This window comes from Lontra canadensis, unplaced genomic scaffold (assembly GCF_010015895.1).
Source record: "Lontra canadensis isolate GAN:19392208 unplaced genomic scaffold, GSC_riverotter_1.0 scaffold6, whole genome shotgun sequence".
Taxonomy (NCBI): domain Eukaryota; kingdom Metazoa; phylum Chordata; class Mammalia; order Carnivora; family Mustelidae; genus Lontra; species Lontra canadensis.
Window position 1 is genome coordinate 28332806 of NW_022631000.1, and position 288358 is coordinate 28621163.

The 288358-nt window shown below is 41.9% G+C and overlaps 3 protein-coding genes across 4 annotated transcripts; 2 read left to right on the forward strand and 1 right to left on the reverse strand.

The window, feature by feature from the left end:
* Positions 1-7159: 7159 nt before the first annotated feature.
* Positions 7160-8186, forward strand: LOC116864821 (ribosome production factor 2 homolog). The gene has a single exon (XM_032852661.1). It carries the CDS (start codon positions 7188-7190, stop codon positions 8097-8099), a length of 912 nt encoding a protein of 303 aa, XP_032708552.1. The 5' UTR covers positions 7160-7187; the 3' UTR covers positions 8100-8186.
* Positions 8187-65706: 57520 nt separating this feature from the next.
* Positions 65707-93211, forward strand: TM4SF4 (transmembrane 4 L six family member 4). Of its 2 annotated transcripts, none has more exons than XM_032852462.1 (5): positions 65707-66012; positions 67127-67216; positions 79802-79938; positions 87934-88123; positions 92628-93210. In XM_032852462.1, the coding sequence occupies exons 1-5, from the start codon at positions 65839-65841 to the stop codon at positions 92643-92645; spliced, it is 609 nt and encodes a 202-aa protein (XP_032708353.1). In that variant the 5' UTR covers positions 65707-65838; the 3' UTR covers positions 92646-93210. The 2 variants fall into 2 exon arrangements, with proteins under 2 accessions (XP_032708353.1, XP_032708352.1); XM_032852461.1 differs by having other exon boundaries at positions 65766-66012; positions 88032-88123; positions 92628-93211.
* Positions 93212-107537: 14326 nt separating this feature from the next.
* WWTR1 (WW domain containing transcription regulator 1) lies at positions 107538-241324 on the reverse strand. The gene is made up of 7 exons (XM_032852463.1): positions 241212-241324; positions 240343-240776; positions 160423-160559; positions 131331-131533; positions 116371-116504; positions 115093-115205; positions 107538-110688 (listed from the first exon to the last, which is right to left on the reverse strand). The coding sequence occupies exons 2-7, from the start codon at positions 240771-240773 to the stop codon at positions 110504-110506; spliced, it is 1203 nt and encodes a 400-aa protein (XP_032708354.1). The 5' UTR covers positions 240774-240776; positions 241212-241324; the 3' UTR covers positions 107538-110503.
* Positions 241325-288358: the final 47034 nt, after the last annotated feature.

Sequence of the window (288358 nt, forward strand, 5' to 3'; positions counted from 1 at the left end):
ATAAGAAAGGAACACTTACTTCTGTCGTTTTTATAAGTCTCTCTATGAATGGTATTTATGAATTTTGTTCTTTATTTCCATGAAAACTAATCTTAAATATTATTTTGGTATGCGATACAATAAAAACTAAACAATGGGGGCGCCTGGCTGCCTCAGTCTGTTAAGTGTCTGCCTTCAGCTCAGGTCATGATCTCAGGGTCCTGGGATCAAGACCCATGTCAGATTCCTTGCTCTGTGAGGAGCCTGCTTCTCCCTCTGCCTGCTATTCCCCCTGCTTGTACTATCTCTCTCTGTTAAATAAATAGGTAAAATCTTAAAAAAAAAAAACAAAAAAACCAAAAAACTAAACAATGAATACCATGTTAACTCTTCTTCTTCCACTCTGTGTCAAAACACTCACCTTTTGATCAGAGCATTGGTGACCGGCTCCCTGTGTAAACAGTGCCTCTTCTCTGAGAATGGAGAACAGTCTTTCTGCACCCCAGGATGTGATTCATGACAGAAACAGACAAGCTGGGGTGCCTGGGTAGCTCTGTCTGTTAAACGTCTGTCTTTGGCTCAGGTCATGAACCCAGGGTCCTGGGATCAAGTCCTTTATCGGGAATCCCTGCTTCTCCCTCTGCCGCTCCCTCTGCTTGTTCTGCCTGCAGCTGTCCCAGCTTCTGCTTGCTCTTGCTCGCTCTCTCTGACAAATAAATAAATAAAATATTTTTAAAAAGAAAAATTGTTAGACAACCTCTCTTCATCCTGCTCAGGGTCTTATGGGGGCAAACTGGGTCAAAGGTAATTGCCCCAGTTTTAACTTCTCTAAGAAAACCCAATGAGTCAGAGAGAAATCACAATGTCTATATCTTTATTAAACGCTGGCTTGATTCTGCTCTGAACATTTTGTCCAGTTTATCCCATAAAAAGTGTCCAAGAAATAAGTCAGGTTTGCCATTATCTAAATAGTTCAATCACATGTGCATAGTATTCAAGGTATGTTTGCTTGATTGCCTACGACGACATTTTGCTCAGTGCAAAAAAAGTGAAGGAAGAACACAATAGGAGAATGGTGGGCATACTCCTTACTATTAACACCTCCATTTATGTACCTTTTGGTCTTATATCCCTTCTAAATTCATAACCAAGATGCCGAGAAAAGGAGTATACGATTGTTACACTTACCGACCAGAATTGAGCTATTTTGTTTGATGCTCAAAAGAGAGTTGTGATATGGGCAGAGCAGGTATTATTGTTACCATTTTACAGCTGGGAAAATTCAGAATCAGAGAGGTCATATGACAGGCCCAGGATCACAGAAAATTGGCAAGTCTAGAAGCAAACCTATGGTTCCTGGATCCTAACACTCTTTGCCTTCTGGCATGCCAGAGTTTTTAAGATAGATATGAATGATGATTGACCTTAAGTCATTTATTTGCCTTCAGAAAGTGACTTTCTCCCCTGACCCATAGCTGCCGGGCACCAGCCCTCTGCTCGAGCTCTTGGAGTCGTAACTGACTGGAGGAGAATAGGTGGCAGCTTGGCCACCTGCCATGCAGAAAGACTAGATCGCTTCTTTTTGTAGAGGGTTTCCAGGCTTAGCTTTGCAGGCATTCTAAAGCGGAAAGAAAAACAAATCCATCTCTAAAGCAAATGGAAAAATAAACACCAAAGTCAGTATTTTGTGTTCCAAATGAAAGTGTCATTCTAAAGATAATTAGTTGTTATTTTTAGAAAGAGAGATTACAATTTCAGCTCTCTGTCCCCAAATTATGGCCTCATCCACTAGGAACGCTGATGCAGAAGCAAGTAGAGACTGTTCAAAGTCTATAGTTCCTAGATGAATAGGTAATGCTTAAATAAGTGATCAGTTCCCATTATACAACTCAATGTTTAGCCAAGTCCAAACATGCTGCTGGCAAGAGTTTTGAGTCAACACTGATATCTAAGGTAAACACGGGCCGACTAACACACACTGGTACTTTAATGAAAATAAATTGTGAAATAGCTCCTTGCCAAGAGAGGTTCTTGGGCTCTTCCCTGGGTAACTGTTGATTAGTCAGAAGAGTATTAAGTTCCCTAAACACTTGTTTAAAATTAATTCATTCAACACACTTTCCCTTTGAGCACTTATTCTCAAGAACTGTGAAGAGTACAAGATTTTACCTTGCTTTCATATTAGCAAGTTAGCTTGACACAGATTAGAAGCTGGCAGAAAATCCTGGGTCAGAGACAAAGGACTTCATTAATCACAGCAGTATCAGTAACCAGTGTCTGCATTTGAGCTGCTCTAAGCTCAGGGAAACCAGGTCTTTTGTACTGAACAGTAAGTATGTCTGCTCAAAGCTGTTGAAGGAAACATGCTTGACAACGCCTCTTCTCCAAAGATGTGTGGAAATTTGAGAAATCCATGGAAAATTGTTTCCTGACACTTATTCTTTACAGACACTGTGATAGAGGCAAAAGATACGAAGACGAAAAGAAACAAAGTGCTATCTTGTTCCTGATGAATCTATTATCGCAATAATATCAACCATAAAGTTGAACTCTCAAATTCTGTTCATAGCAAATGTGGGAAGTACAGTTTGCTCAGTATCCCTCCCTAACTTGATTCTTATGATCAGGAAGAGTGGTAGAAGATCCACAAGGCAGAAATCTTGTTCTTCAGTTCCCAAACAACTTGTTTGCTAGTCGTGTCAAAGCCATGAGCGCCGCCAAAATGGAACCAACATGTTGCAATTGCATTTCCAAAGCATCCAGTCTGTAGCATAATGACTCAAATGACATAAAGCTAAATGTCATTGGCGGGGGAAGTAGATAGCAGTGTTTAAAGAAAGAAGTGCAAGCTGATAGAAAAATATTATGAGGGAAACCTCTCTTAAATGCACTGGCAGAACTTTGTTATAAAATAAATTAGAGTCAAGCCACACTAAAATAGTTGGTTCTAGCAAATGAATCAGTGACAAATGACCTTTAAAGTGCATTTTAGAGTTGAGTTTTTCTATGAGGACTTGAGTATTACCACCAGAACGTATTGAAAGGAGAAGTTGTAAAATTCCTCTGAGAATATACAATCTGTGCCTCTGAAAAAGACATAAACATTTTATCCAAATTGTTTCAATTTTTGTGGATTGTTTATAATGGCACTGCTCATTAAGATGATTCAGCTCCCTTTATTCCGACTTGGTTTTTACCAGGCACTTTTTCATAGTCATTTAACTTCCCAGACAGACTTCCCCAGAAATAAGAGAAAATATTGTCTTGAGTACATTAAAATTCCAGACCTCCTAATAGCTCTATTTTTTCCCACTTCAAATTAGTTAATTGGCAACCTGTTTTTAGCAACCAGGCTCTTGTAAGTTTAGTTAGTATAAGCCAGTCCCCTCAGACACTGATTTCCCCTAAGCAATATGAAAATAACTAACGGGGTTTTTGAAAATTCAAACACACCATCAAGAAATACTTATGTTCGTCAGTGGGCTCATCCTGCATCCCCACTGATGAATAATACAATTATTCTGGAAGACTCCGAATGATTAACCAAATAGCTTTTCTCCCTTTGACATCTTTTCAATGTAATAATCATTCTATTTGTCCTTTTCCTTAGACTTCTCCATAAAAGTTAAAATTTAAGAACTCGTTGAATATCTATCTGTAGTCTTTAGTACACAGCACCATTTCCTATGCTTGAGTATTAACTGTCAAACTGATACTATTTTCTTAGGCTACCTACAACAATGAAAATCTCCAAATCATTGTATATCATTATGTCTGTAATTCTTTGATCTCAGAAATATTTCCTCTAAGCTACATATATATATATATATATATAAAATATATGTTTATGTATATGTGTGTGTGTTATATATACATGTGTTTGTGTGTTTGATCTTGAGACATAGTAGAATAATATTGGATAAAAAAGGCCTAAATGCATGAAAACACAATGTGCATTTAGATGACAGATCCATTTAGTTATAATGGTGCAATGATCTCCAAATTAGTTTATCATTCCAAAATATTTGAATTCCTTAACACTGAAGAAATTACAGGAAATTGTTCAATTTCCCAGGGCCTTGGGCACTTCTCCTATGATTATTGCCTCCAGTATACTTTGATTGTGGGTAAAGGACCGTGAGGGAGGCATTTTGTCACCTCTTTAGATGTACCCAATATTCTGAAGCTTTTAGGAAGAACATATTATAAAAATCATGAAATTTAACCACTGCAAAAAAATAAAACCAATTCAGTAATAAACATCATTTGTAATTTCTACTGTGTCTGAAGGAGTTACTCTGCTACATAGGGTGTGGGGGTGAGGTGAGTTCAGTGGGCAGAGGGGCGAGAGGCCCTGGTGAGACACTTTCAGGAGAGCCTACCCAGCCGACGCCTACACTCAGGCACAGCAAAATTTTCAGAGCAAAATTTCCTTGGATGTGTAAGGAGGAAAGAAGCAAAAATATAACGGAGCCAAATGTGTTTCTCTATTCTCTGCTGTTGGTGCCCCTCAGTCTACGAGGGTGTACATTTTCCCAGTTGTCATACCCGGAGTCATGAGAGAAGGTAGACGGCAGACCACTCAGCAGAATTGGAAAGCCATAAGCCAATCCATTGAAATAGAGAGAGTTGCCAACTTTTTACTTGGAGACAGAGGAGATACGTCCATGAAGGGAGGGGATCTGGCACCCACCCCAGATGGGATTTCCAAAAGTTGCACTTTTTAAGACAAAAATTGCACATTTTAAAAGGTTTAACGTTTCTAAGGAGTGACTTACAACAGCGTTTGTGAAGGGTGTGATGAAAAGAGGAGACAGGCAGGAGCATGAAGGCAGGAGCCTGAGACCGTGGGAAAGAGCAGCCCCTTCCTGGGCTGTCTGTGTTTGCTCCTGCCAACCAGTATCAGCCTGTGCTTGCCAGCCAGCTACCACCCCAGGTTGTAGCCTCTCAGGTTAGGGGCTGGTTATTACCCTGAGCCAGGACTAGAGGAAGGGATCTTAAAAAAATAAATATATAAAATAAAAATACATGTCTACCAATGAGAATTCTCGCTACCATTCCCCTGTCTTGACTCGGTTACTTACCTTGGTGTTCTCACCCGCAAAATGGAGTTTTTAACACCAAACTCAAGGAGTATTATAAAAATTAAGTAAGATAAGGTTTGTGTCTTAGTTTGGGTCCCCAGAGAGACCTGAATCAGGGGTTTGGATGTACGTCGTTTATTTGGAAGGTGAAGGGAGTACTCAGGGAGGAGGGGAGCGAAGCCAGAAAAGACAGTGGCCCCGATACATGGGTCAGCAAGCAGCTGCCCCTGGGCGCTGCCAGAGCTTAGTATGTCTCTAATAATCATGTAAAAAAGGAAAAATGGCAAACTGACTGGGTGACACAGGGTGAATTCTACAAAGATTCATGGAGGAGGAATTCTCTCTTTTAAACCGGTTGTCGTGTGGGTCCCATAGCTCAGGATTTGTCTTTTTGTTTTATTTAACTGCAAGCTATCTAACACAAGTAGAGCAAATAGCAAATGCTAATGTGTCAATTCTGACGTCTTATTGACATAATGGATTATTGACCCCAGGGGGGCGGAGCAATACTCCTGGTTTTTGTTGCCAGCCCTAACCAGATTACCATCCGTACTCTGCACTCTGCGTGTTCATTTACCCAGACCTGACAGACCTTCATCCTTGTATTGACCTCCCTTCCTGTGAAGACTTTAAAACAATAGTTTAGTTATCTTTTAGTATATTAAAGCTAGAGTATTATGATTAGTTTGTAATAAGAAAAAATAAATTAGGCCAGGAGTCAAGATGGCGGAGAAGTAGCAGGCTGAGACTACTTCAGGTAGCAGGAGATCAGCTAGATAGCTTATTTAAAGATTGTAAACACCTACAAATCCAAAGGGAGATCGAAGAGAAGAACAGCAATTCTAGAAACAGAAAATCAACCACTTTCTGAAAGCATATTTTCCTGGGGTTGTTGCCACCCTTTTAGTATTTTACTTGCTCCTTCATGTACTCTTATCTAGACAAAATGACAAGGAGGAAAAATTCACCACAAAAAAAAGAACAAGAGGCAGTACCAAAGGCTAGGGACCTAATCAATACAGACATTGGTAATATGTCAGATCTAGAGTTCAGAATGACGATTCTCAAGGTTATAGCCGGTCTCAAAAAAGGCATGGAAGATATTAAAGAAAAAATAAATTAGTTAAAACTACAGGATCACTTGTTTCCTTACAGATTGGCAAAATGTTAAAAAAATGTGGATGAGGGGCACCTGATTGGCTCATTGGTGAAGCATCTGCCTTCAGCTCAGGTCATGATCCCAGGGTCCTGGGATCCAGTGCAGCCTCAGGGTCCCTGCTCAGCGAGGAACTTGCTTCCCCCTCTCCCTCTGCCTGCTGCTCCCCCTGCTTGTGCTCTCTCTCTCTCTGTCTGTGTCAAATAAATAAAATTTTTAAAAAATCACGGATCATCAAAGTATTTTGAGGTATGCTCATCACAAAAACATTAGTGGTAGCAAAGATTGGAAGTAACCTGAATACCCAACGCTAGGAGAGAAGTTACATCAATGATAGTACATTCAGACAATGAAACATTGGGCAGCGGCAAAGAGTTAAGGAAGATACTCTATGTAAAGATATAAAAGGGAAATTTTCATGATAAGTTGTTATTAAAGGTACAAAATTATTTATTATGATAGAGTTTATATAAAAAAGAAGAGGAAGTATATACATGCGCGAATATATGTGTGTATTTGTTCATGCAAAGTGAACAAGTAATCTTAATGAGAAAAGAAGGAAAGATGGAAGGAAGGGAAGGAGAAAGGAAGGGAGGGGGGAGGGAAAATCATTCCTATTCCCACCACTCAAAGAAAGTCATCATTAACATTCTGGGTTAATATTTTGACATACTAATATTACCATCCAGTCTTTTTTCTCCACATAAATATTTTTCGCCTTTTTAAATTAAGGGGAAAAGGGGTGCCTGGGTGGCTCAGTAGGTTAAGCCTCTGCCTTTGGCTCAGGTAATGATCCCAGGGTCCTGGGATTGAGCTCTCTGCTCAGCAGGGAGCCTGCTTCCCCCTCTCTCCCTGCCTGCCTCTCTGCCTACCTGTGATCTCTGTCTGTCAAATAAATAAATAAATAAATCTTTTTAAAAAATAAATTAATTGGCACGTGCGTTCCTCGGGTTCACGTTGCAGTAGCCATGGACGCTTTGGATCGAGTTGTAAAGCCCAAAATGAAAAGAGCCAAGAGATTCCTTGAGAAGAGAGAACCGAAACTCAGTGAAAATATTAAAAATGCTATGCTGATTAAAGGGGGAAATGCAAATTCCATGGTGACACAAGTACTTAAAGATGTGTATGCCCTGAAAAAACCGTATGGCGTTCTCTATAAAAAGAAAAACATTACAAGACCATTTGAGGATCAGATGTCATTGGAATTCTTTTCAAAGAATTCAGATTGCTCTGTATTTATGTTTGGCTCCCATAATAAGAAGCGGCCAAATAATCTAGCAATAGGTCGTATGTATGACCACCACGTGCTGGATATGATTGAATTAGGTATCGAGAAATTTGTCTCTCTAAAAGATATTAAGAATAGTAAATGTCCTGAGGGAACAAAACCCATGTTAATATTTGCTGGTGATGATTTTGATGTAACAGAAGACTACAGAAGGCTGAAAAGTCTTCTTATTGATTTCTTCAGAGGCTCCGCAGTACCAGATATCTGCCTGGCTGGTTTAGAGTATGTTCTGCACTTCACTGCACTGAATGGGAAGATTTATTTCCGGAGTTGTAAGTTGCTGTTGAAGAAATCTGGTTGCAGAACACCAAGGATTGAATTGGAAGAGATGGGACCCTCATTGGATCTGGTTCTGAGGAGGAAACATCTGGCATCAGATGCTCTTTATAAATTATCTATGAAAATGCCAAAAGCCCTCAAGCCAAAGAAGAAGAAAAATGTCTCCCATGATACTTTTGGTACAACTTATGGAAGGATTCATATGCAGAAGCAACACCTGAGCAAACTACAAACCAGGAAAATGAAGGGGTTGAAGAAGCGACCTGCAGAAAGGATAACAGGAGACCAGGAGAAAAAAATCAAAGAGAATTAAAAAAAACTGATGGAACTTAGCCAATGATTATAATGTTATTGTAGTCTGTTTACTTAAGAGAATTATCAATCATCAGTCATTTGTAAGTTTCTTATGTTATTAAATGTTTTTATAGTAACTTTTAAAAAGTTATTAAATTAACTTTTAAAAAGTTAATTAATTAATTAATTAATTAATTAATGGGGGAAAACGACATCATATTGTACACATGTTTGTATCCTCCGGTCTGTTCTCTTAATATGCTGGTTTTTGGTGTCATTAAATATTTTTCTACAATATGATGTTTAATGCTATTTTGTACTCCAGAGCATGGATACCCTATAAACTATCCAATTCCTCCCTCAAATGTTAAGCACTGAAGCAGGCAAAGTTGTTGCTGAGAGCTGAAAGCACATGTACTATAATCATGCAACTGATTTTTGTGTGTGACTTGAGGTACTAGTTTTTTATCCTCTAGTCACACACCTTATTCATAGAGTTACACAGTTCTCTCTACTTTCTCGCAACCTTTTATTTGTATCTTTTATTTGTAAAGAACCTTTTTGCAGAAAGAGTGAGTAGCTGGAAAACAACACAGTGCCTTAAAACTATTTTGCAAATGACTTACTCATGATTCTGACATGAATTGGAACTAAGAGAATTAGCATACTTTACAACTAAACTGAAGGGGGTATCTTTTTAAAACAAAAGATAAGGAGATGTTCATCTTATTTTACAGAAGTCGTAATAGAGTTAGAGTCAATTTTTCCAGAAACCAGAACATTTGCAGAGCAGAAATCCTGGGAGGAATGGAGCATGTTTATCAAATAATGCAAATAAATTCATCAGTGGTTTGCAGCTTATGAAAACATGACAAATACTTGCATTTAACAAAGCCACCTGTTTGAGAACCACAGTTCCACACAAGGTCAGGTTTATGAAGATATAAAGGTGAAAGGAAGTTTATAGACTTAAGTTCCCACTTTCCTGTAGTGTCTAAACCCTGAGCGCTTGGAGGGAGGCTAAGGTCCTGGGCACGTCTCAGCAAGTGGGACTTGAGCATATCAGACCCAGCCCTTCTGTTTGCAGACTTGGAGGGTGAGGAGGTGCTGCTCTCCCATGAGCAGAGTGGTGCCCTTGGGGCTAGCTTCTTAAATGTATAATAGAAATCACTGTGAAAATTAAACATTTTTAGAAACTTGATATTGTGATGGACATTTTCATATATACTACATTTGACCCAACTGTTTGTAAATCTTTTGATATGTATTTTGCACCTTAAATGCAATATTAATATATGCTATTTATTAATTCATTATTCACTAACATATGTTATTCATTCATTCAACAAATCTTTACTCAGAGCTTGGTGCCAGACAGCCTTTTCAGCTCTGAGGATACAAAGATGAACAGTCTTACAGTCTCATGGTAGGAGCTGTTAATAAAATAAATGAGCAAGTGCTATGAAGAAGACAGAAATGGGGTGAGATTGAGAAAAACCAAGGTTGACCTCCTCTAGGTAGGCAGCCAGGAAGGAATGTTCCAGAAAGGTGATGCTTAAGCAGAGATCATGCACAGGAAGACATGGATCCAAGCTGGGGACTGTGGGAGGAAGGGCATATGAGCAGAGGGAGCAGCCTCCTGGAGCTCTGAGGACAGAAAAGACTTGGCATTTCTGAGGAACTGAAAGAAGTCAAGCATGGCAGAGCATGGTGATGCAGGAAGAGAAAAAGATAAGGCTGAGGGACCACGGGTGGAGGGTCTTACATGAGACCTTGTGTGCCAAGTAGGAACCAGAAATTTTTTTCAGACTGTGAGGCCAAGCATAGTAATAAAGTAATAATACTGGGGCGCCCAGGTGGCTCAGTCAGTTAAGTGTCTGTGTTCGGCTCAGGTCAAGATCCCAGGGTCCTGGGATCGAGCCCCACTTAGGGCTCCCTGCTCAGCGGGAAGCCTGCTTTTTCCTCTCCCTGCTGCTCCCTTTGCTTGTACTCTCTGTCAAATTAATAAATGAAATTTTAAAAAAAATTAAAAAAATAAAACAATAATGCTTTACTAAAGGTCCTGTTCCAGAAGTTAAATAAACTCAAAAGTCAGTGAATTGTTTTACTTTAAGAATAAAGACAGAGGAGGGTTTATCTAATGATGACTCAGGAAGATGACAACATCATGTAGCCAAATCCAACTGGAAACCATTGGTCATTCTAGGGAGATTGCACGTCCCAGTTCGCTCAGGAGAGTTCCAGTTTTCATCTACATTCTCAGCATTCCCTTGGTATAGCATTTGTCTCAAATACTTCTTTTTTTCATGAAGCGTTTTTATTAGTAGCAGTGTTGAGATGAGCTGGAATGGGTTGGGCAGACGGCCACTTTGTATTTCCAGCTTCTGCCATAGTCTTATTGAATAGCATATGGGTTGCTTGGGCAATGTTGAATTTTCACTTGAACATATGGTAAAATCTGAAAGAAACCACCAATAACCCAATTCCCTTTTCCCAACTTTCCAGAAGCAATGTAGCTGATGCTTCCTCTTCCCGGCCGCCATGCAGGGCTCTCACGGATAAAATGAAGTATAGCATCGTGAGCTGCTGGGGACAAATAACTCCTTCTGGGGTCAGGTGATGGCAAGAGAAATATCCTGTGTTGCCGAGCCTGCCAGCCACTTGGTGTATCAGCTTGTGACATTCTATGTAGATGTACAAAGTCTCCAAGTCACCAAGTCACCAGATTAATGGAAAACATGTCTAACTTTGGGTTAGGTATGGACAGACCACGTGCAGGAAATAGAACATAAGCAGCCCTGTCTAGAACTCTGTGTCCTGTGAACGCCTTGGTGCCTTTGCCTTTTACGGGATGGTGTAAGTCCACAACTGTTTGTTTTATTGTTCAACAATGCTTTTTTTTTTTTAATTTTTCAGTAAATCCTTTCAATAGCAATGACCTCAAGGAAATGAGTTGAATGGAAACAGAAGCACAAAATTTCCACTTCACGAGAAAGTTAGTTAAGAAAGTGAAACTTGCACAAAACATGAACGTCTACCATCAATTATGGGACAACAGTGGTAGCACTGGCCACTCGAAAGTAAGGAGATATAAATCCTCTGAAAAGTCATCAGATTCTACTTCACAAGTTGATAGCTTATTTAAGAAGATGGGAATTGAATACAACAGTCGAACAGGTGCAACTTGAGAAGGTATATTTGCACAACCCCTTTGGAAACATGTCTTTTGATTTGGATCAAATCCTCTTTCTATTTTAATTTGGCACTTCTTTAATTTCAAGTTTCTTCATGTACATATGCTTGTAAAGTGAGAGCTGAAAAGGGTTCCGCTCCATTAGTATACAAAGAACTTGACAAACTGGGGCGACTGGGTGGCTCAGCTTGTTAAGCGGCTGCCTTTGACTCAGGTCATGATCCGGGGGTCCTGGAATCAAGCCCCACATTGGGCTTCCTGCTCGGTGGGGAGTCTGCTTCTCCCTCTCGCTCTGCTGCTCCTCTTCCCCCCAGAACCCCCCGGTTGTGCTCTCTCACTCTTGCTCTCTCTCAAATCAATCAATCAATCAATCAATCAAATCTTTAAAACAAAACGAAGAACTTGCCAAACTACTAAATGATGCCAATTTTATATCAATGTCATCAGGTGACTGACATAAAAATCCAGTGAACTCTAGTAGTTGAAGGTTTTCATCCAATATTTCCTGGAATCAAAGTAGAACTTCTAGCATTTTGTTTTGTTGGAAGTGAAACATCTGAAATTATTATGAATACTCTTATAAATTCAGTTCAGAGTTCAACTTAGGATTAAATTATTTGTTTTTGTAGGCACAATATGTTTTCTAATTTTGGTGGTAAGTGCCAAAACCAATGCACTTACTAAATTGAAACCACAGAGCAGAAATGTACTGGAATTGATTGACAGGCACATGATTTGTAAATGCATTCAAACAAGCTGTGATATTCTATCAGTTGTAAGCTGTGTTGTCAACATTTACAAATATTTTTACGAAGACACAGACAAAATAACTGAACTACATAATACACAGAAACACTGATGTTGAAGCAAGGAAATACTTGAGTATGGCAGTATGTGAATTTACTCTTTGCTGTCTAACATTAATTAGATTCTTGAACCCTGGAGTCTTTCAAGCACAAATTTCTAACTCAACAAACTGAGTGCATGTGCCCTATAATGGTATTGAATACTTTTTGTAAATATATCCTTTAGATTTTGGTTTGATTGCATTTTTCTCAAAATCAGTTGAAACTCTTTAAAGATTTGTTTACTTATTTATTTGACAGAGAGAGAGAGAGAGAGCGTGCGCACACAAGTAGGGGGAATGGGAGAGGGAGAAACAGAGTCCCCAGGGAGCAGGGAGCCCTTACTGAGGGCTCAATCCCAGGACCCCGAGATTGTGACCTGAGCCACAACCAGACAGTTAACTGGTTAACCGACTGAGCCGCTCAGGGGCCCCTGAAAGGCTTTAATCAATGTGTTCAATGAGTGGAGCACTCCAAAACTTCAGCTTTTATGTTCTAGCAAATTGCAACTATTGAGCTTGTAAACAAAGAAGCTGGCAAACAAGAAGATCTTGAAATTAAGTGGGGAGCAGCTGAACAAAATAAACAATGAGAACTTGAATGTTTTAAAAGGTTTAATTTTAAAATTCCATGACTGTACCTTGGACTATTTTGACTTATATGAAGAAATGTTGGATGGACCTATTATTTTTAATTGCCTAAGTGTGTATTCTGTACCATAATAGAATGAAACAGAAAATGTATGTATTTCTGCAGAATCTATATTTGTTAAAACACTTTTGAATAGAACTACTTTATACTTATAAAGTAAATTACTTAAGTAAACTAATTACAAAGTAGTTTTGAATTTTCAAAAAAATTCAAGATTTTTTTGAATCTGTAATTCAAAAAAAAATTTAAGACTGTGTAGAGCTTTAATTATTTTTAGCAATCTCTTTTGTTCTTTTTTTGCTTTTCTCTTCTATTCTTAAAAATGTACCGGTCTGTATGATAAGTTATATAGTCACCATAATCAGGGCAGTGTCTCCTTGCAAGAATGAGTGTCAGGCACAGGGACTGAAATTTCTGGGTGACCAAGCCAGTGGGAGCCCCTCAATGGATGTCAGGCCTCAGGAGCACAAAGGCTCAGCTCCTACTTGCTCTCAGGTCTTCTGCATTTAAAACATCCCCCCTGTTAAACTTTCCCATGATGCATGGCTCTCTCACAAGAGGACTTGAGGAATACTGGTCAACCTCTGTCTCTGCAGGGCTGACTCTCAACCTACAGTAGATGTAGATCACGCACCCCAGGTCCCTCATTAATAAAAGAGCAGATGGTGGGCAGATCTGCCTCCCTGTGTCAGATCTCTCATGCAAGTAAGGAGAATGAGAGAAAGTATGCCAATGAAAAGCAGGCAGGAATCCCACAAAACCCTGCTTTGAGAGTATTAACAAAAAAAGGTTTTGAGAAAAGGCCAAATATAAGAGAAAAAAATAGTAATCGTGGGAGTGCATTGCTGATCCTTGTTGAAAGTTTCTGAGCTGAGTTTGGAAGTGATTAAGGAGAATGAGGGAAACACAATTTCCCTCATAAGCCATTTGATTCTTCAGAAGGTCTTGCTTCACAAATCACGTATGACTCCAGTGTTTTCTCAACGACAAGAAGTCAAAGTCTTCTTCCACACAGTGGAAGGGTACGTCCCGCTCCACCCTGAAATAGCAGAGTTTAAAGGTTCATAGCACTTTGCATTTCTCACGGTTTCTGTCTCTCAAAAGTGGAAACTCAGATAGATGAGTCATGATCCCTATGAAGGAAAACAAAAATTAGCTAAAGTTAAATGTTCCAGAAGGTCAGATAAATCACATATAAATCCTATGTTTAAAGGAAAGGAGAGGTCAAATACACCCTTCATCCCGTCATTCCCACAAAATGATTCCAACTTGCTTTAAAATATGACTTTGGAGACACTCTTCTTCTACGCTTTCCATAACATGGCCTGACAACTTCTGCACTTTTGTGTCCTCCTAATTCTTCATCGTGAACTCTCACTGTTGTCATCTGGCCTCCTCACCGTCTGTCCTCCCTCGTGCCCTACTTCTCTTTCCTTGACTGGAGGTTCTGCTCCTGATGACTTTAATTCCACCTGATTACTACCCTTCCTCCAAATATCAACTCCAGACCACCATAATGTTTTCTCAACCTACACCAGCTCATAAGGATTTTTCATTTTTGAAAATTTATTGCACTTTCTAACAGGTCAGTTAGAACTCTGGTGGTCCTCATTTCTTTATCTGCAAATAGTGACACCATCTTCTTCATGTGATTTTTGAAGAAGGAATCAGATAATAAAGACACCTGTGACTAGCCATGCTGTTTGTCAGCCAATGCCTTTGCATTGGGGAAAAACTGATATTGTGGAGGGACAGAAGGATATTGTGGAGAGAATTTTCTGGGTCTGCCAGTATTGGGTTATAACATCATTTAACCCCCTGAGCTTATAACATCGGAATAAGAATTCCTGTCTCATAAAGGTGTGTGCAGACCAATGAAGAGAATGTAGGTGGAGCTCCTCCTGGCCCTCATACGCTCAGTTGGTTTTTTCCCCCTCATTGCCTCAGAGGTTATTCATTCACCGGCTCATTCCCGAAGCATTTGCTAAGGGCTCGGGATTCAACTGTGAACAGGACATAAACAGTTTCCTCTCCCTTGACCTGACAATGGTGATGCTGTGAGGGAGACACATGATGCCCATAAGAAGAGCCTCTGAACCAGACCTGGGAGGTCAGGGAAGCTGGAAGCTGCGGGAGCAAAGGAAAGCTGTGTGTTCCAGGTAGAGGCACACTCCAATTACTGAGTTTTTATACCAGTAGCTTTTAACTTTGCAAGCTTCACAATCAGCTCTTGTGAGTCTGTACGAGGCAGCTCCAGCATGCTGCTGCTTGTAGGGGAAGAGAAGGTCACCTTGGGTTGATGGAACATCCCCAAATATTTCCCTATTGGAGAAGCATGTTAAGCATGTTAATGAGTTTCAGTAAAGGGGTATCAGCATTTAGCTAGCAGACAAGCAAGCACCTGCTGGCTTCACTCTGCATAAGGAGAAATGCCTAATTCTTATTGATCACAGTTCAAATCTCAACACCAAGCAGATTTTAAAATGACCCAGTCAAATACTGCAAGAAGCTTGTACTAGACATTCATTATTTTAAATTCATGGTAAAAAATCCTGGGAATTCTTCCCTTTTAGTGGCTCTGCCCACCCTTTACACAAGTTCAGCAGATACTTGCGCAATCCGCTGTTCACTAAAGTTACAGACTTTGTGTCTGGGAAAGAAAAACAAAAATGTATATGACTAAATCAAGTGACAAAATTGACTAGAGTCAATGTCCCTAAAGTTCCACGCCATTCAATTATGTATATACAAGTTATACTAATAAATATATATTTTTATTATATATTATATGATTATATAAAATAAATGTAATCATATTTATATACCTAAAATTAAATTTTATATTTTTGAAGTAATATAGTTACATGATACACATTTAAAAATACAAGAGGGCTAGGGCGCCTGGCTGTTTCAGTCAGTAGAGCATGTGACTCTTAATCTCAGGGTTGTAAATTTAAACCCCACATTGGGTATAGAGATTACTTAAAAATAAAATCTTAAGAAAAAAAAAAATACAAGAGGGTATATGATGAGAAGCCTGAGTCCTGCTCCTGCCATTTCTGACCATTCCCTGGTGGTAACCGACAATAACAGATTTTTGTTGTGTTTCCAGATATATATGGGACTACAGATACATATGTATATTCTTCGCTCCCCACTTTTAAAACCCAGGTTATCTGTGTTTTAACAAGCCCTCCAGGAGATCCTATTGCACACCAAAATTTGAGAACCACTGACCTGACAGGACCTTATTTCCTTGGGTTTTTCGGTCCTAAAAGGTGGACATCTTTGCCCAAATTTCTTGAAACAAGAGTTATAAAGCCTAGTCCTGAGCTGGAAATGGGGCTCAGAGACGGATGACAGGACAAATCAAGGGGGTTTCAATGGACCACCCCACTGTTACTCACTTAGTACGGTTGTCTGAACAAGCGGGCAGCCACATGTGAGAGCAGAACCTGAGGTCAGTCATGTACCTGGAAGACAGAGGGCTTGACAGTAACACATCCATCCTGATTCATAGGACCCTGTTAGTGAGCTGTGGAGTTCAACGGCTGGGGCCAAGCTCAGAAAGGGAGAGTGGGAACAGTAAGGTCAGGATACCCACCGGGCCTGAGAGCTAAGGTTCAGCGTGGTGCTTGTTCCTGAAGAGGGGAATTGTGCTGAACCTCTCATGAGAATGAGAGACAGCCTGTCTGATGACCACCCCCATCACACCCCATCGTGCCCCTACTGGGGTTCCAGTTAAGCCAAGACCAGTTTCAGGCTGGAAATGAATTCAGGCCTGAATTAAGACAGTAGTGGCAGGGATGGGAAGAAGTCATCTGTAGGTAATATTGGTATGAGATGTGGAAGGAAAGGGAGGAATATAAAGAAATTTCCCCTGCTTCTCTGCTGAGAATGAAATGAGGAGACTGATAGACATACAAAATTCCCAGCCCCTTCCCTGAGATTCTGATGCAGTGAGTCTGGGGTGGGACCCGGGAAACCTGGATATGTTATTATCACTGTTGGAAAAGGACCTCTAAGTCTGGCTTGGAGGGTTGGATAGGAGGAATGTAATTCACTGAATTCAGTTTTAGGTGATGTTGGAACAATACAATAATGGTGACTAAATCTATCGAGTACTTACTCTATACCAGCTCTTTATGTGGACCATTTAACCCACACAACATCCTAATGAGAGAATTAACTATCATCATACTCATTTTATAAATGAGTACACTGAGTTATAGAGACATTAAACCATTTGCCATTATTTACACAGGTAATAAAGGGCAGATCTGGGTTTTAAACCCAGGCACACCTTATACCAAAGCCTGCTGTATGTATTTAAACCCTGAAACAATGATTTGAAATGAAAATTTGTTTTAGACTGCTCAAGGAGGGCCTGCAGAGAGAGGAGACAGTTTGGTCAAAGATGGAGCTGTGTTCCTGTTTTAAGAGATGGGCAGTGGATGAAGAGGTCTTGAGAGTCAGAGATGTTCAAAGAGAACCAAGAGAGATGAGAGTTTTATAAACTAAGCAAGTTGAGTTGCCTGAGAAGTAAATTTAAATACCTCAGAGAGCTCCCGTAGACAAATTATCCACTGAATGTGGCAAAGGGGAGTAATTTTTGACCTGGCCCAGAAAGGTGGGGGAGAGGCTCCGGCAGTGTCTCTGCAGACTGAGGACAAAGAAAGGAGAAAAGGGAGACAGTGAGGGAAGACCAACTTTCCAAGAGGCTCGGCTATGACAAAATAAATCTAGAAAGATCTGCACAAAATGTTAACTGTGCTCATCTCTGAGTAGCAGAATTATAGGTAACTTTCATCTCCTGCCTTCATTTCATCTTTCTCAGGCTGCAGAATGCACTTTATAAAGCCTCATTTATAAAGCAGGGCTCCAGAAGGAGCAAGTTGTGAAGAGCAGGTCTGCCTCACAGAGCCCATGATGGGTGTGTGAAGGAGAGAAACTGTGGCCCTCCTCTCCCAGGGGCAGACAGACCACGGAAACTGAAAAGAATATGCAGTCTTTAAAAAAAGGTTTTTTTAAAAAAAGATTGTTGCATGTATTGACTATACTTTTGTTTTAAGATTGTATTTATTTATTTGTGAGAGAAAGAAAGAGAGAGAGAGAGAGAGAGAGAGAGAGAGAGAACAAGCAGGGGGAGTGGCAGGCAGAGGGAGAAGCAGGCTCCATGCAGAACAAGGACCCTGATGTCAAACTCGATCCCAGGACCCTGGGATCATGAACTGAGCCGAAGGCAGACACTTAACCGACTGAGTCACCCAGGCGCACTGGAAAATAATTTAAGAAGAAAAAAGTGTTTGGGATTCAAGAGCAGAAAGGACATAGAATCATGCGTAGAGGGTCTTACAAGAGTTTTTCAGGTCAGGGCTCCAGACTCAGGTAAGGATGCCTGGGAAGATCCTTGTTGGATCAAGATGTCTCAAATGTATTTAGGCTGAGAAAATGGGCCTGGGACAGAGAGGAAGCCAGGTTCCAGGGCACAATAGTATCTCTTTGTCACTCCATGACTTGTGGGTAATCCCTCTCTCCTTTTCAGCTTCTACTTCCGGTCTGGTTTCCACATATTTATGTAAAGTGTTTTCTGTATAAAACCGATCTTTTTGTAACGTGAACTTTTTCACGTAATATTATAGTGTTTAATTATGTTTTAAATAATATGTTAGTACCTAATAATCCCTTATGTAGTTGCTACATTTGGGGGCTCATGAAACATATCTTCAGATTACTTTTTAGAAGAATTATATCAGTTCCTTTCCCACCAGGAATATATCAGTCCCATTTTGCTATACTCTTATAAGCTGTGGTGTTAGCAATTTTTTCATCATTGCCAATCTGATAGGGAAAATAAGGTGTGGCATTATTTCTTTTAATTTGCATTTCTTTGGTTATCTTCAAGGTTAGCCATTTTTATGAGTTTATTAGTCATATATATTTCCACTCTGAAATATTCATGTCCTTTTTTCCTTTGTTTGTTATGGCAATCTGCTTTTATTAACTTGAAATAAATTTTAAAATATTAAACATATTAATATTTACTTGTCCTCTTGAGAATATGTTTTTAGTTAAAATTTTTTCTTCTGGGAATGGCCAAACCTCTATGTTTATTATGATATTATACCTGCATGTCGCAGATATTGAAAAATGATGAATGATAATATTTGTAAATATTTTTATGTGTTCTTCTTTGTTGACTACATGTTTTAAATGCCAGCAGCCATCATCATCATCATTTCACATTCTGGTATTTACTCCAGGTATTCTTTTCCTTATTTCTCACTTGAGCTGAAGACTTTCTACTGTCATCATTGTATGGCATTTCACAAATGCCAATAGGAAGTGGGTTTCTTTACAGAATGCCAAGGGTTGAGAAGTGAGCAGCAGATGAGCTGTGTGGCTTTTCTATGAAATATCTAATTCTTTCATGAATTAAAATGGGAAGAAAAGCAATATTTTGTAATGATTAAGAGTGGCTTTGGGGGCGCGTGGGTGGCTCAGTTGGTTAAGTGTCTGCCTTCAGCTCAGGTTATGATCCCAGTGTCCTGGGATTGAACCCTGCATTGGGGTCCCTGCTCAGTGAGGAGCCTGCTTCTCTCTCTCCCTCTGCCCCTTCCTCTGCTTGTGTTTTCTCTCTTTCTCTCTGTCAAATAAATAAAATCTTAAAAAAAAAAAAAAAGAGTGGCTTCGGGCTTTGGAGTCAGAAAGTCCATGTTTCCTGGCTATTAGCTTGCAGTGTACCCATGGGTCATGACTCCTCTCTGACTTGCAGTTTCTTACTCTGTGAAATGGGAATGCTCAGTCTTGTAGGATTTTCATGGGAGTTCACTGAAAGGAGGTATGCAAAGTGTTCAGTCCCAGGCCTGACACATGGCAAGCACCCCGTAAATGGCTCCAGTTCCTGGGATTATTGGATGCAATGTTACTGCAGAAAGTATCTCCTCGTGGGATGTTATGCTGTGATTCGGCTTTTCCAGCCTCTTTAGCAAATCCTCACAACCATGAGTCCTCCTGATTTCTATTCTTGTAGACTAAACTTGAATCCCTTTATGGAACAGTGATAAAATGCTACAAAGAGAACCAAAAAGCAGTAATTATTTTCTGGTCACCAGCCTAGTGACAGTTTTTCTGATAAAGGACCTGGATAAAGTGATTAGCTTTCCACTTTACAACAGAAACAAAGAAAGGTATTCCTGTGATCAAATAAAATAGTGTTTGCATGATGAACGCCCGAATATTCAAAGATACCAAGGAACTTAGATGTAGGTGGGTATATGAGGAAGTGAAAACAAAACAGCACAGTTGCTTTCACCTGGGCAGGAGGTGGAGAAGAACCATCTGGAACGGATCCCCATAGCAACTGCTGATGGGTGGAAGAGCTCTTGTCCCACAAAGAAACCCAGCGTTAGGTGTCTCGCGGCACGCTGTGGTTGTTTCAAATACTGAAAGGAGCAACCAGATTTTGATTCGTGAGCTTGATTTGGATTCTCTCAATGAATTGAAACAGTACTAATAGGAGTTCAAAACAAAATTTATTCTCTCCTTTCTCAACTTTTTACCAAGAGAGAACCTCCTGGCCAGGCGTGTGTTTTCAGAATCTAGAAAATGGGACTAGGAGGTACCATTAAGATCTTCCTGCAGAAACAGAAGTCATCCCTCAACTGTAGTGCAGTTCCTGGTGGTTCACATACAAATGGGGCTCATCTTTACCCTTTAATGAAACTCTTATCTCGCCTTGATGGTCTTGTTTCAAAGGCCTCTTTGATAGTGCTCAGTACTTCCTTGTCCCTCGCTTGACTCCCACATTTAAACATTCACAATTGCTTATTTGTGTCATACCCACATATCGTCTGCCCCCTTTCCAGGAACGTAAGTTCCATGAAGGCAAAGCACACATCAGAAGTTCTTCTCTACTCTGCCAGCGCCACTGTGCAAAGTGGTCCCATCAAATAAAGGTGATTTCTGTGTGGGGACAATTGAGATGTGTTTTTCTCATAAGACAAAGGAGGCCCCCACTGGTTCTAAAATATTTTTACCATCAGAAGTCTAGAAACGAGCAGCAGGCACCTTTCCTAAATTAAGCTTCTCATCCTACTATTGCCTTTGGAAAGTTAAAAATCTGCCATTCCCTTTTAACACTCAGAAATACAACCAAGGAGGCGTATCTGAGTGGCTCAGTGGGTTAAGCCTCTGCTTTCAGCTCAGATCACAAACTCAGAGTCCTGGGATGGAGCTCTTCATTGGGCTCTCTGTTCAGCAGGGAGCCTGTTTCTCCCTCTCCACTCCCCCTGCTTGTGCTCTCTTGCTATGTCTCTGTCAAATAAATAAATAAAATCTTCTTTTAAAAAAAGAAAAAGGGGCACCTGGGTGGCTCAGTGGGTTAAGCCTCTGCCTTCGGCTCAGGTCACGATCTCAGGGTCTTGGGATCGAGTTCCACATCCGGCTCTCTGCTCGGCAGGGAGCCTGCTTCCCTCTCACTTTATCTGCCTGCCTGTCTAACTACTTGTGATCTCTCTCTGTCAAATAAATAAATAAAATCTTTTTAAAAATTTAAATAAATTTTAAAAAAGTAAATAAGAAATTTAGAGAAAGAAAGAAAGAAAGAAAGAAAAGAAAGAAAGAAAGAAAGAACACCAAGGAGTTAAAGTTAATCACAGTTTGGTTGGCTGAATTAGATTTCTATTACTTTAATGTGTTAACGGACTCAATCCATAATTATTGATTTTCTGCTATATTGGGGAGTACTAGAAGACACAGGAAGAGGGTGGAGGTCACTGATGGGGGTGGGAGGTCATTAACCAGCTAGTGTGTAATTGCCTAATCAGCTACTTCATTTGAATTGAAAGAAGGGCTATGAAAGAGGAATACATTGTGCCATGAGAGCACATGACAGAGTCTAACCGCGTCTGGGGAGGGCAGCAATACCTTCCCGAACAAGCAGCACTGACCTGGGTTCTGAGGTAGGAGTAGGAGTTGACCTAAAGGAGGGTGATGGGCAGGAAAGGGTATTCCCTGAGCGAAGCCCAAAGTAGTGGTACCCCTAGTGTTTGGGGCCCCTGGCAAGCTGAGTTAAGCAGAGGCAGATGATCCAAAACCCTGCAGGTGGGTTCAAATTCTTGGTATTAATCCTGACAGCGATGGGATGCCGCCAGAGTACAGCGGTGAGGGGCGTCACAGATTAGGGAAACTGGGAGCATTTAGAAATCACTTTCATGCTTAAAACTTTCTATGCCATTCAGATTACTTCATCAGGATATATTCCTAAATGGATAATTATTTAGGTCAAAAGATGTGAAACGGTTTTTTATTGTTGTTTTTGTTTTTATTATGGAAATTTTTACACACATAAAGAATGGAGAAAATAGCAAAATGAATCCTCCTGTCACCATTTCCCAGCTTCAACAATGACTACTATGTAACCAGTTTCTCGTTTTTCATCTACACTCCTATGCAAATATATCGACTCTCCTGTGGATAATTTTGAAACAAATTCTAGTCATCATCTCATCTATAAACCCCTCAACATGTATTCTAAAATATAAAAAGGCTTTCTGTTTTTTACCTTAACTGTAACACCATAATTACATCTAATAATAGTAATAATTCTTTAATATGACCAAATATTCATATAGAGTGGCTTCAAAATTTTGAAAGCTTTGGATACACATTGTTAATCTGCATCCTGGAAAGTTTAAACAAATTATATTTTCAGGGCACCTGCGTGGCTCAGTTGGTTAAGTGTCTGCCTTTGGCTCAGGTGATGATCTTAGGGCCCTGGAATCAAGAGCCCCACATCAGGATCCCTGCTCAGGAGGGAGTCTGCTTCTCCCTCTCTCTCCCTCTGCCCCTCCCCCACACTCATACACTCACCTGCATGTGCACATGCACTCTCTCTCGAATAAATAAATAAAGTCTTTTAAGAAAATAAAAAATAAAAAATAAACCAGTCATTTTGAGACTCTTCACTATACCTTCATCAAAAGAGTATATTTTAAAAAAAAGTGTTATTATTCTTACCTTCACCAATTTAATAAATGAAAAATGATGTCTTATGGATATTTAAATTTGCATTTCTTTTATTACCAGTGTCACTGAACATTTTTTCGTAAGCTGATGAATTACTCATCCTTCCTCTTTTGTGCACCATTCATTCCTGGACTTTGAACACTCAGCCACAGGAATCTTAATGCTTTTCTGAGATACTGGCATGATCCTTGTTAGAAGTATTTTTCCCATGTGTTGCTTGATGAAATCTTAGCACTATCAGGAACCTTAGAATGTCCTTGAAAGAAAAAAGTACAGAACTCTGAAGTTGAAAATCCTCCCGGAGTCATCCAGACCCAAGCCCACCGTGTACTTCGCTAGTTTGCCTGAAACCGATCTGGTTTCTGTTTGAGCCCTTCGAGTAATGGAAACTTCACTGTTTCAGGAGCAACAGCCCTGAATATGGGCTGTGATGATTGGAAAATGTCTTCTGTTGACCTCAAGACTTGACACTGAACTTAGTAAGTTCTACCTAGTTCTATCAGGCGAAGCTACTCAAAATGTCTTTCCCAACAGATGACATCCCTTTAATCTTTCATGACAGTATTGTTCCCTAAATTCTCCAAGCCATCATCCCAGTTGCTTCAACCACTCACTTACTGTCATTTCTAAGCTCATCATTATTTTGACGATTCTCTCCTAAACGTACCCAGACCTAACGTTCCTGACAAAATGTCTCTCTCTAACTCCTTATTTCCCATCTACAAAATGTCTTGCAGCACAGAAGGGACAATACTATATGATTCTTGTGCTGTTGCTCTGTAAAACTGATTATAATTTAGTATTCTTAAAAATTCTTTAAAATAGTCTCTGATGTCAGTCAGACTTGCATGAAACTGAGACTTTAGCATTAGAAGGAGACCATTATAAGTCATCTTATTTCCTCATATATATTATTCTGATATTTTCTGTTTAATTAAAGTAACAAATTCCAAAGTTGTTCAGGCGCCAGACAAATCCAAGACCCCAATTTATACCGTGTGTATGTTCTTGTGGTAAGGTATTATTGCCAGTATATATTTTCCTAACCTTTTTTTTTTTTCCTAACCTTTGAGGATCCTACAAAAATTAGATTGTGAAATATCTTGTATAGTGCTTAGTGATTTTTTAAGTCTTTCTTTAAATTCCAGTGTAATTAACATACAGTGTCATATTAGTTTCAGGTGTACAATAGAGTGATTCAACATTTCCATATATGACCTGGTACTGCCTAATGATTTTTTTTAAAAAATCATAGAATGTTGGCTATAGAAAACTCCTTTAGAGATCATCTAGTCCAGCCTTCCCTTCCCAGCTTTCCAGAGAAACAAGCTGATGTTCAAGAAGGCTAAGGGATTTTCCCACAGACACACAGGGGGTTGGGAACAGATTTTTTAAGTAGAAAGAAGTCAGTCAACCATGCTTCTCCATGAATCTCTGCAGGCATCTGAAATAAATTGGTCAGTGTGATATGGGAACACAGGAGGACACCCCATGGTTCTCAGAAGGCTTTCCTAGTCAAAGATATTATAGGCAGTGGAATCTGCCAAAATAACTAAGGTAAGACAACAAGGATAGAGCTCATAAAAAAGGCCACTTTGGGATATTAGTAATGAGGAATCTAGACAGCACTTTGTGACAGATTGTATTTTCCAAAGACTACTGCAACAATAAATCCTTAAGGAATCCTTATCCCATAAATCCACAGATTTGTGAGGAAGAATAATCTATTGTTTTAGGCCATGGAAATTGGAGTAGCTTCATACAAAGCAATAGATACCTGAGACATGCTTTCTAAACCACTCTCAATTTATTTGTCCTTTTTATAAACAATAGATATGATTCATTAACAGAAATGCTAGTGAAAGACACATAGAAGTATTCTTGATTCCTTAGTGGTCATTTCTGAAACCACTGCCCTTCTTTCCTAATATCCCAGTTCCTTCAGTGATATATTTGGTTTAGATGTTATATTGCCAGAATCCTTTAAGCAAGACTCTATGATTCCCAGTTCACAAATGAGGTGCTCTTGACTAAAAGCTAAGAAATTCTGCAAGTAAGTAACAGAGTCAGATTCAGACCCATAGCTCTCTAACCAAAGCTGGAGTTCTGATCATGTTCAAATTGGCAAAAGGATATTTAGTCTGAGGGAAGCCCTGGCTGGGGTTGGGTATTAAACAATTTGAGACAAGCAGTGTTGGGTCTGTTACTACTGAGTGGCAATAAGAATAATTATCTGATAGGGTTATTGTGAGGACTAATCAGTGTAACACATATGAAGCAGTGAGCGCAGTATGCGTCTATGTGGAAGGCTTCCAAATAATCCCTCCGGTTTGTGTACACACCAGCCACTCCTCACCCCAAGTCGTGCGTTCTATTTCCCCTCCCCTTGAATTGGAGCTCACCTGGGGACTCTATGTTTCTAGTTTCTAAAATTTGCATGAAGGCATTTTTTTTTTTTAACTGGTGGGACATCAGTGGCATGTTTAGTTATTGCTGTGAAAACTATTAATTTGGTTGACATACTTTTTAAAAAATTCTCCATAATTACTGGACTCAAAATGTTTTTCCCCCTATTAAGAATAATATGAAATTGACACACAAATTTGTAGTGAACCTACTGAGAGCCCATGATTGAGATGACCTTCAGCAAGTACTGCAATCAACCAAAATTTTCAGTGTGCCTTGCTTCAGATGGACAGACTGTCGTGAAAACGATATTCTGGGACTTCTAAGTCCAGGCCATAAGAGGACTGGCAGTTTCTACTTTTTTGCTATTAAATGATTCTCCTTGGGCTGCCATGCTAAGACAAAGCCCAAGTTGGCCACACAGAGACCTGAGACACCCGGTCAAGAGCCTCACTGAGCCTAGACCCCACCAGTCAGCCCGCTGAAGGCAACCATGTGGGAAATTCCCAGCGGGCCCAGCAGAATGACTACCCATCCAATAGTCAAATCATGAGAAATAATAACTCATGTTGTTTGAAACTCTGTATTTGAGGTGGCTTGCTACTCAGCAGTAGATAACTGAAATGTTTTCACATACTAATGTTCAATAAATGTGACTGTTCTGTATTACTATTATTCAGAAGTTGGCATCAAAGATAATGGTATTAATTTAGACAAAATTGGCAAAAGAAAAAAGTTGGCTGCATGGGAAATGGGAACAAGAAATAAAATTGTCTTTAATCCTTCATGAATTTTATTTTTAAAGTGTAAAATAAGGGGCACCATGGTCGGTTAAGCATCTGACTCTTGGTTTTGGCTCAGGTCATGATTTCGTGGGTCTCACTCAACGGCGTGTCTGCTTGAAGATTCTCTCCCTCTACCCCTCCCCCTGCTCATGCTCTCTCTCTCTCTCTCTCTCTCTCAAATAAATAAATAAAGCTTTAAAATAATAAAATATAAAATAAGAACTCCATTCCATCCTGGGAAATCCTTATTGCTGTGATTGCTGAAATCCCCAAGATGGAATCTGAACCCCTTCATTTATTTCTTATTCAACCTGGAATCGTACCTCCATCAAATAGTTTATAAATATATGCCTCATCACGTTCTTGCTTTTCTTCCTGACTCCCAGCTTTGTGTAATTGCTGTCTAAACAGACACCGCAGCCAAAGTTGATCAGATTTACAGGTCCAAACCTCCTTCCTGGGTGATATAGCATCTTCTCGAGGCAGAAATAGGAAGATTCCACTCTCTCCCACTTCCCTTCCACCCCCATGCATCTGGAGCTTTGACTTCCTTCATCTATTTTAAACAAAATAAAGATGTTAGTGAAGACGTGTCTCCACTAAAAATGATTTGCTTTTCTACTGCCAAACAGCACTGAGCCCCTTGGGAGACATTTTAATTTGTTTTCTCAACAAGGGCATCTTGTTTCTCTGAGGAAATACTGGGGGGGGGGGGGAAGGGCTGATGATCTCAAGTAAGAATTTTTTTTAATCCCAAACTGGAGGGGTTAGGAAGAATTTTTAAAATTTTTTAAATTTTAAATTTATTTTTTAAATTTTAAAATTTTTTAAATCCAGACTTTCAGGAAAAATGGCATACAGACACAGCTAGTCTCACCCCTCCTAAATCCTCACTTACATGGCAGTGAAGGCTTTTGCTTTTTTAAGGCCTGTGCCCACAAGGATGTAGAGAACCGGAGAAGAGAAAAAGGCAACAAAAGCAGGAAAACTCTAAAGCAGGATGAGGGGCAGAGAGGAGAAAATTGAACCCTGAGGGTCTTAGTTTCCTAGGGCTGCGGTAACATGGTGCCAAAAAGTGGGTGTCTTGGAAAACAGAAATTTATTTCTCACAGCTCTGAAGGACCGAAGTCCAACATGGGACCCTGCCTGGGCAGGGTGGGTTCTTTCTGAGGGCTGTAAAGGAGAATCTGTTCCATGCCTCTCCCCCAGCTTCTGGCCGTTTGCTGGTAATCTCGGTGTTTCTTGGCTGGTGGAAGCATCACCCAATCTCTGCCTTCGTCTTCACATGATATTTTCCCTGTGTCCATGTCCCTAAGTACAAAAAGTTCCTTTTTTTTTAAATTTTTTAAAATTTTATCCCTTTCTTTCTTTTTCTTTTTTTTTAAAGAAAACTTGAATTTTATTTTTTTTTTTCAGTGTTCCAAAATTCATTATGCACCACACCCAGTGCTCCATGCAATACGTGCCCTCCTTAATACCCACCACCAGGCTCACCCCACCCCCCATCCCCCTCTCCAAAACCCTCAGTTTGTCTCTCAGGTCCACAGTCTCTCCTGGTTTGTCTCCCCCTCCAATTTCCTCCAACTCACTTCTCTCCATCTCCCAATGTCCTCCATGTTATTCCTTACGCTCCACAAGTAAGTGAAACCATATGATAATTTGACTTTCTCTGCTTGACGTATTTCACTCAGCATAATATCCTCCAGTCCCATCCATGTTGATACAAAAGTTGGGTATTCATCCTTTCTGAGGACACCAGCCATATCGGATTAGGGCCGACCCTAATGACCTCATCTTAACGAATTACATCTACAAAGACCCCATTTCTAAATAAAGTCACATTGTGAGATACAAGAGGAAGGACTTCAACCTAGGAAATTTGGGAGGACACAATTCCACCCGTAATACTGACTCAGTCAATTTACAATACAGAATCTCTCAAATTCCCACAAACATGTGCCACCAGCTATCTCCCTAGATGGGGCAAAGGGGCAAGACTGAAATAAGCAAGATGGGAGATTGAATTGACCCCACTTCAGCTGGAGGTTAATTCTCTGGAGCCGAGCTGTCCACCAGGGTAGCCACTAGCCAGATGTAGCTAATTGAATTTAAATTTTAACTAACTAAAATGATGTAGAACCAAAAAATGTAAACATCCTCAGTTCCACAAGCCACATTTCAGGTGCTCAGACTCATGCGGCTGGTGACTCTCCTAAGAGCTAAGTACAGAATGTTTCCATCATCATAGAAAGTGCAATTGGATGGCACTGTTCTGGAGAAAACAAAACTGAGGTTGTCTGGACTGGGGGACTGTGAGGCTCAGTTCAACTGAGTTAATGTGTTCACAGAGGCACACATTAAAAAGAAGGAAGGGGATAGAGTGAAATCTGGGCTGTGGGCTGCTACGAAGTCCCCCACCCCACAAGCCCTCTTCTTACCTTGATGTATTATTTTAGAATTCCAAACTATATGTGACCATTAGGAGCTCCAGTACAAGCCTATGTGTTCTACAGGAGACTCACCAGAAGTGATGAGGTATCTGATATTTTATTCCCATTACAGATGATTTGTAGTTGGGGTGGGCCCATTGTAGACATGACTGGTTATTCTGTTGCAGTGCAAAGTATTGTGATGACAGGACTGTAATATTCTAGTGAAGACGGTGCAGAGATATCCCTGGTGCCTCCACGTGCACTAAGAGTGGCCCTCATTGGCCAGGTTTATCCCTCATGACAAGAGTTAGCTGTGGGGTGCTCAGTCAGTTAAGCGTCCAACTCTTGGTTTTGGCTCAGGTCATGATCTCAGGGTCCTGGGATCAAGCCCCATGTTGGGATCCACACTCAGGGCACTCTCCTTCCCTCCCCTCTCCTCTTCTCCCCGCCTCAAATAAATAAATAAAATCTTTTTTTAAAACATTATTTATTTATTTGACAGAGAGAGAGAAAGAGAGCACAAGCAGGGGAAGCAGCAGAGGGAGAGGGAGAAGCAGGCTCCTGCTGAGCAGAGAGCCCGACACGGGGCTCCATCCCAGGACCCGGGATCATGACTTGAGCCAAAGGCAGACATTTAACCAACTAAGCCACCCAGGCACCCCAGTAAATAAAACCTTAAAAAAAAAAAAAAGTGTTAGCTGTAAAACTTCCCTGTAACAGAATTCATAAAGCTGCATATATAAAGAACATTGCAAGCTCTAAGGCATTTTTCTTTCTAAGTACATGTGAATTTGTTTGGCACTGGCTTTGGTATCATGATGTCTATGTCATTAACTCTTACAGGCATTGGTTTCTACATCAAGAAATTAAATGATTGCTAATGAAACATTTTAAAATGCTATTTAGAAGGAAAGACTGTTTCCTGATTTTTTTCTTACATCAGGATGTGGCTTCTAGAAAATTTGATTTTCTTTAGCTTAAACATATCTTTTTTATTAAAATTTTCTTTGAGATAATTATACATTTGTATACAGTTGTAAGAAATAACAGAGAAATCCTGCACACCTTTTATTCAGTTGGAAATATCTGTTTAAATGTTTTGGGATTGTAGTTCTTTCTAAGTAGGTAATGAAATTATTTTCTTCTGACATGTAATATTGATGCCTTATGTATACATGAATAATGCAGGCAACTTCATCAATTACTTACAGTCTCTAGCCCTCTCTTTCTGGTATTTGAAAGGAAAAAGTTGTACTAATTCATTCATAAGGTTTCATCCAGTTCTGATATTCTAATAGAATCTGAGACCAAGATCTTCGACAAGCCACAGCCACCACTCTTTCTGTAACAGCCCACAAGCTAAGAATGATTTCTACATTTTTAAATGGTTAAAAAAATGAAAAAAAAAAAGAAACTTTTTGTGACATGTGAAAATTACACAGAATTCAAATTTCAGTGTTTAAATTAAGCTTTACTGGAACATAGCCATGCTCATTCATTTACATATTATCTATGGTTGCTTTCATGTTACAATAACTATGACAGAGACATGTCCCACAAGGCCTAAAATATTTATCGGCTCCTTGCAGAAAGAGTTCATTGACTCCTTTAAACCATTCATGCCCTGGGGTGCCTGGGTGGCTCAGTTGGTTAAGCATCTGCATTCAGCTCAGGTCATGATCTCAAGGTCCTGGGATCGAGCACCATATCAAGACTTTCCCGCTCAGTGGGACATCTGCTTTTCCCTCTCCCTCTGCTGCTCCCCTTGCTTCTGCTCCCTCTGTCTCTCCAATACAAAAATAAAATCATAAAAAGGAAAAACCATTCATGCCCTTTAACCCAGGAATGCCACTTCTAGAAACTTATCCCAAAGAAAAAGCAGTCTAAGATGTCTAAACTGGGAGATGTATTACATAAAATAGGTTAACCTCACCTGAGGGAAGTATGAAGTCAATAAAGACATTGTTTTATAAAACAACTTAATGAAATGGGAAATGCTCACAATATATCCGTTGTTCAACTGAAAATATAGATTTCAAAAAAACATGCTCCTGACACAAATTTTTTTGAGGGGGAAAAAAAACCAGCCTTGCCATATATTTATTTGGCTAGAAAAAAAAAATGCTCTCAGTGTCTATTTTCTTCTTCATTGTATTCTGCATTTTATGTTTCTACAATGAACATATTTTACTTTATTCCATCTGAAAATGTTTAAGTTCTATCCTATATTGTTTACTACTACTTCTAGCTGAATAGTCACACATGTTCTTAGCAGAGAATTAATATGTCTCTGTATAGTTGGCCAAAAATCATCAGAATGCAAAGAATGGGAAAATCTGAGCAAGAAAGAATTGAAATTCTAACTTCTTGCATCATATAGTACTTTGTAAATATAATCAATATGCTGATCCTGTGGTGGTTTTAAATTCACTTTAAAATGAAGTTCAGTTCTGAGATACAATTTTATATCCATCAGACTGACAAAATCTTAAAAATCTGAGTACTGGTGGGTAAACAAGAATTTTCATATATTTATGATGGGGGTATAAATTAAATCAGCCACTTTAGATAACAATTTGCCAGTTTTTAGTAAGATTTAAATTGCACATATCTTAGTCCCCAGCATACCCATTTCTAACTATATACTCTAGAAAAGTTCTCTTATGTGTGCAAAAGGATAAAAGATCAGGGCAAAATTGTTTATAAAGACAATTTTTTTTAAAAAAGAGAGAAATTAGATGTATTACATATTTCTGAAGTTAAGGAAATGCATTAATAAAATGTGTTTTATTCATGTGGTAATCTCATACAGCAGTTAAAATGAATGAACCCTATTATACCATCATGATAAGTAATATTAAAAAAAGGAAGTGCAACTGGGTATTTACCCTAAAGATACAAACATAGTGATCCGAAGGGGCACGTGCACCCAATGTCCACAATAGCCAAACTATGGAAAGAACCTAGATGTCCACCAACAGATGAATAGATAAAGAAGATGTGGTATATATATACAATGGAATACTATGCAGCCATCAAAAGAAATGAAATCTTGCCTTTTGCGATGACATGGATGGAACTAGAGTGTATTATGCTGAGTGAAATAAGTCAATCGGAGAAAGACAATTATCATATGATCTCCCTGATATGAGGAAGTCGAAAGGCAACATGGGGGGTTTGGAGGGTAGGAAAGGAATAAATGAAACAAGATGAGATTGGAAGGGAGACAAACCATAAGAGACTCTTAATCTCACAAAACAAACTGAAGGTTGCCGGGGGTAAGGGGGTAGAGGGAGGGTAGTTGGGTTATGGACATTGGGGAGAGTATGTGTTATGGTAAGTGAAGTGTGTAAACCTGGCAATTCACAGACCTGTATCCCTGGGGCTAATAATACATTATATGTTAGTTAAAAAAATTAAAATAAAAAAAAAAAGAAGTGCAAAGAGACATGTATAGTATAATATTTATCTAAAGTGTTAAAAATCAGAAGATTGTTGGGATGCATGGGTGGCTCAGTTGGTTAAGTGCCTGCCTTTGGCTCAGGTCATGATCTTAAGGCCCTGGGATCAAGCCCCACATCGGGCTCATTGCTTAGTGGGAAACCTGTTTCTCCCTTTCCCTCTGCTTGCCACTCCCCCATTTGTGATCTCTCTCTCTCTCTGTCAAAAAAAAAAAAAAAAAAAAAAACTTTAAAAAAATCAGAAAATTGTATATAATGTTCTTTATTACATATAAAAACAGAAAAAAAATTGAAAACATAGACCTAAAAGATACATACCATATCAGCATTCACTCTGGGAAGGGAAGAAGGGAATTAGGAGTACAGAAAAGTTCAAGGGGAAGCAATTGCATTCATGAAATTTTAATTTATTTCTAACACAAACAAGGAACTTAAACATATACAACGTAATGTGGATTTCTGGTTTTGTTGGACATCTGCTTGTATTTTATATGGTTTGCATTTTTTTCCCCTTAATACTGCTCTAACAGCTCAAGGAAGTGAAGATGGGTAAAATTCACAGACTATTACAGTAGGAAAGTGAAAGGATCTCTAAAAGGAGATAGTACTGAGTGATCTCACAATTTATTACGACTATTTTGAATTCTATCTATACAGATGTACTTCTGAGGCCTTATCTCTAGACGTTATTACTCCAAGAAGTCATGTGCCTACTATAGTTTTACGGTAGAGCCTGAGCTGTCTCCACCAAGCCCATAATACTTCCAAGTTCAATGACATTTGCTGTGATACACATTGCCACCCTTAACATAAACAGAGAAGAGAATAGGATGTTTTGTTTTGAAACACAAAGACTATGTCTCACAAGTAAAACAAGAATCTCAAAGGTTACTGGGAAAAAAGAGGAAGAAAGAAAAAAATAAGGAGGTAATTTTTGGTTATGAGAAAGTTAATTCATAGATTCTTTCCTCATAGCAATTATTAATTAATATCAGCTTTTAAAACATGTGTAATTCATCTACATTTTATCAAATTCTGTTTGTAAAATTTTAAATCACTATCTATACACTTTAAAAAAAAATCATATATAGCTGAGTAGATAAGAGTATAAGTGTTAGGGGTCACTGGGTGGCTCAGTGGGTTAAGCACCTGACTCCTGGTTTCAGCTCAGGTCATGATCTCAGGGTTGTGAGATAGAGCCCCACATTGGATTCTGCCCTCAGAAGGGAGTCTGCTTGAGATTCTGTCTCTCCCTTTCCCTTTGTCCCTCTAAATAATAAATAACAAATAAATAAATAATAATAATAATAAATCTAAAATAATTAATAAATAAATAATATTTATTATTATAATAAATAAATAAATCTTTTTTTCTTTTTTTTAAAAGAATACAACTGTTAGATCTAGAATACCTGGGTTTGAATCCAGATAATGCCATTTACTATTTATGTGAGTTTAGGGAAGTGATTTAGCCTTTTTTAAGTAACATAGTTATTTTAGCTATTTAGCTTTCTAGTTTTATATGTATAAAATGGTAATAATAATAGTATTTACTCCACAACATATTTACAATTATTAAATGGGTTACTACATATAAAATTTTAAAAACAGAAATAAAAATGCTCAACAAATGTTGGCATTTTGTATATTCCTTCAGTATGTTTAATATATGGCTAATTGACAGTATGATATTTCCCAAATGCTATGCACTTAATAGGCATTCAGTGATACTAATGGTAACAAACGTGAAACAACCCAAACTTAGACATGAAATCCATAAGTCACTACAAAACCGTTATTCAAGCCAGTAGGTGGCTTTATATGTACTCTTGCATATTAAGGCCCCCATCATTCTTGGCACTTGATGTCACAAAAGAGCACAGCTGTAACACTCTGCATCTATGATGCTGTAGAGCAAGATGATGGTTTCCCTGAGCCATGGCTTTCAGGAGGCACACAGTCCTGCAAAAACAAAGTGGCTGTCCCAGTATAGACAACAATAAAATGGGAGAGACTTCATAAAACTGAACTTGCTGTTTAGCCTTCCCATCTCTGAACCTAACCGTCTCAACTCCTTCTATCTTTTCTTATAGATGTTGTCGAGACATTTAATTTTTCCATCAGTTCTTCCTAGTCCCTCATATGTACTCTATCTTGTAACAGGTCTACACAGGAGAGGAGAGCTGGCTACTTTTCAGTGCATGAGTCACATATAGTTGCCTCATTATAGATCAAATTATAGCACTTCCAAAATAACAATGCTGCAGTATCACAAAGGTTCCAGGTCTGGTACACAGATTTTTCATTCTAGAAATTATGACTTATTTTTAGTTGGCATGAAGGTATATGACTAGCTCACAGTCAGTGGCCTACACTACATATAATTGAAACCTGTCCCATACAATAACTTTTCTGAAGGCACTGAAAATACATGGTAGCAATGCTGTATGCTTGTTTTGATGTTCTATGGATGTTTCTTTGGAAGGAACAGAGAATAAATGTGATAGGAAGATTCCACTACTAAAAAATAGAAAGCCCCCTCCAAAAACAATCGTCACATCTTTAAGTTTTAATGTATCTACTTTGATTCTGTTCAAAAGCACATTCAAACTTCTCAACCAGGATTAATAGGATCAAAGATAACTTAGAATTTTATATGGACTATATATGCAATGGAATATTACTCAGCCATCAAAAAGATTGAACTCTTGCCATGGCAACTACATGGATGGAACTAGAGGGCATTATGCTAAGCAAAATAAATCAGTCAGAGAAAGACAAATACCATATGATTTCCCTCATATGTGCAGTTTAAGAAACAAAACAGATGAACATAGGGGACGGAAGGGAAAAATAAAATAAAATGAAAACAGAGAGTCTCTTATGGCTATAAGAGACTCTTAACTATAGAAAACAAACTGGGGATTGCTGGAGGGGAGATGGGTGGGGGGATGGGATAATTGGGGGATGGGCACTTGATGGAATAGGCACCGGGTGTTACTTAGTAATGAATCACTAAATTCTACCTCTAAAACTAATAATACAGTATATGGTAACTAAACTGAGTTTAAATTAAAAAAAAAATTTAAAGCAATACCACTTCTCTCACTCCTACAATGTAGACTTTAGCTTTTATAACTGTATTCCAATCACTCAATAATAATAATAATAATAAGCTAAAGTCTTAGCTTATGCAACTCTTTGGGATCTGGAGGCTGTGAGTTGCACCTCCCTGTGTTCTAGACCCAATTTTCTCTCAGGTCTTGATTAGAAAGGTTTTTCCATCCAAACTATCTTGTTTCATGTAGCACATTCTGCTAAGCCAAGCCCCATGATATTTTTACATGCAACCTTCAGGAATAAGTGAAGGCTACAAATAAGCAATTAAAGAGAAGGAAGTAATTGGCTCTTCTTAGAAAACACTGAGATGATTAAATTCCATGGTTCCTAGTCATCTTCAGGTGTGGCTTGCTCTCCTTAATTCTAGCAGCAGTAAAACATGCATCTCTTCCTACACTATCATTGCCTATGTATTTGTAGGTCTAACTGATGTCTAAAGTATTTTCCACTGTGGAGATTTGTATAGGGAAAGAGCATCAATGCAGCCTGAAGTTTTGTAGGCTGAAGAAGGGAAATGAGGTGTGTTCATCTGTTTTTTCCTTCCAAAAGGTTGTGTGACCGGAATAGAAGATGTAGTCTTAATGAAGTTGATTTCCCCAGCTCTCTCCTCTGGTTCTCCAGTCCTAACTGTGCAAATAACAAGCACTGGCCAGTGATGTAGTCTCTTGCCTTGCCTCGTGCTGAGGCCATACAAAAAGATAATTACTCATGCTCTGAATTCTGTTATGACAATGATTTTAAACTTCTGGTTAAAGTCACTAATCTCTAACTTCAAACTTTAAACACAGGTCAAAAACACTGTTCCATCTTAACTATCTCTTTTGAGTACTTAAAATTTGTTTACTGTGGATTAATTTCTTATTTGATGGCATCACAAGCTCTTTTAAAAAATAAAAAAAATAAAAACTTGGCTCACAAACAGGCCAAACCTGTGCCACTAAGGCAAATAAATGCTTTCACAGAAATGTAATGTTTGGCACAATGGAAACATATTTTGATTGGAGGGGAGTTGAAATGGGAATGAGAGGACCAGCATTCAACCTCCTTCATGGCATGAGACCATATCCTTGGGAGATGAGCAACAGGCAGGAAGAGAAACGCCAACGCATTACTGGGAGTGTGGAGAGGTAGGACAGAGGAGGATTTTTGAGGGTCAGAGTGGCATCATTAGAATGAGAGACTTGCAGGAGAGAAGAGCTGTATGTGAGCCTGGGGAAGAGATCTGAAGAGAGAAAAACAGGTGGGAATACAGGTAGATCTTAAGACACCCATCCTTAAAAAGCTCTAGGAAGGCTCATTTTCTAATAAAGCACAAAACTCTCAACCTGCAAGCATTGTAATGTTTATTTTCCTGTTCTGAAATACCCATTTGATATTTACCTACTGCTCTAATAAAGAACTTTGATACAGTGGGGTAGGGCATCGGGGGTGAACATCAAAAAGATGGATGGGTATGATAGTCAGGGAGGGATAGATTGATTTCTAAAGTCCTCATGTTAGATGAAAATTGCCTATATTGAAAATTTATCTTGAAACTGACTTGAAATCTCCCACAGCACAAAGCATATGAATTTTCTTACAAATAAAGCAGTCCGATCCCTAGTCCAAAGTCATTTGCACATTTTCTCCCTGGACCTTCCCCGTGTACAAGGACTGCGCTGGGCTTGACTGTAGCCTTTGTCTGATTATTATAATTGAGACAATCGGTAGTTTAAAGGGCTTTCAATACACCACATGCAAGAGATTTCCCTTTGAGAAAAGGGAGTGATGCTGAGACTTCACTCTGGGTGCATGCTGAAGTGTGTTTGTGTGTGTGTGTGTGCGCACACGCACGCACACATGCGCGAGTGCCCTGCTGGAGGATGGCTGGGATAGAACTGGTGCAATCTCCATCACTAATTTCAAGTCATGGTGAGGAAAGGCTGGAAATAGCCTAGTGTGTATTTGCTCTTTTTGTGTGGACTCACATTTGGCTATTAGCAAGAAGAGCAAGAGGAAGAGACAGAGAGATTGAGAGAGAGAGAGAGAGAGAGAGAATCAGGCCAAAAGAGAGAGAGATTGAGAGAGAGAGAGAGAAAGAGATTGAGTCTGGGAAAAACTTCAGGCATGAGAAATCATAAAACCAAAAGTGTAGGCTGCCTCCCACTTTGATAGGTGAGGGACGCTCATTACTCCAAGCTGGAAAAGAGGCAGCCTGCCATATCAGTTACATTTTGTTCATCTTCTAATATTTCTTAAGAACTTATTACTGCCTGTCTTCCATACTGTTTGTGGGACTACATGTGCTCTCAACTTCCTCAGGCACAAATTGGTTGCCCATGCCACACCATGAATAAGCATTTCTACTTCACAGTAGTTTAAATATACTTGCCCTTTAATACTTCACAGTTCCTCACATGATCACTTTCCTGGTGGAGAAAACAAACTGAAGAAAAATAAATTTTGTTTGTTTTAGAAGGATACCATTTTGGTCCTAACAATTCTTTTGATAGAAATGGAGATCACTGTTGGGACGCCTGGGTGGCTCAGTCAGTTAAGCTGCTGCCTTCAGCCCAGGTCATGATCCCAGGGTCCTGGGATCAAGTTCCACATTGGGCTCCTTGCTTGGCAGGGAGCCTGCTTCTCTCTCTGCCTCTGCCTGCCACTCTGCCTACTTGTCCTCTCTCTATCTCTCTGACAAATAAATAAATGAATAAAATCTTTAAAAAAAAAAAAAAAGAAAGAAAAGAAATGGAGATCACTGTTTAAAAGTTAGAGTTTTTCAGGGTACCTGAGTGACTCAGTCTGTTAAACATCTGCCTTGGCCTGGGTGATGAGCTCAAGGGTCCTGGGATTGAGCCCCATATGGGGCTTCCCGCCGGGTAAGGATCCTGCTCCTCCCTCTTTTCCCCGCTTGTGCTCTCTCTCATGATCTCTCTCTCTCTCTCTCTCAAATAAATAAAGAAATAAAATCTATTTAGAAAGTTACAGTTTTTCTACTCTTTGCTCCCTCTCTCACAGGGAGACTTGTACTTGAGATCCATGGCCAAAGAAAGTATTTTCAAGGTGACTTTCTTAAGGAAGGGGGCAAATAGTGGGTCTTTTCTATATGAGCATAGTTTTCTTTAAACATGACTCTGATTAAACAAATTAAAAGTAAAGACTGACTCTTAGATGGAGTTAGAAAAACTCATTTTCAGATGGTCCCACTAAAATAAAACTGCTATTAACATCTGGACTCTGGGTCTAATTGCTAAGGTGGAAACTGAGCCGGAGATCTGATCTGTAAAAGAGAAAACCAGCTGAAGACTCACAAGTCACTATCCTTGGAATTGGAATTATATTTTCAATCAGGAGGACATCTTTTCATTTTCATTCCATTTTTTTAAATGATTTTTAAATGCATCGTTTCTATAATTTTATTTTAAATGAAAACAAATTTTTATAATGCTTTACAGTTTACAAAACACGTGTTTCATAACTTACTTCGCTTAATCTTCATGACAAACTTTCGAAGTGGGTATAAATTAGTTCTCTTTGATGGATGAGAAAAGTGAAGCTTCACCAGCCTAAATTCTTCACTGAGGACTCGAGGCTGCTAAGTTTCATGGGTGGGACCTGAAGCCCGATTTCAGCCTCTAAGCTTCAGGGTTCTTTCTGCTACACTTGGCTCTTCTCTCCTCTGTCATTTTCCTGCATGTTTCATTTGCAGATATTTTCCTGAAATCAGGGCTCAAACACGAGAATGTGAGAATATACCCTGGTTATAAATGGCCTACCTTCTTTCCCACAAATTCTCATTTAACGTAATTCCATAGGTATTTGTATAACCCAATGACGATGACATAGATATTTGTATTACCCAATGACATGGTCTGGCATGGGCAACACAGGGGCTTTCCCTGTATTGGGAAGGCAGGGCATTAGAGCAGACTAAAGACTCTGGAATCAGACTGCCGGGCTTGAATCCCAGACTCCAACTTCCCACTGCCGGGCAAGTTTCTGGGCCTTTTTCCGCATCTGTATAAAGAGTATAATAATATCTACCTCATAGGGTTATCATGGTAACTAAGTGTTGGAATCTATGTTAAGCACTTAGAACAATGACTGAGACTTAATAAGAACCTAATAAATTCTGGTTAATATTCATCAGGACAGAGATCTGTGGGGACCATACTCCACACATCATGACTGGAAGTGCATGAATAGCTCTGCCATCTGGAGGAAGCCGATAAGTGACATAGACTGAGTATTAACCACGTATTATTAAGGTTCTAACTAGGGAAGCAAGGAGCCAAGGAGACTCAGAGAGAAGGCCTGTGGGCAGGGAGAGGATTCTAAAAGATAGAACAGAGACACTTAGGTTTCCCCCCAAAGTGGTGACTAGAATTAGTGATTTAATAGTTTCCAACTACTAGTGCCAAGCTTTGAGAGTGAGACAGAGGAAATGGAAAGGCTTCCAGAATTTTCCAGCTCCCCATTCCAAGGAAGCCCCCGACCTGAATAGCTGAACTTCTCCATCAGCTACTGTGTGGTGATGCTACCAGGCTCCAGGAAGACAAGTGTGGTAATCCTGCCAAAGAGACGGAAACTTCCAGGTTACAGTCTGCCCTCCCCTTCAATCCTCACTTATTCTCTGACTCCCCTAAGTGACATAGCTCCTTAGGGACCGCCCCCTCACTTCACCCCTTCCCTCTTCTGCCTCCTCTTTCCCTTCCACGTGATTCTATCTGATGATGTTTTTGTGAAGAATGACTAAGACATGAAATCATTTGGTGAACATAAAAAATGCCCTGTGGTTAAATGATGACTAAACAAGAATAAAAATCAAACCAACAAAGCATAACTACCTTTTAATCTTCATGTGTACTAGCTTGCTCACCCTCAAAATTAATGATTTCAGACATTAATTTAATTGTACCTCAGACTCTCAGGCTTGATACTGCTATTTTATAGAGGAGTAAACTGTGACACAGAAACAATTTGCCTGATAGAAGCCCATGAGTCAGGAGTAGAGTCCACGAGAGGACTGAAAGACTTGACCCCTCCTGGCTGGACTAGCAGCCCAAAGGTAACCTCCAAATTACTTTAAATCTTTTATTTATTTTTTTAAGATTTTGTATTTGGGGCGCCTGGGTGGTTCAGTGGGTTAACCTCTGCCTTTGGCTCAAGTCATGATCTCAGGGTCCTGGTATCAAGCCTTGCCTCGGGCTCTCTGCTCAGCAGGGAGCCTGCTTCCCCCTCTCCCTTTGACTGCCTCTCTGCCTATTTGTGATCTCTTTCTGTCAAATAAATACATAAAATCTTAAAAAAAAAAGATTTTATGTATTTATTTGACAGGGATAGAGAGAGAAAGAGCATGAACACTCAAGCAGTGGGAGAGGTAGAAACAGGCTCTCTGCTGAGCTGGGAGCCCAATATGGGGCTCAATCCCAGGACCCAGGATCATGACCTGAACCAAAGGCAGACACCTAACTGACTGAGCCACCCAGGTGCCCTGCTTCCAATTTACTTTAGACTGAGGCTTTCTGCTACATGCTCTGGTGGCTCAGAGGACTATCCTCAGGACTATAAAAGTAAGCTACAGAAAAAGTCCTCTAAACATGTTGATAACCTGGAGAAGTTCTCCAGCCTTGGGAGTGGTAACTTTGTCCTTTAAATTTCCCAGAACAAATCTATATATATGTATTTGTACATGTATATGTTTGTGTATATGTACACAAACTGTGTGTGTGTGTGTGTTTGTGTGTGTGTGTGTGTGTGTGTATGTGTGTATGTATGAATGACTTGGAACTTGACTACATAAATAATTCTTGCAATTCAACAATAAGAAGATAACTAAATAGAAAATGGGCAAAAGATTTGAATTGATAAAAGAAGATATGTACAATTGGTCAATAAGCACATAAAAAGATGTTCAGCATCATTGGGCATCAGGGAAATGCAAATTAGAACCATGAAAGTGTACCACTTCGTATCCATTCCAGTGGCCAAAATTGAACAGATTCACAGTAGGAGTGTTGTCAAGCTTGTAGAGAAGCTGGGACACTCATACACTGCTGATGGGAGTGTAATGTGATACAGCCACCAGAAAAAATGATCTGGCAATTTCTTCCAAGGTGTCCATATGAGCTAGCAATCCCATTTCTAGGTATTTAACCAGGAGAAACAAAAACATGTCCCCACAAAGACTTGTATGCAAATGTTCATCGCAGTCTGTGGAAGACAACCCCTCCCATGGATCCTAGTGATCTCTGCCTCCTAGAACCCATGACTTCATGTAGCACCCTCCCCTTGGGGCTGAAGCTATCGATTTATCTCTCACAAAGAGATTATGGCAAAAGTGAGGAGATGCTGCTTCTGAGATTAGGTTCAAAATGACTCGTTTTCATATTTTTGCTCTCTCTTACTCTCATCCTCACCACTCTGATGAAGCCCCTGGGCACATTATGAGCTTCTCTTTGAAGAGGCCCATATGACCAGGAATTGAGGGAGGCCCTTGACCAACAGCAAGAGAGGAACCGAGGCTCTTTGGCCAATAGCTCTCAAGAAATGGAATCCTGTCGAACACTGTGAAGGTGAGAATGAGCAGCCTGGCCAACACTTTGCTTACAGCTTTGTGAGAGACCCAGAGGCAGAGCTAGACCCGAATTCCTGACCCACAGAAACTGTGGTATAATAATATTTCCCTTTTAAATCTCTAAGTTTTCTTTTTGGCAATGGTTTGCTGCCAGAACACAGGTGTCATGAAAACCACCACTAAACCTAAACCAAAATGGGAAAGGAAAAGACTCACATCAGCATCATCATCATTGGACTCATGGATTCAGGCAAGTCTACCACTACTAGTCATCTGATCTACAAATGTGGTGGGATCAACAAAAGAACTATGGAAGAGTTTGAGAAGGAGGCTCCTGAGATGGGAAAGGGCTCCTTCAAGTAAGGGTCTTGGATCAACTGAAAGCTGAACATGAACATGGTATCACCATTAACGTCTCGCTGTGGAAACTGGAGACCAGAAAGTATTATGTGACCCTAATTGACACCCCAGGACAGAGAGACTTTACCAAAAACATGATTCCAGGCACGTCTTAGGCTGACTCTGCTGTTCTGATTGTGGCTGCTGGTGTTGGTGAATTTGAAGCAGGCTTCTCCAACAATGGGCAGACCCAGGAGCAAGCCGTTCTGGCTTACACACTGGGTGTAGAACAACTAATGGTTGGTATTAACAAAATGGATTCCACTGAGTCACCCTACAGCCAGAAGAGATACGAGGAGATCATTAAGGAAGTCAGCACCTACATTAAGAAAATTGGCTACAAGGGCGCCTGGGTGGCTCAGTGGGTTAAAGCCTCTGCCTTCGGCTCAGGTCATGATCCCAGGATCCTGGGATCGAGCCCCACATTGGGCTCTCTGCTCAGCGGGGAACCTGCTTCCCTCTCTCTCTCTCTCTGCCTGCCTCTCTGCCTACTTGTGATCTCTCTGTCAAATAAATAAATAAAATATTTTAAAAAAAAAGAAAAGAAAAGAAAAGAAAAAGTTGGCTGCAGCCCTGACATAGCATTTGTGCCAATTTCTGGTTGGAATGGTGACAACATGCTGGAGCCAAGTGCTAACTTGCCTTGCTTGAAGGGATGGAAATTCGCCCATAAAGATGGGAATGCCAGTGGACCCACACTGCTCGAAGTTCTGGATTGCATTCTGCCACCAACTTGTCCAACTGACGAGCCCTTGTGTCTGCCTCTCCAGGATGTCTACAAAATTGGTGGTATTGGTACTGTCCCTGTGGACTGAGTGGAGACTGGCATTGTGGTCACCTTTGCTCCAGTCATTGTTAGAACTGAGGTAAAGTCTGTTGAAATGCATCATGAAGCTTTGAGGGAGGCTCTTCCTGGGGACAATGTGGGCTTCAATGCCAAGAATGTATCTGTCAAAGATGTTTATTGTAGCAATATGGCTGGAGACAGCAGAAATGACCCATCCATGGAAACAGCTGGTTTCTTAGCTGCTTGAACCATGCAGGCCAGATCAGTGCTGGATTTGCACCTGTGCTGGATTGTCACACAGCTCCCAGTGCCTGCCAGATTGTTGAGCAGAAGGAGAAGATTGATTGTCATTCTGGAAAAAAGCTGGAAGATGGTCCTAAGTTCTTAAAATCTGGTTATGCTGCCACTGTTGACAAGCAGTGTTGGCAAGCCTGTGTGTGTTGAGAGCTTCTCTGATTATCCTCCTCTGGGCCCTTTTGCTGTCTCTGAGGTGAGGCAGATGGTTGCTGTGGGTGTCATCAAAGCAGGGCCCAAGAAAGCAGCTGGAGTTGGTGAGGTCACCAAGTCTGCCCAGAATGCTCAGAAAGCTAACTGAATATTATTCCTAATACCTGCTCCCCGCAGTCTTTTTTTTTTTTAATTTATTTATTTGACAGAGAGAGAGATCACAAGGAGGCAGAGATGCAGGCAGAGAGAGCAGGGGAAGCAGTCTCCCCACTGAGCAGAAAGCCCGATGTGGGACTCGATTCCAGGACCCTGAGATCGTGACCTGAGCTGAAGGCAGAGGCTTTAACCCACTGAGTCACCCAGGCGCCCCAGCTCTCTGCAGTCTTAAAATGGAAGAATGCCCTCAGAACTGTTTATATCAATTGGCCATTTAAGTTTAATGGTCAAAGACTGGTTAATAATAACAGTGCATCATAAAACCTTCAGAAAGAAAGGAGACTGTTTTGTGAACCATTTGTTTTATGTGTGTGTATGAAAGATTTAAGTTATTAATTTTTAAAATCAGTACTTTTTTATGGAAAAAACTTGACCAAAAACCTGTCACAGAATTTTGAGACCCATTAAAACAAAAATGTAATGAGGACAAAAAAAATTTTTAATAGATCACTAAATTTTGTGTTGATTTGTTATGAATATGTAACATTTTCATAGAAGTCAAAAGCTGAAAACAACAGGACAATGATTAACACTATGGTGTATTCATTCAACAGAATGCCACTTGGCGGTAAAAAGTAACAAATTCTAGTACTTACAACAGCGTGGATAAATCTGAAACCATTAAACTCACCAAAACACACAAATTGTAAACAAAAGAGGGCATATAGTATAATCCCATTTCTATGAAAGTCTAGAAAAGACAAAACCTATTTTAAAGTGACAGAGAGCAGCTCAGTGGTTGCCCAGGGCCAGATGGTGGGGGTTGACTGCAAAGAAGCAAAAGAAACTTCTGGGGTTATGGAAAAGTTCTATGTATGATTGTGCCAATATAGACAATATAGATTGTATAGACCTTTGTCATAATGCATTGGGTTAAATACTTAAAGAAAGATACATAGGCAAAAAAATAAATAAAAAATAAAAATAAAAAATGAAAATGATACATGGTCATATTTTATTATATGCAAATTATGCTGCAATTAAATTGATTTGCAAAGTTAAAAAAAAATCCCGAAATAAATACAAGGTGTGAAGCTATGCGGCAAGTTTTTTTTAAGCAGGCTCCACAGTGAGCCTGGAGCCCGAGGCAAAGCTTGAACTCATGACACTAAGATCAAGAATCGGGGGGCGCCTGGGTGGCTCAGTGGGTTAAAGCCTCTGTCTTCGGCTGGGGTCCTGATCCCAGAGTCCTGGGATCGAACCCCGAGTCGGGCTCTCTGCTCAGCAGGGAGCCTGCTTCCCCCTCTCTCTCTGCCTGCCTCTCTGCCTACTTGTGATCTCTGTCAAATAAATAAACAAAGTCTTTAAAAAAAAAAAAAGAATCGGATGCTTAACTGCCTGAGCCACCCAGGTGTTCCTACTGCAGCAAGTTTAAATATCTGTAAGAAATGAACCGATTCCTAGCAAATATAAGTAATCAAAATTGACTAGAGAAGAAATGGAAAATTAGAATATACAGCAACCACATGTAATAGATTGAAAAGATGATTAAAGAACTACCAAAAGCTACTTAGAAATTATTTAACTTGTCCATCCTCAGTTTCTTAATCTGTGAAACGGAAATAAAGTAACACTTAACTCACAGAACTTTGGGCTAATATGCTTCGTATAATACTTGGGACACAGAAGTTGTTCAGTACTAGCTTCCCTGGTGTGCAGTGGTGTTTTAAGCCGTATTGACGCTAGTTTTTACTTCTCTTTCCAGATGAGCAGCATAACATCACTTAATTCAGTCAACAAACATCAGGTTCCTCCTTTCGAGATTCTTCCCAAAGAGATTCCCAACTCCACAGGATTGAACAGAGTCTCTCTGTGGTTTTCTATCCTGAACCTAATCGTGGAGAGAGAAGAGAAAAGATGACAAAAAGCAGAAAGAAGGAGGCTAAGCCGTCAGAAAGAAAAATAACTACCTAGGGGGAAGGGCGATTTCTTTTTTTTTTTTAATTAATCTTTTTTTTTTAATTTATTTTCAGCATAACAGTATTCATTGTTTTTGTACCACACCCAGTGCTCCATGCAATCCGTGCCCTCTCTAATACCCACCACCTGGTTCCCTCAACCTCCCACCCCCCCACCTCTTCAAACCCTTCAGATTGTTTTTCAGAGTCCATAGTCTCTCATTGTTCACCTCCCCTTCCAATTTCCCCCAACTCCCTTCTCCTAACTCCCCATGTCCTCCATGCTATTTGTTATGCTCCACAAATAAGTGAAACCATATGATAATTGACTCTCTGTGCTTGACTTATTTCACTCAGCATAATCTCTTCCAGTCCCGTTCATGTTGCTACAAAAGTTGGGTATTCATCCTTTCTGATGGAAGCACAATACTCCATAGTGCGTATGGACCACATCTTCCTTATCCATTCGTCCGTTGAATTTCTTAAGAATATTGTAAGCGTATCAACACACATCCTTCTGCAAGCCCTAAGGTAGGATGACACAGCCAGTTCTGGGCTATAGAAGGCTGAAGATTCAGAAAGCTAGTCCGCAGTGTTGCCACGCTAGTTCTCCACACCTAAAGCGAAGGGGCAGATGGATGGAACCAGAGCTTTTCACCTGGGGGCCTTCGCCTCCCTCGGCTGAGGGAGGAGACAAGACTGCAGGCACCAGGGCGGTTTAGGAGTGGTGTGCGGGGAGAGGAGCCTCCTGCCTGGTGGGAGGGCTGAAAGAATGCGGCAGATCATTTTTCCCCTGGCCTCTTCCCCTCTCCATACTGCATGGTTATTTCTCTTGGCCTCCTCCAAGATCTGGGAATGTTCTAGCTTTCAGACAGACCTTCCTGTGCCTCTGACCTGAGCAATGCTTAATGCCAGAGAGCATTTCCGTGGATGGCATGGAGGGGCCCACGCCTGGCTGTTAGCCCGGGTGGCTGGGGTGAACTCAATACAGCATCATCCCCTCCACCTTCAAATGCACCGTTCCCCACACTCACTCAAAGAAGAATAGGGCAGGCTCAGGCTCCAAGGGACAATGGCTAAGAATCTGCCCCTGCAGATTCTTATAATTCTATAATTATAACTTCCAATGAATTCCCTCTGGATGAAAGCACCCGTTTTAGGCAAGGTAACTAGCACTGAAATCAAGTGGATCCATCAGGCTCTACCATTCAGCAACTTTGTGGCCTCGGTTTTTTCGTCTCTAAAATGGGGAAGATCAGGGGCGCCTGGGTGGCTCAGTCATTAAGCATCTGCCTTCCGCACTGGTCATGATCTCAGGGTCCTAGGATCGAGCCCCGCATGGGGCTCCCTACTCAGCGAGGAGTCTGCTTCTCCCTCTCACTCTCTCTTTGTGCGTGCTCTCTCTCTGTTAAATAATTAAATAAAATATTAAAAAAAATAGTAAAAATAAAATGGAGAAAATTATATCACGTACTTTGAGTAGTTATTTTGAGAACGAAATGAGATAGCATGCATTGAGTGCATGGTACTCTCCTGGGCTCATCACAGAGACTCAGTAAATATGAATATTGCCTTGACCACTGTCATTTCACACACATCTCATAAGAGTGTGTGCGAGACGGGGCGCCTGGGTGGCTTGGTGGGTTTAAAGCCTCTGCCTTCGGCTCAGGTCATGATCTCGGGGTCTGGGATCGAGCCCCGCATCAGGCTCTCTGCTCGGCTGGGAGCCTGCTTCCCCCTCTCTCTCCGCCTGCCTCTCTGCCTATTTGCAATCTCTCTCTCTGTCAAATAAATAAATAAAATCTTTTTAAAAAAAAAGTTTAAAAAAAAAGAGTGCGTGCGAGAAATTCACCCTATTCTGCTAATTTTCCCTGTTGCCCCATACTAAAAGTTGCAGTGAAGTTTAGAGAGATCTGGGATGTTCTACAATAGACAGTTTGACTCAAATTTGGCCTAACAAGGACTTGTGGAGCACAAGCTCTACTCCCTGTAGGTACTGGGAGTTAAGGGTGATTTCTAGCTGCCTACTGCCAAAACCACTGCAAAACATAGTGTCTTAAAACGACGTATTATCGATTGTCATGGTTTTGTGGGTTGGGGCAACCTGGCTGGCTTGTTTTTCTGTAGTAAGAGTAAGTGAAGAGTTGAGTCATCTGAAGGCTTGTCTGGGCTGGGCGTCCAACATGGTTTCCTCACTCCCCCTTCTGGTGTCTCAGTGGCTCTCCATGGCCCCTCTCTCTTGTAGAGCGTCTAGCTAGACTTTTTATAGGGTGGCTCATGGTTCCAAGAAAAAGAAAGCAGAAGCTGTCAGTGATCTTACAACCCGAGCCTAGAAATGGTCCAGAGTCCCTTCTGACACTTTTTGGTGACAAATCTACTACATGGCAGCCCAGATTGAAGGAAGAGAAACAGACTGGAGTTCTCAATGGGCAAGTAGCACGTATGCACACAAAGGGAAGGAACTGGTTGATATTGAACATCTTTGGAGATAAGCTACCCATGAATCTAATACCGGAGTTCCATGCGGATAAAAACACAAGATATTTACGTGTATGGTTTTGTTCTTTTCTGCTGATAGTTTTTCATCCAAGTGTGTGACAAGAATCATTCACCACCTGCCTCAGGCTCCTGCGCTCCTCACTGCAACTGACTCCTCAGTGAAGGACAAATTCAGTGAATGGCTCAGATCAGGACATTCTTCTATCAGCTAAGATGGTTTTGTCACTGTAGGACTGTTTGTATCTGCAAATTTTTTTTTAAGATTTTATTTATTTATTTGATATGAAGAGAGAGACAGGGAGAGAGGGAATACAAGCAAGGGGAGAGGGAGAGGGAGAAGCAGACTCCCTGCTGACAAGGAGCCTAAAGCGGGACTCAATCCCAGGACCCTGGGATCATGACCTGAGCTGAAGGCAGATGCTTAACCGACTAAGCCACCAGGGTGCTCTATACCCGCAATTTCATCCCTTAAGTGAGCATGTCACTTTACACTCATTGTCTTGTTTTCAGAGTAAAAACCAAGGCTTTTGATCAGTTAGATGGACAGCCTGCTCTTAGTCCCTTTCCCTGGCACTGCCTTATAACCTTCCATTTTCCCAGTAACCCCAGCTTCCAAAGAGTTCACTTATACAGGTAATTTTTCCAGCTAGAATAAGTCATTGGCTTTAATAACTCCTTGTACTTCTTCAAGGCACTTACCTTAATTTGTATCTTTACATTTAAAAGATTGTTGGACTTGGGCGCCTGGGTGGCTCAGTGGGTTAAAGCCTCTGTCTTCAGCTCAGGTCATAAACCCAGGGTCCTGGGATCGAGCCCCACATCGGGCTCTCTGCTCGGCTCTCTGCTTGGAAAGCCTGCTTTCCTTCCTCTATCTGCCTGCCTGCCTACTTGTGATCTCTGTCAAATAAATAAATAAAAATCTTAAAAAAAAAATAGATTGTTGGACTCATTTCTCTCTTCCTCGTTAGACCCTAAGCTTTGTAGAGTCCGGTGTCATTTATCTCCAGCATGTAGGTCTGTGCCTTGTACATACCAGGAGCTCAATAATATCTTTGGAATGAATGAATTGTTCCTTCCTTCCAGAACTATTTAGAGGTAAAAGAAGGCAAACCCATTCATAGGGAGAGAAATTTTTAAATTTATTTTCAGAAACATACCGTTTGATTTTTAACTGGCAGACCTTAGAGATCTGGATATCCAACTTAAGAAAAGTGAAATGATTGGAGTCTGTGACTAAAGCAGTACAAAGTAACCTTCCAGAACCCCTACCTCAGCAGTAGATATAACCTGAAGTATGCGAGGCTCGACTAAAGGAATATTTCCAGGTTTAAACTCTCACTTACCATTCCAGACCTTCTTGCTGTGTTCTCACATCTCACATTCCTTCCCTGCATCCTCATCCCTGGCTACCCAACCCTATCTGATGGATGTTACAGCTGTAGTCCTTTTGGTTTAAAATCTTCCTGAAAATCCGAATGCCTTTGGACAACACCTTTCAAAAGTCTGTCCTTGGGGCACCTGGGTGGCTCAGTGGGTTAAAGCCTCTGCCTTTGGCTCAGGTCATGATCCCAGGGTCCTGGGATCAAGCCCCGCATCGGGCTCTCTGCTCAGCAGGGAGCCTGCTTCCTCCTCTCTCTCTCTGCCTACCTCTCTGCCTCCTTGTGATCTCTGTCTGTCAAATAAATAAATAAATATTTAAAAAAAAAAAGGTCTGTCCTTGCCTCACTTCCACACCCACAGATAACTCTGGAATCCTCTACTAAATTCCAATACCCTGATTCTCAACATATTTAGACATAGCCTTATTTATCCTTGGGGCTCCCCAAACAGGAAACACAGATGGGCAATTGGACCCCAGGAATCTTCTTATTCTTATTTTTCATTATGGAAAATTCTAAAGGTAAAGAAAACACCATAATGAACTGTTATACTCATCCCCCAGCTTTGATTATTATGACCAGTCTTCCCATCCACAACTCCACCCCCTTTCTTCTCTCCTGGATGGATTTCAGTGTCTATCTCTAAAAGATAAGTGATTTAAAAAAAGAAAAAAAAAAACTTAACACACAACCAAAACACGTTATCACACCTGAAAATACTCTGGGCACTCTAAATTGTCTGTAACTAGTGATTTTCACTCTGAAAGATACTGACACAGGGAAGCACCATAAAGTTAGCCTTTCTTTACTACGGCCCTCCCCAAATACTCCACAAATGAACACCCACATGCACTCTCCAAGGAGCAAAAAGATATGCATTCCTTTTTTCTTTTTCATATTTTATTTATTTATTTGTAAGGGAGAGAATGAGTATGCTCACGAGCAGGGAGAGCAGCAGGCAGAGGAAGAGGGAGAAGCATGCTCCCCGCTGAGCGGAGAGCCCTATGTGGGACTTGATCCCAAGACTCTGGGATCATGACCTGAGCCGAAGGCAAACGCTTAACTGACTGAGCCACCCAGCCGTCCCAAAAGATATGCATTCTATCGATACTGTTTATTGTCTCATGTAAGAAATGGCACTAACAGATAATTGGCTTTGCTTTTATCAATGTTTTTTGGACAAAGACCACTTGGAATCCCTTGAACAAGTTGGGGCTTTTTTTACGGGTTGCTGTGAAGGGAACACACGCATGGAGAAACCTGGGGTGTCTCAGTAAGAAGGAGTCAGAAAGAAGCTAGTAAAGAATTTAAGCTTCATGGGTAATTTGGGGGAAGGTCTAAAGCAGCAGGGGCTTCTTCTGTATTGTCAGAAAATGGAGGCAATTCTACGGTTGGACCTCCCAACCGGTCTACTCTGAAGGAAGGTCAGACTAGAGAGTCACCTAGTCAGCGAGCAAGGGGAATGCTTATTGGTTTTTGTTATATAGTGACTTTGTTTTTTCTCAGCCATGGTCTGAGAGTGACCTCATCTGATACAGATGTCTGTAAGACTGTTTTCTGTCCAACAAGAGAACAAAATGACACCATGAGCATCAGACCACCTTGTAATAGCATTGACATCTAGCTGTGAAAGTCAAATCCATTCCGGATGTTGTGGGCAACTTTCTTCTTTCTCACGATCCTACAGCTTTCTAGGGTATATGAATTTGTTGACTACTGCTATCTTTAGTCCTTGTTCTATTTGAGTTCCTTTTTAAAAAATATTTTATTTATTTATTTGACACAGAGAGAGAGAGAGCACAAGAAGGGGGAAGAGCAGGCAGAGGGAGAAGGAGAAGCAGGCCCCTCATTGAGCAAAGAGCCCAACACGGGGCTCCATCACAGGACCCTGGGATGATGACCTGAGCTGAAGGCAGTTGCCCAACCACTGAACCACCCAGGTTCCCCACTATTTGAGTTTCTGAACCCACTTTTCCTTTGAGATCATTTTGATCACTCATTATTTGTGTGTCTGTGTGTTTTATTATATTACATTCAAGTGCTGGTAAACTTCCTTAAATCTTTCTCTAGAGAAGAAAAATGAACTCATGCATTCCCTTTGAGAGTCAAGGGAACACAACTGTTTAAAAATAGCTTCCAAACATTTGATGATTGTAAAGTGATGATATATGAGACAGGAGAGATTAAAGAATGCAATGTAATGTGACCTGTGTGAAACACTGACATGGAATTCAAAGGCTTCTCTGTTCAAGTGCTGCATGTGTGGCTCTTGATTTAGTCACTATGTCACCAAACCTCCCTCATGTCATCTACAATATAACCAGTTTGGGCTAGATGACTTTCCACTTGTATCAGTCTCTGATTCTACCACATGAAATAGTCTTAGCTATGTTATATGTTTATACACCCCTTCCTTCCTTCTGACTCTTTATCATGGAAAATTTCAAACATGGATAAAAGTAGAAAGAATAGTAAAGCAAACCCCAAGCAGCCATCACGAACTTTCCAGCCTCCAAATTCCCAGCCCTGGCCGAAGCCGGTGTGTTTCTACACCCAGCCATGCCAGTGGCTATTTTAAAGCAAATCCCTAGACATCATCTCGTTTCATTTGCTTTCCCTTACGGGAAAGAAAAAAAAATTTTTTTAAAGAAAAAGAACCATTTTAAAATGCAGAGCCCCACAATCATATTTGTTCATACATAGAAATTTAAAGAGAAAGTCTTCATTTAATGGCGTGACTACAGATGAACAGCAGTTTCATCACAAGTAGTCTTTAGATACATGATGGTCAGTTGCCTGTAAAACAAAAATAAAAAGTAAAGATATAATTTTTTTCAGAGTATTCTTTGTATTTAAAAATAGGGGTTTTTTTACGCCCGGGTGGATTAGTGGGTGAAGCCTCTGCCTTCGGCTCAGGTCATGATCCCGGGGTCCTGGGATCAGGCCCTGAGTCGGGCTCTCTGCTTAGCGGGGAGCCTGCTTCCCTCTCTCTCTCTCTGCCTGCCTCTCTGCCTACTTGTGATCTCTGTCTGTCAAATAAATAAACAAATTCTTTAAAGAAAACTAGTTTTTTAAAAAATAGCCAAAATTTAAAGTAGACAAAATCAGAATATTCTTTTTATTTAAAAAGTTTTTTTAATAGCCAAAATTTAATAATTTTTAAAAATTATTAAATAATTTTTTTAAAATAATAAAAATAGCCATTTGTCAGCTCTAATTGAAACAATCATAGAAAGGGGCCTGGGAATGAGAAAGAACTTGTGAGCCACGGGGGAAGGACGTTCAGTCCCAGCTGCAGCCAGCCACAGTTTGTTTTTCTGCTTGGTCCTCAGCCTTAGGTGAGCTGAATACCAGGGTCCGTGGTTGCATGAGTGGCCTCCCCAGTGTCCCAGGCATTCAGTGAATGTAAGAGTGCAGATTTCACGGAGATTCATATTGCAGGTCGGGTGGCCAGATAGCAAATAAAAAGTGGGATGCCTAGTTAAATCCAAATTTTGCGTAAACAAAAAGTAATTGTTTAGTATGAGTATCTCCCAGAAACTGCATGGGACATACTTATACTAAAAAAAAAAAAAAAAATTCAAGGGTGTTTGGGTGGCTCAGTCAAGTTAAGCGTCTGACTCCGGCTCGGGTCATGATCTCTGGGTTCTAGGATTGAGAGGCATCTCAGGCCCCCCACTCAGTAGGTATCTGCTTGTCCCTCTCTTGCTGCCCCTCCCCCTACTTGTGCTCGCATGCACATGCACACTCTTTCTCTTAAAATAGATAAAACCTTTTAAAAACATATAAAATAAGGGCACCTCAGTCCATTTGGTTAAGCGTCTGCCTTCGGCTCAGGCCATGATCTCAGGATCCTGAGATCGAGCCCCACATCAGGCTCCCTACTCAGCAGGGAGCCTGTTTTCCCTCTCCCTCTGCCCCTCCCCCTGCTCGTGCTCTTTTGCTGTCTGTCAAATAAATAAATAAAATCTTTAAAAATAATAAAAAGAAAAGAAAAACTTAGTGGTTTATAGCAATAATATTGTATCTCCTACTTTCTATGGGTCAGGAACTCAGAGCATAAAGGGATAGCTTCTGGTTTTTCTGTTTCATGACGTCTGGGGCCACAGCTGGAAGATGGGCCCAGAATCAGCAAAAGCTTCTTCAAGCAGGTGTCTGGCCATAGATGCTGGTTGTGAGCACTGCACAGAGTCGCTAGCCAGAGTGTTCGCAGGGGGGCTTCCTCACAACACAGGAGACGGAATCCCAGGGCAAGAGTCCCTAGAGAGACAACCAGGCAGAGGTCCTATTGTTTTTTAGGACCTGGCCTCAGTGTCACCTCCACCAGTTTCAAGGGGAAGGAATGTAGGTCTGACTTACCTTTCTCAGGTTATGAGAAGAGTATGGGGCATGGAATACATATTGGTATAGTCATCTTTAGAAAGAACTGTCTGCCACAGCATGGCCTGTCATTTAGATATCTTCTGCATTCGCTTCTGAATATAGGTAAACATTCCAGCTGTAACTTAGAATGGGGACTCTCCTCATGTGCTCGTTTCATTCACGGTCTGTTGGACAGCTAAGATGTAAATGTACATATTTACGATTGTAAGGGTGAAATGTCAAAATACCTATGATTGTGATTGTGAAAGTTGCTTATTTTATATACAAAAGCAATTATGACTAACTACTAAACAGGGGATGCATTGGGTGGCTCAGTCACTTCTGCTTTCAGCTCGGGTCATCATCCCCAAGTCCTGGGATCAAGCCCCGCATCAGGCTCCCTGCTCAGTGGGAAGCCTGCTTCTCCCTCTGCTGCCCCTGCTTGTGCTCTCTCTCTTCTCTGACAAATAAATAAAGAAAATCTTTTAAAAATTAGAAAAAAAAAGAACTACTAAACAGAGCAATAGGGAAATCAACTGCCAGTTTAGGCAATCATGCCAACCTTGGTGGAACAGACTGGTGTACTAACTTCCATGACATTAAATAAAATAACCTTTCAGAATTGCATTTTGCTCATGGTTATTTAAATTCCATTTAAGTCGTATACTTTTCAAGGAAAAGTCTCATCTGGAAATTCTTTACATATTAGGGGGATGTATTAAAAGCATCAGAATAACTTTAACCCCTTCAAAATGTGTTGGGCAGGAGAAACTCCAAAATCATACATTGACATCTGTGATAAATCATCTTCGATCCAGACAGGGTAATGCTATGATTCCATATCTTGACGGGGGGGGAGTATCATAAAATGAGATATTATTCAGCTTTATAAAAGGAAAAGATCTTGTCGTTTACAATAACATGGATGAACCCAGAGGACATTGCGCTTATGAAAAAAGCCAGACACAGAAAAAGCTGCATGATCTCACTTGTACATAGGATCTACATATTGAATACACAGAAGCAGAGAGTAGCATGGTGGTTACCAAGAGCTGGGGAAGTGGAGAAAATGGGGAGATGTTGCAGTTAGGGAGGAAGAATAGAGACCTAACAGACAATATGATTGCTATAGTTAATAAGACTGTACTGAATACTGGGAATTTTGCAAAGAGAGTACATTTCAGTGCTCTCAGGATTTAAAAAGAAAAGGTAACTATGCGAGGGGATGATATGTTAATTAGCTTGACTATAGTAATCATTTCACTCTAGCATATATCAAATATTCCCTTGCATCCCTTATTGCTATATAACCTTTATTTTGAAAAAAGAAATGGCATGAAGAAAAAAAGTATTACCTTGTGTCTTATTATATTATATCTTGTTTCTCCACCAGCTTCAGTTAAAATGAGCAGCTATGTAGTGTCCACAACGGGCAGCATCCTGGCTGGGGCAGCAGAAATCCGGCAGGGGACAGTGTTGGGTCCTTACTGGTCTAGCCAGACTTCTAACTTCAGTCCTACCAAAAGTTCAAATAATGCAATTGCAATAATCATTAAGTTTGTTGATCCCAAGTTTCAGATTCATCCTTCTATCCCTCGTGTTTATTTTATGAAGCCGATCTTTGGCTTTGGCCTCAGTTTGGGATGAATACTGATTTTAATACTTGGTTGTTCAACAATTGGTCAAAATAAGTGCGGTGTCCTCAGTTGCCTGGGGCCACGTGGCATGTGTAATCAATAGAACTGCAAGTTCTAATTCAAGGTTCCATACAAGTCTCCCTCCAAATTGTTTTTGAAAAAGCACTGGTGAGGGAATTAACTTTCTGATGAGAAAGATCAGAGAAACGAATGGATAATCACATAAGGATAAAATACGGGTTGAAGAGGGAGCGTTGGCATAAAAATACCGTAAGCCTAAAAGGAAGTTGGATGGAGAAAGTGGGGCCTCTTTTCCACAAAGTGGGAGGAGAGATTACAGGATGCAAAGGAGTGGGACGTAGGGGAAGAAGACAGTGCTCGGAAGAATGTGGAAAAGTGTTGGAACAACAGTGGTGGAATGCGGTAGGGAGTGCATGAGTAAGGCAGGAAGACAGACCGCTGAGTAGGAGGGCCCTCCTCGTGGACTTCAGCATGAATTCTTAGTGGGCTCAGTTTTTGAGAACTACTGCCTTAAAGCATGCAGAAAACAGCACCAGCCAGAATGAGGAGAGTTCTCTTCCAGTCCCAGAACCTTCTGAAATCCCCAGTTGGCGGTGACTATCTCGAGAACAGAATCTACTAGGGCAAGTAGCAGCTGTCTGAAATACCCTACAAAGGGCAAAGGCAGTAGGAAGTCAAAGGGAGAGCATCTATTTAGCCCCAAATAAAGATACTAATAATTGTGTGCAGCCTCACTGTATGGTCCTAGGACCCCAGGAGGTCCTAGGATAGGACCACCAGCATCATCTGGAAGCTTGTTAGAAATCCAGCATCTCAAGCCACACCCCAGACCTTCTAAATCAGAATCTGCATTTTAGCAAGACAGCAGATGATTCACATACACATTAAAGTTCGAGATGCCCTGGTCTATAACTCTGCTAAAATCTTCGATATACACACAGGTAATCGCAGTAATGCTAATCTCAATAAAAAAGAATACCAAGTCTCTGCAATATGCCTCATGCCATACTGGGTACCCTGAAGACCTCCAAGGACCTCTAGGATGTATTCTGTACCTCTAGGTTTAATCACTATCATTAGGTGGGAAGATTTTTTGTTGCTGTTTTTGTTTTTTATTAAAAATTTTTTTTTTTTTTGCAATCATAGTTCAGTCTTCAAAGTCTATGAAAGAGAAAACAGTATGCTTTAGCTTTGACTTTCTGTGATTTGGAGCTGGTCATTTGATTTCAAGTGAGCGAGGTTTATCCTTGAACTCGGGTTCTGGACCACATGACTGACAGGGAAGGGCAGCCGAAATCAGCACAGAGTAAACACATATCACACCAACTGTCTACACCCTTAAGAGATCCGCCCAAATATGGATTGTTCTTAGTTAGCATTCTTGTGCTCAATACAAAAGGGCTCAAAAAATATGCTAAAAAAAATTATGTGAAAGTTAAACTCAACCTGCACGAAAGCCCACTGGTATGATCAGCGCTCTAAGTTCTCTCTTCTAAAACTCCGTTTTAATGACGGAAAATTTGTGGAAATGGTGACGATGGTTGCATAATAATGTGAATGTACTTACAGCCCTGAGCTGTCAACTTAATAGTGGTTAAAATGGCAGGTTTTAAGTTACATATTACTATACCATGATTAAAAACATTTTAAAAACCAAACAAACAAAAACGTTTTTTTGTAGTACATTTTTTTAAACTAACATATAATGTATTATTGGCTTCAGGGGTACAGGTCTGTGATTCATCAGTATTACACAAGTCACAGCGCTCACTATAGCACATCCCTCCGCAGAGACCATCCCCCAACACCCCTCCCCTCCAGCAGCCCTCAGTTTGTTTCCTGAGATTAAGAGTGTCATATGGTTTGTCTCCCTCTCTGGAAAAAACTTAGTTTTAATGTTTTCACTACCTCAGAATCTGGTCTTAGCCACACTTTTTGCTCTCTTGGCTCATCCTTTTACAGCTTGAAATCTTTCTTAAAGTCAATGCATGCATCTTTGGGCAGTGCGACAACGTGCATGTTCCCATTTTCCCCAGCACTGCCTTTTCCTTTCATTAAGATGAGCAGTGTGCAGGCTTGGGTTCAAAGGCTGACTTGATGCTTCCTAGCTGTATGGGCTTCAGCAAGCTCCAGACCGCTCTGACCCTCAGTTCCCTCCCCTACATAAAAAAAAGCAGTTACTGTACCCACCTCAGAGGGACCTGGTCAAGATAAAATGAGTCAGTGATGAAATTAAATCTAACAAGTGTATAAGAAATATTAACTACAGAATTTTATTAAAATTTATTCCTGATGATGAACGAAGTTTCAAAGGAGCATTACCTTCCCAGAGGAGCCTTCCCTCCCCCACCTGAATCCTGCTATTACTATGTACACTTCCATGGCTTCTTCAATGCCATGGCACAGATCACAGTTGGTTATTACAAGGTTCTGACACTCTCTGATTAACAAGAAGCAGGGTTGAGAGCACAGACCTTTTTTGTTTGTTTTAGCACTAGGCTACATGGGATCCAGTCCTAGCTTTTGTTACTAATTGTAAGATCTTGACCAAGCTACTCTCTGTGTCCAATTTCCTCATCAGCAAAATGCAGATTGATAATAGGACCCTCTTTATACAGTTGCTATGAGAAATAATTTGGTAGGTATGTAATAAGTACTAAATGTGTTTCCTATTCTTAGTATTATTAGTATCTCTCTTTCTCTTCTAAGCAGCTCTGTCCATTTAACATATCTCCAATGCCTAGCTCAGTGCCTGATACATAAAGGAGAAATAAAGATGCTAAAAGAATAAATGTATGAAGCTAAAATTGACATGATTTTAGCTCATTGACCTGACAAATGCTTTCGGCCAGTTTCTCTCAGTGTAATTTTCCAAATTTCACTTCTCTTCTTTCTGTTTTTGTTTTTGCTTTCTAATATGTATGTGAATTTTTTAAGAGCAAATATGACTGAAGAAATATAATACTAAAAATTATTGGGGAAATACCTATCCAAAGGCACAGACCAAAAGAATAACATAATTGTATAAAGTCAGATATATAAATATAAAAGAACTAATGTGTTGAAAGATCCCTGCCTTTTAAAAACCATAACATGAATTTCTAAACTTAGTCTACTTGAGAAGTATTTTCATTTTAAAAAGAGAATGAGGACCCTCAGCGATGATCCGCTTTATGGAGAGTGCGTGGAGGCTGAGTCCCTGCTGAAAGTTAATTTTCTACCTATAACCATAGAGACATGGAACAACGCCAAAACCAATCAATATTTGGGCAGATCTCTTGGACGGATTTATCAGTTAAGGCTCATGCTTCTCGGAGAGGTCAAGCTGCGCCCTTTTGTACTGAAGCCTATGTCAGAGAGGGCTACACAGCACCCCCTTTGAGTCAGGAGGAAGCGCAGTGTGCATTTGCTCATTCTGATTGTGAAAACAACCAGAGATACTGACTTCTAGGTTTTGATGGCACCTGTAAGATCCCGAAGTCCAAATCTCCACTCAGGCTATGTCTACCTGTATAAAATAGAGGGAATTACCCAGATGTGTCAGCCTGTAGCTAAGAAAGGCCCTTCATTTGAAGCTAAATCCTTGCAGACAGCTTTCGCCATATTGGTGGAAGAGTCAATGCCAGTTTGGGTCATTGAGACCTTATAGTGTAGTAGTTAAGAGCACAGTCTCTGGGGCTCCTAGATGGCTCAATCAGTTAAGCATCTGCTTTAAGCTCAGGTTAGGATCTCAGGGTCCTGGGATCGAGCCCCACATTGAGCTCTCTGCTCATTGGAGAGTCTGCTTCTCCCACTCACTCTCCCTCTGTGCTCTCTCACTCTCACTCTCTCTCTCTCTCAAATAAATAAAATCTTAAACACACATTCACACACACAGTCGCTGAAGTCAGACTTCCTAGTTCAAATCCTCTCTCTACCATCATGGCAAGTTAAAGATGGCCACAAAGTCTCTGATCCTCTTTTCATGGACAGGTGAGGTCTATGCCCCTTTCACTGACTATAAGAGGATAGGACTCTGTGATGATTCTGACCAAGAGGATAGGATAAAAGTAGACCTGTCCCAGGCCTTAAGAGATGCAGCTTCCACTCCTTGTCTCTTGGAGCCTTAAGCCATTGGGTAAAACCAGACTATGTTGCTACGGAGACTGCAGGGAGAACCTGAGATGACAGGGGGAAGACAGAGGTCCCGCTAAGCCCAGCCTTACAGCTCTTCCCATGAAGGCACTTAGCAGGTGAGCAGACCCTTCATGGACGCTATAGACCCATGCAATGCACACCTCAGCTGTGTAAGACCGACCAACCCCAATCAACACTACCTGGGACAGAAGAATCACCCAGTTGATTCCTGACCTCCAAAATCATGATATATAATAAAATGGTTACTGTTTCAAATACAAAAGTTTGAAGTCCTTTATGAGACATTGACAGATAACTAGAACAACACTTACTGATGTTTTGGTTTCCTCACTTCTAAAGTAGGGACAATAATTACAATACCAACCTTATTGGATTAAATGAATGGTAACGTAAAGCCTTCAGACCAAGGCCTGGCACATAGCAAGAACTCTGTAAAAGCTGGCTCTTGTTAAGCTTGGGTGACAACTCTCGTCAGATTCTGAGATGGAGAAGTCTTAGGGGGACTCCGTGTCATCTAATTCTCCAGGCCATTTGGACCTTTTATCGTCCAATCTCAACCAGGACAGTAGCCTCTTTTGGAGTTTTTAGAGTTTACTGTTCCACCTAAGGTTAGCTATGGCCGTCCTTCAGGTCAGCTATCTCCCATTCAACAGAGGCTGAGCTGCTCCCAACCCGGTTCCCAGCTCACCACCTGCAGAGTACACCCAACTCCGCCAAATTACACTTCATCCCCTCTTCAACTTTCTCTCCTATTACACTTCCTTTCCCTCAAATGGCCACTCACCTTCTCCCTGCTAACACAGATTCCTTCACAAACACTTGAGAAATGCAAAAGCTCCAAGTCTCCCCAGGATGTGGTGGGGGACCCTAGTCCTTCAGGATGAACTATTCTAGGCCCATTGAAAGTTCTGGAGAGACTGGATGCTGCATTTCCTAACTTTTCTTCAGTAATTATAAGTGCATTAGCCAATTGAAAGCCCTAAAAAGTTATGCCACTCAGAAATCTATTTAGCTTGGTATTATCTAGATTTGTGCAGACGTGTCTTGATTGTGAAACACTTTTCTGGTAAAGCAAGGCTTCTTGGAAGGAGCAACAGCTGAGATGAGTCCTGGAGGTAGAGAAGAGGAAAGCAGGTGAAGAGAGCAGAGAAGAAAGTAAGAAGACGGTCAACTTGACTTGGCAGGAAGGCAAATCAGAGAGGTCTGGGTTTAAGCTATGAGGGCCATGGGAAGCTTCTGAAGACTTCAGGCAAGAGCATATTCAATCAGATTTGCATTAATTCTTATTTTGTGACCTTTATTCATTCATCGGAGACCTCTAGAAAACAAAACATGTTGCATCATTACCTGTTAACTATATGCATGTTACAGAAGTTTCATAAAATAGACCTAATTCTTGTTACATGCAATGCCCACTATTATTTTCTATTACTTTTTCCTCCTCTTGGAAATACTTTTAAGAAGCTGTTCTAATAATCTAAGCAAGCAAAGATTGAGAACTAAATTTTATGACACCTGAATATGGGTGTCGAGACCCCTCATCTTCTCCCCGATGTGCTAGATGAATAAATGAGAGTGATCTACTTTCAGAGAAATGGAAGAGCCTATTCCAGTTCCGCTAAGAAGCAGTTAATTTTATAAACCCCATGCATGATTTCTATTGCGTCTTGTGGTAAGAGATTGTGATCCCATTGAGGGCAGAAAGTCCAATTTTTTGGTTCATTAGGACAGCATTGGCATCTTGGTGGCACCTTCATCCTTTGTAGGGCAAAGAAGCTTAGGCTGAGAAACAGTAGCAAACTTCACCTAGGTAGTATGTGTGCCCCCACAGTTGATCAGAGTCCCCTGGAAAATATCTCCTCTTCCTGTGCCCGTTGTCTCAGGAACAGACTGCCTGCATCACAGAAGGTGACGGTCAGAATGGCCATCATGCTTGCCTTCTTCTTTTCTTTCTGTCAGGATCACTACTGTCTTTCTTTCCCTTCCAGAGCTGCTATCTGCTCTCACTGCTGAGGTCTTCTTACAGGACTGGATCCAAAATGGGGCTCAGTCTCAGCTTCCTTCTCCTTGCTGTATCTGAAAGAGAGGGCTCTAACATTTTCGGTTTAAGGGCTTCACTGCTAGCCAGAGAGCAAGCAACAAACCATCAAGCATGGGAGTCACAAAAACGATTGCCAGAATCTCAACGTTTTTTTCTCCTAGTGCCTAGAGCAGTCTGTTGGTGACCCCCACCCCTTCCTGCCTCCCTTCCCTACTTCCGCCCTTTCTCCAGATTAGGTGTTCCACTTCCCGCTTGCAGGTCTAAAGGCACGATTAATAGTTGAACAATAAATGACTTAGTCACCCTCCAGGTTATGGATGGCCAGAGCATTCCAGAAGAGTGACTGTCAGTGTTTCCCCTTCTTCACACAGGAAATAAATGACCTCAGGCTTCTCCCTCACAGTTACTCATGTATCAAAACTTCTTAAAAATTCTGGAAGGAGGGGCGACTGGGTGGCTCAGTGGGTTAAGCCTCTGCCTTCGCCTCAGGTCATGATCCCAGGGTCCTGGGATCGAGCCCCACATCGGGCTCTCTGCTCAGTGGGGAGCCTGCTTCCCCCTCTCCCTCTGCCTGCTGCTCTGCCTACTTGTGATCTCTGTCAAATAAATAAGTAAAATCTTAAAAAAAAAATTCTGGAAGGACTCTCTGGGCTGAGACCTAGTTTGCAACCCGTTATGGTGCTTCCTTCAGGAAAATGGTGAGGAAGTTTGAAATAAGCCACCATGCCAGAGTACACTTGCTCCCTCTGTGGCAAAACCAATAGGAAAAGATGTTGGAGGCCACGATAAGGCTTGAGACAAGGACCAAACCAGGCCCTGACTTGTGTCTCCCTTTAAGTCCAAATACCTTAATAAAGGGTTACGGACAGAAAAGTTTGAGTAGCACTGAGAAAGGGTCTGTGCTATGTGTCGTGCACTCACCTATGTGACTTCCCACACGCACTCCCTGGTTGATTGTATTAGTTGGTCCTTGTTGTTCCTGTACCTCCCATAATCCACTCCCTGGTTGATTGTAACTTCTTGTATCAATAGTAGCTAATGGCATTAGCCGTGACTACCTGGCATCACGAGATTTGTTTGTAGTTAATGTAAAACTTGTTATAGGAACTTGTGGTTATTCCTTCTATTGTGATCTGCCTTATAAATGCTTGTAAGATGTGGAATAAAATCGGCACTGTTGGACATCATCCTCAGTGTCCCTCCTGCCTCATCTCTTTGTCTCTTAATTTCTTTTCACCATCCTTTTACCCTCACGTTTTCATGAGCTGTGAGGAGCTGGCATTGTGGTTCCTACAATGAAAATGGTAGCCTGTGGTGCTTGGACCTACAACACCACTTTTGCTGTCACCATAGAGTCAGCCATCAGAGGAATGGCAGAGTTGAAAGACCAGTAGAAGGTCCACTATTTGAAACAATACTAGTCTATAATAAATGGATTAACTTATGTAAGAAAATTACCTTGGCTTACTGTTAAGTTTATTAATTAGATGTTCCAACATGCGTTTTATTAGTCTTGCTTTCTCAAAACTCTTAGAAATTAAAAACCCTTCTAATTTTGGGTTGCTTGGGAGGGCTCAGCCTGCTAAAGGTCTGACTCTTTATGTTGCTCAGGTCCTGATCTCAGGGTCGTGGGATCAAGCCCGGCTGGGTGTGGAGTCTGCTTAAGATTCTCTCTCCACTCCCCTTGGCCCCTCCCTGCCTTAAAAAAAATCCGTCTCATTTTTATTGGAAAAAAAAATTGTGTGGGGTGCCTGGGTGGCTCAGTGGGTTAAAGCCTCTGCCTTCGGCTCAGGTCATGGTCCCAGGGTCCTGGGATCGAGCCCCGCATTGGGCTCTCTGCCCAGCAGGGAGCCTGCTTCCCTTCCTCTCTCTCTGCCTGCCTCTGCCTAATTGTGATCTCTGTCTGTCAAATAAATAAATAAAATCTTTAAAAAAAAAATTGTGGAAGGAAACTGAAGTGTGGTGCACAGTACCCTTTGCTTTCTCTTCTCTCTGATAGTGTAGGCTGGCAACCCCAGCTGCTATTCTGAAAAGTCTAGGACATCAGGGCTGTGCTGACCAGTGTTATTGAAATGACATGATGGGAAATTCTAGGGGCCAAAGGCCCTGGCAAAAGAAAGAAGTTGTCCAGATCCCAGTGATGAGCTGTCTAGCTTCAAGGTGGCATCTATGTTGATTAATTCAAGCCTTACATTTCTAGAACCTTATCTTCCTCTGTGGGATTATTCTCAAGGCTCCCTGTCAAAACTGGTGGTTTATAAGCAAAGCTCATTTGCACCTGCTTGGAGTGTCAGAAAGCACCCAGCAGCAAGGTGATGACAGTCCTCACCCACTGATGGTGGGAACGCAGTTGGTTTGCCTTTTCTTCCTTCTGCTTGTCTTTATATCTGACTTTTTTACCTAAATAAATACTTACTGGTAATAAGGGGGAAAAATCAAAATTGTTCAGAAGGAAGTATGTCCCACGGTTTTCCATAGACTTGCACATAGAGCCATTCTGTTGTTTATATTGAAAAGATGATCTTTTTTTAATTTCTAAACCTATGAGGGAGACCACACCCCGGTTTGGGCAACACGTTTTCTTGATTAATAATCTTAGTTCCTTGCTTTATTACACTGGAATGACCTTGCAAAATGTACTTCATCTGTCTGAACCCGAGTTATCTTCTCTTGTAGAGGGGCCTGACATCTTCCTCACAGGAGGCTGAGGAGCACTGAAAGTGCTCCTCGGTGCTCTGTGTATTATGTGTGCTCAAGAAACATTTGCTGTTTGTCTCCTCACCCCAACCCTGAGATCTCAGAAAGGATCTTTACAGAGCGACCAATACACAATTCAAAGAATCTTTAGAAGGAAATTCAGCGTCCATCCTGCCCAGCTTCTCCAGAGTCCTGACCACAGCCTCCCTTGCCAACAGCCCCCGAACCTCGGGGGAAGGCAGCCCCCTGCTTCCCTGGGAGTGGGTGAACAACTCCACTGCTAGGTAGCTCCCATCATGATCACGATGTTACTTGCTTTTTATTTAGCTAAAATTCGGCCCTCTATAAAGTTCTCCCTATTGTTCTTAAATCTAACCTCTAGACTCTCCACAAAGAGCTAGTAGGCTCCTTCTTCCACCCCACGGTCCGGCGGCTACCAGCACCAAACTTGTTCCTTGCATACTGTAGAGCTGGGTCTAGGCACCACCAAGGCCACCTTTTTTTTTTTTTTAAGGGTTTTGTTTTTTGGGGTTTTTTGGTAAATATTTTATTTATTTATTTGACAGAGAGAGAGAGAGAGAGATCGCATGTAGGCAGAGAGGCAGGGGGAAGCAGGCTCCCCACAAAGCAGGGAGCCCAATGCGGGGCTTGATCCCAGGACCCCGAGATCATGACAGCTGAAGGCAGAGGCTTAACCCACTGAGCCACCCAGGCGCCCCGCCAAGGCCTTCTTAAGTGACACAAAGCAAATGAGTAACTGAACCAGGCCTCTGGCAACTGGCGAAATTTCCAGTATTTCTGACAACCCTCGGTACTCACTGAGGGCTCTTCCAACTTCGTCTGCTTGGCCTCCCCTTGATAGATTTATTGGTATCTTCCCTCTCCTCTCCCCAAACCCCTCTGCCTTTCCCTTCCCATTTGTGAAGACAGAGGATTTGGTTCCTGTGTGGAGGATGTGACTGAACAAGCTGATTGGGGAAACTGTTTTTGCTAATTCCATCACACCAGGTAATGAAGAAGATAAAATGCAATGAAGTGACAAGTACAGAAATAGAGCAGTCAGGCAATAAAATTAATAATCATTAATTATGGTTTGATCCTTTAAGAAGTCCTATAGGGCTGAACTCAGTGATACCCAACGAGACCATCAAACTGTTATTTCTATATGGAGAGAAAATAGAAGCTCTTTAGGATAATTCTTTTGCATTCCAGGCTTTCAGTGGAAAAGAAGAAGACACACACTGTAGACCATTACACACTCGCCAGACATGATTTTAGGCTATAACTCAATTATCCAGTGATTATAAAGAGCCTGGGAGAAATATTTCTATATCTGGGCAGGGGCATTGTCAGATTAAAGGTGCAGAAGTTCAAAATGCTATTTGTCCCAGCCCTGTGTTCGATTGCAACAATGTGTGTCTTGCCTGTGCTGGTCGATTATTAACAGAGGTTATTGGTCTCCATGGCAAAATTATTGCTCTGAACTTAATCTCATTTATGGAGTACAAAAAAAAAAAAAAAAGACTTCGGGTCAGGGAGAATGTATAAATGTCCTTCACCATCAAGTTTCTGCCTCATTTGAGAAGCAGAAGCAACTCCAAGGACGCAGCTCACGGGCCGATTTGGTTCTCCGCTCCAAAATACGGATTGAACTGGGGACAATTGCTAGGACGTTGTCGCCGATAACTTTGAAGAGACCTTGTGAAGGGGACAGTGAGGTGCCTTTGATCGAAGTCTTATATTATACTTCCCCCAACATGTGCACTGGAGGCTGCGCCAAGTGCCTGGGGGGCACCCTCATCCCCCTTGCCTTGTTCGGCTTTTTGGCTAACATCCTGTTATTTTTTCCTGGAGGAAATGTGATAGACAACAAAGACCACCTTTCTGACGAGGTCTGGTTCTTCGGAGGAATATTAGGAAGCGGGGTCTTGGTGAGTAGGGATGCCTTAAAATCCTGCCAAAGATTTTTGCGGAATCCTTTTAAAATTGGGTACTTTTCGAACAAGAAGATCTTTAGTTACTAACAAGAGCCCAAACATTGCATGCTGAAAAGTCGGTGCCTTATTATTTTTTTCCTTCTCCATTAGGTCCTGACAGGACATCTCCACGAAATTCATTAAGTTATGAATTCCCAAGATTGGGCTGGCAGTTCTCAGGGATAAATTAAATCCCACCAACCAAACTGAGGGCTACATAGTTTCTATCTTCTAACAAGATAGTGCTGGGGAGGGCTGCCTGGGTGGCTCAGTGGGTTAAGCCTCTGCCTTCAGCTCAGGTCATGATCTCAGGGTCCTGGGATCCAGTCCCGCATTGGGCTCTCTGCTAGGCAGAGAGCCTGCTTCCTCCTCCGCACCCGCCCTGCTTGCCCCTCTGCCTACTTGTGATCTCTGTCAAATAAATAAAATCCTAAAAAAAAAAAAAAAAAAAAAAAGTGCTGGGGGCGGTAGACACACACTTTCTGGGAAATTGAAGGACTGAAAACTACCAAGAGAAGCCGGTGTTGGTGGATTTCTCTTCCACTCATCCACTAATGATCTACTTAACCCTCCTTTCCAGTAGAGTTTAGAGACTCACTTTTCAGAACAATTGAGGACATTTCTTTTTATTTCTTTTAAAGATTTTATTTATTTGACAGAGAGACAGCCAGAGAGGGAACACAAGCAGGGGGAGTGGGAGAAGGAGAACCAAGCTTCCCCCCTCCCCCCAGCAGGGAACCCAGGATCCTGGGATCATGACCTGAGCCAAAGGCAGAACTGAGTCACCCAGGTGCCCGGAGGAAAGTGTCTTACTGCGGTCCTACCCCCCCATGTAAATGGCAAATCAGGGCGTCAGATCTTGAAATCTGGCCTCAGTGAAGCTGCAGTTAGGCCTTAGGGACCCTAGATAGTCACACTTGACTACCCGGTGGAGTTCTGTAAATTCATGCCCTTCAGCCTCCCGGTCCCACGGCTTGGACTGCCTGGACGTGAGGCCTCCACCTCCAGGCAGGCGCAGGCTCTCCCTCCCCCGGTCCGACCCCGACAGAGGTGCTTCTCTCTCCGGCAGATGATCTTCCCCGCGCTGGTGTTCTTGGGCCTGAAGAACAATGACTGCTGCGGGTGCTGTGGCAACGAGAGCTGTGGGAAGCGCTTCGCGGTAAGTTGCCAGGGGCAGCCGCCTGCGGGGGGAATGACTCCAGGGTGCACCGCTCCCCGCTCCTCGAGCTGGACATCGTGGGTGTGGGGCCAAGTGAGCGGCCCCAGGCGGTCACCAGCTCCGGAGGGCACTGGGGCATGGAGAAATATGGACGTCTTGATGTGCAAAGTAACAGTAATAATAAAATGTAAACTACCATAGCCCTTATATTCACAGGGTATGAGCATCCTTTTAGCTTTTGCAAAGGGGCAGGGATGTCAGCACCAGAGAACTGGAGTCATGCTGTGTAAAGGACGCAGGCATGGAAGGCAGGGGTGAGGGCTGTAGCTTTCCCTCTGCCACTGAAAGGCCTCCAGACCCTGGGCAAGTCATTTCCCTTCTCCCGCCCTGAGTTGTCTCATATGTAAAGGGAGTGGGGCAGCATGACAGATGATAACAGCCCCTCCTCAAAAGCCCCCTAAATTCTCCATCTACCCCATGGCCAGTTTCACTGTCTCAATGCCCAGATTTTGCCTCAGGACTTCTGTTTCTTGTTTCATGCCTCTTTTAGGAGGTCAGCTAGAGAGATTTGGCCTCACTGTCCCAGCCTGGGAAGTGGGGTCAGGTCCCATTTCTGCACCTGGGTAAGTCACTGTACTGCCCTCTGCCTCCCTTTTACTGGTCTATAAAACAAGGACGTTGAACTAGATCAGAAGTTCCCAAATATAGGACAAGCTCTGCTGGCACACAGGTGTGCTGTACCTTTCAGTAACATAGAAAGTCATTCCCTTGTCAATTCTCCTTCAATCCTTTTGATTTGAGCAAGAGAAACTCAAATTTTGCTGAAAATAAGCTATCCCAAACCCCTCATAATTTCCCTTTCTAACAAAGGAAGAACACATTTCAGGCTCCCAGAACAGAAGCAACATCAACTAAAAATGCAGTAATACTGTATTATCTTTGTTAATGATTCTAGCGCGCCACTCATAGTGGGGATATAAGTTAATAGGGAGGTGACTTAAAGAAAGATATTAAGAATTTGGGTACACTATATGGCAAAAATGAAGAAGGATGAACTGGAATTACTGGCTGGCTAATGAATAAGGCTGGTTCTTGCTCTAACTCCCCAAGGCTCAGTTGTTTATCTAGGAGATTTGGAACCCCAATAATGAGTTATACAAATTTGCCTTAACTTCTAAAGGGAAAGGTGTAGCCATCTGTTCCAAAATAGAATCATTTCTAACATTTCTTTCCCATTAGTATTTGCTCATTTGTTCAATCAAAAAATATTTGTTTGATCAAAAAATATTGATTGAGCACGTATGACGGGCTGAAGCTAGTGTACTGGGCATACAGTTACAGTTTTTTATGTGCAAAGATCATTCAAAGAGAATGTTCTTACATTTTTTTAAAGATTTTATTTATTTATTTATTTGACAGAGATCACAAGTAGGCAGAGAGGCAGGCAGAGAGAGAGAGAGGAGGAAGCAGGCTCCCTGCCAAGCAGAGAGCCCAATGCGGGACTGGATCCCAGGACCCCGAGATCATGACCTGAGCCGAAGGCAGAGGCTTAACCCACTGAGCCACCCAGGCGCCCTGTTCTTACATTTTTAACACCACCATGTGTCCCGAGTAAGCATGGATCATTTTTTAGCATTGATTATTATAACATTTAAAAGCAGAGATGTAAAAATTAACCACAATTTATTTGATATAGTTATGTAACGTGTTTTATGTATGATATTTTTATATAATTAATTATAAAGGAAAGGAAGACATCTATAACTCACTTGCCCTTTGAAATATAATCCTGTTACCCTCCTTTTGGAGAATAAGTTGAAGATGAGAATTTTTTTTTTAAGATTTTATTTATTTATTCAACAGACAGAGGTCACAAGTAGTCAGAGAGGCAGACAGAGAGAGGGGAGGAGGAAGCAGGTTCCCCACAGAGCAGAGAACCTGATGTGGGGCTTGATCCCAGGACCCTGGGATCATGACCTGAGCTGAAGGCAGAGGCTTAACCACTGAGCCACCCAGGCACCCCTGAAGATGAGAATTTGAAATTAAAAAAAAAAAAAAAATTGGCAATTAAGGAATTGGATGAAAAGGAAAAAATGCCATTGCTTAGAAATCTAACAGCTCAGGGGCACCTGGGTGGCTCAGTTGTTCAGCGTTTGCCTTTAGCTCAGGTCATGATTCCAGGGTCCTGGGATCGAGCCTCATGTTGGGCTCCCTGCTCTGCGGGGAGCCTGTTTCTCCCTCTCCCTCTGCTATTCCCTCACCCTTGTGCTTTCTCGCTCTCTCTCTCTCTGTGCTGAGTAGAAGGCTCAGAATTAAAACCAGGGGTTTTGTTTGTTTATTTTTGTTTTTAGGTTTATACAGAACTACAAGGAAAAGGGAAATAATATTCAAAGTATTGTACATAGTTTGTTTTTTAATTAGGTTTATGTGAAGTTCCAAAGAAAAGCAGAAAAGTCATGTTTTTACAAGCTGAGTTAATCAAATCTGAAACTTGTGGTCTGCCCAGTTCAAGTTGTCTGTCTGGGCTCCCTAACACCCCATGGAAGAGGTGCCCTTGGCTTGGGTTGAGGATGAACCCTCCAAACCATTGGTTGATCACCCACAGGGCAGTGCCCATCAAAGGACCTGCTCTGCCAGACCATAAAACAAGGCAGCCAGCCACAGCCACCTGGGACCAGAGACGGGTCACCCACTAGGTGGCCGGCAGAAGTTCTTGGTTTTGGGTTTGGTTCCTACTCAGCTGCCAACTTTTAAAAATGGATAAATTTGGGGCGCTTGGGTGGCTCAGTCCTTAAGTATCCGCCTTCAGCTCAGGTCATGATCCCAGGGTCCTGGGATGGAGCCCACATCAGGGTCCCTGCTCAGTGGGAAGCCTGCTTCTCCCTCTCCCACTCTCCCTGCTTGTGTTCTCCTTCTGGCTTTGTCTCTCTCTGTCAAATAAATAAATAAAACCTTAAAAAAAAAAAAAGGAGAATTTTACAGAAGTATTTAGATATTCTACTTCTTTTTCAAAAAATTCAAAATTGACCTGGGCCTGCATTTTGACATAGCGATGGCCTGCGGTAGACACAGCTGAGCGCTTTGTTTCGGGTCTCTGCCCTCCCCCTCAGGGCCGCTGGGCTCATGCCTCTGCTGAAGAGCTCTGTTTCCTTAACATCCTGAGGCTCTGGAGCACTAAGCAATAATCATTTTTAAAGAAAGGAATCTACAACCATTTTGTCAGACTAAAAAGAAAAAGCTGCAGCATATTTTGCTCAGTACTCTAATGCTGAAGATTCAGATTATTTTTCCAAAGGCTGGTGGCATTCCCCTCCAGGTGTTTAAGGACCATGGGGCTTCTGTGGAACACTGTTTGGAAAATCCAGCTGGGTACAGAGTCCTTTGAGGCAGACACACACTAGGCCAAGGGCTATGGGACTACATCCTGTTCCTGTTCCACAGCCTTGCTCTCATTTGGTTCCTGGCCTCTCTCTCTCTCTCTCTCCCCTCCCTTCTTTGCTACACGTCTCTCAGGAATACTTTTCAGAAGTCAGTTGCATCATTCTCTTCCCTTTCCCTGGGTTTACGTAAAACCAGGGCATAATAATCGATAAATAGTAGCAGGATATGGTGATTACAGAGATAAAGCAAGACAATGAGCTGGAAAAAATCTCGAGGTCACTGAACCAGTATTTCATAGTCAAACTAGAAGATGGAGGCCACTCTCCTCTGAGGCAGAGCAAGCCAGAAGCCCAGCCTCAAGGTCTGCACTGTTTTAAATAAATTAAGCTACATGAGGGCTCTGGGGTGGCTCAGTCCGTTAAGCATCTGCCTTCAGCTCAGGTCATGATCCCGGAGTCCTAGGATCAAGTCCTGCTTCTGGCTCCCCGCTCAGTGGGGAGTCTGCTTCTCCCTTTCCCTCTGCCCCTCCCCCCTGCTCACGCTAGCTCATGCTCTCTCTTTCAAATAAAGAAATAAAATATTTTTTAAAAAATTAAGCTACATGAGAGCCCAGAAAGGGGACAGAAACTGTGAGATGAGGGTGACCTCCAAAATGGGCTTTGAAAACCCACACCTGTGTTTGTTTCTGGGTCTCATCCTCTTCTTCCCCTACAAGAGGTTTTCAGTGGCCTCCTGGAAGTTTATCTTTGGGCGGGGGTCAAGGTCTCTGGGCTCCTGATCTTTAAAAACAAAAACAAAGCTATCAGAGTCCATAGAACAGCTAATTAATTTTAGCCATTCATTCATGTTAAGTCTGTACTTTATTAAGAGCCTTTTGAAGAACTTGGCCTTGACTCAAAGGAATCTCTGATAATAGAACTGAAGGTAAGGCAGGCCGGCATTTCAGCATCCTTAAAGCATATCAGGTAGATAAAGGCGCACCCCACCCACAGGCAGGGCCAGATGGTTGATGGTCCTGCTGTCCAGGAGGATCTTGTCACTTCTTAAATTAGTCCATCACTAGAAGCACTTCTTCCGTGGCCGGCTCACCAGTGCCCCCTAGGGACACCTCCTGTGAGAGCACTTCTGAAGTAAACCCTGAGGCCAGAAGCATGGACTCTTGACATGATGGCCAGTTTGACAGGGATTCAAGAAAGACAGTTCTTTTGAAATAATAGATTACCTTGAATGAAAAAATAAAATATGGAATCCTATTTCTTCACTAAATTTTTTTAGGCTTCAAAATCCTCTGCTATGAAATGGATGTATGATACGCACATGTCCCCTCACAAGGACCGTCCAAGGGTGGGGGAAGCTGGTGCCAGCATTAGAGTAAACAAAAGGGGAGAGGAACACCAGGGGGCTGGGTAGTGAGGACACATAGATCCTCCATAAATGCTTGTGGAATGAATGAAGCAAATGAACGCTCAAGAGGGATTTCAGGTGATTTCCAAACTGATATTATATTATACTATATTATCTCTAACACCAACCCTTTGAGTTAGGCATTGAACTGCCTGTTTTGTACATAGGGAAATTGAGGTGCAGGCAAGTTAAGTTTCTGATGGCTGAAACCCACCCCATCCCCCCAGTCCTCTCCCCTTCCCAAGCCTGGCCAAGGCCAAAAATACAGAACATTAACATCCCAAGGGGGGAAAAAAAATGCTTCAGGTAATACTTGTATATCTCAGAATAATTGTTAAGGAGGAACCTTCATGCCCATCAGAGATGTTTCCCTGACATGTTGCTACTACCCAAGTCTCTGAAAGCTATGTCCCCAAACCTCTCAGGTTTCTTCCCTTCCCAGGCCCCTGTGCCTCTGCCATCTGGCTCAGCCAACTCCCCACGCCTCTGACCAAGAACACAGAGTGAGCTGTGCAGAGCTAGGGTCTAATCCCACAGCCTCTATCTCCAGAACCTGGCAAAGTGGAAGGTTTTAAAGCTGACAAATGGGGAAATCTAGGGCATTTTAATCTCCTTTTTCTGGGGAAGTGTTTCCAGCATATACATAAACCCATTTCTTTAGCTATGGGAACAGAATGTGTGTGCTGGGAATCGACCTGTTATTTTTCTGCCCAGTGTTAACGCTCTCGGTATTTGTGGAAAGTAAGAGTGTGTGAGGGTATGATAATAAAAATATTACAATGTAATAATGACATTGATCGAGGGCTTGTTAATATCATGGGAAATTACCCAAAACTTAGAAGTAGGCAAAAGAAGTTTCTGGGTATAATATCAGGGAATTACCAGGCACTATCTAATAGCCTACCCCACCCGGGGGTTATCTGATCTTGTAGAGATAGGTACTTGAATTCCCTGTTTACTATTTATTAGGCTAGCTTACATATTATGATGTCCCTGGGCAGGTACTTTTTATTGAGCCTTGATTTAAAAAAGAGGAACTGAAGGTCTCAGAAAGATGAACTTGCCATGGTCAAAGGGAGGAAGCAAGACTCAGACCCAGATCAATCTGCCTGTAACCCGCGCCCTTGACCACTGCACAGCGGAGCCCCCTCTTCACTGTTTATTGATCCAGGCCAGGGAAAGTGTTACCAGGGAAGCCTCACAGTCCTGACTCTCAAATCTGGCAACCATTCTCTCTAAAGGTTACCTCTATTCCCAATTTTGTGTCTCCTTCCCGAGATTTTCCAGGCCTTTTGCATGTTTACTTCAAATAACACCTATTTTGAGTGTCTACCCTCACATGTTCAACTTGGTCTCAATAATTTTACTTTTTTCTCCAATTAGCATATAGTGTGGTATTAGCTTCAAAGTTTCAATAACTTTACTTTTAAAGATTTTATTTATTTATTTGTCAGAGAGAGAGAGAGAGAGCACAAGCAGCAGGAGCAAAAGGCAGAGGGAGAGGCAGGCTCCCCACTGAGCAGGGAGCCAGATGCCGGCCTCGAACCAGGGACCCTGGGATCATAACCTGAGCTGAAGGCAGACACTTAACTGACTGAGCCACCCAGATGCCCCAACAACTTTGCTTTCAACATGAAAAATTTTTTATCATGAAACCCATGATAAAGTTATTCCAGAGTGATAATATCTGAGGAGTGAATTTGATTATTTTTTAAAACTTCTGAATGTGGAATTACTGAAAGCAAAGTGACATATACTTTGCTTCCTGTGGTTCATCCATTCTGGGAAAGTTATGAAAAATCAGTTTGGGTTGCTTGTTTTCTTTATTTTAACGCAAGGTATTTCAAATCTAGATTTCAAAATCAGAACATGCCACCTGTAGCTTCCTGAAGTTGTAACTTGATTCCGTGTTTCCTTCAGACAGTTTTGTAAGAAATAAAACATTATTGATCCAGTTGACAGTCACTGTGTTCCTGTCTCCTAACCATAGTAACCATAGTCATAAATTCAGTGCAGACTAGATCCATGCATTTTTTAAATTTTTACTACCAAAAATCAGTTTTCAGATATTCTAGACTATGCGGTCCTGTGTGGATAGCCACTGTTCTCATGGGGCTATTGAGTGGTAGAATGTGGCAGACCTAAATTAAGGTATACCATAAGTCAAAAATGCACACCAGATTTCAAAGAATTAGTGCAAAAAATGGAAGCTATCTTACGAGTAATTTTTATGTTGATTATGTATTGATATAATTTTTTAATATGTTGAGTTAAAGAAAATATATTAACATTAATCTCAGTGTTTTTGGTTTTGGGGGTTTGTTTTTGTTTTTCCTTTTTAAATAGATAGTTACTGGAAAGTGTTACATTACATATATGGCTCTCATTAAAATTCCATTGGACAGTACTGGTCTAGAGGGCCTTGCAATGGGGACTCCTTGTAAAGGGAATATTATACAGTTGATATTTTATGTTAACCTGGTTTTTCATTTACTCAGACTTGCCTAACACAAAGAATGTGGATGTTTGTATTTGCTTTCTGTATCTTTAAATATTTGCCTGCTAAAATGTTCCAGGAGTGATATTTAAAATCCTTTACTCAGCTTACACAGCAGGAATAGCATGAGTCAGATTTCTCCTCTCACTACCAGTCAGCAGATGTTGAAATCCTGGGTCGTTTTAGCTGAGGGGACCTTCTAGACCTGCTCTTTCGCCTTCTTCTGTTTTCCACAGGAAGCTGAGGCCAGAAAGGTAGGGGCCTCTGTGATGCTGAGGGCTAAAACACAGGTCTCTTTCAGACTTCCCAACTGCCTTTCTGGAAATACAGTCTTTCCCAATTTTAGATACTCTTGTATTCTTAGTCAGTAGCTTAATGATTCCTGACTAGCAATTAGAACTCAAAATCAGAATGTCAAGTAAACAAAAACTGGGTTTCTTTCTTATGTATTTTTTTTATTTTTGTGAGAGAACCCATGCCATTCAAACTACTACTCACCTCACAGTGAGTGGATCCTCTCAACAGTGTTGAGAGGATTAAATGAGATAAAGCATGTAAGATTATCACGGAAGGGAGCTAGCTATTTCTATTAGCTAAAAAGTGAGATGATTGCCTTGGATGGCTTTTGAGATATTTTTCACAAAAATTAATTATAAGAATATTTAATCACTGATTTAGTGGAAATTCTGACTTTGAAGACTTTTAACCAGTTTTAAGATGTCAAAGACTTTTCATCATAGAATCCATTTTTCTTTTTTTTCTTTTTTCAAAGATTTTATTTATTTGACAGACAGAGATCACAGGTAGGCAGAGAGGCAGGCAGAGAGGGAGGAGGAAGCAGGCTCCCTGCTGAGCAGAGAGTCCGACTCGGGGCTCAATCCTAGGACCCTGAGATCATGACCTGAGCCGAAGGCAGAGGCTTTAACGCACTGAGCCACCCAGGTGCCCCAGAACCCATTTTTCATTGAGACAATTCAGTCTGTCACAAAGAACTGCATGTCAACAAATGTTTCCAGACCATGCACAGCCTCACTCTGAAAGGACAAGAGGTAACATTAGAAGAAACTGCCCTGAGTGTAAGTTTTCAGTTGCTGTACTAGAACATTCTGGCCATTCCTAGAGTTGTATGGCCTGTGTCTAACTCAACAGGGATTTGGTTGGACCGTGGAGGTAGCTCAGAGACGGAGAACCAGCCAGATAAACTGTCACTAAGAATTAGAGTAGTAATTCCCCAAGTGTGTTCTTGCAAGAACGCATGGAAAAAAGTTATAGATTCCAATGAGATTGGAGAACTCTGTAAATCACCATATTTACCCAAACAAAAGGCAAAACTGAATATAAAACTATCTCTTGCGGTGCCCGAGTGGCTCAGATAGTTAAGCGTCTGCCTTTGGCTCAGGTCCCAATCCCAGGGTCCTGGGATCAAGTCCTGCATCGGGCTCCCTGATGGGCAAAGAGCCTGCTTCTTCTTCTCCCTCTACTACTCTTCCTGCTTGTGCTCTCTCGATCTCTCTGTCAAATAAATAAAATCTTAAAAAAAAGAAACAAACAACTATCTCTTATTCTCTCATAAAGAAGTTTCAAAAAAAGCTCTTTGACTGACATTAATATACAAACTTTGAATGCCATCCACATATTTTAATCACATTTTATAAAATTTTAATACAGTGATTTTGAAGTAAGATGTTTCCCCCACTCATTTATTTTTAAATGTATTCATGCTTTTTTGACATCTGTGTCTCTACTACTGCTAAAGATTCCTTTGGAGCCATCAGAAGTTTCCCATAGTACATCTTCTCTTCTCTCCCATGAAGTTTGGATACAACGTATGGCACTGTCAGTGGAAATTTCACTCAATTCACAAATCTCAGTTCACAAGACAAAGGACGTATTTGAACACTACTCCTGCAGTTACATGTAATAATCCCCACAATTGTAAACACTAGGTGTGCTCATTCAGAATGCCCTTTAAAAGTATCGTTAATTATAACATTCAGAAGTAGAAATGATAAGGTGAAGTTTCCTAGAATAATTAACACATCTGTGTTCAGAAAGCTTTCTTTTTTTTTTAAATTTTATTTATTTTATTTATTTATTTGACACAGAGAGAGAGATCACAAGTAGGCACAGAGGCAGGCAGAGAGGCGGGGGCAAGCAGGATCCCACTGAGCAGAAAGCCCAATGCGGGGCTCGATCCTAGGACCCTGGGACCATGATCTGAGCCGAAGACAGAGGCTTAACCCACTGAGCCACCCAGGCACTCCCAGAAACTTTCTTTAAACCATTCTGTCAGCTAACGTTAGCTGGGTTGTTCCTGACTAATGCCTTCCTCCTGCAGTACTCAGTTGTTCCAAAGTGTTGGGGGAAGTGCCCTCTTGCCTGGTAGATAAAATATGGACTCAGCTCTAAGGCAATTCCCTCACTTTTTAGGGGTGCTCTGAGAGCTAATATGTTTGTGTATATTCTAGAATACATAGTGTATCCTCTTCTTGGAGGCTCAGACTTGAGCATGTCACAAAGATGTTTAGGAGTAAAACAGGAGTGATACCCATTTAGCTTGATAGACCCAGCAATTTTCAAAATCATTCAACTAGACATCCTTTGGAGAAGATATTGCCTGTTCTAACATGATAAACTGGCCAACATTTTCATTTGCTTCTGACCTAGATTATATTAACAAACGTTCCTAATGGTGAGAATGGACTAGACACAAAAATTAAGGGGAAAAATTTAAATAATGAGTAACATGAAACCATGGTCTTTGAAAACATCCAACAAGTAGTTACCCAGTGCCTTTGAAAAGGTAGGAAGGAGAAAAACCATATAGATGGTGGTAAGGATAAAGCAATGTCCTATCTTCAGATAACTCGTCCATGAGTGCAAGGAGCTTATGCTGTGGTTCAGGGGAAGACAGACATAAAACGGTATATAGGAATGCGTTGTGGGAGTTGTGCTGTGGTAGAAGTTTATATAGTCCAGAGTACTGGGGGATAAGAGATGAAGGAGGGGACAGTCAATTTGACATAAGAAGTCAGACAAGGCTACATGAGGTACCTGGGGCAAGAGCTCAGTCTTGGAAAGTTGCACCAAAAATACATTAATATAGGATATGAAAACAAATACAGCTGAAGCGTAACTCCATTATTACACAGATTCCAACTGGCAGGCACTGTCGGTTTCTCTCCAACCCCAAACCCATCCCTGCCCCACCCTCCTGCCCAAATATATTCTGTGATAAGATTGTTAGTAATACACAGAAGTGGGGGAGCGGAAGTACCTGCCATTTAGCTTAGGTTATCACATCTAATTTTCAACAGACCTTTGGTCAGGCTTTATCATGCCCGTTTATAAATAGGAAGACTAGGATCCTGGGGACGCGTCCCTAATGCAGTCACCACACAGAGAAAAGCTGCAAAGCTGTGACCGGAGCCTGAGCCTGCCGACTTCTAAACTCTTGTGCTTTGTGCCACATCTTCATGGGACCAACGTGAGAGAGGTGATAGTTTTCCACCTCCATTTCCAGAATTACGGATGTTTCCATGCTACCCTCTAATGACTATTCAGGATGGACATTGCCTTTCTGAGCCTGATTGTTTTTGCCTGTAGGAGGGAGTTAGCCCGGATGGGCTTTAGGATTTTTCCTGCCTTTCATATTCTATAATTCTATTTTGCTTCCATAATTACAAAAAGAAAGATACTAGTGTCATCTATGTCTTACTAATTAATCCCTGTCATATAAAGATATTTAAAAGAACTTCAGTTTGGGGGCTTGTTAGCCCAAAGAAGAGAAAACTTTTGGAGGGTAGAAAGAGTGGAGAGATGTAACATATGAAATATGTTTATATGAAATATAAAATATCTTCAGCTTTTTAAAGGCTGCTAACACATGGAAGAGAAGTGCTTAAACTCTTTGACCTTGAGAAATGGAACTGGGACCAGGAGGAGAATTTCAGGACCTCTGCTCTTCCTTCTGAGCAGAGCCTACCAACCACATAGGACCCTGCTATGGCTTAGCTTAAGTGAGATGACTAGACCAAAAAATTTTAAGGTCATTTCCAATTCTAAAATTCTTTGGTGCCGTAAGAGACTGGCCTTTCAGGGCACCTGGGTGGCTCAGTCAGTTAAGCATCTACCTTTGGCTCTGGTCATGATCCTGGGGCCCTGGGTTCAAGTCCCGCATTGGGCTCCCTGCTCAGCTAGGGGCTTGATTCTCCCTCTCTCTCTCCGTCTGCTGCTCCTCCTGCTTGTGCACTCTTCTCTCTCTGTCGAATAAATAAATAAAGTCTTAAAAAAAAAAATCTGTCTACTCCTCAAAAAGTTGAAAATAGAGGTACCCTATGACCCAGCAATTCTCTACTGGGTATTTACCCTAAAGATACAAACACAGTGATCCGAAGGGGCACGTGCACCCGAATGTTTATAGCAGCAATGTCCACAATAGCCAAACTATGGAAAGAACCTAGATGTCCATCAACAGATGAATGGATAAAGAAGTTGTGGTATATATATATACAATGGAATACTATGCAGCCATCAAAAGAAATGATATCTTGCCATTTGCGACAACGTGGATGGAACTAGAGGGTATTATGCTTAGCGAAATAAGTCAATCGGAGAAAGACAACTCTCATATGATCTCCCTGATATGAGGAAGTGGAGATGCAATGTGGGGGGTTTGGGGGGTAGGAAAAGAATAAATGAAACAAGATGGGATTGGGAGGGAGACAAACCATAAGAGAACCTTAATGTCACAAAACAAACTGAGGGTTGCCCGAGGGAGGGGGTTGGGAGGCGGGGGTGGGGTTATGGACGTTGGGGAGGGTATGTGCTATGGTGAGTGCTGTGAAGTGTGTAAACCTGGTGATTCACAGACCTGTACCCCTGGGGCTAATAATACATTATATGTTTATAAAAAAATTATAAAGAAAAAAAGAAAACCACAGCATTAAAAATGTATTTAAAAAAATCTGTCTAAATAGGCTGGCCTTGCATATTAGCCCTGAGAAGGAGGGAGATTAGGAGGAGAGTCTTTCCTTAATAAAGTTAAAAACCATGGTTCCAAGGGATCAGCCAGAACTAGCATGTCAGCCATCCATGAGCGAGTAAAGATATGGGGATGGGGGAGAGAAGGGGACACCAGATACCAAAATTCCTTCTGGGAGACCCCACTGGCCCCACCTACTATGAAGACTGGCTCTTACCCCTAACTTCCCTGGAGTCCCCATGTTCAACAACAGTCAGGTGTGCTGGGGGTAACCTCGGGAACACTTAAGAACCTGCCTGTCTCTCTCCTTCTCTTTCAGATGTTCACCTCCACAATATTTGCTGTGATTGGATTCTTGGGTGCTGGATATTCATTTGTTATCTCGGCCATCTCAATCAACAAGGGTCCTAAATGTCTCATGGGCAACAGAACGTGGGGCTACCCCTTCCACGAAGGGTAAGGTACATCCTGCAATGCCCTGTGTCTCCACAAGGGGCACGGGCAGGTAAATGGCCCAAGGGGAGCCCTGCACAGGTCCCGTCCCCTTCATCTAACGAGTCTTGGGCGCCTTACTCCTCTGAGGCAGAGCTGGAGTGTGGCAGGAGTGAAGTTGCCCAAGATCTCACCTCTAATTGAGCTTTTGACATTAGACGCCAGGAGACATAACAAGAGAGGGTGCTTCAGCTGGCCTGAGAGGAGGTCTGCAGTGCCATGACCAACACTCAGACATTTACAAGCAACAACATGAGGCAGCTTGTAATATTAGTAAACAGTAAACAGAACACGGTGGCATCCACTGAAAATCTTATAACAGAAAACAAGAATGACTACCCAGTAACAGGGCGCAAAGGCTTTCACTAACACCCCAAATGCTCTCTGACTAAACAACTTTTTAAGGTGTGAGTTTATGGAAAATGACATTGAAGATACTGCAGATTCTTCAGGAGAATTCATGTCAACAGAACGCATTAAAATACCGCTTCATATTTTCATTGAACTTTGTAGTTGATAAAGAACTTCTTTGCTCACCAATTTATAATTTACTCCCCTCAGCAACCTTAAGAGGTTGTAAGTTTAGCAAGGTTTAGTAAGGTTAGTAAGCTAAGGCAGGCATACTAAATTTGGCTTGCTCAAACTTACACGGGTGGGTGAAGGCAGAAGGCAGCTCCAACTCGTGTCTTGATTTCGAGTTCTAGTCTTTCTGTATTACGCACCCTTCTGTCCACAGACTGCACAGTCTAGTGCAGTAGCCAGTAGCCATATGTACCTGTTCAAACTTTAATTCATTTACATGAAATAAAGTTACAAATTTCTCAATCAACTAGCCATATTTCGAGGACCAGCAAGCTGTATGTGTCTCGTAGCAACTGCATCGACACTCACAGATACAGGGCATTTCCATCATCACCGATGGTCTACAAGGCAGTGCTGCACCAGCGTCTGACCTCCAGGAGGGCTGGAGCCATTTCAGCTTTGTTCTTCACTGCCTGGCACACTGACTGATACACATAGAGGTGGTCAGGAAACGCAGTTGTGGGGTCCTCCTCCACGGGGAGGATGGGTCCATGCCTAAAGAAATCTGAACACTCTATGTATTAATTTCCATGAGAGTGTAAAGTCCCACAGAAGCAGACTTTCGGTGGGGAGACAGAGAGCACTGGTTTGGTGGTGATACGGGCCACAAGGGCTTCCGGTAAGAGAGCTTCCCTGCCATTATACAGGGGTCCAGGCCTCTAGTATCCTCATCAGAGACAGAGATTCCTGAAGGCATTGATTATATTGTGGACTGCCCCCTTTTCTGGCAGAGGACTGTTGGAAATGTCCAGCTGCCTTGGGATTGGCCTGCATGAGCACAGAAATTGGACACCGGATCCATTTCCTGAGGTTCTTCACCGGGTAGCTTACTCTCTCCTTCCTGGCGGTGTGTTTCTTTTGAAACTCCAGGTTGTCTCCTCTCAAGGCCGCTCCTACTATTATCTCTACCCACAGCCTCAGTGCGGTAGGAAGCACTTTTCTATTTATTGTTACATAAACGCCGAACTTAAAATCAATTAGGATAAGTCTCGGTCCCAAACAAAGGAGGGAGAAAGGAAATACAACCCTACAACCCGGGCCCCACGCCCCCCCCCCCCAAGGCAACATGATGGCCTTAGGCCCTCACACTCTCTAGGGGCACAGCCACTCCCTGCTTGGGAGGGAATGGGTTGGATGCCCAAGGTCAGGAGAGTGACAGCTGGTCTGTGGGCCGCTACAGGAAATGCCAGTGTGGGGGAAGGACAGGAAAGTACTTTTCAAACTATTCTGTCCTTCTGTTGAAACAAGTTTCCACGCACATCACCGCCATCTACCTCCCCGTTACCCGGTAATGGCCGGTTTCCTATATGTCATTATGCCTTCTCCTCACAACTGACCCGCTCATGAACTGGTATCAGATCACCGAGGTTTAATAAAGAAAACAGGGTACAGTTGATGTTGTGGGCAAGCAGGAGCATTTCAGAATTCTGCACCCTCCTCTGTGCATGGCTTGGCTTTGATAATTCTACGTGAGAGGGGAGAGGTTTGCCTCCCATGAGGTCTACGTAGAGACTTCAAACTACACTGTGAGTAAATATGGCTGGATAGGGGCTTATTACAAAGCCGTGGATACTACCCTTTCCAGGTGATTTGTAGAATATTTAAAAGTCATTTGACTACCCATGGTTGTTTTTTTTTTTCCCTCATGCCCTGACTTTGGCATTTAATCCCACTGAAGGTACAAGTCCTCTCTCTCTGTACAAGGCCTGAAATAGGCCACAACTTGCACAGGAAGGGCTTTCAGGGTGGGGGTGGGGGACTCTAGGTGAAGCGTGTCACCTCTTTGCGACCTGGCAGGTTTTCCTCAGCATTCCATTGTCTCCTACATCCTGTGTCCTGTCTTCTGAGGCAAGAACTCACAGCCTCCCATGCCAGCTCTAAACCTTCCTTCCGACTGCCGGGGCTCATCCTGATTTTCTTTCAGTAATAACTGAACCTCTGTCACTCGGTGTTTTCTGGTGAACACTTCTCTCGCCCACGTGTTTCATTTGATGCTTACAAAAAGCCTGTGGGATTAACTCTCCCTCAGAGGGAGGAAAGCTGAACCCAGAGAGGACCTGCAGCTTGCCCCGAGCTATGCTGTTTCTTAGTGACTGAAACTCAGATTCAATCTTTCTGAGCCCAAGTTACAGTGTCTTCTCTAGAACACGAGTGATAGTGATTTGCAGGCTCTGCTTTTTGTGCAAATTATAGATTCCATGTAGCGTAGCTCAGGGACCTCTGCCTCAGTGGATACTTCTTATCCAGGGGGTTCCAGTGCGTGGGCATGGCAGCAGCTGTTGTAGCTGCAGACCTAACACACATGCACAGTTACCAGTGAGGAGAACGGAGGAATCACTTGGATGCGTGAGCTCCCGCAAAAGGATTCGGGACAGTTGTCACTCTTTCCTTATCACCGAAGGGCAGTGGCAGCCACTGCCACTCCTTCCTTTCTTCCTTCCTCTCTTTCTTTCTTCCTTTTCTCTCTCCTCCTCTTCCTCTTCCCCCCTCCTCCTTCTCCTTAACGTTAAGGGGCTAAGTGGTTTTGCATGCATTATCTCACTTAATCTTCCTAATAAATCTGAGGAGAATTCTTATCCTTAGATAGAAAAATGTAATTCAAAAAGGCTAATCTTCCCAGGGCTCCATAGCTAGTCATGAGTAGAAGGAGAACATTATAAAGCAAACGAACACTTGGTCGGCACGCTACTTTATGCTGAAGCCTGTCGCAGACGTGGAGCAGGGTAGGAGAGACATGTGACTCCTGCCCCAGTGAGCAGGGGGCTAGTCAGGGTGCCCGTACCTGCCAGACCTTCACGGTGCAGAAAAGGATGAAATGGAGGAGTGCGAGGGAAATTTCCCTGAGGAGGTGACGAGAGCTGGTTTGGAGAGAAGAACAAAAATGTGTCTTCCAGGGCGCCTGGGTGGCTCAGTGGGTTAAGCCTCTGCCTTCAGCTCAGGTCATGATCTCAGGGTCCTGAGATCGAGCCCCGCATCGGGCTCTCTGCACAGCAGGGAACCTGCTTCCTCCTCTCTCTCTGCCTTCCTATCTGCCTACTTGTGATCACTCTTTCTGTGTCGAATGAATAAATAAAATCTTTAAAAAAAAAAAATGTGTCTTCCAAAGAGGGAGGAGAAGCACATTTCAGGCAGGGAAAAGAGCAGGGACAACCAGGGGAAGGAGCAACATGCTCAGAGAATGTCCCATCACTGTGAGCCTGAAGTTCAGGCTGAATGTGGCAGAGAGGAACAGAAGGGGACACCACATGGGGGTGCAATAGACAGGCAGGCCAGACCTTTGGGACCTTGGGGACCAGCAGAGGACTTCAAGCAGGACATGCCACCACCACTTGTGGATTTCTAGGATGATCGTGATGGCAGTGATATGGAGAAAGAACAAGGGCTCAGTAACAAAGAGAGAAAAGTAAGAGGTTGGAGTAGTAATCCAGATAAGATTATGGACACCTGCAAGGCAGTGGAATTGGGGTTCAAAAGAAGGACACAGATTTCAGAGACCGTCTGAGATGAAATCATCAGGATGAGGTATGAGGAGACAGGGCAGAAGTTATTAAGGTGGACTCTGAGATTTCCAACTTGCGGCACAAAATTTGGGACTCTTCAATACCATAGAACGTAGCCTGTTTTGTTGTTTTCCTCAGAAAATTGTGTTGGCAATCATATTAAAAGAGCAAAGACTTAACATTTTCTGTCACAAGAACCATACTAAAGAAGCATTCTAGAAGGAAAAAGAAACCTAGGACATTTTGAGATATACCCTCTTGGCTTCCTTTGAAGTAGGACTTCCTCCCATCCAAGGTCTTCCTTTCTGAGACAATTGGCTACGTCTACCTTGACCCTGAGCTGCTGAACGGGAAGCAGCTTGCATCGGGCAGGGGGGCAGCTACAAGGAGGGAGAGCCAGAGGAACCGCCAAGGACGGTTAGCAGTGGGGGAGGGATAAGGGAAATGGCCAAGCACAGTACTCGACCAGCCCAGTTGGGCTGCAACGCTCCCCGGGGAAGGTGCGGTAAGGTGAGCTCCCTCACACCAAAAACATGGAAGAGAGTACAATACAGGTTCTGCCTGGACTTTTAGTTGAGACCATCTGCATTTGTACTTCAAAGATTCCTCATCAGCATGGAACTCCCTGAGCTGCTCTTGAACACATTCCCTAGAGCCAAAAGCCACATTGACCGAGAGAGATGGGGTGTTTCATGGAGCAGGCAACACTCGGGGATGTGAAACAGCTTTGCTTTCGGCCTGATTGGACTTGGGGACCAGACCCACCCCTGCCACCTGCCGGTGGTGTGATCTTCGGTCAAGGAAGGATGACGGCAAGCTCTGCTTCACAGGTTCAGGCAAGAAGGAAATAACCTGATGTCCAGAAAGCTCTTGGCACCATTACTGCCACAGGCTGTGAGCTGAACATTCCGCCTTACTATTCATCATCATGAACAGAACTCATGACTGCGAACAGAATTCATTTTTATGCATTAGAACTTTCTGAAATGTTATGCTTTCATAATGATTTTGTGCTTTAATTTCTAACCACCCACATGAAGGTCCAAAGAGAATATTCTCTCTACCATGGGATGGGTAAATCTTAATTGACATGCTATGATAAATATATTGTATAAATCAAATTTCACAAATACATTATATTGTAAATATAATTAAAGGGATATAATTACTCAAGCGGGGGGGGGGGTTGTGTAATGATGAAGAACATCGGCTGTGGAGTCTGATAGACCCAAGATCAAATCCAGGCCCTGCCGCTTACTGGACTCAAGTTCTTAATCTGCATATGTTCGTTCATTCAGTGAATATGTCGTGGAGGCTACTTTATGCGCGGTGCTGTTGCAGTAAAATAGCCTCTCCTTGCAGAATTGGGAAGGATGGTGTGAACCCGCTAGGCCAGGGCCCTGCACGGGCAGGACCAGGACATGACAGCTGCTGTTAGTGACTGACCACTCCCTGTGCTAGAACTGGGGACAGACATAGGAAAAGTGGTCTGTGCCCCTGTAGGTGTACGGTCCTAGAAAGAAGACAGGCGCATGGACAGACAATGGCAGCATGTGGTCCTGGGGGCTCTGTTCCGGAGGGACACAGAGTGCTGAGAAGCACAGGAGGGCTACCAAAGCCAGCTGAGGGCAGGAGAAACACCGGGGAGTCTGTTCTGGAAGATGTAGCCCCTTGAATAAGCCAGGCAGAGCACCCTGGGCAATGCATTTGGGCTTCCCTGTTCCTTCCATCTGCTGCCTTTGTTGCTTGCAAGAAGTGAATTTCAGGAAACCCATGGCTTTCTATCTGGATGTGGATGGGATTGCTGCCGCTCAGGTGGAAATAGCCTTCACAATAATGAGATGCTTGAAAACTCCAGTTAAGGGGCTTTAAACTGACTCAGCTCTCCTTGCTTCACAGAATGCGGAAACATGATTAGCTCCTGGGACCATGAAAAATTAGGGCCGCCTCTCTCCTGGGGTTGGAGAGTTTCACAGAGTAGTCATGGCCAGAATCTCAGAGATCTAAGCCTGAGAATCTGGGAGGAGAGTAGAAGGGTCTAGAATGGGTATTCGTGGTGGTTTATGAGCGGGGAGGCAGCAGCAGAGATGGGGCTGAGAAGAATTCTCCAGGTATCCAAACTCAACCCTTGTTTTCAAGAGCCCCCATGAGCATTTTACTAATCTCACCGCCAGGAGGCACTGTCGTCCCATCTCTGCACAGACTCTTGCCTAGGGAAAGAACTGGAGATTGCCAACTACTTCTTAGAATCTTTTCTTTCTAGAATGTGCCTGGTAAATACCATGTCTTTATGACTTTCTATAATCAAGTTTGAAAATTGTAAAGACAGAGAGGACTGCATAGAAAAATGCAGAACAGAAAGAAGAGTTTTAAAAAATAAGTTATTAAAAAAGGAAGTTTTGTACAATACATAAGCTACCTTATCTTCATGAGTCTTCACAATGGTGAGGTTGTTCTCAGCACATTTTATAAATGAAGAACTGATGCTAAGGGTGGGGGTAAGACTCGTATGAAGAATACACAACTAGTGAGAAGAATGCTCTCGTTCAAACCCAGGCCCAACTGAATCCAAAATACCAGCCTCTTTGCTTTAGACCACACTGCTCAGATTAAGTAAAATAGTAACAGTACTAGTGCTTTATTGAGCACTTGCTACATGCTAGGTGCTGTTCTAAGCACTTCGCTGGTATTGATTCATGTCATTGTCACAGCAGCCCTACGACTTGATGTTATTCCCACTTTATAATAAGGACGCAAGTCCCAAGGCTAATGAGCAGCTAGGAACTGTGCAATTATGGAAAGGTGAATCAATGCTACAAACAATGTTTTATTTTGAAATCAAGAGCAAAATGCCCCATTTTGCTTAAGGCATAAAATGCCTTTATCCCTTCTGCTCTATTAAACTCCAGGGTATCTTCCTTCACTCCAAAGATTTTTGAAGATCTTAATACAGAGTGGATTTAAAATGAGAATTTTTAATTTGTCAGGAACAGGAGTCGTCAAAAAGATCTGGAAACAATATGGTAGATGTTAATTTAGTAGCCAGATGGAGTTTCCCACTGAGCCCTTGAAAGGAGAGAGGATACATAAAGGAAGAAGGAGAGACCAATTTGTAGCTCTAAGAATATGAGAAGAAATTATAATAATCCACATTTATCTACTTTACTCTTCTTTGTGTCTTAAAGATAATATACTTCGTATTTCTCCTTCAAGACACAATGCCCTTTATATTGCATCGAACTCCTAATATATATGTTTTATAAAGATATTGCAGTTTCTCCTATTTCAAAGTTTCATAAACTATGTATTAAAACAGCAGATGATTTCTTCCTTTTTTTAAGGAAGGAATTAAGGAATTTTAAGGAAGTAACTAAATCTTCGCATGTTAACAAAAATACAGCGGAATCAAATTCACAATTTGGCTAGAATTAGTCCTTTAAAAACTAAAAAATGAGTGGATATGTGTATAATGTTTAAAACAGGATCTGGCCGGCACATAGTATATGTTAGGTGTTGTTTTTAAAATTGTTATTATGGGATATTTTTCTTTTAAAAAAAAAGATTTTATTTATTTGAGAGAGAGAGAATAGAGGCAGAGCATGAGAGAGGGGAGGCTCAGAGGGAGAAGCAAACTCCCCACTGGGCAGGGAGCCCTATGCAGGACTTGATCCCAGGACTCCAGGATCATGACCTGAGCCAAAGGCAGTCACTCAACCGACTGAGCCACCCAGGTGCCTATTATGGGACATTTTTTCTTAGGGACCTTGTGCTTGGGATGGAAAATATTACAAAAGGAAAATCATGGTGGTGTCTTTCTGGCCCAGGTACTGCATACATTTTACAAACAACTCCTTTCTCAACTCCATGTCCCCAACAGGGATTACCTCAAGGATGAGAGCTTGTACAGGCAATGCCAAGAACCTGTCAATGTGGTGCCCTGGAATCTGACCCTCTTCTCCATCCTGCTGGTCGTAGGAGGGATCCAGATGCTTCTCTGTGTCATCCAGATCGTCAACGGCCTCCTGGGGACCCTGTGTGGGGACTGTCAGTGCTGCGGCTGCTGTGGGGTAAGTTGAGGTCCTGGTGCTTTCTTCTCAGCATACAGGAGACCAGGGAAGGCCCCCTGGGCCGATGGAGGGAGGGTGCAGAGGGCGGCAGCTGCCAAAACCCAGGCTGGAAAGTCCAGGCAGCCTTCTCTGTCGGCTCAGGGGAATGGAGACATTGTGTGGCCGAGAACCCGGTTCAGCTCTCTGCATGTGTTAATATACACAGGCTGAAGGGGACCAAACTTTTCAGTCTCACACCCTGCTGACCACAGTCCTGGAGGGAAAGGACTCTGAATACATGTAGAAGTTTACAATAACATTTACTATTATTTATATGAAGATCCCCAGGGACGGGGCATTTGTCATTCACACATATTGACAACAATGACACGTCATGGTCCAGCCCAGAATGTTCTCACTACTCCCTAAATAGATCTAGATAGCAGGTTAAAATTGCCAAGAATTGGGCGCCTGGGTGGCTCAGTAAGTTAAGCATCCGACTCTGGCTCAGGTCATGATCCCAGGGTCCTGGGATCGAGCCCTGAGTGAAGGTGGGCTCTGTGCTCGGGGGGGAGTCTGATTCTCCCTTCCCCCAGCTCAAGTGCGTTCTCTCTCTCTCTCTCTCAAATAAATAAAATCTTAAATAAATAAAGTTGCCAAGAAATATGTGGAACACATGTCAGGCATTGTATTTTCCCTGAAAAAGAATAGGACATACCAATGCAAAACCTATATTTTGATGAGATTTCTGATCTAGAAGAGAGAGAGGGTTCTCAAGTGGGGGGATAAAAGGAAATCACTGAGGATTTAGTCTCCAGATATGATTGTAAATTATTAACAATATAAAAAACAAAAATAAACTCTTGTGGACAGTAAGAAAGTGTGATTATTTCAACTCATGACCAAGCCAGACCAGAGAATTGTTCAAACACACATGGAAATATTTCAAAACACAAATTGGTGTAGGAGGAAAAAATTAAACAGAACTCACAAGTTCCATAAGGAAGAACTATGTAAATAAATATGAATTGTGGTCCATCTACTTAAGATAATATTATGCCCCCATTTTAAATGATCCAAATCATTTTCTTTAAATTTCTAACAACCATTGTTACGCATATAGGTCAAAAACTCGGTGTCTCAGAAACATACACTTGGTATATTGGTATTCACTTGGAAAGCTTGTATCCTACCCTGTCTTCTATCCACCCAGTTCCCCTGCTCTCCACCTGATTTCTTCTATATCCTCTGGAGTTATTTTGTTATCATTTTCCCCTACCTTAAAAATATTTTTTAAACTACAATAATATTGAAAATGCTTATGACTTAGTGTTATTTTATTTTTTTTAAAGATTGCATTTATTTATTTGACAGAGATCACAAGCAGGCAGAGAGGCAGGCAGAGAGAGAGAGGGGGAAGACAGGCTCCCCGCCAAATGGAGAGCCAGATGTGGGGCTCGATCCCAGGACCCCGAGACCATGACCCTAGCTGAAGGCAGAGGCTTAACCCACTGACCCACATGTGCCCCAACTTAGTGTTATTTTAAAAGAGCAAGGTATAAGGGCACCTGGCTGGCTCAGTTGGAAGAGTATGTGACTCTTTATCTTTGGGTTGTGGGTTCAAGCCCCATGTTGGATACAGAGATTACTTAAAAATAAAATCTTTTTAAAAAGACAAAAATAAAAATAAAAAGAGCAAGATACAAAGAAAAGTATAGAGAATAAACAACTATGTACATAAGAAAAAACAAACAGTATGGATTTTAAAAAGACCTAAAGGAAATCCAACTCAAATGGTAAATGATCAGTAAGAAGACTTTGACTTTTTTCCTTCCTTCTAGCTTATATTATTCAAAAAAAGTTTAACAATCATAAATTTTAAAATATACAAAATATAAATTAAAATGTTATATAATTTACATATAAATTTAACTGACTATTGAGATTTTTGTTCTATAATTTTTTTTTCCTTCCAAAGTCTTATTTGTTTATTTTAGAGAGACTGTTGGGGGAAGGGCAGAGGGAGAGAGAATCTCGAGCAGACTCCATGCTGAGCACAGGGGCCTGACACAGGGTTTCATCTCAAGACCCTGAGGTCACGACCTGAGCTAAAATCAAGAGTAGGACATTTAACCAGAAAGCACCATTCAGGCAACCCTGGGCTATAAATTTTCAATTCTATTGTGTTGTATTTAAATGTTTTGGTCTTTAAATGCACATGGGAAGAAAAGAAAACTACCAGTTAGTAATCCATCAAAATTATTTTCATGAGAGCAGTTAAGAATATTGAGCATCTTGGGGCACCTGGGTGGCTCAGTTGGTTAAGCGACTGCCTTCAGCTCAGGTCATGATCCTGGAGTCCCGGAATTGAGTCCTGCATCGGGCTCCCAGCTCCACGGGGAGTCTGCTTCTCCCTCTGACCTTCTCGTTCATGCTCTCTCTCACTGTCTCTCGCTCTCAAATAAATAAATAAAATATTTAAAAAAAAAAAGAATATTGAGCATCTAAATCTTGTAATTCATCCAAAATGATTTCATGCTTGCTAAATCAGCTCATTTCAAACACTTTCATTATTTCTTTTTCTGCCTACACAGAAAAGAATCATATATTTAATTAGGAAGTAAATTTTCATTGCCAGATTTATGACAAATACAGCTGCCCTTTAAATAGAAGATAGTAGTTTATGCATTTTGAGGATTATCTACAAATTTTAAAACATCCCCATAGGTACCAGTACACTGACTCTTTTCAGTGAGGGTCATCTATACAGATACTGTAGTTTAGCAATTTTATTTATTTTTTTTAAGATTTTATTTATGTATTAGAGAGAGAGAGAACACAAGCAGGAGGAGCAGCAGGGGGAGAGAGAGAAGAAGATGGTCTGCTGAGCTGGGAGCCCAAAGCGAGGACTCGATCCCAGAACCCTGAGATCATGACCTGAGCTGAAGGCAGTTGCTTAACCGACTGAGCCACCCAGATGCCCCTGTAGCTTAGCAATTTTAATGAATAAATCACTTGATAGTCAGAAGACAGAAGAAGGATCCACGGTTGTCCGTGCCTGGTAACCGTAGAATCCGAGGATGAATGCACACTGCCTGAATTCCCCGTCCTCCCTCCCTCCTTCCCCTCCCCTCCCATCCTCCTCTCCTCTCCCTCCCCTCCCATCCTCCCCTCCTCTCCTCCCTTCCTTCTTCGCCAAGTTTTTATTTCAAAAACTTCAAATCTGCATACAATGTAAAGGAACAGTAGGATGACCACCTATATTTTTTCACCTGGAGGCACAAACTGTTCACATCTGCTCACTCTCTCCCTGAACCATCGGGAAGTAACGTGCAGACAATCATGAAACTTCACTACCAGATATTTCAGAGCACATGAGAGCTGCATTTTTTAGCAATTGGTCTGCTGAGAATTCCTTTCTTGTTGGCGGCTTGCCTCTCATCCAGCTGGTCAGCACCCCCACCTCCCGACCCCGTGGGATGCTGTGGGGGGACTTGGGCTCGCAGCCTAGTTCCAAAGCCTCCTTGCTGAGTGACCCCAGCAAGCTTCCTCGCTCCCCGAGTCTTAGTTACCCCGACAGGCTCTTGCAGACCTTTTACAGAGAGTGTGCAGACCCATCGCGTTCAAGCAGAAAGTATTTATTGAGAGAGATTCCTGAGCCTGGCACGGGCCTTCCATGAGGTAATAGATGGAAACATGCCTGAAATACAAACTATGAGACCTGGGTTGGGTGCCAGCTTGTGCAGTCTTGGCAGAGTCCGTTGCACGCAATGTTTCTTTGTCTGCAAAATGTGGTGGTTAAACCTACTTCCCAAGGTTGCTGCATGTTGAACATGGGGTGATAAATATGTATGCACGTCAACAGTTAGAAGGCTCAGCACATTGTACTGATTGTTATTTACTCAGATACAAAAACTGGGGAGTTGGCGCAGCTTCAAGAAAAGGAGCATGGTCTCTGAGCTTCACCTCCCTGGTTTCGAATCCTCACTCCTCTACTTACTAGTTGTATACATCTTATTAGATGTATACTTTGTAAACATCACTTGAGTTCTCTGTGCCCCTTATCAAAAAAGGTTTTAATAAATGAGGCAAGGTTACCTTGGGGGCTCAGTTGGTTAAGCATCTGCCTTCGGCTCAGGTCGTGATCCTCAGGGTCCTGAGATCGAGTCTCGCCTCCGGCTCCCTGCTCAGTGGGGAAACTGCTTCTCCTCCCTCTGCCCCTACCCACTGCTCATGCTCTCTCTCACTCTCTCTCAGATAAATAAATAAAAATCTTAATAATAATAATAAATGATGCAAAATCAAATGAAGCCTCAACTCCTGTAACCTAAGTGCAGGTAAGTGACAGATGAAAGCTCTGAAGCAATCAGAAAAGTGTTGAAAATATTCAATAGGTAACAATACAGGGCAGGAGTAATCAGGAAGAAGAGGGGTGATGGGGAAGGGGAGAGGGAGGAGAGAAGAAAGCAAAAAAAAAAAAATAAAAGAATGTTGTCATAATTAAATTAACCTTTGTATCTTCTAGGGAGACGGACCAGTTTAAATCTCCTTGATGAGCTGCTCTAACTTGATGGCATGTAGGACATTACATTAGACTTATTCTTTTTCCCGGGGCTGGCAATTCCTGTCTGCATCATAACTGATAAAGCTTAGGGACAACAGAGTTACTCCTTCCACTTTTCCAAGCAGCTTGGTTCAATTCAGATGTTTATGCTATTTTCAAATAAAAAATAGATTGGTCACTTAAGTTAGGTTTCTGTATCTTTCAGATTCACTTCCTTCTAGAATTGAAGAGCAGGTTCAAAGCAACTTTGTCATAATTTGTTTTGAGGGAAAAATGTGTAAGGTCACACATACTTCCACATTGCTTCTTTGTATATAGAGATGTTTATATCTTTGGAATGTTTACATAATTCAATGGAGGAAAGCACATTAAAAATGAGAAACTAGGACCAACTTCTGTTTCAAGATTTATGAGAAAAACAGAATGATTGATGTATCATAAATAATTTTATTTGGTGTCTTTTGAGCTAATGTGTTTGAATTACTTGTGACTAGTCTTTTGAGCCTGCTTGTACTTGCAAAGTTTTCTTATGTATATTAAATTAAAATCATAATTCAGAAGTGATATAATAAAGATTGTGTGTGTGTATTTGGGAGGGAGGGGAAAAGACTGAATGACTACCACATTTTTTTTCACCTTTTCTCCAAATGGCTTCTCTTGATGCAACAAAAAAAAAAAAAAAAGATTTTTTAGAAAAGTTGACTTGGGTAATAATTTTTGTCAGTGTATGACCAGGATTAAGGTAATAGGTATTATTAATTTTGTATATTATATTAAGACATTAAGTTTGGTTTTATGAGTCAGGCACTAATAAGGAGTCAAATCCATTCTATTGATGAGTTCAAACCCCAGCCCCACCACACACCAGCTAAGGGATCCTGGGAAAGTTACTTTCTAAGTCTCCATTTCCCTGCTGCTGAAAGGCAACCCATCATCCAAGAAATTTTCAAGTTCCCCAAGGTGAAACAAGGAGGCCACCCAGGCGCCCCTAAATATCTGGTTTTGAATGTTTCATGGGCTCCTCAAGGCAGCAGTTCTGGGCTGAACTCTCCCAGTCCTCCATGCACATGGCTCTCCTGAAACCCTGGTCTCGGAGAGCACTGGCATCTGCACTGGGGGCAGACACTGAACTACCACAATGATGCTAGATGACTGTCCCAACTGCAGAACATACCACACCCCGACCCTTTCGGTGGCTTTCATCACCTAGCCCCTGCAGACCCAGCATCACTCCACCCAGAACCTGGGTCTTTGGCCTCACGACATAAACAGGGTCTAAAAACAGGCTTTCAGACCCTGTTCTTGCATGTGCTGGTTCATGTGCGTGGGAATGCTCGTTCCCTCCAGCTCATCAGGGTAAACGCTTCTTCTCCTCACAGTCTCCATTCAGGGCTCTCGTCTTGTCCAGGTTCTTCTTTCCCAATAATCCCCCCAGTTAACTGACAGCCCCCCCACATTCTCCCGTGGTATCCTGCATCTGTCAGAATGGTTGCCCTTCCCTGTTAGATCACATAAAATGTCCTTCTTTCCCTCTGGATGGGGAAGCCCTTGAGCTCAGAAATGCCATCTCATCCAAGTCCAGACCTCTCCCCAACCTTGGGCCTGGAACATAGTAGCTGTGCTCCGGGTGGTGTTACCATTGTCATGTAGGTGTGACTGAATTATTGTGCTTGAAACAAAGAAAAAGCTACTCTCAAGCATTTGAGAATCAAGCATTTGTCATAAGAAATAACCCCAGGGCCCCTGGGTGGCTCAGTCGGTTAAGTGGCTGCCTTCAGTTCAGGTCATGATCCCAGGGTCCTGTGATCGAGCCCTGCATCGGGCACCTTGCTCAGCGGGGAGCCTGCTTCTCCTTCTGCCTGCCACTCACCCTGCTTGTGCTCTCTCTCCCTCTCTCTCTGACAAACAAATAAATAAATAAAATCTTTTTAAATAAATAAACAAATAAATAACCCCAGCACTTATCGGTAATACCCAGGAACCTTGGTAAGTAATTTACACGCATGATTTCACTTGGTCCTCAAAACAACCCACCGCAACCGCTCATGCCTCACATGCTGCTCTGTCTTCCCCACACTTGAGGGAGGCTTCTCTCCTCCCTGCAGGCCCCTGACCTCTGCTTGCCCCCAAGCCTGAGCAAGCACGGAAGTGTCCCTTTATTAGCTTATCCGGGGAATCGGATGACCACAGGGAGACACATTTCCTGTCAGACCCGGGCCAGCATGCCATGCGCTTGCCCAACCTCCTATCGCTGCCAAGCCCTGCTTACCCCAGCCTGGAAAAGAAAAGCCTTTTCTGTTTGTTTTTGAGACGCCTGCAGATTCCTGAGATTGGAGATTCTCGTGTTGCAATAGTCCTTCTGAATAAAGTTTTTCCTACTCTAAGTCTGTTTTGTTTTGTTTTTAACCTGACACAACCTTATGATATAGAAACTATGATTAGCTCCTTGCATGTAAGAAAGAGGAAAATGAGGCTTAGAAAAAAATAAACTTTCTCAGGGCCCCACAAACACCAAGTGAAAAATCAGGGATGGGCTTTATACCCAGATCGTCCGCCTATTTGAGGGTAAGAGCCCCACTCTCAGCCACGGTGCTCCAAACCTCACTAAATCTGCTAACAGCGTCCAGGAAGGGAGGCTTTCTGATGCTAATTCCAAGTTCCTATAGAGAACTCTAAGTACTAAAATTTTGTTATTTTTTTAAAATGTCACAATGTATCCTGTTCATTCATTCATTCATTCTAACCTGAATTAGTGCAAATGATCAATTAAAATATCCTCATCAAGGGGCACCTGGGTGGCTCAGCGTCTGCCTTCAGCTCAGGTCATGATCCCAGGGCCATAGGATCAAGCCCCTCATCAGGCTCCCTGCTCAGTGGGAAAGCTGCTTCTCCCTCTCCCACTCCCCCTGCTTGAATTCCCTCTCTTGTTGTCTCTCTGTGTCAAATAAACAAAATCTTTAAAAAATAAAATAATAGGTGTGCCTGGGTGGCTCAGTGGGTTAAGCCTCTGCCTTCAGCTCAGGTCATGATCCCAGGGTCCTGGGATCAAGTCCCCACATCAGGCTCTCTGCTCAGCAGGGAGCCTGCTCCCCGCCACCCCCCCCACCGCCGCCTGCTTCTCTGCCTACTTGTGATTTATCTCTCTGTCAAATAAATAAATAAAATCTTTTTAAAAAATAAAATAAAATATCATAATCAAAATCAGCATTTTATATAATCTTTCAAAAGCGCCTATATGAAGACAACCTTACCCAATCATCCCCCCGTGCCACACACAACCCCCGACTGCTTTTTACTTCTACTCATTGATGTTACCCCTCTGTGTAGAAGAAGCCAGAATGCAGAAGCAGATTTCTATAATCCTCAGGGTTAAAAAACGACGAGGAGGGGCGCCTGGGTGGCTCAGTGGGTTAAAGCCTCTGCCTTCGGCTCAGGTCATGATCCCAGGGTCCTGGAATCGAGCCCCACTTTGGGCTCTCTGCTCAGTGGAGAGCCTGCTTCCTCCTCTCTCTCTCTCTGCCTGCTTCTCTGCCTACTTGTGATTTCTGTCAAATAAATAAATAAAATCTTCAAAAAAACAAAAAACAAATCGACAAGGAAAGACAAGGCAGGTTCCTGAGCTCTCTGCCTCGCCTACAGCTGCAGGGTGGCTTCCCCCATCCCTGCTCCCTGGTGCCACCCCCCACGAGTTTACACTGTCCGAGAGTGTGACCTGATGTGGAAATCAGTCTTGACATGCGTCAAACCCCTTTAGTAGTCACAACCCATGGGGTAGTTGTGCTATTTTTATCACCCTTATTGAGAAGTGAAGAAATCGAGGCATGAAACACTTGAGCAAGAAGCCCAAGGTCACGGAGTGAGTCAGTGGCAGGGCTGGCATTAACCCCAGGACTCCTGGTCCCACTCCATGCCTCCCCCACCGACCTTAGCACACTCCCCGGCCTGTCCCACCTCTCAACGGAAGGGCTCTGCTGTGTGGTCCCCCATGTCAGCTCTGCCGCTTTCAAATGGCCAAGCAGAGCATTAAGCTCCTTCCTAAGAAAGCTTAATGAACTGAGTTCAAGGAAAATTAATGGCAGATGTTGAGCCCAAGAGGAAAAACCACTTGAAGCTGATGTCAATGATCTATACTGAAAAATGCTGTGATCCAGTTTACTTTTAACTACATATGTCCTCGCTGGCCAGGCTTCTTCGGGAGGGTTTCGGGATCACTGTTTCAGTGTGTGGCACTTCCTGGGACAGGGGAAGGAGAACAGGGTGCCTACACATTGCCTAGACATCCCATAATTGTGCAGCATGGAAAAGCTTCTCAGCGTCCTCCTCTGGAAATGAAAGTGATGAGTCAGGCTGCGGCTAAGTTCTTCTCCAGTGCTATCGTGCTTCTAGTTTGGGGATCGTCAGAAGTAGCCTGGGTTATTAACATCTTGGTCCACAGAGCGTAACTCCTTTCGAGAGCTTTTAAAAATCCTAGTGTCCAGGCTCCACCTCCAAAGATACTGATTTAATTAAAGGAGATTGGAGCCCAGGCATCAGTGCTTTAAAAAAAAAAAAAAATCACCAGGTGATTCTAATAAGGAAGCCAGTGAGAACCTCTGCTCTGGAGTGTTCTCAAACTTGAGCATTCATCAAAAATACCTGGAGGGCTTATTCCCACCCCACAGTTTCTGATTCAGTAGGCTTGGGTGTGGGGCATCTCAAGTTAAGTTCCCAGAAAACGCTGATGCTGCTGGCTCAGAGTCCACACATTGAGAACTCCAAAAGTTTCCACACCCTCGGAAGTGGTATATATAGTCAGATGAGTATTTTTTTCCCTGCCCTGGGGAGAAAGCTCATAGATTTCATTAGATTTCCAAAGAGACCCATGACTCCAGAAAGGTTAAGAACCAGAAGTAGAGTCAATTCATTAAATTTAAAGCTTTTTGTGGGCAGGGTTTCCTAGTAGAGGGCTTTGTAACTTTTCAGGCTTACTGTAGCCCCAGGTGTGTGTGTGTGTGTGTGTGTGTGTGTGTGTTCATGAATTACCTGGGCATTGCTGAGCTGTATGATACCAACACACTGACCTGTCTACACTCGGTTTCCCACCCCAAATTTGCACTTGGGACATCAGGTTGGGGACAAGGGTAAATATGACAACTTTCCTGAGAACCAAATGTGAATTTTGTGGGGAGGAGAATGCCAAATGATACTACTGAAACAGAAATAAAACTTCTACAGATAATCATGCTGTCTCATGCCCATTGACGCTGGGGCCATAAACTTGAGAAAATGAGAGTTGTGCCATAACAATTACCTGGGGATCAGTTAAATAACATTTCACCTGCATGAATTATACTCATCCTCTCATCCAAAATGTGCCGTGGGAAGTTCATATATAAACTTTAATGTGTGTGATCTTTCATCCTTTCAAATTTTCTATGTTTGTAGATGCTTTATAATGTAAACAACACATTAGAACAGACATCTATGCATATAACTTATAAAGAAAGAAACAAGCAAACATGCATACACTGGGACTTCATGATAAAAAGTCTGGAGATGATTCACCAGGTGTGGTGGTCCTCAAACTTGAGAGAGAGCCAGAATCACTTGGAAGCTTGCTAAGTAAATGCAAATTCCCAGGCCTCACCTTCCTTCAGATTCAGGAAGTCAGAGAAATTCACATTTTACGCTAACATCTTAGGATATTCTGAGGCAGGGGATTCACTGACTCCACTCTGAATAATCTTGTTCTAAGAATACCTTAATTTTTCTTTTCTTTTTTTCTTTCTTTTTTCCTCTGTACTTTTTTTAAAACTTCATTCTAACCTAAAAGCCACAGATCTTCCTGGCAACGTATATATAGGTGAGTGCAAAGAGGGAAACAAAAACAGCAAACTCCTGCCCGTCTTTCTATTTCCCCGTCATGATACCACACCCCTCGTCCAGTCTGCTCAGTGGTGGGTGGGGATTGGGAGAGGGGCTGGTCACCACGTTCTGGAGGAGCCAGCTGCTGCCCTCTAGTGGCTCCCCAGCCCACCGGCTCACTCAGTGGGCAGTTTCTCCAAAGACCGGTTTGGCCATCTTTCTAAGTATCTCCCCATACAGAAAAGTTTCCCAAAAGCCTCATCAATTCAAGGCCTGCAAAGTGTGAGCAAACAAGTCAACCAAAATGGCACTGTCCAAAGGAAGGGTTGCAGCGTGAAAAACAACATTCTCACAAACATATCCATTCAACAAGTGTTTGTGAACAGTCTACCAGGCATTGTTGAAGGCCATAAGAGAAACAAAGATCCCTGTTCTCAGGGCACTGACAGGCTAATGGGAAGAGACAATGAAGAAGTGAATTATCTCTTACTGTTACATGGTGGCAAGTGCTGTGGAGAAAAATAGAGCCTGGGAAGAAGAGAGGGAAAGGCTCACCAAAAAAGAAGGAAATGAATATTTACTGACTACCATTTATTTATTTACTGGGTATTCTATATAAGTCAGTTTTCTTAATCTTCACCCTCTTACTGTACCCCACCTTTTATTATAACAGCCAATTTTGCATGTAAAGAAACTGAACTCTCAAAACTGTAAGAGACTTGGCTCAGGCCACGGTATTAATTAATAGCTGCGTGGCAAGGAACTTCTGAACTGGTTGGAGGAATGAAGCCCCCGGCAAATATGTAAGGGAGACTGCTCACACATGCCCTTTCTTAAAGCTCACACACCCACCTTCTCCAGGACTGGCAATGTTGTATGGAATGTGCTGGACCTCACCTTTCCCTCTCGGGGCTTCCCTCTTCTCATTCTCTGAGATTCTTATTTTACTCTATGTTAGTTCCATAAATGAATTCTCTTCCAAGAGGTAAGGGTTTACTGATTATTATTTTTTTAAGATTTTATCTATTTACTTGAGAGAGAGATTGAGAGACGGAGAGAGAGGAGCAGGGGGAGAGGCAGAGGGAGAAGCAGACTCCCCGCTGAGCAGGGAGGCGGATGTGGGGATCGATCCCAGACCCCAGGATCCTAACCTGAGCTGAAGGCAGATGCTTAACTACTGAGCCACTCAGGCACCCCGGGATTACTATTAATTGTTTGCTAATCCTGTAAACTAATTTTTCTCCATTTATAGGCCAATTAGCCACACCATCATTACCTAATGATGTCATTGGGACCTTTTTATGGAATACTTGAGTGGGCCCTTTTTATGGAATAGTCCCTAAATCTCAGTGGTGGAAATGTCAGGCCCCCTGGTCTGGCAGTGATGAATGTGCTTGCTAAAAATGGTATCACTTTGCAAGATTAGAGTCATAGTTAAAATATCAGTTTTTCATTCTCCCGTCTGTTAGAACTATTGGACTCAAAAAATGCTCTAAGAAAAAGAGTGTGTCCTTGTGAATAGGACACAAATCTATCTACCTCATCAACATAGAAAATCTGTTCAAACCCTAAGGAAGATTATAGAATGGGAGGATTCTAGTGCCAGGAGGAAATGAGCATTTTATAGCTAAGGAAAATGAGAAATGATACCCAAGAAAGTTAAGTAGATTTCTAGAGATTACAATTACAAGTGACCCTTGAACAGTTCAAGTTTGAACAGCATGGGTCCACTTACACATTTTTTTTAATAAATATAGTACAGGACTATAAATGTGTTTTCTCTTCTTTATGACCTTCTTTAACAATGTTTTCTTTTCTCTAGCTTACTTTTGTAAGAATACAGTGTAGGGTACATATAACATGAAATACTTGTTAATTCGCTGGTTTTGCTATTGGTAATGCTTCCGGTTAACAGCAGGCTATTGGTAGTACAGTTTTGAAGGAATCAAAAGTTTTATGTAAATTTTTGACTGCCCTGGGGGTTGGTGCCCCTAATCCCATGTGCTGTGTACATCTGTCATTTCTGACACAGCTGGCCCTAGCGCCTGAGTTCCAAGACTGAGGTTTTAGGGGAGCTTTTGTTTTTTTTGTCTACCCATCTTCAACGAGAGTTGTTGAGGGTGTTAAGAAAACAGATGATGAGAAAACAGACTGAATTGAATAGAAAGACTCAATACTTTAAAGAATTCCAGTTCTGCCTAAATGACTCTAAAAGTGTCACGGGACCGAAACAAGCACACAGAGGAGCTAGTTCCTGGAATACAGTGGGTTGTCAACATACATACCATTTTCCTTCCATTTGTCTTCCATGCCTTCATTTACCAGTTCCATATCCCCAGGACCCTCTGCCTGCTCCCCTCATCTTACCTCACCAGCAAGCCCCAAGCAATGTCTCTGGCTCCGGAACTCCGCGGGCACACACTTGATGCTAAATACATGGTAGTATATTATCCTCTTGGAGGCAGAGGCCATGATTTCAATTTCTTCCTATCCTCTCAGCACCAAATAGGCCCTTGTCCTCAGAGAGGGCCACCAGCTTCTCTCCATTCCGGTTCATCTTCACTTTTCCGCCTGTTTTCCTTAAGTCATTCTGCTATTAGAAATCTCTCTATGGGGGTGCCTGGGTGGCTCAGGGGGTTAAGCCTCTGCCTTTGGCTCAGGGCATGATCCCAGCATCCTGGGATCGAGCCCCACATCGGGCTCTCTGCTCAGCGGGGAGCCCGCTTCCCCCGACCCTGCCTGCCTCTCTGCCTACTTGTGATCTCTCTCTGTGTGTCAAATAAATAAATAAAATCTTAAAAAAAAAAAAAAAAAAGAAATCTCTCTTTGGCTTCCATTATATAGGCTAAACTCCAATTCTGGAACAAATCATTCAAGCCCCTTCGAGAATTACCTCCATCTATTTTACTTATTTACCTACCTCCTGCCTTATTGCCTCCCAAAACCATCCCTCCAAGGCCATGAACCTTCTCAGCACTCAAAATTTTGGGCTTTTTCCCTGAAGTGCCTACGGAACTCTTCGAGGCTAAGGCTCACACTACATCCATGTCCTAGCTGAGGTTTCCTTCCCTACCCTGAGCTCCTATTGTTCCTTGTCCCACAATGTAGGGCCCCAGTTAAATATATGGCTCCTTTAGAGAAAGGACTGAGTTTTCTTTATCATTTTATGTTCCCAAAGCTTTCGGTGCTGTCGAAATGGCAAGGGGCTGAGCAAGTGCAGAGTGATGAATGAAAGAATTCAATATATATTTGCTGGTTGTTGGACATTAGTGACCCTGAGAATGTCAGGAGGTATCAGAGAAGATCTTCAGAGTCTTATGTTCATTGGCGTCCTTGGGAGAAACTAAATCTGGCTTGGGATCAGGGGACTCCAACCCACCTTAACTCTCTCCTACTACTGGAAACACAACCAACTATCTGGGAGATTTGGTAAGACGTTATGTCAGAAGAAAATGTTGATAATTCCCCAGCTCAATTTTTGTAATTTTTTTTTGTCAGCCTCTTCTTTCTTATTCTTTTTTTTTTTTTTTAAGATTTTTAAAATTTATTTGACAGAGATCACAAGTAGGCAGAGAGGCAGGCAGACAGAGAGAGGAAGGGAAGCAGGCTCCCCGCTGAGCAGAGAGCCCGAAAGGGGCTCAATCCCAGGATCTTGGGACCATGACCCAAGCCAAAGGCAGAGGCTTTAAACCACTGAGCCACCCAGGCGCCCCCTCTTCTTATTCTTATAGAGATATTCTAGCACAGGATGGGGTGCTGTGGGGCTGGCTTCAGGACATGACCTATGCAATTACAGAGGGCCCTACCCTCACAGGAGCCCCACAGTTTAATGCTCTAATGTCAATTCTTAATACATTTGAGCAAGGCCCCATGTTTTCATTCTGCATGGGGTCCCACAATTTATGTAGCCAGTTCTGCCAATGAGTGCATGATGCATACTTTCCAACTTTCCCATTTTGCTGGAACTTCCCCCATTTTAATACTGAAAAGTCCTAAGTCTTGGGAAACTCTTCTGTCCCAAGCAAACTGGGACACTTTGTCACCCTATTTCTGGTCCTCAGACTGCAAACATAGGAGGCATGCATCACTTTGTTCAATTTCTAATATGACCTAATGATTTACAAGCAGAAGGGTCCATTTAGGACACATAAGCTTCATGGTAAACCCTGTGACCCCAGCAACTTATTATTTCTAAACACAACTTATACATCTCTGTGAATTACAATTAAGGCTTTATCATCTCACACTTTTAAGCTACAACAAGGAATCTATTTCAAAGGACAGCCTATAGGAAAAAATTGCAAATTCTAAGGTCAATGGAAGGGTATCAGTAAACTATGAGCCACCTGGAATGGGAGGGTAAAATGTGTGTGGGAGTGACTTACTGTGAACAACACCTAAAGCCTTGATCAGTTTCTCAAAGCCATCTGAGACAACGAAAAAATAAAATGCACTGGCTAATTGTTTTGGTGAATCTTGAAATTTGGGGGCATTCCAGAGAAAGTTCTAAGGAGTTCTGCTTGGAGGACCCTAATATAACAGACCTTCTGAGTCCCATCCTGTTTTAGAGCCAGAATTCACAGCCCATCTAGCTCTAGTGACCAGAAACTCATCCAGAAAGTCTAACATGACATAATGTGTCTGATTAATTTTATATTCATTTTAATCCATTGCATATATTAAACCACTCTGGGCAGCAAGGCAGACAGCAGAAATTCTCTAGATTTTACTTGTACAATACTTTCATATGGGCCCTCAATTGAAGATAAGTAAATATATCCAGGAGCTTTGATAGCTACACAGCATTTTTTTTTTTTTTAAGATTTTATTTACTTAAGAGAGAGAGAGTGAGAGAGAGCATGAAAGAAGGTCAGAGGGAGAAGACGACTTCCCATGTGGAGCTGGGAGCCCGATGCAGGACACAATCCCAGGACTCCAGGATCATGATCTGACCCGAAGGCAGTTGTTTAACCAACTGAACCACACAGGTGTCCCAATAGCTACACAATATTAATTGTAATTTTTAAAAACTGATGTCCTAAGGGAAAAAAATCTTAAATTCAGCAGCTATAATTTTTTAATTGAAAATATTAATACACGAATTCTCAAGATTGTAATCCTAAAAGAACAAAAAAAAAAAAAAAAAAAAAGGAAACTTGGATACACTTACAAGTCCCAGCCGTGAGCTAGTTTGGCGGCAATGCCTGTCACCCCATTGATTGGTGACATATTTGTGTACTCAACCAAATCATCTCGGAAGTTCCCTCTCCCCTGTTTAGCAGTCAGCCCCCCTTCCCTGTCTGTCCCTTCTGAAACTACTCACTTATTTGGGGAATACAGTGGAGATATAGTGGTCAGTAAAACACACTAGGTGTCCTGCTTTGTGCCTTTAACAACTTATGCTGCCCCCAGCGGTGCAGTAGGGTTCCTGTTACCGCATATCCTAGCTAACCAGAGGTGTCAGCAGTCTTTTTCATCTTGCAGTTTGATAGAAATGGAATGGTCAATCACTACTGTCTGATTTCCATTTTCCTGATTAGTAATGGAGTTGGCAAGCTGTTTGGCCCCCAGTTCCCTGACCTATACATTTTCAATTCATATCCTTGGCTCATATTTCTATGGGACTGTTTCTCTCATTAACACGCAAGTTTATTGTATATTCCGGATACTAGCTTAGGTCTGGTTCTCAGAAGCAGACCCTGACATAAGGACTCATGTGCAACTGATTTACTAAAGAAGAGCTATTTAAGAGGGTTTTTCAAGGAATTGGGTATTTACAAGGGAAATTGGTAAGAGAATGGGGGAAACAAGACAGGAAAATGGAGGAAACAAAGCCAGAATGTGTCTCAGGCCAAGTCCTGTAGAAGGCAGTCTCTGTCTGGTCCCACCAGGGACTTTGAAATGTCAGTTACCTACCCACACGTTGCTGGCTAAAGGTCATGTTGTAGAACGTAAATTCCTATGCATCTAGCTCTCTGCACGTGTGAGAGCAAGGTAACTGTGATCCTTTTTAAAAAGGAGTCACAGGTGTTAGCTGTTGGAAGCAAAAACACACCAGGGTGGGAGTTGGGGTGCACAAAACAGTAAAGAGAATCTAAGGTGATCTGGGTGGAGAACTGACATCACCCACTATAAGTAACGGTATTATGAAAGTATCAATTTCACTATTAATTCAAGAAATGCAAACTGGGAAAAAAAAAAGAAATACAGGCTGTAACAGGAAGATATTTCTACCTGTACAGACTTAAGAGTTAGTCGAAAGTTCTAACCACACACACACACAAATCGTAGCTGTGTGAGGTGATCATTTTGTGGTAATCATTGTGCAGGATATACATACATTAAATCACTACACCGTCCACCTTAAACTTACACAGTGTGTCTGTATCTTGATAAAGCTGGAAGAAAAACAAAAACAAGACACTAATTTGTATTATATTTATTGATAGGAAATACATCTTTCATCCAATTTTGGAACTTCGTATATTGTACTTATCTTCCCAAATATTTTATAGAATGTACAATGAGAGGGAAAAAAAACTCCAAATGTTCATGTTTGTTCAAATCAGGTTTGATTATTTATGGTTTTGAAACCTCATGTTCCTAGGAAAATTTCTCAATCTTCAAAACAAAACAGAGGCAATATTCAGCTCCAGATTGGCAATGGTGAGCCAGGCCTTTGCATTTGTTGTTATTGGAAATATAAAATGGTACAGTCCTTTCAAAAATGTTTTGACAGAATCTATCAAAATTTAAGATCGCATGATGTCATGATTCCCTTCCTAGAAATTTATCCTCCAGCCATATTCACATGAGACTAGGTTGGTTACTGCAGCACTATTATAAAGGGAAAAAACTAAAAAGAATCCACTGGTTTGCAATAGGGGACATCCATACAAAATAATGTTAAAAATAATCCGGTATACAACTATGTGTACTGGCATGGAAGGTTGCCCATAAGATATTGGGCATATTTGTTGCTTGCTGTATAACCTTGTGCAAAAGATTGAACCTCTTAAATCCTTCATCTATAAAGTAAGGATAATATTGAAATGTTAGGGTCACTATGCAGATTAAATTAGATAATACCTATCAAGTGTTTTTGCATAGTGCTTGGCACATAGTAAATGATCAGTAACTATTAGTAGTATCATTATTATCATCAAGAGAAAAAAAAGAAAGCTTGAAAAAATAGCATGTATCATTATTTTTCTTCTGTAAAAAAGGTCCAACTTATTCTACAGGAGAAAAAAAAGATGCTCAACATCTCTCATCATCGGGGAAATGCAAATCACAACCACAACGAGCTATCACCTCACACCTGTCAGAACGGCTAAAATCAACCACACAAACGTTAAGTGTTGGTGAGGATGTGGAGAAAAAGGGACCCTCATGCACTGTTGATGGGAAGGGCGCAGCCACTGTGGGTGACAGTATGGAGGTTCTTCAAAAAATCAAAAATAGAACTACCCTAGGATCCAGTAATCCCACTACTGGATATCTACCCAAAGAATATGAAAACACTAACTTGAAAAGATATAGGCATCTGTATGTTTATTGCAGCTTTATTTGCAATAGCCCAATTACGGAGCAGCCCAAGTGTCCATCCACAGATGAAATGGATAAAGAAATGGGGGTACACACACAGAACAGAATACTACTCAGCCATAAAAAAGAATGAAATCTTGCTGTTTGCTATGTGGAGCAAGGGAGTATAATGCTAAGTGAAATAAGACAAAGACAAATACCGTGTGATTTCACTTATATGTGGTATTTAAGAAACAAAGAAAAAAAAGAGACAAAAAAACAGACTCTTAACTATAGAGAACAAACTGATGGATATGAGGGAGGTGGGTGAGGGGATGAAGGAAATAAGTGATGGCAATTAAGAGTACACTTATTGCGATGAGCGCTGAGTAAGGTCTGAGTAAGATAGAGAATTGCCAAAACACCACATTGCACACCTGAAACAAATTGAACACTGAGCATTAATTATTCTGGAATTTTTAAAAAATTTATTAAAAAAAAAAGAGATGCATGAGACTTAAGGCTCTGGAATGTTGGTAAGCTCTTCCCACCAGCCTCTCTTCTGTTGTTTAGTTCCTGCTTGAAAATACTCTTTTCCTGAGTGCTCTCACCTAATGTTTCTAGGAATGGAGAAAGATATTACAACAGTGAGAATCAAGGGACTCAAGGGACAGAGAAAATATACTATCACAAGCCCACACTCAGAATGAATGATAAGCTGTTCTTAGTTTTGGTAACAAGAAGCCATACTATAACATTAGCAACACAGAAAAGACTGAGGATCCTATAGTTCTGACTTCTCTATCTATCAAATATCAAATCTATCAAATCTGAGTATCTATCAAATCTGTGAGGGTGTTGGAAGGACAGTGTGATTTTAGAAATAAATTATATATATAAGATGTAAATTATATATATAAGATGTAAATTATATATATACACACACTAAAAAAAAACCCAAAAAACAAAAACAACTCAGTGGGCTGCTTCAAACGAAGGGGAAACCAGGATATTCTGCGAATATTTAGAATATTAAAGACCAGACATTTGAGCCAAAACAATGTTGGCCTACAAAATTTTCTTTCTTTCATTGTCTGCCAGGAGAGTTACATAAGCCCTTCTTCGGTACCACCCAAAGACTTGAGTAAAAGGAACGCACACAAATAATGGAAAGACAAAGGCTCCAAGTGGAAATTCAATTGTATTTATTTTTCTTATACAGAATCAGAGAAGTAAAAACCAGTACCAAACTCCAGGTAAAATGGTTTGATAGGATTGATTTGGCTGCATACCTTCTGCAGGCAGAGCTTTCTAAATTACAAATAAACACACATATGTCATATTACAAAACGTAGAAGTAAATTTTTTAAAAAGTTAAAGTATGAGCACATAAATGATGTAGTGTATTAGGGAAACAGTCTCTGTCAATCACCCATTTTCCCAATCAAATTAATCCACAATTTCCTTTTTTTAAACAGTTTGTTTTTTTTTTTTTTTTTTTCATAAAAGTTGTACTTTCAGAAGTTACTTTCTAATTATGTCATAAGAACACAACTTAATTATAGCAACACTTCTCTCACCTTCTACAGAGAGCTTTTCCACGACACCGGGGTCAACGGCACCCCCACCCCCCACACAAAATATCTTACTCTGTCTTCCATGCTCCCACATGCTGTACAATCAGTGAAAGAAATGGCATCTTACATTCTAAATATGCTGGTGAAACACTAACAATTACTTGGACTTAGTAGAATTGCCAACATGTTTTGACAATGTATTTACTTCAAGAAAATGTGTTCTATCAGGATATCGATGCCTTGGGAATTAGTTTTCCATTTCGATTTTTAATATGTCTTTCCCGTGGCAAAGTTATTGGATGAAATGCTGAAATTTACTGAGTTAGGGCTGAAAAGATGGGATATCCTGGCAGTTCTTCTATGATGAGAAATATAAATAGCACCTTATCATGAATTCTGCAGGGGTCTTAACACTTACAATAATAGAAAAAACCCTTTAAAAGTTGTTCTTATGTTTAGATTTCTAGCTTTAGTGTTCTTTAACAAAGGCCATATTTTATGGCCTTAAAAACAACAAAAAAATTACATCTGGCTTTGTCCATTAGTAAACACGTAGTCATGGTTCATATTTCATTCTGGAAAAATATTTGTTACGTTCGTTAATGTATGTTCCAGCTAATTTCACTAAAAAAAATTCTTCTAGTGTCTTCTAATGCCACAAGCTTACTAGGAGATTACTTCTAAAAATTGATAATACAAATCACCGATGTTTTAACTACTTTAAAAAAGAGGGGTATCTGTTTCTTTTACACATAATAACCTGAAAAGGAGTCTATAAAAATATTTTCAAAAAATACAGTAACACTGCTCAGTTCTGTTAGGTCCCTTGTTTTTTGTTTTTTGTTTTTCTTAGAAAGAATGTACAACTCTTTTTGCAATTATTGCTCACAAAAGAGAAAAAGAGATAGTGCTCCCTTCAATTTAGTAGCAAACACAAACATCTACCCTGCTCTCTCTGAGCGCTTAGAGAGAGGAAAGGAATCTGAACATAAACCATGGGTCCTTCAGGAAAAAGAAATCACTTCATTGTGTTGGAAGCAACAGCAGGCCCATGCTCTTGTCCACAGACACGCTCAGCGTCAGCCCGGACAGGGCCATATAGCCCTGACCCTCCTACTCCCCCATAAAGTGCACCAAAGCCCTTTCTTCTACAACAGAGTCTTCTGGTATAAAAGCTGTAGCAGAAAATTGTTGCTTTGTTCTTTTGGGCACCTCTCCTAGCATCCTGCTCATCTAGCTTTTGGGGTACTCTGACTTGTCAGTTTCCACTTCCCCAACTAGTGTCCTTCCACTATCTCCCGTGACTTCAATACTTCATCTCTGCCCTTCTCACTTGCCTTCTTTCCAACCAGATAGAATGTATGCTGCCTGTCTCTATTCTGATAGATGGAAAATGATCTTATTTAAGATCCCCAACAGATAAGCCCCCTTGGGAATTGAAGGTTCCTCTCAGAGACCTGAATTATTAATGTCTTTCAAAAAAAGGTATTAAATTCATAGATTATAAATAATGTCAGTTCAAAATATTCAACGATTGAGGACTTCATGGCAATGTAGGCAGAGCACATTCCGGGTGAACCTGATGCTCTCTCTCAGTCCTTAAAAGCTAAAAAAAAAAATGTTTTTGGTTACATAAGAGGTATTGAGTACATATTTCATGCCTTTTTATACCAACTGTAGCAAACAGGGTTAGGATAATATACTGAGGAATCCATTTGACTGAATTCAGAAACACAAGTCTCCACCATATACCCTTCAGAGGGTTTTGCTGTTTTGTTTTTTTTTTAACACGTCAGTCAGAGATCTGCTTCATCCTTCAAACAGTTTCATAGATAAGATTCTTTTAAGCACTTGAGATCTGGAAAGCAAAACTGATTAAGGCTTCAGCATTTAAAAAGCTACAGTTTCTCTGCTGTGTGTGCTGTCAGGTTGAAAGCTAGGTCGCCCTGATGTTTTCAGAACGGTTGCAAAAGACAAAAAAATACAGTCGCTGCTGATTTATCAAGAACACTTGGCTGCCCTTTGTCATCAGCTACAAAATTATAGTGCTTTATAAAATAAACATCAAATTCTAAGCTGCAATTAAAAAAAATCCAACTTGTAATTTAAAAAAAAAAGGGTTTTGTTTAATAAATGCTCGTAATTAGTACCAAACTGGTCTCTTTCATAAGATCTGTAGGGTAGGAACTGTGACTCATGGTCCCTGCTCCTCTCCTGCTAGAAGGACGAGTTGTCTAGACGCTACGCAGTAAAGTCATGATAAAGGACCAGCTACAAGAGGACCGCATGTGCCTTTGCAGATACAGAGTTAAAAGAACCATGAGAACCAGCATGGATTCAAAACTACATTGTATTCCATACAGCAGACATGTACTATCCATACAATGATTTTTAAAGCTCGAGTTAAGTGTTGTTTTTTTTTTTAAAGCATTCGGTACTACTGTCATCAACACAGTTTTTGAAACCATCAATCAGCTCTAATTTTGTGTACATTTCCTGGACCGAGCCCGCCTGTCACAAGTCACTGCCTGTGGTCAGTTTTTTTATGGTTTATAATCAATCTGATGCATAAATTTCAACTAACACCCATCAAGCTTATGGGGCGGCAGAGAGAAAAAGAGAGAAGCAATTCTCTGTCCTCAGCTCTGCAGAAGAACGACGCAGAGCCCCTCACGGGAAGGCAGGCCTGCGGAAACTGAAAGGAGAACATTTAACTGTTTAACTTAAGTTATGTTAACCAAATCCAGGCAATGATGAAACTGGCCGCATGGAAAGGAGGGAGCAGGGAGTCATGGAGTACACCTGCAGACTGACTCTGCTCCATTGCTTTTTGCCAAGAGGCCCAGGAAATGTCAGGTCACAGCTGCATCCAAGTTACAACGGTAGCGATTACAGCCAGGTTAGAAAGGGCTCGCTTTTGTTCAGCGCAGACTCCACATCATTGAAGAGGGGGATCAGATCTTCAGATTCCAAAGTTCCTAGGTCCACATTCGTTCCCGGGAGACAATCGAGAAAATCAGGGAAGCGGGTCTGCTGAGGATTGATGTTCATGGCTGGCTGTCCTGCGTTGTCCCCTAGAACAGAACAGAAGGTGGCCATTGTCATTCTGTTTGTTAAGCTCTTGAGAAGTTAACCCAACGCTCACCTCTATTGCCACCAGGCTTCCATGTAAATGGAAGATTCTATTGCTGCCCGTCTAAAATAGTTCAGTTCTCTGAAAAATTTCAGCTACCATGGTCCTGAAACTGAGTTGGTGGTGCTCACTCGTAGGAAATGCGGAGATGCTGGGTGAACCTTTCTTTGTCCTGGGTAGACAGAGCCCAGATAAGGGCCCACAATGGATAAGCCCAGGAGACAGCAAAGAAGCGCAGGAAGGCTGCGATCTGCGCCTTCCCGTGACAGCTGCATGAAGAGCTATTTTGTCAAAGAGAGTCCCTCCCTGTAAAAATGCCTTATCACCCAGTTATACTCTAAGGATTTCATTGTGAAGCTTAGATCTACCCAGGTCCTCCCTCTTTTTATGCTCAAAGATAGTAGTGAGGAGTTTCCTTTAACCTTGTTACTAAAAAGCTGTCTTCAGGGGCGCCTGGGTGGCTCAGTCGTTGGGCATCTGCCTTCAACTGGGGTCATGATCCCGGGGTCCTGGGATTGAGCCCCGCATCGGGCTCCCTGTTCAGCAAGAAGCCTGCTTCTCCCTCTCCCACCCACTCTGCTTGTGTTCCCTGTCTCTCTGTGTCAAATACATAAATTAAATCTTTAGCAACAACAACAACAACAAAAACCTGTCTTCATTGATGGCTCTCGGGATCATTTTAGAAATAGTTTATAAAGGGAATTCTGCAGATCATCCCCCCAACACACACACACACACACACACACACCTGGCACCCCACAACTATCTACTTTTCTTAAAATGCGTACCAGTCACAATGCACGTGAGCAATGAAGGTCAAAGAAGTCTTGCTGTAAAGAGATCTGTTTTCTTTTGTTGAGGCCGCTATTACCTCAACCCATTTAATCATTCAATCCTATTCTGGCAGAACCTATATCCTAATGGATCTGGAGTCTACAGAACACAGCTGAGAACACACTGTTCCAGGAAAATGAGATGTCTGGGATAGGACATGAAGAACACATGTTCTTTATGAACAATAGTGGACGAGAAAACAAACTGACCTTTGTGCCCGTGGACTGGGCTCTTTAGCCGTGTGACCTTAGACACACGTAACTTGTCTGACCTTCAGTGTATCCATCGAAATTGGGATTATAGGTACCTTCTTCACACACTGGAGCGAAGTACCATAGAATGTCTGCCACACATACAATAAATGTTGATTGTGCTAAGAGAAAGAAAAACCTAGGAACTCGTCATTGATTACCGAGTACCAGAACAACGGATTAATTCAAATAGCCCTGATCAATTTTCTGAAGGTTGAAAATATACCTCAGAGGGTGCCTGGGTGGCTCAGTTGGTTGAGCAACTGCTTTCAGCTCAGGTCATGATCCTGGAGTCCCGGGATCCAGTCCCACATCTGGCTCCCTGCTCCGTAGGGGGTCTGCTCCTCCCTCTCACCTTCCCCCTCTCATGTTTGCTCTCTCTCACATCAATAAATAAAATCTTAAAAATATATATACACCTCAGAGACAGAAGCATTGGTAACTAAGGCCAGCTTCCACCCTAGAATCATTTCTAAAAAGCTTGTTAAATTAGCTTTTGTGTTTTAGAAGTACAGTAGCCTTCCTGAAATTGTGCACAGAAATATCATTATTCTGAGCAAAACTGAGAAAATTCACTTTAACCAAATGCATTTTCCAAGGAGAAAAATTACATCTTTCCAAGTGATGAGGGAAACATAATCAAACTTGCATTTTGGTGATAGCAAACCTTAATGGCTCTTCTGTAACCCATATAAATCAGTGACTCTTGGCAATATTTTAGAGGATTTTCATTGCAAAAGGCAGTAATTTGGGAAAATTATATCAAGTTCGACATGACCTCAACATCAAATCTGACAAGTTCGATGTGATCAAAACATCAAATTTGATGTTGTAGGAAACAGCATCAAAACAGAACAGGAAATCCCAAATAACTTTTACTACCCACTAGAATGTAACAGACAGAAATGAGGCTGAATGAAAGTATCTGCCCAGGAAAACTATCCAATCTAAAGTGCTGGGTGTCTTTTTTTCCCCATTTCTAGTTAGCACCATTCATCTCTACTGATCTCTACTGATAACTCAGGAACACTTTTTTTTTTTTTTTTTTAAGCTAAACAAAATCTATTTTAAAGAATTTCTCTTATCCTTTCTCCTCAGACATGGAAAACATGAGGAGGCTAGTTCTAAGATTCTTTGTTTAGGTTAACAATCTTAAAATACCTCTCTTTGGATCAACTTTGTAATCATGTAGTGATCTTTTTGGCCTTTAACAGTTTTATCCATTAAAAAGCTGGAGAGAGAAAAACCAGACAATTCTTAAAAGAGTATGATTATTGCAGAATATTCTGGAAGAGTGGTTGATTTCCCCACCTTTGGTCCTGCTATTCCCTTTACTGTATTCCACACCACATCCAGCTGTTGTTTCTATGTGTGATTTGCAAAGGGAGTGTGCTTGGCTGGCTTGTTTCCATTCAGCATGTGGTCAGTGAATCTCTCAGACCTTTTCTAGCCACACTGGAGCTGTGCCCACCCCCAGCTTTTCCTCATCTTATTACTGTACTACTTTTCTTTCCTTAGGAAGGTTCATGCCTACTTCCTAGAAAGAACTTCACAGACAGGACCCTAGACTCCACGAGCTGACACTCACTTAACCAGGTTAACTTGGAAGCCTAGCATTTATCAAGTTCAATTTGTCCATTACTTCAGCCTCTCAGAAGAGGGGGAAGAGAACTTTGGGCCAAGCTATGTGATCTCATAACTCCCCACAACCCCATGAAGTAAGCATGTTACTCCCACTTATAGGTGAGAAATCCAAGGCCTTGGCACGTTCTAGCACTTTCCCAAAGTCACTACCAAGAAGTGGTGAAACAGAGATTCAATTTAGGCTGCCTGTCTACAAAGACTATGTTCTTTCCAGAATACCACTTAATTCCACACTTTGGCTTCAAAATAGTCCCTACTTTGAAGCCATTTTTAAAAGTCATAGCTATGCCTGGGTGGCTCGTTCGATTAAGTGTCTGCCTTCAGCTCAGGTCATGAACCCAGCGTCCTGGGATCAAATCCCACATCGGGCTTCGTGCTCAGTGGGGAGCCTGCTTCTACCTCTCCCTCTCTGTTCCCCCTTCTTGTGCTCTGACAAATACATAAAATCTTAAAAAAAAAAAAAAAAAAGCCACAGAACAGAATCCATTTTTTTTTTCGTTAATGGTCAGACTTAGATTTAGATCTCCCGAATTTTTTTTAATTTAACTTTTGTTTTTTATCTTTACTACTGTTTAAAAGATGAAAGCAAACAATCCTTAAATATAGGAAGGAGCTACTTCATAAGGCTGTTCCAAAGAGGACAAAATAAATCTCACACCAAAAAAGAGAGAGAGAGCAATGAAGAAAGTGAGGGAGGCAGAAGGGAGAAAACTGAAGTAATAAATCGACGAGTAACAAAACAAACGCTTCAGATTATTCCCGTGTGACTCCTCACAAAACAGTCTGTGCTAGCCTCTAAACACAAGGATGACGACCTGCAGAGAGACCCCAAGGCAGCTGCTCCGACCGACGGCACTCCTAAGACACCCGGCTGACTTTGACTCTGGTCTGACCAGTGGTCTGGCTTCAGAGACTATGACACAGATGAGAGTCATCTAAGAACATGGCATAACGAACACAGGCACTGTGGACAAGGGCTATGTGGAAAGGACTTCTTTCTTTCTTTCTTTTTTTTAAAGAAAAGATATTGATTCTTCTCTTTAATTGCTGAAGGAAGACATCATTACCGTGTTGAGACCTGGGAGATGACAATTTAGAATCTTCTGAGTGGCTTAACTTTCCAAATGGCCCTGCCAATTGCTTCCCAAGTGCAGCTAATAACATGAGAAAAATGGCATGGGGAAGCACTATAAACCAGTCCCATTTCTCAAGAGGAAAAGTGGCCCATATATTATAACTGAAGGAAGAATAGCAAAAATATTCCACTGTGGAAGAATGGCAGAGCAGATAGCGGCATTAATCCAACTGTGAGCAAGGGCTGTAGGAAGCAGGGCAAAGGAAAGAAAGAGAGAGAGAGAAGGAAGGAAGGATGGGGGAAGAAAGAATTTAAAATCCTGTGCCTGTAGGCAAAACCGTATTTTGTATAAACAAAGGAGAAAGGGCTAGAATTTAATAATAGTGCTTGAGGCTTGGGTGGCTTTTCAGCTGTCCTTTCTGTTATTGTTGAGTTAAAGTGTTTCTGGTTGGACTTAAAAGGGAGATGACCGATGACCATGACCAAAGGGACGATACAAAAAGGCAAACACACGGCAAGGACTTGCAGGCTCTGCTCCCACCTGTGTCCATCTCGTCCACGTTGCTGAGGAAGTCCTCCGGAGTCGTCGGGACACTGTAGCAGCCTAACCCCAGGCCACTGTCAGTGCTCTGCTCCCTCGAATGGTAGGGCCCTCTGGGGAGCAAAGCATGGGGAGACTTCAGTGCGAGCCCACACCAAGAATTCCCAAATCAAAAGAGTCATGAAACCCCTAACCTAGTCTACTTCTGTCGCGCTGCCCAACTTTCCAGGGAATGGAGGGAGGCTGAATTTGCACCTCCCTTTAATTGTCTGACATGCACACAGATGTCAGCGAAATGAAAAGACTAGGCAAATAAAACCGGCCAGTCATAGTAAATGGATGCTGATTTCCTTTTTATCTCAAAATAATAATTTGAACACTGTGCTGCATATAGACTATGATACCATTTATGTAAATTTTTAAAAAAGAAAACAGTGTTGAATATTGCTTATGAATGCACACATTAACAAGCAATAGGAAATTTAAAAAGATGTGTGATGGACACACACCACACACCAATTTCTGAACAGTGGCTCCCACTAGGGAGGCAAAAGAACAGATATCAGTGGCGGTGGGGATGGTGTAATACTTGAAAATGGTATAATACTTTAAAAAAATGGCATAATACTTTAAAAAACAAGTAAGATCTAGGGATCTAGGTGTTGGATACCTGGATAAATCTTATGTTATTCTTTATATTTTTCTGTGTATTTGTAATACTTCTAAATAAACAATTTAAAAATTCCCTTTCTTCATTATTTCAGTTACTGCTTGTTTTTAACCTCTTTCTGTTTTTACTAACTTCCATAATTGTATTTGTTTGTTTGCTACAAGCCTCTGCAAGGGCAGGAAAAGACACAGGAAACAGACAACTGTCCTTTATTTGTGTTTAAAAAGCTACAATTAAGGTCTGACTACTTCTACTCATGAACATATTTCTGGCTAAATTATCTTTTCCTTCTTGCTCATATGTTTCATATTTTAAAAACATTGTCTCTTTGTGTTAATTACATTTTTTACTGTAAAACCATTTTAGACCCACAGAGAAGATGTGAAAAGAGTACAGAGTCCCCGTGCACAATTCACCCAGCTTCCCCAAGGACACCTTACACAACCGTAGCACAATTACCAACACCAGGAAATGGACAGCTTCCCTTGATCCCCACCCCAACCTCCCAGCTCCCCACCTTTCCCCAACATAAACAAAGACCCATTATACTCTAAACCACGTAATAAATAAAGCAAAAATAAGTCAGTCGCTCCAAAATGTTAACTTACCCATTGAGGAAAGGATCAGAGCTATTATTAGTGATGGATCTCATGTCTGGGGTCATGGTTGGCGGGTTGACAGCAGCCTGAACAGTGGCCAGAGTCTCGGCTTCCATGGGGAGCTGTCTACAGAGGGCGGCTTCCTACAGAAATATGACAGAGGGAGAGGCAAGTTATTCACTCATTGTCACAAGGATCGGAGCAAAGTATATTTCACATGAAAGCTTTTCACCAAACACAAAGCACTTCATGTGTGTTCCTAATCAGTCAAAATCATCAGGAAATCATTACTGTTCTTTCTCTGGAGAAAGCCTCCCAGGCATAAGTCACTTTCTGACATTCACCAAGTTAATGAGAAACTCAGCTAGAATCTATCTCAGGACACTTACGTGGGGACTGTCCCACCCATCCAAGTGTTTAAATACCCCAGTCACGTAAAGGTGTCAAGACACCTTCTCAAAGACAAAGCTATTTTTATCCCAGGTGCTCAGACCAAATCTAAATCAATCAAAGCAGTTGAACTCCTTTGGCATAGCAAGTACATTCGGGTCTTTGCCACTAACAGGCCCATAAAGTTGGGGAGTTACAGAGTCAGGCTCTCCATCAAATCATAGCTGGCAGTTCTGTGTCAACAGCCAGGAGAACAAAACCACCAGTGAACAAGTTTGTCAGTCCATCGGTTTTTCTATTTGACTAGTCATCTAGCTGACCTGATTCAAATGGCTGAAGGGCGGGGAACCATGCAGAGCCAATCCAAATCCCACTAACAACAAACTGATAGCATATGGATTTCATTAGCCAAATACAGAACGCTAGAATTATTTTGTTTTGGCTGGCATGACTTTGCCAGAGAGGTAATCCAAAAGGTTATGAATCTGACTGCAATCACTTTCTCTAGGTAAAACCTCCAGGGAGTCTCTCCCATTTTGACAAACAGGAGCAGACATCAAATTCCTTTCAAATTTGCTGCTCTTTCCAAAGAAGAATACTTTTATATATTTATACTTGCATCCAAAACCAAAGTTAGGCCCTTCCTATATTTATGCCTATCAGTTTCCCACTTTCCATCCTGAAGTCATTGGTCTTCCCATCCCTCAAACCCCAAAACCATGGCTACAACGGCAAACAGAATATTTAGGCCGTTTAAATTACGGTATCTCTCTTAGATCTCTTCCAGCCCTAACATGCTATGATTTTAGAGAGTAACTGCTGTCTAGACAGGTCTAGTGAAGTCATCGACAATAAAAACTTTTGGTTACTAGAGTTCATTGTACTGTTATGAGCAGTTATGGTAGCATGACTCTTACAAAACGTGAGACACCTGATTGATATGAAACTGTATTGTTAATTAATATTTAAATAAACATCCTGTCTGGGAAGGGCTTCTGGCTCACTTCTCTTCATCCAGGTTGCACATAACCAAAATACCTAACGAATTTTCTTCAGTTACCCATAAAAAGCAAAAAACACCAACAACAAAGGGATATAAGGGATATTTTCTGACAGATGTTTTTATACGGCAGGCAGTGTGCATTAGAAACCTTATTCTCCAACCAAAGCTCACCTGAATGCCTCAAACAGAAGAACCATAGGGACGGAACCAGTGGGAGAAGCCTAAAGTCCACCAAGCGCACTCACACACTCAAACCACGGTCTGAAACATCTAGTCAATGATGTAATTTCTAGTTCTTTATAAACTGTAACTGTACAGATCCTTTGGGCAATAACCTTCATAATATAAAAAAATCAACTTCAACTATCACAATTCATTTTATAACCATTCTAAATAAATGTGGGGTTTACCCCTAAACAGATGCTCTTTTTTGGTTGTTTCCTTTATTTTTTAAAAATGTATTTAAATTCAATTAAATAACATACGGTGCGTTATTAGTTTCAGAGGCAGAGGTCTGTGATTCATCAGTCTTATATAATACCCAGTGCTCATTACATCAGTGCCCTCCCCAATGTTCATCACCCAGTTACCCCATCCCTCTACCCCCTCCCCCCATCAACCCTCAGTTTGTTTCCCATGATTAAGAGTCTCTTATGGTTTATCTCCCTCTCTGATCTTGTCTTGTCTTATTCTTCCCTCCTTTCCCCTACACTCCCCTAAACAGATGCTCTTTTAAACATCAAGTTGAAGATATTGCTGCATTTCCTTATATCTGACAAAATTTTCTCACCATCAAGTCTTAAGAATACTAGTTGAATTTCTAATATTCAGGTAGTCTGAATTTAAATATAGTAAGAATTATTTCTGGAACTTCACTGTATAAAATATATAAATGTATATATATACATATACACACACATAATCTATATTAATTTTTTGTCATCTATAGTAACATGTAAGATGAAAGTAAAATGTTAAAAATTATAAGAAAAAATATCAGAACCTAGCTATAAAATATATAGTTCTAAACTTTCCTTTTCATTTAAATTACTCCTGGCATATTTCAAAGAGATACAACACGTATTTTTTTTTTAAAGATTTTATTTATTTATTTGACAGAGAGAGATACAGAGAGAAAACACAAGCATGGGGGAGCAGGAGAGGGAGGAGGCTTCCTGTCAAGCAGGGAGTATGTGGGCCTCGATCCCAGGACTCTGGGATCATGACCTGAGCCAAAGGCATCCACTTGACGACTGAGGCACCCAGGCACCCAATACAACATATATTTTTAAGAGAAAGCTTGTGTGTGGTTAAATATATAAATAAAATTCAAAAGGCTAGAAAAACCGAAGTTGAAAGACCCTATGCCAGACTGGAGAAAATGTTCCACTGTGCCATCTTCCAATTCACATCTGTTCCTGCTACTGCTACTTTAAAGATAACTGAAGTTCCATTCCTCAGCATCGTTATTTCCCCAACTATTCTAAAGGCTCCACGTCATCAAAGAAGCAATCCTAGGTTCTGCCTGTAGGGGGCTCACATTATCATGTTCCACCTTTTAACGACTAACAAACAAGATACAGAGGGTGTTGAATGTACCTGAATAATAACTTTGAAATATAAATCACACTTGTGTGAGTTAGGAAGTTATCATAGGGGGTAACACTCTCTTTAAGATTATCCTTGGGCTACAAGTCATTCCACACAGCCGCCAACATGAAGATCATGTTGGTTCCCTGGCTACAGTCATCTGGATGGTGGTCCACAAAGCCCTATGTGACAGCCCTGTCCACTTCCCCTCCTTTGTCTCTGATACGCTCCCCTCACTCACCACCTTCTCTCTGCTTTTCCCACTGCCAGCATCTGCGCAAGTGTTCTCTCTGCTTGGAACATACCCCTCCGGATCTTCCCAAAGTTCATACCTCATTTAATGTCTGCATCCTACATATGCTATCTCTTCAGAAATTGCATTAAATTTTCTTCTCAGCAACATAAGTATTTTTGTCTTTCCCATTAGAATGTTAGAAAATTCCACAAAGCAAGAAATCATCTTTGTCATGTTCACAACTAAATCCTCACTGCCTGTAACACTCTAGGCATACAGTAGGTACTCAACAAATATTTGCTCAATGAATAAATGAGAAATATTACTGGAATTCAAATGGGGATATTTTAAATGGTGATTAGTAATAAAAGGAAAAATACACTAAGAACATTCAATTCTCATCTTCAGCCACAAATACAATTAAAATAACATCCTACATATACATCTCAACTAGCCAGGCACAAACTGCATCCTTGTGTGATGATCCCACTCCTTTCTTCCCTGCTCCTAAGACAGAAGAGAAGCAGGAGAGAACAGTGATCAGAATCAGGGATTCTGGGACCAGATGCTTGGATGTGAACCCTGACTCTGCCATCTCCCAGTCAGTTAAACTCTCTGTTCCTCATTTATTTTAAGATTTTTTTTTTTTTTTTTTTTTTGAGAGAGAGAGTGATGGAGAGAGAAAGCACAAGTGGGGGGGTGGGCAGAGCTGTTATAGGGGAGAGGGAAAAGCAGACTCCCTGATGACCAGGGAGCCCAACATGGGGCTTGATCCCAGGACCCTGGGATCATGACCTGAGCAGAAGGCAGACTTTCCACCAACTGAGCCATCCGGGTGCTGCCTCTCTTCCTTATTTATGAAGTGGGGAAAATGACAGCATCTACCTACACGATCATTTAATAAATGTGAACTAAGTAATACTACTGTCATCTCATGTTCTGTATTCTAATCCCAGAAAACAAAAGCAAAACCATGACCAAACCATCTCCGAAGTCACACTATCGGGCGGAACTGATCCATACTGAGTGGTCTGACATTTCTTCCTGATGAACTTTCACCTTGGAAAGATTAAATCCAAGTGTGAAATTCATCACAATGAGTCAGCAAAGAAAACAATTTTCTTTCTTTTCTAAGTAAGGACAGGTCTGTAAGCCTTTTTTGTATATAACATAAAATTAGTTTTCAATATACATGGAGAACAGTGAGAAGTTTCACTTCACTTCATTATATTTCATAATGTAATAGTTCCGTATTTATAAGTACTTTTTTTTTCAATGAAAATACTTTCCTATTTCTGCTCATGAAGGAGAAAAAGAGCGGCACAAAACCCAAAGTTTGGAAATAAAAGGACTAACATTACTAACACGTCTGAATGCCAACAAGGGAGGATTTTTTCAAAAATAACAACTAAATTTAGGTATGAAATTAAAGCCCAGCCTCAGGATGATTTTGGCTACCACATGCCATCTGCTGCCCTACACGCCTGACTTTGGTTTGACCAAGCAGCAGCCGTCAGGACTGATGAAGGTAAAACAGCTAAACCACAGACAGAAGACGGTGGGACTGGACTCAGCAAACGGATGTGGAAACAGAGGCTCAGTCAGCCAAGGCTGGTCTAGGACTAGACTCTGGCCTCCGACTCAGAGTGGGTGTGGCAGCTGCTCTAACCATTGCTGGGGCCTCAGCTCCCCCAAGTCTACGCAGAGCAAATGCTAAGCTGGAGGCACATCTGAGCCCCTGGGTCTGACTCTCATCTCCCACTTCCACTCTAGTCCAGTAGGTCTAACCACAGATGCCGTCCCAAGGTTCCGCCCATCCAGTCCTCCCACAAGCCTTCAGTTTCCCAGACTCCTCCTACTTTGGGTCCCTCATCATCTAGCCATATCCCATCCCCCTTTAGAAGTTCTGTTATACCACGGTTTCCAGAATGCCTTCCCTGACCACCAGAACCTCAGCAAGCAGCCAGCTTCCCCTTTCCAGGCTCTGGACTCCTCAATAACAGTGTCCCACTGGGGTAGGATACCCCACATCTCACAATCCACTCCTCCTCTGGCCCCAAAGCAGCTCTTCTTACCAACTTCAAGCTTTCTCTTAGTGCCATCACCACTGGTACAAAAATCCAAGTCCACTGACTCCCAGCCCCCATAACAGCTCATTCATTTGTACACGTATTTATTTAAAAAAAAAAAAAATACTATAGAAACTACCAGGTACCAGGAACTCTTCTCAGCAGCAGGGACAGAGCAATGAACAGACAGTGCCCTACCTCATGGAGCATTCTAGAAAGGGAGAGAGATGTGGACAAGGACCAAGCCTTGTGGGTCCTAGCTCCTGGATATGTCCATGCTCCAAACCTCTGTTCCATTTCAAGCAGCAGATCAGCACTGCTTCTCTAGCTATTCCAACAGACCTGTCTACCTCCTGTCAACCTCCACAGGCAAGGCTGCATCCAGGTCTCCATTCTACACTTTGCAAAGAGTGACCAGAGGAGAAAAATCAGGCTGGAAGGGATCCTGGTGTCATGTCTTACGAAGAAGCAGGGAACTGTTAAACCAGAAAAGACACCTGAGGGGTATACCTTGGCTCTCAAACTATTTATGGATTATCACATGGAAGATGGAAGACAGATTCCTTCTGCCGAGGATCTGAGACAGATCTGATGAAGGGCTTTCTAGTTACTAGTCCTGCTGAGGGGTGGAACTGGCTCTCTCAATTCTCTGGGCTGCTGTGGAACGTTAAATGCTCCTAGACATGTCCAGAGCTTGGCAGAAGAGGAAAAGCTTCCCTGAATCGGAAAGACTGGGGTTCAAATCCCAGCTCAGTTACTCCCTATTTATAACATCTTGAGCTAAATTCTTAACCTTCCTTGACAGCTTATTTATCCGGAAAAAAATAAATAAATAAAAATAGAAAACCAACAGAAAGAGACAGAGCGCACTTGTAAAACTCACCTTCCTGGGCCGTTGTAAAGATTTAAAGGCATATTTATAAAGAACCTGGTCCAGAGAGGCAGGCAACAGAAGGAATTACTCATAGTGTTATATGTCTTAGGAGGCAGAGATGTTAGCTAAAGCATGCATATCATTTACTATGTGGGAAGCACTGTTCTGAGCACTTGAGTATTTCATCCTCACAATAACCCAACCGTCTCCATTTTACAGACAAGGCAACTGAAGCACAGGGAAGTCAAGAGAACTTCTTCCCAAGATCTGGCCCCCCAGTGTTCTCCTAGCCTCCACACTGACTGACGATGTGGCAGAGAGAGAAAAACCAAGGGCTGAGGTGAGAAGATCTCCCAATTCTCGGCTCTTTCTCCTGCTGGTCGTGGGACTTGGGCAAGTTATCTCCTTTCTCTGAGCCTTTTTTCCCAGCTATCAAATGAAAATACCAGCCCTCTTCCTTCAGACAGTAGGGAGGAGGACTGGGTAACACAGCCTGTTTAGCTGTCCCAAACACAGTTTCCCCTGCCCAGCTGGGAAAAAGACTGACTTGGACATATTCTATGGTCCTTTCAAATGTATATGGGTGGAATTAGTGTCCTGGGAACTCACAACACATCAAGCACAGTTTTAAGTTCAGATTTTAAAGACCGGTTTCAGAAAGATCTGGAAAGCTGCCCCCAGTAACCCCACCCCTCCTGTCCCCTGCTACAACTATATTTTTTTTCTCTATCCAAGCTGAGGGTGGAAAGACCATTGCAAAATGAGGGCTTAAGAATCTCTTTTGGAGTTTGTGGTTGTCCTTCTAGGTCTCTGAAACGAGTAATTATATGTCAGTTAGAAAACAAAACAAAACAGAACAAAAACCAAACCCCTTTCCTAGCAGCTGTGGAACGGGGTGGGGTGTAAAATATCCAGAGGGATGTGAAAGACAAATGCTGATTTGTAAGTTGAAGATGTCCCTGGGAGCAAACCTCAAACCCCCTTTCCTTCCAGCTCCCCACTCGCCTGCAGTTTGCCTGTGGAATAAATCAACAGAGGAGGTGAGAAAGCAAACAGCAGTTGAAAGCATCCTGCAGCCCAGGCTGTCCTAGGCTGGGGGAGCCCCCACAGCCAGCAGCTCCTGCCCTCGCTGGAATGTGCTTCAGAGAAAACACGATGACAATCACCCTTCTGAGGGTGCTCTAATGATGAAAGCCTGTGTGGCCAGGGGTTCCACAAAACTAGAGGACTGGACTGTTTTAATTATAAAGGGTGCGGTGAGTAGAAACAAATGAAAAAAATCAAATAAAGACAACATTTTGAAATCCTAACATTAAAATAGTTATTCTGGTGCAGCAAAGTTGCTGTCTCTGCCAAAACCCTCAGGGACTTCAGAACGCCGAATTATTTACCTTCTTAAAGGAAAAAAAAAATTCCCAATGTATATTTCTCTTTAACTCTGTGCCAAGAGATTCTAGAAATTCACTGTCACATTTCCTGGAGCCTCCCTTTTTCAAATACCTCATCATCCATGCTCAGCGGCCAGACCATTGGTATGGAAGAAGAGTCAAAACTCTAACCCTTTGGAGGAAGACATTTGTTGAGGCCATAATGATTATCCCTGGCCTGTTTGCTGCTCTTTCAATTCAGGATGTATACCACAACCCCGTGTTTTTCTAGAATCTGTACCCCTTAGAATCACATTAAGGAAAACTTCACAGTTTAGATATTCTCTCTTCACTGCAGAAAAAAAAAACAAAAACAAAACAACAACAACAACAAAAACCCAGCTGAATGGCTTTTGAAATGGTCTGTTTCTTCATACCTTGGTGAGCTTATAAAGATCAGAAATATGAAGCTGCTTTTCATTTGTGCAGATGTGGTCACCTTTATTTGAAAAATGTGTTCAATTTACATTTTAAAAAAGGGTCCTTGTAAAAAGACTCGAATTGATGTTATTCCTCAACAGTATCGGAGCACCAGGACATTTTAGAAAATGGATTATTTCTGGGACTTGACGGAAGCTGGAGCTGAAGCTCACTGGAGAGGACCGCCCAAGTTTGTCTACTCCCTGCTGTGCATTTAGGACCTGGAGCATTTGCTGAGCAAATCAGTGAATGAACCTAACGAGCCAGGCTACCACAGATGGAGTCCCATACTGGTTGGACGACATGACTTGATGTCCCAGTCATCCCTGCAACTGGATTCTATGAAATGCTTTTCTACAAGTTAAATTATAGTGACTGAAGGAAAGACTCTTCATGAAATAGCCACCACCATTGATGCTTCATGGTCTGCTATAACACCACACTTTCTAAACTCTCAAAATAGCTATTCTTCACATGACAAAACCCAGACTCCAGATTCTTTCCCCCAGGGCAGCGCTGCTCCCAGCCGGGCGTGTCTCTCCCGGGCCCACGGTCAGGAATGGCTGTTCAAGGCCAGCCAGCTGGCCAGCCGGACCCCGTAGTGGCTGTCAGGCCTAATAGAAATCTGTGAGACCTGCCAGAAGAATTCCGAGGCCTCCCGCCCAAACCCTCTGAGGCCTCCCGCCCAAACCCTCTGTCCTCGTCCCCGTTGCCCTGGCAACTAGAGGCCAGGCTTAGTCAGCAGTTTTGTTTGACAAGCTGCATTCTCCTATCCACGGAGCCCCAATTAAAGGACGGAACCAGGCTAAAAGCAGGGCTGACTTTGTCTAAGAATAATAATGGTTTCTCAACAAGGCAGGCCCTGAGAAGGGGCAAGGGGGAGCTAAGGCTTCTCCACTTAAGAATTCCAGGTCCTGGGGACTGACAGGAAGTCCTTGGGGTTAAAATCTTCAAGGCAGAAGGCCCCCCCCAGCTTCCTAATTAAATGAATAATACACATGAAAAGAAATACTCTGCTCAGATAAAGCCAGGACTCTGTTTTCATGTCAAGGAATTGTTCTTTTAGATGAGTAAATAGTGACTGAGAAGCCTGTTTCTCAATTCCTTACCAGTTACCAAAACTTTCCATTTCACTGGGTAAAGTTGCAAACATGCCCTTTATGATACTGAGCAAATACTGTGTTGATTTTCAAGCTGTAACAGCAGAATATTCTACACTCATTGTGGGCCTGTGTGGTTCATGGTAATTTAAAAAAAATAATGTCCAGCCCTGTTGTAGGAAGGATCCCAGGCAGCTTACAATAGATCCAACCAAAGTCACAGCACAACTTCCATGGCTCATATAGAATAATACACGATGTCCCAGTATTATTAAGAAGAGATAATAAAAAAGAAGGAAAGAAAGAAAGAAAGAAAGAAAGAAAGAAAGAAAGAAAGAAAGAAAGAAGAAATAATAGGGGTGCCTGGGTGGCTCAGTGGGTTAAAGCCTCTACCTTCGGCTCAGGTCATGATCCCAGGGTCCTGGGATGGAGCGAGCCCCACATTGGTCTCTCTGCTCAGCGGGGAGCCTGCTTCCCCCTCTCTTTCTGCCTGCCTCTCTGCCTACTTGTGATCTCTGTCAAATAAATAAATAAAATCTTAAAAAAAAAAAAAAAGAAGAAGAAGAGATAATAAAACAGAAGTTTGGTATGCTACCAATTTTGTTTTAAAAACAAAGCATACACACAGATACATACAAAGACTGGAGAGAAATCACCAACATCTTCACAGCCACTGGTTTTGACTATTTTAAACACTGTTTTACAATGAATGTATGTTTTGTCTTTCTTGTGTGATAATTTTACTTTATTATTTTAGCTGGTATACAGTAAAATCCACTCTTTGTGGTGTATGTTTCTCTTTTTTTTTTTTTTTTGAAGATTTTATTTATTTATTTGACAAACAGAGATCACAAGTAGGCAGAGAGGCAGGCAGAGAGAGAGGAGGAAGCAGGCTCCCTGCTGAGCAGAGAGCCCGATGTGGGGCTCCATCCCAGGACCCTGGGATCATGACCTGAGCCGAAGGCAGAGGCTTTAATCCACTGAGCCACCCAGGTGCCCTTGTGGTGTACATTTCTGAGTTTTGAAAAATCCATGGGTTGTGAAACAGCTAACCCAATCAAGGTACAGAACAGTGCCACTATCCCCCAAATCCCCTAGTGCTACCCCTTTGTAGGCAGCCCCTCCCAACACCCAACGCTGGCACCCACTTACTTATTCTCTGTTCCTATAGTTTTGCCTTTTTTCAGAATGTCATAGAAATGGAATCATAAAGACCTGGCTTCTTTCATTTACCAAATGCTTCTTTTGTCTCAATCAGAAAACAAAAACAAAAAACAAAACAAACAAACAAAAAAAAGCAACCAAAACCTTACTCCATTATATTTTTATAAATTAAAAACTTTATATTTCCGGGGCACTTGGATGGCTCAGTTGGTTAAGCATCTTCCTTAGACTCAGGTCATGATCCCAGGGTCGTGGGATCAAGCCCCATGGTTGGGCTCCCTGCTCGGAGTCTGCTTCTACCTCTCCCTTTGCCCCTCCCCCTGTTGTGCTCTCATTCTTTCTTCCTGTCAAATGAATAAAAACTTGTAAAAATAAAATAAAATAAAACAAAGCCACTCTTTAAAAAAAAAAAACTTTGTCTAATTAAAAAGAAAAAATGGGGCACCTGGGTGGCTCAGTGGGTAAAGCCTCTGCCTTCTGCTCAGGTTGTGATTTCAGGGTCCTGGGATGGAGCCCCGCATCGGGCTCTCTGCTAGGTGGGGAGCCTGCTTCCTCCCCTCCTCTCTCTCTGCCTGCCTCTCGGCCTACTTGTGATCTCTGTCAAATAAATAAATAAGATCTTAAAAAAGAAAAAAATGTCACAAACTGAATCCAAATTTCTTTTTAAAAACTACGAAGATACCAGGAGGTACACCTTCAACTGAGATGGTTGCCTTTTCTCGAATTGCCATTTCTCTTACGAACTTGAAGCTGCCTCTCCATGTTTGGGAAATTTCACAAGGATAATAAAACTCTCATTATCATGGACAACCGAGAATGTCTCACAAAAATTTACTTTCCACAATGTCTGCGATGGATGCCTGGGGAAAGCAGTGAAACACTTTCCTAAGACGACTGTGTATTGCAAGACTTGGCCAGGATTCCCCTGAGCTTGGAGCACCTGCCGCAACCCGAGATAACTCATCAGTTATTGGACATAAGAAATTCAACTTGGCTACACCAGCCAATGCTAAGTTGTAGGGACCATTTTTAATGGAACTCTCCTACTTCAGAAGATTCCTAATCAAGGGAGATAGCAAAAACTTCACTGACCCTTTGATTTTAATGCTGTGGACTGTTAACAACCTGTTGGCCTGAGGAGCCACTGAAGAGAAATAAAGAAGTACCTTCTGCTCGCTTCACAGAACTCTGCCCTGTGGCAGGAATGAAAGCCAAAGATGGAAGGAGGAAGGAGTTCGAATTTACCCTTCTGGCCACACATTTGGATTAGCTGTAATCATTTTGATTTGCATTAGTTGTAATCACTTTAATTTCATCATTTTGCCTGTCTGGTAAGATACAAGTTATCCGAAGGTGGCCAAGTCCCATGTATCTTTTTGTTTTATTTTTCACCACAGAAACACTGGTTGGATAAAGGAATGAGGAGATGAAGAAGAATGAAAAAAGTCATTTTCCATCCTGAAATATCGAAGGTTCACTTCATATCTGTAATCAAACTTTCTTTACAACCATTTCTTGATATTCTACATGATTTCCATGACCACGAGTTAACATGTGAGCCCCCAGCATTATGTAGCCCACGTGGGTTCCCCCAATACTGAGGCGGTTCTTTCTCCACAGTGCACCACCATCAGATAACACACCTGGAGGGATGATGGCATGGAGGAAGGAAAAAGAGGATGGAGGGATGAAACCAAGTATTTACACAGTATTTAATTTGTAAGGAGCTTTCACATTTATTATATATCTAAGGATGATAACAATTTTCAGAATGGTGATGCTTTCCCAAGAATTAGGGAATAAGTTCATCTTACTCATTAAATTTTGCCAACCTCCCTTCCCACTACGGAGACAGAAATAGGATGGGGCTTCTCTTCTAGAAATTCTCTCTTGATGGAACTGCAGGTAGGTCAAGGCTGGGAAAGGCAGGGACCCTGAGAAGAAAGCCTGCACAGCTAGGGCCCCCCTGTAAGAGGAGAGCCATGCTCCTTACAGACTGCCCAGTGAGCTAAGGAGGTTAAGGCACTTGTTGCCCATGGAGGGCATGGGAATGGGACAGGATGAAGAAATAAAGTCTATAGATAATCTTTAGACCTCCTCATGGGGTGCCAGGATGGCTCAGTCAGTTGACCATCTGACTCCTGATTTCAGCTCAGGTCATGATCTCAGGGTGGTGGAATCAAGCCCCCTTTGTGCTCAGAGGGGAGTCTGCTTCTCTCCCTCTTTCCCTCTGCCCCTCCCCCTAGTTCACACACACAACATAAGCATGCTCTCTGTCTCTCTCAAAATAAATAAATAAACCTTATTTTTAAAAAAATTTTTAAAGATTTTATTATTTGAACAGTGTAAATAGTGATGCAGAAAATCACCCGGGGGAAAAAAAGGAAGTAAAAAACCACCAAGACGATAGACGTAATCCACACCTGAACAAGCAGGCATCTTGACAAACACCCCAGAAAAGTATCAGAGAACGCTGCAACACTATTTACCATCTGGCCTTAAATGGTATCTAGGACACTGAGGAGCAGGCTGCTTCTGGATGGGGAGAAAAAACTCTGGACATTTCCTTCCACTGTCCCATACAGCAGCATTGCCCAGGATGATGCAGCAAAATGCTCTAAGTTCCACAGCCTCTAGGGATCAGCATTTAATGAACTTGGTTGGCATTTCTGTAATATGAACCATCAATACTACATCCTGGTTCAAAGGCACCTATGGTTGGAATAAAGGAAACGATGTGGGGCACTTTCCCCCAGCCCTTTGCAGAAATACTTTCTGTAGGAAAGAAGGCAGTGGGACAAAAGAAAGACAGAAAGTGGCAGAAACTGAGAAACAAATAATTCTTTGCAGAATAGTCTGTAGATTTGTGCAAAAAAAAAGGAAAAAAAAAAGCATTAAGTTCATTTAAATATAAAACTAAGAGAAAAGTTACAAATGCTACTATGATACTGTTACACTTACTCTGTATTATGAAACAAAAAATATTACAAATGCAATTATTATCGTAAGACAAAAAGTAATAATGTAATTATTTCCTGTTAAGAAACATGATCCTGTGTATCTAAAAACAGTATAAACAACTGTTACCCTGAAATAACCATGAACGTTTAGACATAAATCCTCAGGGGGAAAAGGCACAACTGGAGTTGTATTACAGAGCTGTATTCCTGAAATTCAGGGTAGTTCCACTGAACAACAAAGCACAATTTATATTCATTTCCCTCATTGTCAGAGCCACTGTCTAGGGGATTATTTTAATTTGCCATGTTTTGTATTGACACTTTATATCCTAGAATTTATCTGATGAGAAATATATTATTCTTTTATAGAAATCAATGTGCATTTTTAAAAGTATCAGATGTGACTAAAAGAAAAGGCAGCACTGACTGTGACACTCCCAGGCTCTTCCGAGAAAGCCCCCTGAAACAGTTAGAAGTACTTATTTCCTTAAACTAGTGAAAGGAAGCTACTTGTGTATCTTGCTTCGTGTGAGTCATAAAGCAAAGTCTCAAGAATTAGAACAATAAGCTGAAGCTTTCCTCCCTAAAAAGTAGCCAGCAAAACTGATGAGACCTAAAAACATGGTTTACATTAGTTTAGCAACACAGAAGAAATAATTTTGTTCTTGCACAGACCAAGCCACAGAGGGAGGCAGAAACCTGTGGGTTTCTTCAGGGATTGTTTTATTCATGTTTTGAAGTGCTGCATCAGCTATGACCCACAGAGGACACAGGGCGGCATTCTGTCCACTGACTGACTGAATGAATGCATTGTGGGCAGTATGGCACAAAGGTATCCAATCAATACCCGCTCTCTCAGAGCCCGTATACAAACATTTACCTTTCTCATTCTCTTTCAATTTTTCCCAGCTCTTTTTCTTGCTCCATGGCGGACCAAAGATGGTTGCAAATTCTTAGTCATTTTGTCCATGGAACATCCTTTCTGCTCTCTGCTTTAATCTAGGGCAAATCTGATATTTTTTTGATTGAGAGCATATGGGAGAAGTGACTCTGTGACAGTTTCCAGAACCAGATCCTAAGACACTGGCAGCTTCTACTTCTTGTTTCTTGGAACATTCTCTCTGGGAGACCCAAGCTGCTATGCAATATGTCCCACCAGTGAGACTGCTGTGCTAGCAAGAGATGCCAAATACAGACGTCCCAGGTTTCCGTCCCAACCAAGGCTAGTCTTCCAGCAATCCTTACCATGATGCCACATACTTGAGTGACGCCATCTTGAACCCTCCAGACCAACCCACCCACCAGCTGAACACTACTGAAAGTGGTCTCCATCAACACCATGGAAGCCAGAAGAATGAGCCAGCTAAGCTTTGCCCAAATTCCTGACCCAGAAAATTGTATGATATAATAAAATAGGCTAATGTTTTAAGCCACTGCATTTTGGGATAATGTTACACAGCAACAGATCACTGGAATAGAGTCTTCTTCCTCCTCTTCTAAAGATCAGCAGTAGAACCCAAAGGCAGCCATGCTAACACAGCTGGTCCTCGTATTCATACGTCTGGCTCTGAAGACAAGGCAGGTAGATATTGGGAGAAAAACCTGAATTCTACTCATATGGTCTGGAGTAGGCTTTGAACCTTTAATGCTTCTAGAGAAAGATTTACCCTGATGGCCCGCAGCTACCTACCCCCGTAGGGTCATGGAGCCTCCAGTAGGCACCACAGAAGGTCATACCTGCCTCATGAGCTCCTCTTGGCGCATTCTGATCCTCTCTCTCTCCATCTGGATCCTCTGAAGTCGGAGCTTCTGCTGCTGCTGCTGCTGAGTGGTCAGAGCATTGGGCATGTTCATGAGCCCTGCTGGTGGGTTCTGAGGAGGGTGGTTCTGCTGGCTCAGGGGAGTGGGTGCCATCTGCTGCTGGTGCTGGTGATTCATCACTACGGGAGGGAAGACCAAGCAAATTAATGAACAGGTCCTACAACACCTTATCAGAAAGAGAACATCAGAATGCTCTGTGCTTTGGAGTATAGATTCCTGAGATTCCTGCCGAAGTACTTTCCTGTTAATCATTACTGTTTAAGTAATGATTACCTTAATTCAATTCATGGAGGCTCAGACACTAGCGCTACTCCTGATTCATCTAGTCTTGGCATTTGGTGCCCTGTTAAAAATTATTTCACACTTTCCTTGTGTCTAGAGCGCATTTTAAAGCCTTTAAGAACATAGTGGTCAAAAGCGAATTTCACAAAAGGTTACCACAACAGATGATGTAATTTCAGCAGGACATCTGGGTGTGTGTGCACTTTCTAGACAACCTGCGTGTTCATGTCAGAGCTAAGGAGGGCATGAGATTATAGATATACAATGGTGCACAATAATATCTAGAACAGGGGTGACTGGCAAGCAAGATGTAAAATACAGCACCTAGACCAGGGACCTACACAGAAGCAGGACTCCACTGATGCTTTGTTTAAAAAAGGGTACCTCAAAGGAGCATGAGCTAAGCTCAGAAACAAATACCTGATTGAGGAAAAGCTGTTATATATAGTTTTTGCAAAGGAAAAAAATGAATGCAGAAGAAATTACATAAAAATGATTCTCATGGGAGCACCTGGGTGGCTCAGTCGATTAAGTGACTGCCTTCAGCTCAGGTCATGATCCCAGTATCCTGGGACTGAGGTTCACATCAGGCTCCCTGCTCAGTGGGGAGCCTACTTCTCACTCTGCCCCACCTCCCTGCCCATGTGTCCACACGTGCACTCTATCTCCCTCTTTCAAATAAATAAAATCTTTAAAAAAATGATAATCATGGGTTGCCTAGCTGGCGCAGTCAGTTAAATGTCCGACTCTTAGTTTTAGCTCAGGTTCCGATCTCAGGGTCCGGAGATCAAGTCCCACATGGGACTCCACACTCAGCATGGAGTCTTCTTAACACTCTCTCCCCCCTCTATCCCTCCCTCCTGCGCGCGCTCTCTCTCTCAAATAAATAAATCTTTTAAAAAATGATAATCACATTTGTGATTGAATAAAGGCATTCTAGAAGTCTTTAAAACTTTTTAAGGATTTTCTACTTATCCGCACTTACCAACACCTTAAATTTTGCATGCAGTACTTAAACTTGAGGAAAGAATTTTAAAATCCTTTAATAAATTCTATAATTGGCAATACACACACACACACACACACACACACACATTTTTTTAAAGTGCTAGTTTTCCTTCAACAGTTTACCAGTCAAATTTGCTTAACTTCTGCCTAGGCCATATTCTATAATAAAGAAAACCACACTTTTCTGTCTATTTGCTCTTACATGAAGGCCCAAAACAAGATATAGTTTTATATACTCCGTTTCTAAGGAAAAACTCTCAATTTTTGCTATGTTTGGTACCACTATCTATTTTTTTTTTTGAAAATTTTATTTATCCATTCATGAGAGACAGAGAAATAGAGGTAGAGGGAGAAGCAGGCTCCCCGCCAAGCAGGGAGTCCAATGCAGGGCTCAATCCCAGGAACCTGAGATCATGACCTGAGCAGTCACTTAACCGAATGAGCCACCCAGGCATCCTGTATCACCGTCTTTAAAAAAAGAAAATCACTGGCATATTTTATTTCAAGTCTAAAAGTTAAATATTTTACATCTTTCATTTGGAAGACATAGGTATCGTGTGGAAACATGTTTTACAACAACTAAGAATTTCCTTAAATGAATTTTAAAGTAGCCTAATCATCTACATACTAAATGTGTATGTAGACCACCCCCCACCCACACGCACACACTCAAAAGGGACACAAACACAAAGGATTTTCTGTGGACTAACTGGTTCCCTTGAGGAACGATTAATTCCACGGCAGGAACTTCCTCCGGATGGGGGTAGAGGTAGGATAAAAACATTCTTTTTTAAAAAATTTATTTATAACTCCCTCAAATCTTTACCGCACTTCCTGTGTGCCAGCCACTGGGCTTGTCGTTGGATAAATAGCTCCTGCCCTCACAGGAATTAGCAGGCTGTTGGAAAGAATGTGTGAAGAAATGAGGTGAATTTATTCGTGGGGCTGTGGAATGCCAGAATGTTAGGCTTTGTCAGGATTCTTAGAAATGATGCGTCCATCCTTTTATTTTACGGGAGGGAGACGGCAACCTGAGAGAGGTGAAGGGGTGTGCTCTGGTTGGCAGCAGGTAGAGCCACCCAAGCCAGAGTGGAGGCCGCCACGCATCCTGTCCTCCGGCTCTTTCAACTGTCCTCGGCCGCCCTCGGTCACGCCTTACCCTGAAGAACAGGGACAGCTGCTGAAACTGAGAGCAACCCTCTGAAGAGTTTGCCTTCAACAGCAAGAGAGCTACCACTTAAACAGCAGGTCATCAAAACAGAGCCTGGGGCCCAAAGCCGCTTGCCTTGCCAACAGAAAGGGTTCAAGGCAGGTCTGGAGAGATGGACAACTGTCTGCTCACTCACAAGCTCCTGAACGGGAAGTGAGAATGCTTTGGAGTGTTCTGCCTAACGGTGCAGACTTTCCTTTCTGAATCAAGCCCACCACAAGGAGCTCATGCCTCCTGGCACCATTCCTGGCACACAGGGAAGCTCAGGAAATGATGAGATGAATGAATGAAACCAGTTGGCAATCTCTTCATGTTCTCAGTCTCAGAACAGGTAAAAGAAAAAAAAAAAAGCACAGTCCTAATCGATGCAAAATTACTGAAACGAGCGTTTCATTTCTCAAGTGATATTCTAGAAATGATCAGGGCATTTTACAGTCTCGACTGGAAGGCCTGGGTAGGAGGTCAGGGATCGTGCACGCACCGTTATCACCGGGAAAAAAGTGCTCTTAAATACAGGCTGAAGTCAGACAAAGTCCAGATAACCAGAAGGGCTGAATTCGTAACACCTCTTTCCAGCCAGAAGGAAGCTTAGAAGGAAGAACAGTTGCTATTTTCAGGGACAGTCATTTCTGAACTCCTGAAGAAGGATGCTCCTACTTTTTTCTGATGTAACCGCTACAGACCAGAAAAGATGCCCAACTGTGTCTCTAGGAGAAATCTGTACACTGAAATATTGCCAACATCAGAAATCCCCAGATTAGAAAAAAGAAGCTTGAAAAAAGTTAAGTTGCTTGTTGGCAGCACAGAGGTTATTAATTTTTAAAACTGACTCGGTTCTGGTAACTTCACGATGGGACAAATACATCAGAGCAAGACCGTCTTCAGGGACTTGGGGAGCCTGCCCTTTCAGTGAGCAAAACCTGCGTCGGGTTTACTCACAACGGACTCCACACAACAAAAGCAAATACTGCAGAGTTTATTAGCCTCTGCCTCCTTATCTGGGGGAGTTGAAGACTGGGACATGAGCTCTTCTAACACCACGCCCTTGCTAGGCTTCAAAACACCAGCCCTCACAGAGACATGGACAGGGAGGAATGAGGGCGATGCTGCTTTCCTCCACTTAATTTCATGGACTGGATCATGCATACCCCACATCTCCAGTTATGAACTATAGATACTAGAAAAGAATGGAACTTAGACAACAGTTTTGTTTTCAAAGTAAAGCATACACACCCACAGAACTTTGTTATGAGAGAACTGACCACGGTATTGTGTGTAATAGCGAAAGACTAAAAATTTGGTCCACCGATCAGAAATCAAGATACACCTGTTCAGAAATTCTCTATAACCATGCCCGAGAATGAGGGAGCTCTGTAGGTACTTAAATGGAACAATCTCTAGGAAACATTGTTCAGGGAGGGGGAAAAGGCCGAGGGACAGAATTCTATGCATGGACCTGCTACTGCTTGTAGTTAGAAAGGGAGGGCATATTACACATAGAGAACGAATATCTGTAGGAGAACACGTTAAGAGCCTGGTAACTGTGGGTAACTCTGGAGAGGAAAACAGGTGTCAGGGATGGGAGGAGATCTTCCTTTTCTTCCTTCTATACCATCTGAAGCTTTCCTATGTGCATTTATTACTTATAGAAAACATAAAAATACAGAAGTAAAAAACATAAAAACGTGGTCATGTATACAACAAACTCAGTATTTTCTTAATGGGAGTGCAAGGCGGTGACCCCAAAAATGATCTAATAAGCAACAATTTTGGCTTAAGAATGCAGTCAAGAGGGGCGCCTGGGTGGCTCAGTGGGTTAAAGCTTCTGCCTTCAGCTCAGGTCATGATCCCAGGGTCCTGGGATGGGCCCCTCCCTCATCGGGCTCTCTGCTCAGTGGGGGGCCTGTTCTCCGCCCCCCTCCCCCCCACCCCCGCCACCTGCCTGTCTGCTTACTTGTGATCTCTGTCTGTCAAATAAATAAATAAAATCTTTAAAAAAAATAATGTTTAAAGAATGTAATCAAGATCATGAAAGCCCCCTGGTACAACTCCTCCTTGTAGAAATGCCAAAAATCAATACCCAAAGAAAGAGTGAATTTGGTCATGGTCATAAAATGGTCAGAGGCCTAGAAGCCAGGTGTCTTGGGTCCCACTGAGGTGCCCATGATTCTACCTGCCACTCTGCTCCCTCTAGTTGTTTGGTTTCCAACTATCACTGAACATTCTCTGAGCCTGCAGCTCATGAATGCTACTGATGGTTGAGTTTCTTTAAAACCACTGCTTTCGCTAGCTACTCAGAGAAAATGGGGGCAGAGAAGGCCCAAGACAGAGATAAACAGAGAGGAGGTCCTGAGGAGAGCACAGGAAGGCAAAACATGTAAATCTGCAATGAATCTAATACTTCTTGGGATAATATGCCAGAATATTTTAGGGACAGAACAATAGTTCAGCTAAAAACAAAAACAAAACAAAACAAAGGCAATGTATCCCAAATGCCATTTCTGAAGCCAAACCAGTTGAGGGCAGGTTGCCATGAATTGCCTCAAAAAGGCTAAAGACCTCATCAGCTTTCGACTTTTGCCAGTCCCCACAGAAAGGAATAACCCAAACAGAAGATTTCTCCACTGAAGCAGGAATGTATCAAAACTAAAGCAGAGACATCTTTTCTTTTCCTTTCAAGAGAGTTAGAATTTAAATTTAAATCCACGTTGTCTTTTTCTTTGTTTTCATCTCCTTTTCCTTCAGTAACTTGCCTTCTCTTCCGTTTCTGAAAATCAATAAAAGCACGCTCTGCAGCTATGTGGCCAGAAACATTTAATGGCTCTTGTTGAGTAAAAAAGAAAACACAGAGTCAAACAAACTCCACAGCATGAGATCTGAACACCCTTTTGATTCCATGACTGTGTCCTTGGTGGAACAAAGGGTCAACACAGGAATGGGGTGTGGTGGCGGGGGGAGGGGGTGACTATCCCTGTTGGATATAACCCTTTGGTTAATGCTTCCCTGGACAACGTCCACAAATGCACCCTCTGGACTGTTTCAGCAAACACACTTGGTCACTTCCACAAAGACCCACGAGTAGGCTCAGGACAGGAAGGTCCCTGACCTCAGTTCTAAGCCCACATATCATTTGCTACCTAAGAAACAGATATTTAAAAAAAAAAAAAAAAAGGTAAAGCCTCACTCCTGAACTTTTTGCCTCTTGCAGCCCAAGGGAATGGGGAGCAACAGTTTATAAAGTGTCCTGGCAGCTTCTCTAAGCCAGGAGCTGCGGGCGATGAGGGAGGCCAGGGAATCAGAGGCTGCCCAGTGCGCCTCCTGGAATGTTTGACAAATGTCTTCTTGGCCTCAGAGAAGTTCAGAGACTTGCTATTCTTGTGTCCTGGGCTTGCTTCCTTCGTTTTTTAAAACAGGCTTGGTTACACACACACACGGACATATAAACACATACAGAAACACACACACACACAATGCCAAGTGAAGAAAACAAAACCTTAAGGGGTTAGGTTCAACTATGAAACCTATCACAGGCCTAGACGGAGCTGGCTCGGAGGAGATTATGGAAAGAACAATCAGTGTGCTGATGGCTAGAAGCCACACCAAAGCCCTAGAAAGCCATAGAAATTACTTTACTCCCTCCAAATCCTTCTCCCCAGTTCACATGTGAGTCTGAGGAGGGAAAAAAGGAATGCCTGTAGCAAGTATGCATTTCTCATCTCATTCAGCCTCCTTTCTCCTTCTGACCACCTTCTTGGCTGAGAGACCACTATACCTGGCACTTTAAGTTGAACCCTTTATTTCTTTTAAGATTTTATTTATTTATTTATTTGGCAGAGAGAGAGAGAGAGAGAGAGAGAGAGAGCAGCAGCAGAGGGAGAGGGAAAGGCAGACTTCCTACTGAGCAGGGAGCCCAATGTGGGACTCAATCCCAGGACCCTGGGATCATGACCTGAGATGAAGGCAGACGCTTAACCGACTGAGCCAGCCAGGCAGCCCAAAGTTGAACTTTTAAAAATACATTTTTTGAAAAAAAACAAAACATGTTTTTGTCAACACGTCAGAGGCACAAACCTATTTAAGTGAGCGAGAAGGTCTCTGTAAGCACAACTTCTTCCACACACACACCCCCTGGAAACCCACTCCCCAACTATGCTTCTGTTCTATCAGTAATGGGGAAAGTGTCACATGTTGCAGACTATAGTTCATTAATTGCATAAAAATATAATATCCATGAGTTCACACTCATATAAACAAATGGCCAAATACATAAATAAATGGAGGGAGAAGAGACAAATCTCCTGAGTGGAAGAATTCCAAATAATTTCATGTAGATACACTATCCTCAGGGAAGGGAGCAAAATTTCTACTCCTTAATAGTAGATTGTATATAGTGACCTCCCCCCAAGGAGTACAGTATTGAAGGGGGGGGGGCAGCCACTTTACAGGGAAGAACTCCTGTATATCAGCCAGATGATCAAGGTCAACCTCAACAATGATAAGCCACAGTGATAGCATGACCCTTGATAAGATGTGACAAAAAGAGCACTTCCTCCCAAAAGCCCATCATCCCAACTCTAATCAGAGAAAAAGATCAGACAAATTCCAACAGGGGGGGAATCCTCAAAATTCTTAAGCAGTATTCCTCAAAACTATCAAGGTCATCAAAACAAGGAAAGTCTGAGAAGCTAGCACCGCCAAGAACAATTTAAGGAGACATGACAAGTAAAGGTAATGTGGTGTTCTGTACAGGACCCTGGAACAGAAAAAGACATTAAGTAAAAACTAAGGAAATCCCTGTATCCATATTGGTTCATCAATTGTAACAAATGTAGCATACTAATGTAAGATGTTAATAATATGAGAAGTTGATGTGTATATGGGAACTCCATCTTTTCAATTTTTCTGTAAATCTGAAACCGTTCTAAAAAACCGTGTGCACGCACACATGTGCATGTGTGTGTGTGTGTATGTGCAGTGACCACATCTTCAACAGACACCAGGGACTATGCAAGACACTGTCTCTTCCATATTCACTATTAATTCATTTGTATTATTCATTTGTATAGGATACATAAAAATGGACAAATTTTATAGGGTATATAAAAAATGGATAAATATTAAAAAAAAAAAAAAACAACAACAACCCACCACCATGGTCTATAGTGTGTTCCATGGGAGCATATGGAAATTAGGCTACAATAAAAATATAACAATAGCTGCTTCCAGAGGTGTCCCATGGCCAAGTAAGATTGGGAAATGTTGGGCTACACAAAGTTAAAAGAATTCATTTTGTTGCAAGCTTCCTCAGAGCCTTTACGGCTCTAACAGACAGTGAGACTTTCCAGGAAGGAGACAGAAAATGCAGGACTTCTCAAACTTGGAAGACTAGTGTTCTCCTCAGCAGGAACACTGGGAAATGCTGGTCCACTGCAACTTAGCAGATGTCTTGGCAGTACTGAATCTGAACTGAATTGAAGACGAATTAATATTTATTAAGCTCTTACTATGTGCTAAGCCCTTTAAAGTCAACTAAACAGATGTGTAGGACATGGATCCAGGGAAAGGAACATAGCAGCCTGGTGAATGTTGAACAAAGTAACATAAAAACAAACAAACAAAAAAAAACAAAACAGGGAAGCAAGGGTTATACAAGACTGTGGTTTATCTACCTAAATTCTCCATAATCAACTGCTGATATAACAGGGGAATTTCAAAGATGGTTTAACTTGCATGTCAGTTTTCATAGGGTGAGGAAAACCTTGCTACATTAACTTTCCTTCCATATAAGCAAAATAACCTATCTTTGAGGGTTTTGTTTTTTTTTAACTTGCTTCTGTAATAATATAACATTAAATATTCCAAAGAATCCTTCCAGTATCATCCCTTGAGAGTGAGGAGAGCCTTAAAGAGGCTGACTTATTGCTTTGAATACCTGGTTGCCGTTTCCTCAAACAGGTTGACTAGGCAACAGTCAAATGCACACCTTGGGCACCTGGGTGGCTCAGTGGGTTAAGCCTCTGCCTTCGGCTCAGGTCATGATTCCAGGGTCCTGGGATTGGGCCCCGCATCTCTCTGCTCGTTGGGGAGTCTGCTTCCTCCCCCCTCTCTCTGCCTGCCTCTCCACCTACTTGTGATCTCTGTCTGTTAAATAAATAAATAAAATCTTTAAAAAAAAAATGCACACCTTGGGTAACACACTTGATTTGAGATCTAGGAAACTTCTTCAATTCGACGTGGGAGCTAATAAGCTTATATAGATTGCATGAGAAACCCCTTCCAAAAACCTAAGTGCCCTATCAGAGGGGAGAGCACAAGGGCTCTTGAATCATGACTTAAACTGAAAGCTTAATAATCACTTCATCTTCCTTCCCACTCTGCAAATGCTGGAAGGGTAACCAATTGTCCTGGTCTGACAGAGACGGAGGGCTTTTCTGGAACATGGGATATCAGGGCTAATGAGGACGTGAGAGTCCCAGACAGATGGGTGTCTGGTCACCTTAGGCCTTGACTGACGCAAACCATGGCAGTTGAAAACCCCCCCTACAAGACTTCCTGTGTCCATCCTAACACGTCCCCTTACAAAAAGAACCAATGACAATACGAAAGACCTATTTGATATTTAGAACCGACTAGCTCTCAGTGTGCCCTCCATGGATTACAACTAGCTGACTGTCCTTTTGCACCCACACTACCTAATAATCAGAGAGGAAACATTCCTTCTCCACCTACTCTGAAACTTTTTAGGAAGCTCGAGCACTACTTATGACATTGCACTGCAACACTTGTAAGCATGCACTTGACTGAGTCTGATTGTCAGGAAATCCTCCCTGTTGGATTCCTGGTTGGGCCATACATGCTGAAAAGCAGCTCTTTAAAGACTGAACTATATACTCTTCTGTGATCTGAGCTAATTCTCATCTTCCTGAAAGCTGGATTTGTGCTCTTTATAAAGAAGACATGACAAAGAGCCAAGCCTCCCACCCCTCCTCCACCCTTTGGAACCAACCCCAATAATATGGATTTTCTTTATAAACACAGAACAAAAATAGTTTAGTGCACTTCAGATCTGCCTTACTGATGCACAGACACAAAATACTATAGTCAGTTTCAGGCTTTATGGGTCAGAAACTGATAGGAACCATTACTCCCGTAATTTTACAAGGCAGTATTTAATGAATACCAGGTTTTTGTGACTGTTTTCTCTTTACTTCCAGAGCATAGTTCTCTGCTCAGCACCCATTTCATTTGGTTCTGTTTTATCATTAGTGGTTTACAAACTCAGTTTCCCCAAAGCGCTCCTTCCAGGGGGGCCCGTGTATTCACCCTACTTTGTACCATCAATGTAGAAGTTCAGGCTAAAATAGACCTTGGTTATTTAGACCAGGGTTCTCAAACTTTTCTTTAGCAGTAGGATCCTTCCATAGTGTCAGTGGATGGCATGAAGCAGAAGCGACCCTCCTATGTAGGGGATCAGTTCAAAGCAAGCCTACAGTCTCAGCTGGCACCAATGGGTCGGGGAGCACTTAAATGGCAGCCCCTTCGACTTTCTTCTCGAAATCCTCTTGGTCTTGCCTTCACTCTGCTTTTCCTACAGGCCATTTCTCAACGCTGGTATGAAAATATTAAACGAATTTTGAAAACCTGAACTGACACAGCTTTTGGGGTCTGCTTAGCAGCTCTTCACATCCCCCTAAAATCCTAGCATGGGACCTTGGGACACAATTTTAAAACCGAAGACTTAGGCCAATTCACTCAATCTGGAGATGATCTTTGGAAGGATAAATGACTCAGCATAAATCACAGGCAGACACTGTGACAAAGGTAGGAAGCCCAGGGGATATGCTAGAATGCCACGGTGGGCATAGCTAGCATATCAGCTTCACTGATCACCAATCACTGCCCGGTCCTGCTCACCCTCAGTGATCAAAAAGGATCTACTAAGTTCAATTCAGTGACATGGATCTGTTTCCTCTTCCCGATTTCATGAAAAAGTCTAATACAGACTAGTGTAATTAACTTATTTACTACTACAAAATGCTGAAATCACCATGAATCACACGTTAGGATGATACCCTGTTTGTGTGATCTAGTTTTATAGAAAATGGTATAGGGCTTGCTTCTTCAGTCTTTTTTTTTTTTTTTAAGATTTTATTTAGTTATTTGAAAGACAGAGATCACAAGTAGGCAGAGAGGCAGGCAGAGAGGGAAGCAGACTCCCTGCTGAGCACAGAGCACCATAGGGGCCTCGATCCCAGGATCCTGAGATAATGACCTGAGCCAAAGGCAGAGGCTTAACCCACTGAGCCACCCAGGCGCCCCATTACTTCTTCAGTCTTAAAAAAAAAAAAAAAAATTAAAAAAAGACAAGTCAGATAACCTTTAGAAGTTGTATTTCAGGGGCACCTGCATGGCTCAGTAGGTTAAGCGTCTACCTTCAGCTCAGGTCATGATCCCAGGGTCCTTGGATCAAGTTCCACATCAGGCTCCCTGCTTCTCCCTCTGCCTCTGCTGTTCCCCCTGCTTGTGCTCGCTCTCTCTCAAATAAAGAAAACAAAAATCTTTTTTTTTTTTAAGTTCCACTTCATAACTCAGGAAGGTTTAAACAGGAAGCCGTACTGCCATTAGGCAACACTAGACCTTCTGGCCACAGCAGCTTCCAGAAACTAAGGATATGCACCTGGAAGAAGCCAAAACATACAGGTGTAAATCGTTTCTGACATACGTGCAGAGCCAGCCACACCAAGTTTCAAAAATATTTCAGCGTCAAGAGTGTCTGAGTGCAGCTGTAGGTCTTTTCCTCTCTGTTTATGGGCCATACATGGCTTAACTCATGTGAACTGGCCAATGTCAGGTGTCACGGAGCCCTGTCTGATGGAAAACACATGTCTGCAGAGGTAGGAAGAAAAATCCAGCCACAGTCCAGCCTTGACTCAGTCACGATACAATGAAGAGGAAAAAAGGGCTGCAGACACGTCTCTCGCCCTTCTTGTGTCTCTCTCAGCTCCTGCCAACAATAAGCCGCTTGTTTCTCTTATTTCCCAGAAACAGTATTAGCCATCCAACAAGGTCAGCAAAAAAAAAAAAAAAAAAAGGCAACTTTTCACTTCAGGGTGCATTTGGTTCCAAAAATCTGTAAAGTATTAAACCAAGAAGTTGTACTATCCCAACTTCACACTGAGCCCTTTATTCCAATTCTGGGTGAGAATAACCACAAGGCAATTTCTCAGCGGGCTCAGCTGATAAGGCACAGAGCTGAGGCACATGTGTGCCTTCAGCCTTGCCCAGCCCCTCTGTTTCAGGCCTTAAACCCACTTCCAGGTGCCCCTCAATCTGACAGGTGGACCTTAGGTTTTCCAGATACCCCCGGTTCTTCCAGCTTTAGACTTGTAACCCACACTGCCTTTACTTCACAGGAAACCCTGGATTTTTAGCACCAGAGAATGATTTTCCTACTTGCTCTCCTGTCTGCTCATCTCCACAGTAACGCAGGTGACAAACCACGGTGCAACGCTGCTCTCCTCGGGGTCCACGATGGAAATGTCTGGAACACTGGTTTTTATTGTTTTCCTAGCAAATGCATGCCCTAAAATGTGTATTTTATTGGCATTTGAAAGATTGAGACATGAATTTTCATCATTATCATATATCAGAACATGCGAGGTGTAACATATCCAGAACAAGTTAGCATGCTGATTTTTTTCTGGATCCTACTGTTATAAAGAAATCACATTTTCTTCCATCAAAACCAGCATCAGCATGTGCTGCTCAGATTCCATCTGATTTAGGGGATATCACAAGATTGATCCAAAGTGGCCTGTGAAAGGAAGCTCATCTACGAAGCTAGTGAACTTAGGCAAATAATGCCCTAACTGGGAAAAAGAGGAAATCGGCCACTTCACTATTCTGCTCCACAAAGTTATCTTTGTGTCTTTGAATTTAATACGATGGCCTAGCAATAGCAAAACCAAAACTGTTTTATTATCTTCAGACAATAGGTACACTTTTATCCTAACAGGAAATGGAAACTCTGACTCATGCATTTATTTTCATTAGTCAGGAGAGAGTTTATTGCAGCTTTTTATTGGTTCACCTTCCTGAATGATTTTAAAACTACTCCAGGTGCAAAGTGTGGCAACCCAAGCAAAATAACAGAAAATGAATCTACAGCCTTTGTTCCACGAGAGGCAGAGAAACAGCTGTCAGTGTGGAAGGCTCATTTTTAATCTGTTTTCTTTCTGTAATGTACTATTTTAGTACACATCTTTATTATTTCAAAAGCTCATACAACAGACACTCCAAAAAACAGTCGAAGGGGGCGCCTGGGTGGCTCAGTGGGTTAAGCCCCTGCCTTCGGCTCAGGTCATGATCTCAGGGTCCTGGGATCGAGTCCCGCATCGGGCTCTCTGCTCAGGGAGGAGCCTGCTTCTCTCTCTCTCTCTTTCTCTCTCTCTCTCTCTCTCTCTCTGTCTCTCTGCCTGCCTCTCCATCTACTTGTGATCTAGGAAAAAAAAAAAAAAACAGTCGAAGAACCCGAACAATTTATGAAATAGAATAAGCAATCAGAAATCAACCCTGGAAAAATGATCAGCCTCACAAGGAATCACAGAAATGCCAATCAAAGTGAGCGCCATTTTTCAGCAATCAGATTAGCAAAGAAAATGAATGATGTGAGGCCAGTGGGTGCTTGGCATCAGGCCAGGACTACTCAGGAGGGAAAAAAAGGAATTTAAGCAGGGGTAGCAGGATTAGGAAATCTGGTAAAATTATATGTCAAATTTTGGGAACGTGTGTCTGTGTGTATACTGAAGACTGTACCCCTAGATCTTTTAGGATTTCTTGTGACCCCCCCCCAGAAGTTAATTACCTTTGAAATGAAAAAATATCAAAGAATTAGTAATGATAGAGTTTGGATGTTAGGACAATAGTTGACTTTGTCTCTCCAGCGTTCTACAGTTCATTTAATTATTCACTCACCAAGTACCTGCTGAGTCCCAACCAGGTACAAAGCACTGTTTCCAGGAGCTAGAGGGAGAGACTGACGAGCAAGTTGGAAAGGTCCTGGCCCTTTGAGAGGTTATAGTCTAGTAGGGACACAGACAATAGCAAAAACATAGTGTAATTCTAGGGGTAAGGGCTTTGTACAAACAAATGTGGACTATCTCAGGCAGATACATTAAGGAAGGCCTCTCTGGGGAGGCAATCTGTGATCTAAGAAACCGGAATCGAATGCAGAAATCAGGCTGGGGGCCATTCTAGGCTGAGAAACAGTAAATGCAAGATACCAAGGTAGGAAGGTGGCTGACCTGTGGGTTTGGAGTACTTGTGCAGAACAGAGTGGCCCCCAGGGCTGAGGGGCAGGGACCAGGGCCCCTGGGGGCTCACGGCTGAGGTGAGCGCTGCCACTGACCTCTACTCCAGAGTGATAGACATCTCCTTTCAGCTTACTGCTCAGACTCCATGGGAAACCACCAGAGAATTTCACACACCGTGGTAAAGTGAAAAATTCTGAAGAAACCCAGAGATGGAGAAGTGGAGGGGGTAACCTCCTTGGCATTAATGTCTCCGGGCTACTATCTCTCAGCCCTGTGAGGTGCTTGGGGCCCCCTTTGAGGAAGAAAGGCCTAAGTTTTGGAGTGGGGGTAGGGGAGCTAGAAACCAAAGCAGCTCTGCTTTTAAAGACTTCCAAGGGGGCGCCTGGGTGGCTCAGTGGGTTAAAGCCTCTGCCTTCGGCTCAGGTCATGATCTCAGGGTCTTGGGATCGAGCCCCACATCGGGCTCTCTGCTCAGTGGGAGCTTGCTTTCTCCTCTCTCTCTCTCTGCCTGCCTCTCTGCCTACTTGTGATCTCTGTCAAATAAATAAATAAAATCTTTTTTAAAAAAAATAAAGACTTCCAAGAGGAGATTCTGATCCCAAGCAAAACAAAACACCTACACCTCTTGGTTTTATTTGGGATGGTGTGACAAGGGGGGTTTGTTCTTAAAAACAAATATACATAAAACACACAGAACAGGGGCGCCTGGGTGGCTCAGTGGGTTAAAGGCTCTGCCTTTGGCTCAGGTCATGTTCCCAGGGTCCTGGGACGGAGCCCTGTATCGGACTCTCTGCTCAGCAGGGAGCCTGTTTCCTCCTCTCTCTGCCTGCCTCTCTGCCTACTTGTGATCTCTGTCTGTCCAATAAATAAATAAAATCTTAAAAAAAAAAAAACCCACAAAGAACAGCAAATAAAGCTACAACTCTGGATTTCCCCAAGTCTCTCCTGAATCCAGCTGGGGATGTGGTGTACCCCTGATCTGGTGCTCTGGGAGCATGCCATGACCCAGGGTTTAGGGAGTTATAGGGAAAACCTCTAAGACTCCTGGTGTTCACTGTTGTGAGATTTTCTGAGGACTGTCACCTAGAGCACAGTGTCTAGATCGTTAACGGGGAACTGAAGGGAGAACTCCCTGTTTGGCATCTATAAATGGAAAAATTGTGCTTTCCCTCAACACCAGGTGAACCTTGACCTCATAAATGCTTTGGTTTCCATAACTGAACATGCCTTGCTCTTTGCAAGAGTGCCCAAATCTCAAAGCCAAATGTTCATGCTCCTCTAGCCACCACACAGGGCCTGTGGTATACATTCTTCTCTCTGGCTTTACTATTTTCTCAGCTTCGATCTCCTTTTACCATAACTTAATTATTTATATGCACCCTTTCGAATTATGTGGGTTTTTTTTTTTATTTTATTATTTATTTGACAGATTGAGAGAGCAAGCACAAGCAGGTGCAGCAGCAGGCAGAGGGAGAGAGAGAAGCAGGCTGCCTGCTGAGCAAGGAGCCTGACACGGGGCTCAATCCCAGGACCCTGGGCATCATGACCTGAGCTGAAGACAGCTGCTTAACCAACTGAGCCACCCAGGGACCCCCTTGAATTATGTGCTTTATAAGAGGCAAGAATAGAGAATAAATGAATGCAAGTATCACTGTCTCATTTCAAAACTGTATCTCTGGGGGGGCGCCTGGGTGGCTCAGTTGGTTAAGTGGCTGCCTCCAGCTCAGGTCATGACCCCAGGGTCCTGATGGAGAGACCCACATGGGTCTCCTTCATGGAGACCCACAATGAGCTCCTTGCTCAGCAAGAAGCCTGCTTCTCGCTCTGCTTGTGCTCTCTCTCTGCCAAATATATAAATAAAAATCTTTAAAAAAGAAACTGTATCTCTGTGTATCAAGGTATACAGACTACTGTTGGTCAATTAAATAATGTTCTGCAAAGCTTAAGTGGGCATGCTGGCAATGACATTTGCTCACCATCTCAAGGAGAAGGGCTTATTTGACCTAAGGCCACACCTTACAGGGAACTGCTGGAGCAAAAAAGGTCTCATCATATTGCACTGACTTTTTGGAACACACTCAGGAGAGGAGCCAGTTGACGCAAGCAAACACTGCTCTTCCCCCAACTTCCACAGATACTACCTTACCCAAGGGATCAAAGCCAACATCGCCCATACTGGGACAAACTGACTTCATGTGCCTTCCTGCCAAAAATGTGTAACCTAAATCTAAACCACAAGGAAACACCAGACAAACCCAAATTAGAGACTGATCTATGAAATAACTGCCCTATACCCTTCAAAGATGCCATGATCCAAAAACACAAGGGCCCAGGAATCACTCCAGGTAAAAAGAGATTAAGTAAACAGGACAACTAAATGCAGTGCATGGTCCTTGATAGATCTGGGGCCAAAAACCACACTACTGTGGCAAACGAAGAAATTCTCAAACACGGGTGTGGACTAGATAATAATGTTGTCCCAATGTTAAATTCCCTGATTTGGATACCTATACAGTGCTTATGTAAGAACATATCCTTTTAGAAAATATAATCTTAAGTATTTAGGGGTAAAAGAGCATGATGTCTCCAACTTAATCTCAAAAGGTTCAGGGGGAAAAAAAAGGAAAAAATACATAAACATACAGAGAAAGTGAGATAAGCAAATGTGGGAAATCATAAACCATTAACAAAGGCAAACCTGAACAAAGGGTATATGGGAGTTCCTTGTACTAGAAACTCTTCTCCAAGTTTAAGATTAATTGAAAATAGTAAGTGAGGGATTTAAAAAAAAAAAAAAAAGACAAGAAAGAAAAACTTCCCTATCCACACCCTAAACTCCCCAGAGACTGAAAATTCTGTCTGGCTGGGTCAGGAGAAACTGCGTCACATATGAGCCATTGTACTGAAACGTTTTTATCTTTGAGGAAACCCCCAACTAAACAATGGTTTTGAAAACTGACCAGATTTTGAAGGGGAGAGAACCCCAGTTGTAATATGTGCTAAGGATTCCAATACCTCATGCTCCCAACCTCCCCACCTCCGCCCCAGACCCCATCTGTTATTTAGAAATAATTCTGGGTGAAGTTTGTCAGGAGGTACCACCTTCTGGTTACAAATTAGTCACAGGATTTAACAGTGACTAGAGCTAGCAATATTGTAAACGTATATTTGAACACTGTTAACAGAGTTGATCTTGAACGTCCTCATCACTAGACAACATATTTTGTAATTATGTGTGATGGATGTTAACTAGATTTATTGTGCTGAGCATTTCGCAATGTGTGCACATATCAAAACATTATGTTGTACAACTGAACCTAATGTGTTAATTATATGTATCTTGAATTTTTTAAAAAGGAGAAAATTTCATATTCAAAAAAACAAACAGCAGGTAAGACAGGGTGAGGAATTGCCCTACTGGACTTGAACAGTCTTCTCGAAGAACAGTTCTGGACAACCTTGCCTGACTACAAAACACCAGACTAGAGAATTACAAGTTTTCTTAGGGAGACTACGTGCTCCAAGAGTTAACTGACTGTAAAGCTTGAGGCTCTTCATCCACAGGCCCTCACTTCCCAGAGTGGAGCTGAAGAAAGGCCACATTCCACAGAGGCCTTCTTGACAGAAGAAAAAATGGACAACTGCGAAGGGCAAAGCTGAGTCTGGAGAAGGCACTAGAGAATGCAAACACATGGAAGCTATGTTTCAGGAAGAAATGTGTCAGGCCAAAGCCATCTATTTTAATATGGTTTGGGCCCTGGGATTCCCTCAAATTGCAGGGGGAGCAGTTTTGTATTTAAAACTAGGGCAGGAGCGCAAGGATGGCTCAGTGGGTTAAGCGGCTGCTTTCGGCTCAGGTCACGATCTCGGCATCCTGGAAAGGAGTGCTTCTCCCTCTCCCTCTGCTGCTCCCCCTGCTTGTGCTCTTTCTCTGTCAAATAAGTAAAATCTTAAAAAATAATAATAGTAATAATAAATCTAGGGCAGAGACAGAGGAGAAGACGATACACAAATGATTGAGCCGTGCTGTAGACTGGAGAAGCGAGGTCTCCAGAGGAATAACCCTCAGGCTCAGCATCTCAGACAGAAGCAAAAGAAAAACAACACAAGTGGTGGAGGCGAGAAGCTCTGAAGCCTTCCCACTGGTGGCGGCCCTGAGCATTCATTTCATTAGGCTGGGATGATCCAACTCCATTTGGGGGAGAGATGAGAGTTCCATTCTAATTAGCTCAGGCATTATGGCAGTTGACAGGGATAGAAACGGAATCTTTTTCTTGATACTGAAAGTGTGAGCTTTGAAGCAGCTAAATGAAAGTCTTGTGAGCCAGGACTAAGTCACCCACATTAAAAAATATTTTTTACTCTCTTTTCTTCCAGCTCTGCAAATATGTGACTCTTGGCAAAGCTGAAAACTCACAACTCACTCTTCACTGGTGTCTGAGAAACAGCACACTGGAAAGGAAAAGGACTAAAATAATATGGAATGAAATGCATGACATGTACTGGGAAGCAAAATAACTTCAAATGAAACTTCCATTTATGGCTTAGTCAAAAACATATGGATAGGCAAGCTGAGAAACAGAGCTAGTGGGAACGTAGGTGCATGGTGAAAAATACACTTCTTACGACAACCTTAAATCATTTATTGCATACGGAAGTTGCGTCCCCAAATTCCCCACCCCTGGCCCACCCTCAGCAACACACCCAGGGAATCTGCAGACAATTACCTGTTTAGTTAGATAAAAGCAAATCATGTCAAAATTGTATTTTTTAAGGAATTCCTATACTTTACTAACAAACATTCCAAAGAAACTGGAAAAAATGAGGTAGCTAAAGGCAAGCACAAAAATTCATGTGCAAGAGTATTGACGGCGACATCACTTATAATGGTAGAAAAACAGCCTCAACCTGTAGATCTCTCAATAGAAGAATTGGTTAAATAAATTATAAGATAGTCACCCTACAGAATATTGTATAGCCATTAACATGATGTAATGGTTTATAAACAGAAATATGCCCAAGTCCATTCATAAACAAGGAGAACCTAGGCTATACCTATCAGAATTATAAAGACTAAAAAGCCTGGTAATAGACATCATTGGTAGGAGGAAAAGAGCATTTTGATACACTGTCGGTAGGGATGTAAAATGGTGTAACCTTTTTGGAGGGAAGAAGAGGAGCTATTAAAACTTCAAATGCACTTAATTTTTAGGTTCAGGAAGTCCACCTCTGCAAAATTATCTTATACATAAACAGCACAAGGCGCAAGGATTTACATACAGGAATGCACACTATAGCATTGCTTAGTAACAGTGAACCATCAGAAAACAATCTAAAAGATCCAGGATAAGGGACTGTTTAAATAAATTTGGTACATCAGTAGAGTAGAATATTACAAAATCCTGGCAAAGAATGAATATATCTCTAAGAACGAATTTAGAAAGCTCTCTAGGATATGTTAAGTTTAAAAAAGACATATACACCCAAGCTTACATATGTACATAGAATATTTCTAGAATACTCAGGAAGCTGGTAGCAGTGTTTTCGAGGAAGAGGAGAGAAAGGCTGGGGGTCTCGGTGTGAGAGAGACTGACTTCTCATGAATATTCTTTGAACTGTTTGCATTTTTTTTTGCCATGTATGTGTTACTATTCTAATAAAAACAGCTAATCTTTTATGATTAAGTGAATTGGATAGATGCTTATGATATGTTAAAGGGAAAAACAAAAAAAGAATACAGAAGATTTTCCAGCTTTTTTTGTTCACATTTATACTGAAAAAAGACAAATATGAGAAAACGTTGCTGTGATTTTGAATGCTCAGATTACAGTGTTTTCAGCTGTTCTACAATGACCAAATAGTAATTATATAACATGGGGGGGGGGGACATTCTTGAATCTTGTTGCCTCAAGTATGTTTAGGATCTTATCTTTTCCTGTCCTTTTTTTTTTTTTTTAAACCAAGGAGAGGGGGTGATCTTCCTCTTTTCAGCACTTAATGAGAAAAGACCATGAAAGCTTTTGTTTTCTTGGCTTCTCTTTCAGTATTATTTTGCTGACTTCATCACGGAGAATTATCCAGAGTCAAGCGTGGTGGAACAGCTGTCCCTGACCACCAGCAACTGCAGAACACCCAGGGAATAAATTTAGACTTTCAGAAAGGAAGAAGAAATCAATCTTCCAGTTGATATGGGGTGGGGGAGGTGATGATCACACACGGGCAGGGACATCACCAGGCGCCCCAAAGAGGAGATCAAAGAAAAGTGTCCAAATGTCACTCAGCACTTATTAATTTGGAACAAGTGGCCAAAGGACAAACCCTCCCAGAATCCTTTCACCTCAAACTAACCGGGCAAATTCCCTAGGACAAGGAAGTTCCTGAGGGCAAACTCCTGGAAGTCAGCCAGCAGATACTACTAAAACTGTCAAAATTATTTTTAAAACTCTCAACAAGGGCGCACATCTTGGAGAAGAAATTAGAATCCATTAAAACTAGTAAGTAAATAGGGAGGTAGTACCCACAAAGAAGGGACTTAAGGAAAGCCTGACCTGGCCTTTACACCCTTCCTAAGATGCTGTGCTCTTCTTTTGGGGCATGGTGTGCCTCTCTGGAATATTTCAGAGGCCTGATGCTCTGGTCAACCCTGAGCAAGCAAAATTCAAGGTGAGCCTACACACTTACCGTATGAATGTAGACAATACAGTTCAATAACCTGGATGCCCAAACAGCAATGTTTTCCCTCATTTTTGAAGTTTACATGGTATGGTTGGGGGGGTCAAAAGTCTCTGTAAAGTGGCTTCAGAGATCACATACCCAACGCTCACATGTGCACTAATACCAGCAAGTGCCAAAAAGACAAATGTGAATGCCAGAATAAATGTCTACTTTGGACAAAGAACCCAGTCAAAAAGTTGGTGAGCAAATTCGGACTTCTTTTCGGATAACTCCACTTAAAGAATGGATAACACAAGCGGGTTTCTGCCATTAATTATTATGACGGCATTCTCCAATCACTATGCTAAAGCACACAACTCTGCTATAGCACCGACACCTGGCTGAAGACAAGTCATCTGGGTGCTTGGAAACAGCACTCCTTCCAAGACCCCAACCTACACCATCTGAAACAGAATTTCCCAGAGGTGGGGGCCCAGGCATTATTCCAGCAGCAGCCCAAGACTTCTTCAAGGAGCCGGTGACTGGATCCTTAAGATGCATGTTTACCAAATGATCCAAAGGATCTTACCAGCTCTAGACGTGGATCCCCACTGGAGAAACACTGATCTTAGAGACCAGGGAATAACCTGCTTGCCACTGGCAGACTCAGTCCACTGCAGAAGCTTGAAGATTCATGGTTTTGTTTGGACCGCACACAGGGCCTAGAACCTTCTTCCCAACACCCCATCCTCCTCTCCCGCTATGAAAAGCTCAAGACATCAACTGGTTCTCCATTTTTTCCCCTTTAGGCTTCTGTAAAAGTAATATACCCGCATTACAGAGAAAACAAAGGGAATCACCCCCCATCAACAAGGCTTACCATGACGACTAGTAACACTGAAAAATACTGACTGACTTAATACATTAACTCTACCAAGTGGTACACCTGTGATGTATAATGCACGTGGCTAGGCGCTAGAAATACACAGATGGAGAGCAAATCTGTGGGAAAGGAGACTCTAGACAGTCTGTTCTTAAGAACAAAATTATAGTCCTAGCATAAACAATTTTTTCTGCTTTGTAAAATCAGACTGAAATAATAAACAGTTTTCCATGCACCACATAGTCCTTATACTACCATTTTAATGGTTACAAATATATTTTTGTTGTACTGAAGACATTTACTTGGGGGGGGCAATATTATAAATAACCCATGTTTGTGTACACATTTTCCAAAGTGTTCATCTAGCATACTACATCTAGAATTTGATCTTGGAGAATATTTTCTTATGAAAATTGTGGCGCCAAAAAATTTTTAAGGCTCTTGAGGCTTCCTATCATAGAGGAAGTTTTCCACCTAAAATTTCTAAATTTCACAATAAAATTGGCAACTATTTACCACCTAATCTTATTTCATCCAGACAAACTAATACAGCTTACACCGAACAATGTGGGTTTTAACTGAATGGGTTCACTTACACGCTGATTTACAGCATATAGTACTGTAAATGTATTTTCTTTTGTGATTTTTCTTAACACTCTTCCTTCTCTTGCTTACTTTATTGTAAGAATATAGCATATGATACATATACAGAATGTGTGTTAGTTGACTGTTCTTCCGGTCAACAGTAGGTTATTAGTAGTGAAGTTTGGGGGGAATCAAAGGTATATGCAGATTTTGACGGTGCAAGGGGTCTGCTCTGCAATCCCTCCCCACCCCCGTGCTGTTCATGTTCAAGGTCAACTGAACTGATCTACACATTAAGATAAATGGAATGTACACATGGAAACCAAAAGTTCCTTTCTTTATATACTATTATACCTCACTTTATTGTATGAAAGGAGCTGAAACAGTTGATTTAATAGTGTTTTTAGCCCCCATTTCATGTATCTTTAAAAGCCTTACAAGAAAAAAACAAACAAACAAACAAACAAAAACAGCTGTAATTAATCCCTCTTTGGAAACTCCTAAGAACAGTCTTCAAAAACGTTATCAGATAGAGTGAATTTTGACAACTGATGGCTTAACAAATCTAAGATGAAAATAATGATTTCTACAGTATTTAGAAAATTATTTCTTCTGTTTCTAATCAAGGGGGAGGTGAAGCCTTTTTCACCAGAACCCCTTCCTTCTTCCTCATGCCCACCAGTCTTCCTCCCCTGCCATATACACCCATGTTCTATCACCACGTTCCTACCAAGGCCCTATCACTCTACCCACCCCCCCGTAAAGTATGAAGCTTTTTCAGTTTGTCTTTGGGTTTGTGTGTGTGTACTTATGCCTATCAGGCTAATTGATGCTGCAGAACCACAAAGTTCAAAAACTAGAGAGTGTATCAGAGCTGGAAAAATCACTGTAGGTAGATATGTCTGCCACAGACGTACCACATAAATCTGATACACTGGAAAAAGAAAAAAAGTAGCCTACACATAAATCTGACTTTTAGCAAACCTTAGGATACCTTTCTATGTGCTTTAACAACACTGGGCTGCAGTGTCCCTTAGCTATTTTATTTGCTTCTGATATAAAGTTTTTCAGTGCCTTTGTGTACTTCCTAGAGGGAAGAATAAGCCAATTTACCAAACGGAGCTCAGACAAGATTTTCCATCTTGTCTTGAAAAGCATGCCCTGCAAAAAAGGAAAAAACACACATGTGTTTATAATTTGAAGTATGGGCCAAGGCAGACCTGGAGGACTTAGACTCTGGCCTGGTGGATGGCACATTTTCAAAGGGGAAAGCATGTGTGTGTGTGTATGTGTGTGTGTGTGTAGTATTTTAAAAATTCCTATAGCATTAAAAATACTCCCTGGATGCACTTTACCAAAAGTTTCTGAACCGGCTCGGGCTGGCAGTCTGGTGAAGCTGTTATACAGTCTTTATTTTTCCTATTCTGTCTGGGAGGATACTAGCACCCCAGGTTGGAGCCTCATTCCAAAAAGAGGTCTGTTAATGTGTGACAGGAGCCCAGCACACCACGGTTTCTGATCACGAGGATTATCACCAAAAGAGCAAAACTGCATGTCACTTTCTCTGGGCACTAACATTTTAAAATATGGAGATATTTTAAGTTGCTACGTGATTTCTGTATGCACGTGCCAAGAAATGAGAAAACCTTGCCCATCACACTTGTCCAGACGGCAATGTCCTTCACGTGCAGCTTGAGTGTGCCTGCTTGTCACAAACTCCCTGTTAATGATCTGATGGAGAAAGAGCCCGCTCACGAGAATGTGCCTCTTCTGTCTTCTCACGACTGCTCTCTGGGGTCCACCAACTTATCCTTGCAACGTGTAAACAAAAGTGCCCAAATGATACAGGCTATGGGCACCGTGGCTAGGTTTTCCCAAGGGAGGAGCAGGCCAGCTTTCTAAGAGTGCACACCACAAGCTCAAGTACATAGCGGCCAGAACAGTGAGGGAAAATGAGGCTACCAGCTAACAAGAACAGTTACAACATCATACTTCTCTGGGGGCTTCCTATATGCCAAGTACTCAAGACAATGTTTAGGAGACAGGCATCACAGTGGCCACATATGTTTGCTGTCATCACCACCACTTTACAAAGAAGGACAACAAGACTCAGAGAGGCTCATCACAAACAAAACTAGTAAATGTCTAACCCAAGAGAAACTCAGCTCTGACTCTAAGTTCTTCCCATGAACCACCAGACAGAAAGGTTCCCTGCTTCAATCCCACCCGTCTCACCACGCTAACACCCTAACAGCCTAACTAATTTCCTTAGCAGGCCCCAGTTTCCCCCAAGCCCACCACCTATATATTAGAATAGGCCCTGTGTAGAGTTCTTTTTTCTCCGTTTGTTTCATTCCCCCCCCTTCAAAAAAATCCAGTGGGTATTAATAATGATTAATGAGACCAACAACCCACTTAAACGATACAAGGTCCTATGTGGTTTGTGTTATGAAAAAAAAATCAACTTTCAGATGTACAGATATTTTCCCCCTTCACTGTTACAGAAAAGCAAGGATTCTAAGAAAGTTGTCAGCCCCAAGCAATACAGCTTCCACCCTTGGGCGCCTGGGTGGCTAGGTTGGCTGAGTGTCTGCCTTTGGCTCAGGTCATGATCTCAGGGTCCTGGGACTGAGCCCTTCACTGGGTTCCCTGCTCCACAAGAAGTCTGCCTCTCCCTCTCCCCCCTGCTTGTGCTGTCTCTCTCCCTGTCTTTTAAATAAAATCTTTATTTAAAAAAAAAAATGGCTTCCACCCAGAGATCATCTATTCTCTTACTCTCTGAAATTCTCCAAGATCTTCTTCCATTTACTGGGCACCTCTGGCGACTGAGACACAAAAGTCACCCATCTGCTTGGACAGAATCAAATAGGATAAAACCTGACAGAAAACCTGATTTGGCAAATACAAAAACAAAAATTTCATAGACCAAGCCAGAGATGGTTCTCTAAAATAAAAATTTTTTTAAAAAGATTTTATTTATTTATTTGACAGAGAGAGATACAGCGAGAGTAGGAACACGAGCAGAGGAACTGGGAGAGGGAAAGCAGGCTTCCCGCCAAGCAGGGAGCCCGATTCGGGGCTCGATCCCAGAACCCTGGGATCAAGATCCGAGTTGAAGGCAGACGCTTAATGACTGAGCCACTCAGGGGCCCCAAGAGGGTTCCTTTTTCTCCATATCCTCACCAACACTTGATATTTCTTGTCTTTTTGATACTAGACATTTTGACTGGTGTAAGGTAATATCTCACTATGGTTTTTGGGCTTTGTTTTGTTTTGTTTTGTTTTGATTTGCATTTCCCTGGTGATCAATGATGTTGAGTATCTTTTTTTTTTTTTAATATTTTATTTATTTATTTGACAGAGAGAAAGAGAGAGAGATCACAGTAAGCAGAGAGGCAGGCAGAGATGGGGGAGGAAACAGGATCCCTACTGAGCAGAGAGCCCTATGCGGGGCTGGATCCCAGGACCCTGAGATCATGGCCCAAAGGCAGAGGCTTAACACACTGAGCCACCCAGGTACCAGTACCTGAAATAAATTTATTTTTTTAATTTCTTTTTTCCATTTTTCCCCTGCAGAGTCTATTTCATTTTACTTAGGCATTTAAAAAATTAGTGAGTTTAGATACACAACAAATCTGCCATCCTACAAAGGTGGCTTTTCACTGGATACTGATGCCGCCTGATGACAGTTTACTCCATTTTTACAAGTCACTCACTTCAGGACACCTTTAAGAGATAGGTCTCTGCCAATCAAAATATGATGTGACTTGCAAGCTACATTTCAGGAACAGATGCACTGAAAAAATAAGGTATTCCCTGATAAGCTTCCTGGGGCGGGGGGGGGGGGGGGGGCACGGAAAGATTTCCACCAGAGGGCGCTATACTCACTGAAAGTAATAAATACCCTGTTCCTAATTTAAAGTATTTTGTGCTTTAACCCCCAAAATAAATCTTTTTTTTTTTAAGATTTTATTTATTTATTTGTCCGACAGGGATCACAAGTAGGCAGAGAGGCAGTCAGAGTGAGAGGAAGGGAAGCAGGCTCCCCGCTGAGCAGAGAGCCCCATGCGGGGCTCGATCCCAAGACCTCATGGTCATGACCTGAGCCAAAGGCAGATTTTTTTAACCCACTGAGCCACCCAAGCGCCCCAATAAATCTTTTTCTTGAGAGCTTTTATGATGAACAATGACATTATCTTCAAACCTAACATGAATAAAATATGAAATAAAACTTCTCTTTCCACAAGGAATAATGTTAACAATAAGAATAAAACAATTACAGCTTGTTATGTGCCAGGCACCACATCTATGCACTTTACATATATAAACTCATAATAATCTCTTCATGCTATAATAATAATCTTCATTTTATAAATAGGGAAACTAGGGCAAAGTTAAGTAACAACAAGTCATCAAGCTAGTAATGGGCAAAGCCAGGTTTCAAATTTTCACAGTCTGATTCCCAAATCCATGAACCTAACCTACAGTAAAACATAGAATCCAAAAAAAGGGGAGATTTATTTCTGAATGTATTTAGTAATATCACAGATTATATAACAACTCTATAAAATATACAATTAGCTTATTAAAGATACTAATTTTATCACCCTATAATATTACATATATAATAACAGTATTATTAACTGTATTTTGACATTTTCATCTGTACATAAATACCTCCCTGTGAAGGAGACATACCACTTAGTTCACTTAGTGGTTAGTTATGTTCTATTGAAAAAACCAGAATTCAGATTTAAGAAGTAGAGGGACCTGCTCTTTCTAGTTTTAAAAATTGGTAATAAAGAGTATAAACACAGGGAGAGCTGCAGCCTGACATAATATATTCTGTAAATCACTTACTGTTAGGAACACGTTCCGAGTCTTCAGTCTTTGGCGCTTACTTGGCATCCCTGTTCCCTGTCTATCCTCAGGACACATCTGTGATTCGCTATAGGCTAGTAACACTAGCACAAATACTCAAACAGTGTTAGGAAAATACCCAGAATGTGTCTTGAGAAATTGGCTGCTTTGATTTATCAGAAAGCTGGAAAGTAAGGTACTGTAACTCAGCAAGAGGTAAACATGGTTCCAACATTCAGATTCCAGTCTTTAGATACACTCTACCAACAATGGTGCTTCTGCAGGGAGGAGGGCACCCAAGCATAGGCCAACTCATGTGTGCCTTCAACTTCATGTTAAGTTTCAAGCATTCACACTCCTTCTAATTTAATTAATCCACTTGGTACTTGTTGCACAACTTTTCAAAAATGAAGGCAAATACATAAACAACATAAACAAGGATATTCATTCCAGTATTGTGTATAGAAGCACTAGCAACACTAGTAACAACCTAAGTACCCATCAGATGGGGGCTGCCAGTTAAATACATTCACTGTGGCATATCACTATGTTGGGAAGATTAGGAAATCTTTCACAAGAGTAAGGCAGCTCTCTGTGTACAGATACCAAAGCAGAAGAGGCAAGTTGCAGAACAGTAGGTCAAGGATGCTAGAATTCATGTGAAGAAACACATCCCCCTGACCAGAATCACTAGAGGACTCCCGGAATGGGGGATCCGAGAAAAGCTTATTTTTGAATGCTTTGAAAAAATGTTTGCATTTTTTTAACTGAGTCCATGAAAGGCTTTTTTTTTTCCAACTACAATGGATTATAAAATGAAAGTTAATACTTTAATAATCAGTCTTTAGAATTTTTAATGAAAATTAAATGGCTAAAAGAAACCTTGAAACCCGTCTAATGCTACCTAATTTGAGGTTCCTTTAGTATGCCTGCAACTGCTTTCTATTTGAGCTCTTATGTATTTGGGACAAATGAGTCATGGGAAGTTTCAGTTTACCACTGCTGGTAGAAGAATTGGTACCATTTTCCTTGATCTGCCTGTTAGATACGGGATACAACAGAAGTTATTCCAAGTTCTTTGCTTCTGGATATATTTTACATCTGCAAGCTTTAAAATGGTAGATCCAGACTTCCTGGAAGAACAGACAACATATTTACTTGAAGCAGACTCGGGTTTACTTGAGTTCATACTCACTTTGGCTAAGTCACAGAGTGAGGGAAGGTGTCTGGGAATAATGGTTCTATTTTTTTCCTGTTCATTCCTGAAAAATCCAATAGGAGATTCTTTTCACTCTAAAATTAACTACTCTGTGTATGAAGCAGTATCTGGATATCTGATCTTAAATAGAAATGTTATCTTAAAATGGTACCGCCTTTTATAAAACCATAAAAGTACCCTTTATTCTTAGCCTTTGGGGGTGTGGGGGAATGACTACAATAAAAGCTGATTAGTTATGCCACTGCAGTGTACTAGTTCATATCGGACCATCTCTAGTGGGCAGAATTTTAGTTCTTTAGTAAAAGCCATTAGCAGAAAATAGTCTTTTCTCACTTCTAAAATCACAGTTAAACATTCTAAATGAGATGAAGAGTAAGCTGCAGTGTCCTGGGGCAGCTATCTCAAGAAGCCCCCTGCACATTAGGGAAAGGCTGAATGCCTTCTAAACCATAGCAACCTCAGTTCAAACTCCAAACTCCACTATCCACAAGCTGTACAACCTTGGGAAAGCTTCCCCATTCACAAAATGGGAATGCCATCACTTCTTGTCCGGTTGTTGTGAGCTGAATGAGATGAGGCACGAAGGCACCAAGCCTGGTGTCAATCACACATTATGCAAAATAATAAGAGGAGGAAAGAAAGGGATCTGAGATCAGAACTGCACCTGTGGAGGTCTTCAGAAACCAAATTCACAGAATGGGGATGTGTACTCGCCTTAGCCTAGATGAAGAAAGGAGGCCTAAGTGATTTTTCAAAACATTCCAACTGAGGCAACTGAAGGAGATGCAGGAACCACAGTGTGAACCTAGGCAGCAAAACTGTGAACTGGTAGCAAAGACGCCAAGAAAGAAAGCAAAGATGGCAGAAGGGTGATGCACCCAAGGACTATGTGGGTGCGCAAGTCAACACCAAGCCAGCCGGAGCTACTTCTGAGCTCCAGAACCTCTGGGTTCAACACATGCTCCTGCATCTCCAAGTGGACGCTCTGGGCTTACCGAGATTCGGCTGAGACACGGCCATGGACCTCTGGGGTGCTGGGGTGGACGTGGCTGCAGAGTGGAGGTTCATTGGATTCAGGGGCTGATTCATCGCCTTCCTAGGGTCTTGCCATGTGGTGATTTTTTCTATGTGACTAAAAGAAGGAAAACAATTATCTTTTTAATTGTCAGCATGATTATCATTATCACCATCACCAATAACAGCACAAGAGTTAAATGACGCCGGCTCTTCCTTCCTTAGGATCTGCTTACAAATGGCTGACACACTGTGTTTGTTTTCATCCAAGGTCACGCCTGCCCACATACCCTCCATCCAAGGGCTCCAGCAGGGACTCTCTGAATAGAAGAAGCCCATGACTTTGTTGTCCCAGCTGTCCCAGACGCAGAAACCCTCTTACACGTTTTCTGCCTCACCAGTGTATCTCCTCTCAGCCAAGGAGTCTTCGCTCCCCAGCCTCTCAGATGCTTCCCTGCCATTCAGTCACTGGGATGCCATGGTGGGAATTCCTCTCCCAAAGCAGGACCATGATCCTGCCCTGCCAACCCTCCCACGCTCTGCGGATCACATAACTGACGTAACGAGGACATCTCTGCTGGTCTCAGCCAAAGCCAGGGCTTTTGAAACCAACCTCGTGAACATGACATGACTGAGCTCTACTAAGACCAAGGAAGGCACTGTGAGGTCCACACGGGTAATACGGAATACCCTGAAGAAGCTTTCGTTCGATTCATCAAGGTAACAACTGGGAAGCTGGAGTACAGAGTAGCAGGATGTAAGTGTAGAAGACAGGAAGACAGATGACAGAGAAACCCAACCGTCAAGGCATGAAGACTTCTGAGGGCAACGACATGATTAGACTTTCGGTCATACACAACTTCCAGGATCCGTTATTGTCACTTAATCTCAGAGAAACTGGCCCAACATAAGCTTCTGTCCAGAGTTTCCATATGTCCTGAGAAAGATGGACAAAGGGGTGCCTGGGGGGCTCAGTGGGTTAAGCCTCTGCCTTTGGCTCAGGTCATGGTCTCAGGGTCCTGGGATTGAGCCCAGGCGCTCATGGCGCTCCCTGCTCGGCGGGGAGCCTGTTTCCCCCTCTCCCTCTGCCTGCCTCTCTGCCTACTTGTGATCTCTCTCTCTGTTAAATAAATAAATAAAATCTTATTAAAAAAAAAAAAGAAGAAGAAGAAGAAAGATGGACAGACCTCCAGCTTTGTCGGCCTCCTCCCAAACCACACCATAAGTCAGTCATGCTTCATGTACCCCATGACATAAACTACTTTCTGAGATTTTATTATATTTTTCTTTTAAAGATGAACATATTCACCTAGTTCAATAGCTTTGTTTTACGAGTTGCAGCAGAGTTCTTTCCACAGTTATCAAAAACAAACTCTGATAGCAGAAACTAAACGTCAGCCTTTTGTTCTAAGCATTGCAGCTAGGCTTGCCTCTCCCAAAGTAATTGTCGGTGTCAACCCCCATGCACTACAGACCCTTCTAGATCCATATGAAAGGAGCCTGATTGTTCTTTTGGTAAAACACACCTTAATTTTGAATAACAATGGCTCCCTTTGAATCCTTGGCGTCGCTATTACTACCATTAAATTTAATCCTAAATCAGGGCTATCCCCCCTCACTGGAGTTGTATTTGTCTCTTCTTTTGCATCTGTTTCCTCGCATTTGAACGCTGCCTCTGCTAAACTTCCTCAGACTTCTTTGTCCTAGACAGCAAGTTACAGGAACGGGGAGCTCATCCACTGCCTTGAGTGAAAACTTGGCTGTTTTCCCAAGAAGGCCTTTAAATGAGTGTGATTAAAGGTAGAGGAAGCGTAATTAAGTTTAACTGTTGAGTTTCCATACTGTCGGAGCCCTCAGCAGTCCTTAAAACATAATCCAAAACGAACAGGGTAAAATAAAAACATTAAAACCAAGACTGTCCTAACCATAAGAGACTCTCAATCTCACAAAACAAACTGAGGTGGGGGGGGGGCGGCGGTTACGGACATTGGGGAGGATAAGTGCTATGGTGAGTGCTGTGAAGTGTGTAAACCTGGCGATTCACAGACCTGTACCCCTGGGGATAAAAATACGTTATGTGTTAATTTAAAAATAAATAAATTTAAAAATTTTTAAAACATTTTAAAAACTTACCTAAAATAATAAAGTAAAAAAAAAAGATTTTATTTTTCTGAGAGAGAGAGCGCGCGTGCGGGGTGCACGCATGAGCACACATGAGAGGGGGAAGGGTTAAAAAAAAAAAAAAAAAAAAAACAACCCAAGACTGTCCTGTTCAGAAAAACACAAATAGAGGGGGAAAGACCCAACTAAAGAGAGGATAATCACTTACTCAGCACACAGAAAGATGAAAAAGAAGGAAACAGTGGTCTTAGTTACACCTTCAGCTTAACGATTATAATTCTGTTGAAAGCTTTCATAAAATCCTTGTGTCAGCTTCTGGTCAAGTGGAAACTCATCACCAGCCTCCGGCGATTTGTCATTGTCCTTCAGAGTCAGGAACCCTCATTGACGAGGATGTCAGAGTTAAGTAAACTCCCTTTAGCAAAGTAATTAAGAGCTAAGAAAACCTTTGACTAACCATTCCTTCAGGACCCACACTATGAAAACATGTTTTTCCAAGGTAGGTCTGTCCTACATACTTTCCACAATGCTACCGGAAGGAAAGGAATCCTTTTCTCTTTCATGAACCTTTCTCAGACCCTCTGATACCACGGATCTCGATGCTTCTTCGCCAGGAGCACCAAGAGCGCAGCCGCTGGTGGGAGAAATGGGGGGGATGGGAGGGTGGGGGAAGAGAAAGTGATGCAGGTCTGCTGTGGTCTGACACGCAGCTACCAGTCAGTGGTAGGAATGACACAGGAGCCGGTACAATGCTGGTTTCCACTCTCCTCTCCCATTCCGAACCAGAAGGCTATGGCCCCTGAATCTAGGGAGAGCAGGAAGGCCCACACCCCAAGTGGTAACTGAGCCCAGCTTGCCTAAGGACATCACCACAGCTGGTCAGCATCCATCCTCCAGAACAGAATGCTGGGGCATTCTGAGAGGACCCTCTGGCCCCATCCCAGAGAGGTCTGACCCCAATGAGGTACAACTCGGCTGTGGCTTCCAAGTCCTAGAACTCCCCCAGGACCGTGGGAGCCTCCTCAGCCCAACCTTCAAACCCCACGCCCGGCCAACACTTTGAAAGGAGTTTTGTTCCCAGCAGATTTGTTAATTAAAAGTGTCACTCATGGTATTGCCCAAAGACTAGAGTACAAGAGGGAGTCTGAAGAAAGCGGTTCTCATTGCTCAGAAACAACTCTGAGAAGAAAGCCACTGGAATTCCCAGTCTTAGCACACCCACCCGTCGACCTGACACCAGCTTTGCTCTAAACGCTCAGCTCCTAGGATGTCCAGGGTGGCTCCCGGGCCGAATGTCAAAAGCAAAAGCTCTGCTCACAAGAACTTGATACATCGCAGATGATTTGATCGGAAAGCTACATTCTGCTATTGTGCAAATCACTTTGCTCCCATTGCCCCATTCCCAAAGGCAGGCTAAGCCACTGGCTCTGTCGGTCATACCACTGTCTCATCTCCGCTCCCTCTCAGTTACTGACTCATTTCCTTTCTCGGATTTCTCAGTGTAACTTTACTGTCTGCCAGGACCCGCAGTGGAGCTGGCCTGCTGCTCCCACCTCTTCCCCAAAGTCACTCCCTTGCTGCCGAGCCTAACTTCAAACCAATGTCTCTGTTTTTAAAAGTCTCCTTTCTCCTAAAAATTTATATATATTCAATCTCCCTACATATGTGTGTCCGAGGAATAATATGCTGTACCACTGTCATATCAGAAAATGGAACAAAAAAGGAAAAAGATATCAAACTATTGACGGTGATACATGAAAATAAGAGGCCCGCTGGCACTTTTTTTTTCTTATCATAACTCCCTTGTACTTCCCAGGTTTTTAATAGTGACTATGAGTTGTTTTCATAAGCAGTAAAAACAAAGACACTCATGAAGGTACAACATGACGAAAAGGAAAACGAGGCACGGTCACACAGGTCATAGAGTACTAAAATGAGACTTTAGATAAGCTGTAGATTTGGCTGTCACCGTCAAGGGGCAAAGAAAGAATTAGGAAAATGGAAATCAATCACCTGGCCCCATGCTGTTTATAAGGAAAAAGAGTATCAGTTCCAAAGGAAAAGAAAAACTTTTCCTGACACCAAAAGGCCTCTTTCCTGGGCTTTAAAAAAAAAAAAAAAAAAAAAAAAAAAACACTCTAAGGGTTTCACAGGGAGACCCTGGTGGCGCAGATAACAAGATAATGGGAGTGGTCATCTCTTTCTTTGGGGGCCTCTGTGACCACCATTTATTTCCTAGACTGCCCCATTCCACAGTCACAGAAAGAACCAACCCACTCCTCACCTCCAACACATCAGGAGTCTGATCAGAGAAGGATTCAGGTCCAAAAAGAGCTTCAGTTGCTTAGGAACTGCAGTTTTCGCTCAGGGGCAAGAAAAGTCAACATTTCTCTGAGATGATGTTTGGCTGAAAAACTGTTGTGTGAAATAATTTTTCCTTCTTGAACTAGTATGTTTTTCAATAGAGACACGGATTTAGAAAGTCATTTTATTTACCAGGGAAATTCTGTGTTGGAGGTTGAAACGTTGTTGAAATGAGCGGAGGAGGGGGCAACCTCCCCACCCTCCTGGTCTCCCTCCACTGCAGGCCTGGTTCCTCCCATCAGCCTCCAGAGGATCATTAACTTAGCTCCTGTTTCCTCTTCTCCAGCCTCCTGCATGACCTTCCACCTTGAGGAGCACCAGGGCCTCCAGTCTTCCCCTCCTCCAGTCCTTCCGGTTTTACTCCAACCTTCCACCCCTCCCCCACCCTGACAATCCGCTCTCCATCCCACCTCTAGACTCCTATCCTAAGGACAGCTGGGATCCAAGTCACCCCCGGGGTCCTTGGTCTCACATGCTTAACCGGTTGACTGAGCCACTCAGGTGCCCACACATACCTGAGTCTTAATGTTACCTCTGATCCTGTGTGACCTTGTTGGACAAGCCACTTCACCCACCCTGGTCTCAGAACCCAGATCCATGAGCACCCACAGCAGTGAAAGGAGCTAACAAACGTGAGAGTTCCTTGTTGCAAAGGTAAAATAGGTCTGTTCAGGGAAAGTAATGACAGCCGAAGTCACCTGCAGGTTTCACGACCAGTTCACAGGGCCTCCCAGGCTCACCTCCCCAGCCATGAGCGTAAGGAAGGCGGCCTCACCAAGCCCCAGGCTGACGACGTGGGTTCCAGGTTACTCAACAGCATGCACTGTTCATTTACTGTGCACAATGCACTAGGCAGGTATAAAAATAAAGGGCATTCAGTAACTATAAAACCCTGACTAGCAGCAGAACCATTAAAGGCGAAGATAAAATCTTAATCTGTAAAAATAGAACCCACCTGCTTCGTACAATCTGAGAAAAAGCCTGGCATTTTGGGATGAATTTATCCTCCAGCCTATGACCACGACCTATTACACTAACTTTATGGAAGGAAGCCACACAACAAAGACTTTCTGAAATAGAAAAGGTCTATGTAATACATTTTGTATTGCTGGAAGCATACGAAGATACAAAAATAGAAATGATTCTGAGTGCTTGATTTTGAAAGAATTTAGAGTTCTTAGCAACATAAGCGGCTTGCCTATTTCTATGGGCAAAGATTTCATCTCTCAATGTATGTGTTTTGCCTTTTTACTCCCCCTCCACCCCACCCTCACTGCTTTAATATTTCAAGTTTCACATTACTGTCAGCCATTACTCGGGGCTCCCTGCCAGCAACAGAGCTGTTAGGACAGGGCTTAGAAGTAGCCTCCAACCTGCCTCTTTTTCCACCACAAACTAGCTAGGCAGTTAAAGAGAACCACACCAGTGAGATGGGAATTTAAAGGCAGCCTGAGGTTGTAAAACCAAGATCAACTGATTCAAAACTCAATTCACATTCAATGCCACTTGGTGCTAGTCCCCTGACCATCCCAGGCTCTGTTCAAGTTCTCCTCCCTTCACTCTCTCTTTGTTGGGGGGGGCGGGGTGCTTAATAATGTTCCATTATTAAATGGAACATAAGCTCTTTCAATGACAGAAATGATCCTATGGGGCATAGCAAAGTGCTCTGTACATAGTAAGCATTTGCAAAACAATACCCATGAAACCCTCATAATACAAACCAACTTAGAGCATATGTAAACAATCTTCCTTTGCTTTTTTAATTTTTTTTAAGATTTTTATTTATTTGACAGAGAAAGAGAGCACAGAAGCAGGGGAAGCAGTAGGCAGAGGGAGATGTCTCACAGGAAACCCCGCATGGGACTCCATTCCAAGACCCGGGGATCCTGACCTGAGGCAAAGGCAGACACTTAATCAAGACACTAAGATGGTTTTTGATTTACGGGACCCATTCACCACCCTCTTAATCACATCACCCTTTATCACAAATGTATATAGCTAAAGATTATTTGCTTAGAAAGTGCTAAATCAACTTTGCAACTTGCTCCTTGTGAACCAGTTCAATTAAAGCCATCAATGTTAAAAATGGAAATTGAAACAGATTTGCGTGAGGCTGATAATTTCCCAGAGAGGGCTTGCCAAGTTAAGTTTGACCCATTGTCAGCAGGCAACAAATGCTATGCCAATACTTAATCCCGTACCAGATGGCAAGAAGACTTGTCCGAGAATCAATCACGTTGAAGTCCTGAAATGTTCCCCAGTGAGATATAAAATACAAAGAAGCAAAACACTGGTTTACTTTCTTATGTTCCGGGAATAAATGCTGCCTGTGTTTCAATTACATTAAACATGCTGGCAGTGTGTTCTTATTTAAATTTCAGGACCTAGGAAATGACACATCGTATCTTACTCATATCTTGCATTTCTTTGAGTGGTGCTTTTGTTTTGTTTTGTTTTTTTGCCAGTGGTACTCAGCTATTCGGACTGACACCAGAGGTGGGTTTTAACCACAAGAACAAAGACAGCTGGCGTGCACATTTATTAATTCTCCCAGACCCAGATGTACACTCTCTCCAAATTACTTCCTCTGCTGTCACCTAAAACCAGAACCTAGTGGAAACTGATCACTTGTGAGCCCCTGAGCCCTATTCTTGGGGGGGGGGGGGCTCATAGCAAGGAGAGCTACCATCACTGTGATAGCTCGCAGCCCACTTCTAAACTGGCAACCCAACCTGATTGGTAGCCATCTGTTAAGCTGTTCCCTTCTGCTTCACCCTCTCAGTCCAAGTATAAGCAGGGGTCGGCTTTTGAACTACAATACACTGATAACTGGAAATCAAGTGCTGGCATGTCACCTGGCTGAACTGTTTTAGTTTATTTCCAAAGCCATCAAACTCCTTCCCAGGTTTTCATCCTTCCTATTGTCACCCTAACTGAAGATTCTTTGCCATAAAGCAACTTTCACACCACTATAATTGGTTACAATTCTTTTTCTGTTCTCCCCAAATCCTGAACGGTACTATCTCTTGCTGGTCCAATGCATTAGAATATAGGAAGAGGTAAAAAAAAAAAAAAAAAAAAAATTAGGCTGCAAAGGTACATCACTGGCACCTCCATTAGCAAAGCATTCGTATCATTCACAGATTAAATCCCAAAGCCATAAAAACGGTCTCATGCTATCCAATAAAGGTGACTGTTCCCATAATGGAAGCGTGCCTCCTAGACAGTTCATCCTTCTTTGAAACCACAAGGAATTTATAGCTGAAAGGTTCTGCTCTGATTTTCACTTAGGCAGCTCACAGGAATAAGTCCTATATAAATAGGGGATTTTTTTAGGATCCTCTAATAAAAGATGATACAAGACCAGAAGCATTATTTTGGTGCATGTTTCCGGTCTCTACCATTCACTTGCCAATTCACAAACATTTCAGAGTCCTCTGGAATTCTGAATGAATGGCAGGGATTGTATTTTTAACTATGAGGTTCTAATCCCTGACTTCCATGGAAGCCGCGCCAGGAAGCTTCCCCTCGTTTAAATTAGCGGCGGTAGTGGCCACGCCAGTGTGGAAGATCCACTCGCACTTCCGCCGCAGCCAGCTGTGGCGATCGGTCGACTCGCAAATCCTTTCCACGGAACAGGGCCACCTTTTCTGCAGACTCACTCCCAGACCTGCTCGGTCAGGGCAGAAGCTGAGTCAAGGAGAGGGGCCGTCCGCTCCACCTGACACAGTCATATACACGGGTCCTCCAGAGCACTGCCGCTGGGGTGGGGAGGAAGGCGGCAGGATGAATGTGCCTCTCCTGGAGAAAACCACTTTGGGAAGCTAGTGACTCAGCAACAGAGCCCCAAGGTGTGACTCAGACACCTCACCTCAGAGGGTGAGGCGCCTCATTGTGTTAGAGGACCCCGACATCGCCCAACACAGGCAAACCTGCCTTCACCTCTGCAAACCGAACCAAACTCTTACTTAACCTTATTTTTCCTATTCCCTAAAAGAGCAAGAAGAAAAAGAAGGACTAGGTTTCTGTTTGCTTGTCTGCCATAGGCCAAGAGCCCTATTAAAGAACTTTGGCTGTTCCGTAATTTTATGATCAACACTTAGCATTTTTTTCCTCTTCTCAAGTCAGGATCAACAGTGCTAGTAAAAGATTCATAAATCATGCTAAATTTCTCCTATGGAAACCGAACAACAATGGAAGAGTGTATACCACTACGTTTTATTATTTCCAGATATCTAGTATCTCTTCCTACTTTCCCTTTCACAAACAAAACCATGTGGTGGGAAGGAGAAGTGGAGAAAATATGAGGTTCTTTCTGAATGGTGACTTCTAGAATTATCAAGAGGCATTTCTTCATTCGACAAGCGTTTACCAAGGAACCCTATCTTTCACGGGGACTCAGTTCCCAGAATCGGTTTTGGGAAATGTGGGGTGTGGTGAAAGGAACCCCCCAAAATCCTTTAAATGGCCCATAAGTGTGCAGTCTCCTAGGCTTTATGTATGTTACACTGTCTTTCAGTGTCCGAAACAGCCACTTCCCTCCAGGGTTAAGACATGGTACTGTTTTCTACAGCCAAGCTCCAAGTGAGACCATGCTGTCCCCAAATCCTTACGCTGGGATTCCTAAGCATGTAGTGTTGAATTTGTGCCACTTAAACAGGCATGAAGTCCTAAGTGCCTTATGGTCTTCCGAGCCAACATGGATCTATCAGCAGACGATCCAGTGTGGGCCCCAGGAGCTGGCTATCAAACAGGCAGTGAGGTAGTGGCCAAGAAATAATGAATGAGTGGAGGTTAACAGACACAAATCTTGGTGGTTTTTTTTTGTTACTATAAATGGTCCAGAGCCTGACATTCTGTCCTGATAACTATGCATTCAATACTCTCCCCAAATCAGAGGTGTCTGACATCTGGGAAGCAGCTTTCATCTCGCAATCATTCCTTAAATTTGTTTTTAAGCCACTGGGTTACTTGAAATACTAAAATACTTTGAAAATTGTTTTTCCAGGCTCTCCGTGCCCAGCACACGTGTCAATGTGTTGTTTTTCCAGTTGTTCCCCCAGTATGTCTTAGTCCACACGGCTTGCCCACTCCGAAGCCACTCCAGACAAAAACACGGTTCAACTGAACTGCTGATGCCCTCTGTCTCTTCTTTCTAATGGGGCCAACTGAATTAGATGTCACTTGCCCAAAAGAAGAGGGCAAAGCCTCCTCAAAACCAAGAATTCTTTTGGATTCGTCTAGCTTCACTTCCATTCAGGCAAAGAGATTTGACTCCTCTTCATTGGTTTTGTTTTTCTAAGTTCTGAGAAGAGAATGAGCCACATTGGGCTCCGATCCTCGGAGCCACTGTGCTTGCACATGCTTGAGGGCCATGACCCAGCTGGCACTGGAGAACAGACTGGCACGGACCCCAACCCCCGTCTGCAGAAAGACTCTAGTACTATTCAGAGCCAGCGTCCCATTTCGCAAGAAATGATTTAGAGGATGGAAGACAAAAACTGAGGCCTTAAAAGAGATGGAATTAAGCTTCAGAGTCAGGGAAGGGTGAGGACTACTGGAGACCTAGAAAAGTGGGGCAACCGCCTTAGGTTTTGTGTTTTAAACCCAGACCACAGGGGCACCTGGGTGGCTCAGTCAGTTAAGTGTCTGTCTTTAGCTCAGGTTATGATCCTAGGGTCCTGGGATAGAGCCCCACACTGGGCTCCCTGCTCAGCGGAAAGCCTGCTGCTCCCCTGCCCTCTGACTGCCACTCTGCCTACTTGTGTGCATTCTCTGGCTCTCTGTCAAATAAATAGAAAAGAAAAAATCTATTTTTAAAAAAATTAGATTAAAAAAAATAAACCCAGCCCACAAATCTTTTCACATGTATTTCCTGGCATCTGCTATTAACCAGCTAAAAGAACACTGTAACTTCACCTAGCATCTCCAGGTCCCAGTGTCCTCCACTGTAAAATGGGCACAAAAATATCCATTTCATAAGTTTGTTTTGAGTATTTCATCAAATCACAAAAGTAAAGTGCCTCCACAATGCCAGACATAGATGGCACCCTGAATATTTTTTTAAAAGATTTATTTATTTGAGATTGAGAGTGCGCGAAGGGCAGAACACAGAGCAGAGCTCGATCCCACAACCCAAGGGATCGTGACCGGAGCCGAAACCAAGACTTAATCACTCAACCAACGGGGCCACCCAGGTGCCCCATGACACTATACATATATTAACTCCCCTTTTATCCCTTATGAACTCTATCCCAATGGTTGAAAGGAATCCGAGGAATTCAAACGCACAAAAATCAGCAAACACACTATGGTACAATGAACCCCCCCAAAATGGCGGGAAGTAACAGTGAACATCCATTCACTCTAAAAACTGCAGATATACTTGATTTCACAGAGTGGTGTGAAGTAGTAACTGATTTAGAGAAAATATTCTCAAAAGAAATAGGCCTAGTTAACCACCAGCCCTTGGGTGATCCCTCCACTGTTGTCTTGGTTTGGTTTTTCTTTGTTTTTTTGTTTGTTTTGCATTATTATGATATCAACTCTCAGAGCTGGGTTAGAAAAAGCCAGAGCTAATAGTCCTTTATTGTCTTTGTCAGGGAGGCTCTTTTTATTTTTTTTAAAGAGATTTTATTTATGTATTTGACAGAGAGAGACACAGAGAGAGAGGGAACACAAGCAGGAGGAGTAGGAGAGGGAGAAGCAGGGGGAGTGGGAGAGGGAGAAGCAGGGGGAGTGGGAGAGGGAGAAGCAGGCTTCCCGCTGAACAGGGAGCCTGATACGGGGCTCGATCCCAGGACTCTGGTGGTGTCTTTGTCAGGGAAGCACTTCTGGTGGTGATGAGCACCCCATGTCAGCACACAGACTTTCTGCCCACATTTAAAGTAGAAAAGGATTTTAGCTTGAAGTGAAAAGCAGGATAAGACTGAACACTAAAAAAATAATACCTGATGCCTTTCCATTTTTCCTAACAGAAATGCTCAGGAAATTTTAGGCCAATTTAGTTTTGTAATCATTTACCAAGTGACTGACAATAGTTCGCCCCCACAGTTCACCCCAAAATGTAAGTACTGATCAGTTACAAAAATGCAAGAAGACTTTAAGCTTCTGGACTCCACAAATGGAAAAACAAATTTAGCCTCAAAAGTACTATAGTTTTATACAAAACACATTGATGCAAACTCCAAATAGAGTTAACTTGGTACCCACAGGTAGAGGTTTAATTAAAAAAAAAAAATACACTACTGCTTTAATCTTTAATTATTAAAGAACAGAAACATGTATGTTTCAACTTTTTATGACTTATTTCCCTATCCAAACCCCACTGTTCTTCACTAAAGTAGCTGGGATTATTTCTCATATAAAATAAACATCTGGGGCGCTAGGTGGCTCAGTTAAGCGTCTGCCTTCGGCTCAGGCCATGATCTCAGGGTTCTGGAATGGAGCTTCTCGCACGGGGCTCTCTGTTCAGCGGGGAGCCTGCTTCTCTCTCTGCCTGCTGCTCCCCCTGCTTGTGCGCGCTCTCTCTCAAATAAGTAGTCTTTTAAAAAAATAAAAGAATAAAATAAACATCTATTTACGTGTATGTAATTTTTAAATTGGTGTGACTTTACACTTAACAGGAAACATGCAAGAATACACAAGGTACTTCCACGTACTGATTTATCGGCTGTCCTTTTTTTTTTTTTTTTCCCAAAGTTAGTTCTGACGGAAAAGTAGCCCTAGAATAATCATCTGTTTTTATATGGCCCCATCGTAACAGTGATAGGTGGGTAGGTCATTTTTCCAGCTTTGAAAAAGAAGTGAATCTTATTCTGTAACATACGCAAGATTTACAAAAAAAAAAAAGGGGGGGGGGAAGCTAAGATAACCAGTCTGAATAACCAAGTGAAAAAGCAAAGTGACACTAGATTTGATAACACCTAAACAAAAGCAGTAAGAATTTGGCAATAACGTGACCCTTAATACCCTCTCATGAAGGAGAGAAGAGACCCCACCCAAGTGGAGAAAACCACAGGCAGATGAGTCCTCTATTTTCTGAGCTGCTGATGGCCACACCACAGCATAACTGAAATCAAACACTTATGTTTAAACACAGACTTGGCCGGTGCAGCTTTTTCACTATGCTTTTTACTTAAATTGGCCGGGAGCGTTTTCAAACAGGGTGAGAGCCACCTCGGTTTGGTTAATTTATTAACTGAACCCTACAAATAAGTTATTCTTAGAAGCTGAGGAAATCCATGTGAAAAACATTAAAATTCTCAGGCAAATGTCCTTCCAATATTTGAAAGGAATGTTCTACTTACACAGATATACATTTTGAAGAAAAATCTGTAAATATACAGATTTACATTTTGAAGAAAAAATTGTAAATATATCAAAAATCTGTATGACTCTCTGAAGAATGTGTGTTTTAAACAAAGGAGAAAAACAGTTTCAGGAAAACAGCTTTTCTTTTTTAAAGATTTTATTTATTTATTTTAGAGAGAGAGAGAGACAGCACAAGCAGGAAGGAGCAGAGAGAGAGAGAATCTCAAGCAGACTCCAGGCTGAGCATAGAGCCCGAAGCGGGTGCGATCCCACAACCCTGAGATCATGACCTGAGTTGAAACCAAGAGTTGGATGCTTAACTGACTGCACCACCTAGGAGCCCCAGAAAAATACCTTTTAAAATGTCCATAAAATGCTCACAAAAGAGCCACAGCCTCACTAAAGGTCACCCTTGCATATTACTATTCTTAAACTGGTACCATCTTTCTGGAGGGCAGTTTGTCAACATGCAATAACGATCCTTGAAAATGCTTTGATCAGGCAACTCCACTTCCACAAAGTTTACAAGGAAACAATCTGATAGATATGGCAGAGCGGGCTGCCTACTTTTGAGTATCTGCTTTCCCCTTCTTCTAGGTGCTAGATATGGCCGTGAGACTAAGTTCTAGACAGTAAACAGAAGTGCTATGTTGGGGGCACCTGGGTGGCTCAGTAGTTAAGCAGCTGCCTTCAGCTCAGGTCATGATCTCAGGGTACTGGGATCAAGCCCCAAGTTGGGCTCTCTGCTCAGCAGGAAGCCTGCTTCTCTATCTCCCACTGACCCTGCTTGTGTTTCCTCTCTCACTGTGCCTCTGTCAAACAAATTTTTTTTTAAAAATCTTAAATTTAAAAAAAAAAAAAAAAAGAAGAAGAAGAAGTGCTATGTGGAATTCTGGGGAAGTTCTTTAAATAGAAGAGACAGACTTTTCTGCTTCCCACCTTACTCTTAACCCAGCTTGGAATGTGAACATGATGGCCAGAGCTACAGCAGCCCTCTCAAACCATGAGGAATGAAAGCCACACTGTAAGGACAAAAAAGTACAAAAAAGATAAATGCATGTGGAGCTACCAAACCAGCACTAGCCTGCCTTACTTTAGATTTCTTTAATGTTAGAGATAAATAAGCCATCTCCTTTCATGGCCCTGTTAATCACAAATGTAACTCCAACTCAATACAGAAAGTATGCAAGATGTATAAGAAGAGACGTCCATTGTAGTTCTGTTTATAGCTTAAATGTAGTAAGTGGTTAAATAAATTATGGTTCAGTCAGATAACAGAACACCAAACAGACATTATAAATGACACAGATCTATTATTTGTTTAAACGGAAAGATGTTCACAATATATTGCTATGTGTACAGGATCCCATTTTGGTTAATATACACACATATGAAAGAAGGAAAGTAGGCTTTATTCAATTCTTTAGATTTCTTTGTATTTTCTACATTTCAGCAATAAGCATCTTTTTTTCCAATCACAAAAAAGGCATGAGAAAAGCTATCCTCCCCCCTAAACGAACTCCCCTCCTACTTCAAAAATAATGTGGCATTCCACATTTGAACCTACAACTGCTAATTACAGCCTCTGAGAATAATTCCACAGCTCAGAGTACAGGGTTGAAAATCTTGTCAGTCCCTTAACTGTGACTTGGAAAAGGCGCCATCGTAATACTCCGGAGAGTGCTCAGCCTAAAGGAGCTCCGAACCAGAGAGGGGCACGAGAGAGGGGGGGAAGCTAGTACAAGGAAGGGATAAAGAGGATCAACAAACATTCTATAATTAAGCAATATTGTAGGGCTGCCTCTAGCAGGTGTTTGAGCAAGTGGGGAGAATCTAAACGAGGTGACGACAGACAGGAACGGCTGTCTCCTGGGGCAGATCAAGCGGGGCCTGTCATCCTGGGCCCCATCTACACTTCCCAGGACAATCTGAGGCACCTTATATCCAGCACCTGGCCGCTTTGGAGACTCCCAGCTGCAGTGCTGTGATTGCTGTCATCTACCTAACCCAGAGGGGAAAGGCATTTGTTGTATCTAGAAAGATTAGGATGAAACTATCTTCGATTTTCTTATGAAAGAGAATGCATAACTCACTTAACTGTGTTTGTTTTTTTGTCACGCCTGAATTTCTCCTTTTTTCTTTTTAAAGGAAGAAACCTACACTTGCAGCTGTATTTTTCATTTTTAAGTCCAATGTTGATTACATACTCACTCCAAATAAAGGTTTAAATGAAGTTTATGACCAACCACAGCCTCCTCCTCCTCCCACTGTAAGGTACTTCCTGCCTTCAAACCCTTTACGCAACTGCCATTGACTTGGAGAGGAACTCCGCAAGGAATGAGCAGGACACACATCACAATACTGTCAGAGGAAATGGAATTTTCTTTACAGGATGCACTTTGAGTCTTCCTTCCCACAATGCTTCCTAAAATGCCACTGAAATTGATGGAAACTTTAAATATGCCTTCAATTTCTCAGTAGTTCCTCCTGTGGAATGAGTGTAGAAGGTCTGACAACACGGCCGAGAATTCAAAAACTACTCATGGAACAAATGACCAAAAAAAGAAAGGCATGAATGAATATATTTAATGGGCTTCCTTTAGCAAAGCATTTTACTTCTCAGTGTCTGTATCAAATGAATCTTATGCATATCTGATATACCTTTATCTACAAAATATTCAAGAACTCATCCCAAAAGATCTGTTCTTTACTTGTGCTGGGACAAGGACATGAGTGCTAGAGAATGTTACGACATCTTCTAGAACAGATGAACACTATTCAGCAAACTGACTGAGCCTCTATCGGGTGCCACCCACCATGGGCCCTGAAAATACACCCCCTCTGCCACATCAATAAATGTGTGCGGAATGAGTGAATGAATGAATGAACCGGTATTAATATTCATTAATACTAATAGTCATGATAGTAATTCATATTAGCCATACATAAGAATATTCACAATAATGATGGCAATAATAATGTCTGATGATAACAACTGATAGTTATGTAGTGTTTACCAGATTCAAAAATTATCTTATTTTGATCTTCACATAACAGATTTATTCATCTCCATTTTTAAGATCCAGAAACTGGGTTGAGAGGTTAAATGACTTAACAGATTCCTTGAGGTTCCCTACGGCACACTAGAGTTCAATCTCGTTCTCACCCCTGGGTCTGGGGTTTTTTCCCACAACATGCCTTGTGAAGCAAAAAGGCTGACGTGAGTAAGCCAGAACATTAGGAAGGAAGGAAGGAAAAGAGAGTAAGGACAGTCAGTGCTGCTGTGAACTTGACTCGATCCTGGAACCACATCTCCTTCAGACTCAGTCCTTTGGAGTAACAGGCCCCACAAGATAGATGCATCCCCTCTTGTCTCAGTAACCCACCACTATCCTCCTGGTCCCTCCTGAAGCCCCTGAGTCACGTACTGTCGCGTGCAAACTTGCCTGCCAAGCTGACCTTTTCATTGCCTGGTTTTAATCAGGCCCATCCCGGCAAGGAAAGGGATTCTCGTGACAGTAAAACAAACTGGCTACGTATGATCCTGCAGTTGCCGCTAGGGTGAAAGGAAAGGAGGAAATGTAGGTGCTACTTTAAAAACGTAAACCCAAGGATACCTGGGTGGGGTTCAGTCAGTGAAACCTCTGCTGCCTTCAGCTCAGGTCATGATCCTGGAGTCCCAGGACGGAGCCCCGAATGGGGCTTGCTTGCTCCCTGCTTCTCCCTCGGCCTGCTGCTACCTCTGCCTGTGCCCTCTCACTCACCCTCTCAAATAAATAAATAAAAGCGTTAAAAAATAGTAAAAACAAAAACATAAACCAAACACAAAGCAGAAGCCCAACTCTCTGCTATGACTTAGAAGGAAGAGGCCCTGTCTCCTGGGAAGTCTGTTCCTTCAGAAACCAGTCTCTGACCATAACAGCTTCAGTCTGACTTGTCCTTAGTTTTTATTAATGTTGTTTACTAGGAAAAATATTTGAATGGGGTTGATGCTCCATAAAATAAATGTGTTCATTCTATAATATGTTAGGTTAGTAACATATATAATTGTTTTTTAAAACTGACTTTGTCTTTATAATTGACTTTGACTATAATTCAACACCTACAGTAATCTTGTGAGAATTTCTCAGACTAAAGCTCACTTGCCTGGCTTATCTTAGCCTCCTTTTGTAGGAACATGTGGGGAAAAAATGGTCAAAGGAAACTTTTTGGAGCAAATGAAGAAAATACAGTTCATTTAGACAGTCACAAAAAAGTCAAGTTTCTATCATTTTCTTCTTGATTACATTTCAATGTACTAAAAGACCTCTATCTTTCCTGACATCATATGGTAATTAAAATTTGTACGTTTTCCTGCACTTCCATATTAACATCATATTCATTATGTGTCTGAGTATGCAAACATGAACCTTTTCTCAAAGTCGTTTTTTTGTTCTTATTTGACAGAGAGAGACACACAGCGAGAGGGGGAACACAAGCAAGGGGAGTGGGAGAGGGATAAGCAGGCTCCCTGCTGATCAGGAAGCCAGATGAGGGGCTCCATCCCAGGACCCTGGGATCATGACCTGAGTGCTATGGTGGGGGCATGGCAAGGTTAGTGGCTACTAAGTCCCTGTGAGTAATTAGGAGGAAAGACACTATTGAATCTGCCAAACTCATCACTGCATGGAAGGACCTCATCTGGCCTTTCAACCTCAAATCCACTTCTCAGGTAACGAAGGCTTTCTGGCTCAGTCACACCATCCGTGAGGAGGTAAGGTATGGGCTGGGTAGCCTCGAGTGTGTTCCATAGGATTTTAGTCCTAGAAGATCATAGTCCCTCACACCTGCACCCAAGAGATGTTACCAAAGAAGTCTGGGAAACACTCAGTGTTCTGTTTCCCTCCTAAAAAATTCACATTATATGCATCATTATAAAAGGCCCTGGATATGAATAAGCTTAATCCAACATTTCTCTAATTTACTTTAGGTATAATCTTTTTTTTTTAATTTTACTAATATGCTGTAGAGTACATTTAGCAAATGGAATACGCCATGTGTGGTATTTACTGCAGGCATAGCTTCCGACTCAGTTCAGCAGCACAGTCTGAACACACGATATGCTTCAGACAGTACAGCAGTATTTTTATACCCAACTGACCAACAGTGAGATACTACAGGCAGTTCCTACAGAGTGTCACTGGGCAAATGTTAGTACGTTGTTATGAAGCCCTGATTCCAAAGCATCCCGATGACAAAGTTCAACCACACCAGAGTTACAGAGATTAGAGATCAAGACAGAGACATACACAGGCATGGAAACAGACAGGTGTGTGTGTTGAACACAAGTTTCATTTCAAGCTTTCACATATGAAAACATTTACATATATACACACATGTATTCATTCCCATAAATGAAAACTTAAAGCTAAATTTCTGTTTAAAAAGTGAGTGGAGTTGTCTGCACCCTGAAGCTATCAACCTTCCTCCTTACTTTCCAACTGGGAGCCCGGGGTTGGGGGGGGGAGGGGGCGTCTATTCTTAGCATGCTCTCAAAAATGTAGTTTCTCCTGGCTCGGGGTCACAGCTGTAGCAAAGCACTCAGGCCAGCTCCTATCCATCCCCTTGAAACAACTGGTGGGAACCTAGTACTCAGCCGTCAACCCAGCTGCTCAATCTGACTTTCTAACTTTGGCAAGTCACTTCGCAACTCATGTCACTAGGGCATGCCGTACTGAAAAGCACACCAGTGAAGGTAAATTCCTACCCCCACGATAAAACTCCAGCCACACAGAGCAAAGTCATACTCAGACGCTTAGAGTAGTATCGCCCACCGGTGGAAGGCAGGGCCCACGGGACTCAAGTTACATGGGGCATCCCAGTGATCTAGGAAAACATCACTGTCAGACACTACAAACCAGCAGGCCTCCATCTCCCCCCAACCCCCATTTCAACCCATTACAAGTTCCCTATTCGCAGCTGCAGGGCCCGACAGCCTAGAGTCTGGAAGACCATGAACACCAATGTCCGGTCAGGAGGCTGGCATACACGGCACCATCTGTCGACTTTTTTACTAGAATGCAGGATGAATGCTTTTCCACACCGTTAATGTACCATAAAATTGTCATGAAGCCCTCCTAATGTAATTACTTGCATTTAATTGATTATACATGCCCTCATTCTAGTTTTCGTTCTTTTTTTTAACTGCGTGCTCATTGTAATTACTTGTCCCAAAGCCAGATTTCAGAATTATTTGACTGTTTATTATCCTTTGAGAGTTACTAATTAAAATAGTTTCCTTCAGTGAAGACAGTTGCTCTTTTCCTGAATTTGCCTTGACACTGCTCACCACTGAGGAGAACTCTAAGAATGCCTTGCTAAGCTCCCCTGTAATTGACTGCCTCCATTGTTAACATATGCGTGGACTTCAAAAACATTAAACGACTTATACAAATGGAAACAAAATGCCCTTTGAGTTCTATTGATAACTTAACCTTTAGGGTTTTGGATGAAATCCCATCTCTTGGGAAGCAGGGGGAGCCAACTGAATGAAACTATTATGTAAAAACATTGTTGTGGGAATTATTTTGTGTGAAAATATATACAGTATATCATTTAAAATATCTTTGATTGAAGGTGGGCTTTCATAACTCCTAACTAAAATATACGTATCTTTTATGGCTTCTCTAATTCATGCTCCATTTTTCAGGGGAGTAGAGGTGATTTTCAACAGGCAAACGAAACCAAACCATGACACCGGACATCAGGAGACTGGCACCTTCAGGGAGTAACAGGGGGGCCTGGAAAAGAACAGGAAGGGTATTTCTTGGAACTGGGGATGTCCCGTTTCTTGAAAGCTGCTAATGTGTGTGATCAGTTTGCAAAAATTCACCAAGCACTCCATTTAGGATTTGTATACTTTTCTTAAAAAAAAAAAAAAAAAGGAAAGGAAAGAAAAGAAATTACACCTAATTTTTAATAGTAATTAAGAGGGGTGCTTGGGTGGCTCAGTCTGGTGAAGCATCCGACTTCAGCTCAGGTCATGATCTGGAGGTCCTGGGATCACTGCCCCACTAGTGTCCCAATCACCATCTGCAAGTCTCTCTCCCTCTGCCCCTCTTCCTGCTTGTGCTCTTTCTCTCGCTCTCTCCACCCCCAAATAAATAAAATCTTTTCAAAAAGTAATTAAGAGAAATTATTCAATTTTTAGAAGTAATCGTTATAAAAGAAAAAGGGATATGGTTCCATCTAGCAGAAGCGTTAAGGGGTCTACAAGGAATAGAATTAGGACTGTGGTTTAATTTTTTACCTTTTTTTTGTTTTTGTTTTTGGTTTTTTTTTTAGATTTTTTATTTGTTTATTTGACAGACAGAAATCACAAGTAGGCAGAGAGGCAGGTAGAGAGAGAGGAGGAAGCAGTCTCCCTGCTGAGCAGAGAGTCTGATGCGGGGCTCGATCCCAAGACCCTGGGACCATGACCTGAGCTGAAGGCTTTAACCCACTGAGCCACCCAGGTGCCCCTTTGACCTTGTTTTTAAAAAAATAGTGCACAATAAGGGTGCCTGGGTGGTAAAGCTGGTTGAGTGACCTACTCTTAGTTTCCACTTGGGTGGGTGGTTTCAGGTCATGGTCTCAGGTTGTGGGCTCGAGCCCCACCTGGGTCTCTGTGTTCAACATGGAGTCTGCTTAGTCTCTCTCCTTTTCCCTTTGCCCCTCTCCTCTGCTCTCTCTCTCTAAAATGGATAAATACATCTTTTAAAACGTAGCGTACATTTCTTTGAACAAACCAGTGTAAAAAATACCACACCTGGGATAATTGAAAAAATTTGAGTATATACTGGGTATTAGATGGTATTAAGAAATTACTGTATGTATCTTGATGTGATGCAGTAAGAAATTCACAAGATGACTTATGCTGTGCTGCTGTCAAAAATTTTTAACCTGATTTAATCATTGGGAACCCATGGGAGATACTGGTTTAAGTCTTAAAAAAAAAAAGTTAATGCTGTGAAAAGGAAACAAAATTGTAAGGGGAAGACGGGCACTGTTCTAAATCAAAAGAGGGACAGAACAAGGAAAAGGCAGTATGTGAACCCTGATTGGATCTTGAATCAGGCACAAGCGTGGGAACCCACAACTATAAGAATTTGAATACGGGCTGCATATTAGGTTATATTATTCAACTAAGGTTAATTTTCTTGGGTGTAAACATGGTATTTGTTATTGTCTGAAAAAAGGTCCTTATTCTTAGGAGATGAATGATGAAGTATTTAGGATAAAAATCTCATGTTACCTGTAACTTGCTTTTAAATGGTTTAGTAGGGGCACCTGGGTGGCTCAGTGGGTTAAGCCTCTGCCCTTGGCTTGGGTCATGATCTCATGGTCCTGGGATCGAGCCCCACATTGGGCTCTCTGCTCAGCGGGGAACCCGCTTCCCTCTCTCTCTCTGCCTACTTGTAATCTCTGTCAAATAAATAAATAAAATCTTTTTTTTTTTAAATGGTTTAGTAAATAAATAAATAAAAGAATATACAAAGAAAGAAAGTGGCAAAATGCTAAGAATCACTGACTCTAGATGAAGGAAGAATACATTTCCTAAATACTATTTCAGGTTTAAAATGAAAAGGAAAGACTAAATCTATGTTAATTGTTACATATGAAAATGTTAATTTTGTTATGTAAGAAAATGTCTTTATATCTTAGAGATATTTATTGAAGTATCCAAGATTAAAATATATCAGTTATTTGCTTGAAAATACTTTCACTAAAAAATACAGGACAGAAATGTGGTAAATGTTAATCATTCTTAAATCTAGGTAAGGGTATATGGTGAGTTTTAGTACTATTTTCTCTACTTGCAAGTTTAAAAATTTTGTATACTAAAATGTAAAAATACCAAGTTTTGTGATATTCCTCTCTTTAACAATAAAATCCTTGGTGGAGCCTGGGGAGACACCATTAGTTTAGTGGACCCAGAATTCTCAGTCTTTGTAAACAAAGTCAAACAGCACACTTTTCTCTCAACTCCAGTTATGACAGCAATTAGGGGAAGGGATGGTTAGTGTCCTAAAGGAAATACTCAAGTCTGTTCTGAAACCTGAAAATTCTCTGGATGTTTTCCAAAGACAAGCCATCACATCCCTGCCCCGCTCTATCCGATGCTGCCATTCCTAACACAGCAGCCTTCAGGAATTCTGTTTTTTCCCTTCTCCATTCTCCATGGATCATTCTCCATTGGGAAATTAGTTTCAGTGCTTCTAAGGCCCTTGCTGGCCCAGAACCTAGCACCACAGCGCTCCCCGGGGAAATCGCTCTGTAACCTGCTAGCTAGCAGGCCAGCACACAGATCACCTTCGAAAAGGAGAGCCCACCCTTGGGAACCAAGCAATCATGTATTTCAATACACGAGGCAACAGGCAGTGAGATGGGCCTTCGAGGGGGACCTGCCCCTCATGAGTTCCCTCTGTGGTTAGTATGAAGAGAGGGCTCGGAGCAGTACCTAATGCCACATCCCCGGCCTCCAGGCCATACTGCACAGCAGGCAATGGTGTGGGCAGGGGAGCCAGAAAGAATCTGGCTGAAGGTCAGCTCTGCCACATACTGGCTGACCTTGGTCAAGCTACTCAGCCTCTATTTCTTGGTTTCTTTATCTGGAAAATGGAGATGTCCCATACTGGTTCATAGGTTTGGAAGGGTTGAAGGAAAATAACTGAAGGTGATCAAAAAGTATAAACTTCTAGTTACAAGTTAAGTCATGGGGATGAATGCACAGTATGATGACTATAGCCAACAACACTACCATATTGTACAGTTGAATGTTGTTGAGAAAGAGCTCAGAAGTTCTCAGAATGAGCGGGGGGAAATGTGTAACTGTGAAGTGATGTTAACTAAACTCAGTGAGGTCATCATTTCGCTGTACATCGATCAAATCATTACGTCGCACTCTTTAAACTTACACAATGATATATGTCAATTACAGCTCAATAAAACTAGAAACCATTTTTTTTTTTTTAAGGTTCCATTTATTCATTTGACAGAGAGAGAGATCACAAGTAGGCAGGCAGGCAGGCAGAGAGAGGGAGAAGCAGGCTCCCTGCTGAGCAGAGAGCCCGAATTGGGGCTCGATCCCAGGACCCCGAGACCATGACGTGAGCTGAAGGCAGAGGCCTAACCCTCTGAGCCACCCAGGCACCCCTGGAAACCATTTTTAATTTAAAAATATGTTTAGTATTAAAAAAAGATCTGGGGCCACACTGTGGTCTAATACTAGCTCCTACACTTAATGTATAAACTTGAGCAAGTTACTTAAATGCTCCATGACTCCATTTCCCACCAATACCCCTGACATACAAAGACCTTAAAACAAAATTTGGGGGCACCTGGGTGGCTCAGTGGGTTGAAGCCTCTGCCTTCAGCTCAGGTCATGATCCCAGAGTCCTGGGATCGAGCCCTGCATCAGGCTCCCTGCTCAGCGGTGAGCCTGCTTCCCCCTCTCTCTCTCTCTCTGCCTGCATCTCTGCCTACTTGTGATCTCCAACTGTCAAATAAATAAATAAAATCTTTAAAAAAACAAAACAAAGTCTGGCAGGTAGAAAGCCATCAATAAGCATTAGCTACCATTATTACTATTATTAGGACCAGAGAATCTGCCCCACAAAGTTATCTTGAAATTAAAGTTACTAAGGCAAGTAAGGCTCTTATTTAGCCCTAGTGCCTAAGTGGACCCAGAACTGTTTATAAACATTTGCTATTATTACAGGGTTCCCCAATAATTGTAATATCATAATTATTTATAAATATTTGCTATTACTACTGGGTTTCCCAATAACTCTGTTAGGTAAGCAATGCCAGTGTTAGTATTTTACTAATGAAGAAACGGAATCAAAAAGACCCAGTGATTTTTCCCTCTGCTGTATGCCAACAGCAATGACTACTACATTCCACCTCCTAAAATTCTCCATGCCTCAAGGATCCATCATGAAGGAGACAGAAATAGTAAAATAACATCTAAAGATGTACTCATGAATGTCAGCATAAGTATCCTGAAGCTAAGCTGAAAATATAAAATAGAGGATGGCTGGCTGGCTCAGGAGGGGAAGCATGCAACTAACTCTTGATCTTGGGGCTGTAGTTCTGAGCCCCATGTTGGGGCAGAGATTACTTAAATAAATAAAATCTAAAACAAGAAAAAGGAAATATAAAATACTACTAAGTGCTGGGAGTAACTGTAGACTGCCCGGAGAAAGATGCTGGGAAGATGTGAACACAAGTGTGCTTTACTTTGTCCTGTTGAAAGTTTATGTGGCTTTCTTTTTTTTTTAAGATTTTATTTATTTATTTGACAGACAGAGATCACAATTAGGCAGAGAGGCAGGCTCCCCACTGAGCAGGGAGCCTGATGCAGGGCTCAATCCCAGGACCCTGAGATCATGACCTGAGCCGAAGGCAGAGACTTTAACCCACCGAGCCACCCAGCTGCCCCAATATGTGGTTTGTTTTAATCACATTTTAAATGCACAGAGCAAGCGACCTTTGGAAAAATAAGTTTATCACAAGCATTTCTGGAAAGTGTGCAATTATCTCCCCTTTATCAATGCTATTGTAGCCCTTTTATCTATGCTATTGTAGATGCAGATTTTTCTGTACCGGTTTAACTACAAATAACCAGCATTTGTATTCAAGAGTGCACACCTTCAGGTGGGTCCTGTTGGTCCATCTCAGACACAATGATGGCCCCAAAACATGGGACAGTACTCAACACAGGTGCTGGTGTCTGACCTATAGCGGACCAGAAAAGCCATCATGACAAATTCTCCCAAGAGATGCTTCATCATATCATCTCTGTTTCTCAGCATGACAGAAGAGGAGCTAACAGGGCAAAAATCACAGCACAACGCCAAGTCAAGAAGACAATTCAAGATCTTCTTCTTGAAGCTATGAGTACTAGCTACCACCCAGCTGTTGGTCTCCTATGGAATCTCAAGAATTTTACCTGCACCATTATCTCATTTAATACAATAATCCCACAAGGAGAAATTATTATCCCCACTTTATGAATGAGGAAACAAAGGTTCAAAAAGTTGATGAGAGACTTGCCTAAAGCCCCACAGCTCATAAATAGTGTAGGAATTCAGACCCAGGTCTGCCTGGCGCCAAAGCCAAGCACTCCTGAAATTTTCTTTAATCTTCTTGTTAGTGTCCCTTGGAAGAAAAAAAAAAGAAGATACTCAGAATCTTAAGAATCTGAATCCAAAATTAAAAGAAAATAAATATTTTAAAGAATTAAGCCCAGCAGAGTCCAAGAATTTCCCCCATGGGCTCTGTACAGAGCAAGACATCACTTTCCAAACAAATGCAGGAGGCTGGGTTCCCGCCCCTGTGCTCTCCTTACTCTGAGGTTGCCTCCTGCCCAGTTCGCAGGGCCATCTGCAGTGGTGACCACAGGCTCTTGTCTCCTACTGACCATCCCCAGACGTCTCCCTCACTGGGACATGAACATTCCTATGTCCAGTCATACCTGGGGAGGTGGATGAGGTATTAAAAGACAGACAGAGACAGAGAAACACAGAAGGACAGAGAGAGAGAGAGAGAGAGAGAGAGAGAGAGGAAAAATAGGAAGGGGGAAAGCACTCCTTCTCACAAGGAATGTGATTCCACGGGGGGGTGGGGGGGGACAGGGGGGAGAGAAGCTGTTGATGGCCATTATAGCGTCTAAAGTTGGGCTTCTGTTCAAGAAAAGTAACCCAAACTTGTAGCTACTGCCTTTGTGCCACAGAGCTGGATTTCTAAACCTTGCAGTTAGATAAATTTATGTTTTCCACATTTTTGCTCTCTTTTTACCTCCCAACTGGCAAGCTTTCTTCCCAGACTTCTTTAAGGAGATAAAATGCCACTGAAAGGGGAAAGCTGCTGGGAGCAGAATCATTCAGGAATTTTTTTTTTTCCTAGCAAAATAAAATATAGATGGTGTTTTTAATCACTGTGACCTGCAGTGGTACATCCGACCTCTCAGTGAGGGGGTATGAGGGATAAAGCTTCATGACATCCTTGCCTATCCTGTCCCTATAGTTTTGTATATACAAGAAGTTAGCCTTTTTAATTAAACAAAAATGAGTAAAATGTTGATAAATTCTTGGCATTATAGTGACACTTAGAACTATCAAAGCCAGGACTCATATTTAACTTTTGAGCCCTTGAAGAAAAAAATCACTTGAAATGACTTTTCCATATATGAGGACTAACAGTTACACTTCCAAATGCAGACCATAGTATCACCGTTTTCAGAAAAGAGTCCTGTGGGGCGCCTGGGTGGCTCAGTGGGTTAAAGCCTCTGCCTTCAGCTCAGGTCATGATTCCCAGGATCCTGGGATCGAGCCCCGCATCAGGCTCTATGCTCTGCAAGGAGCCTGCTTCCCTCTCTCTCTCTCTCTCTCTCTCTCTCTCTCTCTGCCTGCCTCTGTGCCTACTTGTGATCTCTGTCTGTCAAATAAATAAGTAAAATCTTAAAAAAAAAAAAAGAGTCTTGCAAAGATGTTCCAAATATAGATCAGCTACTCCATCAAGCTTTGTACAACTTGAGTAAATTTACTGATAATTAAAATACTGGGATTCTTTAATATTCACCCAAAACACATCCTAATATCTCTGGCAACTGTCTAGTCATTGACTACAATAACCATAAATCATGCAACGTCTACTACAAAATGTAAGTAAGTTTTCTCAATAGAACTCCCATATTCCTCAAGCTGCTTGTGTTACCTAAAGCCCTTAGACCAGATCTGTAGGTATCTTTGGGGAAGGCTCCCTCCACCGAATAAATGGTTTTATTATTAGTATCCAGGAATTCATCACTTATCTGATAGGCTGTGCTTCTCAAAAGCTAGTTTCAAATACAACTTTTAAATCAAAGTACCTTTTTCCTTTCATGTTCACTATGATCAAAGAACTTATTCCTAGGAGACAAAGATGTATGCATCATTCCATGCACACCTAGGATGTTAAGAAATGGGAAAACCAGGGGGCCAGGCTGGCTCAGGTAGTAGAGCATCCGACTCCTGATTCCAGGGTCCTGAGTTCAAGCTCCATGTTGGGAATGGAGACTACTTAAAAAAAAAAAAAAAGGGGGGGGGAGGAAGAAGAATGGAAAAAACCTTAGAAGTCATCTAGATAATTTCCTTGCTAATTTGCCATCTGCGTCATTGTGCCATACTCCCAAGAGACAGCAAGAAGCATCAGGATCACATTCACCTAGCAGACCATCTCAACCCACCCCCACAGAAGAAAGAGAATGTGACTTGGGCATGAGTATCATTGTTTTCTAGGTGCCACACAGGTGGACCTCTCTGGTTTTCCACTGTCAGAGGGCTTTGTTCTCCTTTTTGAGGACCCACACTATCAACAGTTGACTAGTGGCCACAATCAAGTTTTATTTTTTGCTTATTTTTACAGGGTGAAAAAAAAATGGTCACCTTATTATTGAGGATAACTCATTACATACGGACTTTTAAATTACTGTTTGTATATAGGAGCATTTTATTTATTTTAAAGATTTTATTTGTTTGACAGAGAGACAGCAAGAGAGGAACACAAACAAGGATGGCAGAGAGAGAAGCAGGCTTCCAGCCAAGCAGGGAGCCCAATTCAGGGCTTGATCACAGGACCCTGGGATCACGACCTGAGCTGAAGGTAGATGCTTAATGACTGAGCCACCCAGGTGCCCCTCTAAGATCATTTGAATGATACCTTGCACCATAAAATTACCTTTAACTGGCCAACCAATTTTCAGTCACACTCCACTGATGTTCCATTTCTTTCTTTTTTTTTTTTTTTTAAGATTTGTTTATTTATTTATTTGACAGACAGAGGTTACAGTAGGCAGAGAGACAGGCAGAGAGAGAGAGGAGGAAGCAGGCTCCCTGCTGAGCAGAGAGCCAGATGCGGGGCTCGATCACAGGACCCTGGAATCATGACCTGAGTCGAAGGCAGAGGCTTTAACCCACTGAGCCACCCAGGTGCCCCCTGATGTTCCATTTCTGCCATGTTTGGTTAATGTCATTCTAGAAGGTAAGGATTCCAAAACTGCAATGACCAAGGTCTACCATAGGAATCTTGTTCAGAAGTTAGCATCACTCTGGACAGTTTGCACTTGTAGATTAAAATCTGGATATTGGAAGGAAGATCTCATTCACCAAAGTTAATAGGGTGGGAAAGGCAATGGCTCTAATGAGCAAATGGATTATTCTTAGACCTTTTGCTAGTTTCAAAAGGATAAGCTTATTGGTTCCCATGGCAGAAAATACAGAACAAATAACCAGGTTAATCACTGAAGTTCAAAAAAAAGTTGGCCCATAATGGTTGTCAAGGCTCTGTGTCCAGGAAATCCCGCCAGACAGGCACTGTTTGCAAATGGCTGGGAAATATGGTCCACTGCCATCAAAAACAGATGAAAAGCAGGATTTGGTTAAAAGAGTGAGTCTTTGCCCAAGCAAAACCTTTCCAAAATAAAGAAACAGTGTATGCTGGCTGCCAGCTGACCTTGGCTGAAAAGAGGGGACAGTCCCGCACTGGTGCTCATTATATTCAATCTCAATACTATTAAATGGTGTTGAGTGGAAATAAGACTTAATCAAGGGAAGACCCTGCCAACGCTGACAGTGTTGGTAATATCCCAAACTAAGATACTCAGATTCTCATTAAATCAGGTCAAATTTTTTTAACCGAAAAGCAAAATGCACCAAGATAATATCTATTCTAGTGTTAAGAGAACTAGGATAATATGAGGAAGGATTTAGGTATGCATTCAAAAACATCGAAATTCTAAGAATTTCCAAAATATCCTTAGAATATCTTTAAATAGTGATAAGGTACTATTATACAGAGTAATAAAATAGGAAAAGAGATTATTGATAGTAGTTATCTTCAAAAAGTAATGTCATTTTTTTTAAAGTAATGTCATTATTAAGAATCAATAGCAGTACTCTAAGTCTACCTGTAACACAGTCCCCTATGGGAATGTAATTGAGTTAATATATGTAAACGTACTAAGTTTTGTAACATAGTAAGCACTGAGTCTTAGCTATGCTAATAAAGTCAAAGGACCAAAAGGGAAAAGAGAAGCCAGCCTGCTAACTTCCTTACCCCATTCCTAACACAAGTGTGCCCTCTTCATCCCTCTAAGAAGCTCAAGCTAGGACCCCATCATCCTCTGGACCCTCTATTCACCTATAATTAGCATTAATTATACCTCATGAACTTGACTCCTTCCTTTATTCCTTGGTGGAAATAAGGGCACCTTCCCCAAGGCAGGAGCCAACCTGGAAAGTACCCATTTGATACATTAAATGAGGTTCAAACAAAGTATATCCGTAAGGCATGAAACGGCCTTTTTAAAATTCCCATTATAAACTGCCTGACCAACATGGTGCCAGTCTCCAGGCTTAAGTCTTGAGAAACTCACAGCTTCCACTTTCTGTCTCTTGGAATGCTCATTCTCTGAACCCAGTCACTAATGCCATAAGAAGTTCAAGCAGTCAACAGATAACCAAAAGGAAAGAGACTGATACACTCAGCGGATAGCCAACACTAGCCATGGGAGTGAGCTGCCTTGAAAATGATTCCCTGAGACCCCACTCAAGTCTCTCCAATTAGCACTGTATGGAGCAGAGATGAGCTATTTCTGCTTAGCTGCATCCAAATTACAGATCTGAGCAAAATAAATGACTTGACGTTTTAAGCCAAAAAAAAAAAAAAAAAAAAAATCACATTATCTCAGTAAAACATGGAGCCTGCTCAGGTTCTAATTAATCAGTATTTCTGAACTCAAAAATATGTAGATTTTAAGAGGTGGGTACACTGCTCCAAAGGAAGCAATCAAAAAAGGACCAGACGTGATTCCTTCTCCTTTTCTTAAAACTGAAAGGTCAGTCCTCCCTTGAGAACTTTCCCATAGTTAATATCTAATACTTCTCTAGTTAACCAGCCCAAATACCCCCAAACCAATACATGCCCAATTCTCCATCCTATAATGTCACTGGAAACAAGGCGGCATGACTGAGGATAAGAAAAAAAAATAATTCTGTAGGTTTTTTTTTTTTTTTAAGATTATTTATTTATTTATTTATTTGACAGAGAGAGAGAGAGAGGGAGAGAGAGAGAGAGATGGATCACAAGTAGGCAGAAAGGCAGGCAGAGCAGCGGGAGGGGAAAGCAGGCTCCCTGCTGAGCAGAGAGCCTCATGTAGGGCTTGATCCCAGAACCCTGAGATCATGACCTGAGCAGAAGGCAGAGGCTTATTAACCCACTGAGCCACCCAGGCGCCCCAATTTTTTTTTTCCAAGATCCTGTTCCATTTGTACCTTTTTAAGACTCCTGCAGTGTACTTGAGAAATAAAACATGCACGTTTAAAACACAAACAGTCCTAAAGGCAGGATAGCAAGCAAGCAGCCTCATAAGTATATGAGATGGAGTGAATGTCTCAATACAAAGGGAATTCAATGTCAGCAGGATGTGAGAGACAAGTGCGTTACCCTTGCAGCTGCATTTATCCAGAGAGATTTATCCTGGTGGTTGTGGTGGGTCTCATTTTCATCAGATTTTAAAATCCTTTTGAGCCTGACCCACATCTAATCTTCACATTTACCACTAACAACCACAAACCAGGCTCCCCCTCAAAAATTTCAATATGCATTTTGTAGGCACTAGAACGGTGCTGGGGGAATAGAGGGGGGTGAGGGAAAAATAAAGTTTTTCCACAGGAGAAAACTGCATCTACGTAGGGTTCAGGAGGAATATTAGCAAAAGTCAAGGCAAAGTCCAGTTAGAATTTTTTCATTCCCAAAGTCACAGTGTAAAAGGATATACACCTGTTCTAGTCTTGAATGAGCATTTGCATATACTTTTGCGAATACCTATCTGGGGATGGGCTGAGGGTTTGGATTAAAGGATAAGCAAAGACTGTGAACTAAGGCAGCCGGAGACACGATGGTGCTTTTGGTAGCAGCAACCTTCCCTCCCTCATTTCACTTGGAGCCCTGGGTAACTGGGAAATCCCAGCAGACACAGTATCCGAAATGTCTGGAGACCTCCTGACTCAACCTCACAGGCTTCCAAGGTAGGAAACACAAGATCCCAGCAGACACTTCAACTCCAGCACTGACACATTATCAAGACACAACTTCTAAAGGCTCACAAAACTCCTTAAATAGGAGTTTTATTTTCTTCCTTGCTTAAATTGACCACACTAATGTTCAGATAATTGATGAGAAAAGCCTAATTTTTGTTAAAATATAACACCAATAATATATGTAATATATTATAATAATAATATTATTATTATAATTATTATTGACCAGTTTCATCCAACTCCAGGCTTCAGCTGTAGAAATCTATGCTCAAACTGCAAAACCTATTAACTTCAGGCAAACATTTTAAAAATCCGACAAGAGACTCTAAGTTAATAATTTGGTTCTTTTTACTTAGAGGAGCCAGCGTCACTGGCGACCTGCCCCTCCGGGCCCCCACCCACCCTGGGCTCACACACAGCCCTCATCACTACCACCCTGCTGGCTTCCCACCAAGTCCTCAAGAATGATTTACTAAGTTCAGTCAAGTAACTAGATTCTATGAAATAATAAAAGGAAAATGGAGTTCATGACTGAAATCAAGCTGGGTGGAGACACAGAGGGTCTTTTGTTAACAACTGTACAAGGGAATGCAAATGAAGACAGGCTTCACAAGGAATTCTGACATCTTAATGAAGATTTATGAAGAATTTGGGGCATGCAAACCTCAAATGCAATGAGAAAGGGTCATATAAAAATACTGTTTTGTGATTTCTTTTGCTTAAAAGCAATTCAAAAACCAGTTCCTTCATAATAATCCCGGTAATTGAATTGGGAAGGGTTTTTCTTTCTGTCCTCTACTCTAATTACACTCCCCGCCCCCCATTAGGCTCTGCTGTTCCTTCTTTCTTTGGTTAACTGTGAAGTGGTACAGCTCATCAGCTTGCCCTAAAGCTGTGGGCTACCAGCGCCCCCCCCTCCCGCCATGAAATCATGAGAGTGACTCGATTTCTCTCTTCCACACAGAAAGTTTTGTGTTACACAGTTTTCTTTGTTCATGTTCTTGGTAATGCAGAAAATCAACTGACCTTTTCCCCTAATAATGATTGGATTATGAGATAATGTCAATGAATAAAAAAGTGCTGCCAGGGTAAAATGCTTCACTGGAACCACATAAATGTCATACAAACGGCATGTGAAGCAGTACACATCTCAGTAAGGAACATAGTTCCCACATCCGAAGTCAGTGACGACATTTTGCCACAGTCATGGGTTTGATGTTGCGTTGATAATACACAAGAATGGGGCTCCTGGGTGGCTCAGGGGGTTAAGCCTCTGCCTTCAGCTCAGGTCATGATCTCAGGGTCCTGGGATCGAGCCCCACACTGGGCTCTCCGCTCAGCAAGCAGCCTGCCTCCCCCTCTCTCTCTGCCTGCCTCTCTGCCTACTTGTGATCTCTCTCTGTGTCAAATAAATAAATAAAATCTTTTTTAAAAATTAAAAAAAAATAATACACAGGGATAATTAGAGAGACTGTAAATTCATGAAATATATTCATGGGCAGATTTTTTCTAAACTTTATAAGTAGTAATAATAGCATTGCTATAGTTGCAATACTATAAATAACATATGTGAAGTATTTTCACATTTCCTAACATGCCAAGAATTTTTGCTTTGGATCCTTGTAATGTTTATTTCGTGCTCCAACCCTGGAAGGTAAGTATTACTATCCCCACTTTCCAGGTGAAGAAACAGGATTGAAGTTAAATCATTTGTCTAAAATTGTGCTGTTGGACAGTGGCTGAGACCCTGCCCCCTGGGAAGGGCCCCTCATGACAGCTCGCGGTGTGTAAGTTTCAGGGCAGCCTGGGAAGGGGTTTATGGCAGGGCTTAGCAAGGGCACCAGAATAGGCGTGGCTCTCTACTCATAGTCCAGAGGAGCTCCTTAGCTAGAAGACAAGCCCGTCTCAGTTCCAACTCCTCAATTTTGAGCTGCAATTCAGAAAATGCAGGAAGTGAAGGAAGGAGGTCAAAGAGTGAGCCCTGAGACTTCCAGGAGTGCCAGGTGCTCCCTCTGTCACAGTTGCTGCTGCAAGGGCTGCCTTAATCCCTGGTCCCTAGCCCAGCCCCATTCCTTCCAGCCCACATGCTGACCAGTTGCTCCATGCTTCTGTGTAAGGAGTGTTGGGGGGCAGATGTCAGGAAATCCCACGGCTCCTGGGCCTCCACGTGCTACCCTTCCTGCTAAAACGTTGCTGACCTACCCTCACACCCTTCCCCCACACTTCCTAGATCAGACACCATGGCAGGCCAGAAGGCAGGTGTGACGACAGGTGTCAAGGGAAACCAGGCACAGGGAAAGGCCCACCCAGAAACTGAGGCCATAAATTCTGCGTTCTCACCCACCAGGCACTGATGAGAAAACGTCCATGAAAGCTTGAGTTGGCTGAGGCTTGTGGTCACCTTATTCGCTAGATGTCAGGATATGCGAGTTCACAGAAAGGCTTTGTAGCCTACGCAATGGAGGAGGAAAGGAGTAAAGAGACTAGACAGAGGCAACAGCGCTGCAAAGGCCCGGACTGCACAGAATATAATAAGAAGAACTGTGAGAGGTTCAATATGGCTAGAAAGTAGGTAAAACTGTGAGAAGTTCAATGTGTCTAGGGAGCAGGAACTAGGTCACCAAGGCCTTGTCCGCTTGGTGATGGAATCTGACTTCATCCTAAAGCCGAACAAGGACTTTAAGGCAGACGGCATGGTACTGACACTTGTCTTTTAAGAAAATGGCTCGGACCACAGCCTGGGAAAGGAATCGGAGAGTAAAGCCATCCACAAGGAGGGAAATTTGTTAGAGAAGTACTGCAGAAGCTTGAGCAAGAAATGCTGGTGCCCTAGACTAGGAATGAGTACTGGGAAATTCATGCAGTGGGACTGTGAAACTCAGAGGGGGACTGTGATGGGAGAGAAAAGAAATGCTAGGTGAAGTTCCAGGGTAAGCAACACGTGCGAGCTCCAGAAAAATGGGAGAGAAGCATGTTGGGGAGTGTCCACTTCGGACATGTTGCCTTTGAGGTGACCGTGGCACACACAACTGGACAGGTCAAGTGGACAAATGCATGTAAGGACTCAGAAGAAGAGACGGAAGTAGGGGTTTAGACTGGGGACTTGTCTGCATGCAGCTGCTTAAACCTCTTCTCAACTGAAATGTTGAGGAAGGCCGTGCCGCAGAGACCCCCACCAAGCCTCAACCACTCCATAAAGCTGCTTTCTTATCACCAGTTCTGGAACTGGTGATTCCTTTCCTGAACTCCATCGGTGTTGGGGGAAAGATCAGACAGGTGTACAGACAGACACTGTCACTGGTCACATATTAGTTATTTCACACATATATATTTTTCTGTCTTACCCACCTTTAAGCTGTTTAAGAGACAAAAAGTTCTCTGACACATACTCTGGTTTTTCTAAGGCATCTCCTTAAACAGTAATCAAACAAGTCTAGTCAGCAAACATTATAATTACATATATGTCATGAAAGACTGAGACCCACAAAAGACACACAGAAGCACAGGATGAGAAAACATCAAGATTTCTCACTGAATCACATGAGCAGGGGGCGCCTGGGTGGCTCAGATGGTTAAGCGTCCGCCTTTGGCTCAGGTCATGATCCCAGAGTCCTGACATCGAGTCCCACATCGGGACCCCTGCTCAGTGGGAAGCCTGCCTCTCCTTCTCCCACTCTCCTGCTTGTGTTCCCTCTCTCGCTGTGTCATTGTCAAATAAATAAATAAAATCTTAAAAAATAATAATAGAATAAAAAATAAATCACACGAGTAGCAGCTAAAACTGGTAATTCTCTAACTAAAGTGCCCAAGCCAGGAGACAGGTTCCGGGGTCACACAAACCTAAGCTGGCCTTCCAGCTCCAACACAGACAGAGATGTGGCAAGTTACTTAACCTTTCTGTGCCTCAAAAGTCTCCTCTGGGGAGGTTGGGGTGGGGGTGGACATACATAACTGAGTCCATGCATAGCAAGTGCTGGGTACAAGGGAGAGGCAATAAGTCTACACCTTCATGTAACTCACTGTCAGGTAATGACAAATAATTAATCACAGTTGCTCTGAAGACGTGGAGGATAAAGGGCATATAAACCAGGGGAGCCTTCTGCCCGCAAAGGTCAGGGAATGCTTCAGCAGCAAGGATCTTTCAGGATAAGACTTCTCAGGAATTAACTAGATGGTACGGTTAGACTGAGTGGAATCCCAAGGAGTGGCCAATGACTGTGTGAAATGTCTGAGGCCAGATTTAACTTTATTTTATTAGAAAAGCTGAGAAAAGGGGCGCCTGGGTGGCTCAGTGGGTTAAGCCACTGCCTTCAGCTCAGGTCATGATCTCAGGGTCCTGGGATCGAGTCCCACATCGGGCTCCCTGCTCAGCGGGGAGCCTGCTTCCCTCTCTCTCTCTCTCTGCCTGCCTCCTCTGCCTACTTGTGATCTCTCTCTGTCAAATAAATAAATAAAATCTTAAAAAAAAAAAAAAAAAAGAAAAGCTGAGAATGACCACTCTGACCAGAAGAACAACAGAAGGGAAGTGGTCTACAGGGAAATGATGGTGAGTGACAGCTTCCGCTATATTTGGATTATTCGTTATTGTTATTATTATCACACTATTATTATAATGTTTTTTTTTTCTTTAGTTGTAAAGTCCAGGAACACCACCCTCCCATAAAAATCAACAAAATCTGTGACATCAGGCAAAAGCCATGTGAAAGCTTCAACAGGTACTAATAAGTACATCCAATTGCTTTTATTCTGCCCCCAGTTTTGTTTTGTTTTATTTTGTTTTGTTAGTATTCACTTAATAAATGCATGTGGAGTATTTTTATAAGGAGTATTGTATTTATATTGTACAAATATAAATTCACTATTATTGATTAGAACTCTGATACTATGGTTCACTTCAGCGTCCTCTGAGAATTTAACATAGTGATTTTCTAAAAGACCTGACTGACCCTCCCTTAAGGTTTTAAGTTAAGGGAAGCGCCTTCCAAATTAGCTAACATAACTAAACAGAATTAATTCATTTGCTGTCATTGAAGGATCAGAGTTATCTTCAATGATTAACAACTATAAGAGACCAAGAAAGTCAACAAAGACCTGTGTGACTGTAAAACTTCCTCTGAGAATTCAAAAACATTACTCAAGAGATTTGCCAAGATAATTGAAACAAAAAAAACTTGAAAAACAAGTAGTGAGTAAGCAGACTCCTGTGAAAAGTATAAATAAAACCACCCACCCATCTTTAACAAAAGATTCCCATTAGAATATAAGCTTTATATTCTAAAAAAATAAAAAATTAAAAAATTAATTTAATTTTTTTAAAAAGAGCGTACCCGGGAGGCTCAGTCAGTTAAGCGACTGCCTTCAGCTCAGGTCATGATCCCAGAGTCCTGAGATGGAGCCCTGCACAGAGCTCTCTGCTCAGTGGGAAGCCTACCTTTCCCTCTCCCCCACCCCCCGCCCATCCCCGCTTGTGCTCTCTCTCTCTCTCAAATAAACAAAATTTTTATTTAAAAAAAAAAAAAAAGAACCTAATATTTATAAGGGCAAGCAATTTGGTCCTCAATTCCTAGACCAGTGCCTGGCACATAGTAGGTGCTCACAAAATACATGCTGCACTAAGGAATAAATGAAGAGCTACAGTAACAGTGCAAATATTGGTATCTGATAATGTTGAATTTTGAATTATTCACAATGTTATTTTTAGTAACTGTTTTGCATGTATAATTACTCAGGGTATTGTTTTTTAAACTAAGAAAGACTTTTTTTTTATTTTATACAATATACAAAGTATTCATCTGGAATAACAAAAATGCACATTTTTGTATTCTGACTACCCCTCCAGCGCCCTCTACACACACAACCACCACCATTGCCACCAGGCCCTGTACAGTTGGAACATTAAGATTTTTATTTATTTATTTGAGACAGAAAGAGTGGGGCAGGGGTTCACACAGGGAGAGAGAGAAGCAGGCTCCCCACTGAGTAAGGAGCCCAACATGGGACTCGATCCAGGGACTCTAAGATCATGACCTTAGCGGAAGGCAGATGCTTAACCGACTGAGGCACACACAGGCACCCCAGAGCATATCTGTTTCTCAAGAAATATTTAAATGATTTTTAGGTAGGTAAATTTAAGAATTATCATCAGAAAAAACAACTGAAGCACAACAAGTGATAAAGGGTCTACAATGTTAAGATCTACCTGAAGCCTTAGATGTCATCTGGTCCAACCTGACCACATACCAGATGAGCATCAGGCCCCAAATTCCCTGGACTTTGTATTAGCTGAACAAGGTCAAGAACACCAGACTCCTAAAAAGTCATCCACATTCTACCAGGGATTTTCTGCACAAATTTTTGTCAACTAATCATAATCAGATTATCTCCTAAAAGTATGAATATGCAATATGTTCCCCACTACTATACCCTCCCGGCCCCTTCCAGAAATCATTGTGCAAATTCACCAGCATAGGGCTCAGCAAATCATACCTAGCAGCCAAAGCCCACCCACACCTGTTTCTGTATAGTCAGCAAGCAAGGAAATGATTTTGACATTGCTAAATAACTGAAAGAGAAGCAAAGTCAATAATTTTGTGACACATGAAAATTCAAACACCTGAGCCCACAAATAAGGTCTTATCGGCACACGGCCACCCTCATTTATGCATTGTCTATGACTGCTTTCTTGCTACACCAGCAGAGCTGGATAGCTGGGACAGAGCCGGCGTGGCCAGCAGAATCCAAAACATTCGTGATCTGGCCCTATACAGAAAATGTCTGCCAACCCTTGCACAAGGAGATAGTTAATGAGACTCTGGTAGATTTCACCTTCCAATTGAGTCCGCCAACCAGCTGCAGTCACTCACATGCTATTTCCTCTTTTTTGATTACTGAAACTCCACAGCAAACTATTGTTTTTACCAGTTACTCAGAAAACAAAGATAAAAGTTTCCAGAGAGGAAATAATAACCTTTCTTTTCCAAGGTCCGCATCTGCCTCATTTCCAGTGAAGTTAAAAGCAATGCTTCACTCACAAGTCTGTGTGTATCATTTTCCCCAACTGAATTCAGAGGACTCCAGCGGTCTACTTTTTACAATGAAGAATTCAGTCAGAAGGAGAAAAAGAAAAAAAAATAGCTGGTTAGCAAAAATGAATTTATACTAAGGGGGAAAAAAAAAAGAATGTTTACTATCTGGAATTGAAAACATTTTTCTCTTCCTTTGGGATGCTAATCTTCTAATATTAAAATGTAAAAACTGCCCTTATATACCATGTTATCTTCTAAAAATTGAAAATTACAATGTCCATGCTAAAATTTTCAACTTGGCCAGTTTTCTGGAAGAAAATAAAGTACCAAATTCATACCTGCTCAGTGTTGCAAATGATTTTTAAGTTGTAATGAATCTTTTGCTGGATTTTGTTTCACCTTACTTTCCTCCACCAATATACAAAAGACTGCCTTGCAATGCATAAACCTTGGAAAATCTCATTCCCGGGGCCTTTGGAAATAATTTTAAGGGTGTCTATGTTCTCTTACATCATGAGACCAGCTGTTATGCTCCTAAAGTTACAAACGGCCACTCTTCGTTTTAACAGTACATTTAAAGAAACCTAATGTTAGTTCAACATGGGTAAACAGTCTCCAACACTGTATAAATAAAGAATTCTTTGAGTTGTAAATAGTAGTTGCTCAAAGCAGGGGAAGGCTGGCTAAGAAAGACAGAAACAAGGGATGGACACAAAGCTTAAAGGGCCTCTCTTCTCCCTTTCCAGTAGGCCAGGGATAGGGAACAGGGCGTCAGAAATCTGGAGAGCTCAGCCATCCATAAGGACACTAACGCTGCAACGGCCTGAAACCAGCAGTCCTTCTTTCATCACCCAAAAATCAACTACTTATATGACATCCGGGGGATTACAGAGAGCCAAAAGGACTGAGCTTCACCCATAAGAAAACTACTAATGTACAGGCACCTGGGCAGCTCGGTTGGTTAAGTGTCTGCCTTTTGCTCAGGCTCCTTGCTCAGCAGGGAGCCTGCATCTCCCTCTCCCTTTGCCTGCCATTCCCCTGCCTGTGCCCTCTCTGTGTCCAATAAATAAATAAAGTCTTCAAAAAAAAAAAAAGAAAGAAAATCACTAATGTACGTTAAGGTAAAATGTGTGCAGAACCAATCCAGTGACGGCTATGGAGTGACATATGCCAGGGGTTGGCTAATTACAGCCTACGGGCCATGTCCAGTTGGCAGCTTGTTTTGGTAAATTAGGTTTTATTGGAATATGGCCACACCTGCTCATTTATGTTTTGTCCCTGAATGCTTTCATGCCACAATGGCAGAGATGAGTAGATGCAAAGAAACCGTGTAGCGGGCAGTGCCGAAATGTCTGCCATCCACGATCACATACTCGTATATACGCTCTGAAATACTGGAGGGGCTGCCATGTGGACTACATTCATGAGACTAGAAATTCAATAATCGAACACCAAATATCAAAGAGAAATGCTTTTGCTGGAAACTTCCTTGCCACACCTGAAGTGTGACCCAACAGCCACATTAGCTAAGGCTTAGTGCTGCTCCAAATCTAGATGAAAGATCAGGAGTTTGAGGTAAATTCACTCTGTGTTTCAATGAGCTCTAATCAATACCCATTGTTTTGTTACAACAGGCGCTAGGTGAATGTTCACAAGGATTAACCTGAACCCATTCCAGACAAAAACAAAAACACCTACCAATATATACCTCGCAGTTGGATCATTTTACTTTGCACTGGAAAACTTAGGATCCTTAAGAGAAAAACACTGTTAATAATTATTTTCCCCTCCACCCCATCACTCTGTACAGGCAAGTACACAATAAACAGGGTTTGAGTAAGTCCCTTAGAAACCCCAGTTGCCTGCCAATTGAGTAATATCTTTTTTTCAGGGAAGTGCCATAAAAGAGATTCTATTACCTCAGGTCGCTAAGTATTTCCTATGGAAGAGGATATGAGGCTCTCCACCAGCAGGATATTCAATGTGATGAGTAAATTAGCACGGAAAATGGAGGAGTTGCTCCCCCCCTGCCCCATTTGTCATTCTGGAGATCAGAGTTCCACCATCGATAAAGAGCTCTTCTCAACCCCTTCCTCATGTCTCTCCACCACCATATCCCACTGCCATGGACCCCCTGGACACCTCCTTCTATACAATCTTTAATGTTTTAACTACTTGTTTTACTTATGCCTGTGTAGGGTCCTCCATAACTAAATTATTTCTCAGATAGTGAACTTCAAAATAGATAATGGTTCTAAAGCAGACTTGAAAATCATTCTGAAAAACATCACAATTCTTCTGTCAAAGTCGGGGTGGGGAGGTTGGCAGCAGAACAGAGATGCGTTTTTATGGTTTCAGAATAGAAGGAGGCTCTCTGAGGCCCGTCCCAGTCATTCAGCTAAATGTCCTGTCTCCCAGCATCCATCTCCTAGCCTTTCCCAATACTCATCTCTTGAAACCAGAGCAGCATCAGAAGGCAAATCAGAAAATGTGAGGGCTGAGGACAGAACAGAATCAAGTGTGAAAACGAAACACGGCATAGGGGACTGGCCTGGAAAGTAGGGTTAACAATCCTCCAACTTGGCCTAAGAAGATGAAGTCATGAAGGCGAGTACCAGTTCCCACCATCAGTAACAAGAGCCAGGGACCAAACACGGGGCTGCAGGTAAGTGGCAAGACAAAGGGTAAAAACTTAGTTAAGAAAAAGTATCTGCCTTACCCTGACATTCTCACCTCAGTACAGCTAGTCTCTATACTACATATGCTGACTTTTACTTTGGTAACATACACTCACTCTTGTGTTACTTTTCTAGCAATCAAGTAATCTAGGCTCATGGTAAAAAAAAATCGTAAAGTAGAGAGAAACAAAAAATGAGAAAGGTCAATGGATGGAAAAAGAAAAAAAATGCAAATCCACCAAGAGAACCCACTGCTAATACTTCAGTATTGTCCTCCAAACTTGTTCTTGCTTAGTGTCTTTTAAGGGGCTCTTTCTTGAACTGTTTTCAAACATCAGATTTTACTTTTATTCCATCCGGAAAAAATCAGTTCTTCTGAGAGCTATCACTGACATACTTCTCAAAGGCAACAGCATTGATGCTAAGAATTTGTTTACATCTAGTGTAATTTAATTTGATTCTACACCTTTTCTTTGGAAGTTAATAAGGCCATCTAGACCCAGAAGTCTTTTTACAAACAACATGAACATCTTTCAAATGGAGACAGCTCCGGTGATAGATTAAGGGGGGGGGGGTTTCATTAAACTAATCTAATGGGATTACATTATATTTGAAAGCCTCCATTATAAAAAATGCTTTGTACATGCACCTAAGTGCTGTTTTACGTGCAGACTAATACGTGAAATACACTAAGTGAAATAAACAAAACTTTTACCTTCCAAAGTGCAACTCTTGAATGTAAGTGCCCATCAACAGATAAATGGATAAAAAAGATACAGTGTAGCTACAATGGAATATTACTCAGCCACAAAAAAGAATGAGATCTTACCATTCATGACAAAATAGATGGACCTAGAAGGTAGTATGATAAGTGAAGTAAGTCAGAGAAAAACGAATACCATATGACTCCCCTTACGTGTGGAATCTAAAAAACAAAATGAATAAGCAAGTGAAACAACAACAAAAAAGAAGGAGACTCATAAATATAGAGAACTGGTGGTTGCCAAAGGAGAGGTGGGGAGGGTTGACAAAATGGGTGAAGGGGAATTAAGGGAAAAAAAAAAAAACTGTTGCCATTTATATTTACATACTCTAGGAATCTTACCAATATCAGGGTACCCTACAGAACTCACTCAACATAAACAACAAATAAACAGAAACAAAACCCACCAGGATTTAATTGTCCCCAAAATACAAAATTTATGACCATTCAGGTTTTCTGCCATCACTGACTTCCTCTCTTATGCATGTTTGTTTTTTTTTTTTTCCCTGAGAATAATTAGCCACCTAGAACCTCACTATCAAAGACGTCATAAAGTCTTGGCTTGTTTCTAGACCCCTAGGTCATAATCATTTCTTCTGCTATTAAAAGACATTTTAAAAAATGGAAAGAAAGGATATATTTTCGAAAAAAAAAAAATGCAAACATCTTCCCATTTAATTCAGAAACACCTAAAACTCAGCTGGGAAACTTAGGCTCAAAATACCGGTGTCTGCCATTTTTTAAGCAGTTTCCTCTTTGGCCCACTGACTTCTCAGGCTCTTACGTGCAAAATTATAAGCTATTGGGAATTTGCTTTAAAGTACTTTAGCTGGCAATTAATCGTTAAAAACCTTAAAATATTTTTAAGAGCGAAAACAGATTGATAAATGAGAATGTTGGGGCACGTGGGTGGCTCAATCGGCTAAGCAGCTGCCTTAGGCTCAGGTCATGATCTCAGGGTCCTGGGACCAAACCCCGGGTAGGGCTCCCTGCTCAACGTGGAGTCTGCTTCTCCCACCCCTGCCTGACGCTTCCCCACCCCCACTCCTGGGCACACACATATTCTCTCTCTCTAATAAATAAATAAAATCTTTTTTAAAAAGAGTAGGGGTGCCTGGGTGGCTCAGGGGTTAAAGCGTCTATCTTCGGCTCAGGTCATGATCCCAGGGTCCTGGGATCGAGCCCCACATCCGGCTCTCTGCTCAGCGGGGAGCCTGCTTCCTCCTCTCTTTCGGCCTGCTTCTCTGCCTACTTGTGATCTCCATCTGTCAAATAAATAAATAAAATCTTAAACAAAAAAAAAAGAGTGGTCGAATCCTGGTAACTGCTCAAACAGGGTGATGATGGTTACATGGGAATTGGTAACACTATTTTACTTTAATGTATATTGGAACATTTCTCCATGATATGAACGTTTTCTTCAATCGCTGTGAAAATACTACTCCTACCACGAATCCATCTTTTATAGCCAGTGTAAGACTACTAAGCTTTACTGGAATGACTACTACATGCCCAGCAATGTTCCTAGCACTTTATACTCCTCTATTCCACACAGCATGCCTGCTTTGTAGGTGTTACTGGTCCTGGTTTGATGTCTTAAGGCACTGAGACCCAATGAAACAAGCAACTTGGCCAAGGACCCAGGGCAATCGAGATGGAAGTGGGAGATCAGCCACACCATGGACATATCTGCTACACATATTGTTTGGTCCCTTTATAAATATTATTGTACGTGAGCATGTCTGTTTCATTGTCACTTGCAGTATTTTAGTGCATCCTGTTTTTCTAGAAAAATGAATCAGCCTCTCTCTGTTTATCCAAGATAACAAAACAAAACAAAAAAGGCCCGAGAACAATATTGGTCTGATGGAGGCCATCCTGACTGTAAAAGGAAACGGCCCTGAGTCAATATCCTCAGTGAGAGACATCCCTTCATAAAACAAACCGGGAATATTCCAACAGGGTTCAAATAAGCATAAACATCCACACCGTTCAGCGGGAGCTACTCTATCTGCACTCCCCAACTGGAATTTTGACTGCTTTTCCCATGTCATCTCAGATATATACCACAAACTCTGTTCCTCGAATGGCTCTGGCTTTCAAGCTTCTTCAAGGTCTCTCTAATTTTCCTTCAACCAAGAGGCCCTCTCCCCACCTCTCTTTCTGCCTATCAAAACTACCTGATCCTTAAAAAACCGGGCTCAAGAAGCACCCTCCTCTGGGGCCCCATGTAATTCCTTGGCTGGAACGAAGCGTTCTCTCCTCTGTACTTCCCCAGTAAGATGGCTGTCATCTCCTTTAATGAACTTCCTTCAACTACCATGTATTATGATGAGCCATTTTCATACTTCTCTCTAAAACTCAGTGTCAATTATTTGGGGCAAAAGCCATGTACTGATTTATTACTACACTCCACAGTCCCAGCACATAGCAGCACCTCAGTGTGGAAGGAGAACAAAGAAGGAAGGGAGAAATGCTGCTTTTTACACACAGGCCAGAAATGAGTGGTAAGGGGGTGAAGCTCTAAAGTCAACAAGCAAAGGCAAAACTACTGTAGGAAAACTGCTTCTGAAAATCTAACTGAACATTTAAGTTTGCTGTGCCATTTTTATCTATCTCTTCATAAAGCCAGCATATCCAGTTTTCCCTCCAGCTTTAGGACAGACAGCTGAGAAGATGGCTGGCTTGTGCTTGAGTACCCTATTGTGGTCACACCCTGAGGGTCTCCCTGGGACCAAAATGAGCAGAAGGAAAAGCAGACTAACATCTCATTTCACACTTACTCCAGGGCATACGCTCCCGGAGCCAGAGCAGAGCACCACCTTCACTTCCTCTGTGCCCCTCTCTCCAGGCTCACATGGTTGCATATGGAGGCATCCAGTGCACACACAATGCAACTTCACTGTGCTGCTTCAAGTTCACAACCACTAGAGGCTGATGGGTTTCCCTGGATTAGGTGCTTTCGTATTTCTTGCTGGACTCCCTCTAACAAAGGATTGACCTGAAGCTCTCTACAATTCCATAAATCATATCAACATTATCCATGAACTCTAAAAACCTCTCCTATGGAGATGAAAATACACGTAGAATATTCCACCACTGGATAAATGAAAATAACTAGTACAACACACGTACACAGGAAAACCTGTAGGATAGATACCACGGTGGACAATGGATAGTCAAATGGTGGGTTATGGGAGATTCCCCCTTACTAAATAGTACTATAATTATTTTTTTAATGTTTAAGAGTTACTTTATAAAGGCTACTCTCAAGATCTTACGGATGGACTGAAACAGGAGATTCAAAAGATAAAGTCTGTGTCCTTTGTAGGCACCTTCTTTCAGGCACTGACAAATGGCATGAGGGGCTCCTTGAGGCAGCAGGCTGCCTGCCCCAGTTGGCCACAAGCCTGTCATGCAGCCGACAGATAGGGCTGGGCACTGCTCGTGGGTCAGCAGACACTTAGGCGCTAGTACCAAGCTGGGAGTGGGCGGACCGACCTCTCTGAGCATCCATCCGTGCCAGTCTTGGTGCCAGAAGCCCCATCCATGTTTATCTCTAATCCTCACAGTGACACCCAAGACAGGCAAGAAGCTGGAGAACTTACCCAAGGTCGCACAGCCAGAAAATGGCAGAGCCAGGGCTTGAAGCCAGGCAAGTCAGGCTCCAGAAAGCGCTCTGACCCAATGGAGTACAAGATGTGGTCCCCACGCGTCTGGAGCTCACAAACAATGGCAAAAAAAAAAAAAAGCAAGGGACATTTCATGTCAGGTGTGAGGAATATTGAAGGGCAAGGACAGGACGACTCAGGACTATAGAGCAGAGAAACCCTATGAAGGGCAGAGGTGAGATTTGACCTGAGAAATACAAACCTGTCCCCTCCTTCCTCCCCCCAAGCTCCACCAGGCTCCAGAAAGCAGCAATGCAGGAGCCAACACGGCCTCTAAGCCATTGATATCTATGTGATAGCCAGAGACACTCAACCCAGGGTTGCTTAGGCTGCTGGCCAAACAAGGAAATCCAAGATAAACCTGCCATTCTGTCATGACCTCATCCTGCTGGGAGACAGAAACAATGGCAAAGAGAACAGCCCTGCTATGTTTTCATGGCACCTTTTGGGAAGAGATGAAAGTCACACCTCTCTGGGGCTGTACACCGAAGTAAGAACAGGGGTTCTCCTGAAGGCAATACCTTGGGCCCCCTGCAACTTCTCCAAAAATGAGAAACAGCAGTGCTTCCCCTCAAACTCCTCACACTAACCGACAGGAGTTCTCAAGTGACTGTGTTCTTCAGCAGTATTATTAGAATTAGGTATACAAGTACCTGATGACGATTTCCACAACTCCCACACTCTACACAGCATGCAGAGATACTTTTTTGTTCAAGCTTGAACTGACTACCAAAAGGAAGGCCACACTTTACCTTTACTGCCCGAAGACGAGCTGACCCAGGGCTGGCTCTGGCTGCTGGTTAATCCTCAAAATCGGCGAAATCTGCTGTTCATATCACACCAATGGTGTGGTTCTCTCAAGATATCAGGGATCTGATTTCTCAATTTTGTTTTCCAAATTGGTGGGCCTTTGGAAGCTTCATAGGGTTCTATCACATCCCATGAGGGACCTGGTTCCACTTAACATCTACACTTCCGGGTTTTTTGGGCTCCACCATATGGCACCCTTGAGCACTTACCTAGTATTTTATGTAGACGGGTTTTATTAATCCCAGCATCAGCCTTGTTGGATAGGCGCTTTTATCTACCATCTCTTCTTAGGAATGAAGAAACAGAGACACAAGGAAATTAAGCAATGTGCCCAGGGTCACACTGCTCCTGAAAGGCAAAGTCAAGAACTGAACCCACACATTCTGACTCTTTAATCTCTATCCTCAACCACCACACTAGACCAACTCCTCTGAAGACAGTGTAGGGTAACTCGGTTTCTTTGTGTTTTAAGAGGTAACAAATGGCAGCAGCACGTGAGGCACGTAAGTAAGGCACAAGGTCATGCGTAGACATCCCATCGGTACCATGACACCCAAGGATGTAACTGGACTTTTCTTTGAACCTGTTTGGTCAGCCCTCAAACTGAAACAGCAGAATTCACCTTCTAAGATAGTAATAAGTCTAACCACAGAGCTTAGCTGGACTGACAATTCTAGATGAAAGAAAGTATTCAGGAATCAGCTGCTTTCAAACTCAGCTCCATGTGCCTTAAAGAAGCCCCTTTGGGGAGCTGGGTCTCATGCAAGAGCTCCTCATGGTGGCTCGCACCCTTCCTGCAGCACACTGACACCCATACCTCCAACCCAGTGCAGCTTCTCATCGACTCAACAGAGTTGCTGTGGGAGCTGAAACGAAATGTCTACATCATTTTTATCTAGATCCTACCTATCTACACCTCAAGATCCAGTTCAAATCCATCTGTCTAATTCCACTAACAGCACTGCCTTTGCAAAAAGTTACAGCTATGTCTGCCCCCGCATCCAGGAATAAACTGAACCCCCAGGCTACAGAGACCACACACATCAGCCTTTCCCACAAGGACCTCAAGCTTCTGACTGCCGAATCTTCTGACTACCCTATTTGCTCAGGATGGCACAGGCAGAGAGAGCACCAACAAAGTACCAGAAATCTGGAGTCTCATAAAAGAATCCATGTCACCCTCTGTAGGAACTCGGATCAATTTCTCCTGAATGAACCACAGATCCCCGAAAACAAATTTGCTGCCATTCTAACTTTACGATCCTGAAAATGTCACAGAATGACATGCCTTTCTACCTTGCCTTTCGCCTTGCCTGAACTATTTTCAGGTATATTAAATATGGCATTTTAAGAAGGACAAAAAACACTAACCCAACAGCTTTGAGGCCTCTCCTATGAAGAAAACGGTTCTTGTTTGGAAACTTTTCGAGCTCAAGTTTGCTTCTTCACTGTCTACTTTTTAAAATTCCAGACGGCAATTCTAATCACAGAAGTCTTTGTGAAACTGTATTTCTGTGATTTTTTTTTTTTTTAATTCAAGCAATGTTATTGGAAGGAAGCAGAAAACCACAGTACCCAAACAGAAATGACTAATGCTGGTAGCAAGTGCTGTGAGAAATAAGGGCCCACAGAGAAAGAGCCCGCGGCCCCACAGTAGCCTGTTGTACCTTACCATGGCCGGCACTATTTGGAACTAGCAACCAGGCTTCCCAGCTCTCTTGATGTGTTCACCAAAGCAACCTGGTGCAATTCCCTTCACCGGCCATCTTTTGCCAAAGATGATAGAAAAAAACGTAAGAAGAACAAAAACCAAAGAGAGGAAGAAATTCAAATAAAATCCCCAATTCAGAAGTCATACTGTATGGTCTCTGCTCCATGACACTGCTATCTATTTTTAGAGAAACTATCTATGTGCTGCTGTCTGATGTTAGGCACTGCAGGTGTTCTCAAAAAGTTCTGCATGGAAGACAGACCAGTGACCTAACATTAAACTCTTTGAATTCCTCTCCTATCATTTCAGCATGTTGGCACAGTTTCAAAATTGTGGTTCTTCATCGGAGCTATAAGGATGTTTGCTCTGGATCCCAAAGAATCAAAATGTCTTAATCAATATTTAACTTCCCTTATTTTTATTCTTTCAACTCTCACTCACTCACCTTTATCAAAAAAAAAAAAAAAAAAATCTGGTAGCAATGATGAATCCAATTCCCACACCCTTTGCCTGCAAAAAAAAAAAAAAAAAAAAATAGCTCTAACTGCTACCACTCACAGCCCCCTCTCTCTTGTGACATGAGCAGTAATAACAACTAATTTGTGAATGTAAACTGTTCACTTCAAAAGCAGCAAGGGGCTTGCTTTAGCCCAGTCTTACAAGATGTATCCCTGACAAAGACGTATTAGTTACAACTAGGTTGATGAGAGCGGATCTGGGATGATGCTGTTGTTATCATCTTCCCAAGTGCTGGTACCTCTTCTATCAAGGTGGCTGTTATTTGAATAAGAAGACTTATTTTTCAAAAACCACAAAAATACAACAGTCAATTTATAAATAATGAATGTATACCAACAATGTAAGAGAAAATATAAATAATATAAAAATGATGATAACAATCATTTGGGATTTACTTCCGTAGTCCATTTTCCAACACGGCAAAGAAAATAAAGAATTATGCACTTGATTCAATAACCAACTAAAATGGTTCTGAGTTGATCATCATCCTTTCCCTACTAGCTCCTTAAAATCCATAGCAATATAGCTTCAGATTCAGTAACTGCATTTCTAAGAATTAATTCTAATGATGCAGTCATGGATATATCTTAAAAATCTGTTAAGAATAGGGGCACCTGGGTGGCTCAGTGGGTTAAAGCCTCTGCCTTTGGCTCAGGTCATGATCCCAGGGTCCTGGGATCGAAGCCCGGCATCGGGCTCTCTGCTCAGCGGGGAGCCTGCTTCCCCCCCCCCTTTCTCTGCCTGCCACTCTGACTACTTGTGATCCCTCTCTCTCTGTCAAATAAATAAAATCTAAAAAAAAAATCTGTAAGAAGGTTTTCACGTGGCTTAAACTGTGAAAATGGGAAACAATGTAATTAGCAACGTGGGCTGGATGAATAAATTAGGGTACAATCATAAAATGGGATGTTGAACAGCCACTAAAAGTCATTCTATGACACCATTAGTTGTGAAAAGCATTTCAAGTCATTTATGTTTGTAAAATGTTGTCTTTCTTTTTTATGAATGAAAGCTTATATCCACTGAACCACCTCACTTTTATGAACTTGCATTCTGACACCATACTTGAACAGGAGAGACTAATTTCTAGAGTAATTTCTATAGGTAAATGCAGATCTGTATAAATAAAAATGATATAATTGCTTTCAGGATTAATCACCTTCTAAGAGCCCACAGAAAAAGAGGCAAAATCCTGACAAACTGGAGGGCTACTACTTAAGACAGAAGTTGCATACAATGCCAAAATCTCACAGTCCTCTCTGAATGACCTTGGTTCATATGCACATCATGCTCAATTCTGCATCTCCTCATTACCTTTATATAGTTCAGGTGTCCTCATACTCCCGCCCATGTATGCTTGTTATCATCCCAGTTAGACTAAGGGTTCAAGCTAGGGTCCTTTTCTCCCACTACAGCGAATACAAATGGCTACTGTCTGCCTGGCATGTCTTTCCCTCTTCTGGCCAAAGGAACCTTCCACCCAACCACTGCCACCACGACCACTTCCACGGAGACACTATTCTTTGTCCACTCCAACTATGTGCTCCTTGGTGACCAATCCTGTGCCCTGCTTCACTGGACCTGGGGGATGGCAGATGACCAGATACTGGCATATGCTGAAGCCAGGGTAATAGGGAACCCTCTCTTCCCTTCAAGTTGCCCACCTGGGATACGGGAAACTCTGATCTACCTGAGACCACCCTCCTGCAAATGCGAGAAGAGATGTGATCACAGGGAAGAGAGATGCCAAGGAAACAGAGGGGAGTCCAAGTGATATCCAGTAGTCCCTGGGTCTGGAGTCAATCTTGGCCTCACTGGTATATGCACCCGCTAGCAGGTGTTGATATCTGTCACTTTCAACTGGGACAGTCCTGACCGGTCCACACTCATTCAACCGACCACAGACAGGACCCTACATTCTGTGCCATGTTCATGGCCATGAGGTCCAGTCAGTGCCCCCAAGCCCTCCAGGTAACTGGGTTCTCACCTTGGAAGTGTGGGTCACATGAGATCCAGCTTGCTGCGTCCTCCTAAAATACCAGCGTCTGTGCTAAGGAGAGGAAACTGCTTTGTTCTGTTTCTTATGAAAATTAGTCAAATAAATCATAACCACTCAATTTTTCATAGGAATTCTCTTCTCAGGAGAAGTTGTTTAGTGAAATAGACAAGTCTGCCCTTTTTTACCCTGCCTTCTGTGATAGAGTTCTAGTGACTCGGTCTGACGGTTTGTTTTTAATGAAGCAGGAATTAGGATCACATGCAAATAAGTGTTTCCTCATAAGGACAACACGAACTGTTCTAAGCATAGCACTAAAGGCCCTGACTCAAACCAAATGCCACCTCCTTAATCACTAATACACCTCCATAAGGCACCCTAGTTTCCCATTTAACTACTTACCAAGTCCCTCCCTTCCTAGATGTCTGACACCCAGTTGAGCTCATGGATTAAGGTGACACTCATAAGCCATTCTTAGCAATAAATGTGCTGCAATCACAATAATGACCGTAAAGTGATTGTTACTCATGACAATTGAGTTTTCCTGCAGGGCCCAAGAAATAAAAACATCACAGATGGCTTTCTGAGTCAAACCAAGGTATATGACGGGCCTCAAACTGAAGAAATTGTGAATGTGACGTTCTCAATGGCAAACGATTTTAAGTAAATTAATCCCACTCTGTCAATTCTCCACATACTTTACTGGAAGCTACTAACTACTAACAGAGCCTCCAAGGAGGATGCCAAAAAAACCAGCAGTCACTAATGCAACATCCAGGGGCAGACCATCTCAGAGAAACATCCTTTATAAGTCAGGATCATACTCTGTATGGGTTTTTTCTCCCCTAAAACCCACCCAGTTAAAACCAGTCACTATACAAAAAACAAAGCTAGTAACTTCTCTTTGAGCCAGAATTTAAAGAGAATGTTGGTATACAATAATATACATACTGGAGAGTGTGTAAGAAACAAAAACAAAAAACACTGACCAGAACCAAGAACATGTTTAGCATAGGAATAAAAATAATTTTTATTTTACTTAAATAACTCACATGAAAAACCCAAAAGCAGACTCAGTATTATTGGTTAGAGATAAAATTCTACTCCTCTGTTTTCAAGTTTTAAGAAAAGGTCCTGGAGGTGTTGGCCCACTGAGAACATCATCTGGAACACTGCCCATACTGAATGGGTGTTCGGATGGGATGATGAAATCCAGAGAACATAGGGGTGCATCCAAGAATAGTATCAAAAACAAGGTGTTGCTCAACCTTGTACTATAGCGAACAGGTAGTTGAACACCTACTCTGTCCTGAGGCCACCAAGCAGCTGCTTGGCCAATACTTTATTTATGTCCTACCCTGCCCTCTCTCAGTTCACACTAGTATAATATCCTGCCACTGGGCCACTCCCAGCACCTCTCCAAAGCAAATTTAGGCCAGATAAGCTAGAGGCTAACAAAAAAACATGAAATGAGACAGGAGGTGTAGCTTAGTGACTCGGGGTCACCAAATCTGGCAAAAAAAAAAAAAAAAGAAAGAAAGAAATGCAAAATGCCCGACTGATCCTGAAATTCTGATAAACAACAAACAATTCATGAGTGCTGTGAAATGTGTAAACTTGGTGATTCACAGACCTGTACACCTGGGGATAAAAATACATTATATGTTTATTAAAAACAATAACAACAGCAACAAACAATTCATCTCACACGATATTTGGGACACACACTAGAAACTTGGCCACTCTTTATCTGAAATTCAGACTTACTTGGACATCTGTATTTTATCTGACAGTCCTACTTAGGGTAATAAACATCTGTTGCTGACTACCCACCGTCTACCCCCATTCCTTTTCCAACCATAATCCAAATTTCCCAGAAAACACCTTCCCCCCATTTTCAGCCATGTGGGGTGTCACGTGAGGTAGTCAGCCCTGAATTTATACAGAGCCATGAAAGGCAGTGAGCAAAGAAACATCAACTGCTGATAGGAAAAACTATTCTTAATTCTCCTACGGATGAGGAAGCTTGAGACAAAGGGAAACAGGCCAGCAGCCTTAAACCAAGCCGTTCCCAACCCCCCTCTGAAATGCCAGAAAAGCCAGAAGGAGGGAGAGGTGGTAACAGCCGAACAGAGTAAGCTATGGGCACAGCAGGTATCTCGAAATCAAACTGGTCAAAATCTACAAAAAACCAACCAGAGACATCCATTCTCTGCGGCCTATGAACCACAGAGTTTGTTATCCATTGACAAAGCTTTCTAAGGTGGGTCTTTTTTTTTTTTTTTTAAAGGAAGTATTATTCTGGAAAAGAAATTCTGAAGGCATAAAAACTTCCCACTAGTAAGCCAGTCTGGGCACTCTGCTTTGCAACAGGGAAGCTAAAATGAACAAACGCTGTTTTAACAACTACAATAGCCTCCACTTCAAATTGTCATTCCTGGTACTGTCCACTGGTTTGTATGAGAGGCTGATTCTGCCCTCCAAGAGTCTCTTTTCCCACACAATGGAGTGTGGGAAATACAGGTGAGTTTTTGGAAGATTGGAAAAATGACTATAGAGACCAAGCCCGACTATTTCAGATTCTAGCACAAGAGAAAATTTTAATCTGATAATACTTACAGATCATTCTTCTACAGTGATATCCATCAAATATATTTTTTTAATATTTTATTTGTCAGGGAGAGAGAGCAAGCACAGGCAAACAGAATGGCAGGCAGAGGCAGAGGGAGAAGCAGGCTCCCTGCCGAGCAAGGAGCCCGATGTGGGACTCCATCCCAGGATGCTGGGATCATGACCTGAGCAGAAGGCAGCTGCTTAACCAACTGAGCCACCCAGGTGTCCCTCCATCAAATATTTTAAGGAAAGATTAAAAGAAAAACATTCTTTCTTAATTGTACAAAAGATTTTAAAGGAAAAAAATATTCCCTGACTAATCTAGCACTTTTAAGTCTGAAGATGTAGGAAGGCCTTAGCCTCTCTATTTAAATCATTCTGTTCATAATAAACAATTTCATTTCTCTCTCAATCAAACTAAAGTATTTGTCTTTGATGTTACAGCAGAGTCCCTCAGGCTCACAAAAATACTTATATTTATACTCCCTAACTGTTTATTTAGGATATTTATATCCTTACAGAGATGGACCTCAGAGATCATTTAAAATCAAGGTCAGTATTTCTTAGGTTAGGGAACCTGCTAAACCAAGCTAATCCCAACTAAGACTTAATGTGGCCTCGAAAAACTCTTCCCATGGCAACATTGTGCCTACACTTTGTCACTGCTGAATCTCAAGATTCTCTTCTCTGTTTTCCAAATAGCAGTAACTTGTTGTTCAGCATCTTGGTGAGGTCTGAAATAAAGCCAGAAGATACCCTTCCCAACATAATAATCTTTGAGAAGTATCTTTTGTTTTAGAGAAAAGACTGACCCTAAATAAGGCATTAAAAGCTCCTGTAAGCTTTAAATTGGGCAACAACACATATCAGAGTAATTAAAGAAAAACAAAACAAAAAACAAACAAACAAAAAACAACTTTTCAAGTCAGCCAACCCACCTACACTGGACTATTTGATGAAAATATGTAGTAATACAAAGAGCATATATACAAGCACATAGAAGAAAACATGAAGTTGGAGTAATGAGATTTTCCATGGGTCTTTCTTTCCTTTTTAAAAAAATTTTTAAAATTTAGAAATTTAAATTTAGAAATTTAGAAAATTTAGAAATTTGAAAGATTTCTAATTACCATTCGAAATTATTTTTGCAAAAAGTAATATTCTAAAACTCAGGTGCACCATACTCATGCTCTAGCAATGAACAGAAAGAGACAGAGAAAAGGTTTTTTATACAGGACAAAAGACTGTCAGCAACTTATCTCAGACCCACAGCCAAGCACAAATATCTAAAATTTCCAGGGGTCATTCACTATCTACACGCTCACGTCTGGCCATCTCACAGACACATATGCCTCCATTTAGGGGCAGGTGATCAGAATTTCTTCGTGCACTTCCTCTAGACCAGTTCAAGCCAGCTCGGCTCCCTGCGAAATGCAAGGCCAAGGCTTGTTGCTCCATATGAGGCTCCAGTCCTGTGCTCAAGCCCTTCTGCCCTGGCTGGGCTGGCAAGTGGCAGAGTGCATGTCAGGCAGGGCACCTGAGCCCTAAGACCAACAGGAAACAGAGGTAATGACACTCGAGGTAATAAAAAGAGCTAGTAACCCAGATGCTCACAGTCTCCTTTCCCAGGATCATAATCCACACACAGGCACTGCAGTCACCCAGGAATTATGTCCTTTTTTTTTCTCCTCCACAACTTGCATCTTTCTGCAGTCAATTTCCTTTACTCATTCCTTCCTTCTTTCTAAGCTCTACTTACTCCAAGAACAGTCACAATCTAATGATGGAAAGGTCAGACTTAATGGAAAAAAGGGACGTCAGTCCCCCAGAAACAAATATTCTTTTGTTGAGATCTCCCACACAAAATGTGGTCATCATGTCAGCCTGGAAATGCCAACCTGTTCACAGCTGCTGCGCACAGTTCAGACCAGACCTGTCCCCAGGCATCTAGGGCCAGGACAGAAGATGGGACTGAAGCTTCACGTATCCTGGCAATCGATTTTTTTCTACCTCCCACCAAACTCACAGGGGCAGAAGCTAAATCTGGATGAGCAAAATGACTTACATTCCAAATTCTCTCAAAAGACCTACTGTTGTAAATGTAAGAATTATGTGTTTCTAAAACCTACTTATTTAAAACAATAAAAGGGACACCCGGGTGGCTCAGTCGGTTGAGCATCTGCCTTCGGCTCAGATCCTGATCCCAGGGTCCTGGGATCGAGTCCCACATCAGGCTCTTTGCTCAGCGGGGAGCCTGCTTCTCCCTCTTCCTGCCTTTCTGCCTACTTGTGATCTCTGTGTTTCAAATAAATAAATAAAATCTTAAAAAAAAAAAAAACAGAATAAAAAATGTTTTTGTGATTCTGCATGTGGAGGCAGGCCATACCTAAAATCTAGAATGGTAGGGCTCCTTGAATTTTCAATAACAGCACTTAGCCAAATCAGTGATATTATCCACCCTCCCAGTGACGTCTGGATCATATCAACATTTTATCCCTTATTCACCCAGTTACCAAAAAAGGCATTTTCAGTCTTCACGTACAAACTCCAAATATATAAGCCAACAGATGTTTAAGAACCATAAAAACTCAGCTACATTCTGAGACAACACCTTTCAGGTGAAGCCTAAAAAGGTCTCACCCCTCCCACCACCACCAGTCATTCTTCTCAAATGACTTGATGCAACAGTGATGAGAGTACAAATCTAGACCCACAAGCAAAAAGGTGATTAAGACACACCAGGCAAGACTTCTCACTGTTCCAACAAGACTAAGCAGGTCCACTCTGGTGACTGCAGATGAGGTGATGGCGCTGGGCCCCACGCTCACCAGGAAGGCTGCGCCGAGGCCCTGCACCTGCTGAAACTGGCAGCCGGAGGCACTTGTTCTTTACAACTTTGATTTTTGCTTATTCACTTATTTATTTTTCTGGTCCTAATGATGTCCTTCCGCACTGGCTGAGCTGCCTCAGGCTCCATACCCTTTCTAGTGTGACCCTGACTCTGAGGAAGCAGGCAAGGTAGTTTCCATTTTACAAACAAGGAAACTGGAGCTTGCTGAAATTATGCAAGCTCATTAAGTGGCCAGGCCGTGATTCAAGCCAGAATGTCTGACTACAAAGCTCACGAGGACGAGGAAAAAAACAAGCTCACAAGGACTCCCCGGGACAGCTTCCTGCCTCCAACGATGACTGAGGATCTGCCCACCTGTCTGTCATGCTGGGCAGACACAGCCAGCAGACCCAGATTTCTGCTTTTGAAGCAGTGGAGGAAAACTGCACTCGGCAACTACAGAAACCACCGCCCAGGAGACCATGTTCCCCTGCAAAATAAGTGTACTTAGCCAAAAGGGGGAAACAACCCAAATGCTCATCAACTGAGGACCAGATAAATAAAACGTGGTATACACGTACAGTGAAGCACAGTCGGCTTCCAAGAACCAACAGAGTACAGGGAGGTGCTACAACACGGATAAACAAACCTTGGAAACACTATGCCAAGTGAAAGGAACTGGTCACAAAAAACCACATGATATAGGATTCCACTTATATGAAAGAACAAGGAGGCAAACCTCTAGAGACGTAAAGTCGATCAGTGGGTGCTTCAGGCTGGGGAGGATAAAGGCATGCACGTGTGCGTCTGTGTGTTCAGGGGGTGGGGGAGGATAGCTAATAGCTATCTAGCTAGTCAGAGATTCTCTCTGTGGTGATGAGACTACTCGAAAATTGACTGTGGGTTTTGACTGCACATACCTACAAATATACTAAAAACCACCGACTTGAGTATTTAAATGGATGAGATGTATGGTATAGAACTTATATCTCGGGCGCCTGGGTGGCTCAGTGGGTTAAGCCTCTGCCTTCGGCTCAGGTCATGATCTCAGGGTCCTGGGATCGAGGCCCGCATCGGGCTCTCTGCTCAGCGAGGAGCCTGCTTTCTCCTCTCTCTCTCTCTGTGCCTGCCTCTCTGCATACTTGTGATCTCTCTCTCTGTTTCAAATAAATAAAATCTTAAAAAAAAAAAAAGAACTTATATCTCAATAAAGCTGTTGAAGTGTCATGTTAAACAATCAAAAGAGCCCTTAGCTATTATCTCCTTCCAGTTCCTCTTTTAAAAGTAAGGAAACCTAGCAGAGAGCCCAGTATTAGGGTCGAAATCAGTGCCCCAATGTGCTCTGCCTCCCAGTACCACTATTCCTTGCCCCCAGGTACTCGGTTCAGTACCAGGCCACGGAATTTGGGAGCTTCAATGTAGTGGAGCCTTTTCAAGCCTGGAACAATGAAGCTACAGCCAACAGCCTATCGGTAGCACTGGGTTCAGAAGAGGTCAAGACCATAGGAGCTGAGTCCTGAGATGGGCCTTCGGAATGGATTGCACTGGATGGAGGGTGGGAGAAGAGAGATGAGGGAACTCCCAGGAGGGGAGACAGGAGCTGCCAAGGAAGCCATCCAGTTTATACCAGGACTTTAGATGAGGTTTGAGTAACATTACAGCCTCAACAAGAGGAGAATGGGGACATCGGCAGGAGATCAGCCCCGCCAGGACAGGATACCAGGGAAGGAGCATTCTGAAGTGACAGATTGAGAGCTGTCTTTACAGAAGACAAGCCTGGCTGTAGTGTGCCAGGGACTGGGGTCAGAGGGCCAGATCTGTCATCTGCAAATGAGCTATCAAGACACACACCAGGGTAGGGGCGATAGGGATGGAGAGGAAAGAAGAGAGTCAAGCAGGGGATAAACGGCAAAACCCAACCATGTCTAGACTTGTGGAAGAGAAAGATGGACAGCCAGCCAGGGCACGGACTCCAGGCCCAGGCTGCTTGGGCTTCAATCCTTACTAGCTGTGCCTGGTCAGGTTACGTAAATGCTCTGAGCCTCAGTTTCCTGGGTAAAGTGGGAATAAAAATAGTGTTTCTGGGGCGCCTGGGTGGCTCAGGCGGTTAAACATCTGCCTTCAGCTCAGGTCACGATCGTAGGGTCCTGGGATGGAGCCCCAAATCAGGCTCCCTGCTGAGCAGGGAGGGAATCTGCTTCTCCCTCTGCCTCTGCCCCTCCCATTTGTGGGTATGTGCACACACATGTGTCTCTCTCAAAGAAATAAAATGTAAAAATAGTGTCTCTGTCAAACAGTTGTTGGGAGAATTCAATGTGGACAGGGCTTAGAACAATGCCTGGGACTCAGTAAGTGATATGCAAATACATGCAAATGTACATTAAGCATTCTACAACCCAGCTTCTGAAGATGGCAACAGCAACATGGAAAAACCTCATTATCTCCCACCAAGCGTCCTTTTCCCCTCAACTTTCCCCCATTTATTCATCCCTAGGTTCTAAATTCTAGGAAGAACAAAACATTCCCCTTATCCCAGAGGGTGGGACTCCAGGGAGAAATAGGCCAGCAAATGGAACAATGACTATTCTCTGCCCAAATCCACGCATTCTAATTGGTTGAACAAATATGGCTTGGTGGGCAGCGGAGCAGCAAGTGTCAGCGAGCATTCACACTTCACCCTAGGCTGCCCTTTCCAAAACTGCCTGGGACCCGGGAACCACTGAGGCTCTTCCCTGCCCTGCTTCCTGGTGGCTTCCCCTGTGGGGCCTGGCCCCGGTATCTCCTCACGATTTAATAAATCACAGACTCTCTGGCCAAAGCTGAATTGACACTGCTGGCCAGGAAGCTCTGGGCAGAGCGTGAAGATGACAAGAGAGGGAGGCACCCACTGGGTGGTCCTGACTAAAGAGCCCTGGAACATCCAATCAGAACAGGGCTCCATTCTACCCTCAGCTGCAGGGGGGCGTGACCATCGTGTGGTGCCCCCAAAGCAGGACCCCGCTTGCCCATACTCACACGCTGGGGACGATCTAGTGCCCACACCGGAAAGACATTTAAACTAACATACAAATGCAGTCTATTTTTACTAACTGGGCTTGAGTCTCATATCCTTGGATAATTACTTTAGAAGTCTCCCTTCACAAATATTAAAAAGTTTCAAATGAAGTTTTATACTAGGTCTTTCTGATGAGGTTTAAATAACATTACAGTCCCACTATCAGAATGGGTAAATAACCTGTAGTATAGACATACGATGGGATAAAAAATATTTAGATAGATCTTTAGCAGTGGAAAAGCATACTTTTAAGTAACAACAACAACAAAAAGAATGTGAAAGTAACATGTAAAAAATATCTGAAGCAGGTTTGTACATGCACAGGTATGTATGTCTGAAGGACAGACTATGAATTGAGACGTGGGCTCACACTCTGGGGGGACAGGCAGGATCGGGAGTAGAGAATAAGAGAGACTGTCACTTTGGCTGAATTTCTCAAAACAAGAACGTGTTTAAGTATAACTTGGGTAATTTTTTAAAAGAAAAAAATAGGAAAAGAAAAGAAAAGCAACAGGCACTGTTGCATGTGAACACAGGCTCATCTATAAATAAAGTTAACCTGGTCTATAATTTTAAATTCTTCTTCTCTTTATTCTGGTCAGGAGGGGGCTCATTTTCCACTCTTCAGAGAGCTGAAAAGATGATAATATTAAATTCTGTGTGACCTTAAGGCACATGTAAAGAATAAAAGACCCCAAGCCAAATCTTAAAATATAGTAATAATGGATTTATGGTTTACAATGTGATGTTCCCAGAAGAATCATTTCTCCTGGGTTCATCTGGCTAGTCTTCCTTTCAAGTATGTTTGTGGATGATGGTAATAACACTAGTAATGAACTTGAGGCTGTGTTTAAATAATAGCAACCAACTAGTTCCTCTGACATGTCTGTATTCACTATTGACACAGTTAATCTGCTTAATTACAGTTTTGTTGATATCTCAAATTCCCCTATTTACTTTGCATCCTGAAAAGTCCTTTGAAACCCAAACAGTCTACTACCTCTCCAGCTCTGTTTGGGAAGGTTACAATCTTACGATTATTTAAGGGGCATACTTCCAGCATTGAGTGGAATGTGAACATAACCTAGGAATAGATAAATATACTGAATTATTCTCAGCAACTTTTGCTCTCTTGGAATATTACTGTTCAGTTTGAGGAAGTGATTTCTTAGAATTTATAGTAAGACTGATAATTAAATACAGAGAACAAAATATATCCCAAAGTGTAATATACTGTATATGTACCCACTATGCTGGGCACCGTACCAGCACCTGCCACACAGTATGTGCTCAATAAATATTAACTGGCTTACTGAATAGGAAAGAAGTACCAGATGACTTTAATAACAGAGAAATTAAAAAATCACTTCATTTCTTTCAGCAAATATTATCTGAACTCATATGTGTGCCAGGCATTGCCCCAGGTACAGGAGAGTACAGGCAAGGTGAGATTTGCTTTTCATCCTTAAGAGCTCACAGATTAAAAAATGAAAATAAAGCATGAGCACTTTCTGCTGGGGCAAAACATCAAGGCCTGTCTATTCCTTCCAATGCTCAGATTCGTAACAAATTTGTACTATTACGTCTAATCTACAAGCATCCATTTCTGCCTCTGACCACCCAGTAACATTCTGATTATTTTAACAGCATGCTCCGTATCAGTACTGATCTCAACAAGTATCTCCTGGTACCAATATGTGCTAGGCATGGAGGACAATACAATACCAGGTCCATATTCTAAGAGCTGACTTGTTAGGGAAATGAAATAAATCCATTCACTCAACGACAAGGCTTACATGACATTTTAATGGACAAAAGAAAAGAGCAAGTGCCAAATTACCCAGCCAGATCCAATTAGTCTGGGGATCTAGAGTAGCAGGGGATCCTTTTCAGCTGGTTGTCCAAGAAGGTATTAGAGAGATGGGGCTGCTGAATGTTAACAGACCAAGTGAGAGAGGAAGACATTCTAGGCCGGTGAGAGAAATGACACATTACTCTTCATCAGCAAGTCCAAAAACAAGCCAATCTGTATGAACTATGCAGAGACCATGAGCACAAAATAAAAAACTGGAGAGAGAAAAACCTTCTTGATCATAAAGGGCCATCTTCAGGTCTGTTTATTAACATATTCCAAAAAACCACTGCTCAGTTATATCCACGTACGCCCTGACATGAAGGTGACCACCTGGAAAAGGATGCAAGTCCCAAGTGGAGTGCAGTGTAATTCCCGGACATTTGTATTTTTAAAGAGTTCATACGAAGGGCAATGGCATTAGCATAATACTGGCTCTGGACTTTGGATTTTTAACCAAATGTTAAAAATGAGTCGTTTCTCTTGTCTCTGTGTGCATTCCCCTCACTCTCTTGGCTCATTTCTCTTTTCTCGTCCTTTATTTTTCTCTCTCCACCCTGTTCTGTGTAAGTTAAGGAAAAAAAGAAATGCCACAAGCCTGTATGTTTAAATTCAGCCCACATGACATTTCCTTCGAATTTAATTGCTTCCATACAATTTATATCCACTAGTCACGCTAGACCCCAGAGTATTAAAAATGCTCTTTCACAAAGAAGCTCTTGTCCTATAATAACCCCCATAATCAAAGTGCAGGAATTATGGGTAGGGCCCAGCCGGATGATGGGCGAAACAAACAGGTTTTTAAATTCACCCAGAGCAAGCTTTGGGCGGAAGCAAATCAAAGCCAGCCACTCCACCATCAGGCTTGAGAGCAGAAACACTGGAGCACTCACTAGCTCAAATAGAGGTCTGGCTATCTCTGCACATCCAGCAAGTCTAAATGAACTCAGCTAGTTTATCTTTGGGTCACCACACATGCCACTTAAAGACACCAGGTTACACTCTCTCTGCTTTCAAGTCAGCCCATCCAAAAAAGACCTGTTGGTGGTCTCCACGGGCCCCTCTTCAAAACATCTTTAAAATGAATAAATAGTTCTTCATTGTTATTCTGAAAAGACTAAAATTACCTCTTCCATTTTACTATGAACTACTCCCTCAGTGTATCTGGCCATGTTCCATAGTAAAGAACATCTACAAACATCTATCTCAAGGTGTCTTATAAAACCCTTATCTTTCTGGACACTTATTCAACCTATCCCATTATCTTTCCCTTCTCTAAACAAACCACCTCCCCAAAAGTTCACCTTTGAAATCTTATACCTGTAGAGAGGCACTTAATATGACTCCTTAGATCTCCCTTATTCAGGTAGCCCAATGTGTTCAAACTGTGCCTATTTTCTTACAAAACCCCTTTAAGCAACATTTTTGGTCCTCCTTATATCGAGATAAGTGCCTCTCTAACAGGATCAGAAGTTTCTTTTAAAACATATATATATATGTGTGTGTGTGTTTTTATATATACACACACACACATATATATATACTCATACACAGAGGGGCGCCTGGGTGGCTCAGTGGGTTAAAGCCTCTGCCTTCGGCTCAGGTCATGATCTCAGGGTCCTGGGATGGAACCCCGCATCAGGCTCTCTGCTTAGTAGGGAGCCTGCTTCCCTTCCCCCCTCGCTGCCTGCCTCTCTGCCTGCTTGTGATCTCTGTCAAATAAATAAATTAAAAAAAAAATATATATATATATATATATATTCCATGCAATCTCTCCTGTTCAAAATCCATTCACAGCAAGAGCAAACTATCTGAACTACTTATCAGATCCACACATTCCCATCTTAAAGGATTTATTCAGTGTTTCTGCAGCTTACCCCTCTGCTTATGTTTCCTTGATTTTCATAAACCAATGATTCTGTCTACAAATCAAGGTTAGAACCAATATAGTTTGGATCAGATATGTTATTCTAGTCTTAGAAACCGACAGATGAAAACAGTTTGCTTACTTCCAATGAGCTACTTTTGACCTATTTATGATAAAAAAATACCAATTTCTACAGTATCACTATAACACAATGCCATCTGAGTTTTATTTATATTTTGCATGCTGTACATGTGTATTATTTACTGCAGTAAATAATGTCTAGATGTGGACACACTCAGACCCATAATCTCTTTATGTATCAAGTCACTAGGCAAGTCAAAGAGAAATCAGACTTTTAAAAATATTCATGTAGAAGCTCATACTTCATTTTAGGAAGGAAACCTTGTATTTTAATGGTATGAGATATTATTTATTATGCAATGTCCTTTTATCTTGTTCCACAACGTAACTTTTTTGTTCTACACTTGGCCGACTTTACTCTCACTGTATAAAACATTGTTTTAAAAACCCATTTGTAATTAAGTGTAAATAAGTATGATATTGCACTTCAGCTGAAGCAACCCCATAGCATTAGTTTACACCTCCGTGCTCACTTGGAAGTTTATAACACTCTTTTTCAACAGCTCTGGAAACCAGACTCCAAACAGATACATACCAGTCAACCAGGATGTTGTTTACCAGGGCTCACTCAGAAGGACCTCCAGAGAACTCTGGAAATGTAACTTGTTTCTACTGCTTTGCTTTAAGGGGAGTATGGACAGTGACTTTAACCAGCCTCACTGGGCCCTCTGATCCACACATGGTCGTGAGCTGGACATTCCAATGCATAGGCAACTGGGAAATCTGCGTCCTGTAATGGTTTTCAACTCATTAACTAGGGCTGGCCAACTGTTAGGTTAAATGAAAAGCACTGTGGCAAAACCTGACTCAGGTTACCATGGCTAATAATTCAAAAAGGCCATGCTGGTCCATCCCCTACACCGCTTACCTGACAAAGTTTCAGGCAAAAGTTTCAACAATTCTGGATCTAACCTTTAAAAGCGTTTCTTTCATGTTGACACTCCAAACTGTCCGTAATTATTGACCCTACAATCTAATCTGCTCCTACTGTTAGATATCTGTTAATAATCACTGACTGCTCAATAGTTATTAACATGTAAGCAACAGACAAATACAGAGAACAATGGAGCCACTGTCTACTATATGGGTTACAGCCCTCGGACCTTTGCTACTCTGCTTTCCAAAGCCCAAAGCATAGCCCTTGTTATCCCCTAACACTTGCAGAAACGCGACATCAATAAACTCAAATTTAATTTTTTCAGACCACAGACAACTAAAATTTTATTGAAAGCCTAAGTAGAGAAGCAACTGTATTTGTAAAACACACCTGGGGAGAGCTCTACCTTTAAGTAGCTCATCCTTTCTCTCTTCCTGCCTTTCCTTACTTCAAGTTTTTCTACAATACATATTTACGGTTGGATTTTATGTTAAAATGCACAAAAAGACAAATAAACATTGGATGGTATAACTGCTTTGGAGGAATTCACATTTGCCAGAAGTTCTATATGCACAGGCTAGTATTTCACACAGCACATAAAACAAAGACCCGTAAAAGTGGAAACAGTTGCACTGGAGAATGTGTCTTCAGAAAACATAAGTACTTTTATAAACAGTACTGAAGTTTACTGCTTCTTTTATGATTCTTAATCCCAGCTACTAACAGTTACATGTTCAGACAAATCCCAAACCAGTAAGAAGGCTACCAGGTACTCCCAAATCAGCAGAAGGCAACAGAATAGCCTTTTGGTTACAAAATGTATCCAAATCCAAACTCCACATCAGACCAGTTGGATACAATCAAACATGTTTTATTTACCTTCTATTGTGAAAGGCTAAAGGGGCCTCAGCATTTGCCCATGTTAATTTCGGAATCCCCTCTGCCAGGTTATCAGAATCCAGTTTGGCAAATGGAGAAACAGAGATAGGAAAGATAAAGGTTTACCTGAGACAACAGTTACATAATATTGTGAACCATAAATTTTTAACTGATACTCACCAAACATAATCTGTTATTTTTATGGCCACCATTAAGTATGACACGTCCCAGCAGTAACAGTCCTGTGTGCTAGAAACTGTGCCAAAGGTTCTACCACAGTCAGAATCCAATACTGTAATTTTCCTCATGACAAGGGATTATCATATCAATTAGAGTAGTATTTTTCACCCAAGTCTTTTAACTTATCTCAGTTAGTTATAAAACACTGATTTCAAACCCTGTTTTAACAGGATGTTTGAATAAGCAAATGTGTGATATTTCCCTGTGGCACTGGATCTGTACAGAGAATCATGCTTCTTAGTAGTGATGTGGTAGAATATACGGGAATTTGGGGGATGCCCCCTTATCTAACTGAGAGGCTTATTTTCTTCATTTTTTTCCCTCTTCAAACACTAGATTGTAGAGTTAGTACCCCAAGCCCTAGCCTTTGCCCTACCCTGGGGAAAGTAAGTGGTCTCAGTGGAAAAACCTATTCACTGAAAATCTGTCAGTTCTGATCTTCCTAGAGCTCTAAGAAATATGACCCAGAATTAACCATTTCTCTTTCTTGTAGACAATTTCTTCCCTGGATTTCTTGTCCTATTTTCTGCATTTCCTCCAACCTCTCTGGCTGTCTCTCCTTTACATAGTCAGGACTTTTCTTCTCACTCTATCTGTAACCTCTCTCTCTGGGATCTCATCCACACCTGGATTAGGATAATTATGTATATAATAATAATTATTATTATTATTTATATATATAAATTATAACTATTAACATATCATATAATTAGAGAGAGTATCTCCCTTGGATATCTTAAATTCACCTCAAACTCAATGTATTAGAAATTTTCTTTTTTTCTTAAGTCTTTTTTTTATTTACAGATTTTTTTGGTAAGAATATACCATAGGAAAGCAATTTCACTGGCAGTGAGGTATGTATATACTCTACCAAAATACTCCTTATTTTAACTGTTTTTAACTTAATTTACATATGAAGAAAATTATCACTGCATATCCTTATTCAACTACAGTATTAGCCATACTACATAAAATAAAATGAAATGGTGCTTGCATACAAAAACTGTTATTTGTAAAGGAATTTGATTGCAGGTTAAGAGAAATAATTTATTTTTTGGAAAGAGTTTAAAAAACTCACAATTTATCATGACCGAGACATCTGCCCCATATTTTCCATTCCTCACAGCACATTTATTTCAGTAATTCCGTTATGTCAGTTCTTAGCATGAGCATAGTGTTACACGATTTTCGTACATATAATCACATCCAAAACAAGTTCTAAAATTTAAACTGTAAACTCTCATCATACATAGAAATATTTCAACTGTATATTAAGTTTTGTTAACTGATCAAATCTGGAATATAAATGAGAAAGCCTATTTTAAGCTGTGTAGTAAGCACTGTTTATTAATTACATTTCTACAATGTCAAATAAAGTAAGAGGCAAACCTATTCTGGAGGCATGCAAATTTAGGTTAAAACATTAAAAGAAATAAATCTGTTAACAAAAGGATGTCTTGCAATAAAGAACATTAGATTTTTTTAGAATCTATCACAATACAAAAATGTAAGGGGTAAATAGCATCTTCACTGACAAATTAGGAGGTAGCACAGATTCACCACTTTATTATCTGAGAAACGCAACTGGAGTAACAGTATTTCCTTACCACAAATAATTTCCAGGATCATGTACATATTTCTTCTAGAAATACTTGTTTAAACAAATCTCCCTCCACTTTTTAGTATTTAAAAAAACCATTCCATGTGATTTTACTTCTTTTTTTAAAAGATTTCATTTATTTATTTATTTATTTATTTATTTATCAGAGAGAGAGAGAGAGAGCAAAAGCAGGGGGAGCAGCAGGCAGAGGGAGAAGCAGGCTCCCCACTGAGCAAGGAGCCCAATGTGGGGCCCAATCCCAGGACCCTGAGATCAGGACCCAAGCTGAAGGCAGATCATTAACTGACTGAGCCACCCAGGCGTCCCTCCATGTGACTTAAAAAAAAAAACACATGTATATAGAATAGTACCCTGCACTATTTGACTGAACAGTCTCGAACTATGAAGTACATGATATTTAATGTCCTAAATTGAGTAAATTTAGTTTAGCGGTGCCTGGAATTCTCCAAAACACTAAATATATATACAAACAAAATATAGTATCTTATTTTTCAATGCAAGTCTTATGCGGAATAAACAGAACCTTGATTCCAGTAACAGTGCAGAAAATTTAATTTTCCAGTAAGTCTGTCTTTAAGTTACCCTCATGTAACAATTTATTAATGACTGCTTACAAATACTGGTTGTTCACTGAGTGAACAGTTAACTGACAAAACGTAGTAAACCTTAGAAACACATCTTCTATCCTATATAAAATAGTCAACATGTTAGAAATTTTCTCACCCTCTTCTAAACTTCCTTCCTTCTTGTCCCAATTAGAGACAACTGTATTGGTGCCATGGACAGCCAGCATCTTGCCAATCTTCCTTCTCACCTCTTTTCTTCACTCCCCATATTTAATCCATCACCAAAACCCATCAAATTACTTCCATAATATCCCTTAGATGGTTTCGTTTCTTCCCTTTGTTAAAACCACCAAAGCAATTTCCCAGCGATTAAGTCACTCTTATGAGTACCTTCATCCCAGAGTGGGAGATCATTCAAGTCACTGATGTTGCAGCTAGAATGTCTATCCCCCCCATTTCATTCCAGTATGGCCTGCAGCAGAAAGACTTTAAAAACCTGATCACTTTGGAGCACCAAGGACATCAACTTCCTGAACCACAAAGCTAAATCCCAGTCTCTGAGCAACAGTTACGCCAACAGACCTTTTCAGCCTGAGACCTCGCTCGCCATCAGGCATCACATCCAGTTCTCTGTAATTTCATCCACATCTATACTCAGTCCTTAGGTTGTGTGAGGGTCAGCAAGGAACAAAGACCACCTACGCTCTGCTTCCCACATGCCAAAACCACCAACCGATGCCATTATAAATGAATCATGTAATGCATAATAAAATCCCTGGAAGATACACAAGCAATTGTGAATAGTGGTTCCATGTGAGGACTAGAACTAGTGGGTGGAGTACTTTTACTTTTACTTTATATCCTTCAGTTCTGCTTAATTTTTTATTTTTTAAGAAGCCAACACGGGGCACCTGGGTGGCTCAGTCATTAAGTGTCTGCCTTTGGATCAGGTCATGATCCCAGGGACCTGTGATCAAGCCCCGAATCAGGCTCCCTGCTCAGCAGGAAGCCTGCTTTCTCCCTCTCCCACTCCCCTTGCTTGTGTTCCCTGTCAAAGAAATAAATCAAATCTTAAAAAAAAAAAAAAAAAAAGGCCAGCTTTTAGGGGCTCAGTCGGTTGAGCAGCCAATTCTGTGTCAGCGGGGAGTCGCTTGTCCCTCTGCCCCTCCCCTTGCTCTTACTCTCTCTCTCAAATAGATTCTTTTCTTTTAAAGAAGCCAGTTTTAAAAAATAAATCTGGAAGTAAAATCAAGTCAATAAGAGTTATGTCTGTTCACTTTAATTACATTTATCATCTGCTTGCATTTTCTACTTTTTGATGGGTTTTCAATGGCAACCCTCAACCTCTGAACCCTAGGCCATGAACTGTTTTTCATGGACAAATTGAGAGAAAGACAAATATTCAATATGACAATGTTTGCAGAAAAGCCACCCGAAAGGAATGTACATTTTTACTAAATAATCCAGCATGTGTCTCTTTGTCCAGTCCCCATGCTTTGCACTGAAAAGCTGTAGCTGACAGTGCTTATAGGTAGATTACTTCCAAGACAGAAGAGGATTTGGGATTATCTACAGTGTTCAGAACTGAAGTGCACCAAAGCGTATTTTTAAAACAATGTACATAAGACATAAAATGTATGATGTACAAAAAAATAGATGATAATCATCCTTTGTGCCATAGAACTTGTTTTTGTATTAAGATTCAATATTCAATCTCTTAGATTGATCATTTTGGTTAAGTTAACCAGAGGTATAATAAATTGGTTGGTTGATACATAAAAGGCAGTTGTAAGGATGGGTGGAAAAATGAAATGATGTGTAGGCAAATGGATGGATGGATGGGATGAAAAGGAAGGGAAGGGAAGGAAAAGAAGAGAAGAGTTAAAAGAAACGTATCAGCGTCTCAAACTATCTGTGGAAAGAGATCAGTGTTTTTCTAGTTTCAATCTGTCAAGGCCAGTATGTGGTCCCATTGTAGGTGCCTTGTACATAGCCCGGGCCACACATGATTCATCACACAGATCTGCAACACCCAGATTACCGTGTTCCATTAGACGATCCCACTGATCCCGTCCTTACATGTCCCATCATTCTATATACAAGTCTCTAAACATTTTTACCTATGCATTTTGTCCGTCATGGATGAGTTACATACATCTGCACATCGTCTCTGTTTAGAGACCACACTTTGAGTCGCACAGAGAGAATGGGTCAAACACTTCACAATGGAAGGTCATTCATTCTGAACAGCAGGGCACCCATGTAACTGGCCAGCGTGCACTTGCCAGACCGTGCATCCCCCTCGTATGAGAAGGGTGGATATAATGATTAACAGTCGGGATAGCAGATGACAGATAAATCAGGCAACAGACAAGCTAGATAGGTAATTAATTAGATAGGGCCATACTGCTGCTCTTCCTGTAGCGCATTTCTGGATGAAGTGTTAACAGTGGTTCTCTAAAACTAGGGGTCCAAGGAAGATCAGAAGAACTTATTTTTCCATTTCCATTCCTCCAGTAGTGTTTGGGCACGTATTATTTTTATAATTAAAAAGAGAGGGGGTGCCTGAGTGGCTTGCTCAGTTAAGGGTTTGCCTTCAGCTCAAGTCATGATCCCAGAATCCTGACTGCCCTGGGCTCAGGTCATGATCCTGGAATCCCGGGATCGAGTCCCACATCAGGCTCCCCCCTTGGTGGGGAGTCTACTTCTCCCTCTGACCCTCCCCCTCTCTCATCCTCCCTCTCTAATACATAAATAAAATCTTTAAATAAATAAATAAGTTATCTGAAAACATTAACCCATGATTCAGCATTGTGAGTTTGTGTGAAAACGTTCTCAAGAGTCTTCACTAAGAGTTCAGGAAGGATGGCTTGAGAGGGAGGCCCCTAGCTGCTCAGCCAGGCATCCTCAGGGGGCACAGCCCAGGTGGGCTTTGGTGGCATAACTCTGCTTCTGGACTCTCCATTTTGCCTTTGCCAGCTGATCTGTCTCAGAGAAACTGAGAAAACATCCAAAACCACAAGACAGGATTCTGGGAACAGCCGGATCACAAGCTATTCATTTATAAGCAGAAATGGCAGACTCAGTGGGGTAGCCTAATATCCTACTAACTTGGAAAGCAAAGACCACCCACTATTGTGGAATAGCACACGCTAAATCAAATCTATGACAGAGAGATCTATGGAGGGACAAATGGGTGAGTGAACTGTTATGAAAGGTTCTATCATTTCAAACTCTTTTAAATCGGTATCCTTAGTTCCTTAAATAACTAGGAAGACCTCAACATAGGAGACAATGGTGGGGTCTTGTGCCACATTCAGATAAAGCCGGGACTAGTGTATCTCAAAATGAAGAGATGAGAAAATTGACACTGACTAGCAGAAGGTCACTGCGCCTGTTTTGGCTGAGGTTCTGGAGCCTCAGTGGCACGCACAGTCATCCACCAACCGTCACTTAACTTTCGAACCAAGGTAGGCCAGACTTTACTTGGCCTCAAAAACACATCCTGAGCACTTCTGTCTCTGAACTTTCTTCCTGCCCCCTCCTTCCTAGAAGGCCTCCTTGCTCACCTACCCACATTCCTCCCATTTTTCAAGACTCCGTGTGTGTCAACCAGCTTTAGAGAGACTTCTCTGAACACCCACATCCCCCTATCCATCTTCTCCGCTGCATCATAGTATGTGGAGCTGTGATTCTTTTTTTTTTTTTCTTTAAAGTTTATCTATTTATTTATTTATTGAGAGAGAGCGAGAGAGAGAGAGAGCACAAGCAGGGAGAGGCAGGCAGGTGGAGGGAGAAGCAAACTCCCCACCGAGCAAGAAGCCTGATGTGCGGCTCCATCTCAGTACCCTGGGATCATGACCTGAGCCGAAGGCAGAGGCTTAACCCACTGAGCCACCCAGGCACCCCTGGACCTATGATTCTAAGCTTGCAGTCCAAGAGGCACAGACACAATGGAACTCCATTCCTGAGCATGGCAGGTTCCGATGAGGAATTCTAGTGCACAAGCTTCCAATGCAGAGGGCCACCAGAAAGTCTTAGAGGATTACTTCCTTATCATGCACCCGCTTCTTTGCCAGGCACTAGGCTGAATTTACATAATGTCGAGCAAGACAAGTACCAATCTTACCCTCAGGGAGGTGACAGTATTGTGAAAAAGAGAAATAACACAACAGAAATCTGGCAGCAATGCTATAGCTGGGGGGCCACGGGAGACCAGCAGCAGGAGCATCTACGCTCCTGCAGGGGCTGTGAGTCAGGGAGAACCTCCTGCAGGGGATGGCATCGAAGCGGCTGCCTGAAACGAGCGCAGGAGCTAGCCAGGCAAGAAGCAGGAAAATAATGTTCCAGGCACAGGTAACAGACTGTGCCAAGTTCTTGGGGCCAGCAGGAGGACAGCCAATGGGAGAACTAAGAGACGTTCAGCACGGCTGCAATGTTCAGACCCGTAAACATAACAGAAACGCTTGCCTTTTTGTGACACTCCTCCCAGAGCTTCCAACACACGGTGAGCAGCTTCTCTAGGCTCTACGGCCCCAGAGGGTCCAGACACAGCTATTTCACCTCATTTCATCTGTGTTCTCCTTGTCTTGCCCCAGCTAGACCATCAGCTGCCTGAGGTCGGGGAAACCTGCTGCAGTCTCTCCCCTCACAGCTAGCAGTGCTAGCACACGAGACTAGTTCAGTGATTTCTCGCTGTCGATGCTGAAACAGCTAACGATCCTTATGGTGGTATGAAGGAAAAGGTCTCGGGAGATCGCACACATGTCCCCGCCACTGCCATCTCAACTGGGAACAGTCTCAGCAATAAACAAATTATTAGCAGTACTTACTGTGCCAGCCACAGCACTAAGTACTTTACGCAGATTTCCTGATTTCACTTCATCTAACTAGGACCGAGCAAATGAGTATCATTTCTTCCTTTCGTATTGATCCTCTGCTGCACCTGGATGGAACATCAGAAGTCCAGGAAGGAGGGCATGCAAATAAGGATGACGCTGAAGGAAATTCGTGTGACCTAAGCATCTGCCATAATCCTACTTCTTTTTTTTTTTTTTTAATTTTATTTATTTATTTGACAGACAGATCACAAGTAGGCAGAGAGGAAGGCAGAGAGAGAGGAGGAAGCAGGCCCCCCGCAGAGCAGAGAGCCCAATGTGGGGCTCGATCCCAGGACCCTGGGATCATGACCTGAGCCGAAGGCAGAGGCTTTAACCCACTGAGCCACCCAGGCGCCCCCATAATCCTACTTCTTATCCTGAGGCGACTTGAATGGAGAATTCTGGGTTAAGAGCTTAGCCATTACTGTGTCAGTTCATTCCTAAAGAAAATAACCCAAAACGAGAAAAACACAAGCAGTTCCCAAAGAGCCTCCATTTAGTAACCTAAGCTCCAGGCTCCGGTTACTGAGCTATGGCTGAGAGATTTCCCCACACCCTACCACACCTACCCAAATCTATGACTCCATCTTTTTTTTGTTTTTAAGATTTTATTTTTAAGTAATCTCTACACCTCATGTGGGGCTCAGACTCACAACCCTGAGATCAGGACTCACAAGCTCCATTGACTGAGCCCGCCAAGGGTCCCCCCTACGACTGCATCTTTACATCCTTCTTTGCCTTCTTTCTTCTACTGTTTTTGTAACTACCCCACCCTCCAATTTAAAAAGAAATATATGGGGTGCCTGGGTGGCTCATATGGTTGAATGCCTGCCTTCAGCTCAGGTTATGATCCCGGGGTCCTGGGATCGAGCCTTGCGTGGGGCTCCCTGCTCAGTGGGGAGTCTGCCTCTCCCTCTCCCTTTACTGGTCCCCCTGCTTGTGCTCTCTTGCTCTGCCAAATAAATAAGATCTTAAAAAAAAAAAAGAAAGAAAGAAATGAAACATTATGTTTATTATAGGACATCTGGAATATACAGAAAGGCAGAAAGTAAACAAGAAAAATCATCCAAAATTTCAGAAATGACCATTGAAAACATTCTGGTATCTATCCTTCTAGCACATACACACACACAGACACACACACACCTATTATCTATCACAAGGTATTGTAATTGTTGGTGTTCTTGTGTTATATCCCACTTGTCTGACATATAGGACTTTTTATTTCCAAGCACTAATAATTAACTATTAAATCAAGAGATATAAATGAAAATATACTATGTATCCACAAAGCACACTGGAAAGAAAAAAAATCTGTAACTTCACTCAAATATAAAAATCTCAACTATAAAAATAACAAAAGGCAGGAAAAGGTTTCCCAAAGTAAGATCTGCAAAGCATTCCTGAGAGGATGGCAACCACTGATAGTTGGAATAAAATGTTCAAATCACATGAGCTTGTGAAATACTGGCTTAAACAAAAATAAACTCGTTTTTCTGATAAGTGACTTTGGAGTCCTTAATGTATATTATGAAATTCCAAGAGTGGGATAGAGCATGCAACAAATCCCAAAGTTCCTGGTCCAGAAACCCCATGTTCACAAAGCATCTGAATGGACTAGGGCCAAAGAATACAGTTGGAGAACACAGCTCTCCTGATTATTTCAATGCACTAAACATGCACAGCCCCCCTCAGTAAAAGGGCCACCCTTTCAGAATCTGCCTTTCATTAATAAGCTAATTACTTCAGTGCTCCGTCTTTCAAACCACCTTTCAAAAAGAAAACCATCCCCTAGACTGGTAGACTGGTTGATTCTTTTTTTTTTTTTTTTTTTTAAGATTTTATTTATTCATTTGAGAAAAAGAAAGAGCACATAAGCAGGGGAACAGCAGAGGGAGAAGCCAATTCCCCACTGAGCACAGAGCCCAATGCAATCCTTATCCCTGGATGCTGGGATCATGACCCGAGAGGAAGGCAGACGCTTAACTGACTGAGCCACACAGTCGCCCCTGGGATTGGTTGATTCTTTGACTTCTATCACCCTCTCCTGTGGTTAGATACACAACGGAAGAAGGAAGAGAAAGGAGAGAATGATGTATTAGGCTGTAATTCCTGTAAGTCCTAACTAGTCAACAAACAAAAACCAAGCCTCCATACTGCCTCAAACCTCTACAGCAATTTATTTCTCATCAACCTCTGCAATGATAATGGCAATGAGAAGCAAGCCAGCTCTTTCTGTTCTCTAGAAACTACTTTACTAACATTATTTAAGTAACCTTCTTCTTCACAAACCCTCCTCAGTGTCCCTGATCCTGACATCCATTGAGGTCACCCACCTTCCCTGTCCCATCTGTGCTCCCTATAAAATGATACACATTTATTAATGGTGAAGACCTTGATAAGAATAAAATGCAAATAGGCACTGTGGATATACCATCCATTTCTGGTTTATTTGTTTTTCTCATCACCTCTCTCTCTCCAGCACCAAGAGCTCCACATTTGCCACCCAGAGGGAGTTCAGAAGTAGACTCCAATGCTCTATCCACCACTCCAGAGTTATCTGGTCACCAAGGAGACCTAATTACAGGGCCTAATTATGGGCACATAATTGGCATGAGGCATCATGGTGCAGGGGCAGGAGTACAGGTTTTAGGATCACATTATTCTAATCCCATCCCTGCCACTCACCTGATACATGACCCTGGGCCACTTACTCAACTTCAGGGAGTCTCAGTTTCCTCAAGAATAGTATGAGATAATAGTGTGTACCTATTCAGAGGGTCACTGTGAGGGTTAAAAAATAAATAAATTATATATATATACACACACACACACACACACACACATATATATACATACATACATATATATGTATATATGTATGTATGTATATATATATGATGTGAAAGCACCTAGGGTTATGAAAAAAAAAAAAAAGGTTCACACACACATGTGTCAGGAGTGTGCTCCACAGGTGGTTCTGGGTTGTCTCTCTGGAAAGCACTGACTCAGCTCCCTGCCTTGTCTGGTCATCAGCAGATGTCACTTACCCCTGCCTCCTCTTCTCTCTCCACTTCTTGATCCCTCCCCCCCTCCCCTCCACCCTCCACCCTCAACGTAAAATTGGCCCAACCAGTAGCTATGAGCCAGATTTAAAACAAACAAACAAACAAACAAACAAAAAGTACACTGTCTTTAGAAGGAATGCCATATCCTCTGCCCAAGATGCTGAAGTTACAGGGCACCCACAGTGGACATTCCTATTCAGGTTTTTTAACAGGAAAATTGTCTTTATTTTACATTTAAAAAGCTGACTTTCAATTCCAGATCCAGGCTGTCATTCAGAGCCATAACTGTAACCAAGAGTCACAACCAGCTTTTATCCTACTGCCAAGGTTTCTGCATCTGATTTTGGCCAGGTAGAGAGCCTATGTGTGTGGACAGAGACGCAACTGGAGGCAAGAATGAACTTGTATTGAAAGTCGGCTATGAGCCAGACTCTTCAAATATGTTATCGCATCTAGTCTTTCAAAATATCCTGAAATCCTGAAATGGGTATTACTCTTATTAACAGATATTTTACAGACAAGGAAACTGAGGCAGCTGGCAATATTTTTTTAAGGACAAAAGGTCCTTCATGAAATCAACTACATTATATTGCCATCCAAAGGTAAACAGGAAAAGAACAAACAGTTCTTTTTTTAAGAAAATAAACTGAAAACAACTTTTAAAATAAATACTTTGAAATTAAAAAGTATCTGAATATTTTACCTCCCACAAACAATTCTTATTAAGTTACTCAAGCATGGGCACCTGGGTGGCTCAGCCAGTTAAGCATCTGCCTTCCACTCAGGTCATGATCCCAGAGTCCTGGAATCAAGTCCCATATAGGGCTTCCTGCTCAGTGAGGAGTCTGCTTCTCCCTCTCCCTCTGCCTCTCGCCCCCACTTGTTTTCTCTCTTAAATAAATTAATCTTTAAAAAAAAAAAAAGAAGAAGAAGAAGAAGTTACTCAAGCATGTACTCCAGCAAAATGAGGGCATAAACCAAAAAAGAGGAAGGCATGAGAAAAAGAAATGCTACTTCCAGCCATTGAGAGGAGAAAAGAGAAATGCCAGGATGACAACTCTGTTTGACACCTAAAGAACAATCAGAATCCAGAATGACACAAAAAGATAAAGGAGTCTGGGCATAAATGCTTAGGGAAATGAGACTTAATAGCACTGATGGAATTTAGAGCCTAAAAAATTTTGAGAGGCAAGTAATACATGAACAAATAAAAAGCAATTAGAAATACTTGAAAAAATGTTTCAGAGAGTTAAGATCCAATTATGAAGAAACTCAAAGGTGACACAAATTTAAACAACTGGTTAAGAGTCTCAGGGGTTCCTGGATGGCTTAGGCAGCTCAGGTCCTGATCTCAGGGTCTTGGGATGGAGACACATCAGGCTCCGTGCTCAGTGCTGAGTTGGGTTGAGATCCTCTCTCCCTTCCTCTGCTTCACTACCCCCCCACCACTTGCACACTTGCTCTCTCTCTATCACTAAAATAAAAAATAAAATATTTAAAACAAAGAAAGAGCTTGATGGAAAGAAAGAATCCATTCAACTTTGGTGCCAGATATATCCTCCTTTGATTGCCCAGGAGTCCTGACACCAGACGGAAGGTAACAAGTCTAAACTTTAATCTTAATATAAAAAGCAACTAATTATAGTTATAGAAATGTAATAACATAAATATTGTCTCTAGATTTTCAACTTTAATAATAATTTATGAATAAGTAGGTCAAGTTAAAAGCAAAACACAAAACTTGCTGGTTATGGGTTCTGGGCTTTGGACCATTAACGTGTCATTGACAAAGAGCAAGAATTCTAGGGACAGCCCCAAACCTCCTTGACTTACAAAAGGGGAGTTAAGAAATACTTTGTAAAAGTTGACAAAGTTGACAAAGAATAACAAAGGTGATCTAACAGACAAACTAAAAATAATATAAATACCAAAATTGGGGGAGATTAAAAAAAAAACAGTTCAAGCAGCTACACTCTCATTTTCAATTAGAAGTTAAAAGTTGATAAATCAAAAAATGGTGAGGAAAGCATACTAGGGTTAAGGAAGTAACAATCAAAGAATTAAAGAAACAGTTAAAATAAAACCTAAAAGGCTCCCTCTGTGAGCCTTGAGGAGGTGAAGGAAACCATTGTTTTTCAACAAAAGTCCTTCTGTACTACTGGAATGGTTACTAAGTGCATAGATCACTTTGACAAAAATAATTTTCTATGACACTTTTCAGAAAAGGGAAAACCCTAAAATTATTACTAAAAATTGGGAGGGGCAAGCAAATGTTATCACTGAAATTATATTTAAGAGTGGAGATAACAGGTGCCTGGATGGTTCAGTCGGTTAAGCGTCTGCCTTTGGCTCAGATCATGATTACGGGGTCCTAGCATCGACTCCCGCATCAGGCTCCCTGTTCAGCAAGGAGACTGCTTCTCCCTCTCCCTCTCCCTCTCCCTCTGCCCCTCTGCCTACTTCTGTTTTCTCTCTCTTTTTCAAATAAATAAATAAAATCTTCAAAAAAAAAAAAAGAAGAAGAAGAAGAAGAAGAAGAAGAAAAAAGAAAAGAGTGAGGATAAAATATTTTTTCTTATACAATGTTACTCAAATAAAATTTTTCTGTAAGAATATAAAGTCCTACTGAATCCAAACTGTGTTCTTCGTTACAATTCTGTTTTCTGGTTCATGTGTAATAAACATGTATCCCATTTGTAACCAGAATTTTATTTTTTTAAATCTTTAATGTGATCAGTGGTCAAAGTCAGTGTGCAGGTGGCTAGGAGCCCAAACACCTACATTTATAAAAGCCTTGACTGCCAGAATCAACGATAGGATGCTACTGCTATTCCCACTTCGCAGATGCTAAAGCAAAATAGATTTTATGATTAACTAAGAGTCAGTTGCCACCATTTTTCAAGCTTCTATTTAATCCATCAAAATACATTGCCTCTGAAGGCTGTGTGACAAAGTGTGACATACCACATTTAACTTACTCGAACTGTGGGTGGGTCAGTGGGTTAAACCTCTGCCTTCGACTCAGGTCATGATCTCAGAGTCTGGGGATCAAGCCCCGCATCAGGCTCTCTGCTCCGCGGGGAGCCTGCTTCCCCCTCTCTCTCTGAATGGCTCTCTGTCTACTTGTGATCTCTCTGTCAAATAAATAAATAAAATCTTAAAAAAAAAAAGTGGGTTAACTTACTCCAACTTTAAACAAAGCCCCCCAAAAAACTCCGAGAACTCCTGGCAGATTGCTTGTCTTGAACGACAATAGTCACAATGACTTTATTTCTTAAACTGCCTTAGCTCTTTGGCCAGAAAGTTTCCCAAGGCTGCATAAAATCAAACTAGCCTACTACCTACATTTTTTCAGCTGTGGATTTCACTGGCTATCCAAAGTGAATGAAGATGTACTCAGCTTTGGACTGCAGAGTCGTTGTAATTGGGGGGATGGGACACAATGAATCTGAGCAACTTTCTCTAAACCCAAAGCTAACTTCCATTTTTGCCCTAAATTTCAATCATTCAGTCATTATGCATAAAAGGTTTTTTTTTTTTTGCTTTTGGGGGAAGGGTCCTTTTTCTCCTAGCTTTCCTCTGATATTAGGCAAGCCTAGTTCTTATTTCATATTTTTTATAACCACAGGTATACTGATCATATATCATACATTTGTGTGTGTGTGTATATTCATAAGCGCTGTTTAAAAGTCATTTGGGACCAAAAAAGATCCCCCTAAATTACTGTAAATTACTGGACCATTTTCTATGTGCATTTATTACTAAGTCTATTTCTATAACGGTCACAATAAATATTCAAAACCACATTTACCTAAGTAAACTTAATACAAGATTATTTTGGAGCTTTTATGTACCACAGAAACTAATGTCATCCTTCAGAAGACCATCATCACTTTTAGAAAAATGTCATGTTATTACATTACATACTTGAATTCCACCAGCCATTTAGAAGCCGAAGTACTGAGTACATGTCCACACTAACACTCAAAGCCTGGAAGGCCAGCTGTAAAATGACTATCAAGTCTCTTTCAGGACAAGTGTTTCTCAGCATCACACCAACCCCGGAAACAAAATAAAGAACTCCTCCTTGCACAAGATCTCAACAGCACTGGGATGGGGAAGGAATTACTGGTTACCAGTATGAGTCGAAGAGTTGGCTACAGCAAACCTCGTCCATTATACATATTTGCTGTGAGATCCAACTGACAGCAGTCAAATATTAGTGACAAAGAAAGGCCTGACTGTATTTTTAAAAGAGCACCTAATGTCTCAGCAGAAGTTTTAAACTAAGGCCTCTGTATCAAAGGAATTTCGACTTTAAGATCAAGTCTAAGGCAGGTTCTAAGAAGAGGAGTTTCTCTCCATGGCAATGAACGGCCCCCCAGTGGAGGTAATCTGGAACCAAGTGGTCCAGCTGGCACAACCTCCACCAGGCCATCAACAGCCTGACACCCCTTGACCTCACTGGTTCCATTTCAAGTTCCAGCTTGGTTTCTCCTCTGGAATTAATTATCTTAGGGTACCACAACTGAAACAATCTTTATGTCTGTGAATATATTTTCCTGTACAGTCTAATGTAAAAATTATCACATCAAGAAAAGCCTAACAATGTGAAAGGGAAGCATCATTAACAAAACAGGTTCCTGATCCGTTGGTATTTTAGGTTACTAAGTGCAACATAGTAAAACTCCTGACCCAATTTCCACACAATTGATTTTCCAGCCCGCAACTACTTCAGCACAGAGTTGCTAATTACATCACTGTGCTGTGTGGTCATTACATCACTCAGCTGGGAGAAGCAAGGCCTACCAGGCAGTGTTCATGTTTCTAGCTTGCTTTTCCTAAGAATGGAGAGACTGCAGACCACCTACACTACCAAGAGTCCCTCTCCTTCCCATGCTCAAAAATGTTCTAGAATTTACTTCTGTGTCATATCCCAATGGATCAAGCTCTGGGGCATCTGTCTTGGAGTGGACAGGTAAGGGGGTAAGAGTTTGTGCCCAGAAATCTGTATCACTATTCCAGATTCTGGACAAAGTCAGCTATGTGTTTTATGAGAGTCACTCCAAAACTACTTTTTTTCCCCCCTTCCTACCTCTACGTGTTTCCGGGTCCCCAATCTCTTGGGACTTCCACGACCCTGAAAGAACCTCACCAGAGGCTCTTCTTATCCTTTACCATTCCAACACCCAGAGACGCACTGCCTACTTCCAGCTTCCCAGATCCTTGTAAAGAAACGTGGAAGGGCACACACGCACGCGCGCGCGCATGCACGCATCCCAACAAGCATGCGCACCCTGGGCACCCGGACTGTGCCCCCCTGACTTCGGGCTGACTTACTTTAGGAAGTACCTCTGGCCAGTGGCCGTGAAGGTCATCTCCCAGCCCGGGGGCAGTGGCAGCTCATCGGTCACATCGTAGGACTGCTGGCGGAGGTGCGCATGCTGCTGCGCTGGACTGCCTGCAGCACCCGCTCCGGTGCCCAGCTGCAGGGACGCGGGCGACGAGTGTGAGCGAACGTGCTGGGCGCCGCTGGCCAGCCGGGGCCCAGGGTGTCCGCCGGACGAGTCGGTGCTCGACTGGCGCGAGTGCGAGCCAGAATCAGGCTCCTTGAAAAACGACTCCGGCAGGATCTTCTTCCGCCACGAGCTGGGCTTGGGGTTCATGACCGAGTTGAAGAGGGCTTCGAGGTCCGTGTCTAGGTCCTGCGTGACGTGGATCACTTGCTGCCCGGGTGGCGGGAGCGGAGGGGGCACCGAGGCCGGATTCATCTTCTGCGAAGAGAAAGGAGGTCAGATCAGCCTTTTATTTAATAAAGTCGGAGGAGGGGGTCCGGGGACAGAGAGAAACAAAAGAAAAAGAGGAGAGTGATAGGTGTCCGCCTCAGGATCCCAGACACTCAGCGGTAAGGCCAGCCGGATGGGGGAGGGGTCCCTCCCGGCCTGGAGAATTATGCAACTTTCTCGAAGCAAGTTAAGTTGCCGGGAGGAGGACGAGAAGGAAGGGCGGGGGTGGGGAGAGGGGAGTAACTACACTGGGGAGGGTGCCGAACTGTTGGTGGCGAAGGACAGATCGCAACTTTCCCGGGCAGGCAGCCCCCCAAAGTCTCAACCCGAGCCAGCTCCACGGCATCGCGACTCCGGAAGCCCGAGAAGCCTAGGCGCCCAGGGGTGGAACGGGGTGAGCGGGCGCGCTCCAGCGGGCTCTACCTGGGCGCGCAGCGAAGCCGAGTCTGGCCGTGCGGCGGCCGCCGTCCCGCCCGAACTCGTCCTCCGGCCTCAGTCGCTCGGGTGCGACCCGAGCTTGCGGGCTTGTAGCCGGGGCCCGGCTGGCAAATCCCGATTTGGTGCCTGGCAGCCAAGGGGCTTCGGCTCTCACATCCCCCGAGCTGGCCTCAGGCGTTCGCGCTCTGCGAGAAAGAGGCGGAGGAGAAGCAGACAGTGCTGCCGCCGCGGCTCCCGGACTGTCCCATAAACAAAGTTTGGAGCGAACTCCCACTCCCAGAGAAGAGGCGGGCCCGAAAGTTGAGCTGTTGAATTATGCATGACCTTCTAGTCCTGAGCCTGCCTGCCCCCGCTCGTCCCTCCCCTTCCTCCTCCTCCTCGTCCTCCTCCTCCCCCACCCGGGCTCCAGAAAACCCTGGGCGTGATAGGTACTTCGCTGGGTGAGAGGAGACGGTTGCCCCCCATCCACTCCTCCCGGCCGCGGAGCCCTGGACCTGCATTCCTTCGAGTTTACCGCGGACTTAGGGCGGGATCAAAGGGAAAGTGGCTGCGCCTGTTGAACCAAGGGCTTGTAGACCGAAACTAGGGCTGGGGGCGGCGGAGGGCACGCGAGCGAGCGGCCCAGACCAAGGGATGGCCGGTCCTGGCTGCCGGGCCCTCCCTTCGTGCTTGGCGTCGAGGCTCGGAGCGCCCAGAGCGCAGCGCTGATCCGAGGTTCTGCCTGAGGGCGGGTTCGGGTCCGCCCTGGCGCGGGGAGGCAAGGCCAGCCTTTCCACGGGAGGCTGCGTAGCGCTTGTGACCATATTTGGTCTGGCGAGGAGGCATCTTGGCTGTTTGGCTTGCAGTTGTCTGCTAGAGCGCAGCCGGTGCCCAGAAAGTGCCTCTGTCACTCGAGCTGAGGCTTTGCCAGTGGGTGCGTTGTAAACAAACAACCTTGAAACCATTCATCAGTGCTTAGTCTCCTCGCGTGACTCGGGTCACTAGAAATTGAGAAGAAACCTGGTCAAAGCTGGGTACTGGAAAGGGAAAGCAATCGCGCCCCCCTCCCCCGCGACATCCGCGCGGGTTGTGGGAGGATTGGAATGTCCCTGACGCCCTCCAGAGAGTCTGGAGCCGGGATGGAACCCGAGCAGGTGGCTGGGAGTAGAGAGGGTGCGCCAGTGACCTGGAAAAAACCACCCACCCTCCCACCGGCTGGATCTAGGAGAGGGGTGGAGACCCCCAGTCCCTAGATCTAGCTTGGCAAGACGCTGCGGAAAGTGGGAGGCGGCCTTGGCCTTCGGAGCAGTTCAATTCCTTCCTCCCTTGTCCCCTCTCTACTGGGGGGAAGGGGAAAGCGGCTGCAAGGTAAGTCACGTTTCACAAAGCCCCTACCCCTTGCCGTTTGATTCAAACAGAAGTTTATGAAATAAGTCAAATGAGGCAACAGACAGTCTGGACTTAACAGTGGTTGGACTTAACGATTTTTCCACTTTAGGATGGTGCCAAAGGGATGTACATTCAAACTTTACTTGGAATTTTGAATTTTGACCTTTCCCCAGGCTAGTGGTATGCAGTGCCATACTCTTGATGCTGGGCAGCCCTCCCACCAGAAGGGTAAACAACTTACACTTACAGCCATTCTGTAACCATGTAACAATTGTCTTTCACTTTCAGCAGCGTAGTCAATAAATTACTTGAAATATTGAACACGTTGTTATAAAATAGGCTTTGTGTTAGATGATTTTGCCCCACTGTATGTTAATGTAAGTGTTCTGAGCACATTTTGGATAGGCTAGGCTAAACTATGATGTTCGGTATTAAATGCATTTTCAACGTAGGGTATTTTCAGTTTACCATGGATTTATCGGACCTCATTCTACCTAAATTGAGAAAGATTTATAAAACACTTTGAACAACCCATCTATCCTCTTAAATAAAATCGTATTAAGTGCAAGTATTGCACCTCACTATTTTTATAAGGATGAAATAAAGTCTAAATCTGGAGTTGTTTTGAAGGAGAAAAGTTTACAGAAAAGACAAGACCACCCCATAGTTTTGCCTTGGAAAAGGCCAGGGAGTATTTTGGGGCCACTTCCTGAATGGCAACTCCTTGTCACTGCCCACAACAGAACGGAGCCCACTGATATGAGGCACCTGTCACCCCAGTATCTGTACTTGAGTTGTGCTCTGATTCCAGACTCTCCAGAGAGTGGAAAAAAATCAGGGCTGCCTCAGAGAAAGACAGTCATATGGGTCACCTGCAAAGATAAGCAGAGCATAAGCTCCTTTCCAGAGCCTCTGGAACCCCAGATTTCCCATGCAGCAAAACCCTCTACCCATAGGACCAGCAGAAGGAAGGGGGAAGCGACATGTCACTCCACTGGAAATAGTATCAGCAAGCTACCGTCAGAAGCCACCACAGTTACGAGAGTGGGGAAACTAGCTATGAACTAGAAGTGACAGGGACCAAAATGGTTACTAATCAGAAGCTGCAAGACTAACTTGATGATTAAAGGATGGAAACTTGAGTCCAGCCCTACTCCAGGAAGGTCATCACCCAAGAAGGAAGGGCCTGCTTTTGTAAGGAGTACTTGGCCAGCTATCAGAGAAGAAAATGCTGAGGAAGCCATGAGAATCAGCCAGTGAGAATCAGGGCTGGGATTGGATGGGCAAGGACGCTGTCTTCATTCCTTGCCAAGCTTCAAGAAATAGTGGAAGACAGAGAAGTTGATGCCTGAAAGGGAAATTGCCCAGATCACAGGATAACCCAACCCAAAGGGAAAACCCCGAGTTCCCAGAGAGCCTATATGATGTGATGGTGGATGGTTGAAGACATTTGCTCTGTCCTTCAAACAACAGCTTCAAATGATACCACATTTACAGGTGCCTTGTGTCAGGTACTACCCATGCGAGGCAGCACGGTATAGCGACTAAATGTATATTCCCTGGAGCAAAATACTTGAGCTCGCTATTGCTGGGTTCCTCCTTTGTAAATCAGGTATAGTAACAGTACCCACATCACAGGGTTCTAGGTTAAAACACTACAAATTTTATCTGCTGACCCATGATAGAACACAAGTTTTGGAGTGCCTAGCTCTACTCTTTATATTGGGCAAGTAACTTAGCTTCCCTAAATCCCAGGTTATTTGTTTACAAGTTGGAGATAATATTGTGGCAGTCCATGACATTGCTGCTTTGCAGCAGACCACCCTCCTGTTAGTCACACCCTTATGGAGTCCCTTCCAACTTAAATCTGGACTAGGCCAATGACTTTCCTTAACCAGAAAAATACAGCATTGAATATGTGCTAATTCCCCCAACCCCACCTTAACCCCTAAGAAGGGGTGGAAGTTTCTATTTTTGTATTTTTGGGACACGTAAGTCCCTAGATAAGTCCAATTACCTCACTGGAGAAACCACATGGAGAGGCAGAGGCCCTGAGATATGTGGAGAGAGGGAGAAGTCCAGCCACCTCACATCTGAGCTGAGCCCAGCCCCTAGGGACCTACCAGCTGACTGCAAACACATTTGGGACCACCATCAAGATGAACAAAAGAACCGCAGGGCCTAGCCTAGCCCAGATTGCAGAACTGTGAGTGAATACAATTGGTTTAAGCCACTGAATTTTGGAATTTTTTAAAATGAAGAATGAACATTCTAAGGATTAAAAAAGAAAATGCAAATAAAGTTCTTAACACAAATTCTGTTATATACTAAAGCACTCAAATGACTGTGATTTAAGCCTCAGGGAGACACAAAGAAGATAGTATATTTTATATCCCCCATTTTACAGATAAGGAATCTGGCCCAGTGAACTTGGCATTTTGTCCAAGTACATACAGTGAATTCATGAAAAGACCCTCAGATTCAGCCCAGGATTTATCCTCCATTAGAGTGCTGCTTCTAGTCTCCCATCCTGTGGGAGTCACCATTTGCTCATTTTAAATCAGTGTGCTCCCCACTGCATGCCTATCTCAGAGAGAATCTCCACAGTTTTCATAAGATAATCAATTGAGATTTAGCAGATTTTTCTCTCCACTTGCAAAGACTTTCCACTGGAGGTTAATTCCTGCTTCCTAATCTTTCCCTCAACACACTTCCTACTGAAAACTCCCCTGAGCTGTCCATCCCTCCTCCTTCTCTGTCTGCCTCCAACCAATAGCAAGTGACTCTTTATCCTGTGTCCCTCAAAACCATCCTTCCTTTCCAGCTCCCACAACAAGACCTTATCTCAAAATGCTTGCAGTGACCTCCTACCTGGTTTCTCTGCCTCCAGTCTCTCCTTTCTGGCCTCCTATTTTCATGATGTCATTCCCTGGCTCACAAGCCTTTAACAGCTGCCCACATGGATAAAGGTCAGAGCTATCAATCTAGCACCCAAGGACTTGGAACAAACTGCCATCTTCATTGCTTTCTGACCTTGATTCTTACACAAATGTGTCTTCCTCCACTCCCCCCTGGCTCTGACCCAAGCATATTTATCCTGCTTCTTTGCTACATATATCTCTATTTGGACCCTGCTCAAAATTGCCTTCCATATTCTATTGTCAAGCCTTCATTAGTCTTTCTTCCCTAAATTCATATTATTCTTGTCTTTTCCTTTGTTTTCTTCTGTTTCTTTGACACAATCATATATAACACTGTCTTAGAGCCTTTTACCTCAGTTATCTCTTACCTCCTCAACTATAGCTGCTGGGGCTGGAAGAATCCTACATTTCTTTATGGACTTTTGCTCCTTTGAAGCCCATCATTCCTTATTGAAGGCATGATGGCCCTTTACATGATTTAGCCCATTCTTTTTTAGCACCCAATGGTGGACTCCTAACAGTTTGGAAGGTAGCCTCTCACCATTTGTTACAGTTTTGGCACTTCATATGGAATCAGCTCCTGAAGAGAATTGAAAGCGCTTTGAGGACAGGTCTAAGAAGGCTTCGTTTTCTTCCTGTTTGTCCCCACACGTGATAAGGTGTTCTCCACACCACCAGGTTCAGTACCGGTGGTCACCCAGCCCAATGGCTGTTGTCTTGACTTTGTCATCTGCCATATTTGCCTCAGGAAAGCCACAAGCTGCTTTCCTCAGCCCTGCCCCTCTGGATTGTTGACTTGTTGTGGGTGACTGATTCCAGCTAAGGTGAATGGTCAGAAACTTGGTGGGGTGGTTAAGTTGTTAGAGGACTCCAGCCCAGAAGCCCTTGAGGCAGAACCTGCCTGGGCTTGCTGAACCAGTATAGAGAAAATTCCCAGAGCAGGATCACCATTAGCAACCAAAGAGGAACTAAGCAGACAAGGACCTTGAATAGATAAGGATTTGAATAATAGAATAAAAAAGAGTCCAGAAAACTGTTGCATAAGATTAATCTTTATTTCTCTAAGAGGATCAGAGTTGACCACTTCCTTGACATATCAAATGTGACACTATTATATTCATAATTTACTGTATCCCAGATGTCTAGCACAATGTCCAGCGTAGGGCAAGTTTACAAATACTTAAGTCAAAATGAGTTGGTCCTGCCACACATTTTTGCACTTACCCTTTGCAGGTATAGGTCTCACTTCCAGGCTTCACTTTAGTGTTCCTAATAAATGCATCACTGGCATGATCATAAGGAAGATAATTTTGATGATGATGGTGGGTGGGACTGTGTTCTGCCTCATGTTATCTCTTGCTTCAGCACTGCAGTTGGACTAGAGGAAAGGAGGATTTCTGAGATTTAGTCTTTACTTGGGTACTGTGTGCAAGTAGTTTATCCTCTAGTATTTTCACTTTTTTTTTTTTTTTTTACTTTTTTGTACTGGGGAAGATATTTTTAAATGGAAAAAATAAATTAATTAATACATATTTTCTTAGAAAAATAGAGATTAGCTATCAAGCTATATTGCAAAGCTATATTGCCAATTGCAGGATAATATTAATTAGAAGAATCCTAAATATTTAACGAGATATTTATGAAAGTTTAATATCTAATGAAGTTTTTAGTAGCTATCTGAAATAGTACTTCTGGGGGTGCCTGGGTGGCTCAGTGGGTTAAGTGTCCAACTCTTGGTTTCAGCTCAGGTCATGATCGTAGAGTCCTGAGATCAAGCCCTGCCCTGAGCTCTTTGGTCAGTGTAGAGTCTGCTTAACATTCTCTCCCTTTCATTCTCCCTCTGCCCCTCCCTCCACTCATGTTTGCTCTCTCTCTGTCTCTTTCTCTCTAAAATAAATAAATAAAATCTTTTTTTATTTTTATTTTTTTTATTTTCTAAGTTTATAATGTGTATAAACTTACCAAGAGAATACTCACTTTCATAATGATAATATAGGAAATTATTTTGACCAAACCATCTAAAACATCATTTTTATTTTTTTAAAGATTTCATTTATTTATTTGACACAGAGAGAGAGAATACAAACGGGGAGTGGCAGGCAGAGGGAGAAGCAGACTCCTCACTGAGCAGGGAGCCCAATGTGGGGCTTCATCCCAGGACCCTGAGATCATGACCTGAGCCAAAGGCAGAGGCTTTAATCCACTGAGCCACCCAGGTGCCCCCCTCATTTCTCTTCTTACAGTCCTTTTTAAAATATGAAATAGAACTTCTGAAGATAATGTACCAATGTGAAAAAGATAATTTTTATTATTTTTGAAAAAATATATCTGGAAACAAGTATCTATGAACACTATAATTACAACTTTGTTCAAAAATATGGGAACAAATGAATGAAAAGATGCTAAAAATAATACCTAAGTGCTAAAAAATAAAAAAGATGAATGTTTCTTTCTGTGTACTTAGATCTGTGTAAATCTATAAATGTATTACAAGGTAGAGAAATTGAATCATTATTAATTCCATTTTGGGTATGATGGGAGAACTAATTAGCAGTGTTTGGAGGTAAATTTTAAGGTTCTCAGCATTATTTATATGTTCAAGAAATATATATATTGTTTGAGTGCCCACTGCATGCAACACCAGAAGTGATCTTTCAAGCTAAACTTGGAAGAGTCTGCCACATGATAGGACAGTCAATGGTTGACGATGTCATTGAACTCCTCCCTCTACCCAAATAAGTCCCAGATCTGGTTACACCAGCTGTTCAAGCCACTGCCCTTCTTCTGTCTTATTTTTCACACGGACAGGAACCCAGGTTATACAAGCTCTACTCTTATCCCTCTGTCTCAGCATTGTCCAGACTCAAGTGAAGCCAACCTTCATGCCTGATCAGAAAAGGTCAATCCCTTTTGGAGCCAAGAGGAGGGGAGGAGCAGTCAAACCAATGTGGGATGGAGGGCGGGCCCAGGACTCAAATTCTGCTCCACAGGAGCACTGACCTGATGGACATGACTTCAAGTCACATTTAAAAATGAGAAAAGTTTTCTTAAAAAATACATATTTACAGATAATCTTAAAGAGTGAATTTATTCTCATGTACTTTCTGCCACATAAGTCTTAATGGGACCATTTGACCATAGCCATTTCCATGTAGTCATAATAATTATAAGTTGTTAGTACTTCAATTATCATGGTAATAGCAAATAATATTTATATGTTTTACAGACTATAAAACAATTTCACCTGTGCAATTATACATGAATCTTACAGTAACTCTGAGAATTGGCAGACAACCTTACTAGGTATCATATTATACAGAAGAAAACAAAGGTTCAGGAAACTTTGTGCCTTGCCAAAGGTCATCAACTTGTAAGAAGAGAGCCAGAACACAAACCCTGTAATGCATCTATGTTTTCATATTATATTTCTCTCATAACTTATTTTTTTAAAAGATTTTATTTATGAGAGAGAGGGAACACAAGCAGGGAGAGAGGGGGAAGCAAACTCCCCACTGAGCAGGGAGCCCAATGTGGGGCTCTATCCCAGGACCCTGAGGTCATGACCTGAGTTGAAGGCAGATGCTTAACCATCTGAGCCACCCAGGTGCCCCATCTCATAACTTACCTTTTAAAATATTTATTTATTAATTTATTTTAGAGAGCAATGCAGGGGCAGAGGAAGAAGGAGAGAGACTCTCAAGCAGACTCCCTCCTGAGCCCAATGTGGGGCTGGATCTCATGACCCTGAGATCATGACCTGAGCCAGAGCCACCCAGGTGCCCCTATTTCTCTCATAACTTCTTAACCAAATCAGAGTCTTAATTGCCTCCTCTTTTGTGAGATCACAGAATTCTGTCCCTCAAAAAGGGAGAGAGAGAGAGGGGATATTTCTAGTTCTTTTTCCTCCATTGACCTATCCCTCTAATATCCTTTCACAGTTGCTTTGTCATCTAATGGCCACTCAGTGCACAGAGCCTCCTAAAACTTAATTCTAGTTGTCTCCTCCCTCTCGTTGAATAAATGAAAACTCAGATGTGTTGGAGGATACTTAAAATGTAGTCAAACCCCAATTAATGGAGTCCTTGCATGTATTAAAGAGCCCTTTTGTCACGCGAATCCTCGCTACTAATTAATATGGGCAGGCAGTCCCGACTTTTTTTTAAGGGTTTTATTTCTAGAGTTATTTTATAAATTGGTCATTTGAAAGTCTGAATGTGTTTTGTTATAGGAAAAAAAAATATTACAAATGATGGCTAGTAACTACAGCCATCCTTGGGTGTGTCCTGGTCCTCAAGTTGAGTCTTTCTAGATCCTTTGAGGACTGGTGTGGGAGAAGGAGAACACAGAAAGCAGGTAGATGTGTTCTACAGGAACCGCAAGAGGAGGATCTTGAAGGGTCAAAGCATTTCCTGTGACGTCAGGCTGCACATTGTAATTCTACTAAATCATCATCTCCCACTTTTTGAGCAGAGATTTCAGGCAAGAGACATTCTCTTTATTTCCTCCCACCTGTCAAAATTGTGTGTTTCACAGGAGGGAAAATAATCTGCAGGTATTTGAGGAGAGTTTTAGTTAAAACAACTTGATAAAATGCCAAAGGAAAAGTGAATGAGACGATCCCTGAGATTTAGCTACCACTTTACCCAAAAAAAAAAAAAAAAAAAAAAAAAAAGTCCCTAACTACTTTCTCTGAAAGCATCAATCAAGGCTGTTCCCTCATATAGACTGTAGAGCTGGGAGTTCAATACTGGAGGTCATAATAATGTAGACTTTGGCTAAAATAAAATACAATATAATATAAAAATAAAACTGGGAGCGCCTGGGTGGCTCAGTGGGTTAAGCCTCTGCCTTCAACTCCGGTTGTGATCTCAGGGTCCTGGAATCGAGTCCCGCACCGGGCTCTCTGCTCAGCGGGGAGCCTGCTTGCTCCTCTCTCTCTGCCTCCCTCTCTGCCTACTTGTGATCTCTGTCTGTCAAATAAACAAATTCTTTAAAAAATATATTAAAAAAATAAAACTAGTTAATGGCCTGCAAGGAAAAAAAAACCTCTAGAATTTTAGTCTTCCACTTCTCTTGTAATTATTACAAGACTGCCTCAGCTAATCAAATATGGCAACATAGACCTTTCAATGAAAAAGGACTAAGTTGTGATGCTGATTGAAACACATTCTTAAGGGAGAAATCTATCTCTTCTGTCTGTCTTGGGGACAGGTGTCCCAGAAGTGTCCCAGAACTGAAGCTTCATTAAGTCACATCACAAGATAAGGTCTTAAGTTAGAAGTGAATGGATTCCATTCTTAGAACAAAATTTGTCACCAAGAGAGGGGGACCCTTTGGATGAATTACCCGACAACTCAGGAGCAACAGTTACAGTCATTCCTCCGCATAAGCTCCTGCTGACACTCTACTCACCAGAAGACATCGCAGGGCTTTCAGAACATTTTTGTGTTAGTGTTTGAACACCCCACAAAGAGACTGCCAAGAAATAAGTCTGTTTGGCTCAAAGGACAGACATAGTCTGGTGGTTAATTTCCTTTTTGCTAATGAATCCTCCCTTTGACTTTCTGGACAGCTTGACCAAATAATTTTGCAGGCCAAACTTTACAGCCTTCAAAGGAAACTATTGCTATGAAAGAGACTAGACCATTTTACCTAAAATTGCCAAAAACCTTTGTGCCAAGGCCAGATTTTTACCCTTAGACAATCTTTTCTGTTTCACCACTACCGTTGGGGGTTGTTTTTTGGGGGAGAGGAAATAAGAACCCCACATACAGGCATCTTCCCACCTGGACTTATTTACTTGCAAAGGAAACCTCTTGGTGACCACAAAGTCCCACCAAAGAAAATCCCCACTAAGTTTATTCTTGTTCCAGTTTCATTAATCCACAGCTTGGAGCAGCAGTGTGTAGCTGGTCTGGGAACAAGAGTGCTCTTTCTTTCAGTTATCACAAATTCATCTGAACTCAAAAGGGCCTCACTTAAATCAGGAATTTCTAGCGTTCTCAAAATGTCATGTCATTTGAATTTGTAGTTCGGTGATCTAAAGGAAACAAACAAGATCCCTACCACTGGCATCCAATGGGAGAGAGAAAGGAGGGAACCATGAAAGTAAATCCAGAAAAACACTGAAAGTGAACTTGTCCTTCAGCAAACAGACAAAATGAACCTCTAAGTTCTAGACAACACTACATGTTCTGTGACTCCTCTGCAGAGTTAAGTTAGAGTAAATTGGCCAGCAGAAATACCTGTGTTATAAGGTAGTTATCTGTTTAATCTTCAGTATTCAAACTTTTCATCAAGAAACAAACCAAAAAAAAAAAAATGGAGAAAACAGATGATTACTTGGAAAATAACTAGCAAGAATGACTTGTGGGTCAGTTCAGATCCACCAGGAAGCAGACACCAAGATGGAATTAGATGAGCAAGAAATAGATTGGGGGATATGCCATAAAGAATAAAGGACAGGGGCACCTGGGTGGCTCAGTTGGTTGAGTGTTGACCGACTCTTGGTTTCAGCTCAGACTGTCGATCTCAGGGTCGTGCCTAGCTGGAGTCTGCTTGGGACTCTCTCTCCCTGTCCTTCTGCTCCTCCCTTCTGCTCTCTCTCTCTTTTTTCCTAAAATAAGTAAATAAATCTCTTAAAGAAAAAAAAAAAAGGAATAGAAGAGAGAAGAAGGAAGAATAGGCCAGGAAAGCCTTGAGATCACCGTGCAGATCTGACAACTGTGGAAGGAGGAAAGCGAAGGAAGGAGGGTGGGGTAGAAGTGCCTCAGACCACAGCACAGCTTGAAGAAAGTCCAAGCCAGGATGATGGGAGACTCTAGGTCAATGACTGACTATCAGGAGTGTCCCAGGATGGGCAAGGGTGGCTCAGCTGTAGCACACGGCTGGGCTCACTCACCGGGAGACTGAGGAGATTGTTGCCTTCCCCATGGGCACGATGAAGTAATTGCACCAGTGTGGTGGTGGGAGCTGTCGGCTGACTGCTCTCATAGGAGATTCTCTCCTGAAGGGAGCTGGAAGCAGGGAACCCACACGGCTTTCACCACAATCTATACTGATTGCATCAAACGGAGTGAAACAGTCTATACTGACTGCATCAAACTCCTCCATCCGTTTCATGATGCAGTTCTTCCATGGCTCTCAAGGACCTCTCTCCCAAGGGGAAACTAGGTGGGTAGTGAGACAAATCACAGTCCCTGCTGTGGCCGCAGGTCTCGAGGCCAGAGCTGGCATTTATATTCTCTCTCAGCTCCACTCTCCACCCTACAGTCTCCACAGCCAGTGCTATCTCCTCTGCAGGTGCTGATGGCTTGCCTACCTGGTGGGGAACTCAAACCCTCATTTTGAAGGGGGCCCAAGCCCTTGGAATCACACCCTTCTCAGGCGGGGGCTGCTGAGTATGTGCATTCACTGTTACAATGGGGCAAAATAAGCCCCAGAGGTACCAAGTGGATCATCCGGTTGTGCACATTCCTCCCTGCCTACCCCCTTTACCCCTTTACCCCTTTACCCCAGCAGCCTTTACTCCTGCTGCTCAGGGTCATTGACCCCAGCCAGAATGATGGTGACTCTTATTTGCTGTTGGCCCCTGGACACAGGAGTCTAAAGTGCGTACACGCCATTCATAGATTCTAGTTAAGTGGTACTGTTGTCATGTCCCCTAGTAAGAATGTACTCCCTTTGGGGACCTGAACCTCTAACCCTATAGATTCCAAAGTTGTGAAGAGGGGAAGCACAAAGTTCCCCCAGAAGATCACTGGGAGTCATAGTAAGTGAATTCACTTTGGCTTTCACCCCTTTGTTCTTAGACTCATGCATTCTTCCTGTAAGTGACATGATATCAACCAGAGGTCTTTGATTTGGTGTGTACACGGCACCCTGGAGGCTGGCACCCCATCCCTGCAGAGAATTGCCTAGAAGCTGGTGTTTTAGCTGTGGCATGACTATCAGGTTAGCTGATTCTAAATATTGCAGTATGTAATACAATCAATGCAATTTATATCCAAGGGGTGGTTTCTGCACCTCCTTCTCTGCAAAGTGAGTTCCCTGATCAAGTGCTATGTTATGTGGGATTTTACATCTATGGATGAGGCATGCTGTAAGTTTCCAGATAGTGGTGCTAACTGAGGCTCTGTAGGCACGAAAGACAAATCTACATCCAGAATAGTTATCTATTCCCGTGCAGACAAACTGGATGGAGGGGGCCTACTAGAGTCAACTTGCCAAATGGCTGGTTGGACTCTTCTAGGAATAGCGCCATATTGGAGACTGTCTCCATTGTTGGTACACTGAACATTTAGAAGCAGCAGGAACTAGATTAGCTTTGGTAAGTGGAAGCCCATGCTGTTGGATACACGCATAGCTTCTGTCTCTATTACTTTTCTTTTTTTTAAATTTTTTAAAACATTTTATTTATTAATTTGAGAGAGAGAGAAAGAGCATGAGAGGGGAGGATGGTTAAAGGGACAAGCAGACTACCCCCTGAACAGGAAGCCCAGTGCAGGACTCAGTCCCGGGACTTCAGGATCATGACCTGAGCCAAAGTCTGTCCCCTAACCAACTGAGCCACCCAGGCATCCTGTCTCTGTTACTTTTCATTTGTCTATCATGTCAGTTCTGGGATGGTTGATGGTAAAGACTAGCTGCCACCAACTAGCCAAATCCGTTTTGTCTACTTTTTTTTTTTTTAGTGCCTCTTAAATGGTGAATACTTTTGAGGGCATTAATTTGTAACACAAAATCTTCATACTTCCTGCCTGCTCTCATAGATTCATCTACACGCTTCTGCTTCTGACCTCTTGGTCTTCAGTGTTCCAGTCCTTTCCCTTTCAGAGTCATTGCACAGGAAAGTGAATATATTTGCATCTCAAGCAGTCACCTCTCCTTCCACACAAAGTAAATAAGCTTGGAATCCTTGAAGCTCTACCCACTGAGAAGTTTCTGAGCCACTGACCATTTTTGTCTTGCACCCACATACTGAACCAACTGATTCAGTTGGGCTTTTCCTCCCCCTGGCTGAGACCTTACAGAGAATGAGGGCACCTGTTATGTGTATGGTGGATGACACAAGGTCTGGGATACCTACTCACGCCATTTACTTACACCCTCTGATCTTGCTCAGGCTCCATCTCAGATGTACTACTACTCTTGGGCCTGTTCGATTGTATGACTTGATGGATCCAAGAGAATCCAGCTTAGAATAGGCAGTTCTAAATGCATGCTCACTTAGTGCCCCATGGCCAAGGGCTGCATCTCCACCAGGTGCTAGTAACACACCAGGAACTGTTTTTCAAAAGATGTACAACTCCCTGCTGCAGATGACATGGCCTTGCTCTAGAAGTCCCAGCGACTATGTTGTTATTCTCCCACTGGGACTTACTATACGTCCTATGCTGTATCTTTTCCTACCTCCAACACTATAGGCTCTGCCGGGTGGTATGGTAAAGTAAGAGTGTTGCTCACACCACAACCTGTACTTGCTGTAGAGTCATTTTGAGCTCTGGGTCTCTCCCATAAATAAAGCCTTCCATAAATCCTAGTGTGTGGGCTACAGTAAGATTCCTAGATATGGACTATGTGCCTCTAGTACATAAAGAGACCCACCAGGCACTGTGTTCCTTTTTTCATAGTATGAGGTGCAAGATACATCACTCTGTGTTCTACTTTGCAGAGGTTGTCCCAAATTGCCCCTGACTACTGAATCCTTATAAACTTTACTCAAGTGGCAGATTTGTGAATCTTCATAGAGTTTGCTCCCCATCCTCTGGTGTGAATGTCTCCTCCCAAGGCTTCCAGTATCCTAGCCAATATCTTGCTCATTCTGCCTGATAAGCACAGTGTCACTGATGCAATGAATCGAGTGATGTTCTCTGGGATGTTCAGATGGTCCAGATCTATATATGAACTACACATAACAGAGGGAAGGAGAATTAACCTGTCCCTGGGGGAAAACTACAAATAAATGTTGTCCCTTCCACGTGAATGCTGTTTCTGACCCTCTTTTCTAATTGGAATGGAACACAACTCATTTGCCAAATCAACCACTCATTCCAAGTACCTGAGGTCTTATCAGCAAAGGAAAATGTGGCTGGCCCAGCAACTACAATCATGGCTGCTACTTGGTTGAGTTTGAAGTAGTGTCATTTCCTGCCTTCAGATTGGTAAATTAAACAGAGATGTGATAGTGACCACCCACTTCCCTGCACACTTCAGTGACAGCACTAATCTCTACCACTCTCCATCCCCATCCCCAGAATGCAATATTGGTTTTGATTTACTGTCTTGCTGGGAGTGCGCAGTTTGGCAGGGCACCATTTCGAAGGCTTCTACTTGGCCTTATCCCCGCGGGATAGCTTTTACTCCACAGACTAGGGCCCATATGGGATTAGTCCTATTGCCAAGAGTGTCACTCTCAATAACGTACTCAGACAGATGGATCTGCAGACCTAGGGCATCTGCTCTAAGTCAGACTTTAGCCAAAACTCCATTTATTTATCTGGTCCCCATGTCCCCATATCTAACTGTAGACAAAGGGGCATGACAAAACTTCAGGGTCCAAATGTCAGTATCAACTGAGAACTCCTATTTAATAATCCTTGAGACATCTGAATATTCTTTCTCCAGGATATAATAACCCAAGAAAATAGCCATAGACTCCTTTGGAAATGGCTATGAATCCTTCCAGCATTACTTGCCACAGTGTCCCAGGGTCCCTACTCCTGAGGACCTGGCCACCTCTTCAGTCAGTTAGGCTCCTGACAACTGGCTCAGACCCAGGAACTGAGCAATGGTTTGTGATGTTCTATTGGGGTGATCAGTCGTAACTTCCTGTTCCTTTATTTTGGCCTTATTCAGATTATAGATGTTAAGCCACACCCTTCAGGTTATTCGCACAGAATGTGAAGAAGGCTAAGGGATATTCTAAATGCCGTCATTAAATGTCAAAGGTGACTCATTGAAAAATCAATCTTAATAGTCCAAAATATTTTTTTTAATATTTTATTTATTTATTTGACAGAGAGATCACAAGTAGGCAGAGAGGCAGGCAGAGAGAGAGAGGAAGAGAAGCAGGCTCCCTGCCGAGCAGAGAGCCCGATTTGGGGCTCGATCCCAGGACCCTGGGATCATGACCTGAGCCGAAAGCAGAGGCTTTAACCCACTGAGCCACCCAGGTGCCCCAATAGTCCAAAATATTTAAAGCCATGAACTTCACTTCTAGGTGCAAACCAAACAGAAACTTTTACATATGTTCTCCCAAAGATATGTATTAAAATATTTATAATTCCTAGCACTAAAAACTCTAAATTTAAAACACCTAAATACTCTTCAAGAGTATGCTGAATACATAAATGATGAGGCACTATGTAGCAACAGAATGTAGAATGTAAGCAAACTATAACTACAAACATCATACGATTTAACATCTGAAACCACCAGAGTCATTTCACCACATTCTGTTGGCAGAAAGGTCACAAAAGTCCACCCAGGTTTAATGGGAAGGATATAGATGCCACCTCTTTTTTTTTTTTTTTTTTTTTTTTTTTTGATAGGCTCCACACCCAGCATGGAACCCAACACAGGGCGTGGAAGTCACAACCCTGAGATCAAGACCTGGGCTGAAATCAAGAGTTGGATACTGAACTGACTAAGCCACCTAGGCATGCCAGCCAAATCTTGATCAGAAAGGAGCAAGGTCACACGGTAAGGTAATCAGGTGGGATGAGAAATATTGATACAGCCATATTTGGAAAATATTACCTGCCACAGTAAGTTTCTTTCAATAATGTTGAATAGATGCTGGCTGAGTGAGTACAAGGTACCTTTGTAATCTGAACATTAATTCTCAGGAGCTCCACTGAAACAATGTGATATAGGAAAGCAAAAGTCACCATAATAAAAATATTCACTAATATACACTCAAGCATCTCTCTCCATTTAATACTCGAGTATCTCTGATTATTGGAAGTGGTATTTATCCACCCATATGATGCAAAATGAAAAGGTAAATCTTGCAAAAAAGAAAAGATTTCATTAGAGTATACAGTAGTCCCCCCTTATCCACAGAGACTGTATTCCAAGACTCCCAGTGGATGCCTGAAACCACAGATATTACTAAATCATACATATACCATATCTTTCCTCTACATATATACCTATGATAAAGTTTAATTTATAAATTACCAACAACAGGGGCACCTGGGTGACTCAGTGGGTTAAAGCCTCTGCCTTCAGCTCAGGTCATGATCCCAGAGTCCTGGAATCAAGCCCCACATCGGGCTCTCTACTCTTTGGGGAGCCTGCTTCCCCCTCTCTCTCTGCCTGTCTCTCTGCCTACTTGTGATCTCTGTCTGTCAAATAAATAAATAAAATCTTTTTAAAAAATTACCAACAACATTATTAGTAAAATAGAACAACTATACTAATGCTCTATAATAAAAGTTAGGTAAATATGGTATCTCTCTCTCTCAAAATACATTATTGTACTAGACTCACCCTTCCTATGATAATGATAAAATACCTAGGGATGAGATGAAGTGAGGTGAATGATGCAGATATAGTGATGTAACAACAGACTACTATTAACCTTCTGATAATACGTCAGAAGAAGGATCATTTGCTTCTGGACTGCAGTTGACTGTGGGTAGGTGAAACCCCAGAAAGCAACACAGTGGGTAAGGAGGGACTACTGAATTTGGAATCTTATGTAACTGGTAGACCAGTCAACAACTGGAAAAAAAAATCAGCAATGGTCACATGTTAGTGGAATCATCTGAAAATCCAAAGATTAAGTAAAGGCACTAGGGAAAATTATTGAAACCCTTTGATTATTCCTGCTTGTTAAAGTGAAGGGTATTCTGTGTGTTCTAAAAAATTATGTGCCCTCAAAAAAAAAAAAAAAGCAATACTTAACCCGGTTTTTGTACATTTCAAGGACTAGCCCTTAGTTTCTATAATAACCTAAATTTGGTTATATATGAGATAAAATTATTTTTATAATTTTTCATTCTAATAATCAGATATAGTCCAAGTCAAATTTCTTCCTGTGAAGTTTTGATCCCTTTTTGAGTGGATTAACTTCAGTGGCCTTTTTTTCCACTACTGAGAAACAGCCTTCCTATAATCTCCATAAGCTTTCATCCTCTTCTGGGGGAGTTAAATATGAGCAACATCAATTAAAATTACTTCAGCGATAGTATTTTCAGAGCTTTCTTAGAAAGCCTATTATATTAAGTGAAATTAAACCTGAGATCTTACAAGAGTATTAGTTTTTGCCTTAGATATGAGAGCAAGGTGCATCTGTAGTTATCTGCCAGATACTCTTTCACCAACATTTATGGAGTACCTGTTTTTTTTTTTTAAAGATATTATTTACTTATTTGACAGGCAGAGATCTCAAGTAGACAGAGAGGCAGGCAAAGAGAGAGGTGGAAGCAGGCTACCTGCTGGGCAGAGAGCCCAACACGGGGCTCAATCCCAGGACCCTGAGATCATGACATGAACCAAAGGCAGAGGCTTTAACCCACTGAGCCACCCAGGCACCCATGGAGTGCCCTCTTTTTGCAAGGATTTGTGCTAACATACTTCAGGAATTATAAAGATGAACCGACTCTGATGAAAACATTAGCATATATATTTTTACTCAAGGTCACTGTGAAGTTTACACCACTGTGTCTACCACCGCCCGATCACCTCCACCACCACCATCAGCCCTACCACCACCATCATCATCATCACCCCTACCACCATCACCATCACCCCTCCACCACCATCACCATCACCACCTCTACCGCCACCACCAGCAGAAGCCACACAGATCTAACAGTATAAACCAGATTTATTATGAAAACTAGAATTAAATAAAGAACTTTACCCTAAAGTTATTTGGGTAACAACATCTCTTATTCATTTAATTCAGTTGTATTTCTCTTGGCATATATTGGACATTCTCAAATGATACACACCAAAATACTGGAAATTTCAGAGCATTTTTCAGCATTTTGACATGCTAAGAGGAAATTTTTAAGTGTGGAGGACTCATAGAAATTACTTATTCCAATTCCCTCATTTCTTAGATCAGGAAAATGAAGCTCAGAGAAGTGAAGTGACTTATGAGTCACTATGAGTAGACAAGGACAGATCAAAGTAAGAACTCAATCCTCATAATTTACTCACTCCCCAGGGTTTTTCTTTCTCCTACTGACTCCTACAGTAGGAGGACCAAGTAAAGACCATCAGTTCTGCCTAAAGACAAAGTTATCACACCTCTTAGGCAGAAAGAAACTCTCTGAAGAAAAGGAGAAAGTGCAAATCCTCTCCCAGGAGACCTTTGTTAGCTCAGTTTGTGTGGCTGGTTATGTAAATGAAGAGGCCTTGCAAGGGGATGGGGTCAAGAGTTTCCTGGGGGTTCAGCTTGGTAATACTGTATGGCCTGGAAAGAAAATGATACTTTGCACTTGCATAATACTTTTCATCCCTCCAACAATAACAAATGCAGCTTTGTAGTTTCAGCCAAATACTGCAAAGTACTTCACAAATGTTTAACTCAGGAATCCTCAGAACAACCCAGAAAGGAAGACTTTTGAGAGGAAGGAAGAAAACAACTCTCGTCCTCCTGATTCAGTGAGGAATCTAAGGTCAGAAGAAATGAGTCTACACCTAGCTGAGTGACACCACTGGCAGGACTCCTGATGTGCAAAGACATTCCTCTGTTCGCACACTTTCTAAAGTGACCTGGACACGGGATTTTAAAAAGGGCAGAAGTGGACCAAAGAAACCATTGCTTGTTCTTCCAGCCCGTGAATCTATGAAGTTTTCACAAGAGGTTTGGTTCCGAGTCTTTAAAGGTTCTTGGAATTCTCGTCAAAGATTTTTGGCATGTCTCCTAAAGGAATTTTCTAAAACCATGAATCCCTTCACAAAATTTTTAGTTGACATCTAAAATACTTCATATGTTTAAGTAATTACAAAGACTATAATTTCCAGCATATTATTAATATACATATTTTAAATAAACTATAGCTGTCCTCTTTTTAAAATATCCAACTGAATCTAAAATCTAAGCAATTTGAAGCCCATCATTATCCATTTAAAAATATATATAAACAAGTTATTTAACAGTCCAAATTTTATATAATTTCCTTTTCTCCTTAAGCTTATATTCTTGTACCACTTCTCCTGTATACTTTTATTTATATTATTGTGTCCAAAGGTGGTCTTATTCATTAGTATACTTTTCTGCAATAAAAATGTTTGTAAATTAAATTTTTAAATTTTCTTTATTTTTGTTAGGCTAAGCTAGAGGAACAGGTAGGCTCAAGCATATAATGGCTCAACACAAATTCTGTTTCTTTCTCACATAATAGTCTTGGTGAGATGCTCGAATAAACAAGGTGCTCTCCTCCACACAGTGATCAAGGGACCCAGTCTCCTTCTATTATATGGCTCTGCCATTCCCCTGAATGGGGATCTAGCTTGCCAGCCTACTTTTATGTGCACCGGGAGCTAAGAATAGCTTTACATTTCTAAAAGGTTATTAAAAAAAAAAAAAAAGGCAGAATATGACACAGAGACCTTATATGTCTTATAAAGCTGAAAATAGTTATTGTCTGGGCCTTTACCAAAGTTTTCCAACCCCTTTCCTAGAGCCTCATTCTTGACTCTCTCTAGCTGGTAGAAGAAGGAAAGAGTACATGGAAGAGATTTTACAGGGAGAGTCCTGGAAGTGACTCACATCACTTCCACACACATTGTGTTGCCTGAACAATTACATGGCCACACCCTACAGCAAGGAAAATGGGAAAATGTAGGCTAGCTGTGCACCCAAGGAAGGGCAGAACAAATTTTAAGAAGCAACTAATAGAATCTACCACTGTTGGGCTCTAAAGAATCAAAAAGAATGTTGTAATTACCAGTTGTGTAAAATATATCAAAATAACCTGCATATATGGTGGATTAAGATAAATATTAAACAAGGGTGCCTGGTTGGCTCAGTCAGTTAAGTGTCCCTCTTGATCTCAGGTGTTAATCTCAGGGTCATGAGTTCAAGCCCTGAACTGGGCTCCATGCTGGGTGTGGAGCCTACTTAAAAAAAAAAAAAAAAAAGATAAACAAACATAAAAGGAAAATTTTATTAAAGGTGCAGTTCTTTGTTTTAGAGATTTATTTATTTATTGTAGAAAGAAGAGAGAGTGTGCATGAGAGTGAGAGGAGGGCCAGAGGGAGAGTGAGAAAAATCCTCAAGCAGACTCCACGCTGAGCAGGAGCCTGACTCCGGGCTCAATCCCAAGACCCCAAGATTATGACTTGAGCAAAAATCATGTGTTGGATGCTCAACCAACTGAGCCACCCAGGTACCCCAAAGGTGCAATTCTTAATAAGATGGATGAGACTGTTTTCTTTTCAATTAGCTCATGTTTCCCAAGTTAGAACATCAATTTTATTTCTACTTTTCATTTTTATAAATGATACTGCCAAGAAAATTGCATAAAAATAAGAAGATGGGAATGGAAGATGCTTTATTTAAAGGCAATCTTAACTATCATATTCAAATCCTCAGCTAACAACTCCACTAAGGACTCCTTTAATTTTATGGAATGTTTTTTTATTAAAAACAACTTGACTTGGGGTTCTGGGTGGCTCAGTTGGTTAAGCATCTGCCTTCGAGTCAGTTCATAATCTCAGGGTCCTGGGATCGAGCCCCAAGTTGGGCCCTATTCAATAGCAGGAGTCTGTCTCTCCCTCTCCCTCTCCCTCTCCTTCTGCCCCTCTGACCAGCTCATGTGCTCTCTCTCTCTTTCTCTCAAATAAATAAATAAATAAATAAATAAAATCCTAAAAAAAAAATAAATAAAGAAGCAATTTGACTTGCTAAATGATTTGGTACCCAGTTATAAAAGCCATTCACATCTGCAATTTCCTGGGTTTTAAAAAAAAATTTTCTACTAATATTTTTTTTTTTAAAGATTTTACTTATTTATTTGACAGACAGAGATCACAAGTAGGCAGAGAGGCAGGCAGAGAGAGAGGTGGAGGCAGGCTCCCTGCAGAGCAGAGAGCCCGATGCGGGGTTCGATCCCAGGACCCTGGGATCATGACCTGAGCTGAAGGCAGAGGCTTAACCACTGAGCCACCCAGGCGCCCCCTCTACTAATATTTATTAAACAACTACCTCTGTTCTCTTTCAGTTAAAGGTGCTTTGTTGGGGCACCTCTGTGGCTCAGTCAGTTAAGCTTCTGACTTTGGCTCAGGTCATGATCTCAGAGTCCTGGGATTGAGGCCCACCCGCACTCGCCAGCAAGCCCCACATCTGGCTCCCCACTTAGCAGGGAGTCTGCATGTGCTTCTCCCTCTCTCTCTGCCCCTCCCCCTGCTTGTGCTCTCTCTTTCTCTCAAATAAAATAAAATAAAATCCTTTCCAAAAAAAGGGTTTACTCTGTAAATAAAAATATTGATTTTATTATACTTGTGCCAATACATTATTTTTTAAGTGCTTTTATCTTAAAACAGTTTAAGTATTTTTGTTAGAACCTTAGGGCTGCTGATTTGGCTCATTCAACTTACAGGAAATACTTCCCATATAGACTAATTGGAAAGGGCATTTCTCATTGTCAAACTGAGTATCTAAATCAGATTTATGTTCTGTTGGAAAGGTCTGAATTCCTTTATCAATTCAAATCATTAAGTTAAAAGTCAACTTGAGGAATAGTATGAAACCACTGAAAAATTATGGAATACATCTCATAAGATAAATTACTAAAAGCCTATATCAGGATGTAGAGCTACTATAATTAATTAATGTATCCACTTAAAAAATGTATAAAGCAATTTAAAAATACTCTTTCTTGGGGCACCTGGGTGGCTCAGTTGTTAAGCGTCTGCCTTCGGCTCAGGTCATGGTCCCAGTGTCCTGGGATCGAGCCCTACATCGGGGTGCTTGCTCCGTGGGAAGCCTGTTTCTCCCTCTCTCACTGCCCCTGCTTGTGTTCCCTCTCTCACTGTGCCTGTCTCTCTGACAAATAAATAAAATCTTAAAAAAAAAAAAATTGTATGTTACCCCCCAAGTTGCACAGATTTAGCGAGCACCATTCACACTGTATTCCAGTAAAGGTGAGCAACACTCAGGATGTATGTGAGAATCCAACATGGTTCCCATTTAGTTGTGCCACTCAGCCCTGCGTGAGAATCAGGAACCCACACAGCTTCTGCTATGCATAGATGATTCTTTCTTACTAATGGTACCTCCTAGGGCTGAATTTTGAGAATAACTGAAAACAAATAGAAGACATCATCTTCAGCACTTGAAGTATTCTTTGCTTTGCTATCATGGGTCTCTCTCAGTAGTTATGCATTCTTTGAAAATAGTCAGGGAACAAGAGATACTGAATCACTCCTCCTCTACCCTCTTACAACATATCTGAATTCAGAGCCTCCCAACACAGACCCAAATTCCCCAGGTCTAAACCCACACCTCACCCTTAATGGAAAGATCTACCTGGTGATTTTGCTTATTCATTAAAGGAAGCTTCCCCAAAATCAATACTTCAAATTATCCCTTTGTTTTCCTTTTCCCCCCATCCCCCAGAGGTTCTCAAAACCCTGGAGGTAATGTTCCAAGGTAAGATCCAAGATGCATAAGGAGAAGGAAGGTTTTTTGTGTGTGTTAGTTAGTTTGTTTTGAAATGCACAGTGTAAATGAAGGATTTGTATTACCCCATGGCTAGTTTTCAGAAGGAACAAGTTGAAAATCTGGAAAATTATTCTTTTAAAAAAATAAATCCGTGTGCATACACCACCTTGGAAAGTTGCTTAACTCAGTTTGAAGATCTCTCTTTTAGGGAGATTTCTATAGATTGTGCCGTTGGTTAGACAATAATAAATGTTTAGTTGAGACCCCACACATCTGTTTTCTAGTCCAGTTTATAATTTTTTTTTTTTTAATTTGCAGAGATCACAAGCAGGCAGAGAGGCAGGCAGAGAGAGAGGAGGAAGCAGGCTCCCAGCTGAGCAGAGAGCCCGACGTGGGGCTCGATCCCAGGACCCTGGGATCAGGACCCGAGCCGAAGGCAGAGACCGTAACCCACTGAGCCACCCAGGTGCCCCTCTAGTCCAGTTTAAAGCCAATATTCCTGGTGCCAGCCTTTGACCTTCCAATCTCCCTGGGCCTTCCAACTCTTATGTTCTATGTTTTGAAATTTTATGGTAAAGGACACCTGCCTGGCTCAGTGGGTAGAACGTGTGACTCTTGATCTCGGGGTCATGAGTTCAAGCCCCATGTTGGGTGTAGACCCTATTTTTTAAATTAGTTAGTTAATTAAAGGCATCTTTCCATTATAAAACATATTAAAACATTCTATGGTAAGATTGAGTATTTCTCTGATGGTTAGAGAGAACCGATGACATTTTTCAACGAAAGTGTTATGCGGCAAAGCAGCGTTTTTGGAAGATGAATCTGACAATATTGTGTAAGTGGGCTGGGAGGGAAAGAATGTTGGGAGACCAGTTAGGAAGCTATTATATTTGTCCCTGATGGAGGTCACAAGGGCTTGGACTAAGATCGTAGGAGGAAACCAGAGTGACATATCTTCCTTCTTTTTATTTCTTCTTCCTTTCGTGTTAGTAGAACTTTCATTTGTGTATCCACATCTCATGGAAGATGACTCTATCCCTGGCTCAGGAGTATATCCTAACTGGTCTAAGCCAATCAGGAGACTCCTATACTCCTTGTGATTGATTATTTTAGAAATGAGCATATGACCCAGTTTCGGTCAATGAGATGTGAAAAGTCTGCTAAGAGACTTCTAGGACAGATTTCGTCAATCTTACTAGACAGACATGAGAGGGTGCCCTCTCTTTATCTGCACATCAGGGTGTCTGGTTATAATGCCTAGATCTCCCGCAACCAGAGGGCCTGAAGATCAAGAACATTCCAGGTCCTCGATCATGTTATTCAGCCACCAAGTCTTTTTTGAGCTTGTATTATCGGAAGAATAAAGGCACTGATGAGAGAAATAAGGAAGGTCAGAGCTAAGGAAGGATCTGGAAACTCTGTATTATAAATATTGAACACAAAGAGAGGCGTATTTCAAGGTGGAAATGACCAGATCCTAATTAGATGCATGAAAATAGAGCTTAGGGGTGACATCAGAGCCCAAACTGTTAATATGGAGTTCTTTGCAAAAACTGGTACCTGCAAAGGGAAGAGATCAGGAGAAGTATTGTCCCAGCCCTAATGTCCCACACCTAACTCCTCTGAGGGGAATTTAACACCAGAGGAAGAATAGTAAATTACCATCTGCTTAAAGAAAAAGAAGAGAGAGATACCCCTGCCAACCTATGCTTATGGTAAAGATCTGTTCATATTCCAGAACAGGAATCTTCTTTCTCCACAGGGAAAGGAAAGAAACAACAACAAAAAATTTTCAGCACTGCCTCTTCATCAGGAAAATTTAATGGGAATGTTCCTACGCAGTTTAAGGATTTTAGCACCTCTGGTTTTAAAGGGGTCCCAATCCTCTGCCATCACCTCAGCAATATGAAAATTCAGTCTCATTCTTATTGAATCAGAGCATATTCGTTAGTTAGATTCTTTGTGTTTTTCACAGAAAAGAGAAACATGAAAAAAAAAATCCATTAGAGTAGATGCCCTATTTGATGATAATAGCCCCAGCTTTAATATGTCAGTTTTTGTGTAGGATGCTTTTGTTTCTGGTCCTCTCAGCAACCCCACAAGGGAGATGCTGTTAGTCAGATGTACAGATGAGGAAAATACAGAATTAGACAGATTAACCTGCCCAAGCCCACAATTAGTTGGAATTCTCAGTCGAGTCGACCAGCTACTAAGGCACATACCCATTTTGCCACACCCCGCTGACTTTTTTAAAGCAGATAATATAGGGCAGGAAGGCAATGGCCTTAGAGTGTGCACACTTCTTAATGGAAGAAATCTGCAAAAAAAAAAAATGAGAGAAGGAACAACCTGAAAGAGTATTAAAGCCTGAAGTCTATCACCACCACCCAGTCTCCAAAGTCACCTGGAATACTTTCAGACTTTTAAAGGCAGAAGGCACAGTCCCAAGGTGGTGTGATACTCCACTCCAAAAGCCGCTTCATATTTGCTAAAAATGTCTTTCCCCCAAGATACCACTGATGAAAGAGATCACTGTAGATGCAAACAGCCCTAGGACTGGGGATATTGGTGGTCGGAGTTCTGCCCTTGACCTTTTGTCTTCTCACTACATGGTATCTTGGTCAAACTCATCCATCTTCGTGGCTTTTACTACCTTTCATATGCCGGCGAGTCCCAAACGTATAGCTATAGAACCCTGTCCAGCTCCAGACACCATCTCCTCATGGTGCTCCCACAGGCACCTCAAATACACTGTGTCTCACTCTCACCCCTCAATCTGTTTTGCACCTCACAATCCCTCTCTTGAGAGGTGTCATCACAGCCAACTGGTGGTTGAAAACAGAAATTTGTACATCATACTCACAGTTTCCAGCCCTCTGTTTCAGTGCAATTCTACTGTCTAAACATCTCTCTAATCCTATGCTTCCAAACCTCCTTTTGCATCATGGCACACAAACTAAATTTGTGAAACTTGGACTTGCTCTAACTGAAATAATTTAGTTTAGTTTTTATAAACCAGAGAACGAATACATAGGTTCATGGTTAATTCATAAAAACCAAGAGCGTTTAGGTGATGCATTTAGGCCTTGGTAACCCTCTGGATCTAGAGTCTGAAGTACTGGAGGGAACCCTCCAATCTCTCTTTTTCTCATCTCTCTTCCTTTCTGTTTTATTTTTCTCTTGAAGGTCAGCTCTCTCAGTTTCCCTATTCACTTAGCAGAAGGTGATCACACCCAGTGGATGAACTGGAAATTTCTTTTTTTTTTTTTTTAAGACTTTATTTATTTATTGGACAGAGAGAGGGAGACCACAAGCATGCAGAGTGGCAGACAGAGAAAGAGGGAGAAGTAGGCTCCCTACTAAGCAGGGAGCCTGATGCAAGACTCGATCCCAGAACCCTGGGATCATGACCTGTGCCGAAGGCAGTCACTTAACCAACTGAGCCACCCAGGCGCCCTGAACTGGAAATTTCTTAATACCAATTCTAAGGTCCCAGATGAAAGGTCTCATTGGCACAGCTTGGATCAATCAGTCATTCCTTGTCCAACTGACTTAAACATTTTTTTAGATTTACTAAGGTATAATTAACAAATACAATTTTAAAATATTTAAGGTATACAATGTGACACTTTGATATATGCATGCATTGTGAAAGGATCCCATCACCAAGTTCACATCCATCACCTCACATGGGTACTTTTGTTGTGGTGGTTACTGAGAACATTTAAATTCTAATCTCTTAGCAAATTTTAGTTATATAAAATAGTATTATCAACGATAGTCATTATGATATACTTTATACCCTCAGATCTTATTCATCTCATAAATGAAATTTCATACCATTTTACTGACCTCTTGCTGTTTCCCTCACCCTCCAGTTCCTGGCAGCCACCATTCTACTCTCTATGAATTAAAACTTTTTGTTTTGTTTTTTAGACTCCACATATAAGTGATACCATGCAGTATTTACCTTTCTCTGGCTTATTTCGCTTATCCTAATGCCCTCCAGTTTTATCCACGTTATCACAAATGGCAGGACAAATTGACTATTGCTAAAAAGTCTAATTATAAATACAAGGTTGCTCCCACTGTCACTTTGTGGAGGGAGTGAGAGGTGGAATTACTAGGCAAGGCAGAATTATAATCACTCATGGAGATAATCCATTAAACATTAAGCCAGGACTGGAACACAGGACTCCAAGTCTTTGCAATTCTCTACCAGGCAGGGATAACTTTGGGCAAAACGGCAGCTCAGGCAAGTAGCAGCCTCAGCTGACCCCTTTTGTATCCTGTGTTTTTTTATCTGTGTACCTATATTGGAAGGTGATTTGCTGGGCAGATGATCTTTGCATGTAATTGTATATACTTATATTATAGAATGGACAAGTTTGCCTTTAGTTTTGTTATATATCAGCAAGAATAAACAGATTTTCTCTTGGCATATCTGAAATGTGCCCTACATTCAAAAATGAACACTGCATCAATGATACAAAAAGTCTTTTTGGACATTGTCTGTCTGGGCATAGCAGGCTTGTTCAATACAAAGAACCTTGGGTTTTGAGAAAAATTCTAAAAATCTTCCTTTTTTTTTTAAAGATATAGTTATTCATTTGAGAGAGAGAGAGAGAGCACAGAGGGAGAGAGAGAAGCATACTCCCCACTGAGTGGGGAGCAGGACACAGGACCAGATCCTGGGACCCTGGGATCATGACCTCAACCGAAGACAGATGTTCAACTGACTGAGTCACACAGGTGCCCCTAAAAATCTTGCTTTTAAATGCACCTCAATTTTCAATAACTTTGTAATCTTAGGTAAGTTAATCAACCTCTCAGAGACTCAGTCTTTTTTCCTATGAAAATGGATATAATAACACTGCAGAATTGTTTGAGAAGACTAAATGAGACCATATATATAAAGCATCCAGCAAATAGCAGGTCCTAAGTCACAAGGATTATTATGATTCTTTGATTTTCAAAGGCAGCTTTTTCTCAACTATATTCTTATAAACCAGAAAAATACTCCTGAACACATTCTGATTGTCTAATGAAATAACAAGCAAGATCAGTCTTCCATTGACTATGGAGGTCCAAAATCAGTTTAAAGGACTCCAGTTTTGACTATTACTAACCAGGCTGGCCATCGCCTTTCTGAGACTATGGGGGCTGCTGATTCTGTTTGAGACTGGCCATGTGCCACCACAGTCCAGGCCCACTCAAGTTACTGCTGGAATTGCCCCATTTCCCTGAAATCAGCTCTTCCAGGAGGGTATCAGCTGTAGGAATCCTCACATTGGCAAATAAAGTCAAGGTTTAAAATGTAGAAGGTGTTAATAACATTTACCATGGACCTAAATGCTTGCTCATCTTGTGACTCACTGGGTTACTTCTGACCCCTGATGCCTTAAGTCCAAATCTACCCACACCTCACTCCATAGAAAGAAAGTAGATAGAAAGCTGCCTACCAAAACAGATACTGAAATGTAAAAGCTTCTCGTTACAGAGATTTTAGTCATCAGAGATTTCTCCCTTGAGAGTTGCCAGGACGTAAGCTGAAATGAGTAGATTTAGGGACTTGTGTTTGGAAGACTCGGGTGTTGTTAAGGAGTATGTGACAAAGTGGGAGCCTGGATTTCAGAGCCCATCTGGGGCACACATGTTGTTTACATCTATAACCACATAAAAGGTGATGAACAACCCAAGAAGGTTTTGCCAACAAATAGAAACATTTACCACACAGCAGTTGTAAGGGCCAAAATATTAAAAACTGGCTAGAAATTAATGGATACATTTACAAAGCTATTCAAGTAGATTGGTTGATCTCATCAGAATTCTTTGATCTAGGATTCTGGCAGAGAAAATCTAGTTTTTCAAATAAATCATTAAATTAAGAGTATCTTCTATGAAAAATACTGATTGAAGATGAATGATGGAACAAATGTCTTTATCCCTCCCCTGAATATCTGTTAAAATAGAAATAAAGGGATTTTTAAAAATTAAAAGGAGGAAGACAAAATGATAACAATGAGATTTTAGAAGCTAAAAAATAGGACAGTTGTTATCTGATTTAGTAAATTGCAAAAGCTAAGTCCTAAACTAGCAGAGATGAAAACCAGAAAGCAACCCAGTTCTCAGTATAGGTCTCACCAAAAGTCCCCTCCCAGATGTAGCTTAGTTGACTGCCTCTCCCCAGTCCCACAAGAATGCTTGAGGTTTTTTTCTATAGAGGATATAATAAAGGTCCCTAAGACAGAATTAGGGGCACTAGGCATGATTAAGATTGGGGAATACTATACTGAAAGCAGAGAGATGTGGAAAAAAGGTTTATATAATGAAGTACTGTGATACCCAGTCCACTTCCAGAACACTGGCAGCTTGATATAACCCCTGTAGACAGAAAAGAGTAGTTTTTTTTTTTTTTTTTTTTTTTCCGCCCTGGAAAACTAAAACAGACCAAGAAAAAAAGACCTAAAGACAATGACATTCCCCCCTACCCCCAATATAAATGGCCCAGGCAGATCATGCTAAAGACTGAACTCAACAAGCTTTATCTATGGCACAGAACTTCCCATCAGATCTAAAATATTAATAAAAGGCAGGGATTACCAGACATCTGAAGAAAGCCTCTATCAGGAAATACAGACACACACACACACACACACACACACACACACACACACACACACAAAACTATAGAGGAAACAGACTATGGAGCAAAATAAAAGCTTCAAAAAGAAGCAAATATTAATATCTTCAGAGAAATGAAATAAATCTTATAAGAATAGAATGCTATAAAAAGAATCAGTGGGGTGGGGGGAAGAACTCTTGGAAATTTAAGATATGGTAAAAGAATTTAAAAACTTAACTGAAGGTTTAAGGTGATAAAGTTGAGGAGCTCTCAGAAAATAAAGACAAAAGACAGAGAAAAGGATAATAGGGAAGAAGAGAAAAGACAATCAGAGGATTAGTGTAGAAGGCCCAATATTCTAATAAATAGGGGTTCCAGAAAGAAAGAGCAGAAGTAATGTTGAGGAACTCACAATAAATCAACAATTCAAGAAAGCTTCCAAAACCAAGAGACACAAGCCACCCAATCAATAGGGCCCGATAAACGCCTGCTGCAGCAGACTAAAACAGACCTACAGCAAAGCACGTCACTGTGAAATTTCAGAACCCTGGAGATAGGGGAGAATCCAACAAGCTCTCAGAGGGGAAAAGCAGGTGTCATACAAAGGAGTCCGAATAAAGGAAAACAGCAGGTAGAACTGTAGGAGAATACTTGTGGAGAAATCCTAATCTGAAAACGTACATTTGTAGGCCAGAAATTGAAAGCAAATACTCAATGTTTTGTTGGTGTTGGATTGAGAAATAGATTATAGCTAGGATTTCTTCTTAATCCTTGGATATCAACAAAACCACAATCATAATAGCTAACCTGGGCCAGGAATCTCACTAAGCACTTCCAACACACATTAGCTTATAGGCTCTTTTTTTCTTTTCTTTTTTTTTTGTGTGTGGGGGGAGGGCATGGAGAGAGAGGGAGGGAGGGAGAGAATCTTAAGCAGGCTCCACACCCAGCACGGAGCCAGACACAGGGCTCCTTCTCAGGACCCTGAGATTATGACCTGAGCCAAGATCACGAGTCTGATGCTTAACCGACAGAGCCACCCAGACACCCCAGCTTGTGTACTCTTTATGACAGTCTAAATAGGTAGAAATAATTACCACAATTTACAGATTAAGTTATGCTAATTAGGTAATTTACCCAAGGTCACACAAACCTAGAATCTAGAATCCAAACTCCAAAACCCATTCAACAGCTATGCCATGCAGGCTTGGGAAGTAATGTTCGTATTTAAATGATTCAGTCACAATTTTTATAAAGCTCAATATTTCTGCCAACACTGACTTCTTAGAGACAGCAAAAATATGTGTTCCAGAACTCTATATCTTTATATTTTGAAAGCGAACAAAAAGGAAAGATGGAGATTGGCTTGAAATTATTATAAAATAAAATACTATTGCATGATTCTTCAGAACAGAGTATCTTGGTTAGCTGGCAGGACTTCTAGGAAACCTTTTAAGAAAAGGAAAGTCTCAAAGATAAGGGCCCAAAAGAGAGTAGGAATATTTCCGTTTTAGTTGGCTTACCACTCGATTGCTCAGTGGTTTATTAATGCCCAAACTACAAGAACATTTTGCATAAGGCTTTTATAAGTTGGCCTGGCAGCCATTTTTACATACACAAGCCCCCCCCCCCATACTGAATTTTCCATATTAATGTGCTTCCATTGTTCTCAGTTGGGCCTGCAGGAACTTTAGCCCTCTTCCAGATGTTTCCTGACATCAGCATCCAAGATGTGCTGGCCAGCTGTCTTTAAAATTGCAGGAACTCTGTGTTGTGTGCATTAGTTATGCAAATGGGAGAGCAAGGACAAGAAGCCAATGTAGAGGATGAAAACGAACCAGGGGAGGGATTGGACCAGGGCTTTACTGGCACATGTAATGTAGGTAGAAAGCCAAGACAGCAAGCTGTCTTTGATCAAAACCCCCAGCAGCCTTCACCACCAGTCCCCGCACAGAAAGCTCAGTGTCCTCAGGTCCCAGGTCAGGCCTGGATTTCTGGAAGTTTCCTCACTCCATTTTGAATGCTTAATAGATCCACTCTGAATACCCACAGATCTACCAATCCTCTAACCAGTTTCTCCTTTGCTCTACTTTCTCAACAGATAAATATCTGCATAGACCAGAGAATAACTCCCCACTGTGTAGTCCTCAGTAAATTAATAGATGTCTCATGAAAAAAGGGCTGGACAGTCAAATGAGTTCAGAAAAGCCTAGGTTAAACAAAGTGAAGCAATTCCCCTTCCCAGAGCACTCTCTAGGCCTCTGATAGAGTCGTGGGCACCGGAGATATCAGAGGGAGCCAGTTTTCAGAGGACTGAGCCCTGTGAGAAAATGCTGACAAGAGGCAATGAGGCTTCTCAGCCCCACTCACCTTCTCAGACACCAAACTAAGTGCCTCCTGAAGAGCTCTGCAGATCCCAGACTTAACACACACATTACCGACCTCATAATCACCTCTTCCACCTGCTTGGGCTCCAGCTTCCCTTCCTGGGTTATGGCAGCACCATCCTCCTCCTCCTAAACTAGAATTAGGGCAGCCATCCTCCATGTTTCCTTTGTCCCCACTTTCACCCTCCCCCATCTAATGCACCCTGCAGTGAAGGGCTACTGCTTTGTCTTGCCAGCGCCTCTGTGGGCACAGACCACCAGCCTCAGACCTGCATCCTTAGCTGATGATGGGGCAGTCCTATTTGGTTCACACAGGAACACTGTGCCTGAGCTTATCAGTGACTGGGTTCATGCCTTCCTTACCCAACGGGCAGGCAGCCTTTTAAACTCTATTAGTCTAAACAGTAGAGAATCACTGTGTTCTCAGTCCCACTATGGTAGGGTTTTATTTTTCTAGTTTGATTTCGTGTTTTTGTTTTGTTTTATTGGTTGGTTGATTTTTATTTGTTCATTTTATTTTTAATTGTGGTCAAATGCACATCACATAAAATTTACCATCTTAACCATTTCTGAGTGTGTAGTTCAGTGGTTTTTAAGTACATTCACAGTGTTGTACAACCAACCTCCAGAACTCTTTCCATGTTGTAAAACTGAAACTCTGTACTGATGAAACAACTCCCCCTTTTGCTCTCCCCCAGCCTCTACTATTTTCTGCACTCAGCATTCTGCTTTCTCTAGGAATTTGACAGAGACTCTAAGTATCTCCTATAGGATTATGTACCTCATTCAGTATTTGTCTTTTGATGACTAGCTTACTTCACTTAATATAATGTCTTCAGGGTTTGTTTATATCATATCAGATTTCTTTCCTCTCAAAGCCAAGTAATATTCCATTATATGTGTATTCCACATCATGTTTATCCACCCATTGGGGGACACTTGGGTTGTGTCTACCTCTGGCTATTGTGAATAATACAACCATGAATATGGGTGTATAATATCTCTTGGAGACCCCACTTTCAATTCTTATACCTCCAGAAGTGGAATTGCTGGATTACATGATGAATCTATTTTTAGTAGGTTACAACCTAGGGTAGGTTACTTAGTATCTGTGTTTTAGTTTTCTCATCTATAAAAAAAGATTTAATTATAATACCTATCTTGTAAGGTTATTGTTAGGATTAGAAGAATTAATACTTGCAAAACACTTATAAAACATTATAATTATTTCTTTTTAACAAAGGAAGAATTTGAGGCATAAAGAAGTAAGTTGCCCAAGTTCTCATATCTCATAAAAAGCAGAGCCAGGATAGTCACCCAGGTTCACAGCTGAAGACTGTTCTCTTAATCACTCTGCCAAAGTGACTCCACTCCCCAGTTCTAGGATGTTTTTACTGACCAACTCCACCTAAGCTGATTATGTACTGATTCACCTACATGGGCACAGTTTGGGAGGAAAATAAGGGAGGGTAGAAGAGGGAACCCTACGTATCAGAAAAAAAGAACCACCAAAATCTTGATATACTGCCAAAAGGACAGGATATTGGTAGTAAAATCATAACAAATAATTCTATTATTATTGGCATGACTTGTTAGGAATGATATAAACCAAGTAGATTCACTTCTGTTTGTTTTTGAGTTGCCAAGTGTCAGCCACTTTGAGAGTGTGTGTCTGTGAGCTGGACTGAGGATGTGAGAGGGTGTGTGTGTGTTGGGAAGTGGGGGGACATCATTGTGCCCAAACTCCACTCACCTCACCAGCCATGGGACACTCATAGGAAGTTATTTCTCTTTCCCTTCTCTTCTTAGGGGTTTATATGAAGGCCATTTTCATAAGAAATAAATGCCTAAACGAAGGGAGAAGGATGTGTAATAATAGTATTTTATAACAAAACCGTAGCTTTAGGTTCAGTATTTATGTTTCTTTATAGCAATGCTTCTAAAAACCATTGAAGTGGCTAACAAGTTTTCCGGCAACCCTGCTTATCGCATGGGGAAATTACACAGAACGATTAAGTAAGTGACTTGTTCAGAGAGACTTAGTAATACACTCTAGGCTTTCATGAGGATGAGCTCATGGATAAATTTGGTGGTGTGGTCATTCTGAATGAAAGTGGTTCAGCTCGGCCAGATGTTTCATTGAGTGCCACAAAAGGCAGTCACACCCAAGAGAGCTACAAGATGCATTTGTTTCGTGAGGGAAGGGCACTGGAACTTGTTGTGTTATCTCTGAGAGAAAAAGCCACCTCAGACCCTGGGCATACACAACCTGACCACTGGTTCTGTCCTTTGCAGACTTCTTCCCTCACCCTTCCCCCGAATAAGCTTTCATTTAGATCATTCATTGACCCTGCTCTTGCCCAGGTCACCAAAACCTATCAAGAACATTCACTTCTGGGGGTGCCTGGGTGGCTCAGTGGGTTAAAGCCTCTGCCTTTGGCTCAGGTCATGATCCCAGGGTCCTGGGATTGAGCCCCGCATTGGGCTCTCCGCTCAGCAGGGAGCCTGCTTCCTCCTCTATCTGCCTGCCTCTCTGCCTACTTGTGATCTCTGTCTGTCAAATAAATAAATAAAATCTTAAAAAAAAAAAAAAAAGAACATTCACTTCTGGTTTTCATCTCACCTACCCTCTTGGCAGCCCCAACCAACCAGTCTCTCCCGAGACGTTTTCTTCTCTTGGCTTCTATGGAACCACATTTTCCTGGTTTTCCAAATACTAAGTAGGCTGCTGTTGGTTGTTCAGTCTTCTCTGGCAGCTTCCTGCCCATTCATCGTACCTTTTAAAGGATGGAGGGCCCTACAGCCCACAGGGATTTCACCCAGTACCTAGCTCACAGCTCTCCAGGCCCTCTTGCTGTTTCCATACCAGCTTTGCTCTGGGTCTTGTCTGGAATACTCTTCTTCCTGAGACCCACAGCCCTAACTCCTCCCTTCTTGGAAATCTTAAAGTTCACCTGGTCAGTGAAGCTTCCCCGACTTCCCTATTTAAAAATCACAAACCAGCTCCACCCTCACAATCCTCATCCTCCTTATCTTTCCCTTTTTTATAATACTTGTCACCTTCTAAGATAATTATGTATAAAATCTAAACCCTAACCACTGTCTAGACAGTCTTTCACAAAATGTCCCTCCCCTCAGCCTACCTCTCTGACCTCCTCTCCTACCATTCTCCCCATCACTCCTCCAGTTCTGCTCCTCACAACAAACCAAGTTCATTCCCACCACAAAGCCTAGACCTCTGCTGTCCTCCATACCTGTAAAGATCTCTCAGATCTTCAAACGGCTCAGACCTCATTAGGCAGGTCTCAGTTCAAGGTCACTGCTCAGAGAGGCCTCCTATGACCACCCAGTCTAAAGAGGCTCCCAGTTATTCTGTTATACTTGTCCGCTTTATTTTCCTCATAACATTTAGCACCCTTTGAAGTCATATTACTTATGCTCATTCATTTATTGTTGCTTTATTTACTGTCTGCCTTTCTAACCAATATAAGTTTCATAAGATCAAAGACTATGGCTGTTTTGCTCATCATTCCATTCTCAGTACTTGGCACAGTATCTTTTATGCAATAGACTCTCAGTTTATATGTCTTGATGGAATAAATGCTGAATGAGGCTGAAGTAACGGAAAGGCAAGAAAAGGGTAAAGGAGGAAGGCAGAATTTTATTTTGCTATTTTAAATCTTAAGCTATTGGGAACTTTGATAGAGAAAAGGGAAGAAGGAGTGAGCAAAAACACAAATAATTATCAATTCCCCAAGTCAGATTTTCTCCTAGCCATGGCTCTCCTCGTGTTCAGGACTCAAATGTGCCATTTATTTAATCAACAGTCTCTTGTTCCTGAATCCACAATTCCTGTGTTGTGATATGATATGACCCCACTTCTTGACCACTCGGCCTGGGTGTTTTAGCTGCTGATAAAAGCTTGTATCAAGAGGAAAAGCAAGGGCGCCTGACTGGCTCCCTTGGTAGAGTCTGTGACTTTTCTCGGGGTTCTAAGTTTGAGCCCCGTGTTGGGTAGGGACATTACTTAAAAATTTTTAAAAACTTAAAAAAGAAAGAAAAAAAAAGAGGAAAAGCACACATTCCCTGCAGATTAGGATTGTGTACCCCACCTTCACATTCTTGAAATTTATGAATAAGACTTTTTTTTAAAGATTTTATTTATTTATTTGACAGACAGAGATCACAAGTAGGCAGAGAAGCAGGCAGAGAGAGAGGGGGGAAGCAGGCTCCCCGCTGAGCAGAGAGCCCGATGTGGGGCTCGATCCCAGGACCCTGAGATCAAGACCTGAGCTGAAGGCAGAGGTTTAACTCACTGAGCCACCCAGGCGCCCATGAATAAGACATTTTTAAAAATTAGATATGCGTTAGGATGAGGCCAATCCAAAGCTAATTCCTATGGCACAGTAACAGCCCTAGGTTTCCTGACTGTACTGGAGGCTCTAAGCCACAACCGAAATGGCAAGATAATTAACTGATAGTTATTACCCAATTTACCACTAAAGAGGATGGGAAGTATTTTAGAACCAATTACACTCTAGGACAATGCAAATGATATTTCATTTAGTCCTCAAAATAACTCTAAGAGGTATACATTATTATTGTGTGATTGCTGAGGTGGGAACTGAGGCTCAATCTAATCATGACCTTTGCTCTAGGTCACACTGTCAATGAGTAGGAAAGGGAGCTGTGTGTGACCTTTACTCAAGGTCACGCTATTAATGAGTAGGGAAGGGAGATGTCTGGGGCCTGGGGCTACATTTTCCTCTCTACCCACACTGCCTCCCAAACATCTAGATTTGACCTATCCTATGAATGCAGGGTATGTAGGCAGAAAAGGGTAATATAGTAGTCCCCGGTTATCTGCAGGGGGTCTGTTCCAGTAACCCTAGTGGGTGCCTGAAACAGGGGACGTACCAGACCCTATCTATACTATGCCTTTTCCTCTACACATGTACCTATGGTAGAATTTATCAGGTAGGCAGTGTGAGAGATTAGCGACAATAACTAGTAATAAATTGGAACAATTATGACAGTATACTATAATAAAAGTGATGTGAACATGGTATCTCTTCTCTCTCAAAATCTCTTATTTGCTGTACTTACCCTTCTTGTAATGCTGTGAATGACAGAATGCCTAGGATGAGATGAGGTGAAATGAATGAATTTGGCAGCTGTGGACCTTCTCCTGATTCCTCTAGGATCATCTGCTTCTGGAGCAGGGCTGACCACGGGTAACTGAAGCCGCAGAAGATAAAACTGTATAAGCAGAAACTACTAAGCTGAAGAACGAAAGGGGTCTGGGATTTATGAGTTGGGATCAGATTGGAGCTGGGGGAATTGAAATTCAGAATATGTTTTCCCATGTACTCAGGATTAGTTTTGAAATATATTTCAAGTCCAAATATTTGACTTAAAAAAAAGTTTTTCACATATAAACCATTAGAAATACAGGACTATGGTCTATGCCAATTCTAAAAAAATAGAAAACAATGGGGTGCCTGGGTGGCTCAGTGGGTTAAAGCCTCTGCCTTCGGCTTGGGCCATGATCCCAGGGTACTGGGATCAAGCCCTGAGTTGGGCTCTCTGCTCAGTGGGGAGACTGCTTCCCCCTCTCTCTTTGCCTACTTGCGATCTCTGTCAAATAAATAAATAAAATCTTAAAAAGAAAATAGAAAACAAAACCAAAACACTAATTTTTCTATAGTAATATGTAACTTGAATTTTTAAATCAGCTTATTTAACTTCTCTGAGGCAGTTGTCCATCCTATAAAGTGTCTATCCCACATGCGTGTGGGGAGATGAATGAGTGTGAATATGTATGAATAAAGCGCTGTACAAGTCTTAATTTCTCTTCCTACTGCTTACAGTAATCATGGAAACAGTTCAGGTAAGTTAGCAAAACGTTAGCATAACACTGAGCAAAAAAATCTTTTTATTCAGGGAGGGATGTTTCTGTTGAATTTAGAAACTGCCAATTGTGGGATGTCTAAGTGGCTCAGTGGATCAAGCCCCTGCCTTTGGCTCAGGTCATGATCCCAGGGCCCTGGGATCCAGTCCTTCCTGGGGAAATCCCTGCTCTGCAGGGAGTCTGCTTCTCCCTCTGCTTGCTGCTCCCCCTGCTTGTGTTCTCTCTCCCTCTGTCTGACAAATAAGTAAAAAATCTTAAACACACACACACACACACACACCACCAATTGTGATACTCTGAAGTCTCTGATTCCCCAGCTGAATCTGATCATAGTTGTCAGAAGAAGGAAAAAAACATTAAAAACAATCCCAAGAAATCTAAAACTACTCTAAATATACTGATATTGAGGAATGGCCCAAAGGAAAATAAAAATATTCTTACTTGGTATTAGGGAAAAAAAGATATTCCACATATTTGTACTTGCATTTTCTTTTGGAACTGTTTACTTATTGTTGGTTGATACCAGGTTTCTCACAGCAAATAAAAAGTCATGTTTTATTTTTTAAATTCGATTTCTAGATTTCTTAATAGCCACAATACTCTATAAATGAATAAATGTCGATTTGAATGGTTCTGAATGTGAAGGTTAGGGTAAGTCCACAAGAATTAACAGGTTTAGAAAATGAAAATTTTTTTCTTTTTTTTTTTAGAAAGTGAAATTTTTTTCAAAAAGGAAGCTCAACAACAAATGAAATTGTTGGAAAGTACAAACTATAAGACTACATTCGCCAGGACCAAAAGTTAACTTTACTCCTTTAAAATGAATCCCTGGCAATCATTGTTGACCATTTATTGATTACTTATTAGGCAAAGGACCTTGTCTAGTTAACGTTATCTCCTAGAGGTAATCTACTTTGCAATTATATGGTTCTGCTTTCCCCTTTGAAAGCAGTTTCACTTCTATTATCTTACCTCACAAGCTTTGAAGGCTAGCACAATGAATTGAATTTCAGATTGTCTTTAGTCTGAAAAACAATTAAAGGTTCACAAGAACAAAAAAGATTATGAACTGATTGTTTACAAAGACTATTTACAAGGACAAGTCTTTTGACTGTGCTGATTGATAAAGGGTGGTGGGGCTGCCTCCTGAGTAATCCTTACTTTCTGTTCCTGGTGGGTGTGTTGAACCAACTAGCCGCTGCAAAGACATTGTCCGGAAGAGCAAAACTGAATTGTTCTTTTCAGCTTCTACAAGGTGCTGGAGCAAATCCAGAGGACAGAACTTTGCTGTGGAGGGAAAAAGGATTTGTGTGCTGGGTAAGTGAGATTTAAGATATCTGCCCTCTGGTGCCCAGGAGGTGAAGGACAGGGTGACAGTTTTCATATAAGCAGTTTGTAAACGTGAAACTTGTTGAAAGATTTTAATTCCCTGATTAGATGTGAGGAAGAGGTAGTGGAAGAGGATATTCACAGTTGAAGGTAAAGACATAAAAATTCATACATTTGGAAGGTCTGACCTAAGTGGAGATTTAGGAAAAGACTATAGTAACTTGTGAGTATCTGACCTTTTCTAAGCATTAATGTTCCCTCCAAGATTTTATATCACCGTTAATAAAACAAGTAACACTACTTTTTTAAAAAGATTTTACTTATTCACTTGAGAGAGAGAACACGGATGTGCATGTGTGTGAGCTTGGGGGGAAGGAGCAGAGGGAGAAGCCGACTCCCTGCTGAGCAGGGACCCTCCCCCCCATCTCAGGGCTCCATTCAGGCCTCTGGGATCATGACCTGTACCAAAGGCAGACGTTTAACTGACTGAGCCACCCAGGCGCCCCAACGCATAACATTATTACCCTCATTTTTGAAAGAACAGAAACTATCACATCATAAAGGCTGAATTTATATGGAAAAATAAGTGAACAGGGGGAATTATACAATATTCTATCCCTATGCCTATTAAGGAAAACTGGACCATCAACCCAAAAATATCATAAAATTGTTTACTCTTTTACTCAATGCCTCTGTATCAATATTATTAAGTTATTAGGCCCTAGAGATTTTTTTTAAGTCTATGTGACTGTCAGAAAATTAAAGGACTTTCCATTAGTAACCTCACACCTTTTTTTTCATAATCATCGCATCAGACTTGGCACTTAAGCTCTCAAGAAAGTGGGTTATTCTCTCAGAAAAGCAGATCAGAAAAAGGGATTTGAGGAAGGAAAGGAAGCAGATGGTGGGGAGATCATTACCAACCACTCAGCCACGGTGACATGGGCCATTCACCTCTGCTCTCATGACAAACTGAATGGCTCTCAGAAACTTTTTCTCAGGGTCTTCTTGTTATCTCATCTGGGGCCCTTTATTTAATTTTTTTCTAATTTTTTTATTGTGGTAAAATAAACAACACAAAATTTATTATCTTAACCATTTTTAAGTCGTATGAAGTACCATATTGTTGTGCAACCATCATTTACCATCCATCTCCTGAACCCTCTCCATGTTACACAAAACCAAAACTCAATACCCATTAAACAATATCTCTCCATTCCTCCCTGCCCCTATGCCCTGGCAACCATCATTCTGTTTTCTGTCTCTATTATTTTTTTTTTTTACTTTTTTTTTTTTTAAGATCTTATTTATTTATTTGACAGGCAGAGATCACAAGTAGGCAGAGAGGCAGGCAGGGGGTGGCGGGGGAGCAGGCTCCCCGCTGAGCAGAGAGCCCAATGTGGGACTTGATCCCAGGACTCCAGGATCATGACCTGAGCCGAAGGCAGAGGCTTTAACCCACTAAGCCACCCAGGTGCCCCTCTATTATTTTTCTATTTTGTTTATTTCTTCTCTGGTCTTTATTATTCCCTTCCTTCTTCTAGCTTTGGGTTTAGTGTGCTCTTTTTTTTCTAGTTCCATAAGTTGTAACGTGAGGTTGTTGATTTGAGTTATTTCTTTTTTTTTTAATATTTATTTAATTGAGAGAGATGCATGCACGTGCACACTCACCTATAGTGAGCAGGGGGAGGAAGAGAGAATCTCAAACAGACTCCCCTCTGAGCATAGAGCCCGTTGTTGGGTGGACCTCATGACCCTGAGATCATGACCTGAGCCAAAATCAAGAGTTGGATGCTTAACCAATGGAGCCACCCAGGTGCCCTGAGATATTTCTCATTTTTTAATGTAAGCATTTATAGCTATAAATTTCCGCCTTAGCACTGTTACCACTGTGTTCCATAAGTTTTGATATGTTGGGTATTTGTTTTCATTCATCTCTAAGGGTTTTCTGTTTTCCTGTGTGAGTTCTTCTTTAATTTCAACAAATTTGTGAATGTTCCAAAATTCTAACAGAGTTTCAGCCATTATTTCTTCAAATATTCTCTCTGCTCTTTTCTTTCTTCTCCTTCTAGGACTTCCACAATGTGTACTTTGGTTCATCGACAGTGTCCCACAGGCTTTGTTTCCTTCTGTCTTTTTTCTTTGTTCTTCAAATGCTATAATTTTTATTGTTCTCACTTCAAGTTCACTGACTCTTTCTTCTACCTGTTTGAATCTGCCTTTGAATCCACCTACCAAATTTTTAATTTCAGTTGTACTTTTTAGCTACAGAATTTTTTCTTGTTGTTGCTTAAGGTGTCTATCTATATATGTTTCCATTTTATTCATATATCACGTTCTTGATTTTCTCCACATCCTCTTTTAGTCTTTGAGCATCTCTAAGACAGTAGTTTTAAAGTCTTTGTCTACCAAATCCCCTATCAGGTCCTTTTCAGGGGTAGTTTCTGCTGGTTGTTTATTTTTTTCTTTGAATGGGCCATACTTTCCTGTTTCTTAGTATGCCTTGTGATTCTGTTGATGTTGTTGAAAATAGGACATTTCAATCTGATAACGTGATACCTCTGAAAATCAGATTCTCCGCCTTCCCCAAGGCTTGCTGTTTTTTGTTGTTTTTCATTCTTGCTATAGGCTATGTCTGTGCCAAGGATCAGCCTGAGGTACAAGCTTTAGGTCTTCTCAGGTCTTTTATGAGCCTGTGCCTGCCTTGAGCATGTGTGTTGACTTTCTGATTTCTCCTTATATGCAGTTGCTTTTGAATGTCCTAGTTTTCAATACCTGGCTCCCAAAGGGAGAAAAGAAAAAACTGAAGGGTGGGGAGAAGGTGCCAGCCCGTTAAAGCCCCTGGAAGTCACTTCAGCCAGAGGGATAGGGGCTTGCAACAACAGGGGGATGGGGGGGGGGGGGGGTGACATGGGGTACTACAGCAATGGCTGCACTTCTGTGATCAGAAGCAGCGATCTATAATCAGAGCACAGATCCTTGGTATCTGGATGATAGGATCCTTTATTCCCACCCTGGTTCCTAGAGACTGTGTGCAAACTGTTCCAGAAACACATGCTTGGCAGCCAGCCAAGGGGCAGAGGGGTGGGAGATGAGTGGCTGCTACTCTACTCAGAGCTGAAATTGACCAAAATTAACCTCAATTTACCATCCAGCCCTTCTCCTGGGATTTGCAAGCCTTGCAGAGACTTGAGAGTTCTAACATATTTACATCAGACAGATTCTGCCAGTGCAATGTGGCAAGATAGTGGCAAGATAGATTTCTGGTGCTTCCTGCTCTGGCATCTTCCCAAAATCCTCTCTGGGGTGCTTTATTTTTTTAAAAATGTTCTGTTGTGGAAAATTTCAAACCTAATTAATCCCTATGTACCTCATGCAGTTTCAACAATTAACAACTACCTGCTCTCACACCTGGAATTTCCATCTATGGTTTCTTACTCACTTCTCTGCCTTTCCCCCCATGGCAGGCTTCAAACAATGTGATTACCTGCCTTTTGCTCCAGCTTCAAGAACCAGTGGAATCCCTCCAGACAGCTGACTAAATCAATATGCCCTCTTTTCTATTTTCCTAACTTGAAGATTTTATTTATTTATTTGTCACGGAGAGAGAGAGCAGGGGGAGCAGCAGGCAGAGGGAGAAGCAGACTCTCCACTGAGCAGGGAGCTGATGTGGGACTCAAACCCAGGACCCTGGGATCATGACTTGAGCTGAAGGCAGCTGATTAACCAACTGAGCCACCCAGGTGTCTCTATCTTCCTAACTTGAATAATTTTTATATTCCATCTTTACCTTCCAGGCTCCTTCCTTCCTTCCTTCCTTCCTTCCTTCCTTCCTTCCCTTCCCTTCCCTTCCCTTCCCTTCCCTTCCCTTCCTTTTTCTTTTTTTTTCTTTCTTTTTAAATATTTACTTTATTTACTTGACAGAGAGAACACAGCAGAGGGAGTAGCAGAGAGAGAGTGAGAAGCAGACTTCCTGCTGAGCAGGGAGCCTGATGCAGGACTTGATTCCAGGACCCTGGGATCATGACCTGATCCGAAAATAGACGCTTAACTGACCGAGCCACCCAGGCACCCCTCCAGACTGTTTTGGGGGGAAAAAAAATAAATAAATAAATAAGGAAAAATAAAGCACTATGTAATCCTTTCTAATGGTTTGAAAATCTGATAAAAGCCTTAGACCATTTCTCTAGAAAAAAAGGGCACATGCTCAATTTTGTAGGCAATTTCAGGAGGTTCATGGATAACCTGAAGCTCTCCAAAGATTGCAGGATAAGAATCCCAGTTTAGTTTACTCTGTAAGGTAAATCCCCCTTCCTAGGCCTCATCTGCCTTGGTTCTCTTTCACAGACACACGGAGCTCTTTTTTTGAGGTACTAGACATAATGTGCTGGCCCCAAATCCTGGAGAATGAGCAACAGAACAACAGGCCTCACCAACATTTTTCACAATAACCGTATACTACCTCTGTTTGAATATTTTCCTGCCCCTTTGAGGTGAAGAACAACTCCAGAATAACCCTAAAACCCACTTTAAAAACATCTTCTTTACCATAGCCTATTCTCGCTTCTCCTTTCTGTTGATTCACTGCGTTGCATTTACATGAAATACAAGGAAAAAAAAAGTACTAATAGACTCAAAAGCCAGAACAGTTGAATTAAAAAATGAATTCAAAATAATTTCTTAAAAGTATATTTTAACTACCAGGGTATCCATGCTTCTTTGTCAAGCTTCAGTTTCTATTTGGCTCTGCCATGTGCTCATCTGTAGGGGATCTTCGGGATGGACCAGTCAACTAATGCCTACTCACATTGTGTAGAAATTTGGGTTGAGTCCTCTGGGGGTGTTCTCTGTACATTCTCCCCAGTTCTTCTAATGCAGGACCTCAACTGTGGCTGTACATCAGAATCACCTGTAGAATTCTGAAAATTAAAAAAAGAGGTGCGTTCCCATGAGCCTATTACTTCCAGGTTTACTGACATTGGGGCCAGGTTGCGGTTGTGCAGCCAGGAATGAGAACCCTGATCTAATGCTGCGTGCAAGGAATTAACATCATTACTAGCGGTCTAAGCCTGGGGGAATGCTAAAATTGTTCCACAGCCTGTCGTTCAATAATAGATATTTTTTTGTCTTTTTTTGCTTAAAAAAAGGAGGGGAGTGGAATTTCAGAAGGAAAATTTAGAAGAAACTTGGCAAATGTAAACTACCCTGGGGTAATATTTAAAATATGCTATTTTTCTCCCTTATTTAATTCCTAATGTAGCATAAACTTCTTGCCTCGGCTGGAAAATGATTTTAGGTATTACATATACATTTCTATCTTAATTTATATTATAAAAATAATACATATATTTTGTAAACTTTTTTTTTAATGTGTAGAAGAATACAAAGTGAAATCCCAAAGGGAACCCTGTTAACAGTTGTTTTATTTATTTTTTATTTTTTAGGTAAGCTCCACACCGAGCATGGAGCCCAACGTGGGCCTTGAACTTATAGCCCTGAGATCAAGACCTAAACCAAGATCAAGAGTTGGTTGCTTACCCAACTGAACCATCCAGGTTCCCCCACACTGCCCACCCCCTCAACAGTTTCTTATGTAACCTACAAATTTGCTATCCACATCAACTCTGTATATGACATGGTGATATTTATTTATCTCCAGTGGGCTCAGGACTCACAGGTCATATTTCCTTTCCTTCCATCCTACCCATGGGGTAACAGGAAATCCAGTCTTCATCAGGTTCCCCTCCCTAATGACCCTAAGAATCCTTAGGAATATCCCACTGTCCCGTAGGACCTCATAGTCCTTGCAATTGGCTTTGAGGGGTAAGGGACGGACCTCTGTGCCTTCTGCAGTGTCAGGGTTGGTCTCTCATGGCAAGTTGTTGCTACTATTGTACTGATTTGTCCTATGTGTGTACCCAACCTCTTTTCTTAATTTCACACCAGCCTGGTGAAACCAGAACACAACTTTTACTATGACTTTGTTGAAGATATAGAGATTATAGAAGGAAAATACAACATAGAAGCCAACCTATAATTCTTACTGGATGTAGCTTCTATCAGAATGTTTAGCCTATGATCCTAGACCTTCTCTGCCTAACTCCCAGCCAGACTGAAAAAATGCGAGGGCAAGGTCTCCTACCTCTTACAGGTGTCCCTCTAACCTGTTTCTCCCAACTTCAATCCAAGCCCTCAAATTCCCTCAGCCCATGAGAGAAAGGCATGCATATTAACATCAGTTAATATCCCACTGTGGCTATCTACCTCCAAATGACAATGGGACTGTCTACTCCCTTCAGGGAATGCCTTTACCTTTTCACTTAGGAAACTGTGGTTTTGACTCAAAAGGTAGTCTGAACTCAGGACATGTTTCCCACAGTCTGGAATCTTCAGTGGTAGAACAAAACTATGTGTGGCAGCAGGAGTCTCCCATGGCTCACTGTGCTGAGTCAAACCCGGGCTGGTTCCCTATGACTCAGGGGGAGGGCCTGGCCTGTGAGCCTCTCCTGAAGTCCTCAGACTTCTCTAGATTTCCTGCAGTCAGCCACTTTAAATAACAGCACCTCACACTCCACCAAGAACAGATGAAATTTTACTGGGATAATGCAGCCAAATCCCATTCTTAGCAAGGATACATTACCATAAGGGGATCATAATCTGAGGAAATGCAGGTCTCCTAACTGCAGTGACCGTTTTCATATTACCATCCAAAACAAGTTAGCTGTTCGACTAAAAAATTCTCCATCTCAGAAGTGTCTGAGGTTTTATTCAAAACTAGTGGGAGTGGAAGCAGGTACCACCGAGCAAAGTGGGTGGGGGTTTTGATGAAACAAAATTGGCCATGAGTTCATTGTTACCAAAATGAAGTGGTAGGCATTTGAGGGTTCATTATACTATTCTATCTATCTTTGTATATGTTTGAAGTCTTCTGTAGCTAAAAACAACAACTGCATCTCTGCAGAGGGTTTGCCCATGACATTTCATCACTGGAAGACCCTCAAAGTGTCTTAAAGAAGAGCAGAACTTGAAGCACTGCAGATGAATTTGGTTGGCCTCTACCTCTTGCAGACCAGATTGCTTTCTCCCTCCACTGATGTTTCCAAAGATTTTATGGCCGGTATTGACTCAATGCTCACATTCTAGCTTCTGAGTTCTTCACCACAAGCACTCTGATTCCGGGAACTTCTAGGTTGATGATGACACCAGAGGGTCTTGTTCTCTCTTCACTACGTCCAGGGAGGTGCACTTTCTTGCTAGGTATACAGACAGAATTCAGGTACTGCATTTCTAAATGGTCAAAGAAACTCTACCTGTGCTATTTTATGCCTCGCTCTCTTAAAAGGTTTTCACTGGTATAATTTGAACAGAAAGGAGTCTGGTGAGGGTGGCTTGAACAATGACTGTCGGGCCACCATAACATCCCTGGTCTTAGCGGTTTTTGTTCTGGAATGTGGTCTTTAGTTTTATAAACTCAGAAACTTAAATGTTAGCACACGCAGACACAATGTGTGGTGTCTAAGGCCTGATGAACACCGATAAATTAAATTGCAATGGGGAATGTAACTATAAGCAGACTCCAAATTCATGCCTGCTGGTTAGCACATTTTCTGTCTATGGGAAACTTTTTATGCAAAGCCACATTATAATTAGAAGGCTATTTGGTGAGAGTAATCTCTAGAACAGTGAGTTTCCAACTGGGGAGAGTTAGCAGCCCCTGGGGGATAGGCAGAGGGAAGAGGGAATTTGTGTGTGTGTTGGGGGGTGTGGTGTGTTATTTTCTGTTTTAGCATGTGTCATTAGGAATGACATACCCAATATTATAATTCAATAATATATTTTGGGAGAAATTAAAACCCTGCTGCTTTCATAATGAAAATTATAAAGAGCAAAGCTCAACAGAATCTTTTTGGCTGGTAACACTCAGCTTAGAGGGTGGGAATCCACAAATTAGACACTCTGGAGG

Bases quoted from the DNA above. Each gene is read 5' to 3' on its own strand.
- WWTR1 (XM_032852463.1), bottom strand. From the start codon at position 240,773: ATGAATCCGGCCTCGGTGCCCCCTCCGCTCCCGCCACCCGGGCAGCAA. The intron at 131,534-160,422 runs GTAAGCCCAGAG...TCCCTCCCGTAG, and splicing joins CGTGTCTCAGCCGAATCTCG to TGATGAATCACCAGCACCAG. The intron at 115,206-116,370 runs GTAAGTTAACAT...TTTGCTCCCCAG, and splicing joins TCTGATCCTTTCCTCAATGG to AGGGCCCTACCATTCGAGGG.
- TM4SF4 (XM_032852462.1), top strand. From the start codon at position 65,839: ATGTGCACTGGAGGCTGCGCCAAGTGCCTGGGGGGCACCCTCATCCCC. The intron at 67,217-79,801 runs GTAAGTTGCCAG...CTTCTCTTTCAG, and splicing joins GCTGTGGGAAGCGCTTCGCG to ATGTTCACCTCCACAATATT. The intron at 79,939-87,933 runs GTAAGGTACATC...TGTCCCCAACAG, and splicing joins GGCTACCCCTTCCACGAAGG to GGATTACCTCAAGGATGAGA.
- LOC116864821 (XM_032852661.1), top strand. From the start codon at position 7,188: ATGGACGCTTTGGATCGAGTTGTAAAGCCCAAAATGAAAAGAGCCAAG.